This window comes from Notolepis coatsorum (genome assembly GCF_963971535.1).
Source record: "Notolepis coatsorum genome assembly, chromosome: 15".
Classification (NCBI taxonomy): Eukaryota; Metazoa; Chordata; class Actinopteri; order Aulopiformes; family Paralepididae; genus Notolepis; species Notolepis coatsorum.
Window position 1 is genome coordinate 33568331 of NC_140179.1, and position 227616 is coordinate 33795946.

At 43.9% G+C, this 227616-nt stretch overlaps 2 protein-coding genes across 3 annotated transcripts in view; both read right to left on the minus strand.

The window, feature by feature from the left end:
* Window positions 1–31878: 31878 nt before the first annotated feature.
* Window positions 31879–170950, minus strand: cnot4b (CCR4-NOT transcription complex, subunit 4b). 2 transcript variants are annotated; one of them, XM_084330029.1, is made up of 13 exons: window positions 170756–170950; window positions 113632–113882; window positions 96334–96531; window positions 74787–74873; window positions 73785–73886; window positions 70205–70330; window positions 69177–69301; window positions 68835–69035; window positions 66093–66150; window positions 64366–64624; window positions 58391–59011; window positions 43583–43801; window positions 31879–34493 (listed from the first exon to the last, which is right to left on the minus strand). In XM_084330029.1, exons 2-13 carry the CDS (start codon window positions 113806–113808, stop codon window positions 34177–34179), a joined length of 2490 nt encoding a protein of 829 aa, XP_084186155.1. In that variant the 5' UTR covers window positions 113809–113882; window positions 170756–170950; the 3' UTR covers window positions 31879–34176. The 2 variants fall into 2 exon arrangements, with proteins under 2 accessions (XP_084186155.1, XP_084186156.1); XM_084330030.1 differs by lacking the exon at window positions 43583–43801 and having other exon boundaries at window positions 31880–34493.
* A 56343-nt stretch (window positions 170951–227293) lies between these two features.
* Window positions 227294–227616, minus strand: part of LOC311242005 (toll-like receptor 2) — a gene marked incomplete at both ends in the record, with an annotated part of 20095 nt that continues 19772 nt past the window's right edge. The window contains one exon of the mRNA XM_084330959.1: window positions 227294–227616. This exon is cut by the window's right edge and continues 2113 nt beyond it. Coding sequence (XP_084187085.1) covers window positions 227294–227616 — 323 coding nt within the window.

A 227616-nucleotide genomic window follows, 5' to 3' on the forward strand; every position in this document is an offset into this window, starting at 1 on the left:
CCAACGGCAGCTCACAGAACGATAGCCACGCTATTTAGCCAGCTAGGTACCAACGCCAGCTCACAGAACGATAGCCACGCTAGTTAGCCAGCCAGGTACCAACGCTAGCTCACAGAACGATAGCCACGCTAGTTAGCACCAGCTAGGTACCAACGCTAGCTCACAGAACGATAGCCACGCTAGTTAGCACCAGCTAGGTACCAACGCTAGCTCACAGAACGATAGCCACGCTAGTTAGCACCAGCCAGGTACCAACGCCAGCTCACAGAACGATAGCCATGCTAGTTAGCCAGCCAGGTACCAACGCCAGCTCACAGAATGATAGCCACGCTAGTTAGCCCAAGTTAGGTACTAACGCCAGCTCACAGAACGATAGCCAGTTAGCCAGCACCTGCGAAATCGAATGCCAAACTGATGATATCAGGAGCCATCAGTAGCTAGATAACATTAGACAACGCCTCATGCATTAATAAACTAAAGTGAATAGTTCGTTGACTGTCCCATTTTGTTTAATGCTTCAGTTATGTTGAAAGAGGAGCTCTGAGCTGACTAGACTCTTGCCGTAATGGTTTGTTGACATGGGTCTGTGAGGGGGAGGAGGAGGGGCAAGGCGTGCACTGCTGCAGCAGATTTAGGAGTCTGATGAGGGAGCGCGCCCAGTTAGCTGTAAAAATCCATAGATTAGCTGCACCGTTATATAAGCCGCAGGGTCGAAAAATGGGGGGGAAAGCCGCGGCTTATAGTCCGAAAATTACGGTAAATTAAAAGTCAAGATAATCCAAGAGGATTGTTTCCTGTATCAATCTATATCACAGTATGGTAAATATTATAATTGAAGCCTTGCACTTAAGAACCATGTAACTACATTTGTTTGGACAGCTCCATGTAAAGTCAATACAAACTAATTGGAGTGTGAATGTGATCGATCACAAGAAAATGACTTTACCTCTACTGTCTTTAACCATGAATGAACACAACACTCTAACCATTGTCAGATAATAAAGGAAAACATTCTTCCTCTGATAACTTAAAGCAAGAGTTAAATGGTTCTTCGTCTGTGTGGCGCTCAATCGATGTTCATCTCATTGGACCCCGTTTAATTTTTATTATCGATTGAATAGGAATGTCTTCTTAATTGACCTGCCTGGTTAAATAAAGGTTACATTGTATTAAATAAATAAAAAACAATGCAAGTGTGTCTCAGGATGGACGATACAAAAAAAGAAGGAAATAAAGAATTGTATTTGTAGTGCACTTTTCGTTCAAGCAGATTCCAAAGTGCTACGGGTTTAAAAACATAATATAAGCCGAAAAATAAAAACATGTCTTTGATTTTAAGGCCTAGCCCTACTGGGAATCTTTAAAGCTCAAATATTCCAGGCAACGCAGGTATTTTTCAGCTTGCAAGCCTGGAACCTTCAAGTCAGCCTGGATATTGACTTTTCTTGTGTGTGGAACCTTCATCTCCTCGCCTGAGACACCCCACTGCTCTTCACAAGTACTTCTCTAAAGATAGTAACCGGAGGCGTGTCCACAAAAGGGGGGCGACAGTGAGGTAGAGCAGTAGTCTGGTAATCCGGAGGTTCCCAGTTCGATTCCCGCTCCTCCCGGGCAGCGTGTCGAAGTGTCCTTGAGCTAGACACTTAACCCCTAATTGCTCCCGATGAGCAGGTTGGCACCTTGCATGGTCGCCTCCGCCGTCTGTGTGTGAATGTGTGAGTGAATGGGTCAAATGTGAGGAACAAATTGTAAAGCGCTATATAAATGCAGCCATTACCATCTACACAAGCTAAACCATGATGATACAACAGTCCCAGCCAGGTTTATCCAGGTTCTAAAGACAATGGAGACGCTCACTGTGCGCCAGACAGGCCACAGCACGGCTAAACCCAGGCTAGTGGAGACAAGGCCACAGCACGGCTAAACCCTGGCTAGTGGAGACAAGGCCACAGCATGGCTAAACCCTGGCTAGTGGAGACAAGACCACAGCACGGCTAAACCCTGGCTAGTGGAGACAAGGCCACAGCATGGCTAAACCCTGGCTAGTGGAGACAAGGCCACAGCATGGCTAAACCCTGGCTAGTGGAGACAAGGCCACAGCATGGCTAAACCCTGGCTAGTGGAGACAAGGCCACAGCATGGCTAAACCCTGGCTAGTGGAGACAAGGCCACAGCATGGCTAAACCCTGGCTAGTGGAGACAAGGCCACAGCATGGCTAAACCCTGGCTAGTGGAGACAAGGCCACAGCATGGCTAAACCCTGGCTAGTGGAGACAAGGCCACAGCATGGCTAAACCCTGGCTAGTGGAGACAAGACCACAGCACGGCTAAACCCTGGCTAGTGGAGACAAGGCCACAGCATGGCTAAACCCTGGGTAGTGGAGACAAGGCCACAGCACGGCTAAACCCTGGCTAGTGGAGACAAGGCCACAGCATGGCTAAACCCTGGCTAGTGGAGAAAAGGCCACAGCACGGCTAAACCCTGGCTAGTGGAAACAAGGCCACAGCACGGCTAAACCCTGGCTAGTGGAGACAAGGCCACAGCACGGCTAAACCCTGGCTAGTGGAGACAAGGCCACAGCACGGCTAAACCCTGGCTAGTGGAGACAAGGCCACAGCACGGCTAAACCCTGGCTAGTGGAGACAAGGCCACAGCACGGCTAAACCCTGGCTAGTGGAGACAAGGCATAAATGCTCCCGATGAGCAGGTCGGCAACTTGCATGGTCGCTTCCACCGTCGGCGTGTGAATGGGTGAATGTACCTACCACATACATACCCTTCAGACTATTACATTTACATTTACATTTAGTCATTTAGCTGACGCTTTTATCCAAAGCGACTTACAAGTTCTGTACGACAAGTCATCAGGAAGGGTACAACTCTATCAGCTGAGTAACAATGTTCATCAAAGTGTTGCGTGTTACAGTGTAGGTTAGTTTATTAGGACAAGTGCATGACAGTAAGGTTAGTTAGGGTTAGTTTTTTCTTCTTCTTTTTTTTCATTATTTCAGATAATGGTTGAAGAAGTGCGTCTTTAGTTGACGGCGAAAGATTGGACGGGATTCGGCTGTCCTAACTGGGGTGGGTAGTTCATTCCACCATTGTGGGGCAAGGACTGAGAATAGGCGGCTTCTCTTTGATGACCCTCCCGGAGCTTGGATAGGAGTAGGTCTGAGGCGGCCAGAAGATGCAGAGCGTAGGGGTCTTGAGGGTGTGTAGTTAGAGACCATTGACCGGAGGTAGGCGGGAGCGGTTCCCTTTGCCGCACGGTATGCTAGGTCGAGGGCCTTGAAGTGGATACGTGCAGCAATGGGGAGCCAGTGCAGGTCCCTAAGAAGTGGGGTGACATGGGCCGACTTCGGTAGGTTTGAGATCAGGTGGGCCGCTGCGTTCTGAATGAGTTGAAGAGGCTTGGTGGCGGTGGCCGGGAGGCCAGCGAGCAGTGCGTTGCAGTAGTCGAGGTGGGAGATGACTGTTGATTGGACGAGGAGTTGGGTGGCTTCTTTTGTCAGGAAGGGGCGGATCCTTCTGACGTTGCTCAGGAGGAATCTGCAGGTTCTGGTTGTCGCTGCGATGTGAGCAGAGAAGTTCAACTGGTCGTCCCCTCTTGGACTTAATGAAGAGTTTGATATCAAACCCTTCCTGTAAACACACACATTCTGTCTCTGGTTCTGTTTTTAAGTGTTCTCATTATATTTGTCTCAATTTTACATGTGAAAGTGTGATACATCTAGCTACTACTGTTATTGAAACTATGTATGTTCTAACATTTAAGCTGTAAATTATTTTTGCAAATTTGTAGCCTATAGGCTAATTGATTTAAACTTTGACCTGGTTCATCCACTATGTATATATACCCCACCCCTTTCACATGTTGGTGACACTTGACAAAGGCCACAGGCCGAAACGTTGTGTTTATTTGAATAAAACTTGGGAACACTACAGACGGTGTGCTGACTTCTTTTTGCAACTTTAATGGGTGAATGTGAGGCATAAGTTGTAAAGCACTTTGGACAAAAAGGCGTTATATAAATGCAGTCTATTTACAAAGAACTTGTTTCTGTCCCTCATCATATGTCTCTCTTCCCCTCTCCCTCTCCCTCCCTCTCTCTCTCTCTCTCTCCCAGGCACCTTCTGCATCATCTCGCTGTGCACCTGCGTGGCGGGCATCAACTTCGAGCTGTCCCGCTACCCACGCTATCTGTTCGGCCTGCCGGACGACATCGGCCATGGCTACGGCTGGTCCATGTTCTGCGCCTGGGGCGGCCTGGGCCTCACACTCATCGCCGGCTTCTTCTGCACCTTGGCCCCCTCCGTGCAGCCCATCCCCCGCTCCACCTGCCCCTCCAAGTCCCGACAGGAGAACGGCACTGTGTGCTAGAAGGGGGGGAGCGGAGTCAACCCCCCTGTCCCCCCGTCCCTCCACCCTTGCTAACTAACCAGTCAGCGGGGGCAGAAAAAAATTCGAATGAAGACCAACTGTAAACAAAAAAAAGAATCAATCGATAAACGGGACTAAACCAGACTAAACCGGTTCATGATATCGACTCATTTCCAGTTTTTTTCCTGGTTGCGGATTTTCTTTGAATTCTTTTTTTATCATGTGTGTGTTTGTTAAAAGAGAGGGAAAAAATGGCTGTCTCGATTATCTTGAGAAAATAACAGAAACAAATATAAAAAACAGAGAAATATAATCAACAATTTTGAAGTTTGTGCTTGTTTTTTTTTTCTGTTCGTCGTGGAGCTGGATACTGAAAACGGACGTACGCCGTGACACGGCTTTCTCCACAGTGGGGGTGGGCTTTGGTCAAAAAGGGATATCGTCGCACAGGAGACGACGTCTAAAGACACCGAACGACTCCATCTTGGAATAGCGAGGTTGAACTAGTTGGAACTGGTATGCCTAGGGGGAAAAAAATCCAGTTTGACGCTGAGCCCGAATAGTACTAACGTTTATCAGAAGCGTATCGTGACCATGGAAGAATTGACGCCAAATTGGCGCGAAAAAAAAACAATCACAGTGTTACAAATGTATTTTTTTTTTTTGGAGTTCTCACGTGGACACGTTGGCCTAGTGGCGCCCCCTTGTGGGATTATCGTGAACTCTGACAAAAAGGAGAAGAAAGGACCAACAAAAGAATGAGGAAATTAACCGAAGAGATCAACCGATGTGATGACTTTGTGGCCAAAATGGACGAGAGAAAAAGAAGGCTGGGATTTGTGTCTCGGTTCGGTGGCCTCTCTGTTGACTCGACAGTGTTTCTTGCTTCTGGGACGTCCTCTCCAAGGCCACCGAGGACGTAGGGGAGGGGAGCGAGGAGGGACACTTTCAGGGACGTGGTACCCTGAGATATCTGCAGTATCTCCCACCGTTGTACATTACTGTACAGAATTATTCCAGACAAAATGACAACCAGGAAGATTTCACTTCGGAGCATTTTCATTCCCATGTAGGACAACCCCCCCCCCCCCCTCAAAATGCCCTCCCATCATCCTAACATTTTATACATGCTATTCCTCCTTTCATTCAGACTGTATTTTTTTCCTTTATACTGAATTACAAACACCCCTCCCCGCCCATAATTTTGTGAATGAACCTTGTCGACTGAGAGTATGTTCAGAGTGAGTATCTCGTGTTTCTTTGATTTCCCCCCCCCCCTCATTGTAGTCTTAGAGGTGTGTGTGTGTGTGTGTGTGTGTGTGTGTGTGTGTGTGTGTGTGTGTGTGTGTGTGTGTGTGTGTGCGCGCGTGCGTGTGAACGTGGTTGTTTTGCAGTCTATAAAGAAAAAAGAAAAACCTGTTGTACAATTATGATAACGAGAATAATAAAGTCAAGCCCTGCACCGAGGATATATAGAGGGAGGTGGGCTTTGATGAGCAGGGGAAACAAAATGGAACGATGCAGTATCCTGTTTAAAAGACACAACCTACTTTGTGTGGCCTGTCGTCTTCTCTGTGACGGTCCCTGTAGACGAGGCTGTCAAAGACGAGCTGTTTTTGCGGTAGAGGAGGGCGGGTGGGGGGGCTGCAAGGAAGCCTGTCTTGAGGTGGAGCTTATTGAGTTTGATTGGAACACACTGGCTTTCTTGCTGGGGAATATGTACCTCCCGAAAAAAATAAAGAAAAGAAAAAGACCTTCCGCTGTCTCTCGAAGTATGTATGTCTCTCTCTCCCCTCTCTCTCCATCTCACTCCCTCTCTCTCTTCCCTCTCCCTCTCTCACCCTCTCTCCATCTCTCTCTCCCTGCCTCTCCCTCCCTCACCCTCTCTCCATCTCTCTCCCTGCCTCTCCCCCTCTCTCTATCTCTCCCTGCCTCTCCCCATCTCTCTCTCCATATCTCTCTCCCTCTCCCTGCCTCTCCCTCCCTCTCTCGCTCTCCCTCTCCATCTCCCTCTCAAACGTCTAAACCGGGAGAGACGCGCGGCGCCCCAAGAGAGAGCTCCTCTCAGCCCCCCCCCCCCCCCCCGCACAGGAATAAGTGTCTACGCACCTTGTCCTCGTGGTGAAACGGGAAAATCCTCTCCACGCGCACCCTCATCGAGTCAGAATACTCGAACGCAAACGCTGTCTCCACCCGGCGAAGGGCGTGACAGAAGTTCAGCGTAATACCAGATCAAGTGGGCCAAAGGGTTGACATGTTAAAGGGTCCTCGATAGATAGAGCGCATCCACGGAGGTTCTCAGCCCCCAGACGTTGACATATATACGCCGTCGTTTATCGCGGATATTTCTCGTTCCCCTTAGTTTATGTTTATTTAGGATCCCCATTAGCTTTTGCACTTGACAAAAGCTATTCTTCCTGGGGTCCGGCACTTACAACAATACAACAATATTCAATACATATTCAATACATTACATTACATCATTATCAACATCAATTACATCATTATCAACATCATTAACAATCTCATCCTCAGTTAAGGATGATATTGTACAAGATACTTATTAGTATAAAGTATTAAAATAAAATAATTAAAATCAAATAAATAGTGCTTCTGTACCGAGCGCTGACCTCTGTGAAAGGTCAAAAAAAATTGAAGGTATGTGGCATTTCTGAGGGGGGGCTGCGGTCCCAAGTGTCTGTACAGTAACACCTGCACACTGAGGGAAAGCCTTAGAGCAAAAATAGGATAGTCAGAGACCAGGACCGTGCGACAGGCTCAAGCTAACAGAAATAAAGTAGGCACTAGTCAACCCCCGAAGCGTTAAGGCCTCCCCTTCTCCAGTTCAGAGATCTCTCCTTCCTTGAGATTTCTGTCTCAGGAGCCCGGCCTCTATCTATTTGCTAGTGAATGAATTAAACCTTGATGATGAACTACGGTACGATCAATAAGAGAAGACCCTGGATCTTCTAGAACAGGGGGGGGGGGGCGGATTAATGTGCTCTCCAAACGTGTGTGTGTGGTTGGTGGTTGCGAACAGCGAAATCTGCATAAAAAAACCGAGATGACTCATATGCCGAGAGCTTTATCTACTGTCTCCATGGTGTGAAGCAGCTTTAGGTGTGAGTCCCCCCCCTCCCCTCCCCCCCCACACACACACCCTGGACTGGATGTCAGTGCCGTACAGGAGCCCCCCCCCCCCCCCCCCCCCCCCCCCCCCCTCCAATCTATTTCTATCATCCAAGCAGTGCCAAGTGGAAAGGCTTTGCCAAGACGCAGCTGAGAATCAAACCCCACCGAACCTTTCAGTACCGTCTATAGTTGGGACATCAACCGTCGCCAGGGCCATTGTGTGTCATGTCGTGTTTGCTAATGCAACGTGTGAAAGGTATATTGAAAGAGACACACAGCGCTGGATTAATAACTATCTGGGAGGAAGCGAGGCTTGATTTATATTTTGTAGTCAGGGTGGTTTTTTCCCTCCCTTCATAAAATGTCTCTTTGGACCAAAAGTGATAACGCAAAATTGGCCATGAAATTACATTAACTTGTACTGGCTAGACTTCAAGAGCTGCATCTCCTTTAGAGAAAAGAGGGAAAAATAAACCCTCCTCCTCGTCCTCGCCGAGAATATATTCCCCAGGAAAGAGACGCTTCTGCCGTACGGTTGATAACGGCGTGAACGTGTGTGTATGAGAGGAACGTTTGTAAGCGAGAGAGAGAAGCACGATCGCTCGTTACGTGTAAGACGGCGTTTCCTTCCTTGACACACTTACGACCCAAAAATACTCATTCCGGTCTGCTGAGATTATACGAGGCGTACGCGCGCAAGAGGGGGGGGGGGGCGGAGAGAGAGAGAGTAGAAACTGCTTGCGTATATGAAATCGTTCCTCCATCCTTTTCATTAAAGAAATTATAATTAAGCTCCTCCTGAACGAAGCACCTCATGTACGTCGATGGCCTACGGTAGGCTGGAAAAATGGGTACGAAGCACAAAGGCTTTTTGAAAAGAGCGGGAAGGGAAAAAAAGGTGATATCTAAAATAGCTTTTCGACAGGACAATGTTACCCTCTCCTCTCCGCCGTTAGCCTCTTGGACCGTGAGTCTTCTCTCTTTCCAAAATCAAACCCGGAAAGGGAGGAACTCGACATAGCAAGGAATCCTTTCGGACGCGAGGATACAGAGGCTTTTCCCCCGATATAGGCAGATAACGTCTCGACAACATCTGACCGAACGGTGTCCATGAATCGACTCAACACCCGGTCGGCTTCGACTTTATAGCGCAAGGCTTCATGAAATGCACAACCGTCACGTAAGAGCCCTGTAATGCGTACGGCTTCACAGCAGGTGTCTGAAGCCCTTCTGTGAAGACCAAGTGGGTTCTGAAGCTCTCGCGTTTATTTTTTTTTTATTTTTATTTTTTTACGAACTATTTAAAACAGAGATACTGCAGCTTCCATTTTGGACGGACATTGAAAAACAAAAAAGGATCTACGAACCCTTAACATCAGTAATGTGTCTGTCGAGTAAAACATTTAAATAAAAACATTGAAAAAACATAAACAAAATTAAATGAGAATAAAATGAACAAAAAAGAGAAAATAAATATGGAAATGTTCAACTGTGGAATGTAAAAATCATTACGAAATAAATCTCATTGGTGTGTTTACTAAAGCTGTTTGCTGTGTCGATACTGTGACCTTTTCAGGTGCGCAGGATGGGATTCAGGCACGTCCGATGTACGTTCTCTGCTGTGTGTCAAAGGAGCTGTAAGTGGTCTACATGTCAGAGTCAGATATTTTATTTGCCATGTACAGTATGGACGAATCCACATTGGAATACAGGTACAGAGCAACACTGTGTGTCTACAACTAATCCAATACAAGAGCAGAGTAGAAACAGTAAAAAAAAATTTAAAGAACACAGACAGTATAAAAGGACAAATGCTAAGGTTAAGATCAACATCCCCTAAAGTGCATATCATAGTAAAGTGCATGATGCATAGAGACACAATTTACAGTAAAAGTGCATACTGTGCATCCAAGTCATGACAAACCAATAAAAAATCGCGAATTAACCGGTGGCTACAACACACAGTAACTACATGCATCATTGTTTACAATGAACGGTGGGGCTAATCGAAAGGACTGGACACGGACGCATTAAACAGCAATCAATTAATTTAATATAACAGTCCGGTTCTGTGTTTGTTTGTGTCTGTAGATTGTTGGTGAACAACTAACTTTAGGTTAGTCCTTTCGATTAGCCCCACCGTTCATTGTAAACAATGATGCATGTAGTTACTGTGTGTTGTAGCCACCGGTTAATTTGCGATTTTTTATTGGTTTGTCATGACAAACCAATTACATAATCCAACATATGTGTAAAGAAACTGTTATGGTTTGTAACCGACCCCAATCGCACAACACAAGACAGGTATGAGAGTAAGCCAAAACAGGGCAATTATTTATTACATAACAAAAAGCGGCACAGTCCCTTTAAGGGAGAACACAAAAACACTAGAGTCAAGGAAATATGGGAAATGCGGCACTGTGCCTTTAAGAGGCGAACAGGCTAAGGGACTAAGGCTAAGGGCCAGGGCTAAGGACCAGGGCTAAGTGTCAGGGCCAGGACCAGGGGCACTGGAGAGGGGGACAGGGACAGAGGCCCGGAGAGGCGGGCTGGAGACAGGGACAGAGAACAGGGTTAAGGCCTTGGACAGGGCGAGGGCCAGAGCTGCTTACAGGGATGAGGACAGGGTTCCGACGGCGGAGGCCTGGCACGGGGACAGGGGCCCGACGGCGGAGGCCTGGCACGGGAACAGGGGCCCGACGGCGGAGGCCTGGCACGGGGACAGGGGCCCGACGGCGGAGGCCTGTCACGGGGACGGGCCCGACGGCGGAGGCCTGGCACGGGGACAGGGGCCCGACGGCGGAGACCTGTCACGGGGACAGGGGCCCGACGGCGGAGGCCTGGTACGGAGACAGGGGCCCGACAGCGGAGGCCGGGGGGAAGAGGCGCCATCCTCCCATGGAAATAGGGAGCGATGACGCGCCGGCTTGACGTCTGGAGTGGGAACACCACTCCAGGCCTGGCACGGAGATCCTCCTCGGATGCTGCAGACGGGCAGCGCAGAACACAGGGGTCCCAGGGGACCGGGGCGAAGAGACGCATCCTCCCGTGGAAATAGGGAGCGATGCGCGCCGGCTTGACGTCTGGAGTGGGAACACTGGAAAACCTCCCGTAGAGAATTAGAGAGCGAAGACGGTGTCCCACTCCAGGCAAACGGCGACAGGTGGTGATGGCTGGCACGTCGTCTCACGCCGGAGACGCGGCAGGAGATGGTAACGTACAGGATGGTAACCGTACAGAACTCCATGAACACAGAGTGAACATAGATACAGATACAGAGTCCAGAACACAGAACGACCCGACAAGGACTGGAGGGGAGTCTGCAACCTATGTACTCTCCCGAGGTGATTGCAAACTCCCAACAGGTGCGTGAAGGTAGAGGATCAAGGATGTCCAAGGGTGGGGGCTGGTGAAGAGTAGAGGAACAGAATGTCCAAGGGTGGGGGCTGGTGAAGAGTAGGAGGCAGGCAAAAGTTCTCACAAGGGTGGGGGCTGGTGAGGTGAGGAGACAGGGAATAAAGGTCCAGGGAACAGGCGAATCCTCACAGAAACAACATATTCCAGTTAACGGTATATTTTTGTAATGATTCGTTACGGCGTAATTTGTATAAATTGCGTTAAGCGGAGTTTAGTATTCCTGCCTGGCTGAGGAGCGCGTCGCGGCTCATGCGCATGCACGCGCTCGGCCAATCAGAGCAACGCGGAAGGGCATGTTGGCTGCCGAAAGTATTCACGCGTCCTGGTATCCTGTTCCCACTTTATCCAATCAGGGGAGAGAACTCCACACTGCAACAATGGTCTGACAAAAATAAGAAAAGCAAATGTGTCCTTGAAACAAGTACAATAATTTACACGTTCAGTAAGCAAATATCTAGGGTTCTCTCTCCTGATTGGATAAAGTGGAAAGGGATACCAGAAAATGTATTTTTAGTGTTTACTGCAGAGCGGAGGAGGAGGGACTGGGAGACCCCATGTTACTGACCAGACACTCTATATCAGCTATGTATCACATATTTTAACAAGAAAATACAGCACCTTTAAGCCTGTAGGATTTATGTTCCTGTAAGCCACACGGTCTCCACCTGGTCTGTATTTACCGCAGTAGTCCGCCGCGGTGTGATTTGTCCCACAAGCCCCCCGCAGTAAAGAACACGACTTGGAGCTCAAGCAGCGGGTCAGTAAAGGGAGCGTTTTTCCGCCCGACGGGAGGCTTTCTGTGAAGATGTACAGAATCAATTGCGATTTGAACAGCCGATTTAGGCCTCTCTCTGATCTCTCGATGCAGGCGCCAGATGAAAGTGGGCGATGGGGGGTGGGGCGGCGAGATCAAATACAACGGGATATGAGCTATGACTATGTATTAAGTGGTGGAGAGACGGGGCGAGAACCAGGCTAGAAATAGGGTACTGGTATCAGAGAATGTCCCAAATAGAAGAAGATTATTTCATTTTATTGTGAAATGTGTCTTTTCGCATATACCTCCTAGTAACACACACAGTCCTCATATCCCTCCTAGTTATACACACACACACACACACACAGTCCTCATATCCCTCCTAGTTACACACACACAGTCCTCATATCCCTCCTAGTTACACATACACACAGTCCTCATATCCCTCCTAGTTACACACACACACAGTCCTCATATCCCTCCTAGTTACACATACACAGTCCTCATCATATCCCTCTTAGTTACACACACACACACAGTCCTCATATCCCTTCTAGTTACTCACACAGTCCTCATATCCCTCCTAGTTACACACAGTCCTCATATCCCTCCTAGTTACACATACACACAGTCCTCATATCCCTCCTAGTTACACATAACACACAGTCCTCATATCCCTCCTAGTTACACATAACACAGTCCTCATATCCCTCCTAGTTACACATAACACACAGTCCTCATATCCCTCCTAGTTACACACACAGTCCTCATATCCCTCCTAGTTACACATACAGTCCTCATATCCCTCCTAGTTACACACAGTCCTCATCATATCCCTCTTAGTTACACACACACACACACAGTCCTCATATCCCTCCTAGTTGCACACACACACAGTCCTCATATCCCTTCTAGTTACACACAGTCCTCATATCCTTCTTACACACAGTCCTCATATCCCTCCTAGTTACACATAACACAGTCTGAAAACACACCTTTCTAGTAGTTTCTTTTTTAGATCCTGACATTCTTATTTTTCATCTGTTACATTTCATGTTCTTAACCTCTAGTACTTTGATATTGTCAAATGTAAAGTGCAATATAAATAAAATGTATTATTATTATTATTACACTGGCAGCTGGAGACAAAGAGTGTTTATGAACAGATACTGTAGAGCCTATCTCAAGAAGGCTATCTCTTCCTGAATACTTAGTCTCCTAGCAACACCGAAGCTCGCGCTCCTCACTTCCGTCTCACTCACTTCTCTAAACAGGAACAACCTCCCCATAGCTCTCAGCCAATCACAGGTACGCTGTAATCACTGTCATAGGTAGTTGAGATGACTGACATGGCATCACAGCCTCTAAGCACATGACCTATTCACTTACCCCCACCCTCATCCACCTTCACTGGCTCCCCATTAAATACTGCATCACCTACAAAACCCTCCTGCTCACTTACAAATCCCTCCACACTCTGGCACCTCAGTACCTCACTGACCTCCTCCACCCCTACACTCAGTCACGGTCCCTGCGATCCTCGGACACTGGTCAGCTCTCCATTCCCCGAACCAGACTGCGGACCTTTGGGGACAGAGCTTTCAGCGTGGCAGCTCCCACCCTCTGGAACTCCCTCCCTGCAGAACTCTGCAACGCCCCCAACTCTGGACTCATTAAAAAAACTCCTTAAAACTCACTTGTGTGTCTGTCTACCATGTTTGCTATTGTTGTTATCGCCCTATGTAAAGCGACCTTGGGTTTTATGAAAGGCGCTATACAAAACTAAGTTATTATTATTATTATTAACCTCCTGGAACCTCAGTAACTACAATAACAGTCTTCTCTGTTAACTGAACCATCTAGATTAGTTTAGATGAGATTAGATTCAAATGTATTGTCATCATGCAGCACAAGTACAGTACAACAAAATAAGTTTGGCATCCAACCAGAGTGCAGATGTAACAGTAAAGTGCAATAGCAATATATACAATGTACAGGTACACTACAAACTATACAAATGAGTACTACTGAGTGTAGTGCTAATCAGATGTACAGAGTTGTAGTATAATATGTACAGTGATACAGGTATAAAGACAGTAGTAGTCATTCTGAGTCAGTCTTAAAACTGACGTTATAACAGTTAAAGGAACACGCCAACACTTTGGGAAATTAGCCAGAGAGAGACAAGAAGATAGATACCAGTCTCCTCTCTGTGCGCTCAGTAGGAAGCTATCTGGCTGCATGTTAGCCTAGCTTAGCACAATGAATGGAAGCGGACATGACCGGTTAGCCTTCGGGAGAGGTGTTAGTTGGACAATGCCTAGGCTAACCAGTCATGTCCGCTTCCCTTCATTGTGCTAATGTAACGGAGGTCCGTGAGTATATCCAGTCACAATGGACTTCAAGTGTTGTGAAGTGACTGTGGCACGTAGCGGTACTGCAAGTAAACTCATCCATCCATAAATTCACCTCTTGGTATAGTGGTCTGCGATGTCGCCCGCGGCGCGGGAGACCCGGGTTTGAGACTCACTCGGGGCAATCCCTTAATTAACAGGGGTCGAACTTTACCACAACGCAGAGATGACAATATGAGCCCGGCTACACTAAGCTAGGCTAACATGCAGCCAGATAGCTTTCTCCTGAACGCACAGAGAGGAAACTGGTATCTATCTTCTTGTCAACCAGTCCGTTACAGTATCTACCTTCTGGTCTGACTCTGGGTCCGGCTGCCTGGAAGGATTTTCAGCTATTCTCACCAAAGTGGATGATGAACACAAGTTAAGATCAACAGGTTTCCTGTCAAAAGTCAAAGCCCACAAACAATGTATTACAAATGTTGACATAATTCTCTCCCATCTTCCCCATTACAGTATACAGTGTAGAGTATTCAGTGGAGAGTATACAGTGTAGACTATTCAGTGTAGAGTAAGGAGAGAGATGGAGAGATAGAGATGAAGAAAGAGAGAGAGAGATGAAGAGAGATAGAGATGGAGAAGGAGAGAGAGATGGAGAAGGAGAGAGATCGAGAGAGAGATGAAGAGAGAGGGAGGGAGAGAGTGATGTGATTCTCAAATTGTGTGAGCAATAATTGTGTTGGCCAGAAGATTCAACATTTGTAGAAGCCTATCATGAAATCCAGACATTTAGAAAGTTTTCATGCCAATGTTTTGGTTTCTGAGAGAATGCTGTTAACATCCGATAGCAGTGCTGCTGCAAGACAGTCCATGGAATTAAACAATTTATCCAGCTTATATTACTTATTCAGTTCATATGAAATTAAATTGTTATATTACTTATTAGGTATTCAGCCTATATTCAGTTATATTACTTTATTAAATTATACTTAGAGAAATGGTTTCATTCTCCATTTCAGCTCCAGCATGATAACCGGTTTCCTTGAAAGGGACTGATGTCATTATGTCATTGGTCTGTTGGCCAATGACATGGCTCTCAGACCCTCCCACCTCTTGCAGAGACAAGTCGCATTTCTTTCCTCTCTCCCAAGGCCTTCAAGGCCGTTCCTACCGCCGCCTCTACTGCTCCATGGAGCCCGACGCTGCTATGCCCTGCTTCGTGCCGGTGGCCGGACTATACTCAAATCAACTCTAAATGGATCTAATCAGTGGATTGCATATTTTCTTCAAGAAGCAGAATAAGGCTAACCCTCTCTGCCTATTGGGACATCATAATCGGGTTACCAACTTGAAGACGTGGTCATTTTTGGATTATCGAAGCTTTTGGACTGCAATAAGAAGATTTTGGATCTGTTTACCGTGCACAGGATCTACCAAAATGAACTGATAAGACACTTGGACACTTGGACTAATAATGCATTCAGTCATTTGGACGGAGTTGTTAAAACTCACTCCACTCAAATCAATAGTTATATTCCACTCTATTCAAATCAAATTTAAAGGGACGTGGCTGGGATAAATTGTCAGTCAGCCAAAACAAATTCCTGGACCAAGGTCGAACCGAGAGTTCTGGAGTCGAAGGCCCTCTGGGAGATAAGAGTGGCGAGCGGCTTCCCCACCCGCAATCCCCTTCCTCTGCATTGGCGCTGCACTGTCGGCTGCCTCGTGTGAGGGAGACCTCCCCCACCCAGGACTTGGCTTGTGCACTCCCCCCCCCCCCCCTACAGCCCTGTAACAACCCCAACCCACTCCCCCCCCTCCTTCCGTAAATGGCGCTGCCTATGACGGCTGCCAGTCGGTTTGCGGTGGTGAATATGCATATGTTTGTCTCAAGGCTCTGTACCATTATTACTATCTAAAATGTAATAATTGTGGAATATTACTGTAATGAGCTGTATGTGTATGATCCAAGCGTCCTATGATCCTCATAGGAGCATAACAGAAAAAAGCATTCCATGTGAAGGTATTCTGTATCTTTGCATGTCAACTAATAAAGAAACTTGAACTTGAACTTGAAACTTGGTTCTGGGAAATAATACAGAGTTTTTAACCTCAAGCATGTGGTTGATTGTTTGAATGACAACAAGAACCTGTTCAGTTCTTTAGCAGTATTTATTTTATTTGTAATTTAGGCAAGGGTTACTGCATTATACAGTATATTACTTCAATAGACAGGCTATTGAAGATATATCAAGATATATAGCTATACTTGCTTCCCTGGCTCATCTTAAATTCAGTACATAAGCTTGAGATTTGGCCCCAACCTCCTCAGTCAGACAGCTTGTACTACTGACGTATGGTATGGATAGGCAAGACTACAGAAGCTCATATTCTGCAAGACTACCATTGCCAAGAAAATTGAGAAGCCAGCTATTATAATGTATAATTTATCTTCATAAAGTAAATTGCCGTTGGCAGCTTATAGATTTCATAATAGACTTCTGTAATATTCAAGTAGTATTCGATTGTCTCCAGTGTGTTATGGGGAGGTGTCGGGAGAACCCAAGAGCAGAACACAAGGCACAGGAGAATCAGGCGGTTTAGGTTATTTAATGTGAAAACCCAGGGAATGACAAGGAAGGCAGGTAGGGAATTGCTGGGAGTGAGAGGAGACAAGTGGGCGACGTGTGTCCATGCGGTCCTGGGAAGGTGCAGGCTGGTGAGGTCCATAGGTGGGGGTGCAGGCCGGAGGAGTGAGATCCTACACACAGGAGAACAAGGGTAAATACGACACAGAGTACCGAGCACACAGATAACACAAGGAGTAACACAGTAATCGTGTATCAGGTTAGTCCAGGGAAGAGTCCTACTACCAAGGGAGGTGAAAACAACACTGGGACCAGGAGTGGCAGGCCTCTTATCCTGGCTACGTGATGATGTGATGGTTCACAGGTGTGTAGGCCGGCCCAGGTACATGCAGCTCTTAGGACTCTGAGCTCTGCTCTGCACTGCTACTGCGGTAATCATGCAGCATTAACCTGGCAGTGCTGTTAACAAGGTGTTAACGACGCTGCGCCCTTGCAGTAGAGGTGCGATTTTTTAAGAGCTGGATCTGTAGGCAGACTGATGGTGAGGCGGGAACATGGAGAGACCCATATAAGGTAGTAGGGACCTGCTGACAGACAGGGGAGAGAAAGGCCCCGGCTGTGGCTGTTAACACATTGGCAGTTGCTAATGTAACCACTATACCGATGCATTGAATCGTGTTGTGTTCATGCAAAATATAGATTCAGATTTTTAATGGACCTGATTGATTGATTGAAAACTTTATTAACAGATTGCAGAATGGGTACAATACAGTACAGCTCAATACACACAATTATTAAGGGGATGCAGACCAGAGAAAGACTTTCGTCTTGTTTACATCAGGGTCCCCCATTTTCAATTCATCAGGACATATATACATATATATATATATATATATATATATATATATATATATATATACAGTACATGACATACAGATAGACATTATCTATTCATTTATGACATTCCAGATGTGCAAATACAGTACTGTTTGTGATACAAAAAGAGTCCAGAAAAGAGAGTATATACATTTGACGTAAAAACTGTACATTGGAGGAGGTTGGGTAGGTGGGGTGGGGGGGAGGGGGACACTGTACACCTGTACAAGCAAAACTGTACATTGGAATATTGAGGAAACCGTACTTGGTCATTTACTGTACATTGGAGGGGGTTGGTTAGGACATTTACAGGGGCCAGTTTCTAATTGCAGTCTCCCGTAGGTGTTCTTTGAGAGTGGTTTTGAAAGTGGGTAGTGATTCACATTCCTTTACAGCGGTGGGTAGGGCGTTCCACATTGATGTGGCATAATTGCAAAACGTGTTTAGTCCCTTGTTTGAGACGAATCTGGGTTTAACATGATTTGTGGAGCTCCCTCTGGTGTTGTGATCATGGTATTCACTGACCTTTGGGAAGTATTTTGACATGTACATGGGTACCTTGGTCGTGTAGTGTATCTTGTAGACCAGGCCCATTGCAAGTTGCTGTACTCTGCCGTCTACTCTAAGCCATCCTAGGTTGTCAAAGTGGGCAGGGGTGAGGTGGGTTCTAGGAGTAAGGTCAAGCAGTAGTCTGACCAGTTTGAGGTGCTTTGGTACCATGAGGTACCCCTAACAAGCAGCGGTTGTAGGGGTGTAACGATGAATCGAAATGCATCGATTCTAATGTGTTCGATTCGATGCATCGATTTGAATGTTAGAATCGATTATAATCGAAATGAATCAAAATGAAAAAAAATATATATGTAACGGTTGTGACAACGTCACCTCAAACTTCGATGCCCCGAGTGGGAGTCGAACCCCGGTCTCCCACACCGCAGGCAGCAACACAGACCGCTATACCAAGAGGTGAATCCACTACTTTGCAACGTGTCTATCTGTCTTTTGAGGATGAGAGAGTGAGCTTAACCCATAGCACCGCTACTCACCCCAGCCCTTCCCGACTGTGCTTCACAATACCATCCGTTACATATATAGGCTATATATATATATATTTTTTTTTTAATGTTTTTTTTGTGCGTGTATTGTTTTTATTGACCTATTGTCCATTCATGCTGAGTGAATCAGTTCCCCCAGCCACATTTGTGTATAACATTTTTTTTGGGGAATTAACTGATAGAAAATTAATCGAATCGAATCGTGGTCAAATGAAGAGATTTCATGGTGCATTGAATCGTTGCCTGAAGAATCGTAATCGAATCGAATCATTGTGAGGTCGAATCGTTACACCCCTAAGCGGTTGTGCATCCATTTTAATGATGCCCTAACATGAAGCAAGGTTGTGTTCATTCCATATGGCTCACTATGTTGTTACAAAAGTCCAGACTTGAAAAAAGTATTTCCAACATGCTGTTTAATGAGTTGGATGTGCTGCACAGGCAGGAGGTCTGAGCCAGTGAGAGCAGTAGTCTTTCTTCTACACATGTCTGATGGACTGAGTAACAACCTTGTCCTGGAATAGAGCAGATCTGATGTGCTGCACATGAAGAGCATGTTCAGCCAAAGACTCATATCCCCCCCCCTGGACTATCACTTGTATTTGTACTTTTTTATATTATATTGTATTTGTATTTATATTTTATATTGTATCTATATAGTGTAAGATTCTGATCAAACTGGCCAGTATCACGTCTTCGTCTGTTTGGCTCTCCATCCAATTCCTCTGCGTTGTGTACTTTTAATGGTCCCGACGTCTCCGATACTGGTAGATAAGATCCTTATCTCCCCCCCGTTAGTGCAATCCGTAAACCATAATACTTCCCCACCTCCGTAAGAATTCGACACTTCGACAACGTGAAATACCTTACAAGGAAAAGCATGGTTTTATTTCTCTAAACAGAAACCTCAGCTCAGATGTTAACAGATTGTATTGTCCTTGAAGAGTATATTTCTAATGATCTTTCGGTGTGTTCATATTATCGTCCTTTTGCTGTTCAGTCCAATAGTGTTCAGGCCTGTTCGTTAGCCTAAAACCATCCTTGTGGTAGCCGAAGCTACTGGTGATGTGCCATTCTCCCCCCCCCCCCCCCTCTCTCTCGTCGAGAGGAGAGAGTCTCTTCTGGTTTCTTCCCTCTTAGTCTCAGTCAGATTTTAGTCTGCTCAACACCCGGAAACACCGTTCGACTTATAGATGTTCGTCGTCGCAACGACGGCCCCGCATTCTGGTTGTCATGTGACGTGTTGTCATGACAACTGCGTTTAACCTTTCACACATTAAAATGCAGTTTCATTCACTGTTGCATTAAGATGAACCTCTCTCCCTCCTGCTCGTCGAGACAGTACACTCTAATCTCAGATGTTCTAATGAGGAATGTCAACAAACATTCTCTCGCTGGCAGTGTGGCTCACAACAATCACCCTGCTACTGAACCACCGTCTCCTGCTTCCACCGTCCGCATGCACTTCGACCTCTCTGACCCGGCACCGTTTTAGCTGTGGTCACTCCCCCCAATCTATACATCACATACATTGAAAAACCACCATTTTCTCTCAATAGTATATATAGACACTGGACTGTGAAGCTCTGTATCCCCCCCCCCCATGCTGCTTTGATACCCGAATTTCCCCAAGGGGATTAACACTATGGTCGCCAAAAACGCCGTAGCACGTCTTTCCCCGCCATGCTCATTCTGCCAAAGACGCCGTACCACGTCTTTGATATCAGCGCCATCTGGTGGCCAATCGGCGGATCGCCCAGAGCGGAAACAGGAAATGGAAGCTGGTGCTCATTACAATTCGGTCCGATCACTCGGTAATAGTCCCAGGACTCGAGCTAGACACAACGGATAGCAATCAGTTACCAATAACTCGATAAACAACATGATTTGGACGTATATACTATTATACAACCTGGAAATGGATCGCATATTTCTACATCCCATAATAGGAATATTTCTGTTCCACACTCATCGCCCAACGCTATGAGGAAGCTACGGTAAGATTCAGCGTTATTTTTTAACGTGTTCGATACTAACTGCTCTAATGATCATATCACCCACACTAGATGAATCATCTAACGTTGGCCACGGAATTATAAACGACCCCCCCCCCCCCCCCATCCGGTCAACATCAGATGATCAGTAGTAACTTTAGAAGCACGTCCATTTGAAATTTTTTATCTCGCGCAGATTCCTATCAAACTGTATTTGATCATCAATATAATGCATTTAGGTCTATAAATCACGTTCTGGAGAAAGCTGCAGAAAACGATAAAAACATACTTATACTTTAGACCTGAACAATAGATACTTGACGTTGAATGGGCCATAGTAATGTCAATTTAGCAATACAATTTAAAAAGTTATAGCCCTGCAAAGAAGGTAAACATCCCCATAGACAAATAGAGCTGGCGGAGGATGGTATATTAAGAATATAAGCCTGGCGACCAAAGTGTTAATAAAGGATCATCTTATCTTATCTTAACCAGGGTTTCCGTTAGCTGGTATTTACCAGCCGGTAAAAAAAATTATATATATATATATATATATAACATTTTATGGGCTCAGGAGGTAGAGCGGCCATCTGGTAATCAGAAGGTTCCCAGTTCGATTCCAGCCAATGTCCTTGAGCAAGACATTTAACCCCTAACTGTTCCCAGAGAGTAGGTTGGCACCTTGCATGGTTGCCCCTGTCGTCAGTGTGTGAATGTGTGAGTGAATGGGTGAATGTGAGGCACAAGTTGTAAAGCGCTATATACTGTAAATGCAGTCCATTTACCATTTACATTGAGTGGATATAAATGGTGCATTTATATAGTGATTACCGTATATCCAAAGCGCTTTACAATTTTGTTCCTCACATTTTACCCATTCACTCACATTCACACACCGAGTGGCCACCGTGACAGCGGAGGCGACCATGCAAGGTGCCAACCTGCTAATCGGGAAAGGTCTTGCTTTGGGACACTTGGACATGCTGCCCGGGGAGGAGCGGGAATCGAACCGGGAACCTTTACGATTACCAGACGACTGCTCTAGAACGGCCGTCTGGTAATCAGAAGGTGTCCTTGAGCAAGGCATTTAACCCTCTGCTGTCAGCGTGTGAGTGAACGCACTTTGGATAAAAAGCGGTTATATAACTGCAGTCCATTTAGCCTTTATGTGCATATGGGCAATAAGGTGTGGGTTGAGGCCCTCTGTTATATTTGTGTCTGTTATAATATGCCCTCTGTTATATTTGCCCTACAATAAATAGTTACAATATATAATCTAATAATCCAATAATCTAAATCTAATCCAATATATAATCTGAAAAATAAATTATAATAAATGCTAAAATACCATTTACATTGACCGTGGCGACATGCGTTAGCGTGTGTGGCAACCGTGGATTACTGCCATGTCCTGCGGTGAGGGAGGGGGGAAGGCGAGGGGGGGGGGGGGGGGGGGGGGGGGCATTTTCCGGCACCTTCTGGCGACATACGACACACATTCACAAAGTTCAACAACCATCACAACGCCCTCAGCCACTGCAACACACTTGCATTTCAAACCTTTATTTCAACTCATAAGGACCTCATACTATACTCTGTATGATAATAGCATGTATGACAGTATGACCCCTATTTACATTTATATTCTATATCTACCACATATACATATATATATGTCTGAATATACCTGCATATAACCCCTCTATATACTTAATTATACACCTGCAAATAACCCTCAGCTCATGATAGCATGTACAATAATGCTGTTTATACCATATATATATATATATATATCCACACAGTCTGTATTTACCTGCACATAGTCCTTTTATATATATATCTGTAGATATTATATCTATATATATCCTACTCTTACTAGTTACGCTGCTGGACAGTATGACTACCAAACTGTCTTTACACCTGTATCATGGTACATACATCTGATGCACTCAGTAGTACTAATTTGTATATGTTGTACCCAGTATAATCACCTGTACATTGTATATTGATTTTGCATTTTACTGCTACATTTGGATGCCAAACCTCTTTTCGTTGTACTGTAATAGTGATGTATAATGACAAATTTGAATCTAATCTAATAAAACACTGAGATTACCCTCATTTATTGGGGCGACAGTGGCTCAGGAGGTTACCTCTGGTAATCTGGAGGTTCCCGGTTCGATTCCCGCTCCTCCCGGGCAGCGTGTCGATGTGTCCTTGAGTCAGACACTTAACCTCTAACTGCTCCCGATGATCTGGTTGGCACGTTGCAATTTTCGCCTTCGCCGTCAAGTGTGTGAATGTGTGAGTGAATGTGAGTAACAAATTGTAAAGCGCTTTGGATAAAAGCAATATATAAATGCACCATTTACAGCGATGACAGGCTTACAAAACAAGACACAGTTTATCAGCAATTTCATACATATACAGGCACAAGAAATAAGAACAAACAATAAAAGGTCAGCTAAGACGGTTACAAGTCGACACAGTGGTCGAAGATCATACTTTTAAATGCAGAAAAAGAAAGAAGAACCTTCAGCTTCCGAGTCATTCAATTGGGCACTAACACAAAACTATTCAAAGGAAACCGTTTTCCAATCACAAATTCCACTTCGTTCAGACACCTTCTAGACAACTCCAGGTAGCGGCACAAAAAGTCCCAGAACATTTCACTGTGGAGTTTCATTATAATAGGCCCTTTTGATATAGTAAGCACTCACAGCTCCCCAGTGAGGGCAGCGGTGTCACAATCAGGACAACGGAGCTCACTTCTGTCATCCGCTTTGACTACTATATTAAATCTCTCCGGTCACAACGTCCTGTGATTTTATTTGGTTACCTGGTAACAGTGTTTTAGTACTCGAGTCCAGGACATGTCGAGTCCAAAATTGCAATCCCAGCCCTGGTCACCGCGTCCTTAGTAGCATGTATGTCGAGGAAGATGTCCATGTGTTTATCAATGTCCCCTGCACAAAACCTGTCAAATAGTGTTGTTTTCCCATGGCCTCCGGTTGCAGAAACCGTATCACAACCAGTGAAGGCATGACAAAAGAGCAGGTAGTGCCTCAGTCCTTCAGAGAGAGCCACTTGGATCCTCATGACACTGTTAGAGCCCTTTGAAGGAAATCGATGATTTGCATTTGGTTTATAACCTATATAGATATTAGTTTTAAGAGGATAATATCAGTCGTGTATGTGTGTCTCCAGCCAAACTGTGCAGACAGAGGGCCGTTATCAGCTGAGAGGTGTTTTAATAACATAACCGTTGTCACAGGGAAGGCAGATAGAGAGACAGAGAAATCTGGGTCATAGGTCAGGAGAAGTAGCGGTTGCTAGGGGCGGTCAGCCGTTGCTAAGGACTATAGTTTATAGCTGTGAGTTTTCTTGCAGTGTAAGTTAGAATAGGACGCAAGGCTGGTACGAGCAGACGTGGACAGAGAGACAGCCCACTAACTAGAGGGTGGTGGGAGGGGCCTCCTATGCCTCGAGGAGGCTAGCTTCGGCTAACAAAGAAGGGTTTTGGCTAACGACGAGGCCTCAACCACCATTGGACTAAAAGCAGAAGACACGATAGAATAATGAATTTAGTTTTCGTTTCAAAGACTTTAAGGACAATACAGCACTGTTTGTGGATCGGTCAACTCTGGTCTTGGAAATGCCTGCCTTGTTAATTTTCTGGTCTTTGTTACTGAACAAGGGGAAGGGAGTCAGCTCATACTCTAAGCGTGTCTCGATTGTCATATCCCGTTGATCAGACGGTTGAACTTCAGTGAGTTTTGGTGAATCTTCTTCTCATTGACCTTGTGAATATTTCTGAGTGATGGCAGAGGCTTTACCCTGTACCTCACCTCCATGGTCGATGTTACATCTTTATCTGTATCTCCCTCCCTACTTCAGCCACTCTTTCAGCATTGACTGTGCTTGTGAAGGACACAAGCAACTGCTTGTCTGGGTTGTGGTCGAAGGGGTTGTTCTCCTCTAAACATTTGAGGGCACGTTCAATCGCTTCAGCATCTCGCTTTATCCCTGTTCCTGCAAGGTCTTTGTGGAGGGGACCATGTTTCTTGACACCATCCTCCATGCGCTTGTTGACATCAGAGAAGTGGCTGAGGGTCTGCACCCAGCACTTGTGGCCAGCTAGCTAACAAGTAAGATCACTTGATGATAGCATACACCCTATAAATTATTTATATATGCATATTATCAATGTAGTGACATGACATTTTCCAGTTATACCTTTAAAAAAATAAAATTATAATACCGGTACTTACATATCACGGTGGCGTAGTGGTAACACTGTCGCCTCATAGCAAGATGGTCCAGGGTTCGATCCCCGCTTGGGGACCAGGTTTCCGCGATGCCAGGTACCCAGGTGGGGTATCTCCCAGGCCTTTCTGTGGAGTTTGCATGTTCTCCCTGTGCCCCCCCCCCACCCCCGAGAAGAGAAACCCAATGGAAAAACAAAACATGCACAACAACAGATTGTCGCGTCCGTGACGAAGACGGGCCGGAGCACTTGGATGGTCGCCGGTCTGCTCCCGGCTGCCCTTGGGGGGGGGAAGGACGATGGGATGGGTTAAGCGCAGAGGAGTATCGCATCGGTGATCCTAAAAAAGACGATGCATGCGTGTGTCTGTTAAAAACTAACCACTGTGTGTGCCGCTAAAACATTGAGTGTCATTGCATGCAGAATAAAGACCTCTGCGACAGGTCCTGCATTATTATTATAATATCAGATGTAAAATCTTCTTGTAGTATCTTGCTGACTGGTGAATATTGTTATTTTATATGTATGGAGTCTATTGGTATAAGTGTCTGTCCATGATCCACACAGGAGGGTTGCAAAGGGCTTGAGCATGTCTGACACCCATCACTCACTTTCTGCAAATGCCAAACAACTACAACAACTAACAGTTACCAGTAAACAATGAGTAGTTACCATGGCAAGTACATGAATAAACTAATAACTACTTTTTAATTGACATGCACCCAGCCATAGATATTTTCACACACAAAAAAAGGGTTGGTGATGAGCGGGAAAGGTGGGCTTGGGTTTTTTTTTTCCCACCAAGGAGTGCTTTTAGTGCAAAGTAAATTATTGCAATCAATTCAGAACCATGAAAAAACCCTAGTTTGACACCTCACAAGGTGCAAAAATGAAAATGTACATTTGTTCACAGATAAGGCTGTGAAAAGTACTTTTAGCAGCTGTCACAGGTTATCCTATGAGTTATTAAAATATTTGTATGTTATTTATTAGACACTTTTACAAACACATTGGTGAAGAAATGTCTTATTTCAAGATTGGCCTAATATCTAATCATATTCCCAGACAAATTTGTATCTTCTAAGTTTCTTCTAGTTTTGCTCTAAGAAGGGATATTCTAGAGCTGGTATACAAAAGTCTTGTTGAAAATGTTATAACTATATTTTACCTCAAGATTGATAAACATAGTCAAGAATCCCTTCAAAATACCATGTTAAGACACAAAGACCTGGATGTACACCATAGAATACGCTTGTGATTTGGCATCAAAACCTTTCGACATATGGAGATTTCTGTAATTTGATTTCTGTGATTGAATGGCGAGTACTTCCGTTCTGGGAATCGCTGAAACATTTGGTGTGTAAATCAGACAGCTTGGTCTAAGCTAAACTAAACTTTATGTTAAAGATAGTTAGATCATATCAGAACAGTGATCAGACAGTTTGGTTGGAATTATGTAGGTGTGCATTATACATTTTTAATGGATACCTACCAATCAATCAGAATAGAGTATTCACCCAGGCCATGGTATAAGCCTTAAAGGGCTTATTTTTTTCTAAGAATAGTACTAAATTTCACAAGTAGGCCATTATAACTATATTTATGAAAAATTATCCGATTTACATTAAAGGGGAATTCCAACCCATTTTAAGAATACACATAAATAAGTATGATATTACTGTGCTCCAGGGAAGGGCAGCCAACACAAACACCACTCTCTTAACACTTTCAGTGCCGGGCCGTGTTTTCCTTTTTACCCCGTTGATGCCACGGTCCACGGCCCATGTAACGTTAATATCGCCTAATCTATGTTTTAAATTATGCTATGTGTCTAATCTGCCCATCGCTTATCAAAGAATCATTTTCCAGTCAACATTGGCAAAGCAGATTGTGTTTTTATCGCTTCATTTCCTTTTTATAGCATTTTGAAAACCACTCTGTGGAAACGCTTATATCTCCATGAAAACGAGGCTGATTATCCTAACACTGATAACATAGATTCCTTACCCGACATCAGATGGTATCCAAATGGTATATTCCAATTCCTGATCACCATTCGAAAAAATCTATATGTATATTGATCCAACGTGTGTACAGTATAACCCATGATCGCCGCGGCTCAGAGGCTCCAGAATGAACTCTGGTAACTCCGGCTGCATGGGTGAGAAGTTAAATGTGGACTGGAATAATTTTTTTCCCATCGATTTTCATTGAGTCCATTCCAAAAGGGTGATTTACCATCTGGGAGACGATAGGGGGCGCCCCCTGGATCTCCAACGGTAGGCTCGCGTGATGCAATATGATTTCAGATCGCTAATAATTTTTTTTTTTAAATCAGAGAAAAGCCGTGACTTGGCATTCAACGTTCGGGGTGTAAAAAGCCGTGAGTGGCGCTCAAAGTGTTAAAAGCTAGAAGTGGCTCTGAGCTGCTACATGAATGGGGCATCATCGAATTAGTGGAGCCATAAAATGGTGGGTAAATGGACTGCTTTCATCCAAAGTGCTTTACAACTTATGATTCACCCATTCACTCACACAGCGGCGATAATTATCGATATCGAACGATTATCGTGATAACGTTTTTGGCCATATCGCCCTGCCCTACTTGCTCATGGACTAATATTCTAGTAATACTGTTAGGACTGAATCAGGAATGTTATTTTGATGCAAGGGTCTTCAAAGTCAGCGTCTATTCCTCGCCTATGGGGCAGCACCAGATCTTACATCCAGGCAACATCACGAATCCAAGGGTTTTCTCCCCCGACTTCTAGCATTAGGAGGCGGCGGTGCTTGTTCAAAGACTCGCTGTGGGCACAGGAATAACACGTTTGAGTCATTAAAATGGGCAGCGCAGAGGCCCAAAAGCAGGCAGCTTGAACCTGGGCTGCAAGAACACGTGTTGTCGAGCTGCTCCATAGATAATTCATTAGGAAATATATTAATATATTATTATATATTAATATATATATATTATTTATAGCATCAATCTTATTTCAATATATGTTAGAGCAAAAGCAATAATGCCGAGGCAGCTCTATGAAGTGTATACATAGCTGAATTTAGTTCTAGTTTTTGGCCTTAGGAGAATGGGAAATATTGATTAGACTTAGACCATGCATATTACATTCATGAAACATCCAATTGATAAATTTTTTTTGTTACAATTGCACTCAACGAATATTTATCCTCATTACAGCCACGCTTTCATATCAGTTTTGTGTCACTATCAATATAAAGAGTTGTGGTAAAAAGGTTTGGAGGTTGTTGCTAGTTGAACATCCAAGACTGTACAAATCACAGTCTGGAGATGTTGGGACAGGAAAAAAATGGAGAGATCTAGAAATCAGTCACAAATGTATTTGTCTAACTGCACTGTATGTTAATTGAAAGACAAATAACCCCACGACGGACTTGTCCATCAAACCCCTAATATGATAACAGAGATCGCCTAATTAACACAATGAAATATCTTTCGAAAATAATGTTTTCATGTCCTCAACTTCCCCGGCATATTAGCACAGCACAGCGGTACTTCCCGTCGCTGAAAAGTGTGACAATGTCACCACCGAGCAATATAAGCGCTGCGTGCGCCCGGGCTCAGTACGAGCGATTCGCTCGCTCGACAGTATCTCGGCCTCTTCTGCAAGATAAAGTTAATTGGCCTACACTGAAAGCATTTGAAGTGTGTCCTTTCAAACACTTCCGCTGGAGCGGGAGGAGATTGGCACTGGCAGGATGGCGCCCGTCGCCACATCCTCTTGCAGACGAGTAGTCGTTTTTTTGATAGAACACATGGGGACCAGGGGAGTCCTGAAGTCCATCAGATGTTTCCTCCGACACATAGGAGACAGCCAGCAACCCCTTTTCACCTGCCAGCGGGCTCATTGGTGAATTGTAACGCGTGGGAGGTCACACTACCTTCACCATATCCCTTCTTTGCTGTGCAGGCACCCTGACCGACCTGTAGGAGTCGGTCAGTATACCACCCCACCGGCTTCCCTCCCGCTGACTCTGCCAATTGAGCCAGTGTGACGGCCGGCCAAGCCGGAGCCAACGCTGACAGCCAGATTCGATACCGGTGTCTCTTGCGTTGGTGACGAGCGCTTAGACCGCTGCGCCACCCAGCCGCCTTGGGGACCACGTTTTTAATGAGCATTTTACATGCACAGTGTGTTTTTAATGAGTGTTTTACATGCGCAGTGTGTGCAAATGTTAGTTGCTTTTTTTTTGTGGGCTTTCAATCATTTTCTCCCATTCCCCAATTTAGTCGTTATGCCAATTCCCTTCCTTTACTTTTTTATTTACCACCTAGCCCGAGAGCTACCAGCCAAAATTGTATATTGTAAGCAGTCATTTGAGGCTTTATAAAAGCAGCATAATGAACACAAATCCGTCAGTGCCGAGTCCGACCTCATCTTAAATAACAAACGGCATTGCTTGTTGTAGTTAACAAGGAGAGGAAGAGTTGATTTAGCAAAAAAAAATCAAGATCTACTTGAAATCAGCCCGTGATCTACCTGTCGATCGCGATCGACTGGTTGGGCACCACTGGTGTAGACTATCACATATATGAAATGACAAAGCTAAAGAAATGGTTTGATGTAAATAAGCCATCACTGAATCTGAAAAAAACAAAATGTATGATTTTTGGCAATCGAAAACTAGATGAAAATATAGTACTGACCATAGATGAGAGTCGATATAGAGAGTTAATGAATTTCGTTTTCTTGGTGTGATTATGGATGATAAATTAACATGGAAATCGCACATAGCACACGTTAACAAAAAGATGTCCAAGAGTATTTTTGTTATGAATAAAGTAAAGGATGTGTTAGAGTATGAGGCAATGAGAACACTCTACTGTTCACTCATCTCACCTTATATCAGTTATTGTGTGGAAGTATGGGGGAATACTTATGGGACCAATACAAAACCATTATATATACTACAGAAGAGGGCTGTAAGAATCACACATGAAGTGAGTTATCGAGAACACACAAATACATTATTTATTAAATCTAAAATAATTAAACTTGAAGACATGGTTAAGTTTCAAACAATGTTAATTATGTTTAGGGCAAGAAATAATACACTGCCAGAAAAACTACAAAATCTTTTTCATTTAGAAAGTGAGTTTAGTAGGAGAAAATACAATTTTAAGTTTGCACGTACCACACTTAAACAGACGTGTCCTTCAGTTATTGGTGTAAAGTTGTGGAATTCTCTCCATAGCGAGCATAACACTTTGTATGCCACTCACGGCTTTACGCCCCGACCGTTGAATGCCACGGTCACGAGTATTCTCGGGTATTTAAATGTTATTAGCGATCTGAAATCATATTGCATCACGCGAGCCTACCGTTGGAGATCCAGGGACGGCCGGCGCTCAGATGTGAAAAAAGCGCCCCCTATCGTCTCCCAGATGGTAAATCACCCTTTTGGAATGGACTCAATGAAAGTGAATGGGAGAACTGATTTCTGACTCCACATTTTACTTTTCACTGATGCAGCCGGGGTCTACCAGAGTTCATTCTGGAGCCTCTGAGCCGCGTGGATCATGTGTTATACTGTACACACGATGGATCAATACATTTATCGATTTTTTCGAATGGCGATCGGAAATTGGAATAAACCATTTGGATACCATCTGACCTCAGGTAAGGAATCTATGTTATCAGTGTTAGGATAATCAGATTCGTTTTCACGGATATATAAGCGTTTATGTGATATGGCTGTTTTGACTGTAAAAGCCATGAGGAAATAAGAGCAGCGATTATCAGCGCACGGCACGAGCGTGCGTGCGCACACATATACTATCAATCATCTAGCGTTTATTTGAAAACGATTCATAAATAGGCCGACAAATGACAACGTTCTGGAATATTCCAGTAAAAGGCGATTATCATAGGCATGGGTTGTTTCCCCCCGGAAAACGGGTGATTTTCAAAATGCTATCAAACGGAAATGAAGCGATACAAATACAATCTGACTTGCCAATGTTGACTGGAGAAAGAGTCTTTGATAAGCGACGGGCAGATTAGACACATAGCCATAATTTAAAACATAGATTAGGCGATATTAACGTTAACATTGGCCGTGGATGGTGGCATTCAACAGGGTAAAAAGGAAAACACGGCCGGCACTGAAAGTGTTAAGGGATGTAATAGTGTTTATCAATTCAAAAAAATAAATAAAAAAAATATATTTAGTCAGTATGAAAATCAAATGTGATCTGAATAGTGAGATCTTTTCTTTTGTTTTCTCTTTCTTTTATTCTTTATTATTATTATTATTATTTACTTTTTTCTTGTTTAACTGTGGATTGTGCGTTTCTTGTATAATGGTATAAATTATTATTTGTGTAAATTAGGTTGTACGCCGACCATTAAGTAAATACTTGTTTAGTTTAGGAATAAGGGGCAGGTAACTATACGATTTATTCTTCTTCCTGCTCCTTTTGTCCATGGAATGATATTTATGATTGTGTAATGAAGAAACTCTGATTGTATGATTCCATGTGGCAAATAAAAACTCTGAACTGAACTGAACATGCCTCCTCCGATACATGTGGAGTCGCCAGCCGCTTCTTTTCACCTGCCAGTGAGGAGTTTCACTGGGGGAACGCAACACGTGTGGAGGTTCACGCCATTTCTCCCCGAGATCCGCTCCCTGCTGAACAGGCGCCCCGACCGACCAGTAGGAGTCGCTGTTTGCAACGACCAGGACTCACACCCTCACCGGCTTCCCACCCGCTAACACTGATAATTGTGTTCGTAGGGACGACTGACCGAGCCGGAGGTACCGCTGACAGCTGGATTAGATCCCAGAGTCTCTGTGGTGGTAGGCGAGTGCTTAGACCTCTACGCTACCCAGCCGTCCGGTTGGTTGAAGGCTTGACGATAATGGATTAGAGCTACGGATCCATCTATTGAGGCCGTGAAGATCACGCTCGCTAATCACTCGGATCAGACAATGTTTTAACGTAAGACACAAGATTGAAAAGCTGTTCTTGATAAGAGTGAATCAAAACCTTTATTTGTTCACCTGGGGGAGAGCGACAAGAAATGGTTAAGAAACAAAATTAAAAACACAGACGTCATGTTTTCTCTTTTATTTAAGATTTAGTCGTTTTTTTTTTCTTTCTTCCAGACCTGTAGAGGTGCAATTCCTTCAGCTCTTCATTTTTAGCATTGTGTGTAAAATCCAGTTAGACTGCATCAGTTTTCTTAATCCTCAAGAATACTGTTGTTGAAATACTGAAAGTTGTCAGGACCTTAAATGCAGAAATGATAAAAACGAAACAAAAGCCTTGAGACCAATGAAAGTGGGGAGTTTTGGATGATGTCGAGGTGGGGGGCCAGGTTCTGCGCCGCCCCCCCCGCTCCTCGTGTTAGTGATTGGTTGCATTGCCCTGAAGCTCTGCCATCCCAGCACACACAGCCCGGAGAACCAGAACAGATCCTGGGAGGATCCAACCCCGGTTCAAACCTGGGAGATTTCAAGCCTAATTCATTTTTTTGCATTTCTTTTTAAACAAAATCACAAATATCCTTTAGAAATGTTTGAAAATACGCCACGCCCCTATCGCCCTGATTTTTAAATCTCTAAAATTGACACGAGACATATAAATGCCAACTATCATCTAAGTGCTTACCCGGCCCGTGCTAAGAAATAATAATAAAAAAATCGCCTGACAGCAACCCGCGCGGCAAAACATTCCCTTGGAAAACCTCCCGCCCCCCAGCAGGTTACGCCTCCTCTCGCCCTCCGCCGCCCAGAGAGACTCGAATGCAGGCGTCGCACGCAGAGTCGGAAGCTTTTAGTCTGCAAAGCCGATCCGTGACGATGGGCCGAGGGTCCGTTTCGAGTGACTGCAGCTACACAGGGCGCCACATGGTGGCGCTCATTGTCCCGAACGCACTCTCTGTGCCGAGACGCTTCCCAGCGGTCCGTCTCCTCTCTCTGTCCGCCTTTGTTCCACCTTCTAGCCTGGAAAAGGGCACTACCCTCTGATACAGAGGTCCGGCTGTGGGACGGCGAGGGTGTCGGTGGGAGGGAGTTCTCCAGACACCGGCCAATGGACCGTCTCCTCACAGGGAGGTGGGAGGGAGTTCTCCAGACACCGGCCAATGGACCGTCTCCTCACAGGGAGGTGGGAGGGAGTTCTCCCGACACCGACCAATGGACCGTCTCCTCACAGGGAGGTGGGAGGGAGTTCTCCCGACACCGACCAATGGACCGTCTCCTCACAGGGAGGGAGTTCTCCAGTCACCGACCAATGGACAGTCTCCTCACAGGGAGGTGGGAGGGAGTTCTCCCGACACCGACCAATGGGCCGTCTCCTCACAGGAAGGACTGAGACAGGAGGGGCGGGTCCCTAAAACCCAGACGCCGTCTCCTCTTTCCATCTCCGCCTACACGTTTTATATATAGCGTGAAGTAATCACTGCGTTACTCAACGGAGACTGTGTTTGTGGCCCCTACAGGCATTCACATCTCTTCCACCACGGCCCTCCTGCCCAAGAAAACCGGCTCAGCCTAGGCTTAACTTCCGCTTTTCAATTTCTCTCTATAATTCCTTTCATCCGGTGCATAAAAAAAAGCAAAAAAAGCAACAGTACTCCCTCTCCTGATCAAAGAATCGAGGATTTGAGGCAACAAACCTCGATTTTGTACTAATCGCATGCCCCTGGGGTTTCGGAGGAAGCTGGTTCTCTCTCTTGCGTAGATACAGATGGAAGGGAGATTAACCGTTGTTGGCAAATTCTTTTGAAGGCAGGAAGACTCATTTCTGCAGAGTGACTTGATGCCAGGACATATTCCTCCAAAACATCCTCTGACACGTCGGTCGTATTTTGATCAACATTAAGAGCGTCGTTTTCTCCCCCGAGTTCCCATTCCCCCGACAACGGTATCGCCTCTAGTTATTTCTGAGGTCGAAAAATTATAATAATAACCTACAAACGTTTGAAATCCCTGACAACGTCTCAACCCCATCGCACGCAATGCATCTATATGTCTCATGACATGTCAGGTTTTGATGATGCAGGACGCTGGTAGGATGTGTGGCTGGGATAGCATGCTTAGCGACAACTATAGCAAACAAACAACCGATTTGAAAACCAAGAAATTAAAAAAAATTATAAAAAAAATAAACACTAGAGCATCGGAAGATCAGGAGGAAGAAATGAAAAATAGTATATAATATTGTTATTATTTTTGTTAATAGTTTTGTATTTCTGTATCTCTGCTGATTTTGGTTGAGTGTTTCTCGATGGGGGGGGGGGGGGGGGCGAGGTTATGTTGATGTGTTGGGAAGGGGAGGTGGTTCACAGTTCACCCTAGTGGCGGCCCCTAGTGGCGGTCCATGGCGGCGCTCTGTAGCAGCTCTGTCTGGGGCTGGGCCGCGGGCCGGAAGGCCGTCTGGAAGCCGGGCGGCGGGGAGTGATACTGGCCGCCCGGGTGCACCGTGGGCGGGGCCCCGTAGGGCGCCCAGCCGGCTCTGTGGAGGGGCACCTGGACCCCGAAGTGTGTTGAAGGGGGCTGGGGAGGGGTCGCCGTGGTGATGGGAGGAGCGTCCATCTCTGTGAGGGCCTGCAGGGACTTGAGCCAGTGGGGGGGGTTGTCGTCTTGAAGACAGTCCAGACTGTTGCCCGTGGATACCGGGATGCCTGTAGAGACGGAGAGGGAGAGAGAGAGAGAGAGAAAGGCAGGCGGTTATTAGGGAAAGAGAATTGTGGAATCGCTCTCCCTTTTACAGACCAGCGTCAAAGAAGGAGAGGGGTCTCAAAGTGGAAGGGAGACCAGGTCCCGCGGCAGCGATCCGACTGATCTTCTCACCGGGGCCAGACCGGAGCCGTCAGGGCCGACGAGAACGAGGGGAGCGGGGGCAATCAGCGGGGATCATCGCTGACCGGTCTGCCCGCGCATCGACTGCCGCGGACTGGAAGATAAGAGGGGGCGGTATTGAGCCCGGAGGCTCAGACAGAGAGAATCGATTGGCCACCATTACACCGAGCAGTTAGCGAGGGAGCCCCCCGCCCCCCCCCCCCCCTATAGTGTTGTTCTCTCCACTACAAAGCCGGGAGCCACTGCCTTAGCGGTGAAACTCAATAGCATAATAATAGGAAATCCCTTAGCCGAGCAGAGCAGCCAGAACCGGCACAGACCCCCTGGCGGGCCATTTACGGTCCGATGAGAGAGCGTCTGTTTGTCTTGAACATCACCCTGGAAGAAATACCGATGACGGCGGCCTTTAGAAAACGTAGTTTTTTCTAAAAATCTATTAAACCATGAAAAGCATGAGATCGCACCAGATTCAAAGTGCATCGTCTGACCAGTGACCGCCATCCAATAATCACGGTTATCGTTAACCCTTTCACTGCCACACGAAAGCAGGTTAACCCTTTACTATCACACTGCAGACGGTTAACCGTCTGTAGTGGGATAGTAAAGGGTTAACCTTCTGTAGTGTGGTAGTGAAAGGGTTACGTGATCTAGTGTGTTTTGCTAGTGAACACCGGACCACTGCATAGTTCTCATACATCGTATTCAAGCTGCTCGGCAGAAATATAGCCTATTCTCAGCAGAAATATAGCCTATTCTTAGCCCAAAATCCCTGACTGAAAGGCTGCGGCTTTTAACACCAAACAAACACCATGCGAGAAAAGCTGCACAAGGCTTCTTATCGCACGAGCCAAAGGGTTCTTTATTTCAGCGGCTGAAAAAGCCGAGAGCAGTAGGTAAAGTGTGTGTGTGTGTGTGTGTGGGGTTGGGGCTGCCTCTTGCCAGAAGGGTTAGATTGAACTGCGTCATTACATAAACACACAAACCACAGAGTGGGAAGAGATCGGACGCTCTAAGCCTAATTACCCCAGAGGCGGGTGTTATGAGCATCATTGCTTCCCTCTGGGCAGTGAGGCGCTTGGGGGAGGAGGAGGAGGAGGAGGAGGAGGAGGAGGAGGAGGAGGGGAGGAGTTAAGACGTTCCTCCACCCCCTGGGGGAAACTCATCATGGTACAAGGATCCCACACCGACGAGAACAGAAAGTAGGGCTGGGATTGTATACCGTTCACATTTGAACCAGGAATTCGGTAACAGTACCAAATAGTACCCTCTCTTTTTCTTTTCCGTTACTTTACTCTCTGTAATAACAAATTGTTTAGTTATTTAGTTAGAACATTGTTATTTATTGTTGTAACACAAATAAATCACCTCCCTCCAAAGCATGTCCCTACGACCTTAAAAAATATATATATATATTTAACACTGTGTATACATTTATTATGTATAATCTATCATTTTAATGTTTAAATATATACATTATCTGGCCATCCTCAGTAAATATGATCAAACTCCTCTGATCTTTACAAAGACCCAAGAGATGGGACATATTACACACAACCTTCAGAGGACTGAGCCACTAACGGAGAGAGGGACATGTAATGTAGCATTCAGAGGACTGGGACACTAACAGAGAGAGGGACATGTAATGTAGCATTCAGAGGACTGAGCCACTAACAGAGAGAGGGACATGTAATGTAGCATTCAGAGGACTGAGCCACTAACAGAGAGGGACATATAATGTAGCATTCAGAGGACTGAGCCACTAACGGAGAGAGGGACATGTAATGTAGCATTCAGAGGACTGGGACACTAACAGAGAGAGGGACATGTAATGTAGCATTCAGAGGACTGGGACACTAACAGAGAGAGGGACATGTAATGTAGCATTCAGAGGACTGAGCCACTAACAGAGAGAGGGACATGTAATGTAGCATTCAGAGGACTGAGCCACTAACGGAGAGAGGGACATGTAATGTAGCATTCAGAGGACTGAGCCACTAACAGAGAGGGACATATAATGTAGCATTCAGAGGACTGAGCCACTAACAGAGAGAGGGACATGTAATGTAGCATTCAGAGGACTGAGCCACTAACAGAGAGAGGGACATGTAATGTAGCATTCAGAGGACTGAGCCACTAACAGAGAGAGGGACATGTAATGTAGCATTCAGAGGACTGAGCCACTAACGGAGAGAGGGACATGTAATGTAGCATTCAGAGGACTGAGCCACTAACAGAGAGAGGGACATGTAATGTAGCATTCAGAGGACTGGGACACTAACAGAGAGAGGGACATGTAATGTAGCATTCAGAGGACTGGGACACTAACAGAGAGAGGGACATGTAATGTAACATTCAGAGGACTGAGCCACTAACAGAGAGAGGGACATGTAATGTAGCATTCAGAGGACTGAGCCACTAACAGAGAGAGGGACATGTAATGTAGCATTCAGAGGACTGGGACATTAACAGAGAGAGGGACATGTAATGTAGCATTCAGAGGACTGGGACACTAACAGAGAGAGGGACATGTAATGTAGCATTCAGAGGACTGAGCCACTAACAGAGAGAGGGGCATGTAATGTAGCATTCAGAGGACTGGGACACTAACAGAGAGAGGGGCATGTAATGTAGCATTCAGAGGACTGGGACACTAACAAAACATTGAGTAAAATGTAATGAAGATTTTTTTTAATTATTATTACTATTATACAGGTGCGTGCAGCTCAATAAATTAGAATATTGTGGAAAAGTCAGTAATTAAATAAAAAAATCTATAAGATCATATATTATAGATTAATTACACACAAAGTGAAATATTTCAAGCCTTTATTTGTTATAATTTTGATAATTATGGCTTACAGCGAATTAAAACCCAAAATTCAGTAAATTGGAATATTGTGGAAAAGTTCAATATTGTACTCACGGTGTCACACACTAATCAGATCATTAAGTGAAAACACCTGCAGAGGTTTCCTGAGCCTTTGAAGTGAAGTGGTTCAGAGAGCTACACGGTCATGGGGAAGACTGCTGACTTTTCCACAATATTCTAATTCATTGAGCTGCACCTGTGTGTGTATATATATATATATATATATTTTTTTTTTATTATATTTAATTAAATTTATATTATAATTTTTTATTACATTTAATTAATTTAATTTCCTATGTTAAAGATGGATGGGGTTCAGTTTCACTCTTGTGGTGTAGAAGAAACACCGACACGCAGTCAGTAGATCACTTTTGGGATGAAACTGTAGCCACCGACTCACGAGTTAAATGAATGGGCGGCCGGGTAGCGCAGCGGACTAAAGGCCTCTACATGCTACAGCAACTTCAAAGCAACTTCAACACAACATCGGCGCGATTTCAACGCGCTTGTTGCAGAGTCTTGTAGACTGTGTTGTGAGGATGTTGCGTACCTGTCTCCAAAATCTAATCTAAACACCCGTTGCGTTGGTATTGCGTAGCAGTGATTGGTTGGTAGTGAATGGGGGCGTGGCTGTCATAGAATAATATTGGTCCGACTCCCGCAGCGAGGAATACCATCCGCCATTGTTGTAGCCAGCAAGCTATGCTATCAATATTAGCTAAATAATTAGCGTCATAACTGGCCTTTTTCTGAAAACCCAAGCACATATTGTTCCATAGCATACGCCTTCAGTTGATCATGACAAATCCTCTCTTACCTTGACGATTAAAAAGCCTCCATAATTTAGTAAATAAAGCTGTAGCCAGCCAGCTAGCATTGGTGCTATACAAAATGCTATCCACATTAGCTACATAGCTAACCAACTAAATACAATGGTATCCTGAGGTAATGTTAAATACAACGTTTGCTAGTCGAAATGACTGGACACACACAGGGACAAGTTAAACATCAATCAATTAATTTATTCCAACAGGTAGTTTGAGCTGCATGTGAGCCGGTCTTTCTCTCCTCTCCATTGGAAACTAATGAAGTTACGTTAAAAAGCACAGAACCGGCTGACAAAAGTTAAGCTGCTAGCAACAGACACTATAATACTTCCGGTCGGGGGATTTCAAAATAAAAGAGCGACGACTAAAAGCACCGGAAATACGTTTATTTTGTACATTATCTAACGTTAACACGAACCTAAACTAACTTTAGATTAGTTTAGGTTCGTGTAACGTTAGATATTGTAAAAAATAAACGTATTTACGGTGCTTTTAGACTCGCTCTTTTATTTTGAAACCCCCCGCCCGGAAGTAAAAATTATGCTTATTTTTCTGCTTGTTATCAATGGGTTGGTTGAGAAGGGAAGCGGCATCTATCTAGGGAACCTAGCTACGTACGGGGTACAAGTTACATAGGCTGCGCGTTGATTTTGCAGAAGCATAAAGGTAGAGTGTCTGCAACACCGTTGCTTTGTCGATGTTGTGGCGCAGTTGCTTTGAAGTTGCTGTAGCATGTAGAGGCCTTAAGCGTCTGTCTACCACCACAGAGACAGTGGGATCGAATCCGGCTGTGGTGCCTCCGCCTTGGCAGACCGTCCATATTAACACAATTGGCAGTGTTAGCAGGTGGGAAGCCGGCGTGGGTGGGTCCTGGTCGTTGTAAACAGCGACTCCTACAGTTCGGTCGGGGCGCCTGCACAGCAAGGGAAGGATCTAGAAGAGGTAGTGTGACCTTCCACACGTTACACTCTCCCAGTGAGAGTCCGCGCTGCCAGGTGAAAAGAAGCGGTGGGCTGGGTACACATGTGTCAGAAGAAGCATGCGATAGTCTCCGCCCTCCCAGACCGACGGTAGGGGGTAGAGTGCGCAACGACCAGGAGGGGGATTGGGAATTGGCATAACGACTAACTAATTGGGAGGGGAGAAAAACGGAAAAAGGGGGAAAAAGATAATAATAATAAAAAAAAAAAAAGTTACATGAAGAGAGAAGCATCCCGTAGGAATATAAAAACCAACAAATGGACATCACTGGACACCTGAAGCACTCACTCACATACGACAAGTCATCAAACACACAGGTTGTATTCAATTGGGCTGAGGAGAGAGACAAAGCATTTTGTCATATTTCAATTCAAAGCGCCTTCGTCAAAATATGGGCCTTGGCCATTGGGAGATGGAATTCCACCGTGAACCTCATTCAATCTCAGGTACTGAAAGATATCTCCTCTCAGCCTGCATAAGACTAAAGCCCTTGGATTGGGCGGCCAGAGAGGACAGACTGGGACTCCCCAAGGAGCTCCGTCTGGCTCGCTGACCCATTATGTTGTCAGCCTGAAGGCCTGGGGGGGGTACCACAGTGACCTATATTTGCCACGCAATCACACACATACACGCAAATACACACTTTGCACAAACACATATGGTACATGAGCAGAAACGTTTGTGCAGCCTGAGAGGCACAGTGAGAGGAAGTCATTCGGACAAATAATTGACCTATATCAAACCCTGCCCTCTTTTCTTGATTCTGCAATCACAACCACCGCTTCCCCAAACAATTGACCTGCAGGCGTCTCTAGTTTGCCTCCCGTCCTGCAAGTGTCTCTAGTTTGTCTCCTATCCTGCAGGTGTCTCTAGTTTGCCTTGTGCTGAGTTTATGCTGAGCCGCTACAGAAAGTAAATCGACCAAATTACATCTTTTGACAACAATGGTACCGTCACTTACTACTGTGGTGGAAAATCAACTATAAACGGTTATGGAATGAATAATAGAGATACATGAATGTCCTGGTTTAAATAATAATGATATAGTCTAGGTATTTATGTGGCCTGATGTAGACGTGGATGTTTAAAAGCCTGCGCATTAACATGACAGAAAGTCGGGATGCTCCGACAAGAGAGCTTCATGTGACTTGGGTAGAATTACTATGTACATAATCAGGGGAGATGGGGTGATGATGCAGAAGTATTTTAAGTGATAGTAGAGAGACAGGCTGGTAGTTTCTCTCGTCACAGATCAATATGTATGTGATGATTCAGACTTTTGCCAGTTCTTCCTTGCAAGAAACAACTCCGGTATTGTTTTGCATTTAATCAATAAAGTACCGTGTTCATTCCTGAAAACCTTTAGTCCGCAATCTTATTTCCCACTACTACCATTTCTCAAAACCTACCTGTTATCCCTAGCATTTAACCTTCCCTACCCATAACCACCCTCCTCCAACCCATCACTCCCTTTTCCCCTCCCCTACCTTCTCTCTTCTCCTGCCCCTCCCACCCCTCCTCGGTTTCCCTTACTTACTTCCCGACCGTCTCCCCTACTGGCTCCTGTATTTGTTGTCCGTTACTCGCGGTTCTATGTTCTTGTGTATTCATATTGTTCCCTGTGGTTCTATGTTTCTTTGTTTCTTTTCTGCCTATTGTCAGCGACTTTGGGTCCTTGAAAAGAGCTATATCAAATTAATTATTTGTATTATTTATTTTATTAAGAATTATTATTATTACCCGCAGGGACACGTTACGTCTCAGAGTAGTGCAGTACAAATCGAGTGTTAGTTGAAAGCATGCACCACCAGGATGAGTCAAACCGATGTGCTTTAGAAAGAAAACACCATCACCCTGCAACACAGCGCCCTGCCCTCTACTCCCAGCAGACACCCTGCCCTCTACTCCCAGCAGACAGACAGCCTGCCTTCTACTCCCAGCAGACAGACACCCTGCCCTCTACTCCCAGCAGACACCCTGCCCTCTACTCCCAGCAGACACCATGCCCTCTACTCCCAGCAGACACCCTGCCCTCTACTCCCAGCAGACACCATGCCCTCTACTCCCAGCAGACACCATGCCCTCTACTCCCAGCAGACACCATGCCCTCTACTCCCAGCAGACACCCTGCCCTCTCTACTCCCAGCAGACACCCTGCCCTCTACTCCCAGCAGACACCCTGCCCTCTACTCCCAGCAGACACCCTGCCCTCTACTCCCAGCAGACACCCTGCCCTCTACTCCCAGCAGACACCCTGCCCTCTACTCCCAGCAGACACCCTGCCCTCTACTCCCAGCAGACACCATGCCCTCTACTCCCAGCAGACAGACACCCTGCCCTCTACTCCCAGCAGACAGACACCCTGCCCTCTACTCCCAGCAGACAGACACCCTGCCCTCTACTCCCAGCAGACAAGACACCCTGCCCTCTACTCCCAGCAGACAGACACCCTGCCCTCTACTCCCAGCAGACAGACACCCTGCCCTCTACTCCCAGCAGACAGACACCCTGCCCTCTACTCCCAGCAGACAGACACCCTGCCCTCTACTCCCAGCAGACAAGACACCCTGCCCTCTACTCCCAGCAGACAGACACCCTGCCCTCTACTCCCAGCAGACAGACACCCTGCCCTCTACTCCCAGCAGACAGACACCCTGCCCTCTACTCCCAGCAGACAGACACCCTGTCCTCTACTCCCAGCAGACAGACACCCTGCCCTCTACTCCCAGCAGACAGACACCCTGCCCTCTACTCCCAGCAGACAGACACCCTGCCCTCTACTCCCAGCAGACAGACACCCTGCCCTCTACTCCCAGCAGACACCCTGCCCTCTACTCCCAGCAGACACCCTGCCCTCTACTCCCAGCAGACACCCTGCCCTCTACTCCCAGCAGACAGACACCCTGCCCTCTACTCCCAGCAGACAGACACCCTGCCCTCTACTCCCAGCAGACAGACACCCTGCCCTCTACTCCCAGCAGACAGACACCCTGCCCTCTACTCCCAGCAGACACCCTGCCCTCTACTCCCAGCAGACACCCTTGGGAACATATTGTCACGTGGGGAACTAGGCCAAAAACACGAAAAACAATAGTTGTGGAAATCGAACCGCATCGATCGGTATCAATTGGAATCTAAATCAAAGTGTTTATCTTAGTTATTTCTATGCAAAACGAATATCTTGATCCGTTTTAAATGTATTGTATTAAATCACCGCCGACTCAAATCGTCCACTCGCATGGGCGTCATACTGGACTCCACCCTCTCCTTTCATTCCCACATAAAAACAATAACCAAATCAGCTTTTTTCCATCTCAGGAACATTTCCCGACTCCGGCCATCTCTCCCGACTCCGTAGCAGAGACTCTCATTCACGCTTTCGTCACCTCCCGTCTTGACTACGCAAACTCTGTCCTCATAGGGCTACCCAGTAATGCCCTGAACAGGCTACAATATGTGCAAAATTCTGCTGCCAGGGTTCTCACCCGCACCAAGTCCTGGCACCACATCACCCCCACCCTCATCCACCTCCACTGGCTTCCAGTCAAGTCCTGCATCAATTTCAAGATCCTCCTCATCACCTACAAATCCCTTCACTCCCTTGCCCCCCGGTACCTAGCGGACCTCCTCCATCCCTACATCCCGCCCCGGAGGCTGCGGTCCTCTGACTCCGGTCTCCTCTCCATCCCCACCACCAACATGCGGACTGTGGCCGCACCCACCCTCTGGAACTCACTCCCTCCAAACATCCGTAGTGCTACATCCCTGCAATCCTTCAAATCCCAACTCAAAACCCACCTTTTCACCAAATTTGTAAATGACTGATTTCCCCTTTTTTCTTTAGTTTTCTTTCCTTTTGATTATTATTTTGTTGTTACGTTGTTCCCTGTCCCCCTCCCTTAGCTGTTAAGCGCCTTGGGTCTCCTGAAAGGCGCTATATAAATTTAAGATATTATTATTATTATTTCTTTTACGAATGAGAATCAAGAATCAAACAGGAAATGAGAAGATCTCAGTGCATGGCCGCAATGGCATCGTCGACGGGGCGCACACGCTTAGTTTGGACCCATCAGGAGAAAGGCCTGTACTGTACCCCAGTTTGGGTCCCAAACCATTTTAAGAAACCAGGTATTAGCCTTTCATTAGTCTCTCTACCCATGCATTTAGCGCACATCTAGTGTCACACTCCCTGGCTGGGGTTACCCCCACGGCCGGCGATGGGTGGTTGGCCTACCTGTGATAATGGCTGGGTCCATCCAGCTATGCGAGACGCCCCCGGAGCCCAACGCCGCCCCCGTGTGGTTGACGCCAGATGAGGACGAGGATGAGGAGGAGGAGGAGGAAGAGCAGGAGTTGGGCAGGCCCCCAAAGTTGATGTTGATGTTGGGTAAGAGTGCTCTAAGGCCATCTTGCCACTCTTGCATGTTTATACTCTCTACTGAACCGCTGTTTTCTGCACAGAAACACAGACACAAGAGACACAGCTCTTTAATTCCAAAAATGTATTAAAACTATAGACAAGATTTTGCCGGTCTGTCTGGCCGTGAGCTATCCGCTACAAAGAGAGAAACTCAAGCAACAAAAGGTCATCTGGTCGAACAAACGATCGATAGACGCTGCACAAACAAACCACAGATTATTAAAAATAGGAATACGTTCCCCAAATTAGTTTTGGTCGTTTGAGAATCTAAAAAATAGATTTAAAAAAAATATACGATATATTGTATACTAACACAATATCGTTATTCTCACATAGCGAGAGTTTGTGTTTACAAACAAGGGTTTTGGGGGGCAAAAGTTCACCATATATAAAGAAAAGTACATTTCCTCCACCTAGCCGACTTCAAGCAGTGGAACATTGACATCAATATTTACTTGCAATATTAACCCGTTCACTGCCACACGACAGAAGGTCATGTGGCAGTGAAAGGGTTAACCGGCTGTCGTGTGGCAGTGAAAGGGTTAACCTTCTGTGTATTGTCACAGTGAAATGGTTAACCGTTTTGGTAGCGCGGCAGTGAAAGGGTTAACTCTGAAACGAGGAGTGCTTCATTAAAAATTTCTCCCTAGTGCTGCTGTAGGCTGTTGCCAGGGGGGAGTTCATCCTTTTAAATAATGCAGCGGTTCATTTGCTGGAGTGGCTCCAAAATAAATAACGTCACAATGTGTATATATGTGTTCTTCTCTCGTGTCTGTAGACACAGGCGATGTGTCCTGGAGCTGCTCTGCGGGGGCGCAGGGAGAGGGGTTTACTTTGCAGAAAGAGGGGTGAAAGTGAGGAAGAAGAGGAGGAGATGGGAGAGAGAGAGAGGAAGAGGGTGGCGCCTGTGCTTCCCTCTCTCCTCCAAGCTTCCAAGACAGGAGTTCCTCCAAAACGGACGTGCTAGCAGTCTTCTTTCTGCCCGATCGTACCCAAAACAAATATATAGAAATATCTCAAATATATATATATCTAAAACAAGAAAAGGCTTTCGCTTCCACCCGACAGGCGCTCCCCGGGGACACCTCAAGAATCAGCATCTAGGACCGCGGAAGAGTTCCTCACAGCAGCCTGCCTTCGTAAACAACCAGGAGGGGAAGAGTTCCTCACAGCAGCCTGCCTTCGTAAACAACCAGGAGGGGAAGAGTTCCTCACAGCAGCCTGCCTTCGTAAACAACCATTTACATTACATTTACATTTAGTCATTTAGCTGACGCTTTTATCCAAAGCGACTTACAAGTTCTGTACGACAAGCCATCAGGAAGGGCACAACTCTATCAGCTGAGCAACAATGTTCATCAAAGTGTTGAGTGCTACAGTGTAGGTTAGTTTATTAGGACAAGTGCATGACAGTACGGTTAGTTAGGGTTAGATTTTTTTTTATCGTTTTTTTTTAAAATTCAGATAATGGTTGAAGAAGTGCGTCTTTAGTCGACGGCGAAAGATTGGACGTGATTCGGCTGTCCTAACTGGGGTGGGTAGTTCATTCCACCATTGTGGGGCAAGGACTGAGAATAGGCGACTTCTCTTTGATGACCCTCCCGGAGCTCGGATAGGAGTAGGTCTGAGGCCAGGAGAGGAAGAGTTCCTCACAGCAGCCTGCCTTCATAAACAACCAGGAGGGGAAGAGTTCCTCACAGCAGCCTGCCTTCGTGAACAACCAGGAGGGGAAGAGTTCCTCACAGCAGCCTGCCTTCATAAACAACCAGGAGAGGAAGAGTTCCTCACCAGCAGCCTGCCTTCGTAAACAACCAGGAGGGGAAGAGTTCCTCACAGCAGCCTGCCTTCATAAACAACCAGGAGAGGAAGAGTTCCTCACCAGCAGCCTGCCTTCGTAAACAACCAGGAGGGGAAGAGTTCCTCACAGCAGCCTGCCTTCATAAACAACAAGGAGGGGAAGCGTTCCTCACAGCAGCCTGCCTTCATAAACAACCAGGAGAGGAAGAGTTCCTCACAGCAGCCTGCCTTCATAAACAACAAGGAGGGGAAGAGTTCCTCACAGCAGCCTGCCTTCATAAACAACCAGGAGAGGAAGAGTTCCTCACAGCAGCCTGCCTTCATAAACAACCAGGAGGGGAAGAGTTCCTCACAGCAGCCTGCCTTCATAAACAACCAGGAGAGGAAGAGTTCCTCACAGCAGCCTGCCTTCATAAACAACCAGGAGGGGAAGAGTTCCTCACAGCAGCCTGCCTTCATAAACAACCAGGAGAGGAAGAGTTCCTCACAGCAGCCTGCCTTCGTAAACAACCAGGAGAGGAAGAGTTCCTCACCAGCAGCCTGCCTTCATAAACAACCAGGAGAGGAAGAGTTCCTCACAGCAGCCTGCCTTCGTAAACAACCAGGAGAGGAAGAGTTCCTCACAGCAGCCTGCCTTCGTAAACAACCAGGAGGGGAAGAGTTCCTCATACATAGAACATAGGAAATGTGAATCCTGGACCGTATTTTATTACTATTTTATTCTTAGGCTAATTTTATTCTTTATCCATCTATCTAGGTCGTCCTCGGACGGGCCCTCCATCGGTGCTTCCAGTCATCCCGATCCTCCATTCATCCGGCTAGCTCGCCGGTACTTTCTGCCCCTGCATCGCTCCTGAGTATGTTGTCTACGTACGTTAATGTGTGGGACGTCCTTGTGATCGATGCCCATGTGTTGGCTCCCGCAGCACAAGTTTGCTGGCTGGCAGCTCATGGCGTCTCTGGCAGTGACCTGCCAGCCTCATTCTCCTGACTGCCACTTTCTCAACTCACCCTTAGCGCCCACCCCCACCCCCCCAGCGCCCGCACCCACCCGCCCAATTCTTAGGCACATTTTTTGTTATTCTTATTCGTGACTTTGTTTTGTCTACCTAAATGTTTACTGTGAGCGATTTGTAGTGCCAAATTTCCCTCGGGATGATTCAAGTATTTATTTATTTTCCATTCTATTCTATTCTATAGCAGCCTGCTCCAATAAACAACCAGGAGAGAAGAGTTCCTCTGTGGCAGGCAAAGCACAGGAGGCCGCCCCCCATAAAGGTCTGAAACACTGATTCCGAGACAGGAATACCCCCCCCCCCCCCATCTAGAGAGAAGCCGCGGGAAACAGGCTATTTATTCAGACACCGCGCAGTCTTCCTGAGGCCCGGCGAGAGTAGTAGTCGGGCCGCGTGGTAATGAGAGGCTGCAGCCACCGGGCCCTCATGAGGAGAGGAGAGAACCACGTCCAGTTACCGCGGCGCTGTGAATAATAAATACTAATTGACAGGAGTAATTCATTAGCCCACATGGCTGTGTTCCCAAAAGATGGTTGGGGGGGGGGGGGCTATTTATAACAAAGTACATAGTAAAGCCGATCTCTACCGTACGGCCGGCCTGATCTTGGAGCAGCAGATCCGGTGGAGGTTTCACTGCCGCACTACCAAAACTGTTAACCCTTTCACTGCGACAATACACAGAATGTTATCCCTTTCACTGCCACACGACAGCATGTTAACCGTCGGTAGTGTGATAGTAAAGGGTTAACCTTATGTAGTGTGGCAGTGAAAGGGTTAAAAAGGGATGTCAAGGAACAACTTAAAGAGAAGAGAAAAAAATAAAACAAGTAATCAACGAGAGTCGAGACGAGCCTCGTCAAGAATCAGGTCTTCGGTATTCCCCGTTATCTTCGCTCGCATTTTAATGGGCTAGTCAAAAGCAGGGAAGCGTGGCCGACATTAACATCATCACCTATGTTGCCATTTGCATTCGCGGATGAACAAGCGCTCCCATGTTTAATTCATGAGAGGGGGGGGGCTGTGGCTCCGGGAATCAATTTCAACAGAATCATCAAATGCCACTCCAGTCCACACAGTGGGCGGAATTATTTAACATTAGATCGGCCGGACTTCCTTTATGACGGTGCTGTCGAGGGAAAGGTCGCCTGCCAGCGTGGGCTCGTCGTCTTTTAATTATTTCAGATTTACAAAATCGATACCTTCTGTTTGGACACGGCTAGCTTCATTTGATGTAAATTGTTATGTGGCTCACTGGGATGACATGGGCGGCAAGTCTCAAACTGAAACTATACAGCAAGTACAACTCAAGCTGAAGCTATACAGCAAGTGCATCTCAATATAAAGCTATACAGTGAGTGCATCTGAAACTGAAGCTATACAGTGAGTGCATCTGAAACTGAAGCTATACAGAGCATCTGAAACTGAAGCTATACAGTGAGTGCATCTGAAACTGAAGCTATACAGTGAGTGCATCTGAAACTGAAGCTATCAGTGAGTGCATCTCAAACTGAAGCTATACAGTGAGTGCATCTGAAACTGAAGCTATACAGTGAGTCAGGGTATCTGCAGGTTTAGCCCAGTCAGATTTAAGGCTTTTTAAGACTTTTTAATGCCACTCAGAATTAAATTTAATACCAATTTCACGATAACAAAATGGCAAAAATCATGGGTACTCTCAGTACTCATTCAAGGGTACTACGACTATGCTTGCACCTCATGGTACCAAAGCACCTCAAAGGCACTAAAATCAAGATTACAAACATCACAAAACAAACTGGTCAGACTACTGCTTAACCTCACTCCTAAAACCCATTTTTACCCCTGCCCACATTCAAAACCGCTCAAAGAGCACCTACGGGAGACTGCAATTCGAAACTGGCCACCGTAAATGTCCAACCCCCCCCCCCCCCCCCCCCCCCCCTCCTAATGTACAGTCTCATCCCCATCATATATATATAATATTTTCTGTTAGGATCTCTGGGTAACAGTACTGTATATTATTTGCATATCGTATATGTCACAAATGTAACAGTACTACAGTATATACCTGTATGTCATGTATGTCCCTATGCCATAAATGTCATGTCATGTATGTTTTTACTGTATTCATTTCTGTATATTTTATTTCATTTTTATTCTATTTTACTCTACTCTTATCCTAGGCAACTTGATTGATTTGTGTTATTATTCTAATTCGTGACCTGTCCTGTCTAAATGTTTAAATGTTGAGCGATTTGCAGTGTCAAATTTCCCACGGGATAATAAAAGTATTTCTATTCTATCTATTCTATGTTGTGTATGTCAATATGAATTCAAAATGGGGGACCCTGATGTAAACAAGACAAACGTCTTTCTCTGGTCTGCATCCCCTTATTATTGTGTGTATTGAGCTGTACTGTATTGTACACATTCTGCAATCTGTTAAATAAAGTTGTCATTCATCCAGTTGTTTTGTTTTTGTGGTTTGGTTGAATGAATACTTTATTTAACAGATTTCAGAATGGGTACAATACAGTACAGCTCAATACACACAATAATAAGGGGATGCAGACCAGAGAAAGACGTTTGTCTTGTTTACATCAGGGTCCCTCATTTTCAATTCATAGTGACATTTATGACATGCACAACATACATGACATCATGACATTTATGGCATAGGGACATACATGTATATATTACTGTTACATTTGTGACATATATGATATGCAAATATACAGTACTGTTACCCATAGATCCTAACATATATATATATATATATATATATATATATATATATATATATATATATATATATACATATAAATATGATGGGGAGGAGACTGTACATTAGGAGGGGGTAGGTGTGTGGTAGAAAATAAATACATAGGGTGGGGTGAAGCTCTCACTCTCATCAACACAAACGTGTCCTTGCCCTTGTTTACATCCGTGGAGAGATTTTTTGGATGCAAGAAGCCAATCCAAACCTGGCTATGTAGGACGTTTTATCTTTTCCACACGTGAATGTTTTAGCGACTTCAGAGTCAGGGAACATCGCTTGAAACACCTCTCCTAGTCCCTCATTTCCATTGTAGGACTGATGCTTTGCGACCGTATTTAGAACCCACAGTACCTCAGCTTCAAGGGTTGGCGTGGAGCCGAACGTTACCCGGACAGGTGCAGATGTAATTGGTGGTAGACCTACCTGTCCCTCAGCAGTTGATGTGGACAGCGTCGCCGTCGAAAATAAATTTGATATTGAAGTTGTCTGCAGGCGGGTTTTTGCAGAGGTAAACATGCTTAGCGCTGTGCATGTGTGACTCGACTGCTTTTATTCCCATCGTTCCCAGTTTAAAATCCTTTTTGCGGAGTTTGCAGCGGGCCTCGTAACTTTCCCATGTTAAATTAACGAGTGCAAATCAATTAAACTAAACTAAGCGTCAGCGTTATCGCTACGGCTTGAATAACGTGTTACCTATGCTCCGGTGTTCTGAAATAGCTCCCGACGGCGACACACATTAAGGACCACATTAAGGTTCCGCCCCACTGCGTACCGTTTGCGTGAAAGAAAGAAAAAAGCCTGATTTATCTCCCGTTAATAGTTTCCCCCCAGATTTCACAATGAAACATAAGATGACATGGCATGTTTTTAAGACCTCCGAAAGTCGGATTTAAGACATTTTAAGACAAATTAAGGCCTTAATAGTTGATAGTTGAATTTAAGACTTTTTAAGACTTTTTAAGGTCCCGCGGACACCCTGGTGAGTGCATCTGAAACTGAAGCTATACAGTGAGTGCATCTCAAACTGAAGCTATACAGTGAGTGCATCTCAGACACCCAAGCAGACAAGAGAAAAAGTTGCTTGATTCGTCGACCAGTCTATTTCTGTCCAGCCGTCTAACTCTGTCCAGCCTCATCAATAATGGAGTCCACGGAACAGTCTGACAAAATACATAATTTTCGATTTGCTGCTCGTTAGTCTGAGACCCACCTCTCTCCACCAGGACAGAGAGGAGGAGGAGGAGGAGGAGGAGGAGGAGGAGGAGGAGGAGGAGGAGGAGGAGGAGGAGGAGGAGGAGAGGGGTTCGTCTGCCTGGTCTACCCTGACGGAACCTAAAAACGGAAGAGGCATGGGCAGGAAAAATAACTAACCAATGGGAATGGGCCATATCCCTGGAGTTCTCAAAAGCTAAATGAAACTAAATGAAATGGCCCTAGTGTAACCGCAGCCTAAAAGCTTCGTTTGGAGATACTTCAGATCAACTTGTGGAACATCCAGACGAAGTTGTACGCAAGCAATGTAAACTACAGCTGGCCTACCTTGTTTTTTTTTTATGCCAACACTATTTTGAGAGTCCTAGCATCCATGTTTATTTTGGAATAGTATAATGCCCTATTCCACAGTAATGTTTACCGGCTGAGTACTACTTAATAGCACTGTAGTACTATAATAAAGCAGACAGTCTTCTTCTAAAGAAAACCCGCGACAGGGGATATTTCGTACCTAGCCGACAACGTATCGCGTTATTAACCCTTTCACTGCCACACAACAGAAGGTTAACCCTTTACTATCACACAACCGACGGTCGCCGTAGTAAAGGGTTAACCTTCTGTAGTGTGGCAGTGAAAGGGCTAACCTGCTGTTGTGTGGCAGTGAAAGGGTTAACCTTCTGTGTATTGACGCTGTGAAAGGGTTAACCGTTTGGTAGTGCGGCAGTGAAAGGGTTAAGAGGCTCGTTATCGGTGTCATGACATATTCATAGATGCACGCGGGGTAGCCTGCGTTTTAGAACAGCTTCATTACACATTTATGTGACAAGAGACCGTATAGAGGAGACGTCGTCAAAACACATTTTCAATCTAAAAAGGAGAACCGTGCTAGTTTTTCCTGCATGATTCATGGAGCCCCGGTGATCTCAGAAACTCCCTTCTTAGCGTGGCGCGCGTGGAATCCCCCCGGGGAGCGTTTAATTTGAAACACAAAATGCGTCATAATAAGCAAAACAGTCCATCAATATGCAGTGAAGTAGATTAAATTAATAATCAATTCATGAATGCGCCATGAGACACGTTGAGGACCTGTGGCGAACGTAGGAGGCTTCGTCGACTCATCGGATGTTTCCCTTTCCCGGAATAGCTAAATGGGGGGGCGACGGTGGTTCAGGAGGTGGAGCGGTCGTCTGGTAATCGGAAGGTTCCCGGTTCGGAAGCGTCCTTGAGCGAGACACTTAATCCCCCCCTAACTGCTCCCGATGAGCAGGTCGGCACCTTGCATGGTCGGCGGTCGCCCCCGCCGTCTGTGTGGAAATGTGGGAGTGAATGGGTGAATGTGAGGCATAAGACAAGTTGTAAAACGCTTTGGATAAAAGAGCTATATAAATGCAGTCCATTTACCATAGTTTTCGGAGCATGAGAGTATCGGCAACAAAACATGGCACAGAGAGAGAGAGGGGGGGGGTGTTCAGAACTGTTATGGTCAAACGGGTCACGACAGCGAGATACACACTTTCAAACTTTTCAACCGCAGTCCATCGGAGCGGCTCATTGGCTGCCCTACCCACCGGCCACACCCATTATTTTGTACAGCCTATGGGGCACGCCCGTCACTCAAGGTCGTGGCGTGTGTCACTCCGAATAACATGTGATTAGCAGCTGTATGCTGAATATACACACATATATATATATCAACATCTGCCTGTACATACCTGCATATAATCATTTAATCATATCTGTACATATCCCTTTACTACTCTTACTAGTTACGCTGCTGATCAGTATGATTTACAATTAGCATTAGACTCAGTAATACTAATTTATAGATTGTATACCCAGTTTAATCACCTTTACATTGTATATTACGGTTGCACTTTACTTTACCGTTACATTTGCACTCTGGTTGGATGGCAAACTTATTTTCGTTGTACTGTACTTGTTCTGTTTAATGACAATACATTTTAATCTAATCTGGCTGAATAGTAGTTCAACAGAGTCCATTACTACAACCTAGGGCCGGGGCGATTAATCAAGTTTCAATTACGATGTTGGCTTCCCACGATCATAATAGAGAAAGATCATCTAAATAAAACGATCATTGTGCTGCGTGCTTAATGAGTGAAAGGAAAGCACGTTCGTTGTATTAGGAGACGCGTTTTTCTTTTTTTAGATGCACACTTGTCTTGCACAGGGAGAACAACAAGTGTCTGGTCAGATGAACAGGGAGCATGAATCATTCATAAGGTGTTCTCTAAAAATACAGTATGTGCACCTGCTCATGGGAGGCTATTTTTGTGGCAAGTCTACGTTCTGGAGCTACTGCCAAGCTCTACCGAGCCTCAAAGAAATGTTTTCAGTCTCGTTATCAAAGACAAAACAAGTAGCAGACTTTGTAAACATATGTTTGGAGCAACTTCAACATTCAACGCTCTCCTTTCATCACAATTTCATAATTTCGGGGGGATTCTACATTTCTTTATTCTAAATTCCACACATTCGGGACCAAAACGTATAGCTCAGCTCATCTAATTCTGTGCCTTTTCAACGCCGTAAAAAGCACAATTTAAAAGATGGATATTTGCCTGGTTTGAAAAAACTGTTACACGTTTTTGCTGAATAAATGGATGGTAAATGGACTGCATTTATGTATAGCAGCTTTCATCCAAAGTGCTTTACAACCTGGGCCTCACGTTCACCCACACATCACACCCCGACGGTGGAGGTGACCGTGCCAAGGTGCCAACCTGCTCACCGGGAGCAGTTAGGGGTAGGGGTGGGCGGTATGGCCTAAATCGGATTTTGGACGGTAACTGTGTATAAATGGTATATGGACTGCATTTATATAGCACTTTTATCCAGAGCGCTTTACAATTTATGCCTCACATTCACCCATTCACTCTCACATTCACATATTTGTTTTTCTTATAATAATAAAAAATGCTTTAGGAGCAGTACAGGACTTAACTATGAGGTTATTTCCCTTTCACTTAACGTGGTTCCAAGTGGTCATAAATTATAATGTACCTGTGAAAACATTTCGCGGCGTGTATATTTTTATTTGGTTACCAAGTAATGTACGTCCATTAAAAGTGGATGTTTTTGCCACTGAAACAAAAATCTAGTGTAAAGTGAAGTCTTGTTCTGAAATCCCAAACAAGTGAGCAGGAAGGGTACAACTGTGGCAGCTAAGGGTCAGTAACAGTGTTGAACTTGAGTGCTACAGTCTTGAGTGCATCGTATAGACATAATTAACATAATTAGCATAGTAGGTCATAATATAGGGACGGTAGGTTCCTTAGTAGCAGAGTGCATTCTAGTTGTCCTGAAAGGTTAACTTAAAATGTCCGTAGGGTGGTGGTGATTTTCTACACTATTTCTCAGCGGTGGAAGATGTACACAGTTTCTTTACTTAACCCTTTCACTGCCACACAACAAGCAGGACGGTTAACCCTTTCACTGCCACACTACACAAGGTTAACCCTTTACCATCACTAACCGTCGGTAGTGTGATAGTAAAGGGTTAACCTTCTGTAGTGTGGCAGTGAAAGGGTTAACCGTCCTGCTTGTTGTGTGGCAGTGAAAAGGTTAACCGGCTGTGTATTGGCGCAGTGAAAGGGTTAACCGTTTGGTTTACTGGGGTTTACTGTAATACAGGGTATCTGCGTGGGGTGTTGGAAAGTATTACATATTCATAATTCTCAATTTAACCCTTTCACTGCCACACTACCAAAACGGTAAAAAAACAGCCCATTCTGGGCCATTCTATGATAATCGTCTTTTACTGGAATATTCCAGAACGTTGATATTTGTCTGCCTATTTATGAATAGTTTTCAAATAAACGCTAGATGATCAATATTATACGTACACGCACGCCCATTCGAGCCGCGCGCTGATAATAGCCTTGTTCATTTCCTCATGGTTTTTTCAGTAAAACCGATAGAGCACATTTCACAAAACAGCTTATATCTTCATCAAAATGAGTCTGATTATCCTAACACTGATAACATAGATTCCTTACCTGACATCAGATGGTATCCAACTGGTATATTCCAATTCCTGATCACCATTCGAAAAAATCGATAAGTGTATAGATCTAACGTGCATACAGTAGATTTTCATGATCCGCGGCGCTCAGAGGATCCATAATGAACTGTGGTAACCCCGGCTGCATCAGTGGACTAGAAAATGTGGAGTACAGGATTTTTTTCCCCATCTATTTTCATTGAGTCCATTCCAAAATCCCTTATGTCATCTGGGAGACGATAAGGGGCGCTTTTTTCCACATCTGATCGCCGGCGGCTCTCGGGTAGACTAGGGTAGGCTCGCGTGATGAAATATGATTGCAGATCGCTAAAAAAAAAAAATCCGAGAAATCTCGTGAGTGGCTTTCAACGAGATATTAATAATTCCGAGAAAACTTGTGAGTGGCATAGAAAGTGTTAAAGGTAATGTTATGATGAATTGAAAATGGGGGACCCTGATGTAAACAAGACGAAAGTCTCTCTGGTCTGCATCCCCTTAACAATTGTGTGTATTGAGGTGTACTGTATTGTACCCATTCTGCAATCTGTTAATAAAATTTTCAATCAATCAATCAATCAGTTGCGGTGGGTCGGGACGGACACGGAGCTAACCTGAAACAGACTTCAGCGGGGAGACTCTGCCTGCTGGTCATCTGCAGCAGAATGCATTTATCCGCTCTCTCTGACAAATGATCCCGTATGTTTCTCATCTCTGCCTGAGGGTGTGTGAATTCAGAGCTCGAGACGGATTGAGCGGAGCTAAAATGTGCCAATTAGCGCAGAACGTTTCAGCCATTACTCAAGACGTTACAGCGAGTGGCACGGTGAATATATTATCACCTTGATGTTAAAAATGTTTGCTATGTTTGGGGTTTTTGTAGAAGGTTGCTAAGGCAGTAAAGCTAATGCTTCAATTGTTCCCGATTTGTTAACTCAAACCTCTGGGGCTAGATTCTCCACAAATCTGAATAATTACTCGCAGTAGACTAGTGGGTTCCATAATGCAAACCCAGTTTACAAAAGCTATAATACTAAGTACGGTGTGCTAATGGTCGTTCTTAGAATTAATTTGCCATTGGTATTTAGAGCAGGGTAATGTAATGCTGGCCCTCCGACAGGTCCAGAGAGTGATCATTTATTCAGTTTGACCCATTTTGGTGCAACTTCGGTTACATTGGAGGAGTGGATTTGAATTAACTTGATTGACGACAAGGAACAAACACGTTGACACACAACCCGAGACGCTGCCATTTCCTTTAGTTCTATTTCTAAATGATAAATGTGCAGGACACACCGGTTGACTCCCTACCCCACCTTAGTGATCAATGTTCAGGAGACATTGATTGACCCGGGCCTTACTTCTACCTCTTACTTTTCAAAGGTTAGGGCAGCCCAGGGGGCCCCGATTTAGAAAACCGGCTCCAAGGGTTACCTCTTTAAAAGATCCAAAATGCACACCTTTTGTTTAATCCTTTCTCCGGGTGGTGGGCTCAGTGCATTGCTCTGAGTCTATGTCATCCGGACTAGACAGAGAACACAGTGTGGTTTCAGTCATGAACACCCAATGATGTGCTGCCACCCAGTGGTCGTCCCGAGTGAGCTGGGAGCCTACCCACAATGCAACGGAGGTGGGATGACGTTATGAGTTTGTTTATTTCTGGAAACATCTTTGCGTCACCCCCTCTTGCTTTCAACTTGTGTAGGAAAATGTGCACTTGAGCATCACTTTTATCCAAAATGGTTGGTGTAAGCATGGGGCCTTTTAGATCCATGCGAAGGAGAGCGTAGAAGCAGCCTCTCAGTGGAAAGGTTAAGGGGCGCCGTGTTGCATCTAGTGCTGGTTTGAAGATGAAGATATTAGGCACTTAAGTGTCTCTCCATTGACGTAATGAAGTAAAGGAAGATGGTACAGAGAGACTCAAAAGGAGCTTCTATTCCCAGGCCATCAGGATGCTCATGACTCTATGCAACGCTAATACATCCATCTACATTCTTTGCACGCACACTCACTTTAAACATTCACCTTTAACATTCACTTTAAACACACACCATATTTGATCTATTTATTACCAAAGGATTTGCACTACATCGCTACCTCGTTTTTGCATTTGTTGCATTTTGTACTTTAGTTTTGTATATTGTATATTTTGTATAGTGTTTGGTCTTTATTCTTTTTCCTTTTTATTTTACTGTATGAAGCACAATCTTAGGGGGCTCATATAGAACCAATCTTTTCACTGTAATGTACATGTACCTGCACTTTATGCATTGTTTTTATTCTGTCAACTGTATACAAAACAAATGTTATGCCCATGTTAATTTTATGATATTTGCTGTGGGGCAATTTGGGCTGCGGCCCATGTGTGAAAGGGGCTATATATAGATAAGTTATTATTATTATATTGGAAAAAGAAAATTATGCATTGAAATGGCTAAGTCTGGATGACATTGAAACTGAGTGACCTCAATTGTCCTTTGAGAATAAATAAAGGTTTGAATGAATGCACCTTATATGTGACAAATAAAACAACTTGCTGTGGAAAAGCTGTACTTCGCTCCACATACGGCACTTTGAAATCATGGTTCAGACGCCAAGAAAAAGTCTAGCTCAAAACAAAAAAATAACAGAATCAGCGCCATTATGGAGCTAATGGGGGATGGGCATTTTCTATTTATTTCACAAAATCATGTACTGGAACATACTGTAACCTAATGGCGTTTTTAGAAGGGCTAATGTAGCCTGTAAAAAGTGCATTTAAGTATAATAATGAATTCTGATTACTTCTCGCATTAGACATAAAAACATAGTATTTTATTTATTATTATTATTATTATTTTTTATACATGAAGTCAGAGGTGTATCTGAAGTAATGTGAATGAACCTACTGAACCCACTAGAAATCGGTTGCGTCGTTGAATATGACACATGGCAAGTGCCATTGTCGGCACTGAATCGTGTCACCTGTAGAAAGGCCTGCCGACCTAAACCAGTCGACTGCATGAGACAAACAGGTAGTTCATCCTGGCACTTCTCTCATCGTTGTGCATTAGCAAGAATTAATCATCTGGTCGTCTAAGCTCGATTTCAACATGTATTCCAACACCGTTGGAATGGAATCCACCTTCAAATGATTCTTAGGGTTCCTCAGATTTGCAATGACGTGTCGCACCACTCGTTAAGACATTTATAAAATATTGTCAAATATTGTCAGTTTCCCATCGATGAAATGGAAGGAAACAAACAAACAATGACGACTTAGTCCCGTGACAATCTGTACTTCGTAAACGCATACACAGGGTATCTGCAGGTCTCAACAAGTAAAATTTAAGACTTTTTAAATACCACTTAGAGCAATGTTATACCAATTTCACGACCATACTAGCAAAAAAAATTCTAAATAAAATAGTGACTCCGAACTGAAGGCTGCACTTGCCAATTTAAATTCTTGCACGTTCCATACAACGCACCAAGCTGCAAAAACTATTTGAATACAAAAACATTTCATATACCGGTATTCAATATTTTTTTATCTCCCCCAAAAAATCAATACCTGTGCAAATGTAAAGACTTTATAGTACCTTTTAAGCCCTTAACCCTTTCACTACCACACTACAGAAGGTTAACCCTTTACTATGATAGTAAAGGGTTAACCTTCTGTATTGTCGCAGTGAAAGGGTTAACCGTTTTGGTAGTGTGGCAGTGAAAGGGTTAAATTGAGAATTATGAATATGTAATACTTTCCAACACCCCACGCAGATACCCTGTATTACAGTAAACCCCAGTAAAGATGCCTGTGTGTCCCCCGGGGCTCTCACCTGTGATGGGGAGGCCTCCCAGCCCAGTGCTGTGGTGCCCCGTCAGCAGAGTCAAGTCCAAGAAGCTGCTGTGTGCCATGGAGCCCGGCGGCTGCGCGTGGTTTAAGTGCGCAAAGTTATTGCGTGTGGAGGAGGAGGCGGCCATGCCCATCCACGGCTGGCGGGAGGCCGAGGTGGAGGAGCAGGAGGACGACGAGGAGGAGGACGAGGAGGAGGGCGATGGGTGCACGGGGAAGCCGCCGAAGGAGGTGTAGATGGCGCGGTGGGGCTGCTGCTGGTGGTGCTGGTGCTGCTGCAGGTGGGAGAAGAGGCCCCCGGAGTTCAGGGGGAAGTGGTGGCTGTTGGGCAGGAGGCCACCCGGGGGGCCGTTGGTGGCGGGGCGCAGGGGGGGCAGCGGCGGGCCGTGGTGGTGGGGGAGGAAGGGGCCGGGCGACAGGGAGGAGGAGGAGGGGAAGCTGCTGTCCTGCACCGAGAGCTCCTTCTCGATGAGGTCGGCCAGGGCCCGGCGGGTGATGTCGAACGGGTCGAAGCCCAGCTCGTCGTCCTGCTGCTGCTGCTGCTTGGAGGAGCCGAAGCCGAAGGCCGCCTGCCAGTCTGTGGAGGACGAGACCGGGATGGTGTCTGCAGCGTGCGGGAGAGAGCGCCAGAGGGGTGGGAGGGAGAGGAGGGCATGGGATCAGCGTTAACAGACTCCAAATCTCGCAGATCAGCAAAAAACAACATAATAAAGGAGACATGGTTATTCCTGTGCCACGGGACGGATCAAGTTCAAGTTTGTTTATTATTTGTCAGAACAAAATACAGTATAATGAAATGCTTGTTTCTGTATGAGCCCCTGAGAGTGTGCTACATGCAGTAAAAATAAAGTACCGTACTTTTCGGACTATAAGCCGCGGCTTTCCCCCCCATTTTTCGACCCTGCGGCTTATATAACGGTGCGGCTTATATGCGACTCGACGTGACCAAACCCGAAAATGTTAAAATCTAAATATAGCTTTTTTGACTGCATTGAAATGTTATTTATCTGTTCCCTTATTTGCTAAACTTAATACAACTTGTAAATTAGTTAATTCTTGTTATTTGTCCGACAGTATTGTGTCCCAATGCTAATTACATATGGTAATTAAACATTAAAACACCTGCGTCTTATAGTCCAGTGCGGCTTATATATGTACACATCATTCAATTTAGCTGCTGCGGCTTATAGTCAGGTGCGGCTTATAGTGCGAAAAGTACAGTAAGTAAAAAAAAATTAAGAAAAAGTAGGTAGTCAATATACCGGTACATACCGGTATATACAATACAGAGTAAAATGAGTAAACAAAACTTGGGGTAGGGTGCAAATGAGGTATGAATGTAGTGCAAATCTCTTTAATAATAGATAAATATAAAGTGTGTTAAAGTGTCTAAAGTGAATGGTATGGTGAGTGTTTGTTTAAAGTGAGTGTGTACATGTGGATGGATCGGTCAATATTGTGTGAACACACGCACCACTCTCTCCTAAAGCTACAAATCAAAAGAGAGAAGCTTTGGAATTGTGTTGTGATCTGGATGCAATCTGGGGCAAAATGAATCAGCCGATGACTTTGTGAGGCCAGAGATGGTTTTTGTGTGAATGGTGTCTGTATGCAGAAGCACCAGAGGGAGGGGAGGGAGAAGAGGGCGTGGGATCAACGTTAGCAAACTCAACCTCACGAATCAGCACAAAACAACATAATACAGGGGATGTGGTTTGATCTGAACTAGGAAAAACTGCTTTCTCCTTTGATAATAAACTTGATTTGTAGAGCACCTTTCATACAAGAATTGCAGCTCAAAGTGCTTTACAGCAGCAAAAAATAAACGCATGAGCACAAAATTGACAAAAAAGTGCAGACGTCAAATAAGTATAAAATAGACCGTGGTCGAAATAGACAACGTCGAGGTAAAGGCATAGAACACCAAATCACACAGTTCTTCATATCAGGATCTAACATCCCAATAGGCCTCTTTGTTTACAGTTTGATTATCACTGATACACATCCTTTTAATTGATGCTTCCAAGACCTGGAATGCCCTCCGACTGACATCGGGCTGAAGTTGAAGGTCCTTCCTTCTTTTGCTGCATTTAAAAGTATGATCTCTGACCGATGCGTGTCGACTTGTAACAGTCTTAGCCGATTTGTTATTGTTTATTCTTATTTTATTATTGTGCCTATATATGTATGAAATTGTTGATACACTGCATCTCGTTTCTGGTCGCTGTAAATGACCAGGGGACAAGATCAGTCAATATTTTGTGAACACACGCACCACTCTCTCCTAAAGCTGGAAATCACAAGAGAGAAGCCTCGAGTTTGAGTTGTGATCTGGATGCAATCTGGGGCAGCAGCAGCACTGCAAAATTAATCAGCCGATGACTTTGTGAGGCCAGAGAATGTTTTTGTGACTTCCTACACCCAAATTAGTTTTAAATCCTGGTCCAGACTGACTAGCAATACTAGAATTTAAAAAATCATGTTTGAATTTGAGATGTCTACAAAGTCAGTGCCCTAATCACCAGTTATCATCTAATCTGTCCCACATTTTACCTCGAAAGTGTTCTCTCTCGACTGTGTGTGTGTGTTCGCCACACTATGAGACTATGCTAAATTACAGGTAATCTCTGTGTTGTGCGTGGGCTGAATGAACAACATACGGCCATTTGTGCAAATTATATTTTGGGAAGTTAGAATTCAATTCTGCACGCTGCACGTGCGTTCCGTTGGTGGTTAACGTACAGTTGCATTCGTTCGGTACACAGAGCATACTGAACCAAAGGTCCAGTACTGAAACGGTTCAGTACGGATACGTTACACCCCTAATAGATATAGTAAAGGACTATGTGCAGGTAAGTACAGACAGGTGAGGATAGGTATATATGTGGTGGGAATAAATATATATATGGTATATACAGCATTATAGTACATGCTATCATACAGAGCTAAGGGTTATGTGCAGAACAAGCAAGTATATAGAGGGGTATATTTAGACAAATATGGGTATATATACAGTATATGCAGTAGACATAAATATAGCGTGGACTATTTTGCTGCCATCTATTTTATGCTTATTTTATGTCTGCACTTTATGCATTGCTCGTGATCTGACAATTTTGTGCTCATTTTATGCCTTATGTCTTTTTGTTACTGCTGTAAAGCACTTTGAGTTGCAATTCTTGTAATAAAATAAGGTTTATTATTATAAGATAAAGATAATATATTCCTTTATTGATCTCCTTGGGGAAATGCAGGCATCATAGCAGCATGGAGGAGGGTAGGTACAGGTACATGGTAATAGTAGATGACATAATACAGGTAATACAATTATAGTACAGTAGAAAAGTTAAAATAGGCGGTGTAAACAATATAATTAACTCTTGAGTATACGCATCTGAGCAAGTAGACTGTGTAATCAAGGTGCAGATGAGGGTCTGTATGCAGTTATTCAGTTTGTGGTGTAATCCTGTGGAATGGCTTAGATGAATAAACAAAAATTAGCAAGAACATTGTACAGTTAAAAAATAGATATGACAACTCTCATTGATGAGTAAAAAAATTAGGAGCTCTAAAATTGTTATTTGATATACCGTATTTTTATTTCGGTAATAAAAAGAAATGTGTAATGTTTATTTGGTTTGTTATTTTAGGTTTGTAAGAGCTTTTGTTTACCGGTATGTATGATATTGTGAGAAAGGGGCAGGACTAGATTAAATAGATATGACAACTCTCATTGATGAGTACAAAAATTAGGAGCTCTAAAATTGTTATTTTATATACCGTATTTTTATTTCGGTAATAAAAAGAAATGTGTAATGTTTATTTGGTTTGTTATTTTAGGTTTGTAAGAGCTTTTGTTTACCGGTATGTATGATATTGTGAGAAAGGGGCAGGACTAGATAAGCATTTGCTTCCTTCTGCTCCTTCTCAAACTAATTTGTTTATCATTTAACTAATTCAGCGCCAGTCACAAGAAATCGTTATTTCTTTTATTAGCTATATCCATTCATTTTTCATCCATCCAGCCTGATGTCATAATTGGGAATGGTTCCGAGCTCGCAAAAGGGAAAATGTCGCCGCCTACGCCTTCAAGCCGGTATTGCACTCTATTAGAAATGATGTCGTTTTTTTTCTGGGTTGATCTGAGCCGTGCGGGCGGGGTTTAAATACTCCGGCAGGACTAGCGTTTACAACGTTACATCTGCGATGCTGCCCCCCCCCCCCCCCCTTCATATGCAATGTCGGGCAATGTGGGACGGACCTCCACGAGCAGTATTTGGAATGGCGATCAGATAATTGGATTATTTTTTTCTTTTGCATTACATCAGAGACCCGGTAAGGACTATATATATAAATTGTGTTGATCTAATATTTCTTTCTACCCCGAAGCTGTCTGTGTGTGTGTGGCTGTGTGCCGTTGGGTGCAGGAGGTGGGGGGGGGGGGGGGGGGGGAGGCGCCTCGCTACGAGAGCCATTTCATGCTTGCACGAGGAAGGATAATAATGATAATCTAGCGTTGATTTCAGGAAGATTCGATAATCAGGCGAAAAATGACAACGTGTTTTAGTGTATTCCACTAAAACGCTATTATCGCGTCTTTTCCTGGGATTACTAAGAATCACCAAAACTATACTCATATTCAAAACGGTATAAAACGGAAATGTACGGATGATCTGTTGTGTGCATGTTGACTAGAAGCAACTCACTGACAATCGACAGGTGTATTAGACCCATAGCTATAATATAAGATATATTTTAAGCACTCGCAAATCTCGCAGTCTCCCCATTGATTAAAGCGATGGCGTTCTAGCGCCCCCTGGCTCATTAAGCGATGGCGCTGGATGAGTTAATGAACATAAGAAGAATGTAAGATTTCATTTTAAATGTTTCTTTAGTTTATCATTTTTATTGTGTTTTTATATGGTTGATTGTTCGAGATAAAATAAACTCAACTCATAGGGGTTCCCAAAGTGGGGGTCGCGAGCCGCCGCGGGGGGGTCGCCAGATGATTTTTTTTTTTGCCACTTTTTTGCAGTTGTAGAAGCAGGCCAGGCCAGTGTTTCTAGTTGCAGCAGCGCAATAGTTAGATAACCTAGGGGGAGAACAACCAGGAGATCACTGCAACTCACACAAGTTGGAGAACTATCTCTCTCTCTCTCTCTTGCTCTCACACACACACAAAGGGAGCCGCATGTGATTGGTGGAGGCGGGACCCTTACAAAAAACTGTTGTTGCTAATCATTGACGCATGCTAGCCTGTAATAATCCCCCCCAGAAAAATCTACTTTGCATTTGCTATATTGCAAATATATGCCATCACACACACTGGCATTTAAAGGGTTAGAATTATAAAATGAATATGTGGTGTTATGATCAGGGCTGAAGTCGAATAAAAGATTGTATTTTTTTCAATCTGAGATTACAAAAAAACTGAAAATCCATCAAAATCAGTGTTGTTGCTAATCATACATATGCTAGCCTGTTTTTTAACAATAATTTGTGATGCCATCACAAACACTGGCATTTAAAGGGTACAAATAAAAAAAATCCTGCACCAGAATGCAGGAAATTAAGTCTTTGTAACAAAAAAAATCCTGGTGGGGGACCCCCAGACCCCCTGCTTAAAAAGTGGCCTGACCTGGGGCTATATTTTGGACTATATTTCCTGGCCTGAATGATTTCCCCAGTCCGGCCCTGGTTAAAAGCCTCCAATGCTTATTAGTGTGTGTGCGTTTGAACGTTTGCATGTTTCAACCATACATTTCCATTTATAAAAAAATAAAAATAAATACGTTTTTATTTATTTATTATAGTACTTTTTTTTTTACCTCATATAATAGTGGGGGTCACAGCTCTCTGACACCGTTATTTGGAGGTTGCGGCCTGAAAAGTTTGGGAACCCCTGAGTTATATCACGCATTATTATTACTATTATTATATTCAGTGAATTTGACCCACCTGAGGCGAAGAGGCTCTGTGGCTCCGGTGCCGTGGGCCAGTCGGAGGTGCTGTTCTGCGGGGAGCCGGGGAAGCCGGCCAGGCCGCTGGGGATGGGGTTGGGGTGCCGGAAGTTGCTGTTGTCGGAGAAGAGGGACTGGGACTCTGCGGCCGCTCCCTCGAAGGGCGAGCGAGCCGTGAGGCCTACGATGCTGATGGGCACCACCAGGCTGGGCTTGGTGAGGCCAGGAGGGGGCGACGGAGAGTCACTGCCCATGAGCTAAGATTGGGGAGGGAGGTTGAGGTAGAGAGAAAATGGTAAATTTTTACAGGTGCAGCTCAATAAATTAGATTAGAATATCGTGGAAAAGTCCGTATATTTTGCTGTATTGATGCAGTAATTTGTGCAAAAGGAGCCCCAACCAAGTACTGAGTGAACATACATGAACATACTGTTCAGAAGGCCGACATTTCTATATTACAATATCTTTTGTAATTCTTATGTAATATTCAAACTTTTAGATACTGAATTTTGGGCTGTAAGCCATAATCATCAAAATTAAAACAAATAAAGGCTTGAAATATTGTGATTTAGATGTGTAATGAATCTATAATCTATGAGTTTCGCTTTTTGTATTGAATTACTGAAATAAAATAACTTTTCCACAATATTCTAATTTATTGAGCCGAACCTATATAGCAGCTTTTATTCAAAGCCCTTTACAATTTTTGTTCCTCACATTTTACCCATTCACCCACACATTCGGCGGAGGCGACCAAGCGAGGTGCCGACTTGCTCATCGGGAGCGGTTAGGGGTTCAGTGTCTTGCTCAAGGACACTTCGACACGCTGGAGATACATGTTCTAAAAAGGCATTGGTTCTCAAAGTTAATTCATTCATTAGATCTTTAATCTCAAAAGATCATTGAGATCATTTACAATGACGTCGAGAGGAACAATACATAATACAAGAATATAAAAACAGAAAAGTAAACCAATTAAACAATTCAAATAAATCAAAACAACTGCAGACTAAGGTGAAATGATTGGCCGTTATAGATTTAAACTGACCAATTGATAATAAAGTATTGAGTGGGGCCACTCCCATTTTTCAGGGGTCCACAGACAAATGTGGACATTTCATTTCACTAATAATTTCTTCACTAGAAATTAGCACTAAAATAATGTCTATGAATGACTATTCTGCCTCTGGTTTCACGCCCTCTCATCTCCACAGATCTAAATCATAATCTGAACAACAAATATCAGTCTCCCGTAGGGGTGTAACGATTCGACCTCACAACGATTAGATTAGATTACGATTCCTCAGGCAACGATTCAATGCATCATGAAATCTCTTCATTTGACCATGATTAGTTTCGATTAGATTAATTTTCCTATCAGTTAATTCCCCCAAACATTTTGAATACACAAATGTGGCTGGTGGAACTGATTCACTCAGCATGAATGGACTATAGGTCAATAAAAACAATACACAAAATATATATTTTCTTAAATAAATTATTATTATAATTTTTTTAGATTCTAATCGATTCTAACATTTTCAAATCGATGCAGTTGAATCGTCACATTAGGATTGATGCATCGATACACCCTACTCTGCTATGATGACATTGTATGAAATTAGGCTCCCATGGCCTATTTTGTATAGCAATTAGGAGGGTCCTTGACATGCTGTTCTTAAAAAGGAACACAGATCATAACAAAGAGTTGAAGTCTCTTCTTACCAGCTGTGAGGTGTCACCGTTGCCTATACTGATGATATCTGGCAGTTTGTGGCTGGGGCTGCGAGAGAGAGAGAGAGGGGAAGAGCAGAGGGAAGTCAGCAGCGTGCAACGCCAGACTTGGTAAACCTAAGTCTTTGTGGTCAGAACTACAGCCCACCAATACTAGACATGGCTACGTCACCAGACACGCCGTGGGTCTTCATTTTACTCTACCTCTACCAAGTAGAAATGCACTTAAGAGAACCGTAATGTATAGAGCAGCTGCTGCATACTGGAATTGTATACCTGTGAAGATAAAGATGATCAGCAACAAATGTACTTTTAAGAAAAAGTTGAAGGATGCTGTTATGAATAGTGAAATACAGTTGAGTTACTGATTTATTTAGTTAGTATTGGTAGTTTAGTTAGTATCGTATTTGTGGTTGGAGCCTTTGTGTGTGTTTTTTGTTTACTAGATTTGAAAGATGTTGAGAATGTGCTTAGGCTAAGGTGTTTGTTTTTATGTTACTGTAATGTTATGTACTGTAATGTTGTAGGTTGTGTGTTAGGACCCCAGGAAGAATAGTCTTTCACCCATGGGTGTAGAGTATGGGGATCCATAAATAAACAGATAAACACTTCACACACTGGTGAAGGAGCAGGAGCTGCTGTGAGAGCAGAGGGCCAGTGGCTGCTTCACATGACGACAAGTGGATAGATGGAATTCAGACTATATTCAGAGTCTGTGCTGGCAGGAGAAAAGGTACTTTGGAGTCTTTAACACAATGGTCGCCAAAATCGCTTTTCAGCGTTATTGCCCGCCATGCGTTGACCGCCAACATCGCTGTACAGCGTTTTTTAGATCAATATTTCATTTTTTCGATGCCCTAGCGGGACCCTAGATGGGACTGCAACGGCTCAATACCGCCGCCTGGTGGATGGTCGGGCGAGTTACACTCTCGCAAAAACCGGAAGTGTCATCGGTGCATCGAGGAAATTCCTCCGGCAGTCACATCTCGCTACGGGACTCCTGACAGACACTATAGTACATATGGATCGCTTTCTAAACGTAATAATCGATATGATTTCGCCGTTTATTGTGCCATACAAACCGGAAATGGACCTAGGCGATCAGCGTCGAATAATTGGGATCTTTCACCGCCAGTCTCATCAGCCCACAGTAACGTTATTTTCAGCCCGATTGTTTATTCATTTCACTGCAAACCATCTGATCAATATATCCACCCATACTACATAAAGCCGTTACTGATGATCAAGGAATTATAAACGACCCCCCCCCCCCTTTCCTCCACGCATGATGAAGCATAATGTATACCGATCATAAACATTTGAATTTTTTAATATAGCGTGTATGGGAAAGAAACGCCAATCGATAATCTATCATATGCGTCAGGGCCTATAACTAGCGTTTTTGGAATTACAGCAGAAAAGATTAAAAACATACTTATATTCTCGAAGGTATTAACACAACAATGTATGAATGAAAAAGTATAAGGTTCCCACATCCATCCAAGGGGGGGCATTCTGGGTTGTCTGTATTTCTCAAACCAATCACACACAAAGTGAGACATACTAAATAGTGTAGCTCGCTAGCGTGAAGACTTGTCTTCCTCAAAGTGCTCCAACATGAGTGTAGCTTGCTAGCATGAAGACTTGTCTTCCTCAAAGTGCTCCAACATGAGTGTAGCTCGCTAGCGTGAAGACTTGTCTTCCTCAAAGTGATCCGACATGAGTGTAGCTCGCTAGCATGAAGACTTGTCTTCCTCAAAGTGATCCGACATGAGTCTAGCATGAAGACTTGTTGTTCTTGACCCAAGAGACAGGGATTTTGGAAACAGTAAAGATTTAAATAAAAAATACAGTGGACGGATAAGAACATTGCTATTTTGTTGACGGAAGTAGCCGGTGCCAATGGGAGATTTATATGCACAGTCAACATCCTTTAAGTCAGACTACAGTTAGGGTGGCGCTAGTTTACCTGGCAGGTCACACAGTTAGGGTGGGGCTAGTTTACCTGGCAGGTCACAGTTAGGGTGGCGCTAGTTTACCTGGCAGGTCACACAGTTAGGGTGGTGCTAGTTTACCTGGCAGGTCACAGTTAGGGTGGTGCTAGTTTACCTGGCAGGTCACAGTTAGGGTTATACTAGTTTACCTGGCAGGTCACAGTTAGGGTGGGGCTAGTTTACCTGGCAGGTCACAGTTAGGGTGGTGCTAGTTTACCTGGCAGGTCACAGTTAGGGTGGGGCTAGTTTACCTGGCAGGTCACAGTTAGGGTGGTGCTAGTTTACCTGGCAGGTCACACAGTTAGGGTGGCGCTAGTTTACCTGGCAGGTCAGTTAGGGTGGGGCTAGTTTACCTGGCAGGTCACAGTTAGGGTGGGGCTAGTTTACCTGGCAGGTCACAGTTAGGGTGGGGCTAGTTTACCTGGCAGGTCACAGTTAGGGTGGGGCTAGTTTACCTGGCAGGTCACAGTTAGGGTGGGGCTAGTTTACCTGGCAGGTCACAGTTAGGGTGGGGCTAGTTTACCTGGCAGGTCACACAGTTAGGGTGGGGCTAGTTTACCTGGCAGGTCACAGTTAGGGTGGGGCTAGTTTACCTGGCAGGTCACAAACAGTTAGGGTTATACTAGTTTACCTGGCAGGTCACACAGTTAGGGTGGCGCTAGTTTACCTGGCAGGTCACACAGTTAGGGTGGGGCTAGTTTACCTGGCAGGTCAGACAGTTAGGGTGGTGCTTGTTTACCTGGTGGGGTCACAGTTTGACGAGAAGGTGGAGAGGGCGGCTATGGAGCAGAGGCCGAGGTCAGAGTCCGGTCCGTCTGAGGTCATGTGTTCAGAGTCCGACCCGCCGTCCAACGCTGGACTCCTTCTGTGTTCCAGCCCGTTCACCGTCCTGCCCGTGGGTTGTAACGACGGCCAGGCGTCTTTGTTGGTGCTGTTGGATCTATGGAGCGAGAGTGAGAGATTAACAGTGAATTCAGGTTACATCGGAGAGTATGATATGACAACATGGACACACCATGTTCTCACTATCTTCAGGAATGTGTAGCAAGTGTAAGATATTAAGAAGAGTAAAGATGGATGCCTTTGTAAAGAGTTGGATTTGCCCTTTGATTTCTCCGCTCCGGTGGCCAAGGGCTGCAGGAAAGTTGGGTTCATTTTGTAAAGATCCTGTAATAGTTTCTGCTCATATTCTTGGTGTTTTCCTGCCTGGAAAGAAGGAGACAAACAAACAAATGTCTGGTTTAGCGACAGATGAGCAGTGATCTGCAGGTTTCAACAAGTTCAATTTAAGACTGTTTAATAGCACTTAAGAGCAAAATGTTATACCAAGTTCACGACAATACTAGCAATTCTTTTTATTTTTATTTAAAACACACATAGTGACACTATAGATGGGTTATTACATTTTGAGGCGGGCAGCCCGGCTGTAATATTAGATATATGAAATGTTTTTGTATTAAAGTCGTTTTTTGTGGGGCTACCGGGAGCTTGGTGCGTCTGCCGAGAGCTTGTATGGAACGTGCGAGAATGCATTGCTATCTGTGCGTTTTTTTGTTGCTAGTATGGTCGTGAAATTGTTGTAAATTTTTTGAATAAAATCTGAAGAAAGGTCTTTATTGCCATGTAGTTTACACATACAGGGAATTTGATTTGGTCGTTTTTGGTGCAACACTGACTGACAGAAAATTACGGTAGAATAAAATAAAATAGAATAAAATAAAATGAAATATATACTCAATTAAAATAGAAGCACAATAGAATATAAATATAATTATAGAAATGAAATAGGCCAGGGCTGTACAATTGTGATTTTTTTTGTATTTATTTATTTATTTTTAGCGCGCCAATATAAATTCGTACACGTTCCATACAAGCTCTCGCCAGACGCACCAAGCTCCCAGTAGCCCAGCATAAAACAACGACTTGAATACAAACATTTAATATAATTTCATCGCCCGACAGCCCAGGCTGCCCCCCTAAAAATGTAATACCTGTGTAAATGAAATGCAAGACTTTTTAATACCTGTTAAGGCCTTAAATTGAGAATTGTGAATTTAATAATTAATACTTTTTATCCTTCCACCACACTGTTCCCCAGGGTGACCTTACCTGCATCTCCTCTTTAGTAAAACTAGCAGACTCGTCCCCAAGCTCGTGTAAATACATGCAGTCCGGTTTGGGGCACTGCATGCTCTTTAAAAAGTAACTGCAATATTTTGTTGTTCCTAAAGATGCCTGCGGAAGAGAAATAGAAACATTTTAAAATTACATCAAAATATGGCAACAGGCTTACAGTGACTAGTGTTCCTGTGAATCTTATATCTTATCATATTTTACGGACCACAAACTGTAAGGGTGTTTTCACATAATAGTCCTCTTAAAACGAACCCTTAAATCCCTGGACTTGTCTATCACTCTGCCCTCAGATTCATCACTAATGATAGATACGACACTCTTCCCCGTGTCCTTTATGAGAAGGTTGGTTGGTCCTCTCTGATGGAGGCGGAACAAACACTGGCATTTGTTAATTTTTTAAGGCACTTAGAAGCTACCTCCTTATACTACATCATTATTGGTAAGCTACCTCCTTATACTACATCATTATTGGTAAGCTACCTCCTTATACTACATCATTATTGGTAAGCTACCTCCTTATACTACATCATTATTGGTACGCTACCTCCTTATACTACATCATTATTGGTACGCTACCTCCTTATACTACATCATTATTGGTAAGCTACCTCCTTATACTACATCATTATTGGTAAGCTAGCTCCTTATACTACATAATTATTGATCAGCTACCTCCTTATACTACATAATTATTGATCAGCTACCTCCTTATACTACATCATTATTGATCAGCTACCTCCTTATACTACATCATTATTGATCAGCTACCTCCTTATACTACATCATTATTGGTAAGCTACCTCCTTATACTACATCATTATTGATCAGCTATCTCCTTATACAACATCATTATTGGTAAGCTACCTCCTTATACTACATCATTATTGGTAAGCTACCTCCTTATACTACATCATTATTTGTACGCTACCTCCTTATACTACATCATTATTGGTAAGCTACCTCCTTATACTACATCATTATTGGTAAGCTACCTCCTTATACTACATAATTATTGATCAGCTACCTCCTTATAGTACATCATTATTGATCAGCTACCTCCTTATACTACATCATTATTGATCAGCTACCTCCTTATACTACATCATTATTGGTAAGCTACCTCCTTATACTACATCATTATTGATCAGCTATCTCCTTATACTACATCATTATTGGTAAGCTACCTCCTTATACTACATCATTATTGGTAAGCTACCTCCTTATACTACATCATTATTGGTAAGCTACCTCTTCATACTGTATCATTATTGGTACGCTACCTCCTTATACTACATCATTATTGGTAAGCTACCTCCTTATACTACATCATTATTGGAATGGAATTGTGGAACCCGTTCTAGTGACTGGCTGGTCCTTAACACTTTGAGTGCCGTGGGTTAATTCACATTTAGTCCCTTGAATGCCACCATCGGCGTCAATGTGAACGTTAATATCGCCTAATCTATGTTTTAAATTATGGCTATGTGTCTAATCTGCCCGTCGCTTATCAAAGAATCATTTTCCAGTCAGTGTTGGCAAGGCAGATTGGTTTTTTATAGCTTCATTTCCGTTTGAGAGCATTTTGAAAAGCACCCGTTTTCAGGTGAAAAACAACCTATTCTATGATAATCGCCTTTTACTGGAATATTCCAGAACGTTGATATTTGTCGGCCTATTTATGAATCGTTTTCAAATAAACGCTAGATGATCAATAGTATATGTGCACGCATGCACGTTCGAGCCGCACGCTGATAATAGCTGCTTTCATTTCCTCATGGATTTTACAGTGAAACAGCTAGAGCACATATCACAAAAAAGCTTATATCTCTGTGAAAACGAGTCTGATTATCCTAACACTGAAAACATAGATTCCTTACCCGACATCAGATGGTATCCAAATGGTATATTCCAATTCCTGATCACCATTCAAAAAAATCGATAAGTATATTGATCCAACGTGTGTACAGTATAACCCATGCTCGCCGCAGCTCAAAAAAAAAAAGCAGAGAAAAGCCGTGACGTGGCTTTCAACGTCACTATCGTAAACCCGAGATTAGCCGTGAGTGCCGCTCAAAGTGTTAAGGTCCCTCTAGTTTGCTCTGAACAGGGTAAATCTGCATTTTGCTACGATGCCCCTCTAGCTCATAGAATGAACTTCCAACAGTCCATAAAGCTCGAGATTCTCCCCTCTGTTGCAGAGTTTAAAACCTTGATCTCAAACCTTTGTCACTCAAGTTGTACGTGTTTTAATTGATTTGTTACCCTTGCTTGCCTCATCTCATATATGGTTTTATGTTGGGTTTTTTTGTGCTTATTTATGTAAAGTACATTTTAAGTGACTGTAAATGAGGGAAACCTCAGTTTGGCTTCAGAGTTTAAATAAAGGTTTGAAAATGTAATTACTCAGTTATTTTTAAGGGTGTTTTCACATATAGTTATCTTTAAACAAACCAGACTATCCTTTTTAAATGGACAAAAAAAAAAGGACCAAGAAGAAACTTTGTTCACATTGTCCTCCGTTTTGAAAGAGAACTCGGGTCCGTTTCTGGTTCAGCTCTGATGATCTCAGGCCACTTTCTGCTCCTCTCAGACCCTTTATGGCCCTTATGGAAAGCAGTTTGTGCGTTGTGTCGTTAAAATTAGATACTTTTTAATACCCCGCAGATACCCCTGTCAGACCACCTCTTGAGATGGTCTCAGTTAGGGTTTGCTTCGCTTTTTGAGAGTCCGAGTTCGTTTGGAGCGTTCACATTATACACAAAAGAATGCAGAGTCAAGGTCTGAGTCCATTTGAGAGGCTGAAACAGAGCAAGTGTGAAAACACCCTTAGAATTACTGCACATTGTTTTCTGTAAATCCTCGACTATAATCCAAGAAGCTTACACTTTTAGGTGGAAGCTATTTGCACCAAGTTGGTGAAATTCAAGGCATTTTCCAGACGTTATGATGTTTGTTTGTTTTTCTATACTTTTTACAACCTGGATATTATAATTATTCAACATACATTTCAGACTTCGTAGAAATGTGTGACTCCAAAGTATTTGGGGCGTGAAGACATTCCAATTAAATCGGCTAATGACCACTATTGGCAAAAATACAGGTAGTATGCAAGGAAGATTATTTAGTAGTAAAGTGCATAATAGTAAAAGACAGTACAAAGGTACAAGATCAGTGAATGGCACAATAGTTATCTGCCTGCTTTGATAACCCAATCTGATTCTGTGAGGCAGAACATTTCAAATAGCCTTTGGAATCATATCATGTTATGCAATACCAATACCTTGAAAATAACAATTCCTGATGACTTTGGGGGAAAAGGTCTGCAACCTTTGATTTTCCAGGAGAATTAAAAGTTTTATATACCGGTATATAGAAAAAGGAAAAATGTATGGCAATTTTATTACAACGAATACATTCTTTCATGAACGCAAAAGCCGGTCTTTTGCACGTTCTTTCCCCAGACAGATGTCGATCCTGGTCAAATGTTGACATTTTGACCCATTTTCCAGAGTATGGACACAACACAGACATAACTTTACCTCGTCGAGCTTACCTTAAGTGTTCTGCCATCGACTACTACGTTGTTGACGCACTGTATTGCTCTGAGGGCGTCTTCAGACCGGAGATACGTGACGTATGCACTGGCACTAGGCCCCTGGGGAAATAAATAGGACACATTTCGGTCACCCGGCCACAGTGGATTCATATTTTCACCAAACATGTGATTGTTTGGACTGAGGACAGTGGAGACCGGACCACGCAGTAGTGATGGGCACGAGTAATGTTTTCACCGCTGGAGCCCAGGCACTGAAGAACCACACAAGGCTGTGTTGAAATCGTTTGGACAGCCCATGTATTTGCAGTTGTGAAGTTATTCTAAATCCCTTGGAGTGTGAATGTGATATATCACCAGAAAACTACTCAAACTCTACTGTGAATGAACACAGCACTCTGACTTACCAGTTACCACCATAATAAACTACTCAACCTCTAACATCTTTAACTATGAATGAACACAACACTAACTTACCATCTCTAGATAATAAAGTACTCAACCTCTAAATTACCATCTTTAGATAATAAACTACTCAACCTCTACTGTCTTTAATTATGAATGAACACAACACTAACTTACCATCTCTAGATAATAAAGTACTCAACCTCTAAATTACCATCTTTAGATAATAAAGTACTCAACCTCTAACGTCTTTAATTATGAATGAACACAACACTAACTCACCATCTTTAGATAATAAAGTACTCAACCTCTAAATTACCATCTTTAGATAATAAAGTACTCAACCTCTACTGTCTTTAACTATGATGAACACAACACTAACTTACCATCTCTAGATAATAAAGTATTCAACCTCTAAATTACCATCTTTAGATAAACTACTCAACATCTACCGTCTTTAACGATGAGTGAACACAACACTAACTAACGGATAATAAAGTTTGAAAACATTACCAGCCACAGCCAAAACAACCACCAGCATTTGGTTTCAAGACCGCTGTCCCAAAAAATTTACCCAAAGATGTTGTTAGCACTCACCTGCGAGCCGGCGTACGATGTGCTGTTGTTGATAACCACCTTGTGGATCTTCCCAAACTTCCCAAAATATTCTGGCCTCTTTAAAACCTGGTAGGAACACAAAAAGACAAAACATATTTATTTTTTATTTTAAAGGGGAGATGAAGCATAGCGATATAAACATAGTCATAGCATCAAATTAGTATTTAGATAAACCACAGAAAAAAATCACATAAAAATAAGCCGTTTCTAAGAAAAAAGATTTGTTATGTCCAAATTCTTTTTTTTTTATCCACTTTTTCTCCCATTTTCTATATTTTCTCCCATCCCAATTTCGTATCATCCAATTCAACCCTCCCCTGTCACGAACGCCGTTTCTTGCCTCCCACAAGCCGGCTGCAATGTGGACTAAGTCATACATAGCACAAGTCCCCTCCGGTACTTGAGGTAACAGCAGTCGCATCTTTTCACCTGCGCAGCTCGATCTCTCAGTGGCGAGGAGTAACACGTGGGAGGCTCACGCTGCCCCCGACACTTCCTGATTCTACTGCGCAGGCGCACCAACCGACCTGTAGGAGTCGCTGTCCACAACGCCCGATCCCCACCCATCAGTTTCCCACACCCTAATACGGCCAATGTGTATTAGTACGGACGACCAGCTAAACTGAAAGCAAATGTGGAGCGCTGGGCAAGCCCAGCGTCTCCAGGTTTCGTGGCGAGCGCCTTGCCCACTACGCCACGTAGCCGCCCTGTTATGTCCATTTATGTAGAATTTATCAACATGTGCGCCGCCATTTTGTTCACGCTAAATGCTGACGTCACAGAGATGGCCCGCAGCCTCCCACGTACCTAGCTACTACTACCTGCAGCACGCTGTAGCAATATTATTAGGCTCTTCAAATATTGTTATTCATAAAAACACATTTATGTAATATTTTACAGCATTGAGCAACCCCAACAGGGGGATGCTGCATGCTCTGCAGGGTTAGAAATTAACATTTTTTTCAAGGGCTTTTTTTGCCCCCCTTAATTGATTTTCGGGGGCTTTTTTTTATTTATTTCGGGGGCACTGAATTTTTATGATAAACGGTAGGGGTGGGACGGTTCACAAAATGGACGGTTTGGTTTGTATCACAATTTTGGGGTCACGGTTTTCAGTTCGATATACGTTAATTTTTATTAAAAAAAATTTAACACTCAAATTTAAACATGCTTCTCATTTATTAAAAATAAAATAAAAGGTTTACAGTGTTTACAGCCTTAAATAATGTTTGGCACACAAAGACCGAACTGACTGAAAAATATAGGCTACATTTGTCAAAGTATTAACTTAGTGCAAACAAACAATATGCTCAGCCAGCACTAGATTTTCCTTTCTTTAATTAATATAAACACACAAAAACAATGTCAACCATGTTTAAATTCCCTGATCGTCAGTTCTTAATGGAAAGATTCGTTTTCTGCTTGAAATTATTATGTTTCTGTCTACATTTATTTAGACTAACATTATTTAAATATTGAGTGCAACTGTGGTGGATTACGTAATTCGGTGAGTTGGAACTATCTATGGGTTGGCGCCGGGTCTCCACGGACATTTTAGCGTGTGGCACCTTCAGCTCCGGTCACGTTAGGAGGAGATCATAACATCAACAAGCAGCACGAAAGCAGCAATAGTCCCGGTTGGAGTTAGTAAAACACAGTTGTATGTTAGCCTTCTTGGATGTTGAATAAACGCCTATCATTGTCTTTAAACACCCCGCCTCTCAGACTCCCATTTCCTCCTCTGCTACAGTAGCTAGTAGCTACGGTGACATTTCATTGACTGTACAGTATTAGCTTGCGGGCTGCGTCGGGCTACCATAGTTAAAACGTGCGTTGTGTTTACAAACTGCTAACGCTATGGCAAGATGTGTGTAGGCCTATGTAATGTTAATGGCTATGTTTTTAAAGTCGTAATGAAGATTGATTTATATTGTGCGTGCCATTTCTACACAAACTGACTAGCACCAGGCTGTAGTGCTGCTGCTGCTGCCTGCAGCCAGTGCAGAACACCGGCTCCGCCAAATAAATTTTTTTATTTGCGCGTCATCTGAACCGTACGATACACAGACGCTCCATTACCGGATAAATATATATATATAATTAGTAAACTGTCGGGGGCATTAAGTGCCCCCCTTAACTGATTTTCGAGGGCATTTTGTCCATTTTCAAGGGCATTATGCCTCAAGCCCCCGTTAATTTCGAACCCTGATGCTCTGTCATCTTTGATATGGCGAGACCTGCAGTTGGCACCTGACATGGCGAGACCTGCAGTTGGCACTGTGTGAGGCCACGACATTTGAGCAAATTAATAATACTGCATGTTCTGAAGGTCCAGATTAATAATTAGAATTAGTTCAACAGAAAGGTATAGATTAGGCAATCACCTAAAGTCTGTTGGTTGCCTCAACCGAACTCAGTCTAAACGTCTCTTCTTTCTCTGTTATCCTCTGCCCGTCGCCGTCGGCAGATCGATGCGGGAGTATGGTATTCCTCCTCTCCCTTGGCAACACCACAACAGTTTCCAACTAATAACGGCACTAACGTTACCACCACAGCGCTGTAGCAAAACACCTCTCTCCTCACTTTTATTCTCCAACTAACTGTTATCTTATTCTCCGTTCAATATGTGTTGAGTGGCTCGGCTGTATACAAAACTAACGGTACAACTTTGTCTCCGTTCCAATGCGCGCCGTAAGCAGCGGCGATACAAGGAGAATATACGGGCGAACAATAAAACTATCAGGTCGACAGTAAATATATATCTTACAAATAAAACAATATATATATACCGGTATATATATATATATATATATATATATATATATATATATATATATAGGGAGAAAATAATAAACGTGGACTTTAGGTGATAGCCCAATATATATCTTACAAATAAAACAATATATATATACCGGTATATATATATAGGGAGAAAATAATAAACGTGGACTTTAGGTGATAGCCCAATCCATACCCCTCCGTTGAACCAACGCCACCCATTAATCTGGACCTCCAGAAAAATGCAGAATAATAATACGTGTGTAACAAAACCATTCATTGTGTTTGATGTAAGCAAACTGATGCCAGACTCCGCATTCATGCGTTCGGCTGAATATCGAGATGAAGTGCAGCCTACATGGTGAACTCAACTCGTTATTATTGGCGCAAAAAAAGTCAGAGGAAACAAAGCGGCCACTAATGCAAACCACGTTAGAGGGCACATGTGCGTATAACAGTGGTAGTCAGAAGGCCATGAAAAGTAATGGATTCATAGGGCTCGACGACCGCGTTACACTCTCCCAGGTCGCCCTGTACCCGAGCTCTACCAGGCAGTGTATTCGCACATTGATAGCCTTCTGAAAGAAGACGTTTCTTCAATTAGCTTTACCAGTGATATTTGGAGCTCTGATGTCAGCCCCATGTCAATGCTGAGTTTGACAGCTCAGTGGATTGACGCAGACTTCCAACTCCGTAAAGCGCTCCTGCATTCCCAAGAGTTCTCCGGCTCCCATACTGCTGCAGGCTGCAGCGCTGGCAACAGCATTCGAGAATATGTTCCAGACGTGGCATATTCCGAAAGAAAATATTCACGTCATACTCTGAGATAATGCCCAAAACGTGGTCAAATGCATGGAAGACGCAGGATTACAAAGTTTGGGATGTATGGCCCACTCGCTTCAGTTGGCTGTCACGATGGAGTGCTGTCACAGCGCAGCATAAAAGACATCGCACTTTTACACACTGTTTAGCCTATATTTTATGCGCCGTGTTTAGCCTATTAAATAGGCTAATTGTTTTTTCAGCCTGTTATTAGTATTAACTTCTTTAATTCACACCTGCAACAACGCAACTGCCAATGTTCCGAGACATATTTATATAATTGTTAGGCTATTTGAATCCACCATTTAGGGCTGGTGTATTCAAATAGCCTAACTAATCAAATGTAATGTCTCGGAACATTGGCCCGCAGATGCACCACTGCAAACCAAAGAAATGTGAACTCAAGAAGCCAAAACGAAGTTTAGCCTGTTTTAGAAGGCTATAGCCAAAGTTGCCTTTTACCACCGCATAGCCTATATTTTACGCACAGTGTTTATTAAATAGGGTAATTGTTTTTTTCAGCCTGTTAATAAATGTGTCGTTAATTCAGTATTTAACGTCTTGAATTCATATTTATTTAAACTATGCTAATTAAAAACACAAATGTTAGACATCTAATTTAATTATTTGCTTATTTATTAATGCTTCAATTCATTCAGAAACGTTGCAATGCAGCAAACAATCCATATGTGCATTTGTTTACATAATGATAACGTACATAAATAACATAATATTATTGAGGGAGGGAAAAAAGGAAACTGATACCTAATGCTGAATGTGATTTGACCAAAGCACAGTATAAACACACACAGACAGTGGAGCGGTTTGCAGATAGCGGAGCGTTTTGACTTGTTGCGTGGTGGCGATGTCTCGCAGATAATACAACTACAAGTATAATTATATAATATATATTTTTTCTGTAGGTAACGTTACATTTGGTTGACAATTTACCGACTGACTTTCACGACACTCCATATTTACGTAGCTATCTAACCAGCACTGTAAACCGGGACCCAGCCCAAACCATCACGTCACCATCCTAAATCTAAAATGGCGGCGCCCATGGCAAAAACGAGGAAATTACATTTGAGTTTTCAGACAAATAAGCAGGATTTCACATTTGATTATAGGACCATGTCTTACCCAAGGTACACAACAAACAAACTAAGCTCATATTGTTTAACGCTTCATCTCCCCTTTAAGTATTGCTACGGAACAGTGTGCCTTGGACATTTCTTCTTTTTTTTAAAGAGATTTTCCCAGAGATAACTGAACATATTGTGAGCTATTCTACTTAGGAGACCTCTTAATTGCTATTGATCTATCCCGTCCCAAAGAGCTCCCGATTCCCGTTGGTATAAATAATCGAGTACCGACGCAGCGCTTCAATCCAATATTTTGTACAAAAGAAAAGAGGGCTTTGATTCAGGCCCCAAAACATCAAGTTGTTTCTATACAGTCCCACATCCAAGGAGATCCAAATCCTAGATTATTTCTGTAGATCCCAGCAGGGTACATTTGTTACAAACATTCTATTAACATTCTACATCGCAGTCATTATTGGATTAAAGCAGTGCTGATGCGACTGATGTCATCGTTGAGTGTACTTTTAAGAAGACTGCAGGGGTGATAAGTAATGAATACAAGAAGCCCTAATCGTACCAGGAAACAAACATCGAGACACATACAAAAATACTGGGGATCTCTTCAAATGTCATAATATTATGGAGACAAATCAGGGCTACATTCAGATTAAAAGAGGCCACGCTGGCAATTTTTTTATTCTAAATGTGTCATTTCCACGTTACGTCATGTCCGTGGTCGAGGAAAGTTCATTTGATGATTGTGAACAACGGCTGGCCCAGATGGTATAACAGGACGCATACTTAAGTCCTGTGCCAACCAGCTAGCCCCTGTGTTCACCGCCATATTTAATCAATCCCTGGCGGAGTCAGTGGTCCCTGCCTGCTTCAAGATGTCTACCATCATCCCTGTACCGAAGAAACCCTCCCCAACATGTCTCAATGACTACAGACCGGTGGCACTCACCTCTGTGGCCATGAAATGTTTCGAGAGGCTGGCCAAGGAGCACATTTGTGCCTCCCTCCCCAGTGATATGGACCCTATGCAATTTGCATACAGGACAAACAGGTCCACTGACGACACGGTCTCCCAGGTACTGCACAGCACCCTCTCTCACCTTGACCGCCAGAAGGGGGGCTATGTGAGACTGTTGTTCATTGACTACAGCTCAGCGTTCAACACCATAGTCCCCACCAGACTGGTGGACAAGCTGATCGAGCTGGGTCTGAGCTCTGCCCTGAGCGCCTGGGTACTGGACTTTCTGAGTGAAAGACCCCAGGCGGTCAGGGTGGGGGGTCAGACCTCCAACACCATCACCCTGAGCATCGGGTCCCCCCAGGGCTGTGTTCTGAGGCCCCTGCTGTACTCACTCTACACACACGATTGTGTGGCCAAGTTCAGCTCCAACTCCATAGTGAAGTTTGCAGACGACACGGTGGTGGTGGGGCTGATCTCGGACAACGACGAGAAGGCCTACCGGGAGGAGGTTGAGGTACTGGAACGCTGGTGCCAGGACAACAGCCTGCTCCTGAACATTGGTAAAACCAAGGAGCTGATTGTGGATTATAGGAGAGGACAGCAGGAGACACACACACCACTGAGGATAAACGGGGCTACCGTGGACAGGGTGAGCAGCTTTAAGTACCTGGGGGTCCACATCTCAGAGGATCTGACATGGACAACACACATAGACTCAGTCGTAAAAAAGGCCAAGCAGCGCCTCTACCACCTGAGACAGTTAAGGAAGTTCAGAGTATCTGGGAAGATACTCCAGTCCTTCTACTCCGGAGCTGTAGAGAGCATCTCGACTGGAAACATCACTGCCTGGTATGGAAACAGCACGGCACAGGACAAGAAGGCCCTACAGAGAGTGGTGCGCTCAGCCGAGCGTACCACGGGTATTGCACTACCTCCCCTGCAGGTTCTATACAACAAGAGGTGCAAATCCAGAGCCTGCAGAATAATGAAAGACCCTCACCACCCCAACAACAGCCTGTTCAAGCTGCTGAGGTCAGGCAGACGCCTGCGAACCCCAGCTACTAGGACAGAGAGACTTCGGCTCAGCTTCTTCCCCCAGGCCATCAGAGCCTTGAACACTGAACTCTCCACGCATAAACACACATGAGCACACACACACGACACGCACGCTGTACACGCTCGCACACTAGCAGCCACTTTAACATGAGCAAGCACACACTCATGCTGCACACGCCCACACTTATGGCCACTAAGGAAAGGTCACTTTAAAAATAGTATAGTAACAGTGTATATGCACTAACAAAGGACCTAGCATGTCATCCATGCTCTGTAAATAACTTATGTACAAATACCGATATGCCCTACTATGTTACCTGTTTATTGCACAATGTTGTTTTATTGGATTCTATTATATGTTTATTGCACAATGTTGTTTTATTGGATTCTATTATATGTTGTTACTACTGTATTGCACATCGTTGCGGGCAAGACCACCCGCATTTCATTGTATACTTGTATGCCGTGACAAATAAAACTCTTGACTTGACCATGAGCTAATCTCTCCCAAAGCCAGAAACCAGAGAAGTAAGATCTGTAATGTCATCAGGTATAATGTCTTACGCTAACAAACAACACCAGTCTTTCCCATTCAGCATATATGGAGTAACAGACTTATAGACGATGAATGGGAAAGACTGATGTTGTGTTGTTTGTTAGCTTAAGACATAATGCCGATGACATCACAAATATGAGATTTAACATTGGTTTTTCGGATTTGTTGTTCCATTAGTTAGACCATCAAATTGACAAATTCTTAACACATTGGTCACCAAAAACGGCTTACGACGTGTTTGCCCGTCATGCGTTGAACGCCAACAACGTCGTACGCCGTTTTTTTTAAAATCAATATTTCATTTTTTCGCCATGGCATTCATAATTCATCCAGCCAACCTCCGGAGCTGCAGCGGGACCCTGAATGAGATTGCAACGCCTCAATACCGCCGCCTGGTGGATGGTCTGGCGAGTTACACTCTCAAAACCGGAAGTTGTGATCGGTGCGTCGAGGAAATCCCTCCGGCAGTAATATCTTGCTACGGGACTACAGACGAACACTGGCGTGCATTTGGATCGCTTCAAATAATTGGGATCTTTTTCTTCCAGTCTCATCGGCGAACGGTAAGAGGACAGTAATGTTATTTTCAGCCCGATTGTGCGTTTCTTTGTTTGCAAACAGTCTGATCAATATATCAACCCATACTACATAAAGCCGTTACTGACGATAAAGGAATTATAGACGACCCCCGCCCCCCCTTTCCTCCACGCATGATGAAGCATAATGTATACCGATCATATACATTTGTATTTTTTAATATAGCGTGTATAGGAAAGAAACGGCAATCGATAATCTATCATATGCGTTTGGGCCTATAACTAGCGTTTTTGGAATTACAGCAGAAAAGCTTATAAACATACTTATATTCAAGACGGTATTAACACAACAATGTATGAATGAAAAAATATAACGTTCCCACATCCGGAACGATAGATAATCGATGTTGAATGGGCCATAGTAATTAAAATATAGCAATAAAATACAAAAAGTTATAGCCCTGCAAAGAAGGTAAACATCTCCATAGGCTTTCAACGGTGGCTATATTGATGGGTACAATGGCTGGCAGTCAATGTGTTAAAGGAAGATGCCAACATTGCTCTTCGCGTCTTCTCCAGACAAGAAGATAGATAGGCTGACCTTCGAATAATTTTTTGGAATTCGAAGCTTCAGGGACGATTTTTTTTTTTTTTTTAATGTTGTGGGACTTGTACAGCACTTTGTTCAACTTTGTCAGTGCTGTAAAGTTTAAACCTTTTTAAATCTTAGACAAACGAAACACTTTGCTTTCATGAAATATTGTAAGCAGTCATTTGAGGCTTTATAAAAGCAGCACAATGAACACAAATCTGTCAGTGCAGAGTCCGACCTCATCTTAAATAACAAACAGCATTGCTTGTTGTAGTTAACACTATGGTCGCCAAAACCGCCGTACGACGTCTTTCCTCGCCATGCTCATTCTGCCAAAGACGCCGTACCACGTCTTTGATGTCAATATTTCAAAAATCTGTGATCGAAATCATATTTCTCCCCCGGACACTTGAGATATACTGTTGATCCCCTCTCAACTCTCCAACGGTTCAAGAGCGCCATCTGGTGGCCGATCGGCGGATCGCCCAAACAGGAAGTGATGGGCCGGAAGTGGTGGTCTCCCATATTTCGTCCGGGCACTCGCTATCATTAGCGGGACTCCATCTTGATACACTGGACACCGATCGGTTGCAAATAACTCGATAAACAACATGATTTGGACGTATATACTATTATACAACCTGGAAATGGATCGCATATTTCTACATCCCATAATAGGAAAATGTCTGTTCCACGCTCATCGCCCAACGCTACGAGGAAGCTACGGTAAGATTCAACGTTATTTTCTAACGTGTTCGATACTAACTGCTCTAATGATCATATCACCCACACTAGATGAATCATATAACGTTGGCCACGGAATTATAAACGACCCCCCCCCCCCCCCCCCCCATCCGATCAACATCAGATGATCAGTAGTAACTTTAGAAGCACGTCCATTTGAAATTTTTTTATCTCGCGCAGATTGCTATCAAACTGTATTTGATCATCAATATAATTCATTTTGGGCTATAAATCACGTTCTGAAGAAAGCTGCAGAAAACGATAAAAACATACTTATACTTTAGACCGTATTTTAGTATGAATATGTGAATGAAAATTATGAATTTAAGCCTGGCGATCAAAGTGTTAACAAAGAGAGGCAGAGTTGATTTAGCAACAACAACAAAAAAAATCATATATTATTATTATAATATTATTTTTTTAATAATCGCATTTTTCACTCTCACTCTTCACCGAAACAGATTACAGAGAGAGGGGCGCAGAGAGAGAGAGACAAACGCAGTCAGTAAGAGAGAGGGGTGCAGAGATAGAGACAAATGCAGTCAGTAAGAGAGAGGGGCGCAGAGAGAGACAAATGCAGTCAGTAAGAGAGAGGGGGAGAGAGAGAAACAGTGTGAGAGAGAAACAGTGTGAGAGAGTCAGTAAGAGAGGGGGAGAGAGAAACTGTGAGAGAGAGAAAACAGTGTGAGTCAGTAAGAGAGAGGGGGAGAGAGAAACTGTGAGAGAGAAAACAGTGTGAGTCAGTAAGAGAGAGGGGGAGAGAGAAACTGTGAGAGAGAAAACAGTGTGAGAGTCAGTAAGAGAGAGGGGCGCAGAGAGAGAGAGAGAGACAAACGCAGTCAGTAAGAGTGAGGGGGGGTAGAGAATGGAGAGAGGAAGAGAGGGGGGAGGAGAGAGAAACAGAGAGAGAAAGAGAAAAACACAGTTAGAGAAACAGAGAGAGAAACGGAGAGAGAGAGAAACAGAGAGGGTGGACACGGAAAAAAAGCCACTGAAACAGAGACCTGTAATCTCTTAGCCCTCAGGAAAGGCTTGTTTGTCAGAAAAGAGAAGTGCGTTAACTTGCTCACCACATACTCAATCTGCTGGGTTATCAGGTCCAGCTCAGTACAGCAGCCAGGGCTCCAGACTAACTTTTCTCACCACCGTCCCAGAACCGTCCCGAAATACAGTTTTAACCGTCCCAAAGTGAATGTAAACAGTCCCAAAAATTATTAAATATATATAATCTATCAACGTCGATTTGATCATATGGGGACATATTTTGTGCCGATAATGGCACAGAGGGTGAGACCAACTGTGTACCATACCTTTTGATTATTGTAAGCACAAAGATAATAAGCAGCTATAACTAGAACGTGTCGATAACATACAGTTCCAATAGACTAACATTACACTTCTGTGATTTAAATGTGTCCTTACCTTAGACTCAGGGGTTGTATTGTTGGATGCAGTTCCCTGTTGGTAATTTTTTTAAATAAATTAATAATAAAATATATTATATAATTATACTTGTAGTTGTATCATCTGCGAGACATCGCCACCACGCAACAAGTCAAAATGCTCACTATCTGCAAACAGCTCCACTGTCCGTGTGTATACTCTGCTTTGGTCAAATCACATTCAGCATTACCATCTTAATATAATGTAAATTATGTTATAAGACATTGATATCAGGAGCTATCTGTAGCTACTGCTAGCCGGCTAGATGCCGTTAGACAATGCATCATGTATTAAATAAAGTGAACTATTTAGTTTACTGGGTAATTTAGTTAAAACAGTGAGCTAACGTTAGCTACCTAGCTAACGGAGGTATCATGCTGGCCGATCGATCGGCACGGGGCATCCCTATCATTCTTAAACTGAAATGCGCATTTGTTGATATCAGGAGCTATCAGTAGCTAGCCAGATAGACAATGCATCATGTATTAAACTAAAGTGAATAGTTGACTGTGTAGTTTTGTTTAAACAGTAACGTTAGCTAGGTAGCTAACGTTAGCTCACGAGCGCTAGCTAGTTAGCCAACGCTAGCCAGCATTTGCGAAAACGAATGCCAAACTGATATCAGACGTTGATATCAGGAGCTATATAACATTAGACAACGCCTCATGTATTAAACAAAAGTGAATAGATGACTGGGCCATTTTGTTTAATGCTTGTCATGTTGAAAGAGGAGCTCTGAGGTGCTAAGGGTTTGTTGACATGCCACGGGTCTGTGAGGGGGAGGAGGGGCAAGCCGTGCAGCAGCAGCAGAGTGTGGCTGTGAGAGAAGAGCGAGTGAACCTAGTGTGGTTTGCTGATGAGAATGGTGGGCAGGAGCTGCAGCTGGATTAGCGTATCGCTGCGTTGGGAGGCGGAGATAGTCATTGGATTCGCAAATCACACTACGTTTAGACTTCAGTGAACTCTGTCAACTTAGTCAGCACGAGACATGCACCATTTGACAGCAATATATGCGCGCACTGACAGTCGGCTAATTGACATTTCCTTTGAATGTGAGAAAAAAAAATCCTCTTCGTCCCGTTTGTGTCCTGGCAAAGATTTCTGTTCGTCCCAAATCAATATTTGATCGTCCAGGGGACGACGGGACATCATTAGTCTCGAGCCCTGACAGCCCTGACAGCAGCAGAGTACACTACACCAGCAGAGTACACTACACCAACACAGTACAACAGCAGAGTACACTACACCAGCAGAGTACACTACACCAGCAGAGTACACTACACCAACAGAGTACACTACACCAGCAGCAGAGTACACTACACCAACAGAGTACACTACACCAACAGAGTAAACTACACCAACAGAGTACACTACACCAGCAGAGTACACTACACCAACAGCAGAGTACACTACACCAACAGAGTACACTACACCAACAGAGTACACTACACCAGCAGAGTACACTACACCAGCAGAGTACACTACACCAACAGAGTACACTACACCAACAGAGTACACTACACCAGCAGAGTACACTACACCAACAGAGTACACTACACCAACAGAGTACACTACACCAGCAGAGTACACTACACCAGCAGAGTACACTACACCAGCAGAGTACACTACACCAACAGCAGAGTACACTACACCAACAGAGTACACTACACCAACAGAGTACACCAACAGCAGAGTACACTACAACAGCAGAGTACACTACACCAACAACAGAGTACACTACACCAGCAGAGTACACTACACCAACAGAGTACACTACACCAACAGAGTACACTACACCAGCAGAGTACACTACACCAACAGAGTACACTACACCAACAGAGTACACTACACCAACAGAATACACTACACCAGCAGAGTACACTACACCAGCAGAGTACACTACACCAGCAGAGTACACTACACCAACAGAGTACACTACACCAACAGAGTACACTACACCAGCAGAGTACACTACACCAACAGAGTACACTACACCAGCAGAGTACACTACAACAGCAGAGTACACTACACCAACAGCAGAGTACACTACACCAGCAGAGTACACTACACCAACAGAGTACACTACACCAGCAGAGTACACTACACCAACAGCAGAGTACACTACACCAGCAGAGTACACTACACCAGCAGAGTACACTACACCAGCAGAGTACACTACACCAACAGAGTACACTACACCAACAGAGTACACTACACCAGCAGAGTACACTACACCAACAGAGTACACTACACCAACAGCAGAGTACACTACACCAACAGAGTACACTACACCAACAGAGTACACTACACCAGCAGAGTACACTACATCAGCAGAGTACACTACACCAGCAGAGTACACTACACCAACAGCAGAGTACACTACACCAGCAGAGTACACTACACCAACAGCAGAGTACACTACACCAACAGCAGAGTACACTACACCAGCAGAGTACACTACACCAACAGCAGAGTACACTACACCAGCAGAGTACACTACACCAACAGAGTACACTACACCAACAGCAGAGTACACTACACCAACAGAGTACACTACACCAACAGAGTACACTACACCAGCAGAGTACACTACACCAACAGAGTACACTACACCAACAGAGTACACTACACCAGCAGAGTACACTACACCAACAGAGTACACTACACCAACAGAGTACACTACACCAGCAGAGTACACTACACCAACAGAGTACACTACACCAACAGAGTACACTACACCAACAGAGTACACTACACCAACAGAGTACACTACACCAGCAGAGTACACTACACCAACAGAGTACACTACACCAGCAGAATACACTACACCAACAGAGTACACTACACCAACAGAGTACACTACACCAGCAGAGTACACTACACCAACAGAGTACACTACACCAGCAGAGTACACTACACCAACAGAGTACACTACACCAACAGAGTACACTACACCAACAGAGTACACTACACCAACAGAGTACACTACACCAGCAGAGTACACTACACCAACAGAGTACACTACACCAGCAGAGTACACTACACCAACAGAGTACACTACACCAACAGAGTACACTACACCAGCAGAGTACACTACACCAACAGAGTACACTACACCAGCAGAGTACACTACACCAACAGCAGAGTACACTACACCAACAGAGTACACTACACCAACAGAGTACACTACACCAACAGCAGAGTACACTACACCAACAGCAGAGTACACTACACCAACAGCAGAGTACACTACACCAACAGAGTACACTACACCAGCAGAGTACACTACACCAACAGCAGAGTACACTACAACAGCAGAGTACACTACACCAGCAGAGTACACTACACCAGCAGAGTACACTACACCAGCAGAGTACACTACACCAACAGCAGAGTACACTACACCAGCAGAGTACACTACACCAACAGCAGAGTACACTACACCAGCAGAGTACACTACACCAACAGCAGAGTACACTACACCAGCAGAGTACACTACACCAACAGAGTACACTACACCAGCAGAGTACACTACACCAACAGAGTACACTACACCAACAGAGTACACTACACCAACAGAGTACACTACACCAACAGAGTACACTACACCAACAGAGTACACTACACCAACAGCAGAGTACACTACACCAACAGAGTACACTACACCAGCAGAGTACACTACACCAGCAGAGTACACTACACCAGCAGAGTACACTACACCAGCAGAGTACACTACACCAGCAGAGTACACTACACCAGCAGAGTACACTACACCAACAGCAGAGTACACTACACCAACAGAGTACACTACACCAGCAGAGTACACTACACCAACAGAGTACACTACACCAACAGAGTACACTACACCAACAGAGTACACTACACCAACAGAGTACACTACACCAACAGAGTACACTACACCAACAGCAGAGTACACTACACCAACAGAGTACACTACACCAGCAGAGTACACTACACCAGCAGAGTACACTACACCAACAGAGTACACTACACCAACAGAGTACACTACACCAGCAGAGTACACTACACCAACAGAGTACACTACACCAGCAGAGTACACTACACCAGCAGAGTACACTACACCAACAGAGTACACTACACCAACAGAGTACACTACACCAACAGAGTACACTACACCAGCAGAGTACACTACACCAACAGAGTACACCAGACAGACAGAGGAGAATGAGAACAAGGTTTGTTGTTCAATGGTTTCAGAGGTTAATTAAGCCGGCTGAGCGGGTGAGAAAGCGAACTCACGCGCCTGGTGTTACAATACTTCCAAAGCGTTGGGACTTTTTTTAATCTCCTTCAGACGGTGCTAGGCCGCCTCCCCTTCAGCAGAAACATGGAATATTAACCTTCAGAGCTATTTGTGGCATGTGATGTCATCGTGGACGGCGTGAGGCACAGCGGCTGCTGGGGACGTGCTGTTTCTCGTGGGTTTGTGTGTTTGTGTGTGTATGTGGGGGGTAGGGCTGAGCCCAAACGTTTGGACCTTCGTTCGTTACGTTGGCATTCGAATTCTAAATCAACATTCGAATTTTTTATTTAAAAAAAAGTGTCTATTCATTCTGTTTAAACCAATGGGGTTTTCCTTCACAGTTGCAGATAAAGATTAGGTTACACTAATATTATAGTATTAAAACTGATGAGTTATATTCATTAAGGAAAGTTGATTTAATTAAAAAAAATAACTCATTTAATCAGATTAATCACTTTATTCAAATTGAGGATTTAGTTTGAGGATATTTATATAAAAAGATAATTAAAAAAGAAAAATAATTCGGTTTTAATTAAAAACGAAGGTTCGAACGTCCGTTCGAAAAACCCTGATGAAGTTCGAATCCCAATAACAAGCTTCGGGGACAGCCTTAGTATGGGGGGGGGGGGGGGTATTGGCAGAGTAAACTGTGACTGTGGCTGGCGCACCAGATCCACAGTGTACTACCACTAAGTTTGGTGGAGAGAACTCACGCACACAGCATACGATACAAATCATTGAAATACCTTTTGCGGATGTTTTCCTAAAAAATCTTGAGTGGTTAGCGAATTAGAAAATCAGGTTATCTAGGATATTTATCCTTCTGGGATGCATTCCTTGAATGAATTCAATCAATGAATCAAACAACAATTGCATTTACTGTATTTTCATACGGTTTTCAACATCTGAAAAAGGGGCGTTGTCTCGTTTTTAAATGTCATTATACAATCATTAATGATGCAGCCTTCGTGTGGCGTGAGGGAGGTTGAGAACAAGTGTCTGAGGGTGGAGGTCAGAGCTGAGACCCTCTCTTCTCTGCCGGAGGTGTTTCAAACAGCTAGTCTCCAGGGCTCTGTCGCCTACAGCTAGTCTCCAGGGTTCTGTCTCCTACAGCTAGTCTCCAAATCTGTCTCCTACAGCTAGTCTCCAGGGCTCTGTCCCCTACAGCTAGTCTCCAGGGCTCTGTCCCCTACAGCTAGTCTCCAGGGCTGTGTCCCCTACAGCTAGTCTCCAGGGCTCTGTCCTCTACAGCTAGTCTCCAGGGCTCTGTCCCCTACAGCTAGTCTCCAGGGCTCTGTCCCCTACAGCTAGTCTCCAGGGCTCTGTCTCCTACAGCTAGTCTCCAGGGCTCTGTCCTCTACAGCTAGTCTCCAGGGCTCTGTCTCCTACAGCTAGTCTCCAGGGCTCTGTCCCCTACAGCTAGTCTCCAGGGCTGTCCCCTACAGCTAGTCTCCAGGGCTCTGTCTCCTACAGCTAGTCTCCAGGGCTCTGTCTCCTACAGCTAGTCTCCAGGGCTCTGTCCCCTACAGCTAGTCTCCAGGGCTGTCCCCTACAGCTAGTCTCCAGGGCTCTGTCCCCTACAGCTAGTCTCCAGGGCTCTGTCCCCTACAGCTAGTCTCCAGGGCTCTGTCCCCTACAGCTAGTCTCCAGGGCTCTGTCCCCTACAGCTAGTCTCCAGGGCTCTGTCCCCTACAGCTAGTCTCCAGGGCTCTGTCTCCTACAGCTAGTCTCCAAGTCTGTCTCCTACAGCTAGTCTCCAGGGCTCTGTCTCCTACAGCTAGTCTCCAGGTCTCTGTCTCCTACAGCTAGTCTCCAGGTCTCTGTCCCCTACAGCTAGTCTCCAGGGCTCTGTCCCCTACAGCTATTCTCCAGGGCTCTGTCCCCTACAGCTAGTCTCCAGGGCTCTGTCCCCTACAGCTAGTCTCCAGGGCTCTGTCTCCTACAGCTAGTCTCCAGGGCTCTGTCTCCTACAGCTAGTCTCCAAGTCTGTCTCCTACAGCTAGTCTCCAGGTCTCTGTCTCCTACAGCTAGTCTCCAGGTCTCTGTCCCCTACAGCTAGTCTCCAGGGCTCTGTCCCCTACAGCTATTCTCCAGGGCTCTGTCCCCTACAGCTAGTCTCCAGGGCTCTGTCCCCTACAGCTAGTCTCCAGGGCTCTGTCCCCTACAGCTAGTCTCCAGGGCTCTGTCCGCTACAGCTAGTCTCCAGGGCTCTGTCCCGTACAGCTAGTCTCCAGAGCTCTGTCCCTTACAGTGGTATCTCTCGTTGCGCCCTGTGCACTTTCGATTCCCCGTGTACACCGCGATGTCTCGGGTTTGAGTGGAAGAAAAGGCGCCCAATGTGATCAAGGCCTGAAGCAACACACTCTATAGTAGGCCAACAACTGGCTGAGAAATTACAAATCTGACCCAATTTCCGATCATTCTTTTCAAATCCCAAATCGTCTCTATTGCGATTGTCTGCTAATATAAATTGGTGGATCCCTACCGACGGGTTAATCACGTCAGCCTCCCGGTCGGAAGAGCGGTAATAACTCTGAAGGTATTTATGACCTAAACCAGTGGTTCCCAAAGTCGGGGTCGCGACCCAAAGGTGGGCCGCGAGCAGCCACGGGTGGGCCGCGAGATGATTTAAAAAAAAAAAAATTAAAAATTAAAAATTAAAAAAAATTTGTCAGGCCACTGAACTTAGAAGCAGGCCAGGACAGTGTTTCTAGTTGTATTCTAAAATTCGATTCTATTGTATTCTAAAATGTGACTATATGGTTTTATATTAACTTAATAAATAAACAAAAACGAAAAATCTACTTATTTCAACGAACATTTCAAACTAAATAACAGATTATGCACATAAAACGCTGAAAACAACCGAAGCAACAATAGTATTTTAATGAGGCTATTATTATTATCATTATTATTTTGCAACAAGTTAGCACTCTCATAAATAGCACATATAAATGAATAACTAACTTGAACTAACTTAATAGGATTGAAGTGATATTTGGCTTAAAAAATCGGCCGCCTGGCAAAAAAAAGAAAAAAAAAGCCAGACGATGTGCATTGGGCCGCGGCTCTCTGACGCCTTATTTTCTGGGCCCCGGCCTGAAAAGTTTGGGAACCCCTGACCTAAACCACTAATATCAACAAATATCCCCATTTAGTCTTCCATTTGTTTCATCTCTCGTATCCTCCTCCGCAGAATGCGGTCGGTCTGAACACTGATGCCCTAAAAAGGGCTTCTGTTGGTGGGTAAGCCGAGTGAAGCTGCTTGGAACGCCACAACTCCTAGAGCACTCTGTGCCTCTACTTATTAAAAGATGCTGTAAGTGGTTTTTCTTTTGTATAAATAAAGAGTTAAATAGCTCTTCATAGTGTGTTTGGTCGGTAACGTGGGTCTCCCAGTCCCTCCTGCTCGGCAGTAAATACTATATCTATACATACCTTCTCTTACTAGTTACGCTGCTGGCCAGTATTACTACTACCATACTGTCTTTATACCTGTATCACTGATAGGGCTGCAACGATTAGTCGACATAATTGACGACGTCGATCATAAAAACTCGTCAACGCAGAATTTTTGCGTCGATGCGTTGTATATATATTTTTTTTATTAAAACAGGGCTGGCAACGTTCCTTCAAAACTGCGCAAATGTTCATTTGTACCTGCAATGCACTACAGGAAGTGCTGGGGCAGTATCATTTTCATTGTCTGCCATGACTGCATTCTGTGTACTAACAACAAAGAAGAAGAAAGCAGCAGCACTAACTTACAGCTGAAACACCCTGGAACCGTGATGACAGCTATTTCAGATCATGGGTAAGTTTTAGCTAGTTAGTATTGTAATGTTTACATTAGCTTACATTAGCTTACATGTTGGAAAACAATGTCTCATGGATAATGCTTGCTAAGCGAACGCTATTTCAGTTAATAAGTTGACGCTGCGTGTCCCTGTCCACCAACAAGCTGTATGTAACGTTAGCTAAACACAGCGCCGAGCTTACAGCCTACTAGAGCACACTGGAGCTTGGCTAGGCCAGTGGTTCCCAAAGTTGGGGTCGCGACCCAAAGGTGGGCCGCGAGCAGCCACGGGAGGGCCGCGAGATGATTTCCATAAAAAAAAGAAAAGAAAAAAGAAAAAAAAATTGTCAGGCTACTGAACTTAGAAGCAGGCCAGGACAGTGTTTCTAGTTGTATTCTAAAATTATATTCTATTGTATTCTAAAATGTGACTATATGGTTTTATATTAACTTAATAAATAAACAAAAACGAAAAATCTACTTATTTCAACGAACATTTCAAACTAAATAACAGATTATGCACATAAAACGCTGAAAACAACTGAAGCAACAATAGTATTTTAATGAGGCTATTATTATTATCATTATTATTTTGCAACAAGTTAGCCCTCTCATAAATAGCACATATAAATGAATAACTAACTTGAACTAACTTAATAGGATTGAAGTGATATTTGGCTTAAATATTTGGTCACATGGCAAAAAAAGAAAAAAAAAAAAAAGCCTGACGATGTGCATTGGGCCGCGGCTCTCTGATGCCTTATTTTCTGGGTCCCGGCCTGAAAAGTTTGGGAACCACTGGGCTAGGCTACCGGTGTTTACAGCTCCGTGAATTAGCACGGCGTGTCGTATTATTGCAGACTGGTTAAGTTAAGATAGCCAGTGCCAACGTCATTCATTGCCTGTATAGTAGTGATGAACCAATGTGAAAATTGTGGCAGATACCGATAACCGATATTAATATTGCTGTTCTGGCAGATACCGATATTTACCGATGTCGTGTATAGAAAACACTTTTATGATAATCAAATAAAGAGCTATTTTCCAAAACGCTTAATTTATTTTGAACAAATGTTTTTTTTATTTTCCCTTGGGGGATATCTTCGATGACCATGGTTTCTGCAAATAACAAAACGCTTTATTTGTTAAAGTTATTTTCAGAAATGACTATTGTTTCAAAAGAATATTTTGAAACAATTTAAGGCCAAAACATGTATATAAAAAAATAAAAATTATATCGGCCCTATCTTGATATCAGACCGATACCAATGTGTTAAAAAAATAAAAATAAAATAAAAATGCCATATCGGCCGATATATCGCGCATCACTGCTGTATAGCGCCATGGTCTCTAGGTTGCTTTTTTTCTCAGTTGAAAAAAGTTGAACTTTTTGGGCTAAAGTGCAGGCAATAAAGAGATAAAGACACATACACACAGCTCCTCTCACTCACACACAGCAAACAAAAGACCTATAAGTCTGTCTGATCTGACTCATCCTCCTCTCCTCTCCCCTACAGCTGTTGGAGATGGTGGAGCCTAGTGAGAGGATCCACGTCACTCACCCTCCTGGACCAGGTTAATAACAGCCCCATCAGAACCGCGGCGCTGGGGCAGAGGCTGCTACATAATACATTATTTGCACATTATCTTTACATTTAAACTTGCACTTTAATTTGTTTTCATTATGATTGATTATTGTATTTGTTATTAAAATACATTTGATTAAGCAAGTAGCTTAAGATCCAAATTCAAATGTTTCATGAGTCATTATTTTATGGAATCATGTTGGACAACAGGGTGACATTCACAGTTGTGCAGACTTGAGCATGTGAGGTAAAACATGCACTGGAGCTCGGAAAAGGAGCCGCGCCCACAGGAAGCAGAAATGGAGGGTGTGACAGAAATAATCGTTAGATTAGTCGACTAATCGAAAAAATCGTTAGTTGCAGCCCTAATCACTGATATACATTGACATACATCTGATTAGCACTAATGTGTATATTTTAGGGGTGTGTAACAATGCATCGATCCTAAGGTAGAAATCACATCAAATCGAAGTCAAATGAATATTGAATCGTTGCCTGAAGAATCGTAATCGAATCGAAGTGGGGTCGAGTCGTTACACCCCTAGTATATTTTATACCCAGTTTAATCACCTGTACAATGCTGTTGCACTTTACTGTTACATTTGCACTCTGGTTGGATGCCAAACTTGCTTCCGTTCTACTGTACTTGTGCTGTGTGTGATGACAATACATTTGAATCTAATGTAATACAGTGCACGGGGAATGAGGACGTGAGTGCGTGAGCGTGTATGCGCAAATATCACCCCCACCCTCAGATCACTTCACTGGCTCCCCGTGGAACACAGGATCGAGTACAAGGTCTCCCTCCTCACTCACCAGTGCGTACACGGTGGTGCCCCTGCCTACCTCAAGGAACTCCTCACCCCCCAGTCCTCCTCACACTCCCTCCGCTCCGGCACAGCCTACCTCTTCAAAGCCCCCAGGACTAAGCTGCACACTATGGGCGATCGAGCCTTCTGCTCTGCCGCACCCTGACTGTGGAATGCTCTCCCCATCCACCTGAGAGCACCACAGTCTGTCGAGGCTTTTAAAAGGGGCCTAAAAACGTTTCTTTTTAACAAGGCTTTTGCCTGAATTTTTCTTTTACTTTTACTCTATTAATTTTATTTTATTTTTATGTTCTTCCATTTCATTGGTTGTTTTATTCATTTTAATTGTTTTATTCATTTAACTTTTTATCTTTATCTCCTGTAGCACTTTGAGATTCTCACAAATATAAAGTGCGGTACAAATTGAATTTATTATTATTATTATTGTGTGTGCCCTCTGACCTCGGGGTCGGCCAGCCTCTGCGACAGCCCCACCACGAACACCAGGTTCCTCTGGACCACGCGCACGCTGGCCAGGTGCTTGCGGTTCTCCGTGATCTTTTGCTTCTTCTCGTTCTGCTTCTGCTTCTTCTCGTTCTTTATCCTCTGCAGCTCCTCCTGTGACAGAGGCTTGTAGACCGCAGGGTCCTCTGGGTAGGGCTGTGGGGGTGGGAGAGCGAGAGAGCGAGAGAGCGAGAGAGAGAGAGAGAGAGAGAGAGAGAGCGAGAGAGCGAGAGAGAGAGAGGGCGAGGTGTAGAGAGAGAGAGGGGGGTGAGAGAAAGACCAATAAGTTAGACATAGGGGTTCTCAAACTTTTTTATACCACAACCCCATTTTATTTAGGATTTCTTTTGGCAACCCCACACTTAATGTATCGCGTAATTTCAAGGTGGAATTAAGGAATATGAAAATAAAAGCACACGTTGTTGAACTTGATCATGCATATTTATTAGAAAATTGTATTACAGCACTATGTTACCAATACACATTTATAAAACAAGGCATATTTAGCCAAAATATGTTGCCAGAAGATAAAGAAATATATATAATCGACTTGCCAATGGGTGACCCCACTGTCACCTACCCACGACCCCACTTTGGGTCGCGACCCATAGTTTGAGAACCACAGAGTTAGACCAATCAGTGGCTCCTAAACTGGGGGTCTTTGAGAAGGTCCAAGGGGGTCCTCAGATAATCAGAAAGGTCTTTATTGCCAAGTAGTTGACACATACAAGGAATTTGATTTGGTCATTTGGTGATTATGATGACATTAACTCATTGACTGCCACGCTGTTTTCCGATCTTTACTCCCTGGCGCCAGCGTTATTGACCATTTTCACGATGTTTGCGGACCCATCATCTATTCTATTATAGCTATGGCTCATTTGACAGGCAATATTTATAGTACAACAGGGACGAAACTGTTCATTTCTACATCTTCGTTTGTGCGCTATAGCACGGTAAACATCGCCCCGTTTCAAAATAATCCAGGCTGTTTTTTTAGATTGTGAGATAAAGTGTGTTTTGTGCAGCGTATGTGCAAATCTCGCAGCTGCTCGCCTGAAACCTATATTATTATATCACAATTTACTCAAGCTTAGTAACAAACAATATTTCTGACACTGGGAATACATTCCATGAGATTCATAGATGTCCCTAGATACCAAGAACATGCAAATGGTCCTTGTAAAAGTGGAGCAATCTTCCATTTACTTAGGTATGTATTTTTAGGCGGATTTTCAGAAAATAGGGCCTAAAAATACATATCTAAGTGGAAGATAGTTGTAACTGAGGGGTACAATTCCCTGACTGTATTACTAGATATGATACTTACTACCACTACCTTTGTACTTAATATTCGGCCACCCAGTACTCGGCATAAATATATTATGATGAACACTGTCACATAGATGAAACGGATCCAACACAAATGTACGAATTAGAAATAGGTCTTTATTTCTACACAGCGATGGTGTGTAGAGCAAGCACTTAATCAAATCAATCACATTTATGAATGGGAATTAGTATGCACTTTTATGGCAAGAGTATTCGTCGGTATATCAATAGAGAATGTCCAATCTCTGAAGGCGCAGGTGGTACATATACGACCTGGAATAGTTAAGGAATAACAGCAATGATACTTTAATGATTATAGACTGGATACACTAGAGGGGGTTAATCCGGTCGCTTGTAAGCCGACAGGAGTAGGAAGGGGGGGGGGGTAGAGTCCGGCTGCCACATCCGGCCAAGGGTATCCCAGGTGAACCCACTGTAGTGCCGTTCAATGCGCCGGCGATCCTTGGACCACAGATGAAAGCAGATGGACTCTTTGTGGGCCGGCGTCCTCCGGTCCACGGAGGAGAGACGTGAAGCGACCTCGTCTTGCAGAGCGTCTCCTCACCTTGCGTCCTCTCCAGGGGGGGGGGTTCCAACACACGGCAGTGTCGGGGGTCTTTATCCATGGAATAATCAACGTATACAAAGCATAATCCGTGCCTGGGAAGGCGGGCTGTCGTCGGTAGAATAATCCGGTATACAGGTCCACTCGCTCGTCGGCTCTGGGGCTCCTCGGGTGCAATCTCACATGGGGTCGATCATCCTGGATAAACAGCCAGTTTTCTGCCCGAAACGATGGGGTGCTGACTACGGTAGTATTCTCACCGCACGAAGCACTATATATTAACAGACTATTATTAGCTTAATAGACTACGTCCAACTCGACGATATAGTGCCAAATATGACTATTCAAATATTAATATACACAATGTCTCAATACCGATGGTAGGCCGAACTTGGCCTTACTCCCACACGTGGCGTCGCGGGGAGGCTTTACGTCTGTCACTCTATTGGAGGGTAAGAAACTGGACTGAAAAGGAAGTCCTACTTTAGTAGCGCAGTATATATACGCACTATGAACAAATAGTCCCATTAGTGGTGCGGTAGCCAGATTCCTACGCGGAACTAGGACTTGTTCGTACATGTTGAGCGGTACGTTTGAACTGGGTCTGGGGGGTATGGCAGCCTGGCACCAAGGTCTCGACCAATAGTAGAATGGAGACTATTATGGGATGTTCAGTAGGCTAGAATGGATATTCAATGCATATTGTACAAGGAATATACAAGGGATATCAGGGAATATTAGAGAATATACAAATACAATTAAATATATATATATAATAAATATATATATTCGGTTTAATCTGGCCCTTCACAACAGCCACCCCCTGATTGGTCCCAGACCTAATCAGTTAAGCAGAGACAGATTAATCGCGTTGTCTATTTACACATAAGGGTTTGCTGTAGGGGTCAGTCAACTTCACAAAGTCATAGGGTTATAGGGTCATGGTCATCATCGATTGTGTCTGGGAGTCGGGGCAGTTCTATGAGCCTCGCCACGGGACGGGTGTAAGTGCGACCCTGGACAAGCACTTCAGCTGCTCGGACCTTGCCGTCGGCACCGGTGATCACTTTGCTTACGCGGCCGGCCGGCCACATAGCTCTGGGCAGTGATTGATCAATAATCATGACGACTGTTCCTTCTGTCAAATTGTCTCTCTCCTTTACCCACTTCTGGCGGGTCTGTAGAGACGGTAGGTAGTGCAGTAGGAAACTGCTCCAAAACTTGTCGGCTAATACTTGGCTGTACCTCCACATTCGTCGGCCGTTCGCTTCTTCAGGCCGGTACATTGTCTGGGGTAATGCAGGATCTAGCCGCCCCATCAGGAGTGTGTTGGGGGTAACTGGGTCGATATCCGCCACATCACTGGAGACATATCCGAGGGGCTTCGAGTTAAGTACTCCCTCAATCTCCGTGAGGACTGTCATTAGGACTTCTTCCGCCACAGTCTGGGCCCCAAGTACTGCGTACAGGGCTGTCTTTATGGAGCGCACTTCTCGTTCCCAAGTGCCACCGAAGTGGGGTGCGTTTGGGGGGTTGAATTGGAAATCAACCTGTGCTGGAGCGAGGTGGGTCTTAAGTTCTGGGCCCATAGCTTGGAAGCTCTCTCTCAGCTCTCTTTCGCCGCCTTTGAAGTTTGTCCCATGATCGGACAATAGGGTAGACGGTCTTCCTTTCCGTGATGTGAATCTACGGAAGGCCATAAGGAATGAGTCTGTGCTCATGGTCGGGAGAAGCTCGATGTGTATCGCTCTGGTGGTCATGCATTTGAATACAATACCCCACCGCTTCTCGGTTCCTCTTCCTTTCTTTATGTGCAGCGGGCCAAAGCAGTCCATACCCGTTGAGTGGAATGGCTTGTCACCGATTCGGAGGCGACATGGAGGAAGGTCAGCCATCCTTGGTATGCTGGGCTGCGCGCGCCACTTGCGGCAGTCTAGACATGTTCGCTGGAAGCGTCGTACCGCCTCTCTTCTTTGTAGGATCCAGTAACGACGTCTGATTTCCGCGAAGACTCTTTCTGCTCCTGCGTGATGTACATCCTCATCGTATTTCTTTATAATCAGCTCTGTGACCTTGTGTCGGCTGTTCAATACGATCGGGTATTTAATGTCATCCGGTAGATTGGGGGCTCTGCGTAGGCGACCACCCACTCTGATGAGGGTATGAGCGTCGCTCTCGGGGGCCAGATGAATTAATCTGCTGTCGGATGGGACGGGCTTTCCTCCCTGTAGACAGGCCAATTCATCGGGGAACGAGTCTCTCTGGGCTCGCTGCAGTAGGAGCAATTCTGCTTCCTCGTAGTTAGCTGCTGGAATGGGGTCGTCCCAGCCCTGGTCCTTGTCCCACAATGCTCGTACAATCATTTTTGCCCTGGTGGTGTACGGTAGAATACATCCTAGCGGGTCATATTGTCGGGCGAGTGTTGTGTACACACTCCGTCTGGTGGTCGGCGCCGCCGCCGGCCTTCCCTGCTCCGTAGTCAGGGGCTTGTGTCTGTAGTGAAGCGAATCTGTTTTGAATCGCCACACCAATCCCAGGGTCATCTCCTGGGCTTCTCCCGGGATTGTAGCCATCCAGGTCTCGCTGCTGGCTGCCTTGTCCTCGGAGGAGAGGCTGCGCAGTACTTGCGGATCGCTGCTGGCCCACTGCCTGAGATCAAAGCCGCCTTTGATCAATGAGGCGCGGAGTTTAATCAGGAGAGCCTCGGCTTCTTCCTGGGTTGAAAGGCTTTGTAGACAGTTGTCTACGTAGAAGCTGTTCTTTACGCTGTGTCGGACCTCTTCGTCCGCTGCTGGGTCCTCTGCTACATGTTTCTGTAGTGCAAAGGTAGCACAGCAGGGGCTGCACGTCGTTCCGAAGGGGAGGACTTCCCATTGGTAGATGGCTGGGTGCTCATCTCCTGGCTTCTCTCTCCATAGGAACCGTAACAGGGGCTTGTCCTCCTCTACTAATCTCACCTGCAGGAACATTCCTTTAATGTCCCCGCTGATGGCCACCTTTTCCTGGCGGAAGCGGAGTAGAACGCCGAGTAGGGAGGGGCCGAGTGTGGGACCGGGCAGTAACTCTTTATTCAGATTTTGGGATCCGATCTGGTAGCTGCAGTTAAATACTATGCGGTCTTTACCGTTGTGATGGACCTTGTGGTGAGGCACGTACCACGATTCAGTGGTCTGGTCAGCCTCTTTAATGTCCATCTTTGTGACGTGTCCCGCTGTGATGAGCTTCTCAATCTCAGCGCGGTATACACTCTCTTGGGCGGGGTTCTTGGCTAAGCGCCGCTCCGTGTTCAGCAGGTACCGTTCTGTGGCGTCTGTCTTGGCGTGGAAAGTAGGCATTCCTTCTCGCCGCAGGAGTGGCGTGGCGTATCTCAACACGCCGTTGACCGGGACTCTCTTGGTCCCTGTCTCGAGGAGGTGAATGGCGTAAATGTCATCTTTAGAGCGAATGTCTTTCTTTCCGTTCTTAAAGGGCATTTGTTCCAAGGTCCATAACCGCTCTACGTGTTGCAGGAGTGCGGTTTCTCCCTCTGTGACTCGGGAGTGGAGACATCTAGTGGCTGTACTTCGGTTGAGAGATTTGGCGAGCGGGCCTTGGAGAGTCCATCCCAAACGGGTCTCGACTGCTGCAGGACAGCCTCGGGGTCCGGTATGAACCCGGTCTATCGGGACAATGAGGTCTGCATGGTCGGAGCCTATCAACAGGGTCGGCATAGCATTGTCTATGAGCGGGATCGGTAACTTGCGCAGATGTACATATTTCTCCATCAGCTTGGCGACGGGGTATGTGTACCGCGACAGTCCTATTTCTTGGCTGGTGAAAGCGTCTGTAATCTGGTACCGTCGCTCAGGCTGGCCGCTTGCTGCGATAGAGAATGAGACATTCTCGCCCTTTATCGTCTTCAAATCTCGTCTTATTGTCCGAATTGTCATTTGGGTTTCGCTTCCCCGCAGCCCTAGCTGGGCCGCAGCGGAGGCGAGCAGCAGGGTCTTCTCTGACCCGTCATCGAGGACGGCGTAAGTGTCCAGGACTTTATTCTGGTAGCTTAGTGTCACACGCACTACTTTTAGGAGTACTCGGGCTCCACTGCTGCTGGCGGGATCGATGTACATGACGCTCGCTTTGCTGCTGGATGGTGCGGGTGAAGGGCGCCGTCTGTTACTGTCGTGAAGTATGTCCAGATGGGCTCCATCGCACTTGGTGCACCTTTTCTTTAAGCGGCATTCGGCTGCCATGTGTGAGCGCGCACAGCGAAAACAGCGCTTGTTGGACTTTATCCATTGACTTGCTTCCTCCGCGTTCAGCTTGGGGAAGGAGTCACATTGCGCTAGCCAGTGTTCTTTCTCACAGTAGGGGCACACTATCTTCCACTTCTCCGTTCTGGAGGGGGTACTGTGGCTCCTGCTGCTCGATACTGACTCCGATTGGTGCATCACAGTCACCGATCTTCTTCCATCATTTAGTCGTCTGGTTCCTTCTCTGGAGCCAGGGGTGCTCCGTCCGAATGTATCTAGCCGTAGGCTGCTGACTTCTCTCGCCAGGAAGTCTGCTAGATCGAGGAGGTTCGGTTCGGGGCCATTCGGGTCTCGGTGGTCTCTCTGCCGCCTAAAACGCTCCTGTCGAGCGGGCGGCAGCTTCTCCAAGATCCTTTCCACATTTGAGTTGGTGTAAAGTTCATGCCTCCCCTTCTCTCTCTGCGCTCCCAACATCCCTACCAGGGACTGCACTCTGATGGACAGGTCGTCCAGTGCTCGATTGTCTATTGCTGGGGGTAAGCGGTCGATGTGTCGGATCTCCTGGATCACGTAATCCCATATGCGCCCATACCTCTGGTCCAATGCTACCAGCGCTGCTGTGTATGGGGTGGTGGAAGTCGCGTAGGCGAGCGCTATATTATGTCCGCGGGGTACCTTTAAGTGCTTCAGTAGGATGGCGTATTTATGGCGTTCATCCAATACATCCACCAACATGGTCTCCAGACACATGCGGAGTTCTGTATACTGGGCCCGGTTCTCTTGGGTGAAGTCGGGTACCATAGGCGTGCCAATGTATGACGCTGACTGTGGATACATCGGCGAGCGTTGGGGGAGAGGCCTCCTAGGCGAGTCTCCTCCCGCTCCTTGGTATGGGCTGGTACCGGCAGTGTACCATGGCCCGCTTGTCCAGGTGCTGTTCCTCGGTGCGGGTCGTGCGTCGTGCTCACCCGTGTATAGAGTCGGGGGTCTGTAGCGCAGCTCCGCGGGAGTATAGCCTGGGCTGTACCGGACCTCCTGGTCCGGTAGAGTACTGTGCTGTCGTCGGGCGTGGTTCTCCTCCTCTTCCTCTTCGTATTCAGTTAGGTCATCCAGTGCTTGTAGTCTCTGGTTTAGCCTCTCCACAGGATATGCTGCTCCGTCCCGGTTGCTAGGTCTCGCTTGGACCGGTGGGGGGAGGTGGTCTGTGGGGGGTATAGACCTCGTCTGTTGGTCAAGTTCAGGGTTGTTTACTCGGCTAGGGGATGCCGCCCTGGAGGTGTGTCTAGACGAGTTCCTGGAGCCTCTGGCGGAGGGAGAGGGTGTTGTCCGTCTGATCAGCTGTTCTATTAGTTGCGCTTGCTGTCTGTCGCGCTCTGCGTCCCGTAGAGCACCAGCAGCTGCTCGCTGGCTGTCTGCTCGGTCTCGGGCCACATTCTCTTCCCTCTGAATGCGTCTTATTTCTAGACGTATATGCTCTTCTTCGCTCCGCTGCTGGATCTGCAGTCGGTCGCGTTCAGCAGCGGCGTTCAGGCTGATGAGGAAGGCCTGCTGTAGGGTCCTCTCTGCCTCGCTGGGAGAAGGCGGTTGTATAGGGGAGCCTTCCCTCGGGGTACTCCTTGCGGAGCCTTGGAGGTCTATCTCCACGGTGCTCTCCCCGTCTTCTTCCGTGCCGAGTTCTCTCTCGGTAGCGTTGTATTCCTCCCGGGACTCATCGGGGACTACTTCTTCAGTACTGGCGGGGTGTGAAGTCATGTCTGGTTCCCACTGGTCCCCACCGTGAACTTGGTCAGTTACATTAGAACCCGTAGGGGCCTCTATGGTCGGGGTAGTCTGGGCGTTGGGGTTAGACATACTTTTACTTTCTAGTTTTACCGCGTTTACTGTTAGTAGAAGACTAGGTTGTTGACTGACAGCGTAAGCCTCTAAGTACTGAGGGAGCCGTCGTTCGCGCTGCGGGCGTTGGTTAGGAGGATCGTTTCGTGGAGTGTTCATCATAGGCCATTTCAATATTAATAACACTATATTAATATTACACTAATTACCATCCGGCTCGAAGGACCAATTGTAACTGAGGGGTACAATTCCCTGACTGTATTACTAGATATGATACTTACTACCACTACCTTTGTACTTAATATTCGGCCACCCAGTACTCGGCATAAATATATTATGATGAACACCGTCACGTAGATGAAACGGATCCAACACAAATGTACGAATTAGAAATAGGTCTTTATTTCTACACAGCGATGGTGTGTAGAGCAAGCACTTAATCAAATCAATCACATTTATGAATGGGAATTAGTATGCACTTTTATGGCAAGAGTATTCGTCGGTATATCAATAGAGAATGTCCAATCTCTGAAGGCGCAGGTGGTACATATACGACCTGGAATAGTTAAGGAATAACAGCAATGATACTTTAATGATTATAGACTGGATACACTAGAGGGGGTTAATCCGGTCGCTTGTAAGCCGACAGGAGTAGGAAGGGGGGGGGGTAGAGTCCGGCTGCCACATCCGGCCAAGGGTATCCCAGGTGAACCCACTGTAGTGCCGTTCAATGCGCCGGCGATCCTTGGACCACAGATGAAAGCAGATGGACTCTTTGTGGGCCGGCGTCCTCCGGTCCACGGAGGAGAGACGTGAAGCGACCTCGTCTTGCAGAGCGTCTCCTCACCTTGCGTCCTCCCAGGGGGGGGGGGGTTCCAACACACGGCAGTGTCGGGGGTCTTTATCCATGGAATAATCAACGTATACAAAGCATAATCCGTGCCTGGGAAGGCGGGCTGTCGTCGGTAGAATAATCCGGTATACAGGTCCACTCGCTCGTCGGCTCTGGGGCTCCTCGGGTGCAATCTCACATGGGGTCGATCATCCTGGATAAACAGCCAGTTTTCTGCCCGAAACGATGGGGTGCTGACTACGGTAGTATTCTCACCGCACGAAGCACTATATATTAACAGACTATTATTAGCTTAATAGACTACGTCCAACTCGACGATATAGTGCCAAATATGACTATTCAAATATTAATATACACGATGTCTCAATACCGATGGTAGGCCGAACTTGGCCTTACTCCCACACGTGGCGTCGCGGGGAGGCTTTACGTCTGTCACTCTATTGGAGGGTAAGAAACTGGACTGAAAAGGAAGTCCTACTTTAGTAGCGCAGTATATATACGCACTATGAACAAATAGTCCCATTAGTGGTGCGGTAGCCAGATTCCTACGCGGAACTAGGACTTGTTCGTACATGTTGAGCGGTACGTTTGAACTGGGTCTGGGGGGTATGGCAGCCTGGCACCAAGGTCTCGACCAATAGTAGAATGGAGACTATTATGGGATGTTCAGTAGGCTAGAATGGATATTCAATGCATATTGTACAAGGAATATACAAGGGATATCAGGGAATATTAGAGAATATACAAATACAATTAAATATATATATATAATAAATATATATATTCGGTTTAATCTGGCCCTTCACAACAATAGTCTTTACTCTTGGCTACATTTGAGGGAAAAAACGCAACATTAATTCATGCATTCTGTAGAGATGGATTTATGGCGTGATGTCATTCTCGTACCGGTACCGGACACCACATTTTATGAATACCTCTTCTCTTGTTTTTGCATTTTGTACATTTTAGTTTTGTATATTGTTTGGTCTTTTGACGTTTTATGAAGCACAATCTCAGGATGGTCATACAGAACCAAGCATTTCACTATAATGTACATTTGATCACACAATATGTGACAAATTAAACAAAACTTGAACTCCTAGTTGCTTATCATTCATTTAGACTAGAGAAGTGTGAACCCACTGAAAGAAAAACATTGAGTTCAGGGCCATCAGTATTAACACATTCATTTTGGAAAACCTAGATGCATAAGATTCTTTAATCACATTACCCCTTTTGACCCTAACCGCCCTCCGAAACTTCAAAAGCGAGCCTCCTGATCCCTCCGACGGGCACATCAGAGCCCCGCTCCTCGTATGATCATAAGGTGACTTAGCTGGATAAGATTGTTGATAGTTTGACATGAGTCCGGGATTTTATGTTCCTTGAAGCAAACTTACATTTCTAGCCTAACCTGTGTTACCAGAGCAACAACTCCTTCGGCTCAAACCTACAAAAAGGCAGGTTTAGTCAGCGGATTAGATTTGATCCATGCAATCGCCATAGTCCTGCCTGCTTTTCAGAATGACTTTTACAATGCAATTCTGCCTGATTATCAGGTACATTTGATCCTACCCCATCCACAAAACACAATTTCTACAAATTCCTGCCCATGCTCAGATAAGTGCCAATAGATCATCAAATCACTATTAATATAATTAGCCTGCAAAGTTAAGAGTTTTATTATGTATTTAGATCAGCAGCAAATATCTGTCAAGCAGCGCTTGTTGTCAGAAAGCGGTCACTGCTTCGGCAGTTTCATATTTCACAATATGGATTACTTTCATTCCTCATACTCTTCCATTAAAAAAGGTGCTGTAAGTGGCATTTTGTTGTCAACACATTCCCGCCCGACCACGGATATGTCCGTGTTTCGGCGCCATGCTTAAAGGGCCAACCACGGACATGTCCGTGGCAAGGTTGTGTGGAATAATATAATGCCCTCACTCATGTAAAGACATTCCCCTCCCTCCCCAATCCTGTGCCCCCCCCCCTCCCCATTTGACCTATCAAATGGGACCACCTCCCCCCCTTTTAACTATATAATGCTCCTCCCAACAACATTCCAGGTCTCTTTACCTGGGTCAATTCAGCTGATCACCTGGGGCGAGAGCCTCAGCCATTCTCTCTATGTACTATGTATATTTCTATCTGTTTGGTTAATAAACCTTTGTTATTAACTGAACCTCGGTTGACTGAGAACATTCTTCTTCAGGATATCCACGAATATCCCACAATTGGCGTCTACGAACTTGTGACGGACTCTTTGCGTCCTCCCGGCGTGCTGTATTGTTTCATCTATACAGAGAAAAGTGAGTATAATAGACTGGTCGACCAAAATGTATGGCAAGGAATTAAAACCTTCCCGCTTTTCTCTGTGCCAGGTGAATGTTACGGAATGTTGTCAAATATTGAGATCATGGCTGAGTAAGAATAGCGTGTAATAATATATCTGATCTGTATTGAGAATCGTTACCGGGGAAACGCGTGTACCCGGGTCCTTATCAGGCGGTTCTGAGAGGATGGGTTGTAGTGCTATTCCCGGATTGAGCTGTTGCCAACCGAAAGTTAGGGCACACCATAAGGTTGTTGGATTGCTAACCCTAGTCTAGCTGGTGCAGACTGAAATATAGGCAACAAGGTAAGATACGTGGGCTTATTAGACATGATATCCTTGGAAAACGCTACTCTGTTAGAAACGTTCTGCGATTCCTCTGCAAAAAGGCGGGAAGTAGGACCGAGAGCTGATAAAATCATAATCAGATTTACCAGAGTAACGTCATAATATTCATAGTTTCAACCTCAAACTAAGCCCACGACCTCTTCCATTCCTGAAAACGATGTATTCGGATTAGGTGAACCAATTGATCACTACAGATAGCGGGAAGCTGACTATGCGACGTCCCGGTAGTACGTGAATGTACATTAAACGGGACATTAGTCTCGGGTTGAAGGGGCTGTGAGTGTGATTAAACGGTATATTCAAATCTAATATAGCGCTGTTAAATTTCGAAGTTCAGGGTCGGTCGTTATGCCTTAATAACGATGTATAGTTAAACCGAGGGTAATCAAGCCTTATCGCAGCAGATGCTGGACGATTAAACGATCAGCGATCCGATACAGACCAGGTATACACACACGTTAACTAAATATGTATTATTGTTTGTTTGTCTGTTTAAGTCTTGTTTGTATGTGCACAATATTATAGGACCCGTCGCGTTGCTTTATTGAGTCAAGAACCGGCTGATAGCGCGCCGAGCATTGGGCGACGAGTTAACGTTATACAGAGAATAACATTGGGGTGCAACTCACACGACAAACTAGGATAGTGATTTCCGGAACCAACAAAACCGGCCCACGTGAACGACCATTTGGGAAGTATAGTTTTATCGTTTCTGTTTGTTTACGTTTCACATATGCACAGGCTCGTTCATTCAGTTACAAAACGCTGGTTTTAGGTGAATTCCAGGCTATTGAGAGCCCGCGGAAAAGTACTGCATGGATTGCAAAGCGTTATTTCCTAGGTGAATGAGAACGCGTGAACGTCGCTTGAAGCGATGACGTCATCGCGATGTGCGCCATGAAGTTATGATTTTGATATGAAACTATCCATGGGCGAACATAACGTTTAATATGCCCGAGGCGAAGGGTGTATGAAACCCACGTGTAGTATCTGTTATTAATAAAGATTATTTAATAACTGAACTGAACTATGAAGACGATGTCAGCACAACAACTTTTTCCGGTGAGTATGAAAATCCTAAATATAGATGCATGACACAACTATCATCTCAGTTACAGTAAATTACAACTATCTCAGATCACTTGTATGTTGCTTTAATGTACACGTTATAAGTCACATAAAGCTAGTTTTAAATAGGATTATAATCAATTGGATAGATTTGATCTAAAAGCTAAAGAAAGAACAACCTTTCTTTAGAGATAATGAATAAATGCAGATAATGTTTAGATGAGGCCAAATCATGCCTCCTCTTTTCCACAGTAACATTGATGAGTGAGATGATGAAATAGAGAAGGACTAGCTAATGTTTGTTGAGCACATAGGCAGTCACAGTTGTTTTGGCTTTTATTCCATTTTAATAACCTACTCAATGTCACCAAGCAGCACTGCAGATTTACCCCACTCTTCGAATTCTGAAAAGTGCATTACCGGCCAGATCCTCTTAGGGGCGCTGTCTCGATAATGCAGTGTTCCCTGTGGCAGAACGGTGGCTTTTTTTTTTTTTTACTTTCAATGGAGTTTCCAGTTAGCTGGATTCTATATGTGTAGCCTGTAGCTTGGAATACCTTTTGCGACGCCGAATTCACTATGCAGTAAAGGAATATATCTTCAGCCAATGGACATATCGATCTACCAGAAATGGCGATTGATAACTGGGAAATCCTTTTGGGGATCCAACTGGCCCACGGTAAGTTCTTTTTCACATAAATTACACGCTGATCAGGCCTTGCTTTGTTAGCCAACCAGCTGATCAGCAAATGTGGCTACTGAGGCTAACGTGGTTATTGGTAATCAATAATCAGAAACGACGTCCCCCGCCCCCCCCCCCCCCCTTCATACATTCATGGTGGACCATGAATACCGACAATATACATTTTGCGTTTTAGCTCCAGCTTCTGTAGTGCCGAAACACTGTTCGATTTAATGTTATTAGCTTAGCGCCCTGTATCTCGCCTTCCAGGAAATATACTAGTCCAAACCCCATATAACGCTTATATTCACGAGACTATAAAATAAAAGTATTGATGAAAAAATTATTTCTTTAAGCCATTTTGAAGGGACGGTTTATGGTCTCAATTGACAATGAGAATGGACAGATAGCAATACTATAAAGTATAGATTTAGCTCTACAAACAGCCTCACATACAATGCAAGTCTGTTTTGAAATGCTGGCCGTTTAGCGTGAGATTAGACGGCCCCCAATGGCCCCGAATGTGTTAAAATAACTGGTCTACATGTTAAAATAATAGCTCTACATTCCGACAGCCATCACTGATATAGTGTGTTTAGTCAGTAACATGGGTCTCCCAGTCCCTCCACTCTGCAGTAAACAGCCATCACTGATATAGAGTGTCTGTCTGGTCAGTAACATGGGTCTCTCAGTTCCTCCACTCTGCAGTAAACACAAAATAAATGTCCTGGTATCCTGTTTACAATTTATCCAATCAGGAGAGAGAACTCCACACTGCAAATATGGTCTGACAAAAATAAGACATAGAAGTAGTTAGTTTTAAGCAAATATGTGCTTGAAACAAGTCACATAATCTGCCAGTGCAATAAACTAATCTGGTTTGGCAAGATTTCTTGAAATAAGTCAAACTCTCTCGGGTTCTCCCTCCAGATTGGAGAGAAATTATTTCGTTTTTACTTAATAGCGAACGTGACATTGAAAAAAGCAAGCTAGGCTAGCGTATATCTGGGAACAAAAGCATTCATTCTGAATCTGAACGTTACATCACTGATGCTTGAAATGCGTGAGCTTAGTGAAACATGGCAAACGTGCAAAACGTTGCTACAATGTAACATCTCCACTCTTTCTTTCTTCGTCTTTCTTTTCTGTTCTCCCACAGCTGCTAACAGACTTATTCTAGTCTATTATGCCAGTTATGCTACCTGGCTAGCTAGAGAGCTGTACCCAGCATGCCGCGTAGCAGTGTAACAGTTAATAGGGTCCCCTCTCAATGTAGGTGCCGGTAAAAATATTGATGCCCTTCCAGAGTTAAAAGAGTGTGTTTGTTCATCAATCATGGACGAATTTAGCCTCATGGTTAGCCCAGTGTTGGCTTGGTAATATTACTTGATGAAGATAACGTTACAGTGCTTTCATCAGAGGTGAAAGACTTTATATATGATTTCACCCCTGACTGTGTCATCTCCCGTGTGCGCGCAACATCGGTTACGGGATCGTGGATTTATAGAAAGAAAGTGCTTCGGCACTGTGAGTAACTGCTAATTAATGCGGTTCCATTCATCCCAGATGCACGCCAACTTAACTTGCAAGCTTGCATTGAACTAAAATAAATTTTCAATTTGTTTCCGCTCAAAGGGTCGGTGCACTCTTAATTTAGCCTGTTTACTTGAATTGGAAAGGACCCCACCCCGGGGAACGTGGTATTATCCGGGATGATCGAATCCACACTTGTCTAATCAAGAGTTAGCCAGATGCAAATTAGCAAGATAATCTGATACTGCAGACGTCATTACGCAGGACTAGTTAAGCCATGTATGAGGAATGGGGCCCAGGAAAGCGATGACTGACGAGACATCCCCTGAACAGCATATTTCATAGCATATTGTAGGCGCGCGCCAAAGCAACAAGTGTGAAGTGTTGTCTTAAGGCCGAGTTAGGTCACCACTATCTTATCGTTGCTAATGACAACAAACTGTCGTCAACTAGGGTTGGCTACCAAACCCGGTACTTTTAAGCGTACCGACTGAATTACATCGGTACTACCAAGTACCGATTCATGCTAGATGATCAACCGGTACCAAATTTCAGTACCTTTACATGTTTAGTATAAGAGTGTAATATGCTAGACAAGAGGGAGCCTTTTCCACAAATATATATATTACTGTCCCGTCTCTTGGAAAGACCAAACGAGGTCAGAGGAGTTTGATAATATTTATGGCCAGATAACGTTGATATTTAAATACATGCTCATGCAATTTATTTTGTGTGGTGTGTTACAACAACAGTTTCCCCTATATGCGGTGCTGCGCGGCTGCTGAATTAGGACCACCGCTGCTATGAACTAGACCATTAAAAATAATATATAAAAAAAAAAAAAAAATTATAATTATAATATATATATATATTTATGTGGGGGGTTCTTAATGTAAAAGACTGACATGAGGAAAAGGCTGCAAGGAGAAAGCACTGCAGTCTAGTCGATTTTGTGTTTTGTTTGGCACAACGACTAAATTGGGACGGGGAGAAAACAGAGAAAAATCAGAGAAAGGGATACAAAAAAAAATAAAAAAATAAATGAAACTTGAATAAAAAGAATTTATTACAGAGAGTTAATACCACTACCTCCTGAGCCACTGTCACCATCATGCAATCAACGTGTTAATAGTTTTAACATCCCTAAATGTAATCATTTCCCAGCCCCAGTGTTGTAGCAGTCTCACCTTACCATTGTGCTGCTATCCATTTCACGCTTGTTTTATATACTTTATGCATCGATCTGCCAATTTTGTGCTCATCTTACGCCTGTCTTTTTTTACTGCTGTGAAGCACTTTGAACTGCAATTTTTTGTATGAAATGTGCTGGAGCAATCAAGCCCACTGACACACACTGTTTCAGTGCAATCAGACACACCTGCCGGCTGCCGGCGATAATAATAATCACTTTATTTGGGCTGACAGAGCCACAGAACAACTGCGTCTGCATTAAGGCTGTCCCCGAACCCTGTTTTTAGGGTTCGAACGTTCGCCAGGGTTTATCGAACGAACGTTCGAACGTTTTATTTTTTAAAATGTTATATAGTTAGAGTTACACGTTCAATAACATCAGCATATTATTTACCCAAACATAGCAAGTAGCAAACATTACTCGTCCTTCCGTTGCTCATAAGAGCCCTGAGTTGTACCCATTCTGCAGTCTGTTAATAAAGTTTTCAATCAGACACATGTATAGAAAGGCTTTGTTTTATTATAACATTCGTTGCAGTAAAATCATTATGCCTCGTTTGGTCATCCTCATCTACGTTCTCGGCGGGGAGCTAACGTATTAGCTACGGTAAGTCTGTTGTGCTTCTCGCAAGCAGATCAATGGCGGCATTGCCGGAAGTAAAAAAAACTAATAAACGCTTGCCGATTGGTGGCAACAGCAGAGGCGGGTGCAAGCGGTGTGACGTAATTGGCAGAATCGCCTGTCAATCAAAATTGTTCTATTGCATTGGTTGAGAGCTCTGGTTGAGACAATAGTATCCAGCTACAGCCCGGCAGACCTCTTCACATCGCCTCAACCCTGTGCGCCTCCTTTATTTTTTTTTCACAGAACGTTCAAACCCATTAATTAAAGTCAGAATGTCAGCGTAACGAACAAACGTTCGGGCTCAGCCTTAGTCTGCATTTGATCTCGTCTTGTCGATGGTGTAAAATGAATTAGGTATATTGTTAGTAAGTTAGCCATGTAATAAGCGGGATAATGTATAGCCTATACTCTGTCATTGTCGCAAAATAATTGACCTTCACTGACGTTTAAAACACCTCGGCGAGGCGCCTCAGTGTTCTAAACTCCGTGTCGGTCAATTATTTTGCGACAATGACCTCGTAGCTATACATTATCCCTTACATATATCTTGTGGAATTCGTGGAATTAACACTACACTAAGTTCTTACTTGCCTGGGTAAATAAAGGTTAAATAAAAAAATATATATCGGCCGAAAATATGGGATATCTCTAATCGTTACCTTCCTGCAGGCGGGGCAGAGGCCGTTCTCGTCGGTGCGGATGCGGTGCCAGCAGAAGCGGCAGATCTGGTAGCCGCAGGTGCAGGGGAAGAAGTTGACGTCGTCGACCTCCAGAGGCTCCAGACACAGCGGGCACTCCATGGGGTCTTCCTTCAGCTCGTCGGGGCTCCGGGACATCCTACGTCAGCCACGCGGTGAGAGACAGCCAGGGGGGGGGTGTGAAGCAGGGGCGGGGGCTGCTGGACGCAGGGCTGGAGAGACGGAGAGCACAGGGGTGAGACAACGATTTAAACACAGGGGTGTAGAGTTGGAGTCTTTAACGAAAGAAAAAGGAGAGCTATCAAACGGTGGGTCAAAAAGCTAGGGATGCACCGATACTGGTTATCGGATATCGGTCCGATACCGGACTAAAATAGAATATCGGTATCAGAGAAATTAGATTAGATTCAGATGTATTGTCATTATACACTACAGCACAAGTACAGTACAACAAAAAGAGGTTTGGCATCCAACCAGAGTGCAAATGTAACAGTATAGTGAGATAGTAATATACAATGTACAATGTGATGAACCCTTGCACTGCCGCACTACCAGAGTTAACCCTTTCACTGCGACAATACAGAAGGTTAACCCTGTCACTGCCACACGACAGCAGGACCGTCTGTAGTGTGATAGTAAAGGGTTAGCCTTCCGCATTGTGGTAGTGAAAGGGTTAAATAAAGTATAAAATATATTAATTATCATTTATATATAGAATTGATAATATTTAGAAATATTAGAATTTCCCAAATAGTAAAATCCGATACAGAGAAGCACTGCCATGTATATTTACAATTTCTTTTTTTTTTTGCAGTGGAAGTTTGAGGCCAGCTTAGAAACAGACGCATCATTGTCCAATACGTGAGGCTCGGTCCTCTGTGTGTGTGTGTGTGCGCGCACATGTGTTTTTGTGTTCAACATTAAACTATTGTGCAACAATTTACACTACTTAAATAAATAACTTATTTACCCTCACCCTTGCGTTTGCTATTTTATTGAAATTGAATTGTGTATTAAAGTTACAGGAAATTACAGCAAAAGGCTTTCGTTTTCCGTCCCAGACAGCCCCCCTCTGGACCACCCCTTAACAGAGACTCAGGCCATGTCCAGACTAAGAAAATGTTGGTAGTTTTTTTTTTTACAATTTCTTTTTTTTTTTGCAGTGGAAGTTTGAGGCCAGCTTAGAAACAGACGCATCATTGTCCAATACGTGAGGCTCGGTCCTCTGTGTGTGTGTGTGTGTGCGCGCACATGTGTTTTTGTGTTCAACATTAAACTATTGTGCAACAATTTACACTACTTAAATAAATAACTTATTTACCCTCACCCTTGCGTTTGCTATTTTATTGAAATTGAATTGTGTATTAAAGTTACAGGAAATTACAGCAAAAGGCTTTCGTTTTCCGTCCCAGACAGCCCCCCTCTGGACCACCCCTTAACAGAGACTCAGGCCATGTCCAGACTAAGAAAATGTTGGTAGTTTTCGTTTCATTTAAAAAAAGGTTTCCGTAAAAACGAAAACGTCTCAAGATAATAAGTGTGTGCCAAAATTTACAAAATAAATGCCTTTCCTGTTTTTCGCTCTTTTATTTTGAAAACCGGCTGGAAGTGTTGTCGATCATTGTTTTCGATAACTTGTGTGTCCGGTTCTGTGCTTTTGTTTTGAGCCGACGCTAGTTTTCAACGGGGATAGGAGAGACACACACACACCGCAGCGCGAGTGCAGCTTCACAGCAGCTGGTGATGAGGAGGAGGAAGAGCTGTGGATTTTAATCGGCAGGAGAGAGAGAGAGCTCAAAGCCACATATAATATAATAGCCCGGTGGTGCGGCCGGAGGCAGCTCAAACTACCTGTTGTAATAAATTAATTGATGTTTAACTTGTCCGTGTGTGTGTCCAGTCCTTTCGACTAGCAAACGTTGTCTGTATCTAACGTTACCTCAGGATACCACTGTAATTGTAGCATAAGTTGTCTGTATTTAACATTTACCTCAGTTGGTTAGCTATTTTGCTAATGTTGTTAGCATTGGCCCAGCACCATGCCATGGGAATACTATTTACTAAATTATGGAAAATAAGTACCGTCTTCAGGCTGCCAGAACGCAGTTCCGTCTGGCAGAACGATGCAAACGATGAAATACTTTGCCTAAAACGACCAAAATCATCTTAGTCTGGACATGGCCTCACAGCACCATCCTGTTTGAACACCCCGGGGGGGGAGCCCTGGAGGGGGAAAGCCCTGGAGGTAACCCTCCCTGCCTCAACATGGAAGACTGTGAAAACCACCTGGGACACCAGCAGCTGAACACTCCTACCTGCACCGCGACCCACTATCTCCCAGTCATCTAAAGAGGTAAAAGCCTGAGCCCATTCTGCTGACCTCGGCTTTAACAGCGGGGAGTGGATTTTCTACTCCGTGGCAAAACCGTGTGTTCCGGTGGAATTGAAGGCGGGCGCAACAGGTGGCGCGGCGGAGGTAAAGTGTGAGGGATTGGACGGGTGATTTGAATTGACCGATGGGAGCGTTGTGGCAACTACAGCAGCACAGAAGCGCGGCTGGAGGATCCACACCGTAACCCCAGCTGACTCAGCGAGGTGTAGTAAAGCACACATAGACTGTAAACAGAAACAATTGGCTGAACAGAGCTGCGGGGAACAGAACTCAGAGAGGGGGGGGGAGGGGGGTCTTAAACTACAGAAGGTCTGGTTTTTAACACCAACGGTTAGGCTGTGATCACATTGGATGCCCTTGTGAGTAGGGATGGGAATCGAAAACCGGTTCCTGTTGGGAACCGGTTCCTAATTGGCCGATGCCTGGAACCGTGTGGCTCCCGTGACTTTCGATTCCCTTATCGCTGCCAGGTTTTTCCTACAGTTGCGCAATAACGTTAGCGTTAGCATGTAGCCATGGCACTCTATTTGATTCCTTAAGGGCTCGAAATTGCCTGGGTTTTGGTAATATGCTCCCGAAATGCTCCCGCTGTTTGGCTACTTCTATGTGCAGTGAAAACTACTTGAATGCTTTAGAACCTAGTCATTGATTTAGTTCAGGGTGAGCTAAAATTAGCCGCGGAGCTAACGCTAGCTAATGAGCTAACGCTATTTAATCAAGCTCACAAAGAGAGATAAACAGCTGACAGCGGATAGTACAGGTACAAATACAATAAAACAGCAGGTGGGGGCTGTTGTGTAAACCTTGTACTCTTTAGTTCACATATAATAAGAGACGGAGTGTTTGTTTACTAGTCTGTACACTGTAAGCCAGGAAGTACCGTGGTGGTGCAACATACAAATGTGTCCGTGTAGCAACACAAGCCAATACCTTATAGGACAGGGGCCCGGGGAGGGAGCTCTGTGTGTGTGTGGTGTGTGTGTGTGTGTGTGTGTGTGTGTGTGAGACAGAAGTCAGAGGAATAACGACCTGTTATTCAATAGATTAAATTAGTTTAAGAATAAAAAAATAAATACATTTTAAGAGAATCTCAAATACATTATTTTATTTAAGTGTAGGCTATAGTTAATGTTTTATTTTTTACAGTTTTTGTATTTTTCTGACATGGGGGCTCAACAATAAATGACAATCAGAAATGTCAAGTTGCATGTTGTTATTCTAACCAGCTTAGACCCCTACGCTCTGCAGTGAGACGCACTTCTTCAACCATTATCTGAATAAAAAAAAATATCTAACCCTAACTAACCGTACTGTCATGCACTTGTCCTAATAAACTAACCTACACTGTAGCACTCAACACTTTGATGAACATTGTTGCTCAGCTGATAAGAGTTGTGCCCTTCCTGATGGCTTGTCGTACAGAACTTGTAAGTCGCTTTGGATAAAAGCGTCAGCTAAATGACTAAATGTAAATGTAAATGTAGTTCTGTTGCATTTCCAATTTATTTATTTAAATTATAAATTGATCAGGTATCGATAAGGGAATCGATAAAGAATCGAATCGATAAGCAGAATCGATAATGGAATCGTATCGATAAAATCCTATCAATTCCCATCCCTACTTGTGAGCGCGCCTGCACCTTTTTTTCTATGGTTTACAATGGTTGTCGTGACGGGCGCACGTCTCCTCCAAACTACGAGTCTCGTGTTTTTTTAAGCAACTTTATATATTTTATATCCAGTTTAAAATCACATGTACATTACATTGTATATTACTGTTGCACTTTACCATTACATTTGCACTCTGGTTGGATGCCAATCTTATGTTCGTTGTACTGTACTTGCTGTATAATGACAATACATTTAAATCTAATCAAATTTGCCTTAGGAGCACGATTTCACTGGAAACGTAGCACGAAAGGGTTGATCTCTAGTAGAGCCATATGGAATCCGCAATCACGGAATCGCGGAATTGAGCAATAAAAATGGAATAAACTATAAAAGAAAATAATAATAATTAAACGTTTTTTTTTTTTTATGTTGTGGGACTTGTACAGCACTTTGTTCAACTTTGTCAGTGCTGTAAAGTTTAAACCTTTTTAAATCTTAGACAAACAAAACACTTTGCTTTCATGAAATATTGTAAGCAGTCATTTGAGGCTTTATAAAAGCAGCACAATGAACACAAATCTGTCAGTGCCGAGTCCGACCTCATCTTAAATAACAAACAGCATTGCTTGTTGTAGTTAAAGAGAGGCAGAGTTGATTTTGCAAAAATATATATAATTTTTTATTTTTATTTTTTTTAATAATCTAATTTTATTTTCATATTCGAATCCCATGCCCATCGAACGAAGCTTCGAAGTATTTAAGACAGCCCTATTAAATGGACTGTTATATCTTATTAAATTGTGGACATTTATTCATTCCCACTTATTAGACACTATTTCTGATGGTAAGATGAGCGTACAAAGCAAAATACAGAATTCTGAAATATTAAAACGGAAAAAACGAAATTTGGAAAAAAATTTAATGGAATTTGGAAAAAAATAAAACGGATTTCATATGGCTCTAATCTCTAGTCCCATGTGGTACCTAACCTATATCTTCGCTCTGGCTTTAACACGGAGCCTGCTCGAATCTCTGAAGTATAGTGATGTGCTCAAGCAGTCTTCAGAGGGCTTGCATCAAATATGGTCTTGGAAATGTTACCCGATATAATAATAAATGTCCTAATTGCGGGCCCCTGAAAAAATTGCCAGGGGTCGGATTTGGGCCCTCGGGCCACAAGTTGAGTATCACTGCCCTACTAGTACGTTCTATGTTTTTACACTGAGATCCAAGTCTACACCTGACTTAACCCCTAACTCCATACTCTAAACATTTTGTTTTCTACACCACTAACATACACAACGCATAAAAACAATTCAGTCTGGATCAGAAATCATTAGAGGTCATCAAAATACATGAAAACAACCACGGCATAAGTATTACATCGTAAACGCAACAAATGCTTAGTTAAGCCAGGCATTTAAAGTAAGGCCAGGGCTCAAATGTGGCTCAAAAGTGTCACTGTGTTAGCCCCGCCCACATGTCCGAGGGAGGTGTGAATCACAATGTGAATAACTGGCACATGCATCGTGCTTGTAACACTGTTATAAAAGGGAGATGTCAATCTGTTGTTGACGGTGGTTGGAGAGTTTGCGCATGCCGTCTGCCTGCCTGCCTGCCTGCCTGCCTGTCTGTCTGTCTAGCGTCTTTTTCCCCATGGCCATGTGCGTTCTAAAATTTAAAAAAAAAAAAGCTCTGCCTTTGATTGGCTATAACACGTGCATTATGCAAAGACCAGCCCAGATCTGCCTCTGATTGGCTCTGATCATCACTCTGCCATTATTATTCGCTGAATGATGGGATAAACAAAAAAGCCATGTGAGCATCAATTTTCCTAATTGAAACGATTAAAAAAGCACAGCGTCTCATACTGGTTTCATAATACAACGTTTCCGAATGGACGTTTGGATTAAACAGTGTATGCAGTGATGCTTTGCCAGCGGAAAACAAGCTGCTTAACGTTACACAGGTATGTTATACACGTTAATTAAGATATGTACCGTTAGAGCACAGCCCTTTAGCTTTAGCTAACGCTAAGATAGCAGGAGCCGTCGGCCAACAAAGCTGTTTCAACAAATGTATTCACAAAATGGATTATCATTCAAACGTTATTCAAGCCTCCCGTGACCAGTAAGTAGTTACTACTACCCAACCGCAGAAAAGTGCACCATGTGCCTAAACTTTGCTAGTCAAGACTCGACAGTACGGTGGAGTGAGGCGCGGACGGAAGTGGCCATTTTTCAAAATAAAATACCCGAAAGACTATTAGTATAGGGAGGTGTAGCGGTTACTTCCTGGTCTATAATAGGGAGGTGTAGTGGTTACTTCCTGGTCTATTGGGAGGTGTAGTGGTTACATGATTTCCGTTTCCGGCCGGCCCATCATCTTGAAAACACAATGTATTTGCCCATTGCCCATTTCTAAATAATCTCGTTTAAAACAAATAAAGCATCAACATTTGCATGGTGTACCTTTCTGTGCTTATTCATCCACAATCTATAGCTCAACATGAAAATATTCGCAATTGTAAAAAAAAATTATAATTTAAACGCTGAATTTTATTTCAACCAAATGCTTAACAAATAATGTTAGTGATAGAAGGGATCTCATTTTGTGCAAAAATGGAAAGCTTTCCAAATGAGGTAGAATTGTTACAATAGCCGATAATCCATTTCCCCAAAGATAAATCCCTATACGGGTGGTGAAGGTGAAGGATTGGACTTTGCGAGCTAACATAGAATGTTATTTTTTACAATAATTTACATATCTTAAGAAATTACTAATGTGTATGGAAACTGACAAAAAAGGTAATGGTAAAGGTAACGCTTAAAATGTATTATTGCAGCTGAAAAAGGCGCAGTGGAAATGTTTGGGTGCACATAAATTATGTGCTGGTGCACCTAAATGAAAAAGTTAGGCGCACTGGTGCAACCAATGTAAAAAGTTAGTCTGGAGCCCTGTTGTCTCTGTATTGTCTCTTGCCACAGCAAAACAGTAGGCAAGGCACCTTGGTTGAGAAATGCAGGCTTCAATCTATGTTGTTTTTTAGTCCATCTGTTCAGTACTGTTCAGTACTGTTTCAAGATGCACAATGAGATATTCTGAGAGAATTGTTGAATAGATACACAAATGTTCTAGAATGTTTGATTATGACATCATACTGTGACATCACTAATGTTCTATAGTGTTCTATTATGACAAGTAAATAAGTCAAGAACAAAACAATAACACCATAAAGTCCAAAAAATGTAAAATTAATGATTCCACAGACATAACTTTGACCACAAGACCACCTGACATACCCACATATAGTGTCTTATGTAGTCTTATGCATAATTGCACATACTTCATGTATAATATTGTAAAATAGCTTAGACATAGCCTACTTGCATAGAATAGTCATGTATAATAAATGTATAATATTGCTGGCTGTACAATACTGCTGTACAATACTGCTGTAGGCCTATAATACTGCTGTTCATATCCAGTATACACATATTTACATTAAAAATAATATTCACCATTCCTTAATTACCATCATACCCACATCACATAGACTGTAGTGTATAGCATAGCAAAAGTATACCGTTACCTGGCTAGGGATGGGTACCGTTCACATTTGAACCGATACGGTACCGGTACCTGTGAATCGATACCGGTACCCAACGGTACCTTTTTTCTGTACTTTAGTCTCTAAAAATGTAATCTACCTACCTCAGTTGTGGGGGGAAAAATTCAAACTTCAAAACACCACACTTTCAAACCGTTTTCGGCTTGCCATTCCCCCCGACTGCTTTGTTGTTGAATCAAGTCAAATCCTAGGTAAGCGTATATTTTGCGTGTGAACGTTGACATGAAAAGAAAAAAGTTAAAAAAAGAAAAGAAAATAGTGTAAAAAAAAAAAAAACTATTTTTTTTACAGTACCGACAGCGGTATATCACGTGAATCGATACTCTGTAGTACCGACGTGTTTCGGTAAGTACCTTTAAAAGTACCGAATTCGGTACCCATCCCTAACGAGAGCACTGCAATACTGGACAACCCGTCAGCCACAGACCAGCATGCATAGAGACTGGACATTCATGAGGATCGAATAAAAGAATATCTTATCATATGGTGTGGTCCTGTACCAAGCTGAGGCAGTGGTGGCTGGAGAACCAAGAAGAAAATTCAGTTTTTTTCGTTTTAATATTTCAGAATTCTGTATTTTGCTTTGTACGCTCATTTTACCATCAGAAATAGTGTCTAATAAGTGGGAATGAATAAATGTCCACAATTTAATAAGATATAACAGTTCACTTAATGTTTTTAAGTGCTGCAACTCAGATATACAGTTCAATTTTACACAATATTTTTCAAATAATATTGTGACAAAATAAAAATACACATTTCAAGTGTAAACAAACAATAGATAGCTAGCTACTACCGACATTATCACAATGCAAGTAGCCTAGCTATATCTATTCTATTGTGATGAAATATAGTAATGCATAATTTAGGCACCTTTAGTTTAGTTTATAAAGGACAGTGTGTACCGACAGTCATTTGCATTAAACAAATAGATGGGTGCACCAGATTTAGCAAGAAGCTATAATTTCTAGTCCTGTGTACTTTATGTACTGCAACGTTACATAGCTATTTCATCACAATAGTGTCAGTGAGTGATTAGCCTCGACCTCTAGCTGTATCTATTGTGATCACCAGGGATCATCGTTAGAGAGCTGGTGTGTATGGGGCTGCGGTACTGCAGATATACCCTACTCTGTTTTGAAGCGTTTCCGCGTTCTTGACATGGCTTTTGGAGAGTGATCTTCGCACGTGTTTTGCGAGTCCAGTCCACGGCATGTTGACAGAATTTGCAAAACACCTTATCGCCGGTCATATACAAGTCATTAGGATACTGCGCTGCTCTGAATTTAGGGCTTAGTGTGGTATTTCTTCCGACATTAACGTTAAAACACCGAAGCAGCTAGAGTGCTAGACGCTTGGAAATTGCTGCGTGTTGTGTGTAACATGCTGTAGCGTCCCCAGTCATGTTCGCGTTGCACCAAATGTTCCATGTTCTCCCGAACACGGAATTTCAGTCCAGATTAGGGCAAATTCTGCAATATTCCATGTTTACAGTTGATTCCGTTTTTATTGCTCAATTCCGCGATTCCGTCCGCGATTCCGTGAACGCGGATTTCATATGGCTCTAGATTAAGCCATTTGTTAACCTCGCCATTATAGCTGTCAATAGATGCATCACATCCAAATGGATTCAAGAGGACAACCCTAATATCAACCAATGGGTTCATGAGGTGAATTCATGTGCTCCTTTGGAGAAAATAACACATGCAATGAGAGGTAGCCCACAGCAAAACTCACTAAATTGCTATTCGATAGTCACTGGAAGTGGGAACTATTCGATTACCAATTGAAAATCGCAAAGATTTAATTGTGAGATAATCAAACAAGCAAGTGACTCCTAGCTGGCTGCTGTCATTGGCAACAGCTAGATATGTGTGAGTAGTCGTCGCAGCAGGCTGATGTCATTTCCAGGAACAAAAGCATTCATTACGAAAGTTACATTGTTGATGCTTGAAATGTCTGAGCTTCCACATTATTCCACATGGTTTTGTTTTTACTTAATAGCGAACGTGAGATAGATAAACCAACAAGCAAAACTAGCTGGCTGACGTCATTGCCAACAGCATTTCCGGGAACAGAAGCATTCATTGCTTGAAATGTGTGAACTTAGTGAAACAACATGGCAAATGGTACAAAACGGTGGAAAGGGACAAAGAAAATGAATCAAATATATCAGTGTCCCCCTAAATTTCTTAAAGGGGGTAATCTTGACCCTTCCCAAGTCATCCTGGCTCAAACACTAACGTTAGGACCTTATCTTTTCTTCTTTGCAACCAGATTGTGCAACACCTGTAACCGCCTCCTCTCGAAGTCTTGCCTAATGCCTACTGCGAAGGGCTGCAGTTGGACTAATGGACTCTCAGGTCGATTTTGAGAATGAAGGTGGTGACATTTCTCCATCTCAGCTTCTTGGTTATGTCTAGGTTGGCTTCTGTACCTCATGCTCAATGTTTCTACAGAGCTTCACATTAACTGGACAATGCTTGCTCTCCCTTGAGTAGTGTTGAGTGGCAGACTGCGGCACTGCTTGCAAGTAACCTTCCCTGGTTGGTCAGTTTTACAAAAGCAATCCAGTGTTACAAAAATGTTTCAATTAATATTTTGTTCATAAATTTTTTTGATTTTAGGTCCGAAAAACCTGAAATCCGGTTAAAAACGGAAAAATCACATCCCTGATATATACATGGAGGGTTGTGAGTAGTACTAGTGTAAATAATGTTTTTTTTGTTATATAGGTGATGGGTGTATCCGTGTATATTTATTTTGAGGAGTGAGGGAGAAGTGGTGTGTACATGTGGGTTAAATGCAATATGTAACAGATATTGGCACCGGTATTATATTTTGTTTGTTGCCTTTTGTAATGCGACACTGAATATGGAAAACTAATGAACAGAATTATAAATAAATAAAATAAATAAAAACATTAAATAAATAAAAAAAGGGGGGCAGGTGGCGCACGGAGATTACGTTCGTCACCAACACCGGGAGACACTGAGCTCCCGGCGTTGCTATCAGCTTGGCTGGCCTCTCACACTGATACAATTGGCTGTATCAGGGGGTGGGAAAGCTGAAGGGTGGGTCCTGGGCGTTGTGGACAGCGACCCCTACAGTTCGGTCGCGGCGCCTGCTCAGCAAGGGTTGGAACTAAGGAGAGATAGTGTGGCCTCCCACACGCTACACTCTCCCCGGTGAGAACCTGTGCGGCCAGGTTGGCCTGCCCCAGGCTGCACATGCGTCGGAGGAAAGCATGTGACAGTCTCCGGTCTCCCGGACCAACAGTAGGGGAAAGTACGCAACAACCAGGAAGGGTGGGATGGGAGAAAAATCGGGAAAAAGGAGGGGAAGAAAGATAATAAAAAAATATATAAAATAAATAAATAAAAAAAAAAAAGGTGAACATTTGTAGAATAAAAACAAAAAGCAAAAGTGTTTGTTCGTTTCGCAGACCGTCCCCCAAAGCTGTGGACAGAGGCGCACTTTGAAAGTGACTGGACTCGTCTGCCCCGTGATGTCATCTGGAGGAGGACACTTGGTTCCTTGTGCTAATCAAGGCACCATGAAGGCAACACACAATTTACATAGCTGCTGGGGAAGAAGAGTGAGGATCTCAAAGCCTCAGTGAGGCCCGCTGACAGGGAAACACAGCTAGCATTAAGTAAGTGAATACATTTTGTATGATGGGGCCTGTTTATGAGGTCAATTACATGATAAGGAGGCTAAACTGCAACTATTCCATGTCGCTGGGAATAAAATGTTGCTTCACAAACGAACTGAAACGGTAATGTAACTGTGCCGTCAGCCGGTCACAGATGAGTCACTAAAACACACAGGTTCAGACTAAGACTTGACTAATAGAGTTCTACGAGTGGTGGGGAGGAAGCAGATTGCATTTTGAAGTTCATCCAAATTGATGTCAAATTTTTGTTCCTCACATTCACCCACTCACTCACACACAGACGGCGGAGGTGACCATGCAAGGTGCCAACCTGCTCATCAGGAGCAATTAGGGGTTAAGTGTCTTGCTCAAGGACACTTCGACTCGCTGCCCGGGAGGAGCGGGAACCAAACCGGGAAAACTTCCGAATACCAGACGACCGCTCTACCTCCTGAGCCACTGTGCCCCCTCAGAAGAACTGGACAATTATATATACCTAAGATACACTAAGGGCCATCAGCAGCAGCACTGTGCTTTAATTGGGAAGAGAATAGATAATGCAGTGTGATTTACTTTAATGCACCAGTGTGCATTCAGCTAATGGTCAGAAAAAATTACCCAATATTCCCATAGAGACCCGTTTCTGTGCCTTTTTTTAAGTGTTAAGTCAGCAGAGGTTTTAGTAGTAGTTCAAATGTGAAAGCATAGCCGAATACACCAGACCTATAGGCCTGGTTACATTAAAGGGCAGAATAAACAGGCTTCTGTCTTAACACTTTGATTACCAGCAATGCGGTGCGCCTTACCCCCGTTGAATGCCACCACCCACTTCAATGATAGCGTTGTGAACGCATAATCTATGTCTTAAATTATGTGTCTAATCTGCCCGTCGCTTATAAATGACTTGTTTGCAGTCAACATTGTTGAAACGGATTATTATTTATTTTTTTATATATATATAATCGGTTCATTTCCGTTTTATAGCATTTTGAAAGGCCTCGTTTTCTTGAAAGTTTCAGGAAAATATAACTTCCGTGATAAACGGCATTTACTGGAATACACAAAAAACGTTGTAATTTTTCGGCCTATTTATGAATAGTTTTCAAATAAACGCTAGAGAAGTGGGCTGAAAAATCTATTCTCTCATTTCCTGATCAGCGCGTGCACACACACACACACATGGGGCAAACGCTGATATATAGGTGAAAACAGATCCGATTACCCCAAGACTGGTAAAATAGATTCCTTACCTCAGATCAGATGTTCTCCAAAAAGATTATTCCAATTCCTGATCGCCATTCCAAATATCAATCGCGTTTATTGATTCAGCGCTGGGTACTGTAAATATGTATTCCACATTGTTTTCTGGCTCTGCAATCACTTCGATCCTTCAGATGGCTCGCCGGAAAAGTAAAATGAGGAAACTGGACCCACCCCCCCCCCCCCCCCCCCACCAGTCTAATCCAATGGGGTGCAGTTACACAGGGTGAGACGATAGGGGGCGGTATTTTCCCAATGGAGCTCAGAGAGGGTTTGGAGCACTAGCGTGAGGCTCGATTGATGAAATATGAATTCAAATCGCTAATATTTTTTTTTTAAACGACAAACAAACGCTATATAGCGTTGCTGGCATTCAAAGGGCGGCATGAACTAACGACATAAAGCGTCCGTGGCACTCAAAGTGTTAAAAAGGGGAACAATGGACGTTTTGGGGGAAATTATAGTTTTCAATCATTCTCTGAGCCAGGCACCTCAATGAGGAAATTAATGGAGCGTGAAACTAAAACTTAAAATACATATTAAATAATAGGCAGAGTACCATTTTCTGGTAGATGAAAGGCTTCTAACCTAGAGCAGGTTAGAATTCTGAGTTTGTTTGTTTGCCATTGATTTTGTGAGCTCACCACCAAGAGGGAAGTTGGGGCATCAGTGCAGGCAGGGCTCCTTTTACTGCACGGTCGGTCGCTGCTTGATACATTTTACAGTTACTCTCAATGTGCCTTTCCTTACCCAAAATGACTAAATACTGCAACCTAAACAACACTGGTAAGCATGACTTCCGAATCGGACAGCAAAGGGGCGGAATTGACAAGAGCACCGCTCATCCGATGTAGCCTGTGTACTCCAACCAGCCCTCTGCCTGCACCGTTCATCTGATGTAGCCTGTGTACTCCAACCAGCCCTCTGCCTGCACCGTTCATCTGATGTAGCCTGTGTACTCCAACCAGCCCTCTGCCTGCACCGTTCATCTGATGTAGCCTGTGTACTCCAACCAGCCCTCTGCCTGCACCGTTCATCTGATGTAGCCTGTGTACTCCAACCAGCCCTCTGCCTGCACCGTTCATCTGATGTAGCCTGTGTACTCCAACCAGCCCTCTGCCTGCACCGTTCATCTGATGTAGCCTGTGTGTACCAGGGCTCCAGACTAACGTTTTACATTGGTTGCACCAGTGCGCCTAACTTTTTCATTTAGGTGCACCAGCACATAATTTAGGTGCACCCAAACATTTTCACCGCCCTCTTGCCGCTGCAATAATACATTTTAAGCGTTACCGTTACCTTTTTTGTCAGTTCCCATACACATTAGTAATTTCTTAATATGTTATGTAAATGATTGTAAACAGGAATAAAAGGTACAGATAAATGTTTTTTTCTTTATTTAAATCACAAACAAGAAATTGTCATACGACACACAGCAGGTCTTAAAGTTCAGACAAATGGCTTTCAAACTAATTGTCTCACAAAATTCCACTGGAGCTTACAAATTTAAATAAGATTGCAATAACCTCAATTGTTTAGGGGGGAAAAGTGCTTGACTTGGCAGCATAGACTCCTATGAAAAAATAACATTGTATTACAGTTAGCAAAGTCCAATCCTTCACTTTTTTATGTCTATTTTAACACATTCAGCTCAGCTCCAGTAGCCTAAATCCAGGTTGTATGTCTATTACTCATTATTATTATTACTAAACATTAAAAATGAAAATTATATTGAAAAAATAAAACTTAATAATAACAGATTCCATAGTTAGGGCCCTATATTGAATCTATTTGAATAGCCTAATAACTATTTAAATGTGTTGCTTGTCTTATTTCTGCTTAAACTGGAGTTATTATGTAATAACATTGCTGTACCTTTTGCATGTGCGTGCTCCACCTTGATGTGGCCAATTAGGATATTGATAGGTCTCCCGTTGCGCAATATGCGGCTGTAGACGAGCTTGCACTCCTTTGCAGAGACGTCTCTGTATCTCCGTCGATCATGAAGCTCATGTAGATGTTCTCCACGATCTGAAGGGACGTCTTCTTTTTTAATGTGTCTGCAATCACTCCTATGAACTGGGCACAGGCAGTGTCGTTGCTGTACGTCGGGTTGACGTTTAAGCAGTTTTTTTTCATTAGGGTGATCTGCGATTTGAATTTAGTAAACGCCAGCTCTTCTTTTGCGATATTATAAGCAGTGTTGAATTTGATTTTCATTTCTTCCTCCTCGCTTTTTCTATTTGCCGCCGTCTGGCGCTGAAATGCTTCGTGGAGAGGCACTGTTGATGTGCTGGCAACACACCTGTCACGACACAGTATGTGTTTTTTGGAGACACTATGCTTTTTTAATGTTTCTATTCTGAATGTTGATGATCTGACAGCAAACGCAGTACTGCCAGCCATATTAGGACCACACTCCTTGCAATACATGCAAACCATACTGTTTGTCGCTTTATCGTAGCGGAGCCAGGGAAATTGAACCAGCCATTCTTTCCGAAATATATATATTTTGGTTTCAGGTTTCACAGTGGCACAGAGCCAATCAGAGGCAGATCAGGGCTGGTCTTTGCATAATGCACGTGCAGGGGGCGAAATTAAAGGCCGCCACCCGCCATTGGCGCTCAGTTTTTACGTTTGGCGCATGCCACTGAGAGGTCTGCCCGCCGTATGGCGTGTAATCAATCAAGTTCATAACGATACTTATTTTGAAAATCTGTGCGGGTCTCATTTCCGCCCCAAGCGCAGCTCCAGTCATAATATCGATGGCTCCGGCAGTTAGCAACATTCGGTTCGTATGATACTTATTTTGAAAAAAAACGTGGCAACGAGTCATATCCAGCCCAGCCCTGCAGCGGGATACTATTGGCTTCTGCTCGTATCAACACAGAGGCAGTCTGCTCTAGTCTAGAGCGGACCTCCATGAGCTACCGTTACTGTTTAAACAATGACCCAGTCAACTATTCACTTTTAGTTTAATACATGACGAGGCATTGTCTAACAACAAGGCTTGCTAGGCTAATTAGCTTGCACGGCGGTTTTATATATTTACGTGCCGAGTATGTGTGTGGCGTGAATTCTGAGGCCACGTTTATAGTAGTGGGGGTATACAGTGGACGTCGTTTCAATATATTGTGGCGGAAGAGAGTATTTTAGTGTCATATTTAGCACATTGTCATGGAATACACCGCTTAGATACAACAGGCTGGCTAGGATAACTAGCTTGCACGGCACTGTTTTATATATTTACGTGCCGAGTATGTGTGTGTTTTGAATTCTGAGGCCACGTTTATAGTAGTGTGGGGTATACAGTTCGTTTCAATATATTGTGGCGGAAGAGAGTATTTTAGTGTCATATTTATTGTCATGAGATACTCCGCTTGTCGGCTAACTGCTAACGTGCGCGGACTGATGACGACATCAACTCGACTTGAGACATTCGCAGCAGCATAAGAAGTTAATTAAACTTGACAGACATTATATCGACGATAATTATCGATATCGAATTATATGAAAATAATTTTATAATTTTATCGCGATAACGTTTTTGGTCATATCGCCCAGCCCTACATTAAACCATTAACTTTAGTTTAATACATGAGACGTTGTCTACTGATGGCTCATAATATCAACAGCTGATTCGTTGTTAGTAACGTTACAGCCAGGGCACGAAATTAACTTTTTGACTCACCGGCCAGTGGCGGGTAGATGGGAAGAATCTACCCGCCAAGCATATTTCTTACCTGCCAAATTTTTTTTGATTAAAAAAAAATATAGATTTTATATAATTTTTTTTTTAATAAAATAATTATATAATCATACTTGTAGTTGTATTATCTGCGAGACATCGCCACCACGCAATAAGTCAAAATGCTCGCTATCTGCAAACAGCTCCACTGTCTGTGTGTATACTTGAGTAGCCTCCAGCTCCAGCAAGGATTCTCCGGCGCTGCAGCTAGACCCTATATTCAGCTAGACCCTACATTCAGCATGCAAGGATTCTCCGGCGCTGCAGCTGGACCCTATTGGTATAATGTTACGGTTCTTTGGTCAAATCACATTCAACATGCCCTCAGCTAGAATACGCATTGAATCAATGTTATAAGACATTGATATCAGGAGCTATCTGTAGCTACTGCTAGCCCGCTAGATAACGTTAAAGGGGAACTCCAACATTTTGGGAAATTAGCTTATTTAACATCTTCCCTGGAGTTAGACAAGAAGATACATACCTTTTTTGTCTCTGTGCGTGCATTTAGCTTTGGGAATAGACGCTCCGTTAGCATAGCTTAGCTTCATCACTGGAAGTGAGGCAGATCCGTAGCCTTACAGTGCCTTACAGTGTATAGTTTGATTGATTAATTGAAACGTTTTTTTTTTTTTTTTTTTTATACTTAAATTTTTATTTCCAGTTTTTTGCTTTACAAACAAAACATCCACATACAATAATACAATTGGCGGTCAAAATTATAAACGACAGTACAATAGAATTCGATAGATAAGAACTAAAAGATATAGCTGATATTAGAAAAATTTATATCGAAATCGAATGACAAGTTGACCTAAAATAAATTCACTAAAGGGGAAAAGGAAAAAACACAGCTAAAGAAAAATAAAGAAAAGAGAAACAATAAATAAATACAAAAAAATACAAAAAAAAATACAAAAAAAGTGACATGGGTTCTTTGGTACCTTCATAGTTTATTTTCGTTTCGTTTTCTTCTTGTCTCCTTTTCACTCTCCTGTGATGTCGTTTCTTTTTTTCCTATACTCTTCCCACTTCTCCCATTTTGATTCAAACTTCTCGTCTTGTAGCCTCAGCCTATATGTGATTCTCTCCATTTCCTGTATCCCACCCACTATCTCTGTCCATTGTTCCCTCGTCTGTGCTTCTACTCTATACCACATTTTCGTCAGTGCTTTCTTGGCTGCTACTAGTAATATCTTAATCAAGTATATATCTTTCCCCTGCATTCCTTCCTGTGTTAAGTTCCCTAAATACAATACTTGTCCTGTCTGGGGTATTTCATATCCTACTATTTCATTTATTATCCCTCCTATCTCTTCCCAATAGTTCTTTATTATCTGACATCCCCAGAATATGTGTGTGTGGTTTGCTATTTCCTGTCCACATTTTCTCCAGCATGGTTTCTGTGTTGGTGTATAGTTGCCCTGTATTTCTGGTGTTATAAAAAATCGAATTATGTTTTTCCACCCAAACTCCCTCCATATCCTTGACCCTGTGGTTGTGTGTTGTATCTTACATATGTTATACCATTCTTCTTCTGTTATCTCCGTTTCTAATTCCTTCTCCCACTTTTCCTTTATATATTTGGTTGTGATGTCCTTGCTGTCCATTATTGCCCGATATAGTGCTGATATCCCCCCCCCCTTCCTTCCTTCGTATGCTTTTACCATTATCTTAATTATCCCATTCTGATCTTTGTCTTTGTCTAGTTTTATTTCCTTGTTGTAGTAGTCCCTAATCTGTAAATATCTAAAGTGGTCGCTATTCTCTAGTCCGAATCTTTCTTTCAATTTTTGTAGAGTCTGGATCTCCCCTCCTTGTACATATTGCTGTTATGCCCCCCCTCTCCCATCTTTTGAACCCATGATCTTCTTTCCCTGGTTTAAATTTGTTGTCGTGCGTTATCCATCTCAGTATCTTGGTTTCTTTTTCTAGCTTGTATTTCTTTACTATCTTGTTCCATATATTTATAGTGAATTTGGTAATTGGGTCTATTAGTTGTTCCTTTCTTCTGTATAGCTCCCTGTCTCCTATTAGTGCCTGCACTTTGAGTCCCTCATTTTTTGTTTCTATGTCTTTCCATTTGGCTTCATAGTTCTCGTTGCACCAACATGTTACTATTATCAGCTGTGCTGCGTAGTAGTAATCTTCTAAACTAGGTATTGCCATTCCTCCTTTCTCCTTTTGTAATTGTAGAGTCACATATCTTATCCTTGGCCTTTTCCCCCCCCATATGAATCTTGATATCTGTTTATTCCATTCCCTGAACTGGCTTTGTGGTATTAATATAGGTAGAGCCTGAAATAGGTATAGTAACTAGGGATGCCCCGATCGATCGGCCAGCGATCGGTATCGGCCGATAATCAGTATAAATATGCGATCGGGGAATTCCGATAATGAGTCATATTCGCCGATCGCGGAAACTGATCAAGTGGACTTCTCATTCGCTGTCTGTCTCAGACGCACAGGACCTGCAAACTGCCGCTGCTCCCTAGCCCCGCCCGCACCCGTGTAGAGTTTGTAAACAGAGGAGGCGGCTCCTCTGCATTCGACCTGAGCCAACGTTAGCTACCTAGCTATCGTTATTGTTTAAACAAAATGACCCAGTCAACTATTCACTTTTAGTAGGCATTGTCTAACGGTATTTAGCCGGCTAGCTACTGATAGCTCCGGATATCAACAAATGCCCCAGGAAGTCTAGTAGTCCATGTTGATATCTCCGTTAGCTTGCGTTAGCTGACGTTAGTTCTCTGTTCAAAACTAAATGTCCCATTGAACTAAAGTTCTGTCTTAACGTCATCTAGCCGGCTAGCAGTAGCTATAGATAGCTCTTGATATCAATGTCTTATAACATTGATTCAATGCGTATTGGAGCTGAGGGCTTGCTGAATGTGAAATGACCAAATAACCGTAACGTTACCAATAGGGTCCAGCTGCAGCGCCGGAGAATCCTTTTTGGAGCTGGAGGCTACTAGAGTACACAGACAGTGGAGCTGTTTGCAGATAGCGAGCATTTTGACTTGTTGCGTCGTGGCGATGTCTCGCAGATAATACAAGTACAAGTCTAATTATATAATATATATATTTTATAAAAAAAAAAAAACGTTTTATATAAAATAATTTTTTATTTATTTTTAATCAAAAACAATCGGTATCGGATCGGTATCGGCCGATATGGCTCACGACGATCGGTGATCGGTATCGGTGGCAAAAAACGTGATCGGGGCATCCCTAATAGTAACCTTGGTAATATATTCATCTTTATAATTTCGATCCTTGAGCTAAAGTCTAGAGCAGGGGTCAGCAACCTTTTTGACATGGAGTGCCTGTTTGAAATATAGTTGTAACTAGTGTGCCTCAACAATATTCCATGCATCGTAATTTTTTTTTCTCATAATCAGGTATTTTTAATGATAATTTGTACATTATTACATCATTATTGTTATTGTTATTATTAACAATATTATTATGATGGTCGTATCAACCCTAAATCTGAGTTGGGGGGGGGAATGCAATGCAGACAAACAGCTGCATACAGTGCGACCATTTCACTCACATTTGTCCATTCATTTTTGGACACATCACACACCATCGGTTTGTGTACTGTACGTGTGCTGTCATAGCTCCACCTACAGGCCTAATGGAGAACACCAGGAGAACACCAGGATGTGAATGGATGGTATATCGTGTAAATACATTTTGATTGATCGCAAGACTACACTGTAAAAAAAAAATAATAATAAGTTACCAGAACTTAAAAATATTGAGTTCAGTTACTGCGCATTAAGGTTTTCAGTTTTCAATCCATAATAAGTTAACAGAAAAATAAGTACACAACCACATTATTTCAACCTAATAAAACTATGTTTATTGTCATTGTTTTAAGAACACAAGTTGACTTGGTAATACTCACATTTTGAGTAAAAAAAAATGGCTTTTAACATGTGCAATGTTCAATGAAATAGAAAAATAAATAATAAAATTTGTTGATTAATCCCACTGGTCACAATGGTGACCGTAATAATGTTTTTGTTATAAGGCTCTGCAAATGTTACTGAATGATGTAGCAATGTATTTTCAGCTAAATTGAAATAATAAACAAATAAAGGGTCTCAATTAAATATGTGGTAGTAAAAAGAACCTGTGGGAGGATTTCAACAAGATAAATGCGACAACAGTGCAAAATATTTCACTATAATATTTCAAAGCAAAAAAAAAAAAAAAAAAAAAAAAACGTTTTTTTTTTTTTTTTTTTTACTGCTGCCCCCTGTGCCTATGCAAATGCCCCCGCGTGCCTTTGCCGTGCCTAGGGTTGCCTACCCCTGGTCTAGAGGCATTACTGTCCATCTTTCTAGGTCTTGTTTGATTTTCTGATTAATCTGTGTATAGTTTGCATCGTATAGTCCCTCCACCTCTCTTGTAATATTCACTCCTAGGTATCTGATCCTGTCCATATCCCATTTAATCTTGTATTTGTCTTTGATCTCTGTCGTTGGGGTGTAGTTCAATGTTAAGGTCTGTGTCTTTGTTACGTTAAGTCTATATCCTGAGTAATATCCATATTCTGTCAGTAAGTCCATCAGTGTCGGGAAGCTTGTGTCTGGTTGTCTCATATATACCATCACATCATCTGCGAACAGTCCTAATTTATGTTCTGTTCCCCTTATCTCCACCCCTTTGATGTCCTCGGTCTGTCTAATTAGTTGAGCCAGTGGTTCGATGAATATATCAAAGAGCGTCGGCGAAAGACAACAGCCCTGTCTTGTAGCCCTCTCTAGTTTGATCCGGTCCGTCAGGTTGCCATTTACTTTAATCCTTGCCGTTGGTTCTTGATATAATGCCCTAATTGTTTTCATCGCGTTTTTGTCTAGTCCAAATTTCTCGAATACTTTATATAATAATATCCAGCTTACACTGTCGAATGCTTTTTCTGCATCCAGGCTAACTAGTACTGTACTTCCTCCTTCTTTTTGTATCTCCTCTACTATCTGCACTGTCTTTCTTATGTTGTCCTGTGTTTTTCTTCCTTTAATGAATCCGGTCTGGTCATCGTCTATAATATCTGGCATAAATGTCTCAAATCTTTTGGCTATTATCGATGTATACATCTTGTAATCTACATTAAGTATGGACACTGGTCTGAAGCTACTACATAGTTCCTTATCCTTCCCTTCCTTTGGAATCGTAGTAATTATGGCTTCTTTCCATGAGGGTGGCATTGTTCCTTTTTTCATTGCGTGTCTAAATGCTGCCTCTAATATGGGCCTCAGTTCCTGTCTAAATGTTTTGTAAAATTCCGAAGGGAATCCGTCGCTACCTGGTGACTTATTGTTCTTTGCTTTACTGATCGCATTTCCCACTTCCTGTTCTGTTATCTCTGCATTTAATATTTTGTTCTGTTCCTTTCCTATCGATGGTAAATCTAATTTTTCTAAGAATGTCTCTATCTCTTCTTCTCCTGCCGCTTTCGGTTGTGTGTATAGTGTCTTATAGTATTCTACAAAAGTCTTCTCTATTTCAGCTGGTTCTCTTAGTAACCTGTTTGTGTTTGTGTCTCTTATTGTGTGTATTGTATTTAGTTTCTGTTGTATTCTGATTCGTCTAGCTAAGAGTCTGGTCGCTCTCGTTCCTCCTTCATAGTATGTCTGTTTCACATATCTAGCCTTTTTCTCAATTTCTGTCAGTAATTCTTTGTTTATCTTTTCTCTAACGTCTTTTACTTCCCTAAGTGTCTCTTGGTTCTTTGAGTTTGTGTTTTTTCTCTAATTCTTTCAGTTTCTTTACTAAGTTCTGGTATGTCTCTATTCTGGCCCTCTTGAGTAGTGCTGCCTTTGCTATAAATTTTCCTCGTATTACTACCTTCATTGCATCCCATAGAATGTTTGGATCTACCTCTCCGTTATCATTTTCCTCTCTGTATCTTATTATGTCTTCTTTTACTTCGTCTACTAAGCCTTTGTTATTCAATAGCCCTACGTTCAGTCTCCAGACTGTGTTTCTCCGTCTACTTTTCAGATTTACTGTCAGATATGTTGCGCTGTGATCTGATATGTCTGTTACCCCTATTCTACAATCTTCTACTCTGTATCTGTCCCCTGTTGTCATGAGGAAGTAATCTATCCTTGAATATGTTGTGTGTGGATGTGAATAATGTGTGTATTCCCTGTCTAGTGTGTGTGTTTCTCTCCATATATCCGTGATTCCTAATTCTGTCATTTGTATTTTCATATATTTGCTAATGTGTGTTCTCCATCTCTTTGTGCTTGTCGTGTCCATGTCGTAATTCAATACTACGTTGAAGTCTCCTGTACAGATTAAGGCGAGACACTGCAGGTGAATAGTCAAATATACTTTTTTTGTTGATTTTGAGATTGTTATATTTTGCTTCCTAAACATGTCTTCTATGAAACTAGTGACAATAAAACGTCAATAACACACATTTAGTTGTTTATTTTACATCATTTTGCCTTATTGCATCCATAAATGTGCACATATTTAATGGGGAAGTGCCTCATTTGCATATATAAACATACATTTCAGAAAACTTGCAATATATTTTTTCTTAGTTTATATGTACATAACAAATTGGGAAAGTTTCATAGTGATATCTATTCAAATATTTTTTGCCTATTAGGGGGTACTACACTGTACTACACTGTTTGTAGCCTGTGTGTAGTTCTGTTCAGTTCAATAACATCATTATTATTATTATTCAGTTATCAGACATGTGTTTAGGTTGTCTATTACTAATGGTTTGATTAGGTATTGTGTTTGTAAATATCTGTTTAAAAAAAAAAAGTATGGCATTTTACAATACAGAACTTTGAAGGCGTTTTCCCAAAAATGAGTTTTAAGAGTTTTTCCTCATACTCTGAGCCAGAAATCTCCACTTCAGTAGCACTCACATACACCAAACCTTCCAGTTATATTCATATCTATGTTCTGAAGGTATTTACAGAAGGGTTTGTTGATATCGCATTCATACCCTGATTTATATCACATTTTATTCCTAAAAACATGGCGAAATATGGAATTTTACCATAAAAATTGACTGAATGGAGTATTTTCTGATTTATGGAGTGATAAAAAGAGATATCCAAAATCCCCTCTGTAATAACCTTTGGCTCTAATATGTCAACAAAATGAAACTATAATTTTGAAAATGGCTTTATCCAATGTTCAGATTTCTGTCCTGGAATTATATGCAAATTAGTGCATATTTAAGTAGACCATGCCTCATTTGCATATTTAAACATACAATTTCAGAAAACGTGTAATACAAAAAAGTCTTGTCTTAATATAAGTAATCAACTGGGGAAGTTTCATTGTGATATCTATTAGTTATTTTTTTTACCCTATTCACCTGCAGTGTCTCCCCTTAAAACGCCTTCCCCTTCCATTGCTATAATATCAAAGATTGTTTCAAATAGGTATTTCTCACTGTCTGGGGGTGCATATATATTCATTAATGTTACCATTTGGCCTTCCATTTTCCCCTTGGCCATTACCTGGTCTGTTGGGGAGGCTTTTAATCGTCAAGGTAAGAGGATTTCAAGTCATGGTATCCATAAACTTCAATCGGTTTGGATCTTTTGAATGAATGAGAATGTAAACACACACAGCGTCACGTTGAAATCACTGGCTGCGCTCAGAGAGTAGTGGTTGGTCAAAAAAATAGTTCAGAGTATATTTGCTTATAAAACGTAATTGTCTAATTCAATTATTTTTTATTTCTCCACGTGGTGAATACACAGGTCACAACATGTTTACATGAATGTTTTGGAGTTGTATTTGGAGTGTATTCTGCAATCTGTTAATAAACTTTTCAATCAATCAATCAAACTATACACTGTAAGGCACTGTAAGGCTACGGATCTGCCTCACTTCCAGTGATGAAGCTAAGCTATGCTAACGGAGCGTCTATTCCCAAAGCTAAATGCACGCACAGAGACAAAAAAGGTATGCATCTTCTTGTCCAACTCCAGGGAAGATGTTAAATAAGCTAATTTCCCAAAATGTTGGAGTTCCCCTTTAAGACAATTTAGTTTACTGGGACATATAGATCTAATGTGAGCTAGCTAACGTGAGCTAGCTAACGTGAGCTAACTTAGCTAACGAGGGAACGGAGGTATTATGCACTCGAGTCGACTATTGCTGGAGCATTTGTTGATATCAGCAGCTATCAGTAGCTAGCCAGCTAGATACCGTTAGACAATGCCTCGTCATGTATTAAACTAAAAGTGAATAGTTGACTGGGTCATTGTTTAAACAGTAACGGTAGCTCATGGAGGTCCGCTCTAGACTAGAGCAGACTGCCTCTGTGTTGATACGAGCAGAAGCCAATAGTATCCCGCTGCAGGGCTGGGCGGATATGACTCGTTGCCACGTTTTTTTTCAAAATAAGAGTATCATACGAACCAAATGTTGCTAACTGCCGGAGTATCGTTATGAACTTGATTGATTGATTACACGCCACACGGCGGGCAGACCTCTCAGTGGGAGGCGCCAAACGTAAAAACTGAGCGCCAATTGCGGGTGGCGGGCTCTAAATTCGCCCCCTGGAAACGTACAGCTATTAGCTAACGTTAGCTAATCGTTCTTCCGTTAACTTATGCTAGCTAGCTGGCCACCTTATAATTCACAATATAATTACTTCATGGAAACGGAGTAACGTTAACGTTATGTCGAGTTCATACTACACTACATGTATGAACTCGACATAACGTTACCCCGTTTCCATGAAGTGTTTAATTAGCAGCAATCTTGTTGAAAATGTAACGTTAATGCTCCGAGCATAGCTCCGCAAACCGGAAACCGCCATGAAATTGTTGTAGTCATATTGTAGTCTTTTAGTCTTATTAACTAAAAGATTTTAACCAAATAAAAAGCAGCAGCACTATTGCATAACCGAGTCATGTTTGCCATGTATTTCTTTCTTTAGGGGAGTAGGACATTTGTTTCACAGTTTTAGCATGATGTTAAACACAGGTTTTTGTTTTTAAGAGGGGGGGTTTGATTTGATTTAGATTAGATAATTTAGTTATTTTTAAATATCTGATCTAAAAGAGAAACAAAGGGTTTTAAAAGTGTTATATGTATCTTCTCTTATAGTACCAGAGAGAAGCTGAGGAGAATCAACCAGCAACAAATAAAAAATTTGTAAAAAAAAATTATTTGCGTGGTATCGAAAATGGTATCGAATATAGATACTTTTCAAGGTATCGTATCGAAGTTCGAAATTCCAGTATCGTGACAACACTAGTGCCAATAACACACTTTATTATAGACACACCCTAAAAGGAAACAAGAAAACAAAGAGGTAATTCCAGGACTTGCATCATCCTCCGTCTGGCACAAAAGGAGGCCGTCACCTTGACACCTTGTTTGAAAGGAGAGGAGTATGTTGCAGACAGTGGAATTAGATTCAGAATGGGGGGGGGGGGGTCCCATACCACAACCCAATCACAATCCCATTTCAAAAGGGGTTCCTATTAGATGCTTAGGATTAAATTGTAAATGAACTGCATTTATATAGCGCTTTCATCCAAAGTGTTTTACAATTTAGTTCTTCACATTCACTCACATAACCATGCAAGGTGCCAACCTGCTCATCGGGAGCAGTGTTAGGGGTTAAGTGTCTTGCTCAAGGACATTGACACGCTGCCCGGGAAATCGAACCGGGAACCTTCAGATCACCTGAAGACCACTCTACCTCCTGAGCCACTGTTACCCCCTTTCCGTTATGGAAATTCCGAACCACAAGCAAATCACAATCCTGTTTCAAAACGGTTCCCATTAGATGCTTAGGATTATTAGGCACTGACGCAGCCAAGCGACCTTTGCAATGCTAACATCAGCCAAATATTCACCATCAACTAAAAACACAGACCCTGGAGTTTGCCAACACTGTCCAATGAGACTAAACACGGTTTGCACCACCCCTCTACCTCATTTGTGCATTTCGTTTTTTGGTGTTGTTACTTAGCAAATGTAAATGCCAGTGAAACGGATGGGTAAGGAATCCCAAATGCATCCTTAGTAAGGATGCATTTGGAACACCAGCCCCCATTTGTTTTCTGAAGGGGCAAAACAAATTATTTTCCTAATAGTGGGAGGGGGTGGACTTTCCCGCAGTGGGGGGCTACTGCTGCTGAGGGAAAAAAACAAAGGAAGAATATTGATGATCATTACAGGTTTTTCTCAGGCTGAAGGGGGGGGGGAGAGCCAGGGGATGACAGCTAAAAATACCATGCCCGTGTCCTGAAACATGGAAGGGGCGGAGCCAGCCCACGCTTCTCTCTCTTTTAAGGGAAGTAGAGACGGTCAGCCGAGGCCTCTGGCCCCTCCCCCTCTACTCTCCTGCTCTACATGTAGGGTCATCAGTCCTTCCTGACATACTGTACCACGCAGAGGAGCCAAGTGGGGCCCCGGGCCAACAACACAACCTGCAACAGCGGGTCTCATTCACACACACACCAACACACACAGTATGAAGCTGGTAGCATTACCATATGAACTCTGACTCCATTGCCTACACACCTTAGGCTCCCTTAGCCATACTGTATGACTGAACTCTTGCCTTTACTCAACTTATATCTACTAGTACCTACTGCTTTCACGGTCTACAACCGCCTTAGAGTTAGAGCTGCCGCGATAACCGCATTACCGCGGTATCGCTGTTGCATCACGCTCACCGCAGAGTTAGGCTGAATACCGCATCACCGCTGTTTTTTATCATAATAATAAAGTTGGCTTGCGGCTTGCGGCTCTGCAGATATACCCTACTCGGTTCCAAGCGACCCTATTGGTCCAGCCTGGCTCTGCGGCTCTGCAGATACCCCCTACTCGACGCCTCTGAACGAAAACAGAACGCCGCCATCTTTACTGCCTCGCTAAGGATGCATTTCATTCAGGATTTGTTTGCGACAGAACCAAGTGCAATAAACAAAAAAGAATGGATTCACTGTGTATTCTGCCTTATTTATTGATGAAACAAAACCGACATCAACCCAATTTACCACCGAGCGGAGAGTTTAGTGTCACAACAAGATCGCTGATGTGTTAAGTTTGTTGTTGTTATCCGGTATACACGAGAGGTAACGTTAAACCCGGGTTTGCTTGGTAGAATACACAATGAGAGGTAACGTTAGCTTTGGCAGAATAGACGCAACGAGAGTCTGGTTAATGTTGTTATTGATTGATTGATTGAAACCGTGTTAAACTCTGGCTTGCTGCAAGCCCTCGGACATCTATGCCCACGGAGCTTTCAGTGTACACAAGCGAGCGGCGGCGGCCCCGCCTGCATCCCCATTCCCCAAACGGAGTAGTACCTGGCTGCAGTGGAAAAGGAACGAAGTACCAGGTGCCTAAAGCGGGTCGAGTCGAGTAGGTAATATGCAGTGGAAAAGCGCCATTAGACTAGAGGCAGGCTATAAGAGTAGACTGCTAAAAAAAAAAAAATGCATTCAAACTTTTTTTTTTTTTTTTGTGCGCACTGTGCGGTAATTACCGCGGCGGTAGGAAATATTGCGCAAATTCGTGCGGTAAGGAAAATATCAATACCGCGGCAGCTCTACTTAGAGTGTAATCATATTAATCGTAATTATCTATCTCATACTCATACTATAGTCTACCCAATATAACTGTATGATAGCATGTACAATAGTGCTGTATATACTGTGGCGTGTGTATATACATTTATTTATGCATCTATATTTACAGTATATATATATATATATATAACGTATAAAAATATATATGTACGACTGTCTGGATATACCGGCTAGGGATGCCCCGATCGATCGGCCACCGATCGTTATCGGCCGATATTCAGTATAAATATGCGATCGGTGATCGGTGATAATGTTTTATTTTCACCGATCGTCAAACCCGATCTCAGTCGCTGTCGCTGAGTTCTGTCTCAGACACCGGTGGTGCGGCGTCTGCTCTCGAGTCCAGCCCCTCCCGCACGCATGTAAACACGGGTCTAGTCTAGTGAGACACGGGAGGACGGCGTGACTGTCGGCGTCTCCCTGAGCTAACGTTAGCTTAGCTACCGTTACAAAATGACCCAGTCAACTATTCACTTTTAGTTTAATACATGATGAGGCATTGTCTAACCGAACGGTATCTAGCCGGCCAGCTACCGATAGCTCCTGACATCAACAAACGCTCTAGCAAGTATAGTAGGTAGGTATGATACCTGTTAGCTGTTAGCTGTTAGCTCACGTTAGCGCAAGTTAGTTCACTGTTAAAAACTAAATGTCCCATTTAACTAAATAATTCACTGAGGCGTTGTATTAACGTTATATATCCGGCTAGCAGTAGCTACAGATAGCTCCTGATATCAATGTCTTATAACACTGATTCGATGCGTATTCGAGCTGAGGGCTTGCTGAGCACAGTTAAGTAACGTTATACCAATAGGGTCCAGGTGGCGTGAATATTTTAGGCAACCAACTTGTGTTTAGCGTTTCTCTGATTGGCCAATACGCCCATGTGACCACGGCAGCGCGAGAGAGCAGCAGCGCGGAAATAGGCTGTCTATTGCCTCGCGCTGCAGCGCGGAAATAGGCTGTCTATTGCCATTCTCTAAGTCAAACTCTAACCTTAACCAGCTCCTTAACAGCGCCTAAACTTAACCCTTCTAACCTTAAGCAACTCCGAAACAATGCCTAACCTTAACCAACTCCGAAACAATGCCTAAACTTAACTGGCGAAATGAATGCACGTTAAAAAATATTGCCATTCTCTAAGTCAAACTCTAACCTTAACCAGCTCCTTAACAGCGCCTAAACTTAACCCTTCTAACCTTAAGCAACTCCGAAACAATGCCTAACCTTAACCAACTCCGAAACAATGCTTAAAGTTATGCCTAAACTTAACGGCGAAAGAATGCGAATGCACGTTAAAAAAAAGAAAGAAATTTTTTTTTAAGGGAATCGAACTAGCCAGCAACGAGCCGTAGGATCCACAGCCATGCAGCGTTGCCAATTGAGCTATTTCTGGATACTGAATAAGGGGCGGTTACTGGCATATAATGCTGCCGCGACGGAGCTCCGCGGCAGAGCGGAGCTGCCGCTACGCTCTGCTGCTGCCGCGTCGCCGCGGGGGCGTGGCTAGACGCAAGTTGGGCGTGGTTAGACACAAGTTGGTTGCCTTTAATATTTAGGCGTCCAGGTGCAGCGCTGGAGAATCCTGGCCGTAGCTCGAGGCTACTCGAGTATAGGTCCAGCTGCAGCTCCGGAGAATCCTGGCTGTAGCTGGAGGCTACTAGAGTACACACAGACAGTGGAGCTTGTTGCGTGGTGGCGATGTCTCGCAGATAATACAAGTACAAGTCTAATTATATAATATATATATTTTATAAAAAAAAAATATATATATATATATAAAATAAATTTTAATTTCTTTTAATCAAAAACGATCGGTATCGGATCGGTATCGGCCGATATGGCTCACGACGATCGGTGGCAAAAAACGTGATCGGGGCATCCCTAATACCGGCATATAATCCTTATATATACCTACTTATACACCTGCATATAACTCTGTATGACAGGGCTATTCAACTAAATTGTTCAGGGGGCCACATTGTCAGAAACCCAAGGGGCCAGGGGCCGGACTGCCACGGCGCCTCCCCGTGCTATGAATATATGTACACTTGACACAACACGCAACCACATTTTCATTTAACTACAAAAGTAGTATACTTTTCAAAAAAAGTGCTTCATTTATGTGCCACATCTGCAACATCTCCTGCAGAAAGTGCTTCATTTATGACTGTGCAACAACTGAAACATCTCCTCTTCAACATTTCAATATAAAAATTAAATAAAAAACAAACAAGTGCATGATGTGCATCTGAACATTCTAACATCAACACTTGAACAAAAAAACACATTTATAGTGCAGCTGAGCTTATGAAAAAGTGCTTCATGTCTGTGCAACAACAGCAAATCATATCACCCAACCTTGGGCTACGCAGTAGGGGTGGGAATCACCAGAGGCCTCACGATACGATACTATCACGATACTTGAGTCACGATACGATAGTATTGCGATAATACATATATTGCGATATGCTGAGTATTGCGATATTAATATTGCGATTTATTACCTTTTTTCAACTGCAAAGTAAAACTGTCAACATGTTTTATTTAATAAAATAAAGTTCAGTCTGTTCATCTCACTTAAATAATTTTTATTGCAGAACATGGTATTTTCTCAAGCAGATGTAAACACTGTAATCTGTGTTGCATGTACCTGACAAACTGAACTGTTTGTATTACAGTCATATTCCAACTTAACTGAATGCACATGTGTGCATGTGTGTGGACTATTATACTATTACAGGTATTTTATGAACAATGCAACTTCCTTATACAAAAAATATATATATATTTTTTTTATAAATAAATATCGATACTTGGCGCCCCTGTATCGATAACAGTATCGCCACGCTAGGGCTGGGCGATAAAACGATAACGATAACTATCGCGATAAATTATTTCCTCAAAATAAACATGAAACGTGGTCGCAAAGTTTCGATATATCGATTTCCAAGCTTGGCTCCGTTCAGCCTCGGCTCACCACACTCACTAACAACAACCAACGTTACGTGATGACGTGACGTGCATACGCACAACAGCTAACAACCAATCAGTGAAGGAGATGGCCGAGAGCGAACGAGATCCGGAAGGAGACCCAGAGGTACTAGGACTCACTCAACAACAAGGCTTGCTAGGCTAATTAGCTTGCACGGCGTTGTTTTATATATTTACGTGCCGAGTATGTGTGTGTTTTGAATTCTGAGGCCACGTTTAAGTAGTGTGGGGTATACAGTGGACGTCGTTTCAATATATTGTGGCGGAAGAGAGTATTTTAGTGTCATATTTAGCACATTGTCGTGGAATTCACCGCTTAGAAGCAACAGGCTGGCTAGGATACCTAGCTTGCACGGCACTGTTTTATATATTTACGTGCCGAGTATGTGTGTGTTTTGAATTCTGAGGCCACGTTTATAGTAGTGTGGGAGTGGACGTCGTTTCAATATATTGTGGCGGAAGAGAGTATTTTAGTGTCATATTTATTGTCATGAGATACTCCGCTTGTCGGCTAACTGTTAACGTGCGCGGACTGATGACGACATCAACTCGACTTGAGACATTCGCAGCAGCATATTAGAAGTTAATTAAACTTGACAGACATTATATCGACGATAATTATCTATATCGAATTATATGAAAATAATTTTATAATTTTATCGCGATAACGTTTTTGGTCATATCGCCCAGCCCTACACCACGCAAAGTATCGCGATACTACTACGTATAGATATTTTTTCCCCACCACTACTACGCAGGCTCAATGGCTGCCATACACTGGCACCAGGCACACATCACACTACTACATACACAATGGCTGAACGGCTCAGGAGACAGGGATTGATATCAGCCAATTAAGGGGAAGGGATGATTAGGTGGCCTAGATGTCAAGAGACCTGATTGGGAATTTGGCCAGGAACGTCTGGGAACCCCCTACTCTTTGCGATAGGAGTCCTGGGTTCTTTAAGGATCGAGATTCAGTCAGGACCTCGGTTTAGCGTCTCATGCGAAGTATATATTTTATACCCAGTTTAATCACCTGTATATTGTATATTACTATTGCACTTTACTCCTACATTTGCACTCTGGTTGGATACCAAACATATTTGTTGTACTGTACTTGCCGTGTAATGACAATACATTTGAATCTAATCAAATGTTTCTTAGGAGCACGATTTCAGGAGTAACCTAGCACGAAAGGCTTGATCTCTGGTCCAGTGTGGAATCTATATTTTCGCTCTGGCTTTAACACTTTGAGCGCCACTCACGGCTTTATTCAGGTTTACGACCCGACCGTTGAATGCCACGTCACAGCTATTTTCGGGTGTTTTTTTTTATTAGCGATCTGAAAACATATTGCATCACGCGAGCCTACCGTTGGAGATCCAGGGACCGCCGGCGATCAGATGTGAAAAAAGCGCCCCCTATCGTCTCCCAGATGGTAAATCACCCTTTTGGAATGGACTCAATGAAAGTGAATGGGAGAACGGATTTCTGACTCCACATTTTACTTCTCACTGATGCAGCCGGGGTCTACCAGAGTTCATTCTGGAGCCTCTGAGCCACGGCGAATATGGGTTATACTGTACACACGATGGATCAATACATTTATCGATTTTTTCGAATGGCGATCGGAAATTGGAATAAACCATTTGGATACCATCTGACCTCAGGTAAGGAATCTATGTTATCAGTGTTAGGATAATCAGACTCGTTTTCACAGAGATATAAGTGTTTATGTGATATGTGATATAGCCGTTTTGACTGTAAAAGTGATAAGGAAATGAGAGCAGCTATTATCAGCGCGCGGCACGAACGTGCGTGCGCACACATATACTATCGATCATCTAGCATGATTATTTGAAAACGATTCATAAATAGGTCGACAAATGACAACGTTCTGGAATATTCCAGTAAAAGGCGATTATTATAGGCATGGGTCGTTTTTCCCCGGAAAACGGGTGATTTTCAAAATGCTATCAAACGGAAATGAAGCGATAAAAATACAATCTGCCTTGCCAATGTTGACTGGAAAATGAGTCTTTGATAAGCGACGGGCAGATTAGACACATAATTTAAAACATAGATTAGGCGATATTAACGTTAACATTGTGAGTGGATGGTGGCATCAAGGGGGTAAAAAGGCAAACCCGGCGCAGGGCTGTACGCTAAGCTTTTTCACTAGGGGCACACTTGCCCCTAAATGAGAAATTTAGGGGCAAAACATTTTTTTTTAGGGGCAAATTGTTTAATAACAATTTTACCATTATTTATATCGATTGTTTTTGATTTAAAAAAAAAAGAAAAAAAATTATTTTATATAATTTTTTTTTTAATAAAATATATATATTATATAATCATACTTGTAGTTGTATTATCTGCGAGACATCGCCACCACGCAACAAGTCTAAATGCTCGCTATATGCAACCAGCTCCACTGTCTGTGTGTACCGAGTAGCCTCCAGCTACGGCCAGGATTCTCCGGAGCTGCAGCTGGGCCCTATACTGTAGCCTCCAGCTACGGCCAGGATTCTCCGGCGCTGCAGCTGGTCCCTATTGACTATATTCAGCGTGCCCTCAGCTCGAATACGCATCGACTCAGTGTTATAAGACATTGATATCAGGACGGAGCTATCTGAACTATTTAGTTTAATGGGACGTTTCGTTTTGAACAGTAAGCTAACGCAAGCTATCATGCACTACTAGACTTACTGGAGCATTTGTTGATAGCTATCAGTAGCTAGCCGGCTGGCAGGCTCACCGAGGTCCCAGTGTTTACAACAGCCACGGGCTGGAGGAGGAGCAGACGCCGCAGCTCGCTGATCATACCTGCTGAGTGCTCACTGCTCAGCTCGCGTGAGTGACGTCATCGCGTCATCACACGCCTTGGATAATTTAGGAGTGAAATGCGAATCCAAGGCTTGAAAGCACTACTCGCAAGCCCGCCCCCAGATAATATTTACCAATCGCAACGGCCAATTAAAGGGGCAATTCGCGACGATATCATCGCACTGTACAGCCCTGCGGCGTGGCATACTAAGTGTTAACACTGAGCCGGAATCTCTGAATTATAGTGATGTGCTCAAGGGTCTTACGCTGCTGGCCAGTATGACTACTACCTTGAGACAGTGTTGGCTGCTGGTGCTCATATCTAGTCAGTGGACCCCCGCAATGCGCCGAAAAGGAAGCCTCCCAACAACCATTTAGTTTCCAAATATAAGTAGTCCATCTAAATAAATACTGTTATCGTATTAAAGCCAGACACTCAACCACATGCCGCTTTGCAGCGTTAAAAAGAAAAAGGGAGTAAAATCTCTTGATGAAAATACAGTACAAGGAGCTATAAAGACCTGTTGAACTTTGACCTCGGAGAGGCAGGAGCCTATGTTCAAGATAGACGGGTCACCAACAACTATGGCTGCTCGATTATGGCAAAAATCGAAAGCCACGATTATTTTGGTAATTATTGAATTAATGAATTACTAAAAGTGATTACTCATTGATTTGAGACACAACATGCATGTTTGTTTTTTTTACTTCAACACTGGTGTTTGTTTTTAAACATAATGACCTTGAAATATAATTGAACTGAAAAAACAAGAAATAATGTATAAAAAAACTATAAATACAAATAAATATCACTATGTTGTAGGGCTGGGCGATATATCGAGTATACTCGATGTATCGTGGCTTGTTCTACGTGAGATGTAGTAAATTGCTATAACGTGAGCATCGAGTATTAGCCGTCAGTTAGCCGCCGCGGCTAAAAACAAACCATCAAGACGGACGACTTGCTTTAGCGCAGCGTTTTCCTCTCATTTCATTATAGACGCAGACCAATGCGGACCTTCAATGATGAGCAATTGTCATTTCATTAGACATAGACCAGCTCAGACCTTCAATTGAATTGAATTGAGCAACTGGCTAACGTTAGCCGGTTAGCTTCTCAGCTAACTAGGGATCCCCCGATCGATCGGCCACCGATCGTTATCGGCCGATAATCAGTATAAATATGCGATCGGCGAATTCCGATAATGAGTCATATTCGCCGATCGCAGAAACTGATCAAGCGGAGATCTCACTCGCTGTCTGTCTCACACACAGGACCTGCAAACTGCCGCTGCTCCCTTGTCCCGCCCGCACCCGTGTACAGTTTGTAAACACAGAGGACTGAGAGGCGGCTCCTCTGCTTGAGTCTATAGTGCATTCGACCTGAGCTAACGTTAGCTACCTAGCTATCGTTACTGTTTAAACAAAATTACCCAGTCAACTATTCACTTTTAGTAGGCATTGTCTAACGGTATTTAGCTACTGATAGCTCCTGATATCAACAAATGCTCCAGCAAGTTTAGTAGTCCATGTTGATACCTCCGTTAGCTTGCGTTAGCTGACGCTAGTTCACTGTTCAAAACGAAATGTCCCATTGAACTAAAAAGTTGTCTTAACGTCATCTAGCCGGCTAGCAGTAGCTACAGATAGCTCCTGATATCAATGTCTTATAACATTGATTCAATGCGTATTCGAGCTGAGGGCTTGCTGAATGTGATATGACCAAAGCACAGTAACGTTACCAATAGGGTCCAGCTGCAGCACAGGAGAATCCTTTTTGGAGCTGGAGGCTACTAGAGTACACACAGACAGTAGAGCTGCCGCGGTATTGATGTTTTCCTTACCGCACAAATTTGCGAAATATTTCCTACCGCCGCGGTTATTACCACACAAAAAAATTTAAAAAAAAGTTTTAATGCATTTTTTTTTAGTAGTCTACTCTTTATAGCATATATAGCCTGCCTCTAGTCTAAATGTCTATCTTTAGAGGATGACTTTGCAGCATGAATATTGTTTGGGATTCGGCAAGCACGCATTCGTTATTGAAAGTGAAACACGGATTCGAAGTTTCCCCTCTGGTCGTGCGCCGTTCACTCGGTGTCGCGGGCAGGGGTGGTTACCCCCCCCCCCCCCCCCCCGACCTTTCTTATTATTATTATAAAGTTACTACTTTATAATAAAGGCATTCGTTTTGTGGCATTAACGTTATATAGTTACACGTTCAATAACATCAGCGTATTTACCGGACCATAGCAAGGCAAGCAATACTCAATTCATATCTCAGTTCCTTTCTTTGCTCAGAGCGTGCCGAGTTGTCCCATTCTGCGGTAATTGTAATATATATAATATTTCTTTTTTGTAATATTTTCTTTTTTTTCTTTTTAAACTACTGTATATTTGTCTTACAAATTGTGCTCACCGATATGAACATAGGCCTCTTTACTTACTTAAAAAAAGGAAACATCAAGAAATAGCACTATCTCTCTCCCAGTATGTTCTGCAGGGCTGCAGCTAGATACTAGTTCTCCCAGCATGGTCTACCTGCTGGGCTGCAGCGAGATACTATTGTCTCAACCAATGACATTTTGATTGACAGTCGATTCTGCCAATTACGTCACACACCGCTTGCACCCGCCTCTGCTGTTACCACCAATCGGCAAGCGTGTTGCTTTTTTTACTCCTGCTTTTGTCCGCCATTGATTTTGACGACAGAGGTTTTCTAGAACAACAACACGGCGCGGCCGACGTTTAGCTTTTAGCTCCGCAGGATGACTTAAATGAGGCATAATGATTTTACTGCAACTAATGTTATAATAAAACAAAGCCTTTCTATACATGTGTCTGATTGAAAACGTTATTAACAGATTGCAGAATGGGTAAAACTCAGGGCTCTGTGAGCAACGGAAGGAACTGAGCTAGTATGAACGCTTGCTACGTTCGGGTAAATAATATGCTGATGTTATGAACGTGTAACACTAACTATATAATGTTAATGCCACAAAACGAATGCCTTGTTAATCATAAGTAGTAACTTTGATGCAGTAGCTTGTGTGTGTGGGCCGGGGGCGGCGTTGTGCAGGTAGGTCGCGACTCGCGAGTGAACTTTTTTTTGTCTTGACGCTACACAAATTGATGGATATTTATCAGCTACTGCCATGTTATAATAAAACAAAGCCTTTCTATACATGCGTCTGATTGAAAACGTTATTAACAGATTGCAGAATGGGTAAAACTCAGGGCTCTGTGAGCAACGGAAGGAACTGAGCTAGTATGAACGCTTGCTACGTTCGGGTAAATAATATGCTGATGTTATGAACGTGTAACACTAACTATATAATGTTAATGCTAGGGATGCACCGATATGAAAATTGGCCGCCGATACCGATACCGATTGTTCAACTAACACTATCGGCCGATACCGATACCGATACCGATATTTGTATATTTGTATATAAGTATTTGTAAAAAAAAAATTGTTTATTTTTTATTTTTTTTTAATGAAACTACTGTATATTTGTATGTGTATGTTTGTATTTGTAGGCCTCTTTACTTACTTAAAAAAAGGAAACATCAAGAAATATGTTTATGGTATCACTATCTCTCTCCCAGTATCGTCTTGCGGCCTGCAGAGGGATACTATTTTCTCAACCAGAGCTTTCAACCAATGCAATGGAACCATTCTTGCGGCCTGCAGCAGGATACTATTCTCTCAACCAGAGCTTTCAACCAATGCAATGGAACCATTTTGATTGACAGTCGATTCGGCCAATTACGCCACACCGGTGACCGCTAGCACCCACCTCCTGCTGTCCTTACCACCAATCGGCAAGCGTTTATAAATTTTTCTACTTCCGGGCATTCTGTTTGCGAGAGCAGAACACACTTAGCTACGTTAGCTGCCCGGCCCGCCGACCGGCGCTCCACGCATGACCAAATGAGACATAATGATTTTACTGCAACAAATGTTATAATAAAACAAAGCCTTTCTATACATTTGTCTGGTTGAAAACTTTATTAACAGATTGCAGAATGTGTAGTTGGGTACGGAATGAGCAACGGAATGGAACCGAGCTATGAACGTACTAACGGAGTAATGCCTTGTTTACTGCTATCTTCGGGTAAATATGCCATCTTCCCGAGAGAGGGTGTTGACGGAGAGTTGTGTTATTAATAGCATTGAACAGCTAACCGAAAGCTAGCGTTAACTATTGTTAAAGGTTTAGCCATAACGTTACCTTGGCTAAAGTTGCGGCTATTCATAATGCAGCAATAATGACTGCAGACCTGCAAGCAAAGTACAGCAAGTTGACAAAGGAGTATTCCAACGCAAATCACATTTTCACCAGTAACGTTAGTCTTGCATCTAATAGCTAATAACGTAGCTACGTTAGCTGCCCGGCCCGCCGACCGGCGCTCCACGCATGACCAAATGAGACATAATGATTTTACTGCAACAAATGTTATAATAAAACAAAGCCTTTCTATACATTTGTCTGGTTGAAAACTTTATTAACAGATTGCAGAATGTGTAGTTGGGTACGGAATGAGCAACGGAATGGAACCGAGCTAATGAACGGACTCGGAGTAATGCCTTGCTGCTATGGGTAATAATAATATGCTGATGTTATTGTCCGTGTAACACTAACTATATAACGCTAATGCCACAAAACGAATGCCTTGTTAATCATAAGTAGTTACTTTGATGCAGTAGATTGTGTGTGTGTGTGTGGGGGACGGCGGGCGTTGTGCAGGTAGATCGCGCGAGTGAACTTTTTTTTTTTGCCTTTTGACGCTACACAAATTGATGGGTATTTATCGGCGACTGCTATCGGCACATTTGAGCTTATCGGCCGATAGGCCGATAGCAGTCAACAAGGCACTTATCGGCCGATACCGATACCCGACCGATATATCGGTGCACCCCTAGTTAATGCCACAAAACTAATGCCTTGTTAATCATAAGTAGTAACTTTGATGCAGTAGCTTGTGTGTGTGTGTGGGCCGGGTAGGTCGCGAGTGAACTTTTTTTTGTCTTGACGCTACACAAATTGATGGATATTTATCGGCTACTGCCATCGGCACATTCAAGCTTATCGGCCGATAGGCAGATTGCAGTCAACAAGGCACTTATCGGCCGATACCGATACCCGACCGATACATCGGTGCACCCCTAGTTGATGATAAACATTTAATTTCATTATCTGAAATATTCTAAAATCATTAAGTCTGCTATAAGCCATTATCCCTTTGTGTGTGATTATTATTTTCTCACAGTAGTAGTGTGTATATATATATATATATTAGTGATGCACGATATATCGGCCGCCGATATAATATCGGCCGATATGGCCGTTTTTTTACACATCGGTATCGGTCCGATAAAGTTTATTATCTTTTTTTTTTCTTTTTACATGTTTTGGCCTTAAATAGTTTCAAAATATCAGTCATTTCTGAAAATAAGTTACAAAAGTAAAAAAATTATGCGTTTTGGAAAATAGCTCTTTATTTGATTATCATAAAAAAGTGTTTTCTATACAGAGATATCGACATCGGTAAATATCGGTATCGGCCAGAACAGCAATATTAATATCGGTTATCGGTATCTGCCACAATTTTCACATCGGTGCATCACTAATATATATATATACATATATATATATTAGAGCTAGGCCGTTAACGGCATTAACGGGCTGCGTTAACACGGGACTATTATCGCACGATAATACAATTGACGCCGTTAATCTATTTTCAAACTTGGGTCTCCTCTCCTCTCTCTGTCTGCACGAGAAGCGAGCCGCAGCGACTCAGCGAGCCTCACTCACACATACGGGTACTTCCTAAGGGCGGTGCCTCTCCGTGGCTCCGTGCTGCTGAAGCGCGGAGGACACAGACCGAGCTCTGCGCTCATCATGGCGGAGAGAGAACTAAACGAAAGTCTGGGTACACTTTACGAAAGTCGATGCCGACAACGCACGTTGTAGGGCTGGGCGATATGGCCTAAATATGATATCACGATATTTTCTGACCTTTCGGCGATACACGATACACATCACGATGTTTTTCTTTTTTACCCCAAACAATTCATTATGAGGCTAAGACAGTATTTGATTTTGCAAGCTAACATTAAAGACAAAATAAAATACCCATGCATTTAGCATTTTTATATTATATATTAGATTTAGATTATTAGATTATATATTGCATATATTTAGCAATGAGATATTATATGATTTAGATATGAAATATGATTAATTGAAAATGGGGGACCCTGATGTAAACAAGACTAAAGTCTTTCTCTGGTCTGCATCCCCTTAACAATTGTATGTAGGCCTGCCACGATAACACATTTTGCTGGGCGATTAATTGCCCCCGAAAATATCGCGATAAGCGATATTATTGCGACCGGTTAGAGAATTATTTTTTTTGGAGAAATTTATTTCCCAAAACTTTTATTTTGAAGCCCACCGCTCCGTCTTTTCCGGTGTTTTAGACTTTTATTTTGAAGCCCACCGACCGGACCGGAAGTATTGTTGCGATTATCAGGTACTTTGGGTACCAGAAAAGTCACGTGAAACACTGCAGACCACTGATTGGTCAGAATAGAGACGCGTCTCTAGGATTTCATAATCATTATGTTTGCAGCAGGCACAAGTGCAATAAACAAAGGATACAGTCACTGTGTATTCTGCCTCATTTATTGATTAAACAAAACCGACATCAACACAATTTGCCACCGAGCGGAGAGTTTAGTCTCGCAAAAAGATCGCTGACTTGTTAAGGCTTGTTGTTAGGTTAGGTGCTAATGTTGTGCTAGCGTTTTAGCATGGCTATCGTACATAGCGTGATCAATATAACTCGCTATTGATTGTTTGTATGAGTAACGTTAATGCTAGTAGAATAGACACAACGTGAGGTAATCACCATCCATTTTAAACCGGTTATTACCTAATGCTAACGTTAGCAAATAGACGCGACTGGTAACGTTACAGCTTGTTAGCCAACGTTAGCATAGACAGCCTAGCTAACGTTAACGCTTGTAGAATAGACACAATGAGAGGTAACGTTAGCGTTAGCAGAATAGACACAACGAGGGTCTCGTTAATGTTGTTATTGATTGATTGAAAACTGTGTTTACTCTGTTTGTATGAGTAACGTTAATGCTAGTAGAATAGACACAATGAGGGGTAACGTTAGCCCCACGGAGCTCCTGTGCTATGCTCTGTAGTAAAGCCAGCGGCCCGCCTCCCAACACGGACAGTGACTGACAAGGGGCACTGGGTCCGCCTCATTAAAACAAACGCGCAAATAGCAATTAATCGCGCCCGTCAAAATCATTGCATTCATTTTAATTATCGCGGCAATTAATCGATTTATTGCTTATCGCGGCAGGCCTAATTGTATGTATTGAGCTGTACTGTACCCATTCTGCAATATGTTAATAAAGTTTTAAATCAATCAATCAATCAATAGCATTTTAGCATTTTTATGAAACTACTGTATATATGTATGTCTCTAAATGTTTTGATGAATTGAAAATGGAGGACCCTTATGTAAAAAAGTCGAAAGTCTTTTTCTGGTCTTCATCCTCCTGTACTGTATTGTACCCATTCTGCAACCCTTTAACAAAGTCTTCACTCATTCATTCTGACGGAATCATAATAATCTTGATTGACAGTCGAGTCTGCCAATTACGTCACAGCGCTTGCACCCGCCCTGCTGTTCTTAGCACCAATCGGCAAGCTTCCTGACTTCCTGAATGTCCTGTGTGCTGAACAACGTCAACAAAGCTACTAACGTTAGCTCCCCGCGGCCGTCGAGTAGGAGACCAGTGCTCAGTCTACAGGATGACTAAATGAGGCATAATGATTTTACTACAACGAATGTTATAATAAAAGCCTTTCCATACATCTGTCTGATTGAAAACTTTATTAACAGACCGCGGAATGGGCATATCTCAGCACGGGCTGAGATATGAACGAGTAACGTGTGGACACTGGACAGATTGACGCGACACAATCCTCTTGGGCAAAACATCACGATATCCACGATACGTTGAAAAAGTGTATCGTTAATGAACTGTACCCGATATTTATATAATATCGTCATATCGCCCAGCCCTAGCACGTTGCCACAAGTGCAATAAAACATTTGCAAGTATGGGTGGCAATATAAGCAATTTGTCAAAACATCCGTTGTCAAAACATAACATTAGTCTGCAGAAATGCACCGTTTTCGACTGCTTTGCTTGCAGTGTTCCATCTCCATCCACGTCCACTGCAGGTAAGCCAAGATAATACGGAGTTAGCTAGGCTAATAACGAATTATTACGAATAGGCTAATAAATAAAATATAATTGCTTAGCTAATTGTTTAGCTACAAATATATTTGAAAGATGACAACTTTGTTTTTATAGATAGTCATTCGTCAGGCTGAGGCTGCAACCATGTCCCAGCCCACGCCTCCTCCCTCTCCCTCCACCACCAGTCCCAGCCAAGCCAAGTCCCTTCACCCTAGCAGCTAGGAATGATAACAGAGGATAGGGTGAACGAGTGTCACAGGGCTGTGACCCAGTTTGTTGTCAAAGGCCTGCACCCCTTCTCTACAGTGGAGTCCAAGGGCTTTAGGTAACAACTAATCATTCAGTGTATATAGTTTTTTTTATCTTACATTTGTTGTTTATTATAAAAAGTCTATAATTCAGACACATTTAACCCTTTAATCGCCAAGGACGCCGTAACTCGTCATTCCCCGCCATGCTTAATCTGCCAATGACGCTGTAACACGTCATTGAGATCAATATTTAAAAAATCTGTGATGGCAATCATATTTCTCCCGCGGAGACTTGAGATCTACTGTTGATCCCCTCTCAACTCTCCAACGGTTCAAGAGCGCCATCTGGTGGCCGATCGGCGGATCGCCCAAACCGGAAACCGGAAACGGAAACTGGTGCTCATCCAAATTCGGTCCGACCACTCGCTATAGCTCCCGGGACTCGAGCTCGACACAATGGATAGCGATCCGTTACCAATAACTGGATAAACAACATGATTTGGACGTATATACTATTATACAACCTGGAGATGGATCGCATATTTCAACATCCCATAATAGGAATCTTTTTGCTCCACGCTCATCGCCCAACTGCCCGAGGAGACTGGGGTAAGTTTCAGCGTTTATTTTTACCGTGTTCGATACAAACTGCTCTAATGATCATATCACCCACACTACATGAATCATCTAACGTTGGCCATGGAATTATAAACGACCCCCCCCCCCCCCCCATCCGGTCAACATCAGATGATAAGTAGTAACTTCTAGAAGCACGTCCATTTGAAAATTTGTATCTGGCGCTGATCGCTATCAAACTGTATTTGATCATCAATATAATGCATTTAGGGCTATAAATCACGTTCTGCAGAATGCTGCAGAAAACGATAAAAACATATTTATACTTTAGACCGTATTTTAGTATGAATATGTGAATGAAAAAGTATAACGTTCCTACATCCTGAACGATAGATAATTGACGTTGAATGGGCCATAGTAATGTCAATTTAGCAATACAATTTAAAAAGTTATAGCCCTGCAAAGAAGGGGAACTTCTCCATAGACAAATAGAGCTGGCAGAGGATGGTATAAGGATGTACATAAGTGTGGCAATGAAAGGGTTAAAACATTGTTGCTGCTGTTGCTGAAGAAATATTTATTTATAATATTTATTTATAAAGTTATAAATAATAAAGCAATGTCGATAAAGTACCGAACCGTTAAGCAGTATCGATAAGAGTAGTAGTATCGATAAAATCCTAACGATACTAGGGGTGGGACGATACATCGACCCAGATCGATATATTATCAATAATCAAATAGGATCGATGCAACGTAAAAAGATCGATTCATATTGCGATACTCTTATTTTGAAAATCCAGCGACGGCATCGCCCCGCGCCCAGTGTTGTGAAACTCCGTTTAACATCAACAGCACACAGCAGTAGCGTCTAGAGCGTCACTAGAGCAAGACTAGTGTGCCTATTCTGTTTCAAGTTTCTTTAATAGTTGTCATACAGAAGTACAGAATACTTTTATACAAAATGCTTCTTACTGTTACGCTCCAGAGACTGTGCAAGACAAGATAAGTATGAAATAAAATAACATAGTATAGCATGTAAATTAGAAGTAAAAAAATGAGGTCAGTGTTCAGTATAGACATATGTACAATGTTCGATGCAGAATAGACGTAACTGAGTTACCATATAATATACAATACTATGCAGTAGGGCTGCACGATTAATAGTTTTTTAATCGAAATCGCGATTTGGAATGATGCAATTATCAAATCGCCAAGCCTGCAAAAAAAATAAAAATAAAAAAAATTAACCAGGAAGTCCCATTGAGATACAAGATCTCATTTGCAAGGTAGACCTGGCCAAGATGACAGCAATAACATTTGCAATACATCACACAGCAATAAAATGTGCGATACATCACACAAGAACATAATAAATGTGCATGTATACAATACATCACATGTAAACACAAAGCAGAATAGTCTACATGATAGTAAAAGTGTATAATACAGGGTAATACAGACTACAGAAAGCAGCAACATTCTTCTTGTAATTTTTTTTTAAATATGTTATAATCGCATCGCAAATCGCAATATCTGTCAGAATAATCGCAATTAGATTATTTCCCAAAATCGTGCAGCCCTACTATGCAGTGTACTAATATACAATACTATATAGTGCAAGGCAGAAATGGGATGAGGTGCAATTTAGGTACAATTTACAGTAGGTGTACGAGTTGTAGTGCAAATCCTTTATCAATAAATATAAAGTGTGTTTGTGTGATCTAAAGTGTGGAGAGTGGGTGCTGCAGTGTGTTGTTTGTTTAAGTGAGTGTGTGCGTGTGGGTGTGTGTGCTGTGTGCATTTGATGGTTGTTGCATAGTGTTTATTGTTCGTTTAGCAGCCTGATGGCCTGGGGATAGAAGCTTCTTCTGAGTCTTTCTGTGCTCGCCTTAAGACTCCGGTATCGCTTGTCTGACCGCAGCAGTTCAAAGAGGCAGTTGTTCGGGTGGCTCGAGTCCTTAATAATTCTCTTAGCCTTCCCCCTGCACCGCTTGTTGTAAATGTTCTGGAGGGTGGGAAGCCCCCCTCCAATTGTGCGTTCGGCTGAACGTGTCACTCTTTGTAGTCTTTTGTAGTCTGCTACGGTCTTGTGCAGTGCTATTCCCAAACCAGGAGGTGATGTTGCCAGTCAGGATGCTCTCTATTGTACATGAGTAGAAGTTCCTAAGGATCTTCTGACTGACTTGGAACTTCCTTAGGCGCCTGAGGAAGTAGAGGCTAGAGCCATATGAAATCCGTTTTATTATTTTCCAAATTCCATTTTATTTTTTCCCAAATTCCATTTTTTCCGTTTTAATATTTCAGAATTCTGTATTTTGCCTTTTATGCTCATTTTACCATCAGAAATAGTGTCTAATAAGTGGGAATGAATAAATGTCCACAATTGAATAAGATATAACAGTCCATTTAATGTTTTTAAGTGCTGCAACTCAGAAATACAGTTCAATTTTACACAATATTTTTCAATTAATATTGTGACAAAATAAAAATACATATTTCAAGTGTAAACAATAGATACAGCTAGCTACTACTGACATTATCACAATGACAATGTCAGTAACCTAGCTATATCTATTATATTGTGATGAAATATAGTAATGCATAATTTAGGCACCTTTAGTTTAGTTTATTTCGTTTATAAAGGACAGTGTATAATGGCAATCGTTTGCATTAAACAAATGGATGGGTGCACTAGATTTAGCAAGAAGCTATCATTTCCATCTATAGTCCTATGTACTGTAACGTTTCATAGCTATTTAAGTTTATTTAGATTATAAAGGGCAGTGTATAATGACAATCGTTTGCATTAAACAAATGGATGGGTGAATGAATGAATGAAAACTTTATTTAACAGATTGCAGAATGGGTACAATACAGTACGGCTCAATACATACAATTGTTAAGGGGATGCAGACCTGAGAAAGACGTTTGTCTTGTTTCCATCAGGGTCCCCCATTTTCAATTCATATAGGGTATGCATGGTATATATGGGTGCACCAGATTTAGCTAGAACTTCTAGAAGCTATCATTTCCATAGATAGTCCTATAACGTTACATAGCTATTTAAGTGTATTTAGTTTATAAAGGGCAGTGTATAATGACAATCGTTTGCAAATGGATGGGTGCACTAGATTTAGCTAGAAGCTAAACGTCCTAACGTTATAGCTATTTAATCACAATAGTGTCGCAAGTGTTTTTGCGGGTCCAGTCCACGGAACGTTGACAGAATTAGCAAAACACCTTATCACCGGAGGCATAAAAGTCATTAGGATACTGTTCTGCTCTGAATTGAGGGCTTATTGTGGAATAGTTTAGCGTTAACACTGAAGCAGCCAGACGCTTGAGCACCGCGGCTGTGTTGTGTGTAACACGCTGTAGAGTCCCCGCCTCCCCGGTCGTGTGTGCACCAAACGTTCCACCCAAAAACGAAATTTCAGTCCAGATTAGGCCAAATTCTGCAATATTCCACGTTTTGCAGTTGATTCCATTTTTATTGGTTAATTCCGCGATTCCGTCCGCGATTCCGTGAACGCGGATTTCATATGGCTCTAGTAGAGGCGTTGTCGTGCCTTCTTCACAACACTGTCAATGTGTGTGGTCCATGTCAAATCCTCGGATATGTGGGCTCCGAGGTACTTGAAACTGTTCACTCTCTCAACCGGTGCCCCGTCGATGCTGAGGGGGCTGTAGTCCTTGACCCCCGACCTCCTGAAGTCCACAATCATCTCTTTTGTTTTGCTGACATTCAGGGAGAGGCAGTTCTCCTGACACCACTGTGACAGATTCTCTACCTCTTCCAGGTAGGCCCTCTCGTCGTTGGCAGAGATCAGGCCCACCACTACTGTGTCATCAGCCAATTTGATGATTGTGTTGTTGTTCCGCTGTGCTACGCAGTCATGTGTGTACAGGGAGTAGAGGAGGGGGCTCAGAACACAGCCCTGGGGGGCCCCTATGTTGAGCGTGATGGATGAGGAGGTGCAGTTGCCTGCTCTTACCACCTGGGGTCTGCCCGTCAGGAAGTCCAAGACCCACTGGCAGAGGTCATAGTTCAAGCCCAGGTCCCTGAGCTTGGCTATGAGTTTGGAGGGGACTATGGTATTGAATGTGACCCAAAACATGTCCCTGCTGTTTTATTCCGCAACGGGTCCAATGCATCTAACCTGCTTTGCAATCCTCGCCACTCCATTATGCCCACGTCGCGTTAAAGATCGAAGATAACGTTACGTTAGCGTAAGCTAACAAGCTAACCCAGAGCCATATGTAGAGAGAAGTGGGGACTGGGAAGGAGGGTGCATTCTCGGGATAGCCCCACTAACAGGATCTGGCCGGCTTTTCCAGCCAAAATACAGCTCTGTGACAGTGAATAGGATATTAATAGAGAAAAAAAAGAAAAAATAACCAAAAACAGTGAACAGGAGGTCTATTTGTATTAAAAACAATAATTGTTTTTAATTTAAATGTCTGGAAGAGCTCAAAAATTAAAATGTCAAATGATATTTCCATTGCCTTTTTTTTGTTGATTTAAATGTTACTGATTGTGTTAAATGGGCATATAATATCGTCTCATATCGATCGCAGGCACCTGAATCGAATCGTATCGTATCGTGGCAGACTGTGATATCGGATAATATCGTTGTCCAAAGAATCGATATCGTATCTAGGGCTGCAACTAATGACTAATTTGGTAGTCGACTAATCTGCCGATTATTTTTTCGATTAGTCGACTAATCGAAAACCAATGTAAAAAAAAAAAAAAAAAAAAAAAAAAAAAGGATTTTTTTTTTTTTTTTTTTAATTACCTATCTTTGTGAAAGTGGCTTCTCAGCTCTGGTCCAGCTGAAGACAGAGCAGAGGAACAGATTGGACATTGAGCATGACCTCAGAGTTGCTTGTCTACCATCACCCCAGACTTTGAGACTCTTGTCAGGACCAAACAACAACATCATAACATGATGATCCCATAGCAAATTAAAATAATGACTCATGAAACATTTGAATTTGGATCTTTAAGCCACTTTAAATGAAAATGTATTTGAAGAACAATACAGCAATCACTCATAACAAGATAAATAAATTAAATAATACAAATTAAAGTGGAAGTGTACTTTAAATAACTTTTGTTTGCTGTGTGTGAGAGGAGTCCGTGTGTGTGTGTATGTGTGTGTGTCTTACTCTGATCGCTGTGTGAGTGAGAGGAGTGTGTGTACTGTGTAATTTGTGTGTGTGTCTTACTCTGATCGCTGTGTGAGTGAGAGGTGTGTACTGTGTAATTTGTGTATGTGTGTGTGTCTTACTCTGATCGCTGTGTGTGAGTGAGAGGAGTGTGAATGTGTGTGTGTCTTACTCTGATCGCTGTGTGTGAGAGAGAGGAGTGTGAATGTGTGTGTGTCTTACTCTGATCGCCGTGTGTGAGAGAGAGGAGTGTGAATGTGTGTGTGTCTTACTCTGATCGCTGTGTGTGAGTGAGAGGAGTGTGTATGTGTGTGTGTCTTACTCTGATCGCTGTGTGTGAGTGAGAGGAGTGTGTATGTGTGTGTCTTACTCTGATCGCTGTGTGTGAGTGAGAGGAGTGCGTGTGTAATGTATTGTGTGTCTAGTCTGATCATCATCTCCTGCAGGGGAACAATGTTTTCAATGTCCAAAATTTGCTATGGGATCAGCATGTTATGATGTTGTCTGGAACCCTGAGAAGCCACTCTCACAAAGATAGGTAGTGCACAAAAAAAAAAAAAAAAAAAAAATTAATGACTAATCGACGCAACAATTTCTCGTCGACGATTTTTTATAATCGACATCGCCGATTATGTCGACTAATCGTTGCAGCCCTAATCGTATCGTATCGTGATGAAACTGGTGATTCCCACCCCTAAACGATACCCATCCCTAGGTAGAACACACATATTTTGAATGCCTTCGGCAGACTTCAAATGAGCCATTTTAATCTAGATTAACTCCTGGATTGCAGATAGATTAATCTAGATTAAAAAATAATAATCTATGCCCACCTCTAATATATATATATGAGTGTGTGTGTGTTTGGCTAAAGTGGATAGAAAACACAGTACTGAGCAAAAGTCTTAGGCACCCAAGAGTTTTTATATAAATTGTCTTAGATGTAAATAAAAAAAATTATTAGTGCGTCAGTAGACTACTCTTAGTACATTTTCATTAAATTATTTTTTTAAAGCATCTTCATGGTTTAATAATGCAAACATATGTTGCAGGGACTTATTATAATCATCATATTGGCGTGACTGTATGCATCAAAGGGTTAAATCAAGCATTTTTAAGTGCTTTAGAGGAAATGTCAAAATATGGCGATATATATCGTGTATCGTGATATGGCCAAAAAAGCCGAGTGCCAGATATGCCAGAAGAAAATGGCATATCACAACTCTACAACAACTTTGTCAAATCACCTAAAAAACCTAAGTATCGTGGGCGGCTACGTGGCGTAGTGGGCAAGGCGCTCGCCACGAATGCGGAGACGCTGGGCTCGCCTGTTCGAGCCCAGCGCTCCACATTGCTTTCAGTTTAGCTGGTCGTTCATACTAATACACATTGGCCGTATTAGGGGGTGGGAAACTGATGGGTGGGGATCGGGCGTTGTGGACAGCGACTCCTACAGGTCGGTTGGTGCGCCTGCGCACTAGAATCAGGAAGTGTCGGGGGCAGCGTGAGCCTCCCACGCGTTACTCCTCGCCACTGAGAGATCGAGCTGCGCAGGTGAAAAGATGCGACTGCTGTTACCTCAAGTACCGGAGGGGACTTGTGCTATGTATGACTTAGTCCACATTGCAGCCGGCTTGTGGGAGGCAAGAAACAGCGTTCGTGACAGGGGAGGGTTGAATTGGATGATACGAAATTGGGATGGGAGAAAATATAGAAAATGGGAGAAAAAGTGGAGAAAAAAAAACGTAAGTACAGGCCTGTACACTGCGATGATATGATCGCGAATTGCCCCTTTAATTGGCCGTTGCGATTGGTAAATATTATCTGGGGGCGGGCTTGCGAGTAGTGCTTTCAAGCCTTGCATTCGCATTTCACTCCTAAATTATCCAAGGCGTGTGATGACGCCACTCACGCGAGCTGTCAGTGCGACACAATGTCGTGGTGCTATGAAAGAATCTGTCGGCAATGAATGAACTTACTGCGATCACCGATAGCCTGAGTGAAAAAAAAGATTTGCGCGGAGTGAATCTGGGTCACGCTATATACTTGGAACTTGTAGTCTATCGTGCGATTAAAGACCATGTCCCTATCTGCGTAGTCTATACATCCAACACCAAATCCCATAATTCCTAGCGAAACGAAACTGAATGTGGCCGCTTCCTTTAAATAATAATATGGCTCTTGCTCCGCAAGAACAACGGAGTGGATAATGGATTTCAGTCAATTTTATGACAACCACGTCCGATGTGGAGAGATGATAAGATGATGATGATTGACGTGATGATGTGATGATTGATTGACGGGGACAAGGAAACTTCTAACGTTCAGGATCAGCCATGCATTACGTGAGTACCCCACTATTAGGACGTGAAATACTGTCTACTTAAATTGACACCGCGGATCAATAAAGTATCAATATCAACCTATCTATCTAATAATGAGACGATATGCAAATAATATAATACTAATAATTGTCGGTTCCCCGTATATGAAATTAAATGACTGCTGGTAAAATCACTGTTTATTTCTCGTTTTGCATAGTATTACATTCCACTTCTATAAACAATCAGTCCTACCGTAAGAGCCTCATACGGGTCAATTAAACCTTTTTTATTAGTCTTTCCTTCGAGCTAAGTTGGACTGAACATTTCACTGTCAAAAGCGCAAATGTAAATAAGGTTGCGTTGCAACAGTTTTCAAAATAAAGGTCATATATACAAATACCTCTCAATTCTTATAAAAAAAAAGTCCCGGATATACATAAACATTAATTGGCATAGATCTCTATAAACGGCCCAACACATTGATCACTTTAGGCACACACTGAAACCAGTAACATCACAAATATGAAGCAGGTAATTACCCATACAAATAATAAACCTTTCATGAGGTTATTTACAATAATAATAATTCATTTGATTTCTAAAGCACTTTTCATTGTGAAACAAATGTATGCAGTTTCTTCTCCTCCTGATTAATGGTGTGTGTGTGTTGTGATGATCTCATTCAAGGAGCACTACACAAGCGCGCGCACACACACAGTTTGTTGTTTTTGTTCTATTAGTGATTTACACACTCTCAGTTGGTTCATTATAAAAGATACAAACCTGAAAACAAACGCACTTAAATGTTAAATAAAAGGACCACAGTAATGAGGCAGGAGGAACATATTTTTTTTAATAATGGTAAAATTGTTATTAAAAAATTTGCCCCTAAAAAATATTTTTTGCCCCTAAATTTCTCATTTAGGGGCAAGTGTGCCCCTAGTGAAAAAGCTTAGCGTACAGCCCTGAAGTATCGTTGTACACGACGGCGACGCCACACAAAACATTAATAAGGCTATGCCTATGCTGCTATGACTAATGTGTTACCAAGTTGGCTAATTTAATTGTAATCATTTGCTTTTGTAGGTGCATTGTCTGATATAATTAAAAATTAAATATAATATAATTGTTTGCTTGATAGACGAAGGTTGCAACATAATTATGTAATGTCATGTCCTTGGCTGTGAGAGCAGCCCCACTGCACCCAGGCAGCGCAGCCGAGTGAAACCTTGTTGGCTGCGTCACAGTCACGAAAGGGGCTACTTAATTAATTAATCCAATCCACTTTATTTATAGAGCACATTTAAAAACAACAAAGTTTACCAAAGTGCTGTACAAGTCCCACAACATAAGATACAAAAAATATTACTATTGCACTTTACTGTTACATTTGCACTCTGGTTGGATGCCAGACTTCTTTTCGTTGTACTGTACTCGTGCTGTATGATGACAATACATTTGAATCTATTATTAGGCTGAAGGCAGGGCTGTACTGTGCGATGAATGGATTTACTTCAGTAGCACTGGTGCGATAGGCAGTCGGTTCATATCGATACTCTTATTTTGAAAATCCTGTCGCTGGTCTCATTTCCGCCTAAGCGCAGCTCCAGCTATAATAACTATGGCTCCGGCAGCTAGCAACGCTCAGTTCATTTCGATACTCTTATTTTGAAAATCCGTGGTGTCGTGACTCATATCCGCTCCACAGCACACGGCTCTGACACAACAGTACTCGTCTCAGTAGCGTCTGGAACGCGGACATTGCAACATAGCAAGGCTAGTGTGCTTATTTCGCGACCCAAAACAAATCCCTGCCGTTTTATTCTGCAACGGGTCAAATGCATATAACATGCTTTGCAATCCTCGCCATTCCTTTATGACCACGTCGTGTTTAAGACCGAAAATTAACGTCCCGTTAGCATAAGCTAACAACAAGCTAAAACCCTGTTCAGAGCGACAGAGAACAGCAGAGTGGGGACTGGGAAGGAGGGGCATTCTCCCTGTGTGTGCGTTTGAAAAGATATGATGAAGTCAGACGAGTATATTATATTGATAGTAAATGTACTGAGGGTGGACAGATGATGTTGATATTTAAACATAAAAAATACAATACATAATAAATGTATGCATGATCATCATGCAACATAAAACAATTGCAGGAATGGTTTGGGAGATGAAGGGGTTTTAGGTTGCGTGTTCCAAAAAAAATTTACTTAAAAGTTTAAAGCTCAATATATCAAAACGTGGCACGTTAGTGAACAGGAGGTCTATTTGTATTAAAAACAATAAATAGTTTTTCATTTAAATGTCTGGAAGAGCTAAACAATTTTTTTCCAAATTATATTTGTTACCTTTTGAGTTGATCTAAATGTTACTGATTGTGTTAAATGGGCTTATATCATCTCATATCGATTGCAGGCACCTGCATTGTATCGTATCGTGGCAGATATCGGCAAATATTGTATCGTTGTCCAAAGAATCGATATCCATCGTGATGAAACTGGTGATTCCCACCCCTAGTAGAGTCCATACACCCAACACCAAATCCCATAATTTCTTACACGTAACGTGTCTGGCTGTGTGACGTCAACTTGTCAGCATGAAAATGACAGCCAAACATGGCACTGCAACTAAATAACAAATACAATAGGCACATTTGTGACTGTTACAAATATAACACGTTTTATACTTGTGCTACAAGATTTTGGCCTGTGCTACAAAACTATCAACCTCTGTAGCACCAGTGCTATGTGCAAAAAAAGTTAACGTACAGCCCTGCGTGAAGGAACTAGGAAGAGAAAAATACTGGAAATTAACAGAGATAAGAATGACGTCTGGGAGGCTCTGACGACATCACAAGAAAGAAACAAAGAAAGCAACTTAGGCAACAACATCAATACGGTGATGCGAGTCAAAACACACAGTTGAGCAAAGTCAAGTTCAGTTACAGACATACAGGAGCGAGAGAGACAATAGTCGACTCCACTACGACACACGCTTGAAAAGGAGATTTTTTTTTTTTTAATAAAACCCACGAGACGAAAGGGTGCATCTCGTCTCCCTCACATGAAAAGTTATGTTTTCGTGGAACGGCAGAAGGAGAAGAGTCTGACGTCACGTCTCCATAATCAAATAAAAAAAAAAAGTTGACTGGTCAGTCGTTAAGTATAACAGAGATATACGAGATGAACCGAGTCTGTCGCAGGTCCTTCAGTGGGAGATTTAATGCTGGGAATTTTGCCAAACTCAAAACAATAAGTTAAATCTGGATAACTGTGCCTTCTAAAAACAGGGTTCTCTCACAAGGAGGTATTTCTGTTAAGGCGTAGCCTATAGCCTGTGACCTAAGACAGAGTCAGGATTTTCTCACCACCATATGGAAAAGGCTATAATAATATAAAATAATTTTTGGAAGAAAAGATAGCATTGTCCCTTATCCCAAATCAACTCGGTTGTGTCCGCTAAATGTTTACATTATGAAACGTGGCTGCTATAATTGTGGTTCCACGCTAGAGTGGCATCCGAAGCAAAAAATTTTGATTTATTTCCTTCAAGCTGCGTGAGGCACAATGTGAAGCCACGTCACACAACGCTTTACACACGGCAGGCTTCCAGACAGGTAGCTTGTTGTACCTGGGTGCATGTGACCCAAGGGAACAGTGTCGGGTATCAGAGACCCTTGCCAAGGGGGGGGGGGGGGGATATACTACTCTGGCACAAAACAATACTGATGATGACGGTGGATTATTCTTCCCCGGGAAGCAACACTCTCGCCGACAACCTTTGGCACTTTCCCACCTATTAATGAGGTATTGCTGATTATGTGACAATACCGGCTGTGTGCATCTCTTTGACGAGACAAAAGTCACCCACAGTTCACATGAAAGGCGCGTTAACCTTTGCTTCAAACACCATGGCGCCTTTAACACCAGCGTTCCTCGTATTCCTTTGTGGCAGCCCACTGCAGGCCACACCAGCACAAATCGATTTACTAAACTGACACAATAATAACAGTGACTTTGTTGCCAGTATAGGTCGTTTTCCACAGGTGACTGCATGCACCGTACCTAACCCAGCCGCCCGAATACTTTTACCAACGGATTTCCAGTTCCGCGTTCGCGTTCGCGTTCTGCGCTCTGATTGGCCACTGACGTTTCTGGTCGCGCCAATCGTGTGACGCCGTATCTTTCTCCGGTTAAGCTTAGGCACTCTTTCGAAGTTGGTTAAGGTTAGAGTTTGTCTTAGAGCAGGGCGATAGAACACCAGCCCTGATTCCATACTCTAACCTTAACACTTTGAGTGCCACTCACGAGATTTCTCTGGTTTTTTTATAGGTGGTTGCTAGCCACTCACGAGATTTCTCGGATTTTTTTTTTTTTTAGCGATCTGAAAAATTATTGCATCACCCGAGCCTACCCGAGTATAGCCGAGCGGCGCCGGCGATCACTGTGGAAAAAAGCGCCCCCTGTCGTCTCCCAGATGACATAAGTGATTTTGGAATGGACTCAATGAAAATGAAGGGAAAAAAATCCGGTACTCCACATTTTCCAGTTCACTGATCCAGCCGGGGTTACCACAGTTCATTCTGGAACCTCAGATCCCCGCTGATCATGGAGATCTACAGTATCGCGTTGGATCCATACACGTATCGATTTTTTCGAATGGTGATCAGGAATTGGAATATACCAGTTGGATACCATCTGATGTCAGGTAAGGACTCTATGTTATCAGTGTTAGGATAATCAGAGTAAGATTGATGAAGTTATAAGCTGTTTTGTGAAATGTCTTCTTTCGGTTTCACTGTAAAAGTCCGTGAGGAAATCAACGGAGCGATTATCCGTGCGCGGCCGTAATGTGCTTGCGTGCACGTATAATATTGATCATCTAGCGTTTATTTGAAAACGATTCATAAAAAGGCCGACGAATATCAACGTTGTGGAATATTCCACTAAAAGACGATTTTCATAGAATGCTCCAGAATGAGCTGTTTTTATATCAAAACGGGGGCTTTTCTAACTGCTCTGAAACGGAAACGACGCGATAAAAAAACAATCTGCCTTGACAGCACTGACTGGAAAATAGTCTTTGATAATGCGATGGGCAGATTAGACACATAGCCATAATTTAAAACATAGATTAGGCGATATTAACGTTAACATTGGCGCCGATGGTGGCATTCAGCCGGTAAAACGGAAAACCAGGCGTGGCGCTCAAAGTGTTAACCAACTTCGAAAGAGTCGCCTAAGCTTAACCAGTGATCGTGCGTCACGCGATTGGGCACACCTGTCACATGACCAGAAATGTCAGTGGCCAATCAGATCGCAGAACTGGAAATCCGTTGGTAAAAGAATAGACGCAACCCAGCCTGCCGGCACCAACTATAAACTTCAACTTGTAATAAACACTGCAGTGACTGACTGCACATAATTGTCTCAGTGTTCTGGGTCTACATGTTCTGGGTACCACTGACTTTGCTTTGGTTGCCTGTTCGGAACTGTCAGGGTTCTTTGTCATTCGGCACATCATTCAAACCCAGTCTGAGCTCCTGTGTGAGTGACACAGACAGAATATCTAGTTTCCTTATGAAAGAGGATATGGGAGGTGGCTGCACACATTTTGCACTGAGCATCATGTTTATATAGTGTAGGTCGGACATGGGCTTCTTAGGCTACGGTCATTGGATGGACTGACAAGTAGGGTGGGACTAGGTCCATAAACTGCCTTTGAAACAGGGATACGGTGTGCATAACATTATTGTACACAATATCAAATTATCACATTCATGTTCTGACGAAGCTACGCCACAATACTGAAAAGTAAACGTCCCACAAAATCAGTTGACATCGGCAAAAAAAATAAACCTGTTACGTTACAGGAACACTTTTGGTATGGTGACGTGACAAGCATAAACGTATTTGTTATGCATTTATATAAAGTACTGGGGCGGCAGGCAGTGTCAGGTGCGCCCCCTCCCCTCCTAGATGTAACACTAGTACTGTATCTGTATGTCATGTATGTTATGATGAATTGAAAACAGTACTGTATATCTGTATGTCATGTACAGTATGTCATATTATGTTATGATGAATTGAAAATGGGGGACCATGATGTAAACAAGATGAAAGTCTTTCTCTTGTCTGCATCCCCTTAACAATTGTGTGTATTGAGCTGTACTGTATTGTACCCATTCTGCAATCTGTTAATAAAATGTTCAATCAATCAAACCAGTGGCGGGGCTAACTAACTAGCTAACTACTACCGCTAGCTGGGAGTGCTAGCTAGCCCGGACTCTGTTAATAATAATGTCGCTAGCTGGCGTCAGAATAGCCTCTGCTAGTCTTGTCTTTCCGAGAGATAACACTCATACTATACCGCAGTGACAACGACTTCTATAATACGACACAAGCGGCTGCTTTTATACACAAATACGTGGTTCTAATGTTGAGTTATGAACCTGACAAAAAGGGTGTCTTGACAGTAGTTCTACTCGCGGCCTGCTCCTCCCCGGCGAAGCCTCGCACTCGAGTGTTTCCAGAAACACAAACTGGAGCGAACCCGCCTTGACTTTTTCCTCTCCTAAAACATTGACCTTGGTGAAGCCGGATACCAGTTTGATAAATGTAGCTACTAAAATGGACTATTGCACTTTGGTCTTCCTTGGGGAAACGATTATTTCTAGGATACCCCTCTAATTTATTATAGCGATAGTTTTGTGGGATACTACTTACCTGCCTATTTTCTCGCTGGGAATTCCTCTCCGGGATAAAGCGCACCGAATGGGCGGGGAAATGTGTCGCTATCTGTCTAAACAACAACTTAAAAAAACGTCTGAGACACCCGTTTGCGTGCGGCTTCGATATCGTTTGGTGCAAGAAAACACCTTGTCGTTTCTTTCAGCTTATGTGGGGTGCTGGCTATCTAGTAGCTAGTTACCAGAAACCACCATCTTACATTAGAAAGGAGGAGAGAAGGGGGGCAACTACACAACTCACTGAGTCGGCGCGACTTAGTCGCGGTGTTGCATTGTGGGTGTTGTAGTCCGTACCTAGCATGGGTTCACACAGTCACACATGTTCACAAACGTTTTCATTGTGGCAGGTTCAGCAGTGCACCAAATGATTATAACGTTTCTTTATATATATATATTACACCAATACACATTGCAATTCATTCACAATATAAATTACACAACAGATTCACCGGTGTGAAGAGGTTACAAGCCATTGTAAATAACGTTGAGGGAAAAAACGTATAAATATAGGGTTTTGTTTGGTGATAGGCTATATATTTTCTAAAAACTCTGAAAAGTTTTTTTATATTTTTTACATGTATGGTTGTAAAATTTAGCCAATTATAGTAATACAGTAGCTACAAACATAATATGTCATTGGAGTCTGAGGATGAGGCACCAAAAACAACATATTTTGTAGTAAGGTTGAAGCCACTCCAAACATTGCGCTTAAAAATCATTTCAAAATATTATAGAATAGTTACACTCAAGTTTCCAGTTTTCGTTTGTATTTGTCACATATAAGGTACATGTACATTATAGTGAAATGCTTGGTTCTGTATGACCCTCCTGAAATTGTGCTTCATATACAGTTGAGTAAAAATTTACAAAATGCAAAAACAAAATGCAGAAAGGAGGTAGAAGAGGTAGTGCAAATCTTTTAGGAACAAATAGATGAAATATGGTGTAATGTTTAAAAAGAGTTTAAAGTGAATAATCATTAAAGGTGAATGTTCAAAGTGAATGTGTGCATGCATGTGGATGTTGTGTGCAATGAGTGTAGAATGGATCAATTATATAATGAGCAAGTATAGAGGACACAGTTTCACTACTTCGCTATTCTGGCATGTACCTGTACCATGTAACAATTATGAATAATATTTTTGTATAACATAAAGTCCTTATGAAGCAACCCCATTCTTTTCCAGTCAATGTCCTCAAATGTACTATTCCAGAAGCAGGGCTAGAGGTAGAATTTGTATAGATGGTTTCACTGGAGTTTTTATTTCCTGTCAACTATTGTATTAGTAGTTAACATTGCAAATTATATAAACTTGGGTCCCTTTCAAATGTTATTGTTGTGACTTTGAAACCGTTTCTAGGCTTATATTCTAGGCTTATTCTCTAATGTTAGAATAGGAAAAGAGAAATCAAGAGACTTGCGAAGGGTGTAAGACAAGGATGCATCTTGTCCCCTGTACTCTTTAATATGTACAGTGAATCACTGATGAAAAAAGGTCTGAGAGGAGGGAAAGGAGTAAAACTTGGCGAAGAGAACATCACCAATATAAGATACGCTGATGACACCCAGGCACGTTGGAAGGGGGGGTGCGGGGGGTGCTGCAGTGCTTTATTGCAAAAAGAAAAAAAAGAAAAAAAAATTATGTTTTTTTACGACAGTATTTATATATTTGTATATTATATACTGTAACTGTATAACTGTAACACTGTATATTATAAGTTTATCCTGCTCAAAGCACTTCACCATTTTAATATTGTGTGTATTGAGCCGTACTGTATTGTAGCCATTCTCCAATCTGTTAAATAAAGTTTTCATTCATTCATTACACTACTGTACGTACACAATCATACGTGTAAAACCGACAAGATTGCAGCAGAGTAGATTTTCGAGTGATGACAGACTGTCACAGACTGATTGAATGACATGTGAAACAACTAATTGTATTCACCTCCCGTCTCCCGCCCTTCCCACGCGCCACGAACCACTGAGCTACTGTGATACAGTGCTTGCGCAGTCAGTCGATTTGAGCTAGTAGTCAGACTTTGCTAGCACAGAATGTCTCACTCGCAGAAAATAAAAATATCAGATTTCTTTTCGAAACGTCCCGTCGGTCCCAGTGACAGTCCCACTAAATCTGATAAACGTCAGAGAGAGACAGAGACGACAGGTTCAGCCTCAGCATCAGGTATTGAAGAGTTAACTGAGTCTGTTCCCCTATACCCCCCCTCGGGCGCCAGGGGCTTCCACTGAGGGGTGATGCAAATAGGGATGGGGTGTTATGGCAGCTCATGATGGAAAGAGTGCGCACAGAGTCTGATCCCGAGTTGAAGAATTGGCTCCAAAAGAGAGACAACTGGATGTCCAACAACATCCAAAACAAAATCTTACAGCCCATGATATTCAGCGACAAATTAGAGGCAAAGCATCCAAAAGCCCATTCTTTGGCTTGAGCGCTGACGGAACCACTGATGTCACTCACTGGAAAAGAACAATTCTCGTGTAATATACAGTTCGCAGATGACAACTTGGAAGCTCAGAACTTTTTTTCTTTTTTAATAAATGGAAATGTATGGTTGAAACATGCAAACGTTCAAACGCACACACACTAATAAGCATTGGAGACTTTTAACCAGGGCCGGACTGGGGAAATCATTCAGGCCAGGAAATATAGTGCAAAATATAGCCCCAGTCAGGCCACTTTTTAAGCAGGGGGTCTGGGGTCTGGGGTCTGGGGTCCCCCACCAGGATTTTTTTTGTTACAAAGACTTCATTCTGGTGCAGGATTTTTTTTATTTGTACCCTTTAAATGCCAGTGTTTGTAATGGCATCACAAATTATTGTTAAAAAACAGGCTAGCATATGTATGATTAGCAACAACGATTTTTATGGATTTTAAGTTTTTTTTGTAATTGATAAATAGGCCTACAATATTTTATTCAACTTCAGCCCTGATCATAACACCACATATTAATTTGATAATTCTAACCCTTTAAATGCCAGTGTGTGTGATGGCATATATTTGCAATATATCAAATGCAAAGTAGATTTTTCTGGGGGGGATTATTACAGGCTAGTATGTGTCAATGATTAGCAATTTTTTGTAAGGGTCCCGCCTCCACCAATCACATGCGGCTCCCTTTGTGTGTGTGTGAGAGCAAGAGAGAGAGAGATAGTTCTCCAACTTGTGTGAGTTGCAGTGATCTCCTGGTTGTTCCCCACCTAGGTTATCTAACTATTGCGCTGGTGCAACTAGAAACACTGGCCTGGCCGCCTGTACGTTAATGCCAAGCAAGCAGTGCAAAAATGCTTCCGCATTCGTCACCGCACGCTAGTGCGGTAAAGCGCCCTTCTTTTCAGACACGCGCTACCGTGCGTGCACCGGCGGCGGCGTGCTCGCTCAGGTGCGTGCGTGCGCCGGCGTGCTCGCGCGAGGTGCCCGCGCATGCGACACGAGCGGAGCTCAATATATATAAGTCACCGCCCCTTATTCAGTATCTAGCAAATAGCTCAATTGGCAAGGACACATGGCTGTGGATCCTATGGCTTGTTTGCTGGCGAGTTCGAATCCCATCGAAAATACTTTTTTAACGTGATTTTTTTTAACGTGTATTCTTTCGCCGATTAAGGTTAGGCATTGTTTCGGAGTTGGTTAAGGTTAGAACGGTTAAGTTTAGGCGCTGTTAAGGAGCTGGTTAAGGTTAGAGTTTGTCAAAGAGAATGGCAATATAATTTCTAAGGTTAAGGTTAAGGTTAGGCATTGTTTCGGAGTTGGTTAAGGTTAGAACGGTTAAGTTTAGGCGTTGTTAAGGAGCTGGTTAAGGTTAGAGTTTGTCAAAGAGAATGGCAATAGACAGCCTATTTCCGCGCGACCTGGGCGCTGGGCGGCGGAAAATGAAAGGCGCATTACTGCATGCCACTACGGTAAATTTTTGCACTGCTTGCTTGGCATAAAGCTACACGCGGCCTGGCCTGCTTCTAAGTTCAGTGGCCTGACTGCAAAAAAATAAAATAATTTTTTTTTTTTTTTTTTAAACACACATAATAAACAAACATGACAACACACGATAAGATACACAAGCATTAATACACAGTGTATATCCAACGAAATTGCCATTTATACCAATGTCTTATACAGGATATACCCCTAATACCTGTTATCTAAAAACCTACACACATATGCTCCAGCTCGAACCCCCCCCTCCCGGACCCCTCTTTGGATAGTACCTCCATTATCCCTCGCTCCTAACCAGACACTACCATTATAAGCTAGCTTTTATTCCCTCCACCACTTCTAACCACATTGTCATTTTGGATTCATTGAGACCCAGAATTCTTGCTGTAGATATTTCTTGATAAATCACATCGAGATATGTAAGAAACCAAACTTTCCGGCACATTTTTTCCGGTTGAAACCAGCGTGATGCTATCAGCTTTTTAGCTACTGTGATACCCGATAAAACCAATCTCTTTAGCTGTGGATGTACTGCAAACTCAAAAACATCATTCAATAGTAATACAGAGGGGTGTACAGGTATATTCCAAGATACAAGTTTTGATAATTGTTGGGTCACATCTTTCCAGAATATCTTAACTGGTGGGCAGTCCCAATACATGTGCATAAATGTCCCTTCGTCCCCATTTGTACATTGGGAGCATTTGGAGTCTTGTTTAAGACCCATTCTGTTCAGTCTTATAGGAGTCAAGTATGTCCTGTGAATATAGTTAAGATTGATTTGTTGATGGTCCGGGTTCCTTGATGTAAGTCGGACATTTGCCCAGGCTCCTTGCCAATCAAAGTCACTTTCCAGGTCTGGTATATCCCTCCTCCAGACAGAGTCTAGTTGGAGGGTTTCATACGAGGACGTTAGTAATTGATGATAAAAATCTGAAACAAAACCTCTCGATGTCTCTCTTTCATAGAAGAATTTGTGGTATCTGTGGTGTTCAATTGGTATGTCTAATGGAACACCGTGAGACTTCAAACATAGCCGTAACTGTATGTAAAAAAGCCATGTGGACTTGGTGAGATAAATTTTTTTGCATATTTCTCCATAACTACAAAAACCCTGTTTGTTAAAAACATCCCCTAATGAGTGTATGCCTTGCTCTTTTTCTTTTTTTTTATCATCTGGCGACGCCCCCGCGGCGGCTCAAAGGCCGCACCCCCTTACAGATTTAAAGTTCCAACGTGCCTGATGACACCGCTATAATCTGTAACTGTCAAGAAGATCTACAGGACATGATGAATAAGCTGAATGTCGAATGCAAAAACTATGGAATGTCGCTAAACACAAAGAAAACTAAAGTAATGATCATTGAAAAAACACCAGGAACTGTTTGTAAAATAGAGGTGGATGGAGAAAAACTTGAACAAGTGAAGGAGTATGTACCTTGGAAGCTGGATCAGTGAAGGTGGAAGAGCTAACATGGACATTAAGAGAAGAACCGGAATTGCAAAGGGCGCATTCTGGAACCATAAGGAATTATTGAGACGAAACATAAGTTGGAAAACGAAGACCAGGATTTTGGAAACGTATGTTATGTCAGTCTTTTCATACGGAGCAGAAGCATGGATGCTGAATGAAGAGGCAAAGAGGATGATAGACTCTTTTGAAATGTGGACGCTGAGGAAGATGCTGAAGATAACATGGAAGGATAAGATCAAGAATGAGGAGGTCGGGCGGCTAGGTGGTGTAGTGGGCAAGGTGCTCGCCATCAACGCTGGAGACGCTGGGTTCGAAAAATCCAGCTCTCGGCGTTGCTATCAGCTTGGCTGGTCATTCACACTAACACAATTGGCAGTGTTAGGGGTGGGAAAGCTGATGGGTGGGTCCTGGGCGTTGTGGACAGCGACCCCTACAGTTCGGTCGGGGCGCCTGCACAGCGAGGGTAGGATCTGGAGGGAGGTAGTGTGACCTTCCACACGTTACACTCTCCCCGTGAGAATCTGCGCTGCCAGGCTGGCTGCCGGCTGGCTGCACATGCGTCGGAGGAAAGCATGTGACAGTCTCCGGCATCCCGGACCAACAGTAGGGGGGAGTGCGCAACAACCAGGAAGGGGGTTGGGAATTGGCATAACGACTAACAGTGGGATGGGAGAAAAATCGGAAAAAATGAGGGGAAAAAAAGACAATAAAAAAAAATAAAAAAAAAATAATGAGGAGGTACTGAGAAGAGCAGGTATGCAAGGAGGACAGCTGCTGGAGAGGTTGAAAAAGAGAAAGATGGAGTTGTGCGGGCATGTTCTGAGAGGATCCAGCGGGGAGATGTTCAAGAAGGTGGTGATGGGGAAGGTGGATGGAAAGAGAGGAAGTGGAAGACCAAGAAGAGGCTGGGTAGACGACGTCTGTGATTGGAGCAGAGTGAGAGGCGGAGTCACGGAGTTGGAGAGAAGAAGCGGGGACAGAATGGGTTGGAGAGTGATAGGCAACCTTCGGAACAAAGAAGCCACCTGATGATGATGATCATGTTATATAATTAGAATATTGACGCTTTATCATCAGAGATAATTTAGTTAGGTAAATTAGGTTATGATGTAGTACAGAATTCCATAAATTACCACTAATGGTTGGGAATAATGCAAGTGAAACTGGTAATCATGACACAGACTGATTTAAAGACTGACTTTTTATTCCATCCCAGCTATTACAATGTTAATGATTTGTATTCCTATGGTATCTACATCAATGACACTGACTATCTATCATGTTTTCAAGTGGTCTTCAAGCCAGCCGCTGCAGATGTTTTACCAGTCTGTGGTTGCCAGTGTCCTCTTCTTTGCCGTTGTATACTGGGGGGGGGGGGGGGGTGTAACATCAACTTGAGAGACACTAACAAACTGAACAAGCTGGTGAGGAAGGCACCGTAGTGGCTAGTGGGAGTCGAACTGGTCAAACTAGAGGTGGTGGCCGAGAGGAGGACAAGGAAAGGGCTGGATGCTATACTTCGAAAACTCCTCCCACTCCCACTATGAGGCCACGCATAGACTTATCCCCCCATGACACACCACAAACGCCTCTGCCAGTCCTTCCTGCCAGTAGCCATCAGGCTCCACAACCGTGGCCACAGACTGAATGAATGAATGAATGAAAACTTTATTTAACAGATTGCAGAATGGGTACAATACAGTACGGCTCAATACATACAATTGTTAAGGGGATACAGACCTGAGAAAGACGTTTGTCTTGTTTCCATCAGGGTCCCCCATTTTCAATTCATATATGTGAGGTTTGGTCCGCTCCCCACCCACTCGCTCCGTTCCTTTAAGGTATTTTGTTAATTAATTGCATTCCCCGCCACACGCTTCTTTCCTGTAAGATGCCGTGTTGATTGGTGCTCTTCCCACCACACGCTTCTGGAGCAATGATCAATTTCATCCCGCAGCTGTCACAGCTTGTCATCAGCGCCCTGTGGCTTTATATACCCTGATTCCCCTAGTATCGATGTTGGATCGTTTTGAATATTCCCTGCATCTGCCTGTCTTTCCCGTCGCTGTTCGCTGTCTCTTGCTCCCCAGGACTTTCGTGAAGTATCCCTGTGGAGAACCTGATTCCCCGTACGAAGCTGCGCCTCGTTTATCTGCCCGCTTTACGCGTTGCGCTCTGGTGAGTTTTTGGAAACAGTTCTTTTTGGATCACCCGTTTTTTGTGTGTTTGTGAAACACCGAAGAGATCCCGTTTTTGTTATACTGTTCTCACCTAATTTTTGTTGTTGGATTTACACTTTGGATTACCGTATTGTTTTTTCTCTGGACTCTGCTAACTGTGTGTATCACACCGAAGATCAAGTCACTTGGATATTTATTTGGATCAGTCACCCCTCTGTTTCTGTTGTGCGCTGGGCTAACTGGGATTTCTCTCTCTCCCTCCGTTTCCACCTGGAGTGTATGCTGGGAGGATCTGCAGAGCGGCTCAGACGTCACAAGCTAATTCCTCACCACCACCTACTGGGAGAATCTGCAGAGCCGCAACATTCTTCACATGCCAGATTCCCCGTTTGTTCTGTTGCTCAACCTAATTCTATCTTGTGACTCTGAGAATAAATACGCCCTTGCTTTGGCTAACTCTGAAACAACTCTCTCTGTGCCGTTGCGCTTGGGGTCGGTTACAAACCCTAACATTGCGATCCAACCATGACGACCCCAGCCGACACAGAGAGAGTCAGAACAGCATTGGCAGGCCAGATTGAGTTAACCAAGGGCCACAGCCTACTGCTAGATGCGGCTGCGGCTGCTGTACAGGAACTCCGAGAGCAGGTCCTGCCTATTCAGGGGTCCCTGGGTCTTCCACGCCGGCAATGGGTTCTGCTGAACCGTTTAAGATCTGGGGTTGGTCGCTTTAAAGCATCATTAAAGAAGTGGGGCCTGGCAGACAGCGCTGCATGTGAGTGTGGAGACCCTGAGCAGACTGTTGACCACATCCTGACCATCTGCCCCCTATACAAACCACCCTCGGAAGCCAGCCTCTTTGATGTGGGACCAGAGTTAAGGGCATGGCTACAAGATACGGAGTTGGACCTCTGACGTTACACGAAAGAAGAAGAACAGAGAGAGTCAGAACAGCATTGGCAGGCCAGATTGAGTTAACCAAGGGCCACAGCCTACTGCTAGATGCGGCTGCGGCTGCTGTACAGGAACTCCGAGAGCAGGTCCTGCCTATTCAGGGGTCCCTGGGCTCTCTGGCTAGCCAGCAGTCTAGTATTCTCCTCCACTTACACACGCTGAGTGAAACCGTTAACACCTTGCTTGTAACCCCACTTCCTTCAGGAGCCTTGGCCGGAGCATCACCCGCAGCCCTGGCAGGGCCTGCGCCTCCCGATCCCGCACCTCGGGAGCCCCGTCTCTCCGAACCACGGCTGTTCGACGGTAACTTCGAGGATTGTGCCACATTCATCATGCAATGTGAGTTGGTTTTTCGTCATCAACCCAGTCGTTTCACTTCAAGGGGAGCCAGAGTGGCCTACATGACTAACTTGCTCTCAGGCCGGGCAGCCCAGTGGGTCACTGCCTCCTGGGCAATGGAGGCAGACTTCTGTTTCTCCTACCCAGACTTCGTGGCTGAGCTCCGCAGGGTTTTCCACCATCCAGCCCGTGGTCAGGACCCTGGAGCCCGGTTGGGTACCTTCCGGCAGGGCAGCGGCGGGGTTACCGACTACGTGCTGGAGTTCAGACTGGCGGCTACGGAGAGCGGTTGGAACGATCAAGCACTTCGTCTTACCTTCATGAGGGGGCTCAACGACGCAGTCAGGGACCAGCTCGCGACCCGTGAGGAACCTGAGTCCCTCGAGGACCTGTTCAGCCTCGCCATTCGCATCGACGGACGCCTCCAGGAGAGAAGACGTGAGAGAACCCGACAGGGACCTCCAGAGGTACTCCGGACCCCCCGTACTCGTGACGGTACTGCTGGTCGCCCTGCTCCCAACACGACTGGTGGCTTTTTTCCCTCCCGTTCGGTACCCGAGGAGGAACCCATGCAGCTGGGACATTCTCATCTTAGCCAAGCTGAACGGGAGGCGAGGTTCAGGTCCGGCCTTTGCCTCTACTGCGGTCGGGAGGGACACCGTATCGCCAACTGCCCCACCCGGCCAAAAGACCAGGCTCGCCGGGACCCCGGGAGATCCTGGTGAGCCGTTTTTCTCGTTCCCAGAGCCGTGCACCACCTGGCCATCTGATGAGCGTCACCCTGGCCTGGGCGGACCAACGGGCCACGGTGGAGGCACTCATTGACTCGGGGGCTGACGAGAGTTTCCTAGACTTCGAGTTTGCTACCCGGGCCAACATTCCACTTGAGGACCTAGTGAGGCCATTGGAGGTATTCGCATTGGACCAACACCGCCTGGCTGACATCACTCAACGCACCTGCCCTGTCCTGCTCACCATTGCTGGTAACCACGTTGAGAGACTCCAGTTCCTTATCAACAGATCCCCTCTTGTCCCAGTAGTCCTGGGCCGGCCCTGGCTCGCGCTGCACGAGCCCCACATCGCCTGGTCCTCCGGTACCATCAAGGGTTGGAGCTCCTCCTGTCATGCCCAGTGTCTTCAGGCGGCGTCCTGTCCCCCGCCCCGGAGATCCGTTGGTGAGCCGCCTCCGGACCTCTCGACCATACCCCCCGAGTACCACGACCTCATGGAGGTTTTCAGTAAGTCCAGGGCTCAGGCCTTTCCGCCTCACCGGCCTTACGACTGTGCCATCGACCTCCGCTCAGGGGCTCCCCTTCCCGGCAGCCGCCTCTACAGTCTGACCGTCCCGGAGAAGGCAGCGATGGATCAATACATCTCTGAGTCCTTGGAAGCAGGACTCATTCGGCCTTCCTCCTCTCCTGTGGCGGCCGGTTTCTTCTTTGTTGGGAAGAAGGACGGAGACCTTCGACCCTGCATCGACTATCGCCAGCTCAACGAGATCACCATTAAGAACAAGTATCCTCTACCTCTCTTGAACTCCACCTTCGAGCCTCTCACCCAGGCTACCGTCTTTACCAAGCTGGACCTCCGGAGTGCCTACCATCTAGTCCGTATCCGAGAGGGCGATGAATGGAAGACCGCCTTCAAGACTCCCAGGGGCCACTACGAGTACCTGGTGATGCCGTTCGGCCTCACCAACGCTCCGGCGGTATTCCAGGCGCTCATGAACGACGTCCTTCGTGACATGCTGGAGGAGTTTGTGGTCGTATACCTAGACGACATCCTCATCTTCTCCAAGACCCTCGAGGAACACATCCAGCATGTCCGCCGTGTGCTGGAGCGCCTCCTCCACAATCAGCTCTTCGTCAAGGCGGAGAAGTGCCGATTCCACTCCGACTCCGTCGATTACCTGGGCTTCATCGTGGAGAAAGGCTTGACCCGAGCTGATCCTCGCAAGATCCAGGCCGTGGAGGAATGGCCGGAACCCACCTCTCGGAAGGAGTTACAGAGCTTCCTCGGGTTCGCCAACTTCTACCGAAGGTTCATCCGGAACTACAGTCAAGTGGCGGAACCGCTTACCAGACTGACCTCTCCCGCCCTGCCGTTCGACTGGTCCCCAGCGGCGTGTGCTGCGTTCCGCTCCCTCAAGAAGAGGTTCACTTCCGCCCCGATCTTGCTCCATCCAGACCCCAAGAGACAGTTCATCGTTGAGGTGGACGCCTCGGATACTGGACTGGGAGCTATCTTATCCCAGCGGTCGGCAACGGACCAGAAGGTACATCCGTGCGCCTTCTACTCGCGTCGGTTCCTCCCTGCCGAGAGGAACTATGACATCGGCAATCGGGAGCTGCTGGCGGTTGTGGCTGCCTTGGAGGAGTGGCGTCATTGGCTAGAGGGGGCCGAGGAGCCGTTTACCATTTGGACGGACCACAAGAACCTGACGTACATCCGTGCTTCCAAGCGCCTCAATGGCCGGCAGGCAAGATGGGCCAGCTTCCTCAGTCGGTTCGACTTCTCGCTGACGTTTCGCCCTGGTTCCCGCAACACGAAGGCCGACTCCCTGTCCCGGTTACACTCCAAGGGGGCTCCAACCACTGAGGACCCGACTCCCATCCTCCCAGAGGCCAGGGTGGTAGGAGTCGTCACCTTGGGCATCGAGGGGGTGGTAAGGCGTGCCCTACGCTTCCATCGCGCTCCAGGCAATGTACCGGTTCATCGTCTCTTCGTCCCCGACTCGGTCCGGTCCCGGGTCCTCCAGTGGGGCCATACCAGCCGGTTCGCCTGCCACCCGGGCGTTCATCGCACGTTCTCCTTCCTGGCTCGTCGATTCTGGTGGCCCACCATGAGGAACGACGTCAAGGAGTTCGTACTGGCCTGCGCAGTCTGCGCCCGCAGCAAGGCCTCCCACCAGGCACCCTCCGGGCTATTACAGCCGCTTCCCATTCAGAGCCGTCCTTGGTCACATGTGGCGCTGGACTTCGTCACGGGTCTTCCCTCCTCCCAGGGGAACACGTGCCTTCTGACCGTGGTGGATCGGTTCAGCAAGGGGGTTCACCTCGTGGCCCTTCCCAAACTTCCCTCGGCGGCCGAGACGGCGGACCTCCTGACACACCACGTGTTTCGCCTCCATGGTTTTCCCCAGGACGTCGTCTCGGACCGTGGGCCCCGGTTCACTTCCCAGGTATGGCGGGCTTTTTGCAAGGGATTGGGGGCAACGGTCAGTCTTTCCTCTGGTTATCATCCCCAGACTAACGGACAAACGGAGAGGATGAACCAGAGCGTGGAGTCTGCTCTTCGGTGTGTGGCTGCCGAGAGACCAGCTTCTTGGAGCCGTTTCCTTCCCTGGGTCGAGTACTCCATCAACTCCATGGTCAGTTCCGCCACCGGCCTCTCACCCTTTGAGGTATCCCTGGGCTACCAACCCCCTCTTTTCCCTGCACAGGAGACGGAGGTGGCAGTTCCCTCCGTACAGGACCACCTCGACCGGTGCCGTCGGGTCTGGGAGATCGCCAGGACCGCGCTGCTCCGGTCATCAGAGCGAGCCTGTCGTGGGGCTGACCGGCGCCGGGTTCCTGCGCCGACGTACCACCCTGGGCAGAGGGTGTGGCTTTCCGCGAGGGACCTCCCACTTCGGTCCTCGGCCAAGAAACTTAACCCCCGGTTCGTCGGACCTTTCGAGGTTCTGAAGTTACTCAGTCCGGCGGCGGTGCGTCTTAAGCTTCCTGCGTCCATGCACATTCACCCCGTTTTCCATGTGTCCCGGGTTAAGCCTGTCTCTCTCAGTCCCCTGATGCCTCCTGCTCCGGAACCACCTCCTCCCAAGATGGTGGACGGTCACCCCCAGTGGCAGGTCCGCCGGTTGATGGGCGTTCGACGGCGGGGTCGGGGGTTCCAGTACCTGGTGGACTGGGAGGGGTACGGTCCGGAGGAACGGAGCTGGGTCTCCCGCCGGCTCATCGTAGACCCCGGCCTGATCACCGACTTCCATCGTGCCCATCCGGGCGAGCCGGGTCGGCCTGGTCGCCGGGTGGCTCCCGTGGAGGGGGGGGTACTGTGAGGTTTGGTCCGCTCCCCACCCACTCGCTCCGTTCCTTTAAGGTATTTTGTTAATTAATTGCATTCCCCGCCACACGCTTCTTTCCTGTAAGATGCCGTGTTGATTGGTGCTCTTCCCACCACACGCTTCTGGAGCAATGATCAATTTCATCCCGCAGCTGTCACAGCTTGTCATCAGCGCCCTGTGGCTTTATATACCCTGATTCCCCTAGTATCGATGTTGGATCGTTTTGAATATTCCCTGAATCTGCCTGTCTTTCCCGTCGCTGTTCCCTGTCTGTTGCTCCCCAGGACTTTCGTGAAGTATCCCTGTGGAGAACCTGATTCCCCGTACGAAGCTGCGCCTCGTTTATCTGCCCGCTTTACGCGTTGCGCTCTGGTGAGTTTTTGGAAACAGTTCTTTTTGGATCACCCGTTTTTTGTGTGTTTGTGAAACACCGAAGAGATCCCGTTTTTGTTATACTGTTCTCACCTAATTTTTGTTGTTGGATTTACACTTTGGATTACCGTATTGTTTTTTCTCTGGACTCTGCTAACTGTGTGTATCACACCGAAGATCAAGTCACTTGGATATTTATTTGGATCAGTCACCCCTCTGTTTCTGTTGTGCGCTGGGCTAACTGGGATTTCTCTCTCTCCCTCCGTTTCCACCTGGAGTGTATGCTGGGAGGATCTGCAGAGCGGCTCAGACGTCACAAGCTAATTCCTCACCACCACCTACTGGGAGAATCTGCAGAGCCGCAACATTCTTCACATGCCAGATTCCCCGTTTGTTCTGTTGCTCAACCTAATTCTATCTTGTGACTCTGAGAATAAATACGCCCTTGCTTTGGCTAACTCTGAAACAACTCTCTCTGTGCCGTTGCGCTTGGGGTCGGTTACAAAACACAACATACATGACATTTATGGCATAGGGACATATAGGTATTTAGTACTGATACATTTGTGACATAAACGGTATTCAAATATACAGTACTGTTACCCCTAGATCCTGACAGAGTATATACATATGATGGGGAGGGGACTGTACATTAGGAGGGGGTGGGTGGGTGGGAGAGAAATATACATACGGCGGGGAGGGAATATATACATGCGGTGGGGAGGAGACTGTCTATTAGGAGGTGGTGGGGGTTTTGGGCATTTACGGTGGCCAGTTTCGAATTGCAGCCTCCCGTAGGTGCTCTTTAAGAGCAGTTTTGAATGTGGGCAGGGATTCACATTCCTTTACAGCTTTGGGTAGGGCGTTCCACATTGTTGTGGCATAATTGCTAAACGTGTTTAGTCCCTTGTTTGAGCCGAATCTGGGTTTAACATGATTTGTTGAGCTTCCTCTGGTGTAGTGGTTGTGGTATTCACTGACCTTTGGGAAGTATTTTGACATGTACATGGGCACCCCGGTCGTATAGTGTATCTTGTAGACCAGGCCCATTGCAAGTTGCTGTACTCTGTCGTCTACTCTAAGCCATCCTAGGTTGTCAAAGTGGGCAGGGGTGAGGTGGGTTCTGGGGTTCAGGTCAAGTAGTAGTCTGACCAGTTTGTTTTGTGATGTTTGTAATTTTGTTTTAAGCGCCTTTGAGGTGCTTTGGTACCATGAGGTGCATGCATAGTCATAGTACCCTTGAATGAGTGCTCCTGCCAGAGTCTTCAGGGTATTCTTGTTTACCAGAGAGGAGATCCGGTACAAGAATCTAGTTCGTTGGTTGACTTTTTTTATTACATTGGATGCCATTTTGTCACAGGAAAGATTTGCCTCTAGGATGGAACCCAGGTAGGTAATTTCGTCTTTCCTTGTGACAATATTGTCACCCACTGTAATTGAGAAGCCGTCGGTCTTGCTGAGTTTGTTATTTGAACCGAAGAGAATGGACTCTGTTTTGCCCATGTGTAATGATAGTTTGTTATCAGCGAGCCATATGCAGATTTTGCCTAGTTCCGAGCTGAGGGCTTTTTCAACCTGCAACTTGTTCTTGTCAGAGACCAGCAGGGCTGAGTCGTCCGCAAACAGGAACAAGTTGCAGTCACAGGCTGACGACATGTCATTTGCATAAATTAGGAAGAGTAGCGGTCCTAGTATGCTTCCTTGTGGAACACCACAGCTCACTGTGAGGGGGGGGGATAGAGTACCGTTTACCTCTACCATCTGTTCTCTCCCCTCCAGGTAGGATTGCATCCAGCTCACTGATAAGCTATCAAAGCCAATTGCTTTTAGCTTGTCCATTAGAATGGAGTGATTGACAGTGTCGAAGGCCTTTTGTAGGTCCAGCATGACCATGCCGCAGTATTTGCCCGCATCCACCTCTTGTTTGATGTGGTCGTTCAAATAGAGGAGGCATGTGTCAGTGGAGTGGGACGTTCTGAAGCCAGATTGGAATTCGTAGATTCGATTTTTTTTCGCCAGGTACTTTTCGACCTGTTCGTAGATTTTCTCCATGACTTTCGAGATGGAGGTAAGAATAGAAACAGGGCGGTAGTTGCCTGGGTCTAATTTGCTGCCCTTTTTGTGCAGAGGGGTCACTCTCGCAATTTTGAAGTCCTTGGGGACGTGCCCCTGTTTTATAGAGAGGTTTATTATGTGTGTGATGACTGGGGTGATGGCGGCTGCTGCGTCTTGGAGGGGATGTTGTCATGGCCAGTGGCCTTGTTAGGTTGGAGGACGCTAAATTTTTTGAGTACCTCATCGGTTGTTACCATTTCAAGTTTGAAGTCGTCTTTGTGGACCCCTAGGTTTTTGTAGTATGCTACTATGTGTTCTACCCCATAATGCCCTGAGTGGGAGGGTAGTTTGTTTACCAGTGTTGTGGCTATGTTTGTGAAGAAGATGTTTAAGTAATTGGCTACATCCAGCTTGTCTGTGATGAGCGTGTTGTCCGTCTTTATGTTTATGTTTGAGAATCTGGTTTTACGTTTTTTACTGCAGCCTAGTTGATTATTGAGTAATTTCCAAAGTTCGCAGGGTTTGTTTTTGTTTTCCTCAGTTTTGTCGTTGATGAAATTTCTTTTTGCGGTTCTGATCATGGTGTTTACGTCATTTCTTAGTCTGTTTCTTTGAATTTTTAGTTCAACCACGTGGGCTTGGAGTTCACTGTTTGAGCTTTTGGAAAGCTTTGTCTGACTTTTATGAAGTTCAGAGCATTTTTTGTCTCTGGTTTTCATAGCGGCCAGTATTTCAGTGTGCATCCATGGCTCAGCGCGATTTTTAACCCTGGTGGTTCTTATGGGTGCCATGTTGTTGAGTATTGCTGTGAATTTGGTTTTGAATCCAAGCCATGTTTCTTCAACCTGTGTACCACTGAGTTCATCTGACCAGTCCAAGCTCCCCAGTTCTAGGTTAAAGGCCTCTCTAGAGTAAGTTTTGAGGTCTCTAGATGTGACTGTTTTGTGACAGCCGGCCTTCTGTTTTAGCTTTTTGTGGGTACAGAAAATCATATAATGATCACTTAACCCGCATGCTATCACCCCTTTATTGGAGATCATTGACTTGTCAGAGGTCAAAATGAGGTCAATGGTGGTTTGTGTCGAATCACATACCCTTGTGGGTTGGGTGATTAGCTGGCTGAAACCGTGCAGATCAGAAAATCTACTGAAGGCCTTGAAGACGGGTGCTGCTTTACGCAGCATATCCGTGTTCCAGTCCCCAATACGAATTTTTTCTACCCCCTCCACCCCAGCTAAACACCCATCAAGTGTGTCATAAAAGCCACTCTGTTCTGGTGGTCTATAGATTGTGCCTACTAGTACTGGTTTCGCCCTGTCTAATAAGATTTCAATCCAAACAGTTTCAATTTCATCATGATTAAGGTCAGTACGGTTGATGTATTTGGTATCCTTGTGTATATATATACACACAGACGCCACCTCCATACTGATTTCTATCCCTCCTGACTATTGAGTAGTTTTCAATTTCAATCTCTGGATCCTGTACAGATGAGTCTAATTTTGTTTCTGTGAAACACAATATGTTAGCCTTACCGTTTAAAAACAACTGTTTGATTTCAGCCAGTTTAGGTCTCAGGCTATTTGTATTAAGATGGAATATGTGAAGTCCATTTTTGCTGGTAATCAGATTGATGTCGTCATACTTGAGGTAACTCTGTTCATTTGTGACTGCTGCCATTTGGTGGAGAACTATAATGACTGGTGGTGAACTTAAGAACTGTTAGGACTATTTGACTCTTAATAATAAACACTGTTAGGACTATCTGACTCTTAGCCCTTTCACTGCCACACTACCAAACGGTTAACCCTTTCACTGAGACACACAGAAGGTTAGGGATGGGTACCGAATTCGGTACTTTTGAGGTACCGAACCGAAACACGTCGGTACTACCGAGTATCGAATCAAGTGAGAAACCGAAAAAAAAAATACTTTTTTCTTTTCATGTCAACGTTCACACGCACAATATATGCTTACCTAGGATTTTACTTGATTCAACAACAAAGCAGTCGGAGCAATGACAAGCCGAAAACTGTCGAAATTGTAGTTATTTGAAGTTTGGATTTTTTTTTACGACTGATGTAGGTAAATAAAATTTCTTGAGACTAAAGTACCGAAAAAAGGTACCGTTGGGTACCGGTATCGATTCACAGGTACCGGTACCGGTACCGGTATCGGTTCAAATGTGAAAGGTACCCATCCCTACAGAAGGTTAACCCTTTTCACTGCCACACAACAGCAGGTTAACACTTTCACTGCCACACTACAGAAGGTTAACCCTTTACTATCACACTACCGACGGTCAGTGGCAGTGAAAGGGGTAATAATAAACACTCTTAGGACTGTCTGACTCTTAATAATAAACACTGTTAGGACTATCTGACTCTTAATAATGGGGGGGGGGGGGCGACAGGTAGAGCAGGAGGTCTGGTAATCCGGAGATTCCCGGTTCGATTCCCGCTCCTCCTGGGCAGCGTGTCCTTGAGCAAAACACTCAGCCCCCAATTGCTCCCGATGAGCAGGTTGGCACATTGCATGGTCATCTCTGCCATCGGTGTGTGAATGTGTGAGTGAATGGATAAAATGTGAGGAACAAATTGTAAAGCGCTATATAAATGCAGCCATTTGCCATTTACCATTTAATAATAAACACGGTTAGGACTGTCTGACTATTAATAATAAACACTGCATGGACTCTGGTGCAGTGTGTTACTACGGCTTGGACCATGTATACTGTGTACTATTACTACTGTCTGATTGAATTTTGCCACTCACTACTGTTCACTACTGTTATCACTATTATCACTATCGTCATTATTACGTTGCACTTTGTTCTATGTTCTAAGCTCTATTATTATTACCTGTACCCCCCCCCCCCGCATGCTGCTATGACACCTACGTTTCTCAAAGGGGATTAATAAAGGAACACTTGACTTGTGATTGGTGGTCATTGATGGATCAATGTAGCTGCAGCCTAAGGGTTGATATAATATATTTATCATCACCCTCATGTCTAAGATAGGTGCAATATCAGTGGAAGTCAATCATCATCAAACCATTATTTAACCAGAAAAAAAAAAAAACATTGAGACTGAGGTCTCTTTTTCAAGGGTGATCTGGCCAAGAAGGCAAGCACAAATTACGACAATACATACATAACAAAGCACAATACACATACAGTAGATAGCTACAGATAACACGTTCATCACAGACAAGCTGGATGTGGCCAATTAAAAAATTTCTTCACAAACATAGCCACAACACTGGTAAAAAAAACTACCCTCCCACTCAGGGCTTTTTGAGGTAGAACACATCCTAGCCTACTACAATAACCTAGAGGTCCGCAAAGACGATTTCAAACTAGAAATCGTAACAACAGCGGAGGTACTCAAAAAACTGAGAGCCCTCCAACCTAACAAGGCCACTGGCCATAACAATATCCCCTCTAAATTCCTCAGAAACTCAGCAGCCGCCATCACCCCAGTCATCACACACATAATAAAAGCATGATCTCAATCGCTGTACCATCTAGCAGTACAGTCTTTCTCGCCAGTTCTTGCTCCAGTCTCTGCGTCTCGTGTGCGGCTAATTCCGACGCCCGAAGCAGGACCTCGATCACTGTACCATCTAACAGTACATTCTTTCTCGCCAGTTCTTGCTCCAGCCTCCGCGTCTCGTGTGCGGTTTGACCAATCTCCAGCTGTGTCTTCATCAGGTCTCGATGAACTGCCTCATGTTGTTCGAACGCTGCTATAAACGCGCTCTGTTGTCTATAGGTCGACGCCTCTCCCCCCATCTCAGCGCTGGCGGTCTGACTTCCCATCTCCGGGCCCCGCCTCTCATCTTGACTCTGGTGCTGAGGGGGGCCTGGACAGGGGGAGCTTGCGGTCTGTGGGCACTGTCCCTGATACCGACCTTGGTTTTGCCCGTATCCACCTCTTCTGTTCCCCCATCGAGGGCCTCCTGTTCTGGATAGATAGTCCCGCTCACAGTCTCGAGAAATATGTCTGAGATTCCCGCACGACCAACACACAATTGACTGCGCTTGGGATCCATTCGCACTCCCTCTTTTGTTTCCACCTCGTCCCCGTGACTGCCAAGGTTTTCCCCTTGGATTTTGTTGTTGTTCTGGCGCAGGACCCCCCTGTGTCCCCAACTGGGCCCGTCTTTGGTCATTTGGTTCCCCGTTGGAGCCCGTCTCCCCTCTTGGCTGTGCGGACTGGACTAGGGCTTGGAGGTATTCCACTACCTGTCCTGCCTCGGTTGGCTGTTGTTCTTGAGGGAGGCACGTCCTCCGCTCTTCCTCCACCCTGGCCCTCGCTGACTGGCTCCTCGTCATCGGGCCACTTCTCTCAGTTTGGTACTGATGGTGCGGGTGGGGGAAACCTAGGCAAGTGACACTGGTGGGCTGTAGAAACTGTTCATGTATTATCTCATACCTGTTGTCCGTCTCCATTCCAGCCGTACGGCCAGAGTCACCTCCCTGGGACTGCTGCAACAACATCACCCCCCTCAGTTGCTTTCTTTGTCTCTTGGTTAACTGGCAGTCACCTGCAATGGACACTTCAGCGTGGATCGGCTCGGGTAATACAGTTGCCTCTGGTTCGCTCTCCTCAAAGACCCCCTGTGTTGGAGTTAAAGACAATATTTCCAGTCCCTCCGTCACACTGGTCTCAGGAGGGGAGTCAGTCACATTCAAGTCAATGAGGTTAACGCCACTGTTCAATTCGGTCAATGAAATGTCTGCAGAAGTTATCGGCATTACCCCACTACCGGCATTATTTCTTTTCATCGCCTTTCGTAATCTCTTTTTCTGTTTTTTGATTTGGGTACGCATTCTATACCGGCCTCCTTTCTTATACTTCAATACAAGGTTTTGTAAAGGCCTGAATATCTTTGGCCATTGTTTCTTCACTTTTATTGTGACATTTCCAGTCGTTGAAATAGACAGATTGTCTACCCTTTCTATGGTTATTGCATCTAAATCTTCAGTTGCTCCTATCTGTGTATTTGCCATTCTCACCACTTTCAAACACTCATAATATCACCGTTTGGAAAGCAAGTTTCTCTGTATTTCACGCTATTTTTACAACCTTGAGTTAAAAATCACTCACACTGATTCTATTGGTGCCGACAGGAATTGATAAAACGCTTCGTATACTACATTTACATTTACATTTACATTTAGTCATTTAGCTGACGCTTTTATCCAAAGCGACTTACAAGTTCTGTGCGACAAGACAGCAAGAAGGGTATAACTCTATCAGCTGAGTAACAATGTTCATCAAAGTGTTGCGTGTTACAGTGTAGGTTAGTTTATTAGGACAAGTGCATGACATTAAGGTTAGTCGGGGTTAGATTTTTTTTTTTTTTTTTTTTTTTTTTTATCATTTCAGATAATGGTTGAAGAAGTGAGTCTTTAGTCGACGGCGAAAGATTGGACGGGATTCGGCTGTCCTAACTGGGATGGGTAGTTCATTCCACCATTGTGGGGCAAGGACTGAGAATAGGCGGCTTCTCTTTGATGACCCTCCGGGAGCTTGGATAGGAGTAGATCTGAGGCGGCCAGAAGACGCAGAGCGTAGGGGTCTTGAGGGTGTGTAGTTAGAGACCATTGACCGGAGGTAGGCGGGAGCGGTTCCCTTTGCCGCACGGTATGCTAGGTCGAGGGCCTTGAAGCGGATACGTGCAGCAATGGGGAGCCAGTGCAGGTCCCTAAGAAGTGGGGTGACATGGGCTGACTTCGGTAGGTTTGAGATCAGGCGGGCCGCTGCATTTTGAATGAGTTGAAGAGGCTTGGTGGCAGTGGCCGGGAGGCCAGCTAGCAGTGCGTTGCAGTAGTCGAGGCGGGAGATGACTGTTGATTGGACGAGGAGTTGGGTGGCTTCTTTTGTCAGGAAGGGGCGTATCCTTCTGACGTTGCTCAGGAGGAATCTGCAGGTTCTGGTTGTCGCTGCGATGTGAGCAGAGAAGTTCAACTGGTCGTCAAGGACAACACCAAGGTTCTTGGCGGTCGGCGACTACTACACCCAGACTTTTAACAGTCCATTGGATCCCTCGTTGGAGTTTGGAATTGTCAGCACTGCCTCTGTCCGCCCTGGAGCAGCTGTGAAGAAAGAAAGAAAAAACATACACTTAATTATCAGTGGCATTTCCCTTTAAGCATGGAATGTCGGGCATCCTCTATACTAATATCACTTTAGAGAGCCTTTGTGCAATTTTCTTTCGAATTTTTAACGACACAGCCTTAATTGTTTTCTCTTCTGTTGTCTTCATCGGAAAACTGGATCTCCCAATCCCTTTGTCATGTTCCTGCTTCACATGAGTCTGGGGATCCCTATTTCGCATCAGCCTCTTCCGTCTGTTGATCAATCAGAAATGTGTTATTCACAGCCTATCATTTCTAAACACTTGTGCTGGATATTGTAACTTAGGTGAATAAAATCACTTTAACTCTTATTGCTCTGCAAATGACTATGTGTATCTTTAATCCTAACCTTTCCTTCTATGTGTAGCTTTATTTATTTCTATCCGAGAAAGTCTAAACTGTATTTCTCTTGTCATTTATCTTTACATCACAATGTTCACATATTTTACTCATAATTCTTACTCATTCCCCCCGTTTTAACACCTTAATCTTAGGTGCTAAACACCACGCTTTACAACTCACGAGGAATTAAATCAATTTTCCGTGATTTACATCACAGAATCCCTGTGGCTTGGAACAGCGTCCTACAACCCGTTTATTAAACTACAGGTGCAGACACCATCCCCATATTGAAATCCCTGCAGACCAATGATATCCCACTGGTCCGCCGACTCGCAGCCCAAGGCATCCCCCCCAGTTTGCAACCTGGAACGCGAAACCCCGGGCTCCCCACACAAGGATATTCAAGATCCATACAACTCTCAACCACTGCTGCACACACACAGCACCTCAGATCCAAATCAACCACAGCAAACACCTCCACCTAAACATCCACACATAATATGACTCAATGCGCGCAGTGTGGCAGCGAGCTACGACGAGCGCACACATGACGCATCCACGTTAATGCGCGCAGGTATACAGCGAGCTACGACGAGCGCACACATGACGCATCCACGTTAATGCGCGCAGGTATACAGCGAGCTACGACGAGCTGTCTACCACCGCACGCTACGACATCCGCAGTCCCCAGTAGGGGAGTTGGCAGCTTGCACCCCCGTTAAAATGAAAAAGAAAAATTACACGCCTTGTTCATCTACCAACATCGCCATTGCAGGTGCAGCCGAGCAGAGTGACCCCTCACACGCAGGTCCATCTGCGTAGAGAGTCCCAAACCTAACCTCAAAGCTCGCTCCGACTTACGGCCCACCATCATGAACGCAACACCCAAGACACTTGACACGTAGTCCTGGAGAGAGCCAGAGAGCATGGCCCCACCGCTTGCTGCTACAACATCATCGCCCTGACGCCGGCCAATACCACTACCAGCACTAGAAACCCACAGAAAATAACAATAAACTGCACTTGAAACCTACAGAAGATCTTCACAAGCTCCAGTAAATATACACTCATATAGTCAAGCTCAAAATACCCATTAAAACAACATTATACATAACCAAACCACCAATAGTAAGCCACCCTAGCTCCCAACATGACAAGGTAAAGAAAGAGAGAGAGAGAGAAAGAGAGAGAGAGGTGGGGGGGCGAGGGGGGAAGAGGGAACGGAAGAGAGGTGGAGGAGGGCAGGGAGAGAGAGAGAAAGAAGGGGGGGTGAGTGAAGGAGGGAGGGAGAGAGAGAGGGGGGTTGAGGGGGGGGGGGAATGGAAGAGGGGGTTAGGGAGAGAGAGAGGGGGGTTGAGGGGGGGATATGGAATGGAAGAGAGGTGGAGGGGGGTAGGGAGAGAGAGAGAGATAAGGGGGGGTGAGTGAAGGAGGGAGGGAGAGAGAGAGGGAGAGAGAGAGGACTTTAAGAGAGATTCCTCGTCCATATAACACCCCATTGGCCGAAACTACACTAAATACAATATAGCTTATGCCGCATAAACGGCCAACCCTCTCGTCAAATGACCCCACTCTTAAAGAATGACCTCCTAACCAGGACGGGAGCATTAAACTGCCCCATAGAGAGAGAGAGAGAGAGAGAGGGAGATAGAGGGGGAGGAGGGGAGAGAGAGGGAGAGGGAGGGAGAAAGAGGGAGAGAGGTGGGGAGTGAGGGGGAGGGAGAGAGAGAGGAAGGGAGAGAGGGAGGGAGAGAGAGGGAGGGAGAGAGAGGGAGGGAGAGAGAGAGAGGTGGGGAGGCGCGGGGGAGGGAGGGCAGGAGAGAAAGAGGGAGGGAGGGAGGGAGAGCGAGGGAGGGAGAGAGAGAGAGGGAGGAGGGGAGAGAGAGAGAGAGAAGGAGGGCGAGTGAGGGAGAGTGAGGGGGAGGGGGGGGGACCTGGGCCCCACATTCCACCACCAGATTAAACTATTTCACCAAACTATCACAGCATAACAATCTAACTCTATTATCAACTTACTTACTTACTTACTTACGCCTTTTACCCCGTTTGGGGCATAGGCCGTCAACAAGGGTTCTCCAAGCATCCCGATCCTGAGCCAACCTCTCAAGCTGGCCCCAGGTGTGTCCCATCTTCTTGGCATCGTCTTCCAAGTCTCTGCGCCAGGTGTTTCGTGGTCGGCCTCGCTTTCTTTTCCCTTGGGGGTTCCACCTGAGAGATTGTCTTGTGATGCTCAGGGATGGTTTACGGAGTGTATGGCCAATCCATCTCCAACGCCGTTGGAGAATCTCTTTCTCTGCTGGCTGTTGTTGTGTTCGTTGCCACAGGTCTTTATTGCTGATGGTGTTAGGCCAGCGAATCTGGAGGATTCGGCGCAGACAGGTGTTTAGGAAAACTTGTAATTTATTGGTTGTTGTGACAGTGGTCCTCCAGGTCTCAGCGCCATAGAGTAGGACTGACTTCACATTGGTGTTAAATATCCTGATCTTGGTTGTGATGGAAATGTCTCTTGAGCTCTCTTGAAAAAAAAAAAAAAAAAAAAAAAAAAAACATCTGGAGCTCTATTATCAAACTAACCTCTAAAAGAAAAATCTCCTGTGTGTAGAACCACATAAACCCAAAAGCAGTTTCGAATGGAAACTTACCCTGGCCTCTGCTGCCCCCTACTGCATTCCTAAACAAACACCACCTTCCCCTCAAAAATGGACGTCCGGCGCCCCTTCTCAAGATGGCCGCCTCATCGCGAGATATCCCGAGAGTCTCGTCATGCTATGTCGTTAGCACAGGTAGCTTAGCATATTAGCTTCGTTAGCTTTAGCTCAGCGCCGGTAGCCAGCACGTCCACCGCTCCACGCACCCCTATGACGTCACAACCGGCGACCACTTAGCAACATTAGCTCCGTTAGCGCGGCTAGTTAGCATTAGCTTAGCTTCACCCACGACACCATAATAACGTTCCCCAATGGCCCATTGTCCCGTTTCGCCGTGCGGGCCGACACCTCGCAATGTTAGCGCGACACCGCTCCACCCTACAACAAAACTTAAATCCTCTCAAAACGCCAGTGTACAGATTTAATCAAAAAATAAAAACATTATAACACACAGGCCATCTCAAACAGTAGCTTGACCCCACCGCCTTTGTTCCAGCAGTGCATAGGGCGACTTCCGGGTCAAACTTTCCGCCCCAGTTGATTTCTTATTACATTAAACAATTATCTTAAACGTGTCGAATCCGAAAATTTTAAAGTGCCATACACATCCCCGTAGTCCCATGATACTACCGATCGACTACATACACTCGAAACTACGCCGCCCCGTCACTAGTACACCCCGGACGCCCCCTAGGCTAATGTAGCAGCTAAATGCCGCTGCGTTCCAACGGCCCTCGAAAAACCGGCGTTCAACTATTACATTTCCCCACGGCTGTTGGTCATTAAAATTTCATAATAATACAACAATAAGCTCTCACGTTTCGTCAGACATTCCTAACCTCTAGCCATCATTCAAACATACATATCATTGCCACACCTAACCACAAATAAAACTCAAACATCCATTCAGATTTGATCTCTTTCTATTGTTATAGAGCGCCCGCACGGCCATCTTTAAAAATTCACATTTCATTTAACTTTTTTCAATAGTTTCCGCGCGTCTATTAAAAACGAGATTAAGTGCAACAGTTTGCTTTAATTTTACTTAATGTTTAGATTACAAACAGTATTTTGAACCGAATCGTTATCAAGTACTACCTGTTCACCGACATCACGACGGACGTGCATCGTAATATGACCCAGAGTCTACACGCACTAAAATGGATTCACGGCCGACTATGGTTTTCTGTAATCCACAAATCTCCATTTGTAGACAAACCTTAGTCAACTTCATCGTAATCCCTTCGATCAACCCTTAATGTGGGCACGATCTTCATTTAGTCCGGTCGGTATTAATACAGAGAGCTCGTCCCGTCGAATTGAAACGGTTACGGCTGCCTCTGGATGATACTTTTCAAAAACCTACGTTAGCTCCAGCGAGGCCTCCCATCCCATATTACTTCCACGTTAATGCTTGTGACCCATAACTCCCATGTATCATATTGATCGTTTTGCGTACTCACATCTCCTGATTACGTGATCCGAACAATGTTGAATTATAGTATTAACGATCCCACGTCCTGCCGATGGATCCAGACCCCCGCCAGTCGCCGTTTGAGATACAGCTCCAGGCCGGAACCCGCTCCATCCCACAGGCGCAGACACACAATCCACTCATTGTTCAGACACGTAAAAAATTACCACCTCAGCTGTGCCCGGTCCCGGGAAAAACGACTAGGTATGTCCATTCCCCGGTATACACCCTATCGGAACTTGCCGACACCAGATTACCGAGCCCACGATTCAATAGGCCTTTCATCTCAATGTAGTCCGACACTTCAATCCGCGATTGAACTAATCAATATGATCACAGTGTCATGCTCCCCAACGCCTCAAATATATAATATATATGAGGTAAATTCTGTCAACCCCAGCTCGAACTGAGCGTCCACGTATTCCGTCATTGTACTCACCTATTTCCAGGTTCTGATGTTGTCGAACTCCTCCGGCAGCTTCCTGAAATCCAGTGTTGTTGTAAAAAAAAAAAAAATCTCAAATCAAGGACGCTTCTCGTTCTCGGTTTCACGGCACCACTTTTGAAGTCACAAAGGTCTATGTTCTGGTTCTGATTAGATCAGAACCGGCTGGATCATACTCTGCGTTGTGAATTGTGTTTCCTAAGAACCCTTGTGCTTTAAAAAGACCAACTGGTCTTATTCGACAGCAGCTAAGCAGCAGGAGAAATGAAGAGGAGAGGTTTGTAACAGCATCTGTTTTAATTCAAAGTTAAGAGTGTAATTACAATGAAAAATGGATTCTGCAATGATATAAGGGTACTCAAGTACTATGCCACCGATCCCTTATATCAGACTAATGTTAAAGTAGATTAAAGAATGATAGTTGTTGAGTTGTTGATGTTCTTTGTTGTCTACAACAAAGAATAGTCTTTTCTCCCTCCAAAAGCTCTGTTCCGTTGATTCTCCTCTGCCCGCGTCCTGTCCGCTGTGTGAAGGTGGGTGTCGTCCTGTGGTGGTTCCGTCTTTTTTGTCTCTCCACCTTCCCATATTTATCCATGAGCCAGAGACCCTGGGCGTGACGTCACCAAGTGACATCACGCCTAGGATTTCCACCCAATCGCGAGCCTGGACAGAGTATTTGAAAAAGAGGGGCCGTCCCATGAGGCCCACCAGATATTTCCGTTGTTTTCCAATCAAAGAATAAATACCGTCTAACTAACATAATACTTTGGTTGTTGAACCCAAGATATATATATTCGAATTGAGATTGATTGCATAAACACAGAGATATCATTTTTGAACAGTTTCTTTTGATGCTAAACGAGAATCACAGTAATTGTATCTTTAAGTCCACTTCTATAGATTTCTAATCATCTTCTTTTAACTTAAATCAATATCTATTTTATATAGTTATTATTCAGCACTCTTAGTGTTTTCCAATGTAGCCTATGTATATTCAGAAGTGGCCTAATTTCAACCTCTGTGATTCTTATTCATAACCAGGTCATATTTCATATCATTAGACTCAAGATTATTACCTCAATATAACAGGCCCATTTGTAGTTCATATTAAACTAATCTAAGTATGAAAATAGACATTTGAAAATGTACCTAGTGTTACTGAGAATGGAGACGCTTTGCTCCTCCCCTGGCAGCTGTCCTCACATGTCGTAATCAGACCAGATGACCTGGCCTGCCTGTTAGACCTTGGGGCAGGAGATAACGACTTCCTGTGATGTAGTAAGGCCATAGGACCAGTTTAACCGCTAACACAGGATATCTGACTCCTGATCTTTTGTCTGCAGCTGCCAACAGTTGTATGCAAATCACCTCCTGTGGTGAGCCCCCGGTCTCTGTAAACACACACACTCTCTAAGCTTGTCACCCTCGTCAAATCAGCTTTAATGATAAACTATTTTTGATTGGCAATCTTTCCACTTTGACTGTTTCTACAAGACTAGAACACATTATTTTGATTTGAACACCAGTTTCAGGCAACATATGTCTATCTATGGTTACCAAATACTACTGCACTGTCTATCTGTATGTCATGTACATTTACATTTAGTCATTTAGCTGACGCTTTTATCCAAAGCGACTTACAAGTTCTGTACGACAAGCCATCAGGAAGGGCACAACTCTATCAGCTGAGCAACAATGTTCATCAAAGTGTTGAGTGCTACAGTGTAGGTTAGTTTATTAGGACAAGTGCATGACAGTACGGTTAGTTAGGGTTAGATATTTTTTTTCTTTTTTTAATTCAGATAATGGTTGAAGAAGTGCGTCTTTAGTCGATGGCGAAAGATTGGTCGTGTTTCGGCTGTCCTAACTGGGGTGGGTAGTCATATATGTCATATATGTCATATATGTTATGATGAATTGAAAATGGGGGACCCTGATATAAACAAGACGAAAGTCTTTCTCTGGTCTGCATCCCCTTAACAATGGACCTGTCTCAAAACCCTGCCCTCTTTTCTTGATCCTCCAATCACAGCTAAGCGACAGCTGTGATTGGAGGATCAAGAAAAGGGGCAGGGTTTGAGACAGGCAATCAATCAATCAATCAATCAATCAATAGACTACCCCATACAACCGAAATTGTAAATGAAAAGAAAAATTCAGCTTAATAAAATACAAGCACAATAAAACAATAACAATCAACCTCAGCGTACTTAAGCATTACATCACACGCAGGAGTGGTTTGTGACCAATAAACCATGCCTAGGGGTGGTCGTTAGGCCCGAGGCGCAGCCGAGGGTCGTTAGACCCCCCTAGGCATGGTTTATTGGTCACAAATCACGACTGCACGTGGTGTAAAGCTTTTATACAACTGCCAGATTCATCCAACCTTATTTCTATACAATAAACACACATTAATCGAAGATTTATTGAAAAAACCATCCGCCAGAAAAAGTAGTTCCCACAACTACAAAAAAGACAAGTTGCCTCCATGTGGAAGCAGCTTGAAGTGCATCCAACCAAACTAACACATCCAACTGTGTATTATTGGAATGATTGAGAGAAGTTGCCTCATGTGGAAGCAGCTTGAAGTGCATCCAACCAACTAACACATCCAACTGTGTATTATTGGAATGATTGATTGAAAATTTTATTACCAGATGCAGAATGGGTACAATACAGTACGGCTCAATACACACAATTGTTAAGGGAATGCAGACCTACTTTCCATAGAACTTCATTCTTAGATGCTTCTATATAAAGTAGGTAAAACAAATTAAAACGTTTTCTTTGCCCTATAGGAAAAAAACGTTTTCTTCGCCCTATTTTTTTATTTATTTCTTTTAGCCTAAACTTAACCAGTTGGAAACCAGGGGTACAGTAATAAAATTAGCAATCAACCAATCAATCAATTCAATAGACCATGCTCACTTAAAACAGCGCTGCTTCTCTCTCAGTCTGACTCCCCCGCTGTTGCAGACAGGAGTGTGTGTGTGTGTGTGTGTGTGCGCGCGTGTGTGTGTGTGTGTGTGTGTGTCACAGTGTGTGTGTGTGTGTGCGTGCGTGTGTGTGTGTATGTGTGTGTGTGTGTGTGTGTGTGTGTGTGTGTATGTGTGTGTGTGTGTTTGTGGGTACGCCAGCGTCGGACAGTGTGAGAGAGAACGCTGCAGTCAGTAGAAAGTAGGAAGGAAGAAATTTAAATCAATCAATTAATCTATCAATCAAACCGCGATTTTTCTTTTGTTCTAGATTGACTCAAGACCCATCAATTACATCATCCAACATTGTTTAAACCACTAACACATTCCCCTTGACAGAATCGCTTCATATTTAGTCGTTATGGTGCTTTCAACATAACCATTTGTTGTCCGCGATCTTGTTTTCTCCCGGAGTGAGCCGGGGAGGGTTATGTGATTCGGTTGTGGGCGGGTCCTGAGCCCAGGACCGTGGATTGTTGCCAATAAAGACGTGTGAATGGCCAATCAGAATCGAGAAATTTGCATGCCGTTGTATAATGAGTGCTACATCAAAGCAGGAGCAGCAGGTGGCAAGGATTTCAGATGTTTTTAGTTTGAAGCAATACAAAGAGATCGGAGAGGCCAGTTTGAGACGTGTCTGGAGGTCATTACCAAGGACCGAAATAAAATAACCTTCTTTTACTTGCCTCAGTCCGCACGGGCCGGGCGGCATTTGAAAGCACATCCAGGTGCTGGATCTGAGATTGAGGGAGTTTTTAATTAATGCAAGCTTGGAACTGATGTACCATGGAAGTTTAAAAAAAAAAAAAAATTGGCTTTTTCTTTTTACCGCTTTATTTCTACTGGGCAGTCCAGTAGGGAGAGACAGAGGAGGAATGGGAGACAGAGTGGGGGGAAGACATTTGGGATATAACAACAGGTTCGGGAATCGAACCCGGGTGGCCCGTGTCGCGGCTGAGCGCGCTATGTGGTTCGCCACTGGGGCGCCAGTACCATGGAAGTTTACCAAGAACAGCCTTATTTGATTTGATTTGATTTGATCTTTATTTGGAAATTACAAACACATCATAAAAACTAATTATCATGACCAATTTGTATTCCTGAGGATATCACCTAAAAGCATTCATTAAAACACTTATTTCCAAGGTGGTCCTCGATGGAAGACATACAAACTAGGGCTGTCAGTTTATCGCGTTAATTAGATTAATTAATTACACAGCAAATTATTGCGTTATGTAAATTAACTCAAAATTAATAAAAAGAAAAAAAGAATTTATTTAAATATTTTTTTATCTCATTCATTCCATAAGAACGTAGAATACACATTTACAGACTTTTTTTTAATATGGTCCATTTGCATGTTCTTGGTACCTGATTCTAGGGACATCTATGGATCTCAGGGAATGTATTATAGTGTCAGAAATACTGTGTCTGTTACTAGGCTTGAGTAAATTGTAATGAACCAAATGAGAATATCAATAAAACATGTTTTATCTTTGACTGTGCATAACACCATGCTAAAATTGACCAGACCTGAAAAATCTAAGCAAATGAATAAATGGAAGATGATTAAACAGAAGGTTTTGTAGAAGTACTCAATTCTGCCATCCGGACACATGCCATTTGAAATATGATTATAGAATATAGAATATCAGGCCTAAAATGGTTATACGATTACATTTTTTTTAATCGCCTGACAGCACTAATAAAAACATAAAAAACATAAAAACATAAAAACATATAAGAACTAGAGTAAGAACTAGAGTTTCGATACCCCCTGTCTACTCTATCCCTGGAATCGAAAGGTTATCCTATAACCTAGTTATATGAATACTGGCTGAGCGTCTTGCTCTTCGCCATTATGAGATATCTCTTATCTCCTAGTGTCACCAGACCCCAATGAAAAGTACCCCAGTCTACAGCTAGGAAGTGCAAGCGCACAGGTGTACTTTCCAAAGAGCTCAGCTGAACTACCACAACAGATTCCGCAGGACCACAGACAGACAAGGAGAGAATGTTTAGCAAAAACAAGCAATACTTTATTACATAATGGTATTTAAGAAAAACAGGCAATACTTTAATACATAAGATACAAATTCATAGACGACTTCCGGTATGAGAGCGGAAGGGTAGCACGCATGCGGTGAGGCTCCTGGTCAAAAGAGTGAAAAACGGAGAAATAAAGACCCGAAAAGTGACGAAAAGCGATTAAAAATGAAGATGCAAACGAGAAGGAAGGAGGAGAAAACAATTATGAAGGAAAGATAAATGGAGGACTCACAGGAAGAGGAGAGTTCGATGGACCAGAACCCCAGAGGCGAGACCGAGAAGAGGCAGGCGGAGGAAGGGGGAGTTTCGGCTGAGACGGACAAGGGAATGCCAGGATGGGCCGAGCTCATGCAGGCCGGGATATTGGCGACCATAAAACTGAACTCGGACACGATAAGAAATGATATTGGGAAGTTACGGGAGGAATTGAGGAAGGAACAGGAGGACTTCAGAGGTGAAATGAATACAGAACTCAAAAGGGTGGATGAGAAGATGGCGGAACAGGACAGAAACGTAACAGAGGTACAGACTAGAACGGCGCAAACGGAGGAATGGAACACAGAGATACACGAGGTGTTAATGTGTGCGATTCAAAAACAAGAACAGATGGAGACAAAGATATCGGACATGGAGGGGAGGTCACGGAGAAATAACATCAGAATATGGGGATTGAAAGAAGGAGTCGAAGGGGAATCGGTGACCCAATATGTGGAAAAGCTTATCAAGGAACAACTGGAGGAGACGGGACTGGAAAAAATGGAGATACAGAGGTCCCACAGGGCGTTGGCTCCGAGACCGACACCGGACAGACCTCCGAGGGCGGTGATTATTAACTTTCTGAGATTTGAGATTAAGGAATTGATACTCAGAACCGCGTGGACCAAGAAGATAGAAATCGAGGGGAAAAGACTGTCGTTTGATCACGATTACTCGACAGCGGTAGCAATAACACGCAGGTCCTACGCGGGACTGAAGAGAATTCTGAAAGAAAACGGAATGAAATTCCAATCACCCATGACCTCGCTAAGGATTCACTGGAAGGAAGGGACGGTGACCTACGCGACGGCGCGGGAGGCGGCGGAGGAGATGAGGCGACGGAAATGCAGATGGCGGAGGACGGAGAAGGAAGGGGACAGGAGGGCCAGACGCCGGGCCTGCAGCAGAGATTGGAGAAAGCACGCAGATGGACCAGAGTAGGAGATCGAAACCCGGGAGAGGAGGGAGGAGAGAGGAGAAGGCCGAGGTGAGACGTGACAGACCGAAGGCGGAGACAGACGAGGAGGCCAGAGACGGAGAAGGAGGGGAGAGGAGGCGGGAGGAGACGAACGGATGAGTACACGCACAAGAGATTGAAAAAACTATCCAAATAGAGACAAAATATAGAAACTGAAATAACATATACATAAACACACATTCCCAGGTAGAGGCAGGATATAGGAACGAACATAACGTATACATGGACACATAATACACATGCTGATGGAGGAAATAAATGGAAATATAATTAGGTATGATAGACGGAACACAGAACATTTTGAAACAAATACATAGACTGTCGTTTGATCACGATTACTCGACAGCGGTAGCAATAACACGCAGGTCCTACGCGGGACTGAAGAGAATTCTGAAAGAAAACGGAATGAAATTCCAATCACCCATGACCTCGCTAAGGATTCACTGGAAGGAAGGGACGGTGACCTACGCGACGGCGCGGGAGGCGGCGGAGGAGATGAGGCGACGGAAATGCAGATGGCGGAGGACGGAGAAGGAAGGGGACAGGAGGGCCAGACGCCGGGCCTGCAGCAGAGATTGGAGAAAGCACGCAGATGGACCAGAGTAGGAGATCGAAACCCGGGAGAGGAGGGAGGAGAGAGGAGAAGGCCGAGGTGAGACGTGACAGACCGAAGGCGGAGACAGACGAGGAGGCCAGAGACGGAGAAGGAGGGGAGAGGAGGCGGGAGGAGACGAACGGATGAGTACACGCACAAGAGATTGAAAAAACTATCCAAATAGAGACAAAATATAGAAACTGAAATAACATATACATAAACACACATTCCCAGGTAGAGGCAGGATATAGGAACGAACATAATGTATACATGGACACATAATACACATGCTGATGGAGGAAATAAATGGAAATATAATTAGGTATGATAGACGGAACACAGAACATTTTGAAACAAATACATAGACACACGCTGCGAGTAACACAGTTGGAAGGGATTAAGGGGATAAATGGACATCACATAGAAAATAGAGGGGAGGAAAAGAAAGTAAAAAGGGGTACACAGAAGACACCACACACGGGTTTGGGAGGAAGGAGGGACATTGGAACATATGAGCCACATTGAGAGGGACCTAGGAAATGGGGGTCTTTGATCAGAATGAAGGACAGAGCGCTTTTGACCAGGAGCTCGACAGCAATAAAAACAGTAAGAAGGCTGGACAAATATGACGAGCGGTTGGGGGTAAAGGTTTCAAACCCCCAAGCCGTCAGGAGGAGGCCTCTCACTAGGAGAGCAATTACTCCTCACCCACCAGCAGGGGACAGGGGGGGACACAGGGACCCCCCGAACGCCTTGGGAGCACTTTATGTAAAGTTTATGTTTTTTATTTATGTTAATCATTATATGTATTCGGTGAAGAGAGCGGAGGCTACAACCGGAGGGGGGAATGAATGTGACATGGGGGGGACTGACAGACGAAAGAAGAGGAAAGATGACAATGGTTAAAGGTATAAAAATGATGTCGTTAAACGTTAATGGAATGAATAATACGATAAAGAGGGGCAAAGTGATGTTGAAGTGTAAAAAAAGTGAGATGGAAGTGATTTTTCTGCAGGAGACACATTTGGTAGCACAGGATCATGAGAAACTGAAGAGATTTGGATATGAAAATGCATACTATAGTTCCTTTAAACGGAACCTGAGGAGAGGAGTAATCACGTTAATCAAAAACACAGTCAAATTTGAATTGATCAAGGAAGTAAGAGACAAGGAGGGAAGGTTTGTTCTGGTGAAGGGAAAAATGGAGGGTCAAATGATTACGTTAGTGAATGTTTATGCACCCCCAGAGAGTGAGAGGGATTTATATGAGACCATTTTTGATATGATAGTGATGGAACTAGAAGGGATATTGATATGCGCGGGAGATTTTAATGTAGTACTGAATCACGACCTAGACACCATGAGTACTAGAAAAGGACGGGCACCAATCAGTAGATATATGAATATTCAGATGACGGAAATGGGAATTACAGATGTTTGGAGGGGGATGCACGCCATGGACAGGGAATACACACATTACTCACACCCGCACGTGACATATGCGAGAATAGACTACTTTTTGATGACGACGGGGGACAGTTACAGGGTACGGGAGAGCAGAATAGGAGTAGCGGACATATCGGATCACAGTGCCATATATCTGACAGTAGATCTAGAAGGGAGACGGAGGAACACGATCTGGAGACTAAATGTAGGAATATTAAATAACAAGGGGGTGGTGAGTCAGATCAAGGAGGAGATAGCCAGGTATAAGGAGGAAAATGACAACGGGGCGGTAGATCCGAACATTCTATGGGACACACTGAAGGTGGTGATAAGGGGGAAATTGATGGAGAAGACAGCAATGCTGAAGAAGGCCAGAACGGAGACATATCACAATCTGATAGGGAAGCTGAAGAAGCTAGAGGGGAGACACCAGATATCAAAAGAACAGGAAACGCTCGGAGAAATCAAATAAGTAAAGGCCAGGATAAATAGGGAATTATTGACGGAAATAGAAAAGAAAGCGAGGTTCATGAAACAAACGTACTATGAAGGGGGACCAAAAGCGACCAGACTGTTGGCTAGGAGAATTAGGATGCAACAGAAGTTGAACACGATACACACAATAAGGGATACAAAGACTAATGAAATATTGAGAGACCCAGCTGAAATAGAGAGGACATTTAGAGAATACTATGAGAAACTATACACACAGCCAAAAGCAGCGGGAGAAGAGGAAATAGAAGCATATCTGGAGAAGCTAGAGTTACCATCGATAGGGAAAGAACAGAATGAAGAATTAAATAAAATAATTACGGAACGAGAACTGGAAGAGGCAATTAGTAGAGCTAAAAACAACAAGTCTCCGGGGAGCGACGGATTCCCATCGGAATTCTACAAGACATTTACAACGGAATTAGCACCCATGTTAGGGGCGGCGTTCAGACACACGATGGAAGAGGGAAAAATGCCCCCCTCGTGGAAGGAAGCCATAATCACCACGATACCGAAGGAAGGGAAGGATAGGGAATTATGTAGTAGTTTCAGACCTGTGTCCATACTCAACGTGGATTACAAGATGTATACATCGATAATATCAAAGAGATTTGAGACGTTTATGCCAGACATTATAGATGAAGATCAAACTGGATTTATTAAAGGGAGACAGACACAGGACAACGTGAGAAAGACATTACACATAGTAGAGGAGATACAAAAACAAGGTGGTAGCGCGGTACTGATTAGCCTAGATGCAGAAAAAGCATTCGACAGTGTGAGCTGGACATTTTTATATAAAACATTGATGAGGTTCGGACTGAACGGGAGGGCGATGAAGATGATCAAGGCGCTATATCAAGAACCGACAGCGAGGGTTAAGGTGAATGGCAGCCTGACGGATAGAATCAGATTAGAGAGGGCTACCAGACAGGGATGTTGTCTTTCACCAACGCTCTTCGCCGTTTTCATAGAACCACTGGCACAACTGATCAGACAGACCGAGGACATTAAGGGAGTAAGGATAAAGGGAACGGAATATAAACTAGGCCTATTTGCGGACGACGTGATAGTATACATGAGGCAACCAGACAAGAGCTTCCCGGCACTGATGGATCTACTGAAGGAATATGGCCACTACTCAGGATACAAACTAAACGTGACAAAGACACAGACTTTAGCATGGAACTATACCCCAACGACGGAAATTAGGGAACAGTACGGGATAAGATGGGACATGGACAAGATTAAATACTTAGGGGTGAACATCACGAGAGGGGTGGGGAAACTGTTTGAGGCGAACTATACACAGATAAATCAGAACATCAAGAGAGACTTAGAGAGATGGACAGTAATGCCCTTGGACTTCAATTCAAGAATAGAGGTAATTAAAATGAACATACTATCAAGGTTACTGTACCTATTCCAGTCACTACCGATACAAATACCACAGAATCAATTCAGGGAGTGGGACAGACTGATATCGAGGTTCATATGGGCGGGGAGAAGACCACGGGTCAGATATAAAACACTACAACTACCAAAGGAAGAGGGAGGGATGGCAGTACCCAGCCTACAAGATTATTACTATGCAGCACAACTGAGAGCAGTGACGTGCTGGTGTAACGACAGATATGAGGCAAGATGGAAAGACATTGAAAAAGAAGGGGAGGGATACAAGGTACAAGCTCTGGTGGGAGATAGGGAACTATTTAAAGAAAAAGAGGGACTATTAGATCCAATCACCAAATGCACCTTGACCATATGGAACAGAGTAGTAAAAACACACAAATTGGAGAAGCAGTCAAGGGTTCTGAGATGGGTAGCACATGACAAGAGATTCAAACCAGGGAGGTTAGACCATGGATTCAGAAGGTGGGAGAAGGGGGGGGGGGGGGGGGGGGGGCAACAGCGATATGCAAAATGATAGAGAAGGGGGAAATGCAGACACTACAAAAATTTAAGGAGAAATTTGGACTAGAAAACAGGGACCACTTCAGATATCTACTGGTTAGAGACTACTACAACAAAGAAATAAGGGGGGCCAAAGACGAAGAACAGAATGGAATAATAAAGATGATAGTATGGGCATACGAAGGGGGGCAAGGAAGAGTAATATCAGCAATATACCGGGCTATAATGAACAGCAAGGGACACACGACCGATTACATAAGGGAGAAATGGGAGAGAGAGCTAGAGATAGAAATAACAGGGAAGGAATGGGGGAACATATGCGAGGTGCAACATTCAACAACAGGATCGAGGATATGGAAAGAGTTTGGATGGAAAAACATAATCAGATTCTTTATAACCCCAGAGCTGAAGGGAAAATATGCACCAACACAAAGAGCATGCTGGAGGATGTGTGGGAAGGAGGGGGCAAATCACACGCACATATTCTGGGGATGTCAGAAGCTGAAGGGGTATTGGGAGGAGATAGGGGAGGCAATGATCAGAATATTAGGATACGGGTTACCACAAACAGGACTGGTGCTTTACTTAGGAGACCTGACACACGAGGGAATACAAGGGGGGGACAAATATTTAATAAAGATAATGTTGATAGCGGCCAGAAAAGCAATAACAAGACTGTGGTACAAAGAAGACCCACCGACAATAGCACAATGGGTAGGAATAGTGGAAGAGATACAGGATATGGAGAGGATAACACACATGCTGAGGTTACAGGAAGAGAAATTTGGAGAAAGATGGGGAAAGTGGGAGGATTACAAGGGGAACGAAAACGACATCACAGAGGAAGAACCAAATACACCACAAGAGGGCAAAGGGTAAAGGAGGAAAGAGGTTCAAAGAGGGTCTCTGAACCCATGTCACACACTTAATGTTTTCTAATTTTATTTTTGTTTAAGATATGACAATTGTTTTATGTTTTTTATTTGCTTAAGTCAGTATTTTTTATTTTTAGTCTTTTGGGTATTACATTTTTTCTTTATTATTTATGTCTGTTTAATAGTGTTGTTGAAGTTATTGTATATGTTGTGTTGTTTGTCTATAAATGTTTAATAAAAATTTAAGTTTAAAAAAAAAAAGATACAAATTCATAAACCTACCTAAACACTATTAGACTAGATTAAAATACCCACGCCTCTTAAGCCTAAGGTAGTTTAAAAGGAGGAAGTGCTCCATGCCCCGTAAACCCACCCCCAGACTGTTACTCCCACCCACGCCACCTATCCCCGCCCCTGAGACACTACACACGTGAAGGAAAAAGAGTCTGCCCTGCACACGGGTCTATGACTATCAAACATCAACTTAGAATCACACTATACCACACGGTTCACTGCAAACAGCCTGAAATAAGTATCGATATCACACTATCCCTCGGGGAGCCACGGCAAATGATTTAGGGAGAATATAGGTAGATAAATACACACTAAGTGTTCACACGGTAAATTAAGGGGGTTTGGATAGAATAGTGGGTGTTGTTCACCGCTAGGCGTTGTGACCTAGGCCTAGAATACTCCTCCCATATCCTAACCTAGGTCTGGGGCAGTGGAAGCGCTGAGTTACAAACAATACAAAAAAGGTTAATGATGACCGGGGCCCGAAGCTGAGGGCCGGAAGGACGCCACCTCCTTCCGCTCCCGTAGCCCCTCTCGGCTTCGGGCTAAAAACTGTTCTGTCTGTACCGGGGTGTTTTAGGCCCTCCAAGCACCAGGCGTGCAATAATGTCCTTCCGCCTGTAATGAAAGGCACAGTCAGTAAGAGCAAGGTTCCCCCCGTTCACGGGTTCGTCACAATGCACAATGGATTAGATATCCTCCATATGATTTAGAAAAGAGAGAAAAGGTAGTTCACAGAGGATGGAGAATCCACAATACTAGGTTCCAGTCTTCGACAGTATTACTGGCTTTACTGTATGCCGTTCCGATAATCTTCAGCTTCAAGCCACTAATAATATTCCTAATTCAAATGCAGTCACTGTTCGTCTATGTCTTCATTTACCACTCGGGAAAATAGTTCGTTTGTTTAGGCACGTATTCTACTGTCTTGCGTTCTTTACTCACGGCGCCCGGTGTGGCGATAATGTCTCTCCGGTCTGAATCTCCACTCGTTTCCACTGTGGGGGAAACACCGCAGTCGCCGCTATGAACTGTTTCCACTGGAGGAAAGGTAAAAACACAAAAAGAGCCGTGTGTCCTCGCAGCCCTGCGTCCTCTGCTACCGTCCTCTCGACTCCCCTTTTCGTTCTCGGAAGCAGCAATAGCGCCGTGTGTACCGGCAATATCACCAGTCGGCGTCCTCGGGTTTCTCTTTCCTCCTCTGCTCCGGGTCTCGTCCTTCTGTGTCTCGCGCCCAGCTGACAATACTCGCCTCCCTTTTGAGCGAGTTCGTGGGGTTCCAGGGCACCGCCCCTATGCGCCAGCCAGCCAATCAGCTTCCTCCAACGGCACAGCCTGTAACGCAAGAGAGGGAATTCCCATGGGTATATCCCACCGCTCCATGAATACGAAAAAAAGTGCGAAAAATGGCGGGACGCAGGATAGGTCCCAGACCTCAGAACTGCCTGGGAGACAGAACCCCCAGTCATGTCCATGAGGTAAAACTTAACGAAGGGACCCGGGGAGGACCAGGAGGCCGCAGCACAGATGTCCTCCACCGAGGCCCCCCCTAACAAGGCGAGTGGAGTGCGCCCTGACACCCCCAGGGGGGACATGTCCAGCCAACGTGTAGAAAAGGGCAATGCCCTCGCACAACCAATGTGACAGGCGCTGCTTGGACAGTGCCTTACCTGCGCGAGGGCCACCGTAACAAACAAACAGTTGATCGGAAGCCCTGAGATCCTGCGTCCGACTGAGGTAAACCCCCAGTGCACGGACAGGACATGACAGATGAAGGCTCGCCTCTAACCCACTAGCGTGAGGAGGCGGATGTAACGCCTGAACCACAATATCCCTGGAGCGAAAAGAGCTCCGGATATTCTTTGGCACGAAGACTGGATTAGGCCTCAGAGTCGCACCGCTATTAGCCCGAATAGACAGGCACTCAGGCCGCACTGAGAGAGCACACAGCTCACCCACGCGCTTAGCGGAGGTGATGGCCAGAAGGAACGCAGTGTTGAAAGACAGCTGCTCCAATGGCGCCTGCTCAAGAGGCTCAAACGGGGCCTCCGACAACCGGCCCAGGACCAGTTGGAGGTCCCAACTTGGAGATAGAAAACGTCCCACCGGCTTGAGACGCCGAGCGCCAAGCAGGAAACGTTTCACAAGAGGGTGGCTGAACAACGTACCGCCCTCAAAACCCACATGACAAGAGGATATAGCTGCGGCGTATACCCTCACCGTCGAGGCCGACAGTCTACCCAAGATAGACTGGAGGAAGGAAAGAACAGCGTCCAGGGGGCAGGACACCGGATCCCAGCCCCCCACCTTACACCACTCTTTAAAAGCACGCCACTTACCCGCGTAAACCGTGATAGTGGACGGAGCGCGCACGTTCCGGATGGTGTCGACCACAGAAGGGTCAAGACCCATCCCCTCCAGACTCACCCTTTCAGCAGCCAAACCTTCAGTGGCTGTCCCAGAACAGGGAACAGACACAGAGATCCGTGTGCCTGAGAGAGGGCCCGTGGTAACCAAGGAACAGGCCACAGCGGGGCTACCAAGAGCTGGATCAGGACCGGGAACCATACAGCCATGCCCCGGTCCGGCGCGATCAGGATCAAGGTCCTGTGCTCCTGACATATCCACTCCAACAGCTGAGCTATCAGGTGTATGGGGGGGAACGCGTACAGAATCCCGGGCGGCCATGGATACATCGAGAAGGCATCCACCCCCAGGGGAAGATTGTCCCCCCGACTGACAGAGAACCATAAGGGGCACTGGTGAGACTGTCTGCTCGCAAACAGATCCATTGTGGCTTCCGCAAACCGGTCCCAGACCTGTCTGACTATGTCTGGACATAGTCCCCACTCGTCGGGATGAGGACCGCCCGCGACATCACATCCGCGCCCACATTCTCCTTGCCAGGGATGTGGAGCGCCCTCAGGCTGCGCAGATTGAGAGACGCCCATAGCCAGAGCTCGACCGCCGCCCGGTGCAGACGGATGGAGCGTACTCCACCCTGTCTGTTGATATACGACGCTGTTGTCGTGTTGTCCGTCCTGATCAACACGTGCTCGCCCACCACCAGGTGGCCGAACCGCTTGAGGACCAGAAGGACCGCCTTCAATTCCAACACATTGATATGCAGTGCAGACCGGGTAGCATGGCACGTCCAGCTGCCCCCTACTGCGTTGGTCCGACACGTCCCCCCTCATCCCGTGAGGGAGGCGTCGGTGAAGATTGTGACGTGTGACAGCCTGCAGCCCATGGAGATCCCGCTCGTGAGGGTACCAGTACTCCCCCAGTGGTCGAGATCCCCCAGTATTGACATGGGAACCTTCAGTCGTTTCCACTTTCCTCTCACCAGGTCTATTTTCATACTGGAAAACCACATCTGAACCCTCCTCATAAATAGGAGACCAAGAGGAACCACATAGTGAGCAGATGCCATCATACCAAGCAGGCGCATCACAGACAGCGCCGTAACCGCCCTGCCAGGACGGAGCCCCCTGAGCGCGCCGAGAATATCCACTTGCCGTCGCTCTGAGAGGGTTGCCCTCATGGGCCTTGAGCTTAGAACCAAGCCCAAGTACTCCACCTGTTGTCTGGGAAGAGGAGTACTCTTCTTCCAGTTCACAGCAAAACCCAGACTGGTGAGGAATTCCACCACCAGCCTGGTATGAGATCTGGCGACCTCCTCCGTCCGGCTGAGGAGCAGAATGTCATCGAGATAGAAAATAACTCGTATCCCCTGACGACGTGGTGAATGTGCGAGGGGCCAGAGAATAGCAGAACGGCAGCCCCTACACCCTGAAAAAGGAAGCGAAGGAATTTCCTGTGAGGAGGGAAGATCGGGATGTGAAAGTACGCATCCTTCAAGTCTATGGAGGTGAACCAGTCCCCCACTCTGACAGGGCTTATCAGGTGTTTGACGGTCAACATCCTGAACCGCCTCGTCACAATCAGCCGATTGAACGCAGACAGATACAGAATAGGTCTGACACCTCCCGATTTCTTGGGCACCAGAAAATACCAGGAGTAAACGGCACACATCGCGTCCTCCTTTGGGACCACGACGATGGCTTGCTTCGCTAACAGACCAGAGCTGTCACTGCTGCTGACCCCGACAACAGGGTCTGTACCAAACCTGAAAACGGAGGGTGGGGTTGCGCAAACTGCAACACAAGCCCCCGCCTCAGCGTTCTCTCCATCCACCTCGACATACGGCACTGCTGTAGCCATATGTGATGATAATCCCAAAGCGCACCCGCTGCCATTTGGCGCTGGTCCGCCAGGAACCGTAGATAGGCGGCCCGGTCCCACCCGCTGTGCGTTGCCAACCCTGGACTCGCCAACCGCGTGAGCAGGGCGTCTCCTGGAGCTGGGATATCGCACCCTACCAACGAGGCAATCGCACCCAAGGGGGGACCCCGACAGAAAGGGCCGGTTTCATACGGGGGAAGCTGACATCACACTGGGTGACAAAAGCTCCCCCACAGAACGACTCCCCGGCATGGATTGCTGAGGAACCGTTCTACAGCTGGACATGCAAGGCGCGAGGTCCCCACACTGCCCGATAGGGTGGGTTCCTACACAATGATATTACTACCACCCAAATCACGCGCCCCTGCCTGACCACCACCAGTCTTCCGGCCGTGGGAGGCACTAACGTGATACCTGGCCTGGCGTAGGGCGGGGCTGGGGGAACTCACACTGCGACCCCCTGGGCCTTGAGTTCCCCCCCTGACAACCTTCGTCGTTGACAGGCACAACACCAGGCTCACCAAACACAGACGCAGAACGTGTGGCGTGGGAGCCGCTTGACAGCACAGCATTCTCATAGGCAGACCCAGGCCTAGCCAGCAACTGGGTGTCAGCCCCTGTCCCCATGAGAAGCGAAACGTGGGGCCGCTTGCGCCTCGTTGAAGGCATGCGGCCCGCAGCCAAAGGGAACAAATCAGAGCCTGTGGTGTTGGGGGGGGATTGACCGGAGAGCGAGCTAGACACAGCTAGACGGCAACGTTTTTCTAGGGCGTGCTCATCTAATGTAGCCGATCCCTCGGCCGCCAAGGCTGTCGACCTTGCGATCACCTGTTTTCTTTGTGTCCAGGGTACCTCAGGCAGGGGAAACATGGCCGCTGGCTGGGGGCCTCGCCACAGTCATTGGCGAGGCCGCGCCCTCACCTCTGGCTACGTGGTGCGAGGCGGTGTGGGGCCTAGGTCAAATACCGCCCGCGCTCCTGCGGAAAGACCAAAGAGTCCCTCTGCGGAGAGGGGAGCCCTGAGGAAAAGATGCCTTTTCTCCTCCTCAAAGGAAGACTGCTCCAACCAAAGATGCCTGTGAACAAGTGTTGATAGCATCCTAGTCCTCCCTGCGGTTATAGCTTGTGACTGAGTTAAAAGCTGTATAACCCCAAAAACACGCGCAATGTTTTTTAAGGCCAGCCGAGGAACAGTGAGCCAGCATCGTAGCATTAGCATTAGCAGCGCGCTCCAGGATAGCTGGGAAAACATCCAATTCAGAGTCAAGACAACCATGTTTACCCAAATATCCTGCCCCTCTCGCCAATACACAACTCGGCTGTCTCACGGGACAACAAGCAGTATCACAAATGCTAGCATTAATGCCTGGTAGCGCAGACCCTACCTGTGCGCGACGTAGCTCGATCCGCTGTCACGAGATGAGGAAACCCCAGGACAGGCCCGATGCGCTGTTAGGATGTGCCAAGAAGATTCCAGGGGCTGGTGAACCTCCGGCGAAAAACCCAACATTGTGTAATTTCTCCCTGCGTTTCATAACAACTAGTTCACGGAGTGCACTGCAACGTCCGTGTTGGAAACAAAAAAAGAGGAAGGTAGAGTGTGACCATGTCCGGCGTCATATAGCAGGACGCGGGGGCGTGGCCTGGTCACGTGCATGTGAGTGCAATTGTTTGTTCGTGAGCACAGTAGGTGCTAGGAGATAAGAGATATCTCATAATGGCGAAGAGCGAGACGTGATGGCCAGTATGATAATATAACTGATGTTCTGCCCTATAGCTGCTGAGCCATTTGCTCTTCCCTTTGTTGTGCCTTTGCCTTTGTTTTAAAAATGCTTTTGGTTTGACTTTGCTTGGTAGGCAGAGGACAAGCAAATCTATAAAATATGTCACCATAATCTAGTTGTGTAAAAAAAAGGGCCATAACCACCTGTTTACGGGAGACGGGGGAAAAGCAACTGTGAATTTAAGTTTTTTTATTAAAGCATCAATATGATGTTTACAATCTAGGTTTTTTTCCCAAACAAATCCCAAGGTATTTGTAAGTTTCAATAACCTCAATAGAACACACCATCAAGGGTGAAAATAGAGGGGGAGAGACAGTTGACCAAGTTGGAGCAAATACCATTGCCTTTGTTTTGCTACCATTCAATAGCAATTTTGATTCAATGAGAGTATGCTGCAAGGAGGCAAAATCAGACTGTACATTTGTGACAGCAGCCTCAAGAGAACGAGCACAGGAATACATAACTGTAGCATCAGCATATATATGGTACCGGGAGTGAGTTAAATGATCACAGATGTTATTTACATTATAATAGAAAAAGAAGCGGACCCAAAATGTAACCTTGTGGAACCCCCTTTTCTAAAGTAATTGGATCAGAGACAGAGTCACCAAGCCTAACACACTGTGTACGATCAAGGAGATAGCTCCTGAACCAAGCAACCTGCACATTTAGACTGAAACCCACCCTCAGGAGAGTGAAACCGAACAGGACTTTCACTTATAATGACAAGAGAGGGATGATTTATATTTTCTTTTAGATTTATTTCATATTTGAGCATAAGATCAAGCTAATAAACATTGATTTCTATTTATTTCACATTTACCTAGGGTGCCAATAATTCATGAGGGCACTGTATATAACCATAAATACATATTACAGGGTTGATTCAAATGTCTAAATAATATCAATAAATATAAATTAATACAAGAAATCAAAAGCTATTCATAATTATTATTTTAACTTGCCTCCCCTGGGAACGATAATAACCTATTGAATAGAATAGGCTTAGGACATAGGATAATTCATTTCCATCGATTAGGCTACCACGTTTTAAAAAGACAAGGCTAATTAACCCATTTCAGTCTCACGTTGAAAGCATTGCTGCTTTTAAAAGTATATATCTTTTGAATTGTGTTTAGGAAATGCAGCATTTTCTAAATGTACACAGTTGCTCAAACAAACAGGCTACAGATAATTGTGTGAATCCAAGCCTATAGGCCTATTATACTGTTGAATTGGATGTCGCCATCTGCGGTCCTGAAACAACAGTGTCTCGCCGACAGGGGTGATGTGCACGTGAGGTCAAACAGTTCTATATTGGTGGAGGTTTGCAAAACCTTTTCTCCTTTCTGCTTGAGGAGACTGACTGCTTTCTCAGCTTAATGCGTTAAAAGTTAATGTTTTAGGCTGAATGTCAGTGTGAAACGTGTGCCGTTGTCTCCGTGGAATACTCAAACCTATATAATTAAAATTCACCCCGCTACTCAGAACTCGCAAAGCTATATATTTGACGGTCCCATCTTGTCAGCTTTGTCAATGATAAATGAAACAACGTATGACAGACGAGGCCATTAAACGGACACAGCTCACTGAAATCCCAATGAGAAAATAAATGGCAAATATTCTTTCTAAGAAGTTTGAATTGCTGAAACTATGGCAATTTCTACAGCTAAATCCTTTTGATAAAAAAAGATTTGCAATGAATATAGGGTTTAACCAGTCCACTTGCCTTTAGACTATTGCATCCTCCTATATGGATGGGTCAAATGCAGAAGACAATTTTTGTTATAGGGTAAATGGATATTTCCCTCCAGGTGAACTATACACGCTTCCATCTCTCTCTCTGCCTAGTGCCTACTGTGTCTCCACTATAGGTGAGAGAAAGAAGCCAGATACATCCCTGTCCAAGATCGCCAAATGATTGACGGAACTAGAGCCCCAAGAGTCAGGAGTGGGTCAATATCACATAGAGTGCCTTTAGTTTCAAACCTCACAATACTCAGAGATTTTTATCTTAATTTCCCATTCCCTTTATGTCTTATCATAAATAGTAGATACTCAAGTTGTAGAAATATATATAAGCTGAGCTCCCACACATATTTTCAGATAATTATGGGCATATATTCAGAGAATAAACCATGAGATATGTCCACCCTGTCATGGACATAATACATTACTGTTAAATATGTTTTCATTGCAATATTAAGATGAAAATTACTTTTTCAGAAAGGTATGATGTCCCTTTCCTGAACAGGGTTATTTGTTTGCTTTAAATTATAAATAAATAACAGATTTTATATGAACCATCTGTTTTTAAAAGAAACACTGTGAGGATTGGTTCATTCCCTGCCACACGCTCCGCTCCTTTAAGGTACTGTGTTGATTGATGCATTCCCCGCCACACGCTCCGCTCCTTTAAGGTGCTGTGTTGATTGGTGCATTCCCCGCCACACGCTTTTGGAGCAAGTATCAACAGGGTGGACCAGCACATGATGGGGTGGACACATAAAGCAGAAAAGCATCACAAAATATGAAAATGAAACATTTATTCAACTTTGAAAATGGGTACATTCTCAATCTATTTGAAATTAATAATTTACCATAGAACATACCACACACCATAGAACATACCATAGAACATACCACATACCATAGAACATACCACATACCATAAAACATACCACACACCATAGAACATACCATAGAACATATCACATACCATAGAACATACCACACAGCATAGAACATACCACATACCATAGAACATTGACCAAGTAAGGCTTTGTCAATATTCCAATGTACAGTGTAAAATGTGTGTGTGTCCCCTTCCCAACCCCCCCCCCCCCCCCCCCCCACCTCCAATGTACAGCCCTCGCCCAACCCACCCAACCCCACCCCACCCAACCAACCTCCTCCAATGTACAGTTTCTATGCCAAATGTATATACACTCCTTTTCTGGACACTTTTGTATCACAAACAGTACTGTATTTGCAAATCTGATATGTCATAAATGTATAGATGTAGCAGTACTGTCTATCTGTATGTCATGTATGTCATATATGTTATGATGAATTGAAAATGGGGGACCCTGATGTAAACAAGTCGAAAGTCTTTCTCTGGTCTGCATCCCCTTAACAATTGTATGTATTGAGCTGTACTGTACTGTACCCATTCTGCAATCTGTTAATAAACTTTTCAATCAATCAATCAATCAACATAGCACATACCACATACCATAGAACATACCATAGAACATACCACACACCATAGAACATACCACATACCATAGAACATAGCACATACCACATACCATAGAACATACCATAGAATATACCACATACCATAGAATATACCACATACCATAGAACATACCACATACCATAGAATATACCACATACCATAGAACATACCACATACCATAGAATATACCACATACCATAGAACATACCACATACCAGAACATACCACATACCATAGAATATACCACATACCATAGAACATACCACGTACCATAGAACAGGGGTTCTCAACCTTTCTGCTGCCAAGGCACCCCTGTGTTCAATAAAATATTCCAGGGCACCCCTACATACGATAAAGACTTTTCCGGTCCTGTCTTTTTTGCTACAATGATGACAAAAGTGCTTGCTTTCAAAATAATGTTTATTTAAGAAACCGGGAAACACATTTGTGTGTATAGCAGGCTATATAATGCATTATTAACAGGTGTTTCAGGTCTAAATGGCTTAGTACTGTTGACATTACACTGCTTGTAGTAGCATAGTAGTCTAATCAAATAGCATATTTCTTTAAATAAAATTACAGAAAATGATCACTAAAGTGCATCTGTTGCAGCTGCTCACTTTTCCATAAAAATAGCATATTTGGATAAGTGTGACCATTTCTCAAAAACTGAAAATCATGTATTCTTTTTTTAAATACAGAAAAGCCGGTGAGTGGTAATCTGGTCGTTGTAAACAGCGACTCCTACAGGTCGGTCAGGGCGCCTGCACAGCGAGGGAGTGAAATGGTGATAGACTTCAGGCCTCCCTAGACCGACCAGTGGGGGGCACATGCACACAGCGACCAGGAAGGGGAGGGGGGAATTGGCATAACGACTAAATTGGGATGGGAGAAAAACACAGAAAAATAGGAGGAGAAAAAGTGAAAAAAAAAGAAAAGATTGTTTCCCAAACTTTCAGGTAACTGTGGTCAGTTGAATGAGGTGTGTGTATGTGTGTGTGTGCATGTGTGTGTGTGTGTGTGTGTGTGTGTGTGTGTGTGTGTGTGTGTGTGTGTGTGTGTGTGTGTGTGTGTGTGCGTGCGTGCGTGCGTGTGTGTGTGTGTGTGTGTGTGTGTGTGTGTGTGTGTGTGTGTGTGTGTGTGTGTGTGTGTGTGTGTGTGTGTGTGTGCGTGTGCGTGAGATTCAATGAATAGCAGCTCTGAAGTCCCTTTCCTACCAACATTACAAACACACAGAATTAGCTAGGTTATTAAGGTTAGGGTTAATTAGAATTAGCTAGGTTATTAAGGTTAGGGTTCATTCGAATTAGCGGTTATTAAGGTTAGGGTTAATTAGAATTAGCTGGGTTATGGTTAATTAGAATTAGCTAGGTTAAATTAGGGTGAGTTAGATTAAGGTTAGGGTTGGTTAGAATTAGCTATTTAGGGTTCATTAGAATTAACTAGGTTAAGGTTAGGGTTCATTAGAATTAGCTAGGTTAGGGTTAATTAGAATTAGGTTAAGGTTATAGGGTTAGTTAGAATTACAAACACTCATGTGTCTCAACTAGTAGGTTCAAACTGTGTAATACTGAATATGACGTATTTTCAAATGTTAATACACCAGATGTGCTTGTTGTGGATGAGGACAGAAATTGAGGTCACCATTTTAGATGCATTTTTGATTGCAGTCTGGAAGAGGCATTTCTTACCACGTTTTTAAAGTACCAACTGCTCTAGGATGCTATTACACAGCATGGGTACGCATGTAAATTGCTGGTGTCTATATTTTTAAGCCTAGGTAATGTCTGCAGGCTAGTTGTGAGAGGACAGCAGATGACAGGATAATTGGCAGTCACCACATTTGGAGGAGACGTGGACTGGATACATGTGTTGTTTTGAGATTCCAATGGTTTGTGCATCTATTATTGTTTGTGTTGAAGGATCTTTGTCTAAAATGTGGACACAAATAAAGATATTAAAATGTATGTGTGTATATTGTGTAAATGGTAAATGGACTGCATTTATCCAAAGCGTTTTAGAATTTGTTCCTCACATTTGACCCATCCACTCTCACACATTCACACACCGACGGCAAAGGCGAACACACAAAAAAGTGCCAACCAGGGGCGGATTTAGGATTGTAGGAGATCCGGGGCTTAGCCCAGATTTGTTTTACTTCGACACCACAACCTTTAACTTATACCACCACCTTAAAGCGCACAAAAGGCACTAGAGAACATAAATTCACACCCTTTAATTAATGAAGCAAACTATAATAATTTATAATAATAATAATAATAATAATAATAATAATAATAATAATAATAATAATAATAATAATAATAATAATAATAATAATACACTGTGTTTGTATAGCACCTTTCATACAAGAATTGCAGCTCAAAGTTCTTCACAGCAGTACAAAAAGACAGGCATAAAATGAGCACAACATTGGCAGATCAAGAGCAATGCATAAAGTACAGACATAAAGCATAAAATAGATAGCAGTAAAATAGACAAAGTCAAGGTAAGACATAGAACATTAAATCACATCGTTTTTCATATTAGGATCTAAGATTCTAGGGTTAACTCGCCGAACGTTGAGCGCCAGGACCCCCGAAAACCAGAGTATAGTCTGGTTTTCATCGTTGTTTCTTTTATTTGATATTTCCATTCACAAAGACATGCCGGCAGCCTGTGTTATCACTGGGGATGGGTCTGAGATCTCAAAAGTCCAATACCACCGCCTAACACCTTGAGGCCGCTATTGCACTCCATTTGAAACGATGTGGCTTGGTGTCTGTCATTTTGGAAATGACACCAGACCACCCTGAAACTACACTCATATTCACGATGGTATAAAACGGAAATGTATGGATGGAACATTTTTCAGTTTTTTGCATCTTGACTGGAAGAAACTCAATGACAATCGACTATATTATTAGATCCATAGCTATAATATATAATATAGCTTTAGGCCTGCAAACACAGCCACGTATCCCCATGTTAAAAGGCGCTGGCCTTTCAACAGTAACAGTAAACAGCGCCATCTGGCGCTGAAAGTGTTAATATGCGTCTTTGTTTACGGTTTGATTATCACTGATACAAAGTAAAATAGTGCAGTGCAATAAAATAGTTAGTAAAATAGAATAAAATTAGGGATGTCCGATATTATCGGCCGACCGATATTATCGGCCGATATCGGCAGTAAAATGTGATATCGGAAAATATCGGTATCGGTTTAAAAAAAAATAAAAACAATAACAACATTTGTTATATATATATCCAGTGACATTATTAGTTACCTGAAATTATTCCGTTTTTGGGGGGGGGGGGGGGGGGGGGGAACCCTGCATATATCGGTATAGGTTGATATCGGTTGATATCGGTATCGGAAATTAAGAGTTGGACAATATCGGAATATCGGTATCGGTAAAAAAGCCAATATCGAGCATCCCTAAATAAAATAATGCAATAGTGCATTGCAATAAAATAGTTATCATCGTATTTTTTCCGGGAGGCCGGTAAGGAGTGCATTACAGTAGTCGAGTCGGCTTGAGATAAAGGCATGGATCTGGTTTTCAGCATCCTTTTGATTTATAAATGGCCGTACTTTAGCTATGTTTCTAAGGCTACGTTTAGACGAGCGTTTTGGGATGGAAGTCTGAACAGAAACCGCAAAAGTCGTCTTGCGGTTTCACTTTTAATTTTGCGTTTAGACGAGCGTTTTGGGGTGGAATTCTCCGTGCAGACGAGGCTGTAACAACTCGAGACAACGGAGCCCTGCTGTCACACGATTGGCGCATATGTCACATGACGTGCTGTGAAGACCCGCCCTACTCTGCCTCTGATTCGCAGAGTGTGGGTGGGGAATGTGATTGGACCAAAGCAGAGTCACTCACAGACAGTGGGTCCAGTCATAATAGTTGTGATAGCCGCGGGACAGATTCTTGTGTATTTAAAAGTACTGCCAATGTAGCCTTCAGGTGATCGCCATGGATAGAATCAGACATGCTTTGTTTACCCTTCTAGGCTACTGGCGCATGCCTGTGATGTAAGCAGTAGGCGCGACGAGAGCCTTGACGACCCTTTCGTCATCGTTTTATGCGGTTTGACAGTTTAGACGAGAGCGCAAAGGTTTACCGTTTCTAGGAATTCCACCCTGGAAGGTGGTCTCACTTTTTTACGGTTTCACCCCGTAAAAACGCCGTTTCCGTATAAACGAAAGGCACATCTGAAAAAATATTTTTGCGGATTCACCTGCTAGCGTTTCCGTCTAAACGGGGCCTAAGGTGGAAGAATTATGTTTTTGTCAACTTGTTGATTGTGATTTAAAGCTTAGGTCTGAGTCTACCATAACACCAAGACTTAACTCACTCAAATACAGTTAGCAGCTGGATAGACTACAGATGGAAATTAGCTTCTGCTAAATCTGGTGCAAACATATTTTCATGTAACAATGATTAATTGTCAAAAAAAATATATATATATATATTTTATAAATTATTATTATTATTTCTTTTTTTTTAAATAGATTCTGGGCTTTTCAGAAAACATTCGGGGCTTGAGCCCAAGTAGCCACCCCCTAGCCCCGCCCCTGAGTGCCAACCTGCTCATCGGGAGCAATTCGGGGTTAAGTGTCTTGCTCAAGGAAACTTCGACACACGCTGCACGGGAGGAGCGGGAATCAATCCGGGAATCTTCTGATCACCAGACGACCGCTCTACCTCCTGAACCACTGTCGCTTGTGTGTGTGTGTGTGTGTGTGTGTGTGTGTGTGTGTGTGTGTGTGTGTGTGTGTGTGTGTGTGTGTGTGTGTGTGTGTGTGTGTGTGTGTGTGTGTGTGTGTGTGTGTGTGTGTGTGTGTGTGTGTGTGTGTGTGTGTGTGTGTGTGTGTGTGTGTGTGTGTGTGTGTGTGTGTGTGTGTGTGTGTGTGTGTGTGTGTGTGTGTGTCATGTGCCAGGAGGAGCTGTTCAGCCATCAATATCCTGAGTATTCTGAGTATCCTACTGAAGTCTCCTGAAGTCCCATTAAGTCCCAATCAAATGTATCAGGGTCTCTGCTTAGGAAAGACAAAATCATTTCACGAACGACCACTTAAGGGTTGCATGCAGACTTCAGTCATATTCAATTTGACTATAAATATAATAATTAATAAGTATTAAATGTGACAATTATTATTTGTACAATTATTTCTGGTCCCCTAAAATGGGGGACTATGTATAAAAAGGGGCTATAATTCCTCCATGGTTCACCTGCTATGGATGTATTGAAAACACCCTCAAATTAAAGCTGAAAGCTTCAACTTAAAGCTGAAAGCCTCAACTTAAAGCTAAACGCCTCAATTTAAAGCTGAAAGTCTGCACTTTAAAGCTCATAGTCATTGTTATGTTTCAGAACCAAAGTGCTGGAGTACAGAGCCAACACAAAATATTTCACTGCCCTAAGACTTAACGGACTGCAGTCCATACTAGTCTGTATAGTACTAGTTGAAGTACTATATACCTGTATGTCATGTATGTCCCTATACCATAAATGTCATGATGTCATGTATGTTGTGTATGTCATAAATGTCAAACGTCTTTCTCTGGTCTGCATCCCCTTAACAATTGTGTGTATTGAGCCGTACTGTATTGTACCCCATTCTGCAATCTGTTAAATAAAGTATTCATTCATTCATTCATTCATTCATTCATTCATTCATTCATTCATTCATTCATTCATTCATTCATTCATTCATTCATTCATTCGTTCGTTCATTCATTCGTTCGTTCGTTCATTCATCGTTCATTCATTCATGGAAGATAGTAGGCCTGGGACAAATGAGAAGTATCAGTTCATAGTATTAGCCAGTAGGTGGAGGCATTTCTTCAAAATATAAAACTATATCATGTTCAATTACAAATGGCCTATGGTTACATGAGGACATTGAACAAAGTCAAGTAAAAAGTTTAAAAATATTTAGAAAAAAAAATATACATGTCCTTAAACAGCGGTTCTCAACAGGGGTGCCATGAGATTTCATTTTATTTTTTTATTTAATTCTTTTTGGATTACAGAAAATTATCACTAAAGTGCTATCTGTTGCAGCTGCACTGTTTTCCATGAAAATACCATATTTGGATAAGTTTGACCATTTCTCAAAATCTGAAAATCATTATTTAATAAAACACAGAAAAGGATCACCAAGTTACTCTGGATAAAAAAAACCTTTACAGACAACATTGAGACAAAGCTTCCTGACACATCTCCATCCAAACTCTTGGAAGAACTCATTGAAATCTCATCTGATACCACCTGGAGAGCTTGTTTCAGAGTGTGGTGCTGAGTACCAAGTATCTCATGATGCAGCAGTTAAGGTGTTGATACCATTCAGCACCACATATCTGTGTGAAGCTGGCTTTTCATCCATGACAGCTCTGAAAACAAAAATATAGGGCCAAGTTGAGCCTTGAGGATGACATGCATGTTGCCTTGTCAAAGATCTCCCCACGTATTGACCATATTATTAGCCAGCAGCAGCAAACCTCGCATTGAGCTAGAAATGTCCACTGAGTGAACGAGTGCTTATTTTCTGTATTTATTTATATTTTTTGAGAAATGGTAAGTTGGTGATCCTTTTCTGTATTTAAAAAAAATACATGATTTTCTGTTTTTGAGAAATTGTCAAACTTATCCAAATATGCTATTTTTATGGAGAACAGTGCAGCTGCAACAGATAACACTTTAGTGATACTTTTCTGTAATTTTATTTAAAGAAATATGCTATTTGATTTACTACTACAAGCAGTGTAATGTCAACAGTACTAAGCCATTTAGACCTGAAACACCTGTTAACAATGCATTATATAGCCTGCATATACACACAAATGTGTTTCCCGGTTTCTTAAATAAACATTATTTTGAAAGCAAGCACTTTTGTCATCATTGTAGCAAAAAAGACAGGACCGGAAAAGTCTTTATCGTATGTAGGGGTAGGGGTGCCCTGGAATATTTTATTGAACACAGGGGTGCCTTGGCAGCAGAAAGGTTGACCTCTTCATGATAGATATTCACATTTACATGTTTTATTATTGTTATTATTAATAATAATCAGTTATTTACATTTTGAGTGCACAATCAAACTTTTATCTTGAAGCATAACTGCAGTAAACAGCATTCTCTACTCGGAGCATCATCGTTCATATTTTTGCACAGTCAAGGTTTAATGTGTCTAATCATTGATATTCCTCCACCTCCAATGTGAATCAATGCTGTACATGATGTGGGGGAATACAGCTCAGGTGAAGCAGTAACGGAACGTTATCTTTATTCAAGTTGCATTTTTTATTAAAGGTAGTATCAGTAACGCTGTCAAACAGCGACCTCTAGGCAAATGAGCTCGCCTGGTATTGCACTTTGTTTACATTCTTTGTTTTGGTCTGACGTGTATTTGATTTGATTTGAAATCTTTATTTCGAACATGTAAATAAATACAAACAATATGAAATCAAACAAATCATTGATCTCAAGAAATTAAACGAAAAAAATTATTATAATAAACAAAAGCAAAACATAACTCAATTTACATGTTCGAAAAGGAATAGGAAGAAGTATACACTTATTTAATCCTACTCCTTTTACACTACTCAAATGAGTGTACTAATTTAAAACCTTACAAAACAAATATATATATATATATATATATTAGAGCTGGGCCGTTAACGGCGTTAACGTGCTGCGTTAACGCTATACTAGTATCGCGCGATAATATAATTAACGCATTAATCAATTTTTTTTTTTTTTTTTTACCTTTATTTACCCAGGGTAGGTTCGCTGAGCACAGATGCTCTTTTTCAGGAACACCCTGCTTCACATTCACACAGTTCCATTCACACCTGGGAGCTGCCCAGTACAACCACAGTTGACACCATTGGCCACTGAGCAACTCCACTGGAGCAGTTGATTCAAGCCATGTCACATAGTTCAAGTTTGAAATGATTATTTCTGTTTTGCTCCTGAGAGTGCTAGATACTGTACTGTACTGGTAATATTATTTATTTGTGTTAACTTCTGAATAAAACAACTTATTAAACACAAGTACATCTTATTGAACATTATTTTGATATTTCATTACCAATTATCATAGCAAAACAGCTTTTTCAAACAGTCTGTAATGCATTTTGGAAACGGGAGATGGGCTCATGGTGTAATGGGCCACCTGGCCTGAGAAACATAAGGAGGAAAGAAAAAGTAAGGACTTACTTCTGGTCATTATTTGGGTAGAACACACATATTTTGAATGCCTTCGGCAGGTTTTTTTTAAAAAAAAATTAGCCATTTTAATCTAGATTAATCTAGATTAAATCCAGGATTGCAGATAGATTAATCTAGATTAAAAAAATTAATCTATGCCCACCTCTAATATATATATATATATATATATATGCAAAACAAAAAACAAAAATGATATATGTAAAACATGAAAGAAAGAAAATAAAAATGTAAACACCCGTGAATGTCAAATCCCTTCCTCATCCCTGTACCTTGTGAACATCATTTCCTTATAATTCAGTTTGAATTGTCTCATATTTGGACATTGCTTTAGCACCACATTCAGACTGTTCCACAGTTTCACTCCACATATTGAAATGCAGTGTCATGGTAGTGCGTACACTAAGAACTTTTAAATTGAGTTCTCCCCTCAGATTAGAACCCCCCTCTCTATCAAAGAACAGTTCTTGAATGTTTCCTGGAAGTACATTACCTTTTGCTTTATACATTAATTGTGCTGTTTTAAATTCCATTATGAATTATAATGTGAATTTCTCCAGATATCTTGGCAGAGCCTGCGGCGTGGCCAGCAATAGAACCCCCCCCCCCCTATCCCCTAACTCCAACCCACACATCAGACCAAAACAAAAGATGTAAACAAAGCGCAATATCAAGTGGGAGCTCTTTTGCCTAGAGGTATGTCCCCTGAGGCGCTGTGTCTGCTATGGCTAAAGCCACATCCCTCAGGACCAGGCTTTTGTCTGCAACCCGCAACATCGACTTAAGACTTGCCCAAAAGACCTGCTGCTTGCGTTCCTCCCTGGGCCACTCGAGGTACGTCTGCTGCCTGAGCATGGTCCTCAGTTTCAGGAACTTCTTGGGCAGACAGTCCGTGGGAATGGGCTCCAGGAGGATGAAGACTAAAGAGTCCTGCTGCACGTCGATGGCTCTGTGCTGCGCGAAGAAGAGCTCGTAGTTGCACCACTCGCTCTGGACAAAGTGGTTGGAGAGCA

Excerpts from the sequence above, each read along its gene's own strand:
- cnot4b (XM_084330029.1), bottom strand. The coding sequence starts at position 113,808 with ATGTCCCGGAGCCCCGACGAGCTGAAGGAAGACCCCATGGAGTGCCCG. Across the intron at positions 64,625-66,092 it reads ACGGTGACACCTCACAGCTG|CTCATGGGCAGTGACTCTCC; the intron begins GTAAGAAGAGAC and ends CCCCAATCTTAG. Across the intron at positions 43,802-58,390 it reads GGGAGGCCTCCCCATCACAG|AAAACAGCGGTTCAGTAGAG; the intron begins GTGAGAGCCCCG and ends GTTTCTGTGCAG.